Genomic DNA, 288,358 nt, shown 5'->3' on the forward strand with positions numbered 1-288,358 from the left:
TATAGTCTAAACTAATGTTCACGGTGAATCTTACTTGAGAAATACATGTTAAATTAAAATAGGAACAGCATTTTCAGTTTTCTGGGTGTTACCTAAAAGTGAGTTTGGATTTTCATTGGATACAGTCCTTCTATAAATCATGCTGAGATAATGTATGGTTTGCATTTTAGAGGGGGTTTATGTTTAATTAAGTTTCTTAGTTTCTATAAATCATTTGTAGTACTATAATGCTTATACAGTTATTACTTTGTCTTTTTCTGAAAACACTGACATTAGCATCTAATTTTATATCTTTATTGGTAAAAATCTACGTTTAGACTGTTTATATACAGAATTTGTTACATTTTTTTTGTGCAACTTTCCCTTATTAGAATGACAGTGGCCATCACACACCATTTCACTGTATCTCCTACCATTTTATCCTTAAGGTAAATGTTTAGTGGAATTTGTTGATTCCATGTGGTTAAGAACTTTAGAGGGGAAATGAAAGCAGTTAATGTAAAAATAATTGAGGATGGTTAAAATGTACACTTCGATAGATTTTCAAGTACCATAGTATAAATTTATTTAGAGTAGAATAATATGTTTTAAAACACTAGAGTTGTTTTTAATACTTGTTTATTAAACTAAAAGATTGTATCTCAATGGTTAAATATTATGGAAAGTGAAGTATTTCTACTAGAATTTTAGGGTACATTATACAAAACAGCATGCTTTCTGTAAGGATGGGTGTTTTTAAACCTTATTTTAAGGTTTTATCACAGTCTACAGAAAGATAGGAAGGAATCTGTAGAATATTTCTAAGCCAGCCAGGCATTGCCACTAATCTATCCTAGATATATAGATATCTTTAATTTGAAGATTCCAGGAAAATAGGGAAAGGCTCCCCTCTAGTGTTCTTACCCTTCCTGTAGGTTTCATATTTACAATTTAACTTTGTGGTTTTGGTAAGACAAAGCCTTCAACTTGGAGAATTTTCATTGGCACTGTTCATGTTTTCAAATGGCAAGGGACGTGGGAGCCAGTATGTAACAATGCAGCAAGTGTTAAATTTTAAGTTTATCCAAATCTTGATTTATATTTCATCTTATAACTTTCTGGGCTTGGCATGGCTGATGGTGTAGTTAAAGTCCTTCTGCCACTAAAACCCATTTTATCTTTTCTCTACTGGGGACAGAAAGTCGTTAATCCTCTTGTGCCTAGTAGTGTTTCATATACTTGTATAAGATTACTCTGAATATTATCCTGTCTACATTTAAACAGTTGAATCTGTAGAATCATAGCCTGCAAATTTTATTTTTTAACTCTTGTTTTTAGCACTTAGCTGTAATCCTAGAGTTCCTCCAGAACTCTTTAAAAATTTTGTGGGCCAGTGATTCTCAAGATAAATCATGGTTGTGTGTAGTTGTTACTATTGGCAATTTATAGTATTCTTCAGGTGCTTGGGGGTGAGGAAAAAAGATGCCCCGAATAACTTTTTTATCTGGCAGTGACAGTGGTTCCTACAATATTATAGTCTCCTATACAGAAACTGAGCCCACTGGGCATACATATCCCTCCAGGGAATTTTTTTTTCCAGTATGAAAAATATATATCTGTTGTAGAAATATTGAAGAGTATGGAAAATGATAAATCAGAAAATAAAGACAATACGTAATTTTATCATCTAGAGATACCACTGCTAATGTTTATTGTATTTTTTCCATTTTTTTCTATACATACATTTTACAGTTAAGGGATATAAACAATGTGAACTTTTATCCTGTTTTTCCCTCACTTAGCATTATATCATAATGACCTGATAGTTTAGCTTTTAAAATTATTTAGTTTATAAAATTACATTTCATATAAATTATAAAAAATATTTACAGGAAAAGGAGGTAAAGTTGCTTATAATTTTATACCCATAAATACTGTTAAAATTTGGTTCATATATTTCTATTAATTTCCTAGGAAGACAATTTTTTTCTAATATTAAGAAATAAGATTTCCTTCTACATCCTTGTAATAGATCCTCTGGGGATGGCTTATCTAGCTCTCACAAGCCCCATTTCTTTGGGCCCCTTAAGACCACATTGGTACTGGATGTCACCTAGCTATAATGGAGTCATGCGTGGCTCATTAAATTTTTACCCTGAATGTAGATTTGTCTGGAATTACACTGTTGCAGAATTGGGACATGTGGATAGCCATATTCTGCCAAGACTTCAGAAGAGTTACTAGAAAGCTGATCTGTAATGAAAGTGAAGAATGAAGCAGACATGCAAAAACAAGTAGGATGAAGGACATAGAAAAGATCTTAACAGCTTTCTATTTCCTGTATGAGGCCTGACTGTTCACCCATATTTCATTATTTGGATATTACATTCTCCAGGTAAAATTCTTATTCTTTTCTCTTTGAGCTATCTTGAGTTGGTTTCCTATTACTTTTTACTAGAGAATTTTAACTAACACAATGGTTTGTAATCTTTTTTTCAATGATGATATAAATATGTGGAATTTTTCACATTGATGAATTATTTCTGTAACATTAGTAGCTGTATAGCTACCTTTATATACATGTATCATATATTATTTTTCAAAGTCCTGTTATTCCTTTAGGTTCTGAATTTCAGTTTTTTATTATAAATAATATAATTAAATTAATATAATTAATTAATAATATAATATAATCAAGGGATATATTGTTGCTAAATTTGGGGCCAAGTTTAGCTAAATTTGGCTAATTTAGCCAAATTCTTTGGCTAAATTTGGGGCCAAAGAACAAGCTTGTGTTCTTTCCTTGGACAAGTTGTTGGGTCAAAGCTAAGTATATATTTTAAGATCTTTGATGTGCATTGCCAGATGGCTCTCCAGAAAATTGTACCAATTTGTGCCTCTATTTGCAGGAGCAGGACCTCTTTATTTACACTCTACCAGGATTGGATGTTCCTTTTCTAAAAAGGCTTTGCCATCAACAAGTTTGACAAATAATCAGGAGGTTTTCTGAGCATTCTGGTTTCCCAGAGATGATGGGATCACCTGACACTACATTTTTATTTTTTAGTTTGGCTAAATAGGAGTGACCATATATCTTGTATCCACAGAGAAATCTTCCACTTCCTGAAAGCACTAAGCTAAAGATGATTAGTACAGGATGGAAAAAATTGGTGCCCTCAGGTAGCCAATCCATTGAGCCTCTCTAGGTAAAACTAGACTGTTTTTTTTGTTTTTTGTTTTGGCTGTGCTGGGTCGTTGTGGCGCATGGGCTTCTCTAGTTGTGGCATGTGAGCTCTCTAGTTGTGGCGTGCAGGCTCAGTAGTTGCAGTGTACGAGCTTAGTTGCCCCACGGCATGTGGGATCTTAGTTCCCTGGCCAGGGATCGAACCCACATCCCCTGCATTTGAAGGCGGTTTCTTAACCACTGGACTGCCAGAGAAGTCCCAAAACTAGATTGGTTTTAACAACAGGTTATGTTATTTTTCACAATTTTTAGAACAACTCTTAATTTTTAAGATCAACTCCAAGTGATACCAGTCTGGACAGAAGATTCTTTTAATTTTCTTCTAATAATAACTTATTGGGGACTTACTGTATATCAGAGACTATACTAAATGCTTCACATACATCACTTACTTAATCCTCACACCAAACCTATGGTGGTATTTCTATTATTGGCCCCATTTTTATAGAGGAATAGGAAATTATCCCAGTCACTTAGTGAGTGGTGGTGATGGGCAGCTAGACCAGTGTCCCGTGACTCTTGCCAAGCATGGGGTTGCTTCTGCCACATGGTGCCACCTCTCTCCAATTCTCTATTTCTTTTTCATCCTTCCACATTTCCAGTAATTCATATCCATCCTTTAGGGACAGTGGACCCTAGAAAAATATACAGTAATCAAGAAAAAAATTACGTTTATTTTTGAAATCTCCAGACCAAGGCCTAGCTCCACACATGTGGGTAAGTACCTGCTGCCTGCTCTTTACAGCAGTGCTAACTTATAAATAGTCTTTGGCATTTGTGTGTGTGTTTGGAGAAACTTTAGTTGAAAACAAATCCTTATTTAATTATTAGATTGGCTATGAAGAAAATAGGCCTCTTATGTAATCATAATAGCTGCTTATCCTGGATGAGAGATTATTTATTAATTTATTTTATAATTTATTTTTTTATTTAAGTATAGTTGATTTACAATGTGTTAATTTCTGCTGTGCAGCAGTGACTCAGTTATACACACATATACATTCTTTTTTTTTTTTTTTTTTTTTTTGCGGTACGCGGGCCTCTCACTGTCGTGGCCTCTCCCGTTGCGGAGCACAGGCTCCGGACGCGCAGGCTCAGCGGCCATGGCTCACGGGCCCAGCCGCTCCGCAGCATGTGGGATCTTCCCGGACCAGGGCACGAACCCATGTCCCCTGCATCGGCAGGCGGACTCTCAACCACTGCACCACCAGGGAAGCCCTCCATTCTTTTTTATCTTCTTTTCCATTATGGTTTATCCCAGGATATTAAATATAGTTCCCTGTGCTGTACAGTAGGACCTCGTTGTTAAGAGATTATTTATAATAAGAAAACAAAACTGTCATTTTTTTTACCACTGTCATATACTTGATGAATTTTTAGTTTCTGTTTTCAGGATTGAGCAAATTGGTATGTATGTTGTCATCTTGAAAAGTATGGAAAATTACCAGGTTTTTCTCTGAAAGGGAGCAGTGTTTTTATCAGTTGTCATCTTACGGTGCGGTCTTTTTGGAGTTGAACTTGGAGGTTATTCTAAGTTTACTATGCAGAGATGTTGGTGTCCCCTGGGGGTTTGTGTTAATGTTGCCTTCTCACCCGGTACATTCTTGGTAGAAAGAAACTACAGCTGTTTGAGAATGTAGACTTTGGTGTCAAACCTGTATTTGAGCTTTGGCTTACTAGCTTTTTAATGTGGGGCAGATTACTTAACCTCAGTTAAGTTGCTTGGGTGATAGTTAATGTATTTGTAAAATGAGGATAATAATCGTTTCTACTCATAGGGTTTTGATGAATAAATGAATTAAAAGAAGTGCTTAGCCCAGTACCTGCATATGAAAAGTGCATAATGGTTAAAAATTCTTATTGTCTGTCCATGTGTATTGAAGACTCCCAGATCTCTATCTCCAAGCTGGTCTTCTCTCCATGGTATATTCCTAGCTGCACACAGGACTTTGCCATTGGCAGCCTAAGCTGAAGCTTAACACCTTCACTGTCTCTGTCCCCGATGGATTCCTGATGTAGGTGATGGCACCACTTTCTGCCTAGTGCCCAAACCACATGCCTGGGAGTCGTCCTAGACTCTTTCCCCTCCTCCCCCGACTGCTTCCAGTCAGTCCCCAAGCTGTCCCTTCTTTCTCCCTAACTCACTTCATCTCATTGTCTTCACTATCTCCTGCCTTAATTCAGGCTTCCTTCTCTTGAGAATAAATTTTAGTGGTTTCTCCCAAACACAGGCACTTGGTGGACTGCTTGCATAGGTATTAGGTTTTTCAGGATATTTGGCTATAAAAAGCCATAAGAGCTACTAAGAGCTACAAGTTATTTGATTGATTTTTCTTTTCCGTGTGGTTTTACTACTTCCTCCTACTCATTTATGCTTTTATTTACATCCTGTGTATCTAAGCAAAATGAGCTGTTCATGTCTTAAAGAGTTATCTTGCAGAGCTCTCCAGGGTGAGGAGGAAGCTGTAAGGAAGAAGATAGCAGGGGCAGCAGTGGATGGCCCCAGCCAAGTGACTAAGCAACCAGATAGGGCCCTGAAATCAAGACAGTTATTGGTTCTTGCTGCTTTGGAGAGTAGGCTGAAAGTTTGCTTTGATGCTCTTATCCTTTAGTGTTTGAGAGTCTAAAAAGGTACTGAATTATTGGAAGCTACCGAAATAACCCATTTAAAGGAAATGCCCAGAATAGTCAAGACTCTTACTATGTTAGGCAAAGGCTTTAAGGTGAGCCAGGAGTAAGTTGAATGCAGTGTGTTCCAGGAAGATCGGTCATGGAAAGTTGATCCGGTAGCAAAATTGCTAATGATGAAATGGGAAGCACAGGTGAAGGTTACCCAGCCTGTGCCGCAATTTAAAGCCAGGGTCCTTTCTCCTGTGGATTAACTTTTGAGGAAGATGTAACAAGAGCTGAAAAAGCAACTGAAAATGTCCAATTTTGCTTGGATTATTTAGATCATAAATGGAAGAATTTTGCCTTTATTGATTTGGGTAATTTTGTCAGTTTTAATTTTGATTCCTATTAGAAATCAGGCATGTGTCAGGTATGTTTAGAAGCCAAAGCATACAAGTAGTTTCAGCTGTCACAGGCCCTAGATCAGGAAAATAGCTATTTTTGTATATTCTATCACTAAGTGCTTCACGTGATACAGAGTGGGTAAGAGTTTATGAAAAGGGTTGTTAGCGTCTTCTTTGAGTTTCTAAATTAGAACTCTGCTTCTAGATGAGGTTTTTTATGGGCAGGATTACGTTCAGGAAATGTGGATGTGAACTACTCCACGACTGGCTTTTAACTTTGGTATTTTTGTTGGAAGGGGTGACTGTGTCCTTCTGTTGACTTTTCCCTTGTTACACACATTTCTTTACATTGTTTATAAAGCTTTTTAAATCCTTTGAAGCATTTCCATATTTCTTTACTTTAAAATATCTGTATAGTATTTGAGAGGGTTTTATTCCTCCCTATTTATAATTACATCAGTGCTTCTCCAAGAAAGAAACATATACTTATCTTGAAGTTAAAGCTAACCTAAGGTAGGTGTATATATGTTACTAGTGAATGGCACAGTTAAAATACCTGAATATCTTCTTTCCTGTCATCACTATTACATATAAGTTAGTCTTTCAAATTTGATTGGTAGATATCTTCTTGATGAAATGATACACATCATATTGAAACCAATATACTGAGACTTGAATCAGAATGAGTTTGCAAAATCTTGTTTAATTCATATCTGGGGAGGGGAGGGGAGCATGTTGTGAAAATACATACGCACAGGAACCTAATCAATGCTAGACAAATAATGTATTAGTTTACAATACAACAGGATAAGCAGAAATTCAAAGGCTCACATGGAGTCCATCAGCGGCAATACAACTTTATATTTGGCTCAAGTGGCTGTTGAATATCAAGTGGTGCTGAGTTCCTCCAAAGCACCTCATGACCCCCCAGTCTTGGAAGGAGTTTCACCACAGTCTCAGAAGAAATCCCAGTCGTGCTTTTATTTCTTTTGGCCCTTGGGAGTCATTGCTGCCCAAATACAAACGCAGGCCAGGGATTTCCAGTGGCCACATGTTATTGCACAGAGAGGTCTGTTCTTAGCAGACCCTTACGGCTAAGACGGTGTGAGATTAGCCCTTAAATAGTGGTCTAGCATTAACGTGGTCTATCAAAGCATGTTAAGAAATAGCTCCTTAGTGATTATGTACCAGCTACTAGTTATCACACAAACAGAAAAGGCAACGTGGCAGCTTCACATTTCACATGAAAGACTAGCATTAACTGGGCCTGTCTTGCTGGCTTAACTTTCACATAAATCTAGTGATTATTTTAATTTAGACCCAGGAAAAAATGATTTCATACCAGTCTTTTCTTCACATAGGTTTGTGTAGCATTAAAATTGTTACGGGTTAATGACTAGGCCATGAAGGCAAAATGTTTAACTCTCCTTTGCCAAAACAGAAACAATCTCTGTTCTGACTCCTGTCCAGTTTCCAAAAAACAAAACATACATACACCTTTGTTATTGCACATCTTTCACACAGACTTGTGTATGTATAATATACATATATATTTTTTAAATATGCTACACATAAAAAAGACTATGGCACTTTACAGAATACATGTTTAGCAAAGATCATTACACCACAGATGTTTGATAACTATACAGAAACCCTTACACAATTAATGTAACATTGTTGAATCAGCACACAGGTTTAAAAAATCCACAGACTCCAAAGCAAACATTTCTGCCTTCTTGGAGTTCATTGAGAAGCCCAGCCCCATCACAAAACTTTAAGCACAAACGCAGGCAAAAAATAAATAAGACTTGCTGGTAGTAGTAATGGTCCAGGTATATTAGATTTTTAGACTGAGGCGCTTGATAGAAATGTATTAGAAAAATAGCTGCGGGTCAACGATTGTCTAATTGTTTTCAATCTATTTCCTTCTAACACATTCCTCCTATGCAGTGGTTTTTAAACAGCCATGCAGTTTTTGTCTAGACTAGCCTGATTTTGATATTCCATCTATCCCAACTGAAGCCTGGCTAAATGGACTAAAGGTTTAAAAGGCCCACATTACCTTTCTACTCTTTCTCTGCTAGAGAAATTTCATCTCTGCTCTGCTTAACAAATCAGTGTTTAAGCAGCTTTTAGTGGTTTGCGGTTTTGTGTGTGTGCATGTGCTGGTTTTTTTTTTTTTTGGTCTTCTGTAGCATTCAGACTGATGAAGTAAACACTGTCAGGTGACTTTCTTCTGGCCAAGAGAGGTCACGTTTTCGCTCATGACTTCTGTTACCAGAGTGACCTAGGAACATCCCGCCCTCCACCGCCCCTCGGTGAAGGCGCAGTCAGGCAGTAAAGATGATGGACGTGCTTAGAGAATCCTCTAAGCTTATGACTTGTCTGCGAGGAGAGTGAGAGTGTAAAATTAGTGTTGTAACATGGGTTCTCTGTCTTGTATAGAAGAAGAAGTAGGGTGAATCTTGTGATGATAAATTTAAGAAAAAAAAATTGGGTTTTAAATTATTTGCCTGATGGAGGGAGTTGCTTTTTTTTAAATGAAAATTATTGCCAAGGGTTAAAAAGCAATGACTGTGATGGCATCAGAACTTGGTTAGAGCATACAGATGCACAGTAAGGGACAGGGGTCCTGTCCAGTGGCTGCCATAACCTATTATTTCTGTGTGGCGTCAGACACAGTTATTGTTTGTGTCCTGAGCCCTTATGACAGGCTGCTATGAGGATACATAAGGATACCCCTTGAAGGATACCCCTTGAGGATACCCCTTGAAGTCACAGATGTACATCTTGCTTTTACTCTGAACTTTGGTCTAAGAATGGTGAGCTCATGAAGACCTGGTTCCATGCCCCCGCCTTCCTGCCCTTTAGCTCATTATCTGTGAGATAAAAATGGTTTCTGGCACAGGCCGAAGGCTAGAATGGAATTAATTAAACTGGAATGGAACAACTAAAGCAATTACTTGTTGTGCAGCAAGGCATGGTTTTAGACTCACCCAGCTTTAAGATGATTTACTCAGGGCAGTGTTGTAAAATCTGAATCAGGGTTCTATGCCTGGTGGTGCTTAGCACATTACAATGCCTTGCCCAAACAAGGTTCGTAGTTATTTGTTAAATTTTCAAAACAAAACAAGCCCTCAAGTAAGCAGATTCATAAGCCTAAAGAGACCTGTCCTTTTAGTCCTTCCAGAAATTTGGCAGGTCCACTCCATTTGCTTAAATTGCAAAGAAGTGTTTCTATCGCATTCTGCAATTCTGAAGCTCAGGATAATACCAGACTAAGTTCTTTCTGGTCACTTTGATTTGTTCCAAAGTCAGTCTGAAGTGATGGCTAATATCATTTTCCTGAATCAATTATGTTGGTGATTTATAGAAACTAGATTAAAAGCCCCTGAATCCTTTTTAATAGTGGTGTTTCATTCATTCTGTAAACAGGTATAGGCAGGTGCTATGAGCTTGGTCTAGCTCTCATTTTGCATTAACTTTCTGTCTACTCTGTGCTTTCCTGAGAATGAAGCCTTTGATGTAACTCACCAGTTAGAGCAATTTAATGTTATTTCAGTCTGCTTTCAGGACCAACACCAGTAACTAGAAAAACTTAACTCCCATCTCTAGCTCCTTTTTCTGCACAGAATGCCATCCTGCTGCTGCTGGGGGGTAGGAATACAGCTGAATACAGCATGGTTACCACACAGTGGGAAAAGGTCTCCCTGCAAGTGCTGAGATTCTGGCAAGCTCTCCCAGTCACCAGATGAATGAGCCACAGCTGGCTCAGAGACCTCTGTCCCTGGAATCAGGAAACAGAGTGAGGTTTCCTTTGGCAGTCAAAGCGCAGTCCTAGCCCTAGAAGAACAACATGTGATCTCCAGTGGAAGAGGAGACTGGGCCAGTACTGGTGCTAGCCTGGCTGCTGGGGAGTGGAATGAATTTGTCTCCACTAGCAGGATTTTGTACTTTTATTCTCATGATTGGACAGGTCCTTATTCTTCCTTTTCTCAAATTTCTAAACTCTTGGAGTGACAGATCAATTGATCCACCTGACTCTGGAATTCAGCCTAGAATAAGTCCCACCACAGAATTCCACACTGTCCCTCGGGTCAGCTAAGCAACCGACAGTGTCTTGCTCGGCCCTTCAGCGCACATCCTCTCCCCGGTGGGTGTGCAGTCTTCATTGCAGTCTCCACCTGAGACAGTTTGAAAGAACTAGGAGGAAACAAAAGCACCAACCCCCAAACCTCACTCTGAGGCAGAGATGCTCACAGGCATGCAACCTGTGCAGAAACGTCTCTCAACAGCCTGCAGATCTGGCCAATGGTCTCTTCTGTTACCAGAGAAACTGCTGCTTTAATGGTTTAGATCATCATCCTTCCTTGAGGCTTGGGGGGAGATGGAGTCTGACAGAACTTAACTGCGTGTCAGGGTTTATGTACTCTTTTCACGTTCCATCTCTTACAGTTTGCACTGTGGCCCTCCTGTGCAGTCACTCTGTGCGGCTGGGTGTTGCCTGTCGTTGGTCCTGGCGAGGCTCAGGGCTGTGGAACGTGGCTTTGGTAGGTAAAGGCTAGTTCTTCACTTGATTCAGACGACAGAACCGGAAGTGAAGTGTTTCACAAGGTTACGCGAGCAAGAAAACGGCATTGATGTCTCTTCCAAACTAAAGGAGGCAGATGAGGTTTTTCCCCTCTTCGATCTCTTCTTGGACTTTGTCACTGGAGGTGGCAATTTCTGCTTGTGCGGAGAAGACGGCACAGATGAAAGTGAGGACCGTGCCCCCAATGGCGGTATAGAAGGCCCAGCCCAACGAGCAGTCTCCGGGTTTGTAGGCCGATGCGTAGTGTCCGCAGTAGCCTATGGCCTTCTGGCAGCCCCAGCCAGCAGGGTAGAGTATCAAACCCAGGATAAGGAAGAGGCCTGCAGGGCAGAAGAAAGAACAGGTGAAAGCCCCACGGCTCTCCAATGGCAAGTGGGTAACGGCACCAGTCTGTGTAATGGCTACTTGATTTGCCTGCTCTGGGCAATGGCATCGGTTCTGCAATAGCAAGTGTTAGGGACCGTTTCTAGGCAGCTAATCTGGCCTGATCAAGACAATCAATCACTTTAATGAAACTATTTTTAGCTGCTTTTGTACATATTGGAATGTGAACCCACTAATAATTTCTCTTCTAGAAAAGCAGGTAACCTTGTTACTACTTCTTCCCACAGGGCTCTTACTGCAGGGAGCAGTTAGTTCCCTTTTGGTCTGAGGCAGAGGTTGGCAAACTAAGGTCAAGTGGGGTCTTGTTTTTGTAAATGGAGCACAGCTATGCCTATTCGTTTATGGACTGCCCATGGCTGCTTCTGTGCGGGACAGCACAGGGAGAGTTGCTACAGACCCTATGGCCTGCAAAGTCTGAAATATTTACTCTCTGGCCTTTGGCAGGAGAAGTTTGCCCACCCCGGTGTGAGGGAATTCACGGAGAACCATGGTTAAATGCGACAGACCACATCTTAAGCTGGGTGTCATGCTTTAAAGATAAGCCCACGAGGAGTCTGTTTGCTGGCATCCACCAGCAACCAACCGCATACCTAGGACAGAGACCTTCTATGTTTACATATACGTTGAGAGGCCACTTGCAAACTCCGTAAGAACCTTTGGTCCGAGTGCTTTCAAGTAAGCTCAGCTCTGAGGAGACACTAAGAAGCTCTGTTTCCACTGTGCTGACGCCACCACAGCACTGCCATACTAAAGGCCCATTTTTCTCTCCCTTCGGCTGCTCACTGTGAAATGGAGAGGCCTTTTTCCTGCCAGCCCTGGGGGTTAGGAGCTACTCCAGGGCGGGATAAGGCAAGGCAAGTGAGGCACAGACAGTCGTTCTCAGGTGCCCGCTCTGTGCCTGCGGCAGCCTGGGAGGGAGCGCCTCCCCGACGCACGGGAGAAGCTGCCTACAAGGGCGTCCGGATCCCGGGACCACGAAGGGAACTGAGCGGCCTCAGGTCTTACCGACAAAACTTTCTTGGTAGAAAGGGTGCTGCGGGAAGAAGATGGCTTTATTCGACGTAGCAGGAAGAAACAGTTTTCTTTGAAGAATGTCACCTACGTAATCAAGATTGCTAATGCACAGTCAAAAAGACCTGTTTTTTAGATACATTGGACTAGCAGTTCTGTCCTCTTAATTTAAGCTTACTCTAAATTCTCTTTTCCTACCTTTACTGAAATCCTCTGGGGTTACCACACCAAAGCTTCCTAGGCATTTACAGCAACTTCCTGACAAAAAGAACACGACTGCATTTGTGCTAGTACTCGGTTTGAGGAAGGTTGTGTTTCAGACCACAGATCACAGCTGTCATGGAGAGCATCTTCTCCCCGATCATGGCACTAGAGTGGGTTTTGGGGTCTGATTGTCCCTACTTCCCAAATTAATCCCCTTGTTCTCCTCTGAAGGCCTCGCGGGGCTTTCTAGCAGGGGTGGAACAGAGGGAATCCATTTACATGCTCACGGTCTGAAGAAGAGCGATTCACAAAAGAAGTTTTTCTAACTGTGCAGCCCTTATTTCTCCGTAGGTCGGGGTGCTGGGAGCCAGGTGGCGGTGATCCGTAGCTAGGGAAATGCGATCCAGTGTTGGGAGGCGTAAGTGAAGGGAGCAGCGGCCCAGACACCTGGAGAGATGCTGTTAGAAATGACCGGGCGCATGGAGCAAATCCTCCCGAGGATCAGGCCGCCTGTGGAGAATGCGCTGGTGCTCTGGCATAGGCACAGTCCCGGACCAGCAATCCTGGTCTGGATGTCTGGCTAGAAGTCACATAGCAGAAAGGCCCCTGTAGTCCCTGTGTGAGGCTAGGACACAAACCAGCAAGATGGTGGACCACAGCAACAACTCACCAGGTGGTCGGTCACTTAGTAGTTAAGGTCTCTAGGTTTGGAGTAAGATAGAGGTCTGAATCCAAGCTCTGCCATCTATGAGCTGGGTGACCTTAGAGAAGTCTTTGAACCGAAGTATGATTACTCACCTGTAAAATGAGCTAATCCTTAACTCATAAGGTGGGTGTGAGTGTTACACAGTCTGTAAAGAGTACTTGCTGTGTCCCTAACAACAGCCTGGAACACAGACTAGCACTAGGTAACAGGTTAAAGCCCTTGGCAGGCCCCTTCCATGCAGAAGCAGAAGCAGTGTAAAGTTTACCAGTTATGAATAGACAGGCCGGCCTATTGGGGGGGTGGGGTGGGGTGGGGTGGATATTTTGAAAGGTGTCATAACTGGGGGAGAGGAGGCTACAATTAGTACCCTTGAAAGAATAAACTATTCTCCATCTGAACAAATGTAACTCAGCTGGGGAGATCTACGATGACTGAGCTAATTCTTTTGTATTTCTAAGCCTGTGATAAATCCCGATTAATTCCCACCTTGTTCCCTAGGAAACCTCACCCAAGGCACATGGAACCTTGGGAGCTTCCTCCCTCAGGTCCTAAGTTACTGCGCTGGAAACCAGACACGCAGCCTGTGGGCAAGGGAGTATTAACAGCTCTCCCTTTTAAAAGGCCAGAGTGTTTATATTTGAATATTAATTGCATACATCGTTTGCATTATGTGGCTTAAACAAGTCCAACTAGTAAAATTAATGCATTTTAATATGCATTATAACCCTTGAATTGTAAGGGTTTCTCTTTATGGCAAAATACTTTGCTTAACCACCCTTCTCTAGAGTGGCTGTTAGCAATTTACATTCCCACCATCATCACAGCAGGGTTCCCTTTTCTCCACGCCCTTTCCTGCACTGGATAGGGGCTAGGCACAGAAGACAGAAAGCACAGAGTCTGCTGTCACGTAGCAGCTCTGCCACCCTGTGCTGGGCTCTGGCTTGTAGGATGCACAAAATAATGTGGCTGTCTCAGATCCTTCTGGGAAGCCAGCAGTTTTAAAATGACTACTATTTTAATATCATCAGACCCCTTTTTTCAGAACACTCAGGAACATTCACCCCTGTACTTCTCCTTAGCTGTCCTCTTTGCTGGTAGCTCAGATAAGGTTCCTGAGGTGCTTCAGGCCTTCTTAAAATCTTGTGGCTGCTACTGGCCAATCGATCTGTGAATAAGGACAGCAGGGAGACATCATAAAAGGGTGCCATGCTTAAGAGTCTGTCAAAATCCTCAGCTTGACTATTTATAAGCCCACAGGGCAGTGCCCCGGGAGGGTGACAGAAAGTGGCTCTGTTACGGCTGCGAGCCCCGGTGCATGTGATGTACGCCCAAACGACAGGCTCCCAACCTGGGCAGCCTGGCTGGTGGGCCTCTCCTCCCAGCACTCACCAGGGCTGCCCCTAGCTTGGTTAATGCCATGAAAACACAAGACAGTCGGAGAGAGAAAACAGCCGGCCTTCAGGTGAGCAAGGACAGAACAAGCATTTGTCATCTTTCTAGGTATTTAAAAAAGGCTCTTCTACCAGAGGAATTCCAGAAATGTTCACGATTCAGGTGGCCACACGCGGCCCTCACCTCACCTCACCTCGCCTCCCGGACCGGCGCAGCTTCCGAGCGGCCTGGGCGCCGGCTCCTGGGCCCTAACGAGCACTCCTTAGTCACAGCCGTCATCTCAACAGGTTCTCTCTGCTTCCGAGTAAAATTATCGAGAAGCCCAGAAAGGTTTCCCAGCTCTCAGAGTAAAATCCAGTTTTCCCTCCCTGGCCCTCGAGGTCCTCCGTGCCCCAGCTCCCCGCGCCTGCCTCTCTTGCCCTTTGCCCTCTGCTCCGGCCACACACCAGCCGCGCTCGGGCCTCCGCTCTTGTTACGCTCCTCTCGCCTGCACTGCCCTTCTTGCGGACAGCTTTCCAGCCACCTTCAAGTGCCACCTCCTTGGTCTTCTGGTCCCGTCTATTTACAATTCCAAACACCTGCCTCTCCCTTAACCTGCTATCCCCCTTCCTTGCTTTATTATTTCTCCTTAGCATTTATTACTGACAAACAGAATAGATTATTTTGAGTCATATGAAACTGTCAATATTTGTCCATTTTTTACCTACAAAAATGGTCATTTCATGTGGTTCAACCTGATACTTCACTTAGTTATTCTGATTGTTAATCCACCTCCATTCTAAACTTCAAGCTCCACGAGGGCAGTGCTCAGAAAAGTGCCTGGCACAGAGCAGACTCTTAATAAAACTTTATCAATGTCAGCGCAATTTGTTTTGCAATACAGTTTTTCTAAACCATAGTGCCCCTGGGGAGAAAGAGTAAAATAACTTTGGCAGATGCCAATCAACAAGAATGAAGTTATCCCAGCAGGATCCCAGGGGCTAGAAGCAAACATACGCCCCAGATTCCAAATAGGCTTGATGACACCTGCTACCGAGACAGAACTGAAGTCCACGACTTCTTAGATGGGCACATCAGACAGCAGGCAAGAGAACACAGTAAGACATATACCAAGTCTGCTGCAAACGTGGCGTGGCTTTTCTAGTCATCAACTTGGAGTGCACCAGGGACTGTCAGCTGAGGTGTGCTCTGGATTGAGTTTCACATAAGAGCCACACCAGACAATGGTCTGCTCTCCCCCGCGGCTCCTGAAGTGAGGCCAGCCTATCTCTAAGACCTTTCCATCTCCTTGCCTTAATGCATCACCGTTTTGGTTGTGTGTGAATGTGTGCTGGGAGGGTGGCAGAGAAAATAAGGGACGGGGCCAGTGGGCATGTCATTTCCTTCTGAGTGGCATCTCTTCCTGGTGCCTGGCTGAGCTGCGACAGGCCCGGCTGGGAGGAGGAGGAAAGGCAGGCAGGATGATACTGGCCAACTACCCGAGAAAACAGCCGCCACTACAAGAAACCACAGGCAGTTCAGAGGGCCGGTAACTTCTGCAGTGGCTCGACTTGATGATACCCAAGAAGGTACCATTTTTCCCAACCTTAAGAGATATCCTCTCCCTTGTGTCCTGTCTTTTCTCTTGCTAACAGCCTCCCAGTTCATTGTACCAAGAGGACTAGAAGATGCCAGCATATGCTCACCATGGGGTCACTTGGGGGATGACTCAACCTTATCTGGGGAAGAAATTAATTAAGGAAGAAACTAATGAAAGGGAACGGGTGGTTAGTCACTTGGACTATTCCACAGATGCCACACCGGGCTGGAGACAGAGCCCTGACAATTTACCAAGGCTCACCATAGGGTGCTGGCTCTCTCATGGGCACCAGCTATCACACTGCAACACCCATCATGTCCCTCTGCCATTTTAGTAATATTTTCCCCGACCTGGAAGGAGCTTTCAGACTCGACCCTGGATTCCCAGCAGTTCTATCCTGCTACACAGGAATTTTTAGAGTCTATGGGTGACCTAAACACGTGGTTTGGGTTTAATTCAAATAATTAAGACTCCATGAGCTCTGAAAGGGAGAGGGCAGGAGCTGTGTTTCATGGCTGAGTTTCCGGTGCCTTAAAGAAGGTGCTAAAAAATAAAATGAATGAAACACCCTGGGAAAAGTAATGTCAGAGTCTTCCTGATCAACAGTCAGCACTGACTGTGATTAGACCAGTCACAAAATTATATATCTTAGGTAATTTTCTTGCTACTGCCTTGAAATGAAACAGTATGTTATCAAATATAAGTTTTAATCAAATCCCTTAGGTGGGGGAAACAACCTCCATAATCTTGCCAAGCCTCCAATTTTGGAAAGACTACGAGTTGCTGAATACAATAAATAATATTTTACTTGTCTGAAGGTGACCACCTCCAGCTTTAAGCGTCCGGGACGCTAGGAACGGGGAAGCCAAGTCTGAACCACTGCTCTTCAGCCTGTGAAGGAAGAGTGCGGAAGGCTCCGTGGCTACTTCACAGGCTCCCTGGCTGTGTCGGCCCCGACTCCCTCCCTGCCAGTCTGTCACCCAGTCACCCCCCACTTTCACTACCTGCTGGCCAAGGGAACGGACTCCAGGTTTCTTGCCTTTCGTGTGTCACCCACTGTCTGTACAGAAGGAGGCCCTTTTTCCTGGCCTGACAGGTGAGAACTAGAGGCTGGCCCCTGTTGTACAGAAGAACAAGTGAGTCTTTGGACATCATACTCCCACCTTCCCTTCAGACAGGCTTCCAGACTAAATAGTAAAGACTGACTAGACCTCAGTTTGCAAAGGAAATTTTCTAAGGACGGGAAGAAAAGATGGCCGTCTGTTACTGCCACCAGCAGCCCGTGGAGAAGCCCCCAATGAGGGACACACACTCAGCCTCCACTAGGTCATAACAAGCTCATTCTGAAGCTCTGAGATATCCTAATACCTCTGGAGAGCGAGTTCACAGCGGATAGCAGGCTTAGCATCATTTGATACGTTTGGGCTCCAACTAGGTCTAACTGAGGACCTGAACAAGGGGTCTCACTCATGCTGACCCCTTGGGCACTCATCCACCTGGAAATACCCTCCCCCCATCCCAGCCCAAATGTCACCTCTGTGTGACATTTGTCACCACTTCCTGCCAGAATGTTATTCTCTGTGTGCTCCCACTGCCCTGTGCACATCCCTCTTCAGCTCTTTATCATATGTTATTTTTGCATATTCAACTCAATTTACTGAGTTACCCACTAAGTGGCAGGCATCATTCTCGGCCCTGAGGATAGAGCAAGGCCCTAGCAGAACTCTGAACCCCTTGAGGGCAGAAAAGCTTTATCCTTCTTGATTTACATCACAATTTTATCTTTAGCATTTACCACAGGGTATGTCACACAGTTAACCTTGGGTAACAGGTCAAGAGTTCAACTTATTTCTGGCTCTGAAACAGCCACTGACTCATTTAGGAACACAGCAGGAAACCATCTAACTATCAGACATCCATTTCCCATTCAACAGCTCTGGGGGGAAAAAAAAATTCACCTGGTGGTGTTTATCCCTATCAGGTCTACCCTGTGACTCAGACTGAGCTCCAGTCTCTGAGGTGCTCAGCTCAGCTGTGCCAGGAGGCTGCCCCTGTCACTGCACCTCCTGCCCCTCAACCTCTGGCCCAGGCGGCCATCTCTCTAACGAGAAGCAAGACAAATCAGATGGGAGAGTGACTGGCTTCCTGCATCCCATCCCTATTCTGGGACACAGCTCAGAGAGCATTCCAGCCTTACTGGGGGTGACAGCTTCAATCAGCAAGTTCAGAAAGTACTGACAATATTGTGGTAAAGGAAAACTAAAGAGACAGGGCAGGGCTCCTTGCAGGATCATCTGCCAGTGTCCTGCCTCCACACGGGAAGCCATGTTGGTTGTCCCTTCTCGGTATCCCTGGCTGGTCTTCCTCACCTTTCCAATCTCTGAACACGGGAGGGCCCAGGGCTCAATCCTTTGTCCTCTTCTCCACATTCTCCTGATTGATCACACTCGGTCCCACAGTTTTAAATACTGCCTCTAGGCTGGCATCTCCTGAATTTTGATCTCCACCTTTAACTCCAGATTTGCATATCCAACTGCCTACTTGACCTCCACTTGGATATCTAACAAGGTACTTGAAAACTATGTCCAAACCTAACTCTTGATTCCTACTCCCCACTTCAGAACCTGGCCTTTGCCCTGTGGACCTCATTTCAGCAAATGGGAGTCCAATTCTTAGACCTGCTCAGGTCAAAACCCTTAGAATCCTTCCTGACTCCTCTCTTGGGGCCCACATCCCTCTGCGGCAAAGCCTACTGGCCTTCATTCCAGCTGCTCCCTTGGCCGGAAGAGCTCTTCCTCCTGACTGTCCATAGGGCTAACTCCTGTATCTCCTTAAAGTGTTTGGCTGAATCTCTCCTCACCGAATCCTACCCTGATGACCCTATTTAACATTGCAGCTTCCCTCCTTATCATCCCAGCATACCCAACCTCTCTCACCCTGGCTACTCCTTTTGTTTTTTCCTTCCATAGCACCCATCACTTTTTAACATACTGTATACTTATTTGGTTTATTGTGTCTCCACCAGCTTGAATGTAAACCCCACGAGGACAGAGAACTTTGCGCAGTTTTTTCTTTATGTATCCCAATTGCCTAGAACAATGTCTGACGTGTAATAGGTGTTCAGTAAATATTTGTTGGATGAATGAAAAGATAGAGTGCTATGATGTGGATGGTTACATTTTAAAATGAAGCCATTTTAAGTGCTTGCCAAGTTTTCTAAATGGTTGGAGGAAAAGCTACATTCGATAACGATGAATCCCAGGGGTCGGCGGTTTTGGCTAACAGCACGCCAGCCACACTTACTAATGAAACACACAAAGGGACCAAACCATGGGACTGGCCTCCTACTTGACTGCAAGCACTGAATATCTCCTTTCTGGCTACAGAAAATAGATCTTTGTTGGGAGATGACGCAGAAAAAAGCAGTAAGTCAACTAAATGTAATAAGTTTTCAGTAATCTAGAGATCATCTTAGCCTCAAAACTCTGAAATTGTTTCCAACTATGCTTGGCTGGGGTGACGACATCTATAAAGACATGCTGTGGCTGACTGTGGGAACTGCCCTGGACACCAGCTGGGAAGGGAGGTGCAGTGCAGGGCTAAACCTGGCGAAGTTCAGGAAAATGGCAGGTGGCAGAAGGGTACACCAGGGGGAATGAGGAGCGAGGTGGACCATGGCCGTATGCAGAAGCGGTAAGGGCGGTGTCTAGAAGCAGCGTGAGCCTGGAGAATGGCGAGACCGACAGAAAGTGCCGGCACTGAAGGTAGGAATGTAGAACTGCTGACGGCCCAGGAAAATACCCACTCCCATCAGCAGCCCTGAGGACAGTGTCATAGATCAACCGCAGGTGCAGCGATGGGGGGGTGGTCAGGGGAGGGAGAGGAGGTGATTCTCTGCTTCCAAGAGGAATAATACGTTTAGTTATTTAACTCTAAGTCTGAGACCATCATGTGGTACAACAACTGATGTAGAGTGATACACAACAACCCTAGGCCTGCTAGTTAACATTTATTTGTATGTTTACCTCTCTTTTCTGTCTAAATTTGAATTTTTTCCCAAGTCATCTTCCATGCTGACAGGTGGAAGTCATTTTGGCAGTCCCTAATAGCTATTTGAAAGTCGTCAACTGTTGTTAGGTAGGGACCTTTTCTCTTTCACAATACCCTAAGGCAAACTGTCAGGTATTATTAAGACTGTGCTTTGAGGAAGGCACCATGTCAGACCAGCGAATTTGCCATCAAGCTATTCTCTTTCCAAAGATCACAGTATGAACCTGTGTACTCCTCCTGTGCAGGGACTTTGGAGACAGCCTCTAGTGGTCATTCTCACTCACCAAGGCAAGGCTGAACTAGGTCCTCTACACTCTGTTTTAAGAAGAGAGGCAACTCAGAATTTCATGGGTAAAAAGTTTAAATAAAAAATTACAAGTAAATGGTTAGCCAACTATCTGGAAAATTATCCAGAACAGTGATAGTAAAAAACTAGGAATCTTACTGTGACATACTATGCATTTGTCCCATAATAGGACAGCACTGGCTCCAAGGTCTCTTAGATGCCTCAAAGTATGTATATTTGGCTCAGATGAACTCCCGCTGGATTATAAACTGGACAGCAGTAAGGAGTGTGTTCTATTCCTTGGCTTCTACCTCCATCTCCATCCCAAATCCAACACAGTCCTCTACACATACTGTGTTGTTGACCAACTTCACAGGTCATTTCTGATTCCCATTTCCTTTCTAGTCTTCTCATTTTTGGAAGAACCTTTTGGAAAGATCTTCTATGGTAAAAATGGTAGATGCCAAGCAAAGATGACATGGAGTTTAAGCTATAAACACCCTCCCCCAATTTTACACGTTCACAGCTGATACTTTAAAGCTGGAAGTTTATACAGGTGACCAGAGCCTCTTAATGATCATAATGATAATTGTTACAATCACAACGGCAGCAGCTAAGTGCTAAGCACTACAATGTGCCGGGCACCCGCTAAGCACTTCAAATATAACTCAAATGAGAGTTCTCTCCGTGAGAGGATCTTGTGAGGTTGGTACTAGGAATATCATCATTTGGCAGATGAGGAAACTGAGGCACAGAGGGATTAAGTAAGGTTACACAGCTAATCAGTGGTGGAGCTGGGACTCAAATCCAGGCTGCTGCGTTACTGCACACCAAAGACTAGCTTCCAAAACAAAAGCATCTGTGCAGCTGAAGAGGGGCGACTGCTGTATCCTCAAAAGCTGGCTTGCTTATACCTACGAGACGTTAGAGACCAGATGACGATGAACAGCTCTCCAGTGGAAAAAAACCACAGGAATGCTGTAAGGGGATGACGGGGAGAGGAAGGCTGCACAAAAATAAAGGCTCACCTATTGTCAGGCAGGTTGACTTGCGAACCCTGCAGCAAGACAACAGCAAGATAAAGGATTTCCATCCACCCCTTCTCTTGCATTACAATCTGAGTGTCATCGGCCTCCTTTACTGCAATATAGATGTCACCTTGGAATGGCTGCCGCTGGCCAAAAAAAACTAATAGAAAGAAAACCTATGAACAGCTCAAACCAACACAATATTCGCTATGATGTCCTCTCCTGAAGAATCTGTGTGAGCAGAAAACTGGAAATAAAGTGCAAAACCCATCAGACCAGAGGGAGAAAATGTAAGCCGTATCATCTGTTTACATTTTAGTCTTTGAGATTCTGTGCACTTGGGAACCACCTGAAACTGCACATCTACCTAGAATACTAATGCCGTCCACAAACTGGTCCACAAAAAAACCATCTCCTATGAACTTTCCAGGAGAGACATCTGTAGCTGATTAGACAAAATCGAGCACCGAGAGCATTCTCAGACAGCCGCCAAATTACATCCCTCCTCCAGCAGCTGGGGCCATGGTTTAACCATCCCGCTTCCTCCAAGTAGCCTTTCTTTTCTTTTTTTTTTTTTTTTTGTGGTACGCGGGCCTCTCACTGCTGTTGCCTCTCCCACTGCGGAGCACAGGCTCCGGACGCGCAGGCTCAGCGGCCATGGCTCACGGGCCCAGCCGCTCCACGGCACGTGGGATCTTCCCGGACCGGGGCACGAACCCGTGTCCCCTGCATCGGCAGGCGGACTCTCAACCACTGTGCCAGCAGGGAAGCCCCAAGTAGCCTTTCTTAATTCACAGAACAGAGCTGAGGATCTTTGCCTTGACCTCCTCCTAACCCTGAACCCTTGCACCATTCACCATTACCTGTACGCAGGCAGTAGGTTTTAGTTAATCCTGTGCTAACAAGAGATCTGCTTGTCTCAGTGTCTACATTCAGGGGATGCTGCTCTCAATTTAAGGCATCAGGCTCTCAGGAAATCTTGCTTATGACAACTACAGACACCAGGATGGGCCCCCCGCCCCCCAGGTCTCTTCTACCCAAGAAGAGTTCTGGTCCTTGCCTCCCAAGCCCCAAAGCTAAATTAACAACGCTGTTCCAGCCTGCTTGACCTCTCCAGATGCCAAGACACTACCCTCAGTACCAAAATGCCAGTTAGCCATTCAGAGTCAGGGGTATTCGAACAGTATTTATAAATAAGAGTAATATAACAAAGTATTAGTTATACCATGAATCAAGGAGTTCTGCCCAAGGACTGCCACCTTTGGTTAATCTCTACTTTTGAAATCACTTTGCCCACTAAGGCTTTCCAAATTTTCATTGAAGATTTATTCTATAAAGCCCAGACAGGATTTGGTTTTACTGACTGCCAGTTCTGGAATGATTCTTATTGGTTCTTTGCATGATGACTCATTTATTTATGCTCTGTCTAGGAGGGCAGAGTACATGCTAGGATTGAGACTTAGCAGCATTTACTACATCCTTTACTCTTTCCAAATGCCTAGAAACTCACAGTTTCTAGCACGGATTAGAGAGCACAGAACAGACTATGTTTCTGTCAGTGAACGGCATTTACTGAGCGCCTAGTGTGTATGTAGCAGGCCCCATTCTGAACATTAGAGAGCTGTGAAAAAGTCACAGTCCACACCGTTGCTCATATTCTAGAACAGTGGTTCCCAAGCTTCTGGACTTCAGACACTAGCAAAATCTCCAGAAAAATTACTGGGAGGTCAATATTTTTTCTTTTGCTAATATAAGGACACTAAAAATAACCGTTACCTCCTCTCACTATCATTTCATAAAAAAGGGTATTTTAACACAAAAAGGGTAAAGGATGTCATCTAAGAATAAAGGACAGTTCTTTAAATTGAACACATTTAGCACTATGAAATCTTACAACATTGTCCTTATTTTTCTCGCTTTTGCTGAGGACTGGTGGCAACTAAAAATTGGTGCTTGCCATCTGCCTCTACGAGAATCAAGTCACTGGCCACTGCAGCCGCTGACCTTCAACACCCCCTGAAAGGAGTTCAGGGTGGAGATCAGGAATGAGGCACTCTGTGCTCTGGGAAAAACTGGCAGGACAGGCCTTCAGATAGATATTTGCAGGAGAAGATTTTATGAGCCCAAATTCTTGCATCTTCTCTTATCTAGAAAAGTACTAAAATCATTAACAGAGACATTTTCTCCTCGTGACTAGCAGTAACCTTCACCAGACTAGCAGCAACCTTCTGCAAAAAATGTGTGCCTGACTGCATGTACCCCCTTCACCAAAATCACATATATACTGACCTTCCCCCCGCCACCTCTTCGAGCAGTTCCTCAGAGCTATCTGAGACGCTGTCTCCTGGGCTATAGTCCTCATTTTGCCCCCAATAAAACTTAACTTACAACTCTCACGTTGTGCTTTTTTTTCAGCTGACAAACCTTAGCAGAGTGCACGCCCTTGTTCAAAGGCAGTGAGAGGCCGCTGGGGTGTGTGTGTGTTAGGATGGGGACATCTTTCTAAGAAGCCTGTTTGTTTACTGTATAAATGAAAAGGTAAAGACTTTTCACTGCACCTCATTTTAAAGTTTCAAGGGTTTATGGACAAGCTAGACTGGGCCCAAGTGACATTTAAAAACTCTGCTTTGAAGGCCAGATCAGAAATGGGAGGTCACTGGTAATGAAAAGGGTTTTCAGCTGATAACCAGTGTCTTTGCAGAGCAGATTATATCTACATGTCATTTTAGTACATGATCAATAACATTAGAGGTTTTTAACCAACAAGATTTTCTGAGGGGAAGGAGAAGAAAAGTGAAGGATCGGTGTCAGTAATTTTTTACTTAAAGCTTGTATTAATGCTTATACCGTCTCCCTGGAGGAGTCTAGTAGGGTACTTGTTTTCTACTAAAAACACTTCCATGGAATTATAATTGGCAAGAAAAATACTCTTCCAGGGTGGTGGGTGGAGAACGGACGACAAAGCAATAAAGAGAATTCTTTGGAAGACAATCAGAGCATAATTGTCATAAAAAGACCTTACAGCCAAGCCCCCCAGAGGAAGTTTCTGTTACAATTACTCAAAATTAATGACCATCAATTAAGAACTGTCAGATGCCCCTAGAATATGTGGAGAAACAATCCACAAGAAAGATGCAGTTTCTCCCACACTGAAGCCTCCCTAAACCTTTCTCGGCAATGATTCATGTTTATATGCAAATTACTTCACTGGCAGTTCCTAAAACTTTAACTCTTACCTGTTAAAATGCATCCCCACAAACTAATGTAGTCAGATTATTCCTTCCCATGAGTTAAGTGATAAAATTTTACTTTGCATTCCAAGTGAGAAGGTGTTTCCTAAACTGTTTCTATGGAACTGGAAGAACTCTATAAACTATTTCTTGATAAATTATTCATCCAACACGTAGGATTAGAAAGAGCTCCCGTTTAACCAAAATACACTTATAATTCAAAGTAAGCTGCCCCCCCCCCCAAAAATCCAATGCAGTGCACAGCAGAATAAAAGACAGTTAAAAAATTTAGTTACTGAGCTCTGAAATTTTCAGGACAGTAAGTAAATTTCTTGCCTGCTAAAGTTTGGGGGTCCAGATAACGTTAAATAATTCCTGCAACAAAGCGAGTGCCATCTTTTCAACACTAGGGCCCTGAGGCTGTCCTCTCAACTCTGAACACGTAGCCACTGAGTATTTTGGTTTGAAGTTTTTAATATTGGCTTCATTTTCTCAATATGTGTGTTTTAGGTTTCATCTGTACTGGGGGCTATCTTTTAATAAAAGAGACTGAGGGCCAATTAATAAAGCTGCCGGGAAGCCTCTGTACAACAACTGAACTCATAACTATGGCTAACTGTGCCTGGGCACGTGAGTGCACAGATTACTTCTGAAGTGACGTCAGAGCTTAGAAGAACATCACTGTTGCATCATTAAGTTCTTAGAGTGCCCGAATCACTTGTACAAATATTCAGAGCCATACTTAACGTGATGATGTGTTACTGGAATTGGAACGTCATCATCCGGGGCTCTGAGATTATCTGTCTACAATTAAGTGGTTACCATAGCAAAGTACTTTATTTGCATATCAACTGCCTATTCTATCTGAATTTTAAGAGAGTTTGCAATTTTCCTCGAGATTTTCCAACTGATTCTTTAAAAAGATATCCCAGTCCCTAGATTTACTCAAATGAATGCGTGCTTGGTCCACTTGCTCTTAGGCAGTAGTTTTGTTTTTCCTCTAATGATACAGCTGAATTCTTTTGCTCCCTTTATATATGATGATACTTTGTTTTGTTTTTGCTTTTCTAGGGTACAGCTTCTAAAGCAATGACTCTCTAATATGGTTTTGGAGCAGAAACTCAAGAAATTGTAGACCTGAGTCTATAGGTCTTTGTATTTATCGGGCATCCAATAAAAGCTCCTTGGATTGAAATTTAATTCTGGCCTGCCTTATAACATTTTGGCATTCTTTAGTTTTCCACAAGGCTGATGAATGAGTAAATGCGTCATCATCAGGGGTACTCTTAAATTGACTCAGACATAGAACGGTTACACCTGACTTCTGGTGGAGGCGTCATCTGTCCGGAGAGCCAGAAATCCAGAGCCTCCTTTAGACAGCCAGAAGCTTCCGGTGCCTCATTCTAAGGAGAAGTAGGGGATGCTCCCTCTACTTCCCTCATGTCTTTTCTTTGAAGGTATTTTGAAGTCGGGCAACCAAGGTCACACTACCTTCTCAGAGAAAGCAAAGTGAATTTTTCAGGTGTAAAATGGGGCCAGGTCTCTGAAAGAGTCAGGAATCTCTTCCCCTCTCCCCACGTTTTCCAAGTCCTGTTCTTACTTCTCTCCTCTCCAGTGACCAACGTGGTCACCGGGAGTGAACAGGTAGGGCATGGGATAAGTCAAAACGGATGCTGCGACCAGGCTGAGTCGTGGTTATCTTTCACCCTCTGAAAAACAGCAATGAGAATGCCAAGACCCAGACAGCAGTCATGGTGTATCTCACATGCCCACCCCGACTTCCCCACGCGTGCCAGACTACGACAAAGCAATTCTACACGCAGCAGAGACAAAACCCTCCCCTTGTCTTCTCTCTAAGATCCTTCTTTTATTCCTTTCCCTTTCTTTTTTTCATATTGTTCTCCTTCACCCTCAAGAAAGGTTGCTCACTTCCAAGAAAACTGAGTCTGCACAGCAGGCCCTGAGCCCCCGCTGCAGAGAGCGATGCCAGTGAGCATGGATGGCGCCACAGTGATCTATCCAATCAGACTGGTGGGGCAGCTCGCTGAGGCCATCCTGCTGGGCTGAACGCGGTGTAGACAGACAGAGGGCTACAGGGACTAGACAGCGTGAGAGCCAACCGGACACGAAGCAGCACAGAGCCGGCGAGGCAGGACTGGAGGCCAGTAGGCAGCCAGGCCAGAAGCTCACACGCTAGTCCAAGCCTCGTGGCAACCCCAGGGGAACAGCCTGGGCCAGCAGCAGTGGGCCAACTCCTGAGCTCACTGCCGTGGCCCCGCCCCAGACCTGAGTCACTGGGGATTCCACGGACTTCTAAGAGGGCCCTACATGCATTTCCAAACCCAAACTGCTTGATGCTGTCATGGAAAACCTGGATCTTTGCATTCTACGCGTTCACTGTGGACCACATCCAGGTCACAGCCTAAGGAAGGCAGCTGGTGAAAACGACCCTGCTGGCTGATTTCCCAGCTTTTGTAATGAATCCCAGAGGGCTATGAACTGATGTGTGTTTCTGGCTCTACCAAGTCCCAGACGAGTCCTCACCCAGTGAAGACCGATCAGCCTGTGATTTATTCTGCAAGGGGAGCCTGAGAAGCCACCTGCAATCAGGACTCAACTGCTAGAAGCTGCCTCCAGAAAGGAAAGGATGGAGAATGTACAGGTCAGGGGAAGAGGAGTGAGGGGAAGAAGCTCTTTGTTTTCCTGTCAACTGAGCTTTTAAAAAAATGCCTGAGGACACCCAGAGGCCCATAGGAGCCACAGGACTGCTCTGTGCTCTTCAGTCCCAACAAAGGCAGGCTATTAAGGGGCCAGGAATGGCACTTTACAATGTAGTTAACATTTGGTTTCGACAGAACAAGGTCAGTTCTAAAGACCCTACTCCTTAGAGTGCAGCAATTGTAGGGAACACAAAAGAATGTACTAAAACCTGCCAAGAAAGCACAAATACTTTAATAATCATCATATAGCTACTACCACTTACTATTTACTATGTGTGCTTAAAAGCCTTTCTCATATATTATCTAATTTAATCCTCAAAACAACCCTGAGGTATGTACTACTATTGTACCCATTTTCCAAGTAAGAAAACTGAGGCTTAGAGATGAGGCAGACTGGTGAACATTTCACAGACACTTTAAGGTGAGGTCGGGGCTGATCCAGGGCCAGATGAGGTTTGAGCTCTAACTGCTGCTGAGAGCGCCTACTGAACAGCCAGGGCATTTGTACGTGAGCACTTCCGAAGTGTCAGCTGGGTGCCCACCAGTAGGTAAGGCCTTGAAGGCGAATCCTGCTATCTGAATTAGCTTAATGGTCAATAGTTGTATTTTCATTTTTTTTTCTAAGTAACCCAAATTTTGAGATTTCCACTGAGGTCGCAGATTCTTTTACACCCGACTTCTAAAATCAAAAGACTAAGATTTTGATGGTTTTTGTTATACTATGGACAGTGACAGCTATGTGAGCCTGTGGCCTTTAAGATTAGGCATAGTAAAGGCATACTAGATAGCCTGTAATTTGTCACCCAGTTACATTTTACAAAAATGTCATTTTTGCCAATGCCAGTTGTAAGAAGAAACACAGTCTGAGTATCTTTCTGAAGGATCCTCTCGTTGCTCTGGCAACAGTCTCCTTTCTCACCATTTGTTTCAACGTCAAACGGATCCAGAGTTCAGAGAAGGGTTGTGGGGAGAGCAGAGACTGATGCTCACAGCTGCAGCAAGTCCTTGGCTGAGGCTGGGGCTGACCAGATGCTCTTAGAGACCGGCCAAGAGGACAGAAAGCAAGCCAGCTGCTTCAGACACCCAGGGGGCAACTCTCTTAAGCCACAGATTCAAGGGCCATGGCTGCCACTGATGCTGGCTTGAACTGCCTGGTGGAGACCTCTACAGTTGGAGAAAGAGCCCTCAAAGATGTGCCCCTCATCCCCTCCCCAACATGAGGGAGCCAGCTGACCAGCGTTCAGTCCATCCTTCCAATGATTTCTTCTCAGAGGGGTGCTGCTGGGCTGGGAGGTGAAGAGAATCCACTTTCCTGTATTTCAGTTCTTAGCCTTAGATCAGTGGCCCCCTAGAGAGGCAGAATCTGACTGTACAGGAATCTCTGCCTCTGGCCAACTTTTAGCAATTTCAGACGTTTTGAGATGCCATATGTATGCATGGGGAACATAAGTGAAAGGGGATGTGGAGAAAAATTTCTTGTAGAAAAATCAAGACTTTGGGGAGACAGATGACCAACAGCCCAGCGTCTTGGGTGTGCTACTGCTCCCTTCTCCCCAGCCCTTCTTCCTAGAGGCCTGAGGCAGAGAGAAAGAGAAAAGTCAAGAATAACTCACTGGAGTGTATGAATAATACCTAAAATATGTACTCATCTTTGTGCCAAAATGAACACTCTAGCCATTTATGTGAAATAGCAAACAAGAGCACCAGAAGACTTGTTGGACTAATCCACATTCTTAGAGACTAAATTCACTGGAGTAACACCTTATTAAAAACTGCATGTAAACAGTCTTTGAGACTGAAAGCCATCTATAATTTTCTGCAAATTGATTGCAAAAGACCGATTGTGGTGGTATGGTCCAAGATGTCCCACCCTACTGTAAATGGCCATTCCTTTGCTGGAAAGCACTAAGTTTCTCAAGATGAAAAGCATTCCTAGGGATGACAAACCAGGAGTCTCATCTGCATACCAGCATATTGACAAAACTCATAATAAAAGCATGAAGTCATCGGAGATAAGCAAATAAAACACAGTTAGGGCAAACTGAGGAGAAATACGCCTCGCTGGTGAACCAGGACTCTCAACAGGATTAATTATTTGTGTAAACTGGCTTCCCTTCATCTACATGTTTATTTGGACTTTTCAAAAGCTTTAGTAACACTTTGGTAACACTCCTCAGCAAGCTGTAAGATGCACATGCACTCGAGGCACTGTGTGCCTGGGGGGATAAAGCAGAGGCATTTCTGACAAGAAAAAGATGAACCAGGATGGAAACCCACCTTAATGAACATTTCTCGGAAGTGAAAATCCAAGCTTAGGGGATGAACTGCAGATTTGAGAAGTGAATCAAAAGGGGGACAATGAGCTTCACAGAATCAAAAATCTAAGACAGGATCATATTTTCCAATCTCCCTAACTTTCAGAAGAGGCATGCCAAGATCCACAGAATTGGTGCATTTATCTCAAGTGAAACTGCAAGTTAGTAGCAAAGCTGAAAATCAGAATCCTGGCCTCCCAAATTCCGTGAGTGCCTATGAGTGCCTGGGTGTCTCATGGTACGGCTGATCCTGGCAGATAAAGAGATGAGGGGTCCTGAGATCTGTCACGAGTATATCCCCCATTGAAACAGAGCATGACTGTGAAGCAGGTCCTCTGTCATTTCCCTGGGCCCATTACCCTCTCCCCCACATACACACATGGGGCCCCCTAAGGTTTGAGAAACAGAAAACATCATCTTATCAGCTGTTTGGGAAAAAAAACTGCTGTTTGACCTGTTTGTTTGGAAGCCAGCCCTGCTGAGCTCAAGAGTTTGCTATAAGGCAGGCAAGAGCTAATTCATTCGAGGTCTGCTTCTTTACAGGCCTGGATGCCAGTCTCAGTGCTTATCTCCATTGTCAGCAGCCCCATGAACCCAGCTACAGGATGTTCCCTTCAATGAGGGTTGTAAGTGGATTGCTGTTTCTCCTGTTAGAGTTTAGATTAATAAACACCTTGGTTGTGGTTGTCTAAAAAGTGAATATTTGGGCTTCCCTGGTGGCGCGGTGGTTGGGAGTCCGCCTGTTGATGCAGGGGACGCGGGTTCGTGCCCCGGTCTGGGAAGATCCCACGTGCCGCGGAGCGGCTGGGCCCGTGAGTCATGGCCGCTGAGCCTACGCGTCCGGAGCCTGTACTCCGCGGCAGGAGAGGCCACAGCGGTGGGAGGCCCGCGTACCGCAAAAAAAAAAAGAAGTGAATTTTTTTCCTGAGAAGTCTATTCCTCTGCTTCCTGAGGAGGTCTTCAAACTCTGGTGTGTGCGTGTGTGTGTGTGTGTGTGTGTGTGTGTGTGTGTGTCAAACTCTGGTGTGTGTGTGTGTCAAACTCTGGTGTGTGTGTGTGTGTGTGTGTTTCTGCTGCTCAGAACAAGTCCCTTGAGCGTGGACAGACTGATACCCTCTTGGTTCCAGATCCACTTTTCAACTCCACATGGGATAGCCTATGAAAATGCAGGCGGCCATGGAAGTTTTCTTGGAGCTCACGGCCTCCCCTCTGGGATCCCTGTAAAGTGCTCATACTTTTCTTTCCACTGATTTCTAACAAGCTCATTAGTGAGAAACTCCCAGAAAGTGGAAGAGTTAGTTTGTAATTTCTGATCTGAGCGCACAGAACATTCTGACAATTGTCTCCAGGAGACCGACAATTTAAACCAGAACATTATTAAACACAGAGCAGCTGATACTAATTCCCTTCCAGCCAGCTTCTTCGCCTAACAAAGCTGAAATCATCCTGGGGCCGGGGATGGGGCCGAGAGTGGGTGGCAGCACCAGGCTCACTGCCTGTGAATGAATGCCCCACGCTCACGCTCATCCTAGCACACAGGGCCCGCTGCAGGGGGGCCTCACACACCGCAGTTCTTCCCTGGACGCACGACGTGGAAAGCACGCTGGTAATTTAATGGGAAAAGCAAAAAGTAGGAGTAGTTACTCAAACAAAACCCAGCAACTTAGAACCCGAGGAAATAAGCAAGGAAGAGGAGCAGGTGAGAGCAGAGAACAGACACTTCCTTCACTTCAGGGGAGTGACACAGGGAAAGGGAGCGATGAGGGCAGCGCGCGCCTACTGCCTGGAACTGGACAGAAGACCGTCCTCCTCAAGTGTGGCAGCAAATGAATGAGCAGTGAGGGTGCTGCACACACGCACGAGCACACACATGGCTCTCAGGCCCCCTCGCCTCCACGCACGCCTACCTGCGATTCCTTGCAGCAGCCCGCAGACGTTGAAAATACTTTTCTTCATGATGCTCTGCACACACATGGTGAAGACGGATACCAGGGCCACCATGCAGAGAATGAAGATGCCCACGGCTAAGAAAATAGCGGTGGCCTGCCAGAAGCCGCTGGCGATCTCTCCGAAGGTCTCGGCGTAGGGCCCGCACAGCGTCTCCCGCTGGAAGTGCTGCACGCCGGGGTTCCGGATGCAGCGGGCGTAGATGCCCAGCGTGGGGTGGTGGGGCTCCAGGGAGCCTCCGCCCTGCTCGCCGGGCTCGGCGCTGCCGCGGGGCTTGGCTTTTCCAATCAGCCAGTCTGCGCTCATGAAGGCAATGAGCTCGGCAAACGCCACCACAATACTCAGGAGGGTCCAGAGCATCGAGCGACAGGTGACAATGACATGACACATATTGATGTTCGAGACGTCAGGAGTCGGGAGGCCACGGGGTGAACTGGACAGGCGAGCCCGGCGGGCGGTGGGGAAGGCGCGGGAAGGAGGCTCAGGCGCTCCGGGCCGGCAGTGGCCGCTGCTCGGGGGCTCCCTCGTCCCGGCGGCGTCGTGGGGCAGCGCTTTCCGGGGCTGTCATGCTGCCATGTCTCAGCTCCGCGCGGCCGCAAGCCTCACCTACTGGGGGAGAGGAGGGAGGAGAGCGGTTAGCGGCGCCGGCCCCGCCCCCGACGCCTGCCCGCCCGGCCGCCCGCACTTCGGACGGTGCTCAGACCCCGGTGCGCGCCCGCGGCACAGCTGCCCCACGCCCTGCGCAGCCCTGCCCGGCGGCGCCCCTCGTACCCACAGAACCTTGCCCCGGCGAATCCTGCGCCCCCGCCAACACGCCGCCGTCCTCGGCGATGTCGGCCGGTGTTTTTGTTTCAAGGTCTCCCTCACTGCGCTCTCAGAGGCGTCTGTGGTTACCCTTATCTCTCGGCAGCACGACAGAGGGGCCCATGCCAGCCCCTGCACCCACCCGGGGGCACGCTTTGCATGGGGTTCCTGCCCCAGCTGCATGCTCTTGGGACGTGGCTCCTGCTCTATTATATCTTATTAGAAAAAGTCCAAGAGCACAGGGATCCAGACAGATCAAGATGTGTCTGCCAGTGAACTATATCAACGGACTGCCTGCGTTTTTTTTTAAAGTTTACAGGACTCTTTGCCTGCTGTTTTGGTGTTAGATGAGCTAAGTTAGAAAAACTTGCCTCAAAACCTTTTGCTTAACAGTAGAGAGTAGTAACACCCAACTTTATTTCCTGGGAATCAAATTACTAGCAGAGACAAAGGAGGGAGTATTTGCTTCAGAGGTAAATGAGAATTTAAAAAGGAAAACAACGCCATGACAAATAATAAAACTTTGCCACCCAAACTTATTTTTCATCCATTTCTCACAGGGTGACTTTTAGACAAAATGAACTACACAAGTTAAAATGCAAAGAAGAAAAATAAAGCTCCAAGAACTGATGACTTACTCACTTGGGGAAATTATTCAAAACAGAGGCATTAATGACCATTGACTAAGTATCATTACCACTGAGGGGACTTGTTGACAACAGAGACTTGCCTGTGAAGAATGCGTCCCTTGAACTGTCCCAATTCATCACATGTGCCTCTCTGTCTGAGCTTCGATTCACCCCAGGTCTGAAACTCAACATGCGCATTGTTTCTCATCTCACAAGGACTCATGCTGTTCCCAAGGACAAACGGCTTCATTACCAGAGGGCTCTCTCTAACAGCTTAAACCCCCTTCAGGGAGGCCTGAACCCTGAAATGGGCCGCAGGGCTCCTCACAGCCCCATTTACTGCCCGCCTCCCCCCCGCCCCCAGCCCACCAAGGTCAGGAAGAATCGCACAGCTCACATCTGACATCTGGGCACATGGCTCTGTTCTGAGTGATCTTATTAACTGAGATCATGTCAACTCCCCAAGAACTACAAAGAGCCTCATGGCATGTGGGCAATGGTTGGGCGGGGAGTTACAGAAGAGGGAGGGAAGTGGGGAAAGAAGGGAGGGAGTGGGCGTCAAAGCTTCTCCACCATGCTGGCTAACATCCTAGTTAGAGGTGATTACTTACTTTATAAAACACAGTGTATTTAACAATCCTCACATCACTGCACTTATACAAGATGCTATTTTGCAAAATTAGCTAGCGCAAAGCTAGGAACAGAGGAACTTAACTGTCATGGTTGTGTGTGTGTGTGTGTGTGTGTGTGTGTGTGTGTGTGTGTGGCGCTGGGGAAGGGAGAGGTGGTGTGCATGCTGCATGCAAGGGTTTTGGTGTTCATCCAGTCTGGGCTCCAAATCTAGCTCCACCACAGACTGGCCATATTGACTGACATCTAACTTGTCAGAACCTTAGCTTTCAGCTTCCTCATGGACACATGAAGAAAGAAAGGGTACCCTGCCTCACAATACTGTTGTGAGAAATAAGCAACATGCTGTGAAACCACCTCGCACAGTGCCTGGCATAGTAGGTGCTTAGTAAATATCAACTCCATTGCCTCAGAAGCTTTTCCCCTAACATGGGTGACACTGGTCAGACAACTGTTTAACCAACGGAAGTGCACCGTGGATAACAGAAACTTGGCCGTTAAAAGATTAGGCAGAGGCTATTTAGAGATGGATGAGGTCACTCATGTCTAAAGCTTCCCTGGTGGGCTTTGAGGGTGAGGTCCTGGTCTTACTTCCTGTTTCCCTACTGCCTAACACAGCTGACAAGCTCAGCTGGGGAAAATAAATTAGCATTAGGCCAGAAGTATAACCTACTCCCACTCACTCATTCTCACCTCCCCCACCCCCCAATATTTCCAAAGAGAAATGCCTTTTGAGTAAAACGTTACCAATACAAAACAGCTTTGGAGGAGACTGTGTATAATGAAAGTGATCATTCTAAATGAGAACAAGGAAACAAGCTAGGATGACTCCCGGGAGGACGCCCCACCCCATGCAAGCTGGGCGCACCCACCAGGCTTACAAACACTTTCAATCTACAGGTGGAGAGTCTGTTTGTTAGGAGAGAATGAGGCTCTACAAGATCTTCCCATTTGATTAGAAAGCCAGTTTACTGATGGGCCCAGTTGCTCTTAATCCCTGCTGCCCCTCTACTGTTTAATGGCAATTTTTCCATATGAATAGAAAACCTCTACAGAGCTGTCCTCTTGCAGAACCTCAGACTCTGCTACAACCTCTCAGGTGACTTGGATCTTAATGAATATGCGAAGTGTATACCGTTCTGGTCAGCAAGCTCACCTCAGAGTCAGGGATGCAATTAGGTTGCAACTTCTAAAGAGAAAGGATGTGAAACTTCAGGAGAAGGGAAGATGGCACATTCAGGCTTATTAGCAAAATGGTTCATGCCAAATTTGAGGCAGGATTATTTAGGGACCCCTGTGCTTAAATTCAGAAAGTAGAGTCCCCTGTCCATCTGTACTAAAACAATTCCCCCCCTCCACTATACCAGATTCTCACATCCACACCAGAGTGGCTGGAAGGACGCCTTCATTTTTCTGTTTGCAACAGGGAGATAAGATGTTTTGGACTTGCCAGCAAATCGGCTAATTACTACTATTAGAGGAACAGCCACAACATGCAAGGCTGACTGACAAAAACTGGCTTTCCTCAGGATCCAAGAAAAGCCCTCGGGTCGGTGGGACAGGGGAAAATCCGGAAGTGCAGCAAGGGGCTTCTACAGTGCTCTGTACTCTGGTAAAATGCCCCAGTTTGGTCTATCAGATGTGCAGGGAAAGTCACGTACTGAGATAACATCCACATCATGGGAAGACAGATCCCTGTCACAGATTTTGTTAACCCAGGGATTCAGCACAGAGCTCCTTAGCACCACCCTGCTGTTCGCTGTGATTCCCACTCCTCCAAAGATCCTGTAGTAAGACCAGACCCTTGTTGACATTCCATGTAAACATCTTCTGTCCGTGGACCACTGAACACATATCCCCTCCAGGACACCTGGCTTTACTACCACATCCCTGATGGATAATGTGGACAGCCCTCTGACTTTCAGAAAAAGATGCTATGATTGTCACGAAGGTCCACAGAGGAAAGCCTCTTAGCAAGAAATAAGGAAAAAAACCAAAACAAACGAGACTCCTGCAGAAACCTAGGGTAATATACCACAGTCAGAATACAAAGCCAGGAGGAGTGACAAATGGTTGGTCCATGGGAGTCATCATACATAGCTCTCCAAAGAGCCCTAATATTTAAAAGAAGGGGGAGATGTGAGCAGAGCTGACACCTCTGAAAGGGGTCCCTTCCTTGGCAGCTTCGTGCCGTCAGTGCAAAGGGAAGAGAGTGCATGTGAGGCAGAACCGCCCAGCATCAGTTGCCTAGGAGATTACAGTACAGAAGCCTGGGAACAAAGGTCACAGCTTCTCCAAAGGTGGGGCAGACCGAGCGCACTTCAATCACAGCTGCGTCAAACGCCCACACTCTCCACCATCACAGCAACAGCAACAGCAAAGCCCGAGAAGGAGACCCTGCAAACCACGTTTTGAAGACCGCCACCACCTTACTCACCTTGGTTCTGTTTTTCAACTTCCTTAAGAAAATCTGCAAGCCTAGATATCAGGTGAAGAGAACGGACAATGAACACCACATACGGAACACTGGTTAACACGTTGCCGTATCTGTCCTCCAGATCCGCAGCACACACTCACACTCACACTCGTATACTGACATCTTTTCTCTGAACCATCTGAAAATGAGTCACAGATGTCTTGACAGTTCACCCCTAAATACTTTTGCATACACCTCCTAAAAATGAGGACATTCTCCTTCGTGACCACAGTAAAATTAACACACCCAAGAAAACTGACAATAATTCCCTTATATCCCAAAGCTGGGTCCACACTCAAATTTCCCTACCCTGCCTCCATTTTTATAGCTGTTTTTTTAAAACCATGACTCAGCCAAGGCTCATGCATTGCATTTCGTTATGTCTTTAGTCTCTTTTAGTCAAAAATAGTCCTTCCGTCCCTAACCTACCCCTGTACTGCCTGCATTTTTTCCTCTGACATTGCCTTTTTTGAAGATACCAGGCTAGTTGTCTTACAGGATACCCCACAATTTGTCGAGTTCCTCATGTTGCCATTGAAACTTGTTCTCTATCCTCTGCTGTAGAGAAACTGGAGGTTAAATTTAAAGGCTAGTTTAGATTCAGCTTAAACATTTTTGGTGAGAATCCTTTGTAAGTGGTGCTGTGTAATTCCTACTGCATCACACTTGGGAGGAATATTATTGAGGCTACACCTCAGAATCAGTAACTTTACACATACATACATATGCATAAGTGTATGTGTGTGTATATAGAAAGACAGAGACAAAAACAGACAGAACAGTCTGTCTGGTCCTCTCTGGCCCTAAAAAAAAAATCCAAATGTTGGTGAGGCAGTGAACAGAAGTCTGCTCTAGGCAGGGCCCGGGGGGTGGGGTGGGGGGCGGGGGGCACTTGGTGGTGGTCGTTCTGATGTCACAGTGAAGACACCCTGTCTTGAGAGAGGCCACCCTGGAAGCTAAAGAAATCCTTCACCAAAGGGATTTTACTTTACATAGTCTTTGTGGTTCAGTAAGTACTAAAAAAATAGGAACTCTTGTGATTAATAATAAATTTACTACACTGACCCATGTGGCCCAAACAAGCGATACGCTTCGGAGCAGACTGCACTTTGCTCCCACACCACGGGTAGTTTCTTGGCCCATATCCGTGTTCATTATTACCACCTCCCTCAGATGCACAAGTCCCACAAAGGCTCACCACCATGGCCTCCAGCCCAGCGTCTCCGGAAGGATAAGAGGATTAGGAAAGTAGAATTTATGTGCTTTTGCCTTCCAGAAGCTGGAAAGACCCCCTAGAGTGCTACTTCTAAGAGTGCGGTCCCTGGACGCCCCCAGCTCCTAGAGGGGGATGTGGGCCACCTGTTTCCAAAAGCCTAAGTTCCTGGTTCCCACACACTGAACCAAACCTTCTGGGGGTGCTGCCAGAAACTGCGTTTTTAACAAGCCCCCGGGAGCTTCTCTACACACTGGATTCTGAGAGTCCGTCCGTCCGCTGGGAGGAGGTCTCACACGGGTGCAGTCCGCTTGCACAGAGCCGTTCCCTGGGGCTGGGGCAGGGAGGGGGCGTGGGCAGCGGACGCTGAGGCCAAAGAGAAGGCCAACAGGCGGTGGGTGGCCCAGCGCATCAGGACACAGCCAGACCAGCTGTCCCTGGCACAGCTCGCAGAGCCACGCAAGTCACAGGCACGGGCGACTCTGCAGGGAGACCAGCCGCCCCCTCACGCCTCCGCTCACGTGTTATCTGGGAATCCTCAGAGGACGGCGTGCGGGGCCCCCAGTCCATCGGGACCTCCTCTTCGGAGCACAATTGGTGTCAGAGCTGAAGAGACATTACTGGCGTGAGCAGCTCAGCACCTTACACGATCTTTGTAAAAAAAATCAGCTACCGGGCTTCCCTGGTGGCGCAGTGGTTGAGAGTCCGCCTGCCGATGCAGGGGACACGGGTTCGTGCCCCAGTCCGGGAAGATCCCACATGCTGCGGAGCGGCTGGGCCTGTGAGCCATGGCCGCTAAGCCTGCGCGTCTGGAGCCTGTGCTCCGCAACGGGAGAGGCCACAACGTGAGAGGCCCGCATACCGCAAAAAAAAAAAAAAAAAAAAAATCAGCTACCAAAGGAAGTTCTGCAAACTCTCATTTGTCCTGGTCCCTCCCTGAACTACACTGACTATGGAAATGCAGACACCTTGACTCCATTTAAAAGGAGGGTCCAAGTACACTAATAATTACACTGTTCTTCAGGCTACAGCCTCAATGTGCTCAACACCTCCTGCTCATTGCCAGTATCCTTTCCTCACAGACAAACCCCTCCGCTCCATCCCACCTCTGACTCTACGGGCAAACCCTCAAGCTGTGCTTCTCAACCGGGGGCGACTGCGTCCCTCCCGCCTTGCAGGGGACACCTGGCAATGTCTGGAGACATTTTCGGTTGTCACAGCTTGGAGTGGGGAGGGGTGCTACTTGTATGCAGCGAGCAGAGGCCAAGGGTGCTGCTAACACTGGCCCTCCCGCAACAGAGCAAGTCGGGCTGTGGAGGGTGACAGCCCCGCTCTGGGGCCTTCCTGCAGTCTTCACATTTGTAGGTGCAACTTAAAACAGAGCTCGAAAATCCCCCCCACTTTAGAAAGGTCTGCTCTAATGAGCAAGTCATGTTCTATCATCTGGATGGACATGCATAGTATTCACTAAATTAAGTAAACTTGCAGCCGTTTTTCTGCAAAATTCTTCTAAGGTCCAAGCTAATCTGTATGTCCAAGATGTCAGGCTGACAGGACGTGGAATCCAACTTGCCAGAGTTGACAGAACCTCGACCCTGCCTCTCCGGGGGTCCTGGCAGTTTTTCTGGACCACAAACGAAAATCAGCTCTTGCTTTCAGTCATCTCTACTCTACGAATGGCAAAACGGGGCTTCTCGAAACTGCAAGTTTGGCCACATGGCCTTTATTTCTCCCGAATTCTCCTTCTCCAGAGTTGAGCTGGCCACTCAGTACGTGCTCAGGTGGCCTTGGCCACTGCAAATGTCAGGGAATCTCAAGGAACTTACCAAGTAGACCTAAGTAATTTCAGGCATTCCAGTTATCACCTGACCCCAGCTTGGCTCCCCTCTGCAAGATGCTTCTCTCTCCCACTGAACCCAGAGGTGGTTTCAGCTGCCTGGTGGCCCCTCCAGAGAAGTGAAGGTTCCACTCTCCAGAACACCTCAGCAAGCCTCTTTTTTCTGGGTCTGATCACTCGCTGAGGAGCCGCTCATTGTCAAGTTTGTTTTTTAATTCACCAGTCCTGGCCGGTCACATGTGTCTTCCTCGATGCCCACTCCAACTCCACTGTATCCAATCAATTTGCTTTCTGAGCACACATTTCTAGAGGGATCATTTTTATACTCTGTCCTGAGGCATCAGCAACCAGGGACAACAAGTCCACCTGTCTGGTCCTATTTTCTAAATGATCCATTCTTTAAGATTTTTCAAGCCCACTTACACATTATTGATTTATTTATTTGGCTGTGTCGGGTCTCATCTGCGTCATGTGGGATCTTCATTGTGACATGTGGGATCCTTTGCTGCGGCACGCGGGCTTCTCTAGTCGCGGCTTGTGGGCTTCTCTCTAGTTGTGGTGCGTGGGCTCCAGAGCGCGCGGGCTCAGTAGTTTCGGGGCGCGGACGTAGTTGCCCCGCAGCAAGTGGAATCTTATTTCCCCAACCAGGGATCGAACCCACGTCCCTTGCATTGGAAGGTGGATTCTTAACCGCTGGGACCACCAGGGAAGTCCCCCACTTACACATTTTATAACTTCTTTTCTTTCTACAAATGTCATCATCTAAAAATCTGCAGGAGGCAAGTCTTCCTTTATGTGTCTTTCTCTTTCTGTCCAACAGGAGAGACTGAAGAACCGACTTCCATGGTGGGTACCAAGGTGTGACTCAGCACAGATACTGCTAGCCAGGGCCCACAGGCCTATGCCCTGTACGCACTGTGTGGGGTGTCAAAGGTTTCGGGTTTGCTAAAGCGGAATTACAACTTGAGCTTCAAGAGATGCCTTTTAATGTTACTGTTTTACATAATTTTAAACAGAAGGTATTTTTCATACTCATAATGAATTCTGGCAAAATATAAGGCGTTACGTGAGCCTCAGTAGTATTTTCAGGATCAATAAGAAAGCAGAGAGTTTTAATGGACAAAAGTAACACAGGGTGGAAAACGAAAAACTTATAAGACCTTACACATAAAAATCAAGATACCTCCGGCTTCATAAGCTCCCTGGTGTCATAGAGGGGGACTGCAAATGCCCTCTGTTTAAGTGACCCAACTCTGAGAATAAATAACCCTTAGGGGATGGACTTCTGTCTCATCTAAGTGGACAGCTGGGCAGCGTGCCCCAGCACTGGGGAGCACGGATGTTCATTCTTACAGCAGCTGCAGGCTTTCTCGTCCCTTCTGCACAGAGGCAGAAGGAATTGTTGCTTGTTCGCAAGATACAAGGCCATCAGCCAGGTTCCCCTCCAGCAGCTTAAGAAGGCCCAAACACAAGCAATGGAGAGGATTATACCACGTGCTACTTCTGAGCCTCTCACACAAACCCATAAAACACCAAGTAAACTCAAGAATCAACCAGAACAAGAGTCCCTTCCTGACTGGAAGCTTCTGGGAAAGCTCTTGTGAAAGACTGTATTATACTTTCAAATATTCTGTCTCTTCTTCGAGGAAGATGATATTTTTCCACCCCATGGACATCAGGCCTGACCACGGGACTTGTTCAGCCAATCCCACATGGGCAGAAGTGACACATGCCACTTCTGGGCAGAAGAGCTTAGGAGCTGGTGCTTTGTTGTCCAGCTCTCTTCCCACTCCCATGAAATCAGAAAAATCCCAGACAGAGATCTCTCCATCCGCCTGGGTCCCTGACAACACGAAGCAGAGGCACAGCCGGCCCTTGACGGACGTGCAGTGTGGGTGAAAAAACCAAACCTCTGTTGCTGCCAATGCTGAGATTTTAGGGTCACGGCACGACCCAACCTCCTCTGAGGGCTGAGCTCCTGGCAGAGCCAGTGCCTGTGCATCCTGTCTTTGGCGTCAGGATACATTCAACTCCACCATCCCCTATGACAGACACGGCGAAGAACTGTTTGAAATTTAACAACAATAAAATTCATCTAGTGAGACACGTGAAAGCTCGGCAACTATCTCAGAAATATTCACTGTACAACTCACTGAGGTAAACTGCTTCGATAAAAAGTTTACTTTCTGGGGCTTCCCTGGTGGCACAGTGGTTGAGAGTCCGCCTGCCGATGTAGGGGACACGGGTTCGTGGCCCGGTCCGGGAGGATCCCACATGCTGCGGAGTGGCTGCGCCCGTGAGCCATGGCCGCTGAGCCTGCGCATCCGGAGCCTGTGCTCCGTGTCGGGAGAGGCCACAGCAGTGAGAGGCCCGCGTACCGCAAAAATAAAATAAAATAAAATAAAAGTTTACTTTCTTAATATACTTATTTTAAGGTTAATGAATGGAAGGGCTAAGAAAGAAGAAAAAGTCCCAATTGAGTAAATGAGGACATCAGCAGTGACTCTGAGAGCGACAGCTGGAGAATAGCTTCCCACATCAGGCACTTCTCCGAGCCTCTTTCCAAAGAGTCCTGACTCACTCGGAGCTGCCTCGGCTTTCCTTCTATTCCTTCCATCCTGGGATGGCTCCAGCTACCTATGCAGCTGCCAGCTACGATGGCAACTAGGAAGTGTGCTTCCAACGAACACAAGAAGAGAGCCCTCAGCTCTGCCTGGAGGGAGGCTCAGCCGGACCAGCAGCGCAGCAGACACGTCCAGGACCAGCTGGTACCAGCTGTCAGACCAGGACGCAGGTGCGGGGCTGCCCAGGGGCCTGTCTCCAATGGGCATCAGGCCAGGTCTTTCCAAGGAATGGAGCCCACAGGGCTGGAGCGAGGGTATCCACAAACCAAGGGGGCAAGAGACCGTGGAGGAGGGCAGTGGGGATGACTGAAGCCCTGGGCCTCTGGCTGCAAACAAGAAGTAATGACAGCCCAGGATGCAGGGCAGTAAACGCGGAGAGAGTGAAAAGCTGAGCTCATGGGGCATGAGGTGGAAGAAGCAAGTCACAGGCAGACAAATGGCTGTGACCACACTTTTAACTGGTTTCCGGTCATCTCCACCATGAGAATCCAAATATTCCCTCCAGGAATACAGTCATTTCAGAGATGAAGGAGAAGAACATAGCGTTAGGGTGAAAACTGGTGGCTTCCGTGAAGAAAACGTTCATCAGCACGTGAGAACGCCTGCCACTTTAAAAGTACAGTTGTTTTAAGTTAGGTATTGCCTCCTTTTGAGCCAAGTCTGTATATATAGACACAGGCACAGACACACACACACACACACACACACACACACACGTATATGTGGTATCATCTTATAAACTCAAAAATTAGTAGTAGACAAAAATGTTAATCTGGAAATAGTCACAGGTAGTTAAAGAATGGCAAAAGCGTTTTTCTTTCCTTGTATCTCCACTGGCCCTGAAAACCTGACCCAATTAGTGCTACTGACAGAAGAAACGGAGTGGTTAATGTTCAAGTTGGGCCTTAGTGCCAAGGTTCCAAGCAGCCGTTAAGGAGGTGACGGGTGTGAGCATGAGCGCAGCGGAAACCTCATCCCAGCGTGGCCCAGAGGACAGGCCGGCTGCATGACTCACAGAGAGGGGTGCCAGCCCAAACCCCAAGCCAGGAACTTCCTGGAGGGCACAGGGCAGGAGCAGCTCACAACAGCAGCAACCTTCACCCAGAATCCCATCAAAACAAACACCACAAGGCGTGCACTGCCATCGGATTTACCTGCAAAGGTCTCAGCAGAGTGAAGCATTTCTAATAACCTACTAAAGGATATTATCAATGAAACGGGCCTAATGATGTAAGATAACCCTCATCCTTAAAAACCAAGACCTAATTCGGGATTTACCCAGGCACCAAGACAATGCTAGCCATTGCTCACTTAAAAAAAAAAAACCACAACACCTTCTATATTCTCACTGAGGTCACTTCTGTTTCTAACCAACATTGCTAAGCAGTAGTGGTATTTTAGAAAGTTTCTGAATGATTTAAAGGGCCAAAGTTTATTGTAGGCTGGTTCATATTTCTAAAAGCATCACTGAAAATGTCCAAACTCGCTGTTTTTATTATTTCACTCACACCGATGCTGGTCTTTCACAACCAAACTTACAACTTGCAGACTTAACATCTGAACTGCCCTGTCTTGTGTCCACAGTACACACTTCCTGAAAGCCAGTGAGCTCAGAGAAGGATCTGGAAACTGCCTAAGGCTTTATGTATTGAACACACAGGCAATAAAGAACAAAATGCCCATGTGGATATTCACAAACATGGCTCTTCATTCATGCATCAAAAATTTCCCCTCTTTAGTGCCTTACTTCTCTCAAATATTTAAGACCCATGAAATACTGTGTGATGAGAATGCACACACACATACAGACACACACTCACACACATTTGTAATGTTAGATGTTTTTAACATCTAAAAAGTCAGCAGGACAGATTTGTATGCTGCATCCGTGCCCAGTTCATTAAACACTATCCGTCTCAGTGATCTCACAGCCAGATATCAAGCCACCCAGCGTTTTTCAACTTTCCCTAATGAGAATGCCAAATGCAAAACCACAGACAGGTTTAAACTTCCTTCATTTATTAACTAGAGGAATTCCCCAGACATTTAGGATTCAAACTGTGTTTTGAAAACAGGTGAGCTTAAGTGTAGTTCCCAAAGGGATGCACACTCTTCGAGGAAAAGCAAGTTCAACACGGAGCTGCCAGCAGCTTCGGGACCATCCTTAAAGGCAGGCAAGGCCTCGGCCTGCATTACTGAACTGGCCTAAGGACTCAGGAATGTGCCAGGTGGGAGGAGGCGGCCCAGTGAGCTTTTCTCACTGCAGCTCAGATGAAGTCAGTACAGACTCAAAGTTCAAGCCGGTCACAGAAAACCCCATTGTGGAAGTTTGAACTCTTGTCCTTGTTCATAGGATCCGAGACTCTTTCTGGGAACAGGGACTTATTGTTACAGCTTCTAACAACAGCGCAGCCTCGTAAACAGAGATGAACTCAGAAGAAGAGAGTACAGATCGGAAGACCAGGCCACTTAAAAATAAACACGAAAGTGCTGGAAAGGCTGGGAATACAAACAGCTTTAGGTTCACTTCCCTGAGACATCCCAACCACCTGTTCCCCACCTTCTCACCTGTAAGGGCTGCTAAGCGAGGTGGGCCAAGAGGGACCTGTCCCAGTTTACGCACGTGTCCAGTGCCCTGGACTCCAGGTGCCGCCGTGGGCACCTCCCTTTGAACCCGCGTGGCTCAGAAACAGAAAGGTGCTTGGCAAGGGAGCCCCAGGCAATCAGGGGAGGGGAAAAATAAGACTGTGTTTTGGTTAGGTAAGAAAAAGGAGCACCCTGGAGTGCTGACACATATTTCTCTGAGGTGGTTGCAGCTAACAGACTTCATTACAGCAAATATTTCCCACGGCTCTGATGACCACGGGCCTCGGGAGAAGACACCCACATGTGGCAGAGAAAGGCCCTTTCTCCACATCCCACGTGCCAATCCCCCATGAGCGGGGTGGCTGATCATTCTGGGTGCCGGCAGAAAACGTGGGCAGGACAATGTTCGGGGGAAGGCCTCTCTGGCTCACGCACAGGAGGAAGGTGCTCAACAGTCACCCTCTCAAGGTCGCTACCAAACCCACTGCCCCACCCTTCCAGCCAATGAGCACATCCAGAAAGGCAGCCTCGGGGCTGATTCAGTCTGGAACCAGGCTTTCTGGATCTGAATCCTGGTTCTACCACTTCCTAGGCGGTCACCTTGAGCCCAAATGTGGCTCTGTACCTCAGTTCCTGTGTCTATAAAATGGGGATATGAATAGAACCTACCACACAGGCGTGTTGTGAAGATCAACTGAGTTAGAGTAAGTAACAAGCCTAGAACAGTGCTTGCCGGATGGTAAGTGCTCCAGGCAGGTGGAGTACACTTTCTCGAGCAGGATCCAGCCTCCCCAGCCCCAAATCCCAGAGCAACAAGGCCACTTCCGAAGTCACACCACGGCATTCCTTTCTCCGTTTAGATCTTCCTGTTGTAGGGCCCACCTGGCATGTGAGTAATTAGCCTCACCATCAAATATCAATTTTCTCCATGGAAAGAGAGTTCTACAGCACAAAGGATACAAACGGATACAAAAAGGATACAAAAGACCTATTTCAACGCTATCACCCTGGCTGTACCTTTAGCTCTGTGTCTTTGAACAATGACGTGGAGGTGTTCAAAGTATCTGCCCCAAAGGGTGTTACAAGGATTAAAAATCCGTGCATGTAAAGCAAGGTATAATCTGAAGTACTCAACAGGTAGTAGGAATCATCACTATTATCATATTTGGTCAACATTTATTTTTATGCTCTTGGTGGGCTGTCTCCACACAGCCACAAAAAATCACCTTCTACTATCAATATCCTTCTACAGCCTGAAGCTCGTCAAATAGCAAAGTCGTAGGTGGGAACAAAAACACTAGACAGGAAGCAGGGGGACACGGGCTCTGGTCTAGGCTGCTGGCTAATGGTGTGTGACCACATGCGGCATCCCTAGCTGCTCTGGCTTCAGGGTCTCAGGTAGAAAGTGTGGGGGGGGTGTTGGAGCTGCAGATCACCACCGTCACTTCTACCTCCCCAAATCAGTCATTTCAAGAACATGATCACCCTTATCATCTTCTCCCAGACCAGGGGCTCCCCCTGGAGCTGGTGGCTTTCTAAGTCCTATGGCTCCGGTTGCAGGGGAGAAAGACACGCTTATGAGAAGTGCCAAGTGCAGAGGCAGAAGAGAAGGTCCATCTGAGCACAGGGAGCTGTCCAAGGGTCCCGGTCAGAGGGCGTGGGCTAGACTGACTCCCCCTTATCATCCCCTTTCTCCTCTGGGGAGGGAGAACCCACCTGTAACCATTCATTTCCAGGTGCAGAGTGTCTCTCTCATTCTTGGAACCACAGCAGAGCAGTCCCCACTCCAGCCTTCGGGCTAACAACTAAAAACGAGGTCCTCTCTATCCTTAGCTTCACATATGGAGCCAGCAATTAAAGAACCCTTACTTGGCTCTGAAAAATCCATGGTTATAAAGAGGGTCCTTCCTTTCTTAGATACTTTAGCTTCTGTTCTAGACAAGTACAATGCTTGCTTATAAGGAATTTCATAGCCATACGCCAAAGGACATGATAGAATACAAAGTTTTGATCACTGTTTAAAGTATTTATATTTTGGCTTCCTGTTTATTGCAAGAAGGGTGCCAACTGATTAACAAAGGCATCTGAGTACAAGTTCTCCAGCTGGAGATGCCAACAACCTGAGAGACTCCTTTTTTTTTTTTTTGCTGCGGTATGCAGGCCTCTCACTGCTGTGGCCTCTCCCGCTGCGGAGCACAGGCTCCGGACGCGCAGGCTCAGCGGCCATGGCTCACGGGTCCAGCCGCTCCGCGGCATGTGGGATCTTCCCGGACCGGGGCACGAACCCGCATCCCCTGCATCGGCAGGCGGACTCTCAACCACTGCGCCACCAGGGAAGCCCGAGAGACTCCTTTTTAAGTGCTTTGGTTGCAGGCAGGAATCAAGTCATATCCCTTTTATTTCAAAAATAAACCGTATGAAACTGTCCAATAAAATTAATGTTTGCTGCTATTTATTCTCTGTTCCTTGGTGAATTATTAAAGTCAAGCAGTGCAATTCTCTCATTAGTTATAAATGGCCCCAGAAGGCTGATTTGCATCCATCGAGGGGCACTTATTTCTGATAAGTATTCTTATTAATGATATAATGTCTTGTTTTGTTAAGATCATTTGAAATGATTCAAATGATGTTTAAAAATCCAACACTCCAACCCAACAGCCTGGTGATGAAGCTGCTGAGCTGACATAAATTTAAAGCAATTTTCAATTTTACTCGGTACTATCAGTGAGATCATGGATGGATAGAATTTTTTAAACTTTTTTTTTTTTTTTTTTTAAATTTTGGTCTCAGTGGTGTCAAAGGCAATATTTTACCAAGGTTCGGTAAAACTGATCTGATTACAATGATAATCACAGATAGCAAAGGCCTGGGTGGGAGAGGTTCTGGTAAGACAAATTATTTGGCGGTCAACCACATAGATCCTAAATTGCAGACATGGGCTGCGAGAAGAAAGCTACGTCAACAAGAACACCACTCACAAACGCGCCCAGTTTCACTTCTCCTAACTTCCTGATCTTTGTTCCAAACTGCCTTTTAGCAGAGGTGGCCGTTCACAAAAGCAAGGGCTGAACTGTATTCAGCCTCTGTGATAGGAGTAAGAAGAAAAGCGCAGCCCTTCTAAGGGCACTCTGTGTAGGTGACTAACGAGCTGATGACTGAGGTGTGCAGACACAGACGCACCGACGCACCTCCCACCCCCGCCAAGAGGCTTCAAAGAACAGGAGCAACGGACTGCTGCGGTTCTGGGTGACTGCACCAATTCTGAAAAAATAGCTCTAATTTTTTCCCAGGACCCAGAATATTTGATTTCTGGATTTCTCCTCTGTCCTTATCTCGTTAAGCCCCACCCTTCTTTGAAAATAATGCTCATAAAACATCTGCTGAAACTAAAGTGTTTATAAAGGAGTCACATATCGTGGGCTTCCCAAACTGGAGAATTTCTATTAATGTGTATTGTTGACCTTTGTTTATCACGGTGATTAGCAACTGCTAACTTTTATTGAATTAGGCACTGAAGCTCTAAAGAGGTAAGACAAGGTAGGTGCCCTTGCCCAAGATGTGACAGTCCAAGGTGTGTAGGGGACACACTGGGTAATGGTGGGGGGGGGGGAAGAGGGAGGACACAAAGATACTCCTGCTGGCCTCATGGAAACGTCATTAAAGTTGGAATCAGGAAACAGAGACTTAAGATGGACCAAGGCCAAGTGGAGCGTGACTAGCCACTGAGAAGTGTGCTGTGGTGGGCAGGGCAGTACTAGATCAGGGAGAACACTGAGGAGAACACAATGAGGTCTTATTAGGAGTATAATAATTGGGAAGTAAATCTATCGTTAGTTCAAACGGGAGAGTCGCAGCTGGGGTGGGGAAAGGCTGGAATTTTTCTGTTTCTGTCGGATAACCCTGGATGGTGGCATAAAAACACTTCTTAAACGAAATCTAAAGGGCTGGATCATGCTGACATTGCTTATGCTCTGAGCAAGACAGAAGTGGCTGATAACCCTCACGTTTTTTTGGTGTGTAAGTAGAAATGAGGGCTGAAAGGGTGAATGACAGTTAATCCAGGCATATCTGCTATTTAGTATGACAAATTTTAAACAGAAGAATGAAAATTAACCTTATTTTCTAACAGTCCCTTCACCCAAATTCACTTTTTTTTTTTTTTTAATTTATGGCTGAGTTGGGTCTTCGTTGCTGCGCACGGGCATTCTCTAGTTGCGGTAAGCAGGGGCTACTCTTCGTTGCGGTGCATGGGCTTCTCATTGCGGTGGCTTCTCTTGTTGCGGAAAGCGGGCTCTAGAGCGCAGGCTCAGTAGTTGTGGCTCCCGGGCTCTAGAGCGCAGGCTCAGTAGTTGTGGTGCGCGGGCTTAGTTGTGGTGCGCGGGCTTAGTTGCTCGGCTGCATGTGGGATCTTCCCGGACCAGGGATTGAACCCATGTCCCCCTGCACTGGGAGGCGGATTCTTAACCACTGCGCCACCAGGGAAGTCCCCAAATTCACTTTTTAACTTACAGGATAATTTGTGAACTTTTAATAATGATTTCAAGGAACTAGGATGACCTTTTAAGTGAGTCTGGCTTTCTGATCCAAATTCGATCAAGAAAGAAACTCCCAGGACACACGGAGTTCGACAGCTTTAAGAGATAAACACGCTCCTGACATGAGTTCGACAGCTTTAAGAGATAAACACGCTCCTGACATGAAGCCCAGATGGTTTTTGGAGGCTGGTGTGCTTTGCCCTCTTCTGCCTCTGTTTCAGAGCGTGATACCTTCTGGTCCTTAAAAAAACGCAGCTAGTGAAACTCTTTATCATTCATAGAAATAGTTTGTACTGGATAGAGTAAATATGTATTAACTCGGCTCAGGAAAAAAATAAATGACCACTCTAGGGGAAGAGTCTGAGTATAAAGTGTGATCCCCAAAAGGAATTTGCAACCCTTTTTTCAAGCTGTCCCTTCCCACTAAATTCTCTCTCAGTTCCTGACCATGTGGGACCTTTTTTCAGGAGGGGAAGGAAGGGGGCTCTGATGGATGTGGTTAAGAAAACTAAAAGTTCTTCATTTTATGTAAGACATTCGATGGCTATGGGTACCCTAATTTCCTCATCAGAAACAAAGCAAAGGCGAAGCAGGCTGGCTGGTAGTATTCATTCCTCAGAAACCATATGATCTCATTTCTGAGAGTGAAAGATCACATTCACATACAGTGACTTTTGAAGTCTGTTCACGTGCCTGGTTTGGAGCCAGTGCTGTGACACCAAAATGATGACTCCTCATCCTCAAAGGGGTCACAGGCCAGCGGGGCGACAGCGAAGTCAGCGGGTGGGCCCAGCACAGAGCAGTTGGTGCTATGGAAGCAGTCAAGAGGGGCGCGCTGCTCTGCCTGGAGGCAGAGAAGGCCATGGGGACAAGTGCTGAGCACATGGCCTGTCAGGGTCAAGGTCATCCCTCAAAGCGGGGTGGGGGGCAGGGAGCAGAAACGTGGCAGGAGGAGAGTGCAGGAGCCATCCTGGGAGGGGCTGGATAGGTCATGTTTGGGATTTCTGAACTCTGTTTTATACATTACGATGAGGGGCCCCTATAGTAGTTTCAGCATAAAAGTGACAAAATCCGACTTGCATTTTAGAAAGCTCATCTCTAGGATACCTGTGATGGAAGAAATATTCACATACTGAGGTATGGGGAAGTCATTCTGGCTTATACATCATTTAACTCGAATCTTATGCTAACTAAAACAGCCTGCTGGTGGCCTATCAAACATACATTGCACATCTGCTTGAATGGTTAAAGAAAAGGGCACGTTGACCAGAAGTAAAGAAGGTCCATGTTACAAATAAAGATTAAACGCCTCTCCTCCTGGGATGCCAGTGCTGGTGCTCCTTCCATGATAAGACTCCCTTCCCAGATGCCAAGGCCATACTGACTCGCTGTGTACACACGGACCTGGTTTTTTTGGCTTTTTAAAAAAAATCTTGAAGGAATGTATCTCTGACTTGTTTGATGCTCTCTGTTCTGACAAGAGAAAAAAAAAACTGTGCTGAAAACCATGCTTCTCCAGAGCAGTTCCTCAGGGTTACCCGAGAGACTGTGGGGCTATCCTCCTCAGTATAGCTCAAATAAAACTCTTTCCCATTCCTGTTACAGACTGTTTGTCGATTATTTCCGGGGACACTTTCGAGGGTTAAGCTAGTAATGGATGGAATAAACCTGTCCCGAGTGAGTGTCTGCGTGTGCCCCTTGCACACGTGCACGCAGAGCTGCACCAGAGCTGTGCACAGGCTCAGTGGGAGCTGGGGACCACCAGGTTGGTTCAATGGGGGCAGCGGCCCCCTCCATCCAGCGGATTGCTGCCAGTGATGTAGAAAGGGGCACATCTGTAGCGCCAGGAAGGCCAGTTAGGAAGCTCTGGCAGGGATCCAAGCGAGGAAGGGTAAGGGCCAGAACTACTGCACTGGAGGGGGCAGGTTCGAGAAATGTTTAGGAGGGGCAGTAAGACTCAGAGAGTAACTGGACCTGGAGGCTACTGGGAAGAGGAGTCAAGGAGGACTCCCAGATTTCTGTACAGCTACTTGAATGTTTCCACTCCCTGGAGTAGGAATATGGGAGGAGGGACATGTTGGGCGAGATCACGAGTCTAGTCTGGGTGGAGAAAAATCTGAGGTCTGTGCGGACGTACACGAGGCACTGGGAGCTCTGGGGTCTTCCGGCGTAAGGGCTGCAAGGGGCATGGATGAGATCTCCCAAGTGATGCTGTGAAGTAAGAAGACAGGAGGAACAGGACGTCCCCTGGGTATAGGAGAAAACTGCCAAAGGGATGGAGGAGCAGGCCAACGGGGAAGACAGAGGGGACCACGTGTCCTGGAGGGCAAGGCGGAGGGAGATGGGTGCGGGTCCCCAAGGTCCGCAGAGACCAGGGCCTACAGGGCTGTTCACGACCCAGGAAACACAGAATCCTTAAAAGAGGTAACGAGACGGCTCAGCAGGAGCCGGTCAGTCTCACTGTGGCCTGAGATACACTTCAAAGTGCTGTGCACTGCATTTTAGCTAGATCCTCAATTTCCCAGCCCCAAGCATTTAATTAAATGCAAAAAAAGTCCCCAGGAGTACCTTATCTGAGGAGTCATTACAATAAACAGGCAGTTAGCACAAGGTCAAGATGAGGACGAATGTGAACAATACAGCAGCGCTTCGAGACTGCTGGGGGCGTGAGGAGGGGTGCTGGGGAAGGAAACGGGCCGGACAATGCACAGATGTGGAGGTTTTCACTGCCAGGAGTATCAGACAAACAGGAAGACCTTAAACTTCTCCAACTGGGAACGCTCAGTTTTGCCTGCTGAGCAGAGGGGCTGAGCACATGGCTGGAACACAGAAACAGAAGGTTGTGATTAAGGCTGCGAGGACTGCTCCACCCGGAACCTGCAGGCAGCCTAGGCCCTGCAGACCCTGCTGCCCAAGCCTGAGCCCTCCCCGGCTGGTCTATGGGGCTTTGCACACATGGCCTGTGGGACCACAGGAGCCTCACGCACGCACGAGACCCAAACGAGGCCAGGACACCAAATTTCAGAATTTTAAAACTTTTTGCTGACATCTAGCAGAGAATTTATGTGTACGAAGCCTCTAAGTGGGAGCCAAAGAAAAAACTCTGATGTAATTATCCAAATGGCATGCTCTGCTCCAATAACCAAATCACAACGGAGGTATAGGAATTGTTAGCCACCCTTTTGCATTTCAAAAGTTAGGAAGTTCACAAAACATAAACAGTTATATATATTTTCTCCCTATTGAGAAATTTTAAAATATTTTTTAAAACTATGCAAACGAGGAATATTTCTTTTTTTTTTTAGTTCTCCAATTGCTATTGTCAAAAAACTGAGCTTTTCTATCTCCCGAGGAATATTTCTTGAAATAACTAAAGTTTCAGAACATCACCTGGTTGGTATCCCTGAACCGTTAAACGCAAATGGTCTGCTCTATCTATAACAGGGTTTCTCAACACTAGCATTTGTGACATTTGGGGCTGGATAATCCTTTGTCCTGTAGTTGGAGGATGTTTAGCAGCATCCCTAGCCTCTTCCCACTACATGCCAGTAGCATTCTCCTAGTTGTGACAGTAAAAAATGTCTTTAGATGTTGCCATATGTCCCTGAAAGACAATTCTGCCCTAGAAGGTACCCACTTGTGGTTAAGACACAGGACGTAGACTGAGATGAGATTCAAGTCCTGGCAAATGGCATATACTAGCAGAATAAAGCTGGGCAAGTAACTAACTTCCCTGTGCCTCAATTTCCCCAGCTGCAAAATAGGGATAATGCAATCTACTTCATGAGACTGATATGAAGATTAAATGGGAAAATTAATGTCAAGTACTTGGTACAGAGCCTGACACACAGTAAGCTTTTAGTAAATGGCAGCAATGATACTGTTAAGAAAGAGAGTTGTACTCCCATGACCTTGGAAGACAGAATTGAGCAGGTCATTTGTTCGTCCATCCGGTAAGAACAAGCTGCCCACATAGCTCACGTCTAAACAGTCTCTACAAGGGCACTTACGGCTAGAATGTTAAAAACACAACTACTATGGTACTAACCTTGAGAAAATCAAGTTGCTTTAATCCCTGTGGGGATGAAAGGGGGGTAGGCATAAACGGACAAGAAAAGAAAAGAAAAAAAAAGCTACAGACCAAAGAGAAACAGCTTGGCACAAAGAGAAAAAGGTAAAAATTGACACCTTTAAAAAAACAACTTTGGAGGCTTCCCTGGTGGCGCAGTGGTTGAGAGTCCGCCTGCCGATGCAGGGGACACGGGTTCGTGCCCCGGTCCGGGAGGATCCCACATGCCGCAGAGCGGCTGGGCCCGTGAGCCATAGCCGCTGAGCCTGCGCGTCCGGAGCCTGTGCTCCGCAACGGGAGAGGCCACAACAGTGAGAGGCCCGCGTACCGCAAAACAACAACAACAACAAAAAACGACTTGGGCCACAAATCAAATAAACATGCTGAATCTGGGGTCAGGGTCCCATGATAAGAGCTGGTGTGCATCTATATAGTGACAGCTGGTCACTGGAAGGAGAAAAGGACAGTCCTAAGTTGAAGCAGCAAGGAAGAAAAGTAATGCAACCAAATGCTAAAGAAGCGGGGAGAGGCGAGTACTGGAGATTCCCTCTGTGGCCAGGAGCTCTCTTACAGCTCGTTCCTGGAAACACAGCCGAGCCTTTTGAGGAGGGTGGCAGAGCCCCCAGGGCTGCCCCGAGTCCACTGCCTTTGAAGGGAGTGATTAGGAACCTCTGACCAGGACATCTCCCCCCAGCTGTTCCCTGGCCCCTCGGTGGGACAGGTGGGATTTCACTGCTCAGTGGGCCACCGTGCCTCTCAGCCCCGGCCCAGGGCCCCCCTGCACCTCCCCTCCACAGCCGGGGAATGGAGGGCTGCCTCTCCCACCCAGCCCATGTCATCTGTGCTTCCCACGCGTCCTGGGTTTGGAAGGAACAATCAGAACGCAAACACTGTGAGTCAATCAGCATCCAAACCGGCTTGGGTTTGGAAACAGTCGGTGACTTTATCCGGTAGCTGAAGTCTGAAATAAGCTGTTTCAAACAGTTATCTGACTCACAGAGAATGCAACGCTAAACTGGATCTAACTCCTAATTAGCCATTCCAAAATACAACCAAGTCTTTGTGAGACAAAGCCTGAACATATTTAGTGAAACACCCTCTTCACTGTCTTTTTCTGACCCATGATTTACTTATAACTCGAGAACATGCAATTGTCTATTATTATGTCATTCAAATGCACCATATTTTTCTTTGCTCATTAAAGTAAAATAAATAACCCAGAATAGTAGTAGGCTTGTGCCCAGCGTTCAAGGCTGCACACAGTAACATGGGACCCTGCGCCAGTACATCTATAATCTTCTGAGCCCAACTCTTGTCCACCCAAAAACCCCGTACAGGCGAGTGACTTTTTACCCCGATATGCTATTATGTTGCTGTCGGTTGAATGCACGCTGAGAACCAAATGAGTAAAACAAGACAAGCCTCCATTCTTTTCTGAAGGAAGGCCACACAGCGGCCTGCATTTGACCCCAACGTCAAATCAAAGACATCACAGGGCATTTACATTCCAGGGAAATTTTTACACGATAAAAACTCCCACAGCACAGCTTAGAAAGTAAAATATTTGACATAAATGAAGCACCCAACAGGTAGTAGGGGTTAGACACTGGAAAAACAGGCAACAAATAAAGAGTTGACTTAAAATACCCTAAATCATTTTGAGAAATTCCAGAAAGTTGAATCTAAACTCACTTTGTCAGAATTAATTTGGGAAACATTTAGTCCTGCTTGAGGGAGAACTGGGCTTCCCCCAGCCAACATTTGGTCTAGTCACCGTTTCCAGAGCTCGTTCCTGTCAGTGAGTAAATAAGTGCTCCTCTCCCCCAGGGGCCGGGAGGAGGAACGCAGGGCCAAACACCTTGGAGACAGAAAAACAAACGGAGTCAGTTACTATGTTTTTAACTCAGTTCTGTCTGGAAATCAGGATGCAAGACGCTGAAGATCCAGCCTCAGGGAAGCTCTTAATGCTGAGGAGATTTTTCAAAAGTACAAATGAGAAGTCCCGGATTGCTCAGCCGTGATGAAGGCTGATAAATGGCACCATGACTTTCCGATGGCCTCCCAGGAGGCACTGTCCACCCCCAGTGCTGGGGACAATTTTTAATTCAAAAGGATCAAAATTTGGATCAGCTTCCGATCTCATGATTTTACCTGACCCTTTTTGTGTTTGCCAATTTGATACACAAAGTTCCCTACCTAAAAATTGGTAAAGATGGCCAGCTTCTCTGTACTTCTAGGGGAGCCAAGGAATGAAGGGTTTTAGATTTTACTTCACTCACAAGGAAAGGAAGAAAGAAAGATGGTGACATTTTTGGATTTCATTATTACAACAGGTTTTTTGTTGTTGTTTTGGTTTGGTTTTTTTGCGGTACGCGGGCCTCTCACTGCTGTGGCCTCTCCCGTTGTGGAGCACAGGCTCTGGACGCGCAGGCTCAGCGGCCATGGCTCACGGGCCCAGCCTCTCCGCGGCACGTGGGATCCTCCCGGACCGGTGCACGAACCCACGTCCCCTGCATTGGCAGGTGGACTCTCAACCACTGCGTCACCAGGGAAGCCCTACAACAGTTTTTAATCTCATCAAAAGAGAAGCTGACCAATGTCATTCAACTGGAAAAATCAGCTATACCCTTCCACCTACCCCCCAGATTTATTCATCCAGATCCATGATGTTTATTGAACTGCCTGGATGAGAATGTGAGGTGTCACCAACATTTCTGGTCTCAAGTCCTGAAGAGAGTGAGCAGGGATGGGAGCTGCGACACCCAACATTCATCAATCTCTACTTTCTATTTCTCTTGTTTCTCAGTCCTGGTAACCCTCCTTCTTTATTTTCTGAGTCTGACAGCTGCCAGGACCTTTCACTGATTACAGCTGATCTCTGGAAGTACCACCACCTGTCGAAAACCCTGACGTGTTTAAGCCATGCATTTCACGTGGGCATTTAGCCACAGAACTGTAGCTGCTGTGGGCTTCTGAGTTAAAAGGCGCCATATAAAACTGGTACCACGGTCCTAACTCAACTCTGTTTGCATGCTCCCTACTTTATGCTCTCACTGTCCTTTACTGTATTCTTCTCAACTCATTGCCATGTTTGTGCATTTGATGCAGAATGTGTTCAGGCAGCAGTAACTCAGCCGTGGTGCCATTTACAGGCTTTATAAAGCAGCAGGCACTGGGCTAATCGTGCACCATGCATGCATTGCTGCTCAACTTCCTCTCTCTCAGCTTTTAGGTGGGTGCTAGGATCTTGTATCATGGATGGGGAAACTGAGGCATGGGCCATTTAATCGAATCAATAAATACAGAGCATTCTGTCTAACATCCAAGATACAGTGTCCACATTTGAAAGAGCTAATAAATACTGACAACCAAGATACTTCTATTTTAATCAGTCTAATGCTAACAAATTTTGAAAAATTGTGTTTTAGAAATTAATTCTCCAACTGGACACAACCAAATGTTAACTGGCAGTCTCCTGTCAAAGGCAAGCCCCTTCATACCTTAAAATTAAAAGTTCACCCGTGCCAACACCTGGAATCCTATAGCAGGTGTCTTCCTAAGAACTGAAAAGTACTTTTACTGATGACCTCATTTCACTGTCACAGCATTCCTGTGAAAGGTTGAAAAGAACTGACAAAGTATAGTACTTTCCCTGAAGCATGAAGCCACAGAGTGCCTCTGAAAAGTGTTTGCAGTCTGCAGGCAACAGGGCCTAGTGTAGGATGGAGCCAGGCCATGCAGCAAGGCTGGCGTGGGTGGGGCTGGGTGATAAAATGCTCACAGCTTTAAAAACAGAAAGCATTACGTGAGGACACAGATGAAAGGATTTGTGAAACAAATCACTGAATTTTCGCAACACTATAGAGTCTCAAGAAGGGAAATCATCTGACAGACTGAATCATGAATTTCTGCAATGCAAGAATTTATAAAAGCATCAGGGTATGAATCATAGCCACAAAAGTTTTTTTAACATCCTTGTAAAAATCGCCCTTGTGAATGCAGCAACACTTCCAAAAGCACTTGTCTTTTTGTTTTAGGTACTGACTCATTTAACAATTTGTAAAAATAATTTTAAAAATCTACCTGAAGATTTAAAATTTCTGGAAACTAGAAGAAGAAAGGGGGAAAGAAAGAAACTAGTTCCGACCCCAGCATGGTAGATTGTTTGCATGCCATTTTATCTACACCAGAAGTATTACCAAAAAGGGAGATTATCATCTTACTCTTTCTCATGATACCAAGTTAAGCCATAAGATCCACTAGACACTTTATTTTTAGTATAAATATTCAAAGGCACTCCAATTCATAACTAAACACCGTCAGTAGAACTTTTCTAAAAACTACAAATGATTGTCATGAAATTTAAAATGAACTTCTCTGAAATGCTAGATGATTGTTTAAAATTATTTTAAAAATTCTAAACTATCTAATAATCAAATCACGTTTACACTTGAACAACACAGGGCATTTTCCTCCGCACAGTCGGAAAATCCAAGTATAGCTTATAGTCAAACCTCCACATCCGTGGTTCCCCTGTATCCAGGGTTCCACATCGCGGATTCAACCTACTGCTGATCATATAGCACTGGAGCATTTACTACTGGAAAAATATCCTTGTACAAGTAGACCAGCACAGTTCAAACCTGTGTTGTTCAAGGGTCAACTGTACGTTGTAGGATTTAAAAACAGCAAATTAACTATTTCTGGTTTCACACACACGTGGCCTTAGTCTACTACTTTTCCAGTCCTCCTTGTAGAGGCCATACTAAGGCCCACACGAAACCAAGCTGAATCAGAAACATTCATACTGAGAGGTGTGTCCACACATGGAGTGGGGAGCTGAAGAGTTTTACCCTGAAGATGATCTCTCCATTAATTTCTCTCTCAGTGAGGGCCCATCCTTTAGTGAGATCAGTTGCCCTGAGTTCTACAGCAGCTGACAAGCTGTCCTGTCAAGGTTCCTCCCAGAAGTTCCATGCTCCATGGTTGCTGACTTTGTACCTATTCGGTCAGACTTCTGCCACTTGGACCCTAAAGTGGCCACCAGACTCTGATCACACACACTCATCCTTGGTCACCAAAAGCACCTGCACCCATCTGAGAATTCTATCTGCAGATACAAAAGTGCTACTGCAAGTTTACTACGAAAGACTGGGGTTGTTTCTGAGCAGTTCTCAGGCTGTAGGAATATCGCCCCCCTGCCAACCACAAGGTTACTCATTCACAATCAGCAGTGTGTAAGCAATGGGATAGTTCCTTGGCAGAGACTACTGCTGTTCCTACCCGGTATCATTCTCTTCTTCTTGACTAGGAAAACCTACGGCTGGGACTGGGGTGAGGATAGTAAAGCACTTGCCCTGAGCACAAAATTTAAGGGAACGCCCAAAATTGATTAATCATGATAAATACTTTAATAAGCAATGACGTAAAAAATTTTAATTCATTTAAAAATCCAGTATAAAAAAGTCACAATTTTAAATAAAGACTGGATCAACGTTACCAATTTTTTCTTTTGCTTCAGGCTCTAATACGGCACTGTAACACTGCACTAAAACATCATTTACCTTGATTACTGAGTTTTTTGGTGCTCCCTTACATTTTACATCGAAGAAGAATGCTTTATTTGCCTTACCTCATTCCTGGCTCTGAAAGAAACCCTATCATATGGGGGATGGGGAGATGGCAATGTGCCCAGCTAAAAAAACCCACATTTCCCAGCCTCCCTTGCAGATGGAGTGGCCAATGAGCTTTAAGTGGACGAAATGGGGAGGGATTTCTGCAAAAGCTATGGAAAAGGACCTGGCTCTCTCACCCAAAATTTTTAAAAAACCAACCAAACAAACAAAAAAACCCTCTAAAACAAAAGAAAAACTTTGTGAGGTGATGAATGTGTTAATTCACTCAATGGTGAGAATCCATTCACAATGTAAAATGCATATGAAATAATCACATTGTAACCTTATATATATTATTACAACTTTATTTGTTAATTATACTTCAATAAAGCTGAAAAACAAAAACCTGAAAAAAAAACCAAAAGGGCCTGACTCAGCTTTGACACTGGCTCCTCTATGTTTGGGGAATGTGACCATAAGGCTCCAATGCAGACTTAAGGAATGAACAGTCCTGCGCTAGTGATGGAGCAGAAGGACAGAAGGAGCCTGGGTCCCTGACAACATCATGAAGTTAACAACTGATCGGCCTACCTCAGGATTGTTTATTACATGAAAACAACAAAACTCTAGTTTAAAGTGCTGTAAGTGCGTCTCAGTTAACTGACAAGTGCAGTTCGTAACTAATGAACAGTTGACCCTTGAACAGCACAGGGGTGAATCTGCGTGTAACGTATAGCGAGCCCTTTGTTTTTTTTGTTTTTATTTTTTTTAGTATCTTTATTGGAGTATAATTGCTTTACAACAGTGTGTTAGTTTCTGCTGTATAAGAAAGTGAATCAGCCATACATATACATATATCCCCATATCCCCTCCCTCTTGCGTCTCCCTCCCACCCTCCCTATCCCACCCCTCTAGTTAGACAGCCCTTGGTATCCACGGTTCCTCCACATCTGTGCATTCGACCTACCGGGGACTTTGTGGTACTGTAGTATTTACTACTGGAAAGTATCTGTGTATGAGTGGACCCATGCAGTTCAAACCCACATTGTTCAAGGGTCATCTGCACTAGGAGTACTTAAAAAACAAAACAAGACAAAAACTGAAACACCGTGACAAAGCCATTTAGGTGGGGTTGTTTTGAGAGGTACTGTCACCGTCTCAGATACTTCTCTTTCCATCTTATTAACCAAAACACCAGTGTTTCCATCCAGATGATTCTAGTGTCAGTTTACTATTATGAGGTCCAATTCACAGGCTCTCCAAGTAATTACAGAGGCAAAAATCAGGAAAGGACATGCATGGATTAGTAGCATTTCCCAGGATGGTGAGCAGGCTGACAGCACACTTGCCTGCTGCGTGCTGACAAGCAGACATGCTGAGTCAAGCCAAGGGTGCCAAATGAGCCCTGCTTCGGTGTATACCTGGTGCTATGTAGAACGGGTAGCACATGACTGATTTCAGAGGCTCATCTCCTGTTTTCTCCTTCACTGAGTCCACTTACATCCTTACAGATGGGGTCCAGTAGGCTGAAATTCTCTGCTTCCTCAGACGTTAGGGATTCACCACTCAACTGCAGGAAAAATTAACTCAGGCCTAACTCAGTGCAGTTCATCTTCTCGAAAACCAAGGTTTGAGAAAGACATCTTTCACATTCCCAGCATAGCTCCCCCTACAAAAGAGTCACACTCCTATATGAAGATACACTGGGGAGCACTGACCATTAAACCTTAACTATTGGATATTTTTAAACAAATGAAGCTTTGTTCCATTAGGTACAACAGTAATTCAAACCATATGAACAAAGTGTTGCTCCGTGACATTCCTTAGAAGACATGTGACAAATATATGTGAGAATCAGTCAGAATGAACAATACAAGTACCAGTTTGTAAATGGTCTGTTAACACTGAGAGCTGGGGCTGGGAGGTGCGGACACCCTGGGAAAGGTAAGTAAAAGCAGAACTCTTCAATCTTCTCGAACAAAGGAAATAAGGGGAAAAAGTCCTCTCCCGCTGGAAAGATATCAGTGCTTAAACTGAAGGCTCGTATTCCAAGGTCAGAGCCCCCTTTTCAGCAGAAGAAAAGAAAAGAAAGCGTCATTTACATTTCTGCCTGCTTGTATCGGTTGTTAAGTAATAAGCCATGTGCCAAAACCCTAATCTGCAGGATCAGCTCTGAAAAGAGGAAAAGAACTCTGCCAAGCATTTATCAACACCTTAAATTGTTTCTTTTCATTCCCAGAACTAGGGCCGTTTTATTAAATTTTTTAAGCCCAAGGTCCACCATTCCCTTCCAAACCTGCAGTCACTGCCTCAGATTTTAAGCCATTACTCTAAGAAAGAAAGGGACCAAAAAAAAAAAAAAAAAGCCAGAGTGGCTCTTAGAACAAGGAAAGAGTGGAGGCCCCTGAGCCTGCCCAGCCCTGGGGGGATGCAGACACCACCGCTGCCCCTGTGAGCCTCCGCAGGGCTGCTCCTCACCCAGCCTTTCTAGGCAGCTCGAGACAGCAGCACCCCAGATGGCATCCCCGCAGGGAGAAGCTGGGCAGCTGCAGCCAAACCTCCACCTGACGCTGGATGCTGGTGGAGGGCCAGGAGGACACGGAAGCTCGTCACTATGCCCCAGAAGGTCCTAGCGGGGGGCTCTCTGGGAACCAGAGCCCTGGCATCATATTACCCTGCACTCCCCCCTGGAGGGGACGCAGCGGGGGGCTCTCAGGGCCCAGAGAGTGAGGGAACAGGCAAGGGCAGTGTCCTGGGCCTGGACCCAGCAGTGTGCTCAGGGCCACAGGGAGGATGGGCAAGTCACTGGATCCTGGGCATCATGCTGGAGCACTGGCCTGGGACTCCAGGAACCCGCGCCTTTCTCAGCACTGTCCCCAGCCAGCTGTGTGTCCCTGGGCGGGTCCTCTGCTGTTCCAGGGCCTCCGTGGCAGGCCCATAAATGAGGCAGGTAGAAAGGGAGCTGTGGAGGACTCTCACAGCTGCAGCGCCCGTGACTCAGTGATTCCCTGTCCCTACGCCTCACCCATCCCTGGCGCTGACTCAAGCATGTTGTGACCGCTGGGTTTTCTTTTCCCAACACCCTTTGGATTCAAAGAAAAACAGGAACACGAAGGCAGAACTCCAGATGTGGGGGCCGTTTTCCCTACTTCCCACGTTACTAAAGCGGCTGCTGACCCTTGGGGCCCAAGCTTTGGCCCCCAGGGCCTCCTCTGCCCAAGCAGGCTCCTGCCGTTCCCCCTCCGCTCCGGCAAAACTGACCTCTCCTGCCAACCCGTGACAGGGGAGGCAGAGGCTGGGACGAGGCCCGGGGATTTCACATAGAGAAACACTGCCAAAATCACCCAGCCACCTCAACTTAAGCTTTTCAAATCTTAGAATATTATTTTTCACCCTGTACTGTAAAGTCCATGGCAAAAACTTAAAAGCTATCATAGCATTTTGTTTCAAGTTGAACAAGTATGCTGGAATGTGGGGAGAAAAACCATCAACTTCTTAGGAGTGAAAGGGAAAGAAGAAAAAAAAATTTTTTTTCTAGTGTCCCAGGACTGCTCCCCATTACATTTTAGTTCTTTGTATCCCACAAAGGGAAATGAGGCTTCATCTGAGTCCTGGGTCATACCACAGGGTCAGACATAAAGGAATGGGGTTCCAGAGAAGGTGGTTTCTTGCCAAGGAATTGCAGAGGCGGTTCTGACCTGGAGCACGACACTCAGCACCCACGTGCACAGGGCCTGGCGTCCCACTCAACTCTCACCCTGAGCAAATCACTGTCGGGGGGACAGAGATAAAGACGATCCTCAGAGAGCCCCCTCTGGACCCCTCTGGTGCAGAGACCCCCTTCACGTCTCAGCCCCTCTCCTGCTAGCCTCATGTTCCCCAGAGCAGGGAGGGGACCATCCACAGCGGCCAGCGGGAGCGGGGCAGGGATGGAGAAGCAGCAGCACCTAGAGTCTCCACCAGAGCTGCCCAGAGCCGTGGGAGCGTGATGAGACCAGGAGCGGAAATCCAGGCAGAGGGCCCCTCCCTGTCAGCCGGCTGCTGGCCCCCCAGCTCCGCCTGCTGATGCCCAGCCCCACCCCCTCTGCTGAGGCTGTCCAGGCCCAGAGCACTCATGCAGGAAGCAGGGAGGCCTAGCCCTTGCTCCCTTGCCAAGCCTGGCTGGGGGTGTCTGTGGATAACCACAGACACATCGTGACTGCTGCCCACTGGACTCCGTCACTCCAGGACACCGTCCCCAGGGGCAGGCAGGCTGTGGGCTCCTCCACAGACCTGACCGCACCATTTCCCCACCACAATGGGCTCTGGATCCTGACACAAACTGATAACCATCTCTGGAATAAAATCAAAATCACAAGCTGGAGCCTCCCGGTCTCAGAGTTTTAATAATCAGACTGACTGTTGATACCCTTGGAAGGGACTTAGGCATCCTCCCATGAGGGAACTGGGAGTCGATCAAAAGACCCATGAAAAGGGAGCTCGCTGGGCTTCCTTCTATGGTCACCCAGTCACGGCTTCCACGGTCAGACTTTGCTACAGTTTCTGAGGAGGCCACGCCAAGAACAGACCCATGACATAGCCTGAAAACAGGCGCAGGGAGAAAATGGGATCACGTGAAGAGTGGGCGCACAGGGGGTGTGGGGAAGGATGCCATTATCCAGGTCCACCTTGGCCACGGCCCTGCAAACAGCGGGTGCCTCTACTGTCCAGACACAAGCGACCAGCCTGTCATGCTCGTTCTCTGAGAGACTGGATAAGGACCCTGGCCTCTCAAGGAATGGTTCTATCCCCTGCACAGGGCAAGCTACCTACATTCTCGTCAAAGTTTTTAAATTATCAAAATGACTTTCACCTCCCAGCTCTAGTGTCTGAGCTATTCTTTTGCTCTTAAAATGTTGCTAAAATCTGCCCCATTATTTTAGAAGAGCCTCAGTTATACATCAGCTAGCACAGGCTGCATTTTCCTGAATTAATTGTTTTATTGACAGTACAGTCTGCCCAATCATATACATTTTTACCAGCAAAATTCTAATACACAACACTCGTAATTTTGTTGTTATATTCAAAGTGTCACCACCACCACCAGGCAAGGAAAACATCTCAGTATGATGAGAAACAGCTGTTAAAGCACTGCCATTTTTTTTTTTTTTTTTTTTTTTTTAGCTTAGGCCAAATACAAGATGATAAAAAAAATGGAATGGGGTTAACTCCCCTGCCGGTGTGCCATCACCCTTCCTCAGAGTCCTGAAGATCACGGTGGACTCGAACCCTTTGCCCCTCGAAGTGTGCTCCCTGGACCAGCATCATCAGCATCCCCTGGGAGCTTGTTAGAACTGCAGAATCTCAGACCCCTTTCCCCTCCCACCCTCCCACTCCCCCGTCCACCCCCTACTTGTACATATACTTTGGCCTCAGATCTGAGATCAGCCCCCACTCCCTGGAGGCCACTGAAGCTTTCTCCAAGGGGCCCTGTTGCCGTGGCAACCCCGTGCTGGCCGGCATTCCACCCACCTGGTTGCACCCTGGCCCTGCCGGCCTCCTCTGCTGACCTGTCCGGGATGGATAGCAAGGCGTTTTGCCCCCCAAAAATGTTTATTCATGAGGAAAAAGATCTTTTCTTAGGCGTCAACTGCCAGTCCATCCTGGCTCACCCAGTCCCTCTCTTCCCACTTGCCCAATTAGAAAGATCATCTTGTTTCCTGGCATGCAATTCCAAGGGCACTGAACACAGGCAGGGGACCAGAAGAGGGCTCCAAGAACAGCTCTAAGTGAATGGAAACAAGATGATTTCTGCTCAAAGCAATTTCCTCGGCACCCACCCTTTCCTCCCACCACGGACCCCATGCTGAAGGGATGCCAAGGCCACGTGGAAGTAACAGAACACCAACATATGCAAGACATTTTTTTTAACCCTCAAAATACAGCAGAAAGAACAGAGAGCCAATCACTTAACTCTCCTTTTATCCCACCCAAGTTGAAAGTTTGATAGTCTTATCCCAATTTCCCAGATGATAGAGAGATGAATCCAAGTTCTTCTTATGTGGAGAAGCGTGCATAAATAAGGGAGGATGTAAAATTCAAAAGCTTCTGACCTAGCTGTGTTCTCAAATTCTGACTTTTTAGGGGAACCCTGGAAATGACCGTAAGTGCTCAATTTACCTTATCACCTTGCCGTACTACAGGGTTGGCAAATAGGTCAGGCCATCCCCCTTTTCTTTGCTCACAGCAGGCGGCATTAATTTATCACAGTGCTTTTCCCCACTAAGCCTAGATACTGCATCACCTTATCCCCTTGCTGTACTACACCTTGGTGTACTACAGGGATGGCAGATAGGTCAGGCCATTCCCCTTTTCTTTGCTCATGGTAGACGGCACTAATTCATCACAGTGCTTTTCCCCACTAAGCCTAGATACTGCCTTAGAATCTTTTCAACAGACCCCCACCCCAGAACTCCTGAGCCAGGATGCACATTTGAATAGGACCCCAGGTGATTCACATGCACACTGAAGTTTGAGAAACACTAGAGCAAGCTGGACCTGATGTGAGATGCACTTGACACTCCTGGTCTACTATCTTGGGGTTTCCAACCTCTACATCCCCACTTCTATTCCAACTCTTTCAGTGGTTTCAAAAACTGGAGGCTTATATATACAACAGTTGATCCATTAAACTTTTTAAAAATTAGTAGCAAACATTCAAAGATTGGAAGACAATGTAAAAATCCAAATCTCTGGCTTTTCTTTCAGGTGAAAAAAATCAGTACACTGGCAATACTGGACTTACATTTCCACATGACAATAGATGACTGGAGTTGAGTAGTGGCTGTTCTCTTTAGACAGGCCAGATTCTCCAATTTTCCCCAGTCTCCACTATTCCATATTGCCTTACAGTACACCAGCCTGTTTTACTCTTTGAGCTGCCTACCTGAATGTGTGACTATAACATCATAGAGACTATGTTTCCAAAATCGACAAGAACCATCGCCCATGACACCCACCTTCACATTCAACTCTTTGTACTAATTCTGAAGGTAAGCAACTGCACCTGTATTGGCACTTTCCCCTTCTCCATATGATCCCTGTGTTGGGGAGAGGAGCACGTGCTGTGTGAACGGCCTCTTCATACCGTTCCTGTCCTGTTTGAGATCCACAGGTTGCTGGGGTCTGCAACCACACACCACGTATCCTTCGTATTGTCTAGTGCCCAGCACCGAGCCCACATCAGGAAACACAATCCTGTTTGCAACCTAGTTCACATGCTAGCTCTGCCACTCAGTAGCAGCGTGATGACCCTAGGCAAGCCACTAACTCCCCCTGAGCCTGTTTCCTCATCTGTGAACTGAGAGGAAGCACTTAACTCAGTACTCCACTGAGTTATTGTAGGAAGTAAACAAAAGATTGCTTGCCAAGTGTTTAGCCCAGTGCCCCGCATACCTACGCACTCAATGAAAGTGGCTATTCCTATCATTATACACAGTTGGTGCTCAACAAAGATTTGTTAACTGATTAACTGACCCATCACCTTGGACCATCCCCCTCCCCAGAGAAACGGTCAGCTCTCACACCCTCTGCACTGACACCTAGGGGAGGGAATGAGGTGTTGTAGCCTCTGGGGGTTGGTCTCCGGGCAGGCTACCCACATCAGCAGTAGAGGATGTGGGACTGTGGGATGGAGCCCTAAAACCACACAGCCACGCCTGGCATTCTTCCCTCACCCCTACCTCACAACTTCTACACAAACCCGCCAAACATTGTGCTTTTTGAAAAGTTATTAGCATTTCCATATGCCTGCCTTGAAGTTAATAAGGTATATTTTAAAATTCCATTTCAACCCACACAAAGCTCTCCCTTTGCTGATCTCATACTACACTTGGTGAGGACCACACAGCTCAGCGTTTAAGGCTCTCTCCACGTTTCATATAGAAAAACCCTTAAGTGGCCTCTCAAGGTGATTAGCACACTGTGTGGCAAACAGAAAGTGTTTTTAAAAGTACACACACCTACACATTGGTCCATATACCACAATTTCCTTGTTTCAGGAAAAACAGACCTTTCTTGGCATTCATTTTGTACCAGCAAAGTGCTAAGCACACAACGAACACAATACATGCCATGCCCATCCGTAACCATCCCCTTGTGTTCTAAAAGACAAGCTTCATGTTAACTAAATTAGGAAATGGAACTCGTCCAGTTTTGTTTGGTAATGTTTGACCCATACACTGTAAAATAAATGAAAAGGGACTGAATTGGGTCACTGTCTTGTTTGTTTCCTTAAAAAGGGACTGGTGATGATCTCTGAGCTGCAACACTTTGTCCGCCAACACTGCAAAATTGTTGGAAGAAACATGTATCTTTCCAAAAGCAATGCAAGCTTCCATGCAAGCTCCTCTTTTCGGTTCTAAAATATAGTCACTGATTTCAACAGGCCACAGACCTTGGCCTCAGCCATCCTTTTCAGGAACTACAGCGGCCACCCATTCACAGCCTGCAGAATGCAGGGGGGCGTGGTGGTCACCAGTGGGAGCGGGCTGGGAAGAGAACCACCCTGGCCGTTTTTAGTCTCCTAGAGGTGGGGAGGAAACAGAGGTGTCTGGGACCACTCCTGGCACCTGCGGTCCATGGCACTTCCTCGAACATCCGCTGCTGCTGCCGCTCCATGACCGGCCCTGACTTGTAAGTGGCACATTAAAGCAGCTCCAAAATTCACTGTTTTAATGGCAGCCCTTGACAGCGGCTCCTCCATGGGGCAAACAACGGTCTTTTTGAAGCGGCTCTCTAGGGCCAATTTGGAATGGTCTGCTTGTCTGAACAAACCACACAGCCCGGCAAGGGAGCCGCTACCTTGCTATGGGGACAGGGAGGACATCCCACATTCGTGGCCTTTAGCAACAAGGAAAACCCAAGGTCTGTGACTTCCCTGTGTCTCTGGTGAAGGAACAACGCTGACCTCTAGCACTGCCAGAGGGAACCACGGAAACCTTTTTGAGCAGAGCCTGAGGTGTCCAGGAGGGAAAATGGCCTGAATACTAGCATTAAGAACAAAGGAGGGCTTCCCTGGTGGCGCAGTGATTGAGAGTCCGCCTGCCGATACAGGGGACACGGGTTCGTGCCCCGGTCCGGGAAGATCCCACATGCCGCGGAGCGGCTGGGCCCGTGAGCCATGGCCGCTGAGCCTGCGCGTCCGGAGCCTGTGGTCCGCAACGGGAGAGGCCACAGCAGTGAGAGGCCCGCGTACCGCAAAAAAAAAAAAAAGAAAAAAAGAACAAAGGAACAGAAAATCCCTTACCTCCCACTGAGAGGAAGTGTGTCCCTTGATTAACTGCTTGAGGTGTCACCAGGGAGTTGCAGCCTCACCTCCCCAACCATCCATCACCCCCATTTCACCCCAGACCTGGGTGGTGCCGGCCCTCAGGAGAGACGCTGAATCAGCCGCTTTGAAAGAAGTCGTGTAACGGGAACTCGCAGTTGGCCAGCAGTGAAGGTGGAGGAGGTGAAACATTTGGGGAACTAGAGGGAGGGGGAGAGAGTGGGGAGAGCATCTTCCAAGTATTTACTGATAACAAACTACGAACACTCCGACCAGAGGCCCAAGGCCTTGTGGCACTTCCTTGGAAGTTTCTCACTCCTCCTGAATGACCCCTGAGTGCAGGCGTGAGACACAGAAGCCGCCGGAGGAGGTTCCAGAGCTCCCACTTCAAAGGCGACCACTGCTCGTAGAAGCCATTGCACCTTCCACCGTGTGGAGAACACACTCGGTGCTGCGCTCACGGCCGAGCCCGTCGCAAAGTCCCCAGGAAAGGAGGTGGGGTCCCTTCCATAAACTCTCGCAATGTCACCAGCCTAGCACCTGATAAATCAGTTACCGAAACAGATCCTGGCCTTCTGGTGACTGGGGGTCCGGTAACACTCAAAAGGGGGGAAAAACGTTAAAAACCCATAAAATAATACTGTGCTGCGAAACCCACAGAAAAGAGAACTTACAGTTTAGACGTGCACCACAGGACAATGGTAATAAAGCAACTGCCGAGTACCTGCAGACTTACAGGAGTGAGAGCCGCCGTTGGCTTGCGCCCACCTAGCCGACAGAGGACGGGAAGCCAGAACCACTGGTTCTGAGCTTAACCGAGCTTAAGTTAAACTTGAAAAAGAAAAATAGCACCCCCATTTGAGAAATGTATTTCTGTAGAAGAAATGGCATTAGAATGCTGTGAGTTTGAATTATGACAAGGGTGCACTTTAAGAGGCAAGCCATGTGTAATTCTAGAATCAATCCTTAAGTTACAGAAATTTAATAGCTGTGACCTTGGATGTTAAAAAAACACAACCCATTGTAGTTAAGCTTTTGTCCAACTACCTCCGTATCCTTCAGAAATAAATCCTCCAGCATTGTGTGATGGCTCTGATTTGCCATCAGGGAAAGAAAAGTTAACAATCAACAGGCCCTCGTGTTACCCCGGAGCACGCTTCCTCCAGCAGGGTCCCTAGAGAGGCTCGGGTTTCTGAATGGGGGACGTGGCTATGGCCCCGGTGGCAGGACAATCAAACACACCCACTTTTACAGAGCTGCCAAACCCACTGGCCCTTGTCCCTCTGCGGAATCTACCAGCAAAGGCCACTTGTGAATTGCTTCCTGGGATTTCCAGGAATCGCCCCACGGGGTGGGGGGCTCCCCCCCGTGCCCACCTGGGCGCTGTTATCTCGTCACCCCTTCATCTCCTCGCATCCCCCTCCCACCTGTCCTTCAAGGTCTATAGCTCAAATGCCATCTCTTCCAGGAAGCCTTCCCCTTTAGACGGTCTCCCCACTGGGTGGCCCAGGTTTTACTGGAGCCCCTCTGACGGCGCAGCACTTTCTAGAGCAGGGTGGGTTTAAGAACACGATTTTTCTCCCTTACTGGACAGTCCACACGTTAGTTCTGAATCGTCATCTGACTCAGCGTCACATCCCCACAGGACCGCACACGCAGTCCCTGCTCAGCGCCCCCCTAGAGCGCCGGCCCTCCTGCAGGGAGGGCGGGTGAGCCCGCAGGCCTCCACGGGCCAGGCGCCGGGACCCCGGCCTCCCGGCCTCCCACACAGGCGCTCTGAGCTTCCCACCTTTCTCACTGCCCCTCTGGGAGGACAGAGAGTGGCAGGATGGCCCCGCCCTCAGCCCTATCCCTAGAGACAACTCCAGCCCCCAGGCCTGGCCTCCTAGGTGCAGGGGCATAGGGTGAGGCGCTGCTGCAGCTCTTTCTCCAGCCCCACCCTGCCCCCCCCCACCCCATGCAGGTCCCAGAAGCACAGGCAGCACAGGGAGGCCGTGCAGGGGCTGAAAAAAGAGCCCTTCTTCACCCAGTCAGGTCACCTTCAGGTCCACACAGATGGAGGAGTAAGGAGACGGGGAGAGCTGCACAGTGACAATGAGGACAAAATATCAATAGGACGAGGCAAGGCCTAGGGGCACTGTGGTCTGGGAGCTGAGGGCAGAGAAGGTGACTGTGTAGACAGTGGAGGGGACCGCCCTGGAGGCAGACCCGGGCGGGGGCGGGGCGGGGGCAGCAGCACTCCCTTCCCTGGCGGTCCTGAGGGACTGACAGCACCGCCCACTGACCTGGGAGCAAGCTGGGGGCCCGAGGGCAGCTTAGGAAAATCACTGACCACCCACCAGTGCCAGGGTAGCAATGAGGAGACACCTGCCAACGGAGCATCTCCAGGTTCTCAGCTCTGCCCGGCTCCCCGGGGCCTCCCTTAACTCCAAGTCCCCAGGCTGCGAGAGCTCCGCTGCCAGGCAGCTGCAGACCGTGACCTCCAGGAGGGTAGGGACCCCGTCTGTCTCCCTGCTCACTATTATATCCTCACACGGCGTCTGGCGCACACAGCTGGCGTCTCGTAACTACCTGTTGGACGACTCCTCAGCGGGCAAAACAGAGCTTGGGTCAGGTTTGGAATCATCGGAAGTAGCACATTTTGAACACAACGGGCAAAGAGCTGATCTGCGTCTCCATTCCATGATTTATACACAGGGGACAGAGGGGGCAAATAAAATCTTTAAATCAAAATCGATAGACACTTTCTTGTAATTAAGTCAGGAAAACCTCAGTTGTGATTTTTGTCAATAGGATGAATACATATTAGAGCAGTTCCCCCTTATCCATGGTTTCGCTTTCTGTGGTTTGCTACCCAGAGTCAACCATGGTCTGAAAATATTAAATGAAAAATTCCAGAATTAAATAGTTCACAAGCCTTAAATTGCGTGTCATTCTGAGTAGTGTGACGAAATCTCCCAAAGTCCCCCTCCGTCCCTCCCGGGACATGAATCATCACCTTGTCCAGCTTGTCCCACCCGTTAGTCACTTAGTAGCTCTGCTGCAATTGTCAGATTGACTGTCGCTGTATCACAGGGCTTGTGCTCAAGTCACCCTTATTTGACTGAAGAGTGGCCCCAAAGTCAAGAATAGTGATGCCGGCAATTTGGATCTGCCAAAGAAAAGCCGTAAAAGGCTTCTTCTTTAAGTGAAAAGGTAAACGTTCTCGAATTAATAAGGAAAGAAAAAAAATCATATGCTGCAGTTGCTAATATTCAGTAAGAATGAATCTTCTATGTACGAAATTGTGAAGAAAAAAGAAATTCGTTCTGGTTTTGCTGTCGCACCTCCAACTGCAAAAGTTACAGACACAGTGCGTGACAAGTGGTTAAGATGGAAAAGGCATTAAATCTGTACAGTAAGATATTTTGACAGAGAGAAACCACATTCACATAACTTTTATTACAGTATATTATTATGTGTTCTATTTATTATTAATTATTGTTGTTAATCTCTGGCCATGCCTAATTTGTAAATTAAACTTTATCACGGGTGTGTGTGGATAGGAAAAAACAGGAAATATGGGGTTTGGTGCCCCCCCCCCCCCCTCAAGTTTTCAGGCATCCACCGGAGGTCCTGGAACGTGTTCCCCATGCATGGGGTTGTGGAGGCAGGGGTGGGCGGCTATTGTATTTGTCTGGATCTTCAAGTCACCGATCTGTGCAGATGCAGCGAGGAACCACAGCTCTGCTGACTACAGCAGTTTTAAAACAGTTCGTTCCGGCGAGGTCAGGCCACCTTGGCGGGGATGTCAGGCCAAGGGCAGAAACGCGTGCCAGTAAGTCCTGGGTCACTTTCTTGTGCACGCGCACGCACACACACACCAGAACACAAAAAGGGCAAACTGAAGCGACTGTTTCGGCCGGCATGAATCTGCATCTCAGTCTGCTTTTTAGTAACTCGGTCAGACTCTAAGCTTTTCTTTCTTGTCTTCTCTTTTCTAAAAGAAAACATTCCCTAACCAAAATATGGAATTCATCTGCATGTAATCCCAAGTGGAGCACAGACTCATTTCCTCTTGATCTGTTTCACTTACTCCCACTCTCGTTTCTCATGGACAATGACTGGAAACACTCCCCGGCAGGAATTCCAGCCGCCCTCTTTGAGACAGATGTCTAGGAAACCACTGACAAGCTGCCCGTCACCACGAGGCACTCTCACAACCATTCAGGTCCAAACTACCCAGCTCTACCACGACCCGCAAGACCTTAGGTAACTGTTAGATCAGGTCAGACAGATACCTGTTATTTAGCAACTTTTTCTCCACATCCCCTTTAACCAACACTTTCTCTCCCCACCAGGAGGCCACATCCAAGGCCCTATCTCAGCAAAGTCATCCTCACCTGCTACAGCATCAAGGGTGGGATTTCTCAGGCGTCTCTGCAAAGATCCAGTATGGTCAGATCTTTCGATGGAAACATCACTTTCAGGAAGTGAGTGAGGCACTTGGGAAAGAAAAATGAACTTGTATAAGCCACTAGGGCCCTGTTCATAAATTTCTGCTAGGCAAATGGGGCCCTTGTGGCTTGAGAGGGTTATTGCTCAATACTTCCTAAGCACCCACACAAGTTCATGTTTCTCCCGGGGGGCCTCGCTGGCTCCATGAGAGAAACGCACTACAGGCTTCAGTCTTGTTTAAAATTGGTGTGTTGCACGGAGGCAGACGGTTCAAGCCGCCTGGATGTGCTGTGCAATAGCTGCTCAAACAGTTCCAGCTTTTCCAAATGCACCTACAAAAACAAAACTAAATGCCTGTTAAATTCACTCTTTAGGGAGCTACTCTGCTCCAGCAGAGTCAACTGACTGGAGAGAAGTTTCAGCAGAACCTAACGCTCTCACTGGAGCCACGTGGTTATTGGCAGAAATAAGGAATAGTTCACACACATTTGGAAGGGCACGAAGTAAGTGAACAGCAGATCCTCACAAAGACTACCCTTACCCAGCCTTTGTGAAGGCCGTGTGTGGCACAGAGGATGGACTGGAGAAGCTGAGGTACCATCTGAGAAAAACACCCAACATTTAAGAACTTAAAACCTGTGCCAAGGTTATTCCACCTGCCTTAGCAACGCTACCTGCTGCTGTGGCTTCAAGAGTCCTAATTTCTCCTGTACCAGTAAAACTGTGGAGTGACTGTGAGCCATTAAGTCCGGGCACAGACACACACTTCCAGAGCTGCACGTGCTGGCTTAGTATTAGTATCCCCCCGTAAGGTTAGACTGTTAGCTCCTTTTCTCTACGTTCTTTTTACAACCAGTGAGGATCATTTACACACAACACTACATTTCAGCTTTATATGGACCCATCTTGGAGCGGGTTGATCATAAAGTTGTAACTATGACAAGAAAGACATTTTTCAAACTAGGTATCCTTAGGTACTCCACTTACCAAAACCATTAGGGAGGAAAACACGCACATGTATAAAAATTAAAAAGGGACTAACAGGGAGAGGCAATGTAGCAGAACATTTACAGACATAAACTCTAACCAAAGGGACCTAACCCCAGCACCACTACTTTATCAGCTGTGTGACCTTGGGCAAGTTATTCAATCTCTGAGCCTCAGTTTTCCCATGTGTGAAATGGGGATAATAATAGAACCTACATTTACTACCATGGACATGTATCCGAGGCACAGCTCTCAGCAAATGGAAAGCTCTCAGTAATGGTAGCTTTTATCACGTGACTCTTATAACCTCTGCTCCATGGCTCACTGGGGCTTACTTAAGAACGACATTCTCTGGCAGAGTCACCTGCACAGATGACCAGAATTGGCCTCGTGTTCCCCTTGCCACTTAGGTCACAGTCTACATGTTCTGTTTATATTGACTAAGAGTTTCCTGATGACACAGCAGTTACCCAGAAACATCTAATTGTTTAGTTCTTTGCTTCTCGCTGCTTCCAAATGTCTGCTGATTGATCTATGTGGATCCCAGAAATGTAATCGTTACTTGCTCGGATAAAGAGGCTTCTCTCTGTGTTTGTTTTTACTAGAAGTCAGTCCTCTGAACCTGCGGTTTGCAAACTTTCTTCTGAACGTAGAACACTATTTATCAAACGGAATCTGACAAGCAACCCCAGTTCTGTATATGAAACAGATCAAAGCCGAGCTGTGCTGATTAAAAAGTAAGAGGCTGACAAGGGCCACCTTGCTCCTGTCACAACCATTACATCCAGTGAGCCCCTAAAATGCCCCCAGGAACTGTAACGCTCTGCAACATGCTCAGAAAAACCCTGATCTAAACCGCTCTTGCAGCTCGGTCCTCATGGCCCACAAACACCACATGCCCTGCCCGTGAAGTCACACTGCAGAGCTCTGGCTTCTCGTGTCCCAGTTTCATCAGTGATAGCAAAGTCAGAGACCCACAAAACCACGATCCCTCGCTTACCAACTGTCCCTAACATGGCTGTGGTCCGTGCAGACACACAGGCTTATTTTCTTTGTTTTACTGACCTACCCTGAGATACATCAACCCCCAAAAGAAATGCCCTAGGACCACGGTGTTCACACGGCCGTGCCAGTCACTGTGTATGATGTAGGATATCGCTGTTACTGGTTTCTGGAGGAGCCGAGTTCCATTTAGAGTTTTTTGCACCCATTGGGCTATGACGTATAAACCAGGGTCGATCTAATCTAACAAAACTCCAAAGACTTTTCAGTGACAGTGACATGGCCATGGTGGAGTACATACTCTTCACAGAGCTTGTGAACTACCAGCACAGGGTTCACATATGGGAAATGTAACAGGGGTAAAAAATGAGAGAGATTCGGGGTAGGGGGTCAGAATACTGAAGCAGCTGGAGAAAGTCGTCATTTCAGAAAGCTTGGAGACTGGGAAGCAGGCCCCTCCTCCTTTGCTTCACTGCTGCTCAGCGGAAGTGTGATGGAGATTTAGCTGTGGGAAGGCGAGAGGGAGACTTGTCCAGGGTGGTCCAAGGGAGACCAGCCAGGAGTGATGGGGCTGCAGCCAACCAACAAAAGGTCCCAACCAATCGTGAGGAAAGTATTTCCTTCACAGAAAAAGCAACCCCATGTCCCAAGGGAACAGCTGGAAGACTCCCAGCCTGAGTCATTCGGAAACAGATTTTACAAAGCACTCCAGAGTTTCCCGGGGGAACCATCTGGCCATGACGGAGGAAGAGGCTTCATGACCAACTGGGTCTTCTCCAGCTCCAGCTCCCATGATTCTTGCATCCTCTGCCTCTTCCCAACTCACTGCGGCCAGCATGGCTGTGGCCTGACTGTCACGACCCTCTAGCCCGAGCATTTTAAGGCCCGGACGTAGCGACTGACATGGCTCTGCCTGAGGCCTCCCAGCTGCAGTGCACGAGCCTGCAGCCCTGACGTCCCCGTCCACAGCTCCTCCTGGCCTTGGAGCACTGAGAGGACGGTGGGTGTGATGTCCCAGGACCCAGTGCTGCCAGGCCCAGGCCCTCCACAGGCAGGCCTTGGCAATGGGCAGCACCCAGGCCTCGTCCACTTCCACATCTCACCAGGGCCTGACGAAAACGGGCCCCTTTGACATCTGCTAATCAGATTTGCTCCACGGAGCCAGGAAAAATTAAACTAGCTCTATGCCGGGAATGCTGGCGAGATCATGAGACCTCACATCCCCACAGCTGGTCGGCAGGTGGAACAGATGTCTGCTGGAATCTAATATTTAAGCTGGAAGGATGAGCCCTAAGTGACACTGGTCACCTTCAGAGATAGCTGTCAGCCAGCCCTCGGGAAAATGTCAGGTGAACGGGCTCCAACTACTCCTTCAGTTCCTCTAATCTTCCGGAGGCAGTGTTAGCACGACCGCCCTGGACCACTCCGTCTGTGATTAGGTGCCATTTTCCGGTGCTGTGAATCACATGCCAGACATTTTAGGTTCCTGTTAACTATTCATGTGACTCGGGTTTCTGGAAAATCCCTGTCCAGAAATTTAGTTTTAAGCTAGAAAAGCTTCATAGAAAGTATCTGATTAGATAAACAACCATATTTTTTCGGTCTTGTTTCTGTCGGGTGCTACTGCTTATGTTAGTGTATCCATTGACTATGGCTGTGTAACAAAGAGCCTCAAAATTCAGTGGCTTAAAACAACAGTGACTTACGACTTCTCACAATTCCGTGTGTTGCTTGGGCTCACTCACGCACTGCTCTCAGTTGGGTCAGCTGTGCTAAAGGCCCTCGATGGCTTCATTCACACATCTGGCAGTTAACACTGCCTGTTGATGGGGGCATCTAGGCTCTCCTCCACCGGCCTCTCATCCTCCTGTAGGCTAGACCAGCTTCCTTACATGCAGGTCTCAGGGCAAAGCCCCAAGAGGGCAAAAGTGAAACTGCCGGACTTTAGAGAACTGGACCCTGGAACTCACAGGATACCCGGGCTGCATCGATCACTCCAAGCAAGTCAGAGGGCCAGCCCAGATTCAAGGGGTAGGGAGACAGGCTCCAGTCCTGGATGGGAAGACTTTAAATCTACTTTAAATCTACCACACGTCCGCATCTCCCCCACTGTGTCAGAGTGACGTGAGTTCTGGGAGACGGCTTGCAGGTGCTTTCAGGTCAAAGGGATCCCAGGACAAACGCCGCATCCTGTATGCCACCCCTGAAGAGCCACTGTAGTCACTAGCATGTGAAGTCTCTGAGAAGCACCACGATGAAAACAAATCCTGTTGAACTTTGTTTCATGATGAACAAGTATGTTTACAGAAGCCAAGGAACTTTTAACACCATTTTGGAAAGTGTGGTCATGAATCCTGGATTTGGAGAACAATTCTAGCTTAGCATACTTTTGTCTTTTGGAACATCCCAGAAATGTCATATGTGTCCAAAGTACCCTCTAATGTGTGAAACTAAAACTGGCACATACTACCGGAAGTCCTGTGTTGAGGTCATAAAACTAAAGATCACCACGGTTGTCTCTCAGGTAATTAGACATGGAGAAACTTCTACTCAAAATCATCTTGATTAGCCCTAAAAAATTTTCCTCAAAGTTGATACACAAAGGTTTGGAGTCTTCATCTTCAGATATAATATTTTTGAGCATTGACAAGAGCCCTGATTCTTACAGAGTGGATGTTAGGGTTCACTCAAACCTTCACAAGCCTAAAATTCAGTGAAAATAGCATAACCAATATTCTTCCACAAGGGGCTGACGAACCACTCAAGAACTACTTTAATTGTTATCTATTGGCCACCGATCTGTACCCTCCCATACGATTTTCTGCTCATGCAGAAAGAAAAAAGCTCATCCATCCTCAAAACCAGGTTCTCCACTGGAAGTTTTCGATGGCTATGATATGGAAACAATAAATCTAACGCTCTGGTCGTTAGACTATGATGGCCTCAATAGTGGGTGAAGATTCATGTGGGCAAGGCCAGGTCAAATCAAGATTTAGGGCTGTTAGGGTGACAGCACTTATCAGACTGGAAACGATAAGAGCAATCTCCCCAAATTCAAGGACCAGACCCCCGTCCCAGTCCCTGCACTTGGAGAAGAGCACCAGTGCACAGCAAAGGCACACTGCAAACTGGATGCTAAATACAAAACTGAACATAGATCCCATTTACTTTTGTTTTTTCCCTCGTGCTGGGGAGAGTGACTGACAAGGGGTAGAGAGAAGGATTTATGCGTCTGGCTGCTGGATCTGTTTCTTAGACTTGATTATTCTTACATTCACTCACTAAAGGACAGTGATTCATCCAAAGATACAGAGCAGCCAGGGGCCAATTTACTAAATCAGACTCAAGACGTCCTCACATTTCTTTCTTTGGCATCAACTACTTTTTTTTTTTTTTTTTTTTTTTTTTTGCAGTACGCGGGCCTCTCACTGTTGTGGCCTCTCCCGTTGCGGAGCACAGGCTCTGGACGCGCAGGCCCAGCGGCCATGGCTCACGGGGCCCAGCCGCTCCGCGGCACGTGGGATCTTCCTGGACAGGGGCACGAACCCGTGTCCCCTGCATCGGCAGGCGGACTGTCAACCACTGCGCCACCAGGGAAGCCCGGCATCAACTACTTTTAAGTCTTCATCTTACGTTATGAAATCATTAGGGAAGCATCTCCTGGAAGCCTGAATGCAGTTTCAAAGGATGGAATGAAAGTGAATCTACAGAGGAATGGGGAATCCCATGGGGAAAAACACTCCATAAATGATGAAAGAGGAAGTAACTAATTCTATATACTGTTAAACATAGCTAGATACTTAGAACACAGAACACTTGGGGCTTGATGGACTGATAGGAAATACATGGCAAAGAGAGGATAAATAATATACTTTATGCATAATATTCACCACCTGTATGAGGCATGTCGCCTTCCCCTTTAACAAGGCATCCACAGGCTTTACAGGGATCACTAACCAGCCACTTAGCACGAAATGTAGGTTTCACTGCCAAGAGGCTGCACTGATGGGACTCCGGACCTCACGCAAGTTCTATAAGCGCCATTCACCATCCTCACCTAAGCTGCTTGTTTCCACGACAGCAGGATGCTTGATGGGGACGTGGACGTGAGCCGATAGAAACGGTGTGGCTGCAAGTGGTTAATACCTGTTGACAATGGTGCCGGGGAGATGGCACAGGCAGGCGCGAGGCCCTCAGGACTCCCGCAGGCTGACTTCTGCCTGCCGCCACAACCTCACTCACACCAACCACTCCCCGCCGCCCGACCACGCTCTGTACTTTCAGGCCCCTTGCCTTTGCCCTCCCTGGTCTCTGCCTGGACTGCCATTCTCCTCCTTTATCCCTGAGTGAAACCCAGTCATCTTTAAGGCCCAAGTCAAATGTCACAGCTCTGGGATGCCTCCCCAAACAGCAGATTTAATTGCTCCTTCCTCTGTCCCCAATATAATCAGTTTATCACAGTGGCAGCTACTTCTCTGCTTGTCTCATGGCTGCACTGGGGCAGGAACACTCTCCTGTTGTTCCGCCATCATGAAACAGGTCTAAGTAATCAGACAGCTGATAGCATCAAGATCTTATCCCCTTGTCCCCTAGATGACACCAACAGAACAGACGACAGGATATTAGGATATATTTTCCATGTTAAGATGTATCATCAAGGCTGTCGTATAACAGAAAGAATAGACAAACACATAGCAGAGGATTCTTTTTAAGGTCCACTAGCAGCACTGGATTCCACCTTTTTTTCCTTCCCCAGGAATTTCCCCAAGTAATGAAGGTGGCCCTGTTCACACTTGGCTGGCCACAGATTTCCGCCAGATTTTTGTTTTCTTCCAGATCTGAGTGCATGGAAAAAATATCGTAATTTCCTTGTGGGCCTAGCTATAATTCTGTAGGCTGATTAGCACTGAAGAAACTGCGACCCTATAAGGAGCTGGGACGATCCAGCTGTTCCATTTGTTACCATAATGGCTTAGCAGCCTTTGTGACTGAGGCATGATGTGTCATTTTAGGAACAACATCTAGACACCTCTCGGAGATTCCCTCTACATCTTCCCTTCCCCGTTTCAGGATCAACGGCCAATTCTCAGGATCTTTTAAATGCACTCCGACATCTATCAGGCACTGATACGACTTAAGTACATTGTACTAACAGTCTCTGCATGTGCTTTGTTTCTGACCGCCTGAGGTGTCTCTCTCTCAAGTGAGCTCGTCTGTCAATGTTCAGAATGTTAAAGCAGTGCACCCAGCAGGCACTGCTGGTGCCCCAGTCGTACTGCCCTCAGCCCCCTCTCCTGAACATCTGTACAGCAAGCCCCCAGGACCTCCACCTGACGGCTCTCTTTTTGGCCCCAGCAAGGAACAGACCTTAAGCGCTGGTCTGAGGAGCACCCATCAATGACGAATGTGAGTTGGAGGAGACATATCCCCGCTTGCTGGCCCCTCAGACGGGATGATTCTGAAGAATGTTTCCTAGAATTCACCAGAGATTGAGCAACCTGTTCCAGAGCATCCCTTTACTGGCTTTCTTCTCCTCCCTAATTCACATGCCTATTCCCCTAACAATGCTTTCCAGGATAACCTCCCAGGTAGCCTACTTGTGCTTCAATCTTTGTCACAGGATCTGTACTGGGGGAACCCCATCTAAGAAAGGTACAACAATGAAGCAACTTGATACCGATAAGGGAAGGCAGAACCCTGGGACATCCCATATTCAGGTGTAGTCAGTATTCATAGTAAACAAAATATGTCATGGTATATTCGTGCTGAAGAACCTTTTCATGTCTTGGTCATAAGGAGCCTGAGAGCCTCAAGAAGCGAATGGAGCTGTCTTAAACCTCTGGGAATTAGTGCATTATATGTGTTCTAAAGATTGGATTTCAGTGGCTGTTTCCAGCTTCCATGGTATTAAATTTCCTTTTATTCTTCCCAGCACCATATTTCCAATAAGCCCTGAAAAAAATGTAACCCTGGGGAAGGATATTTTGCTATCTTAATAAAGTCTTTCAATCCTTAGGAAACAACTCACCGTATTTTCATTCTCCAAAATATTAATTTTACTCCATTAAAGAATCTTATGAAAATAATTGTATTTCTTGCCTGATTCCATGGGAGGTGAAGTTGAAAAACTAGCTAATAAAGGATAATTCCAACATTACAGAAAAACAACACATATGGAATATGGAAAGAATTAAGACCCAAAGGAAAAATGTCAAGTCCTCAAATCAAAAACACTTTAAGTAGAGAGTAATGCCCAGGGCCTCTCACTTGACTAATGTGTTAGAGGTTATTCAAGGTGTGCTTTGCTTTAAGCCAAGCAAGTAGGTTAAGAATTCAGGTTTCTACAAAAGATAAATTAATGGATGAGGATTTACTTCACACATAGAATTAATAAATATTCCATTACAATACCATGCTCTGAAAAACATCAATTTTACTTCAGAGAAACCTGATTTACTTATTTTTAAAGACTGTCTCTAATTGGGAAAGTGATAATCACTCATTCAGGGAGTGAAGCCTGAACTAGGGCAGGAGGAAGAGGGATGCGGATGAAGGATGTGAAGGAGGTAGAAATGACAGAACTTCATATAACCCATGGGATGTTGCCAATGAGGGAAAAGCAGAGTCTCGAGATGCTACTCAGGTGTCTGAGTAGCATGGAGGATGAAGTAGAGGTCTTTTTACCAGGAGATAGAATCCAGGCCACAGGGCCAGTCAGGGAAATGGAACAGGTTCATTTGAGGGCACACTGCATTAGATGTGCCAGTGGGACACCACGGGGAAACCCCCAACAGGCAGAAGGCTACATGGGTCTGCAGACTGGAGAAGAGGTTTAGTCTGGGGAGGTCTGGCCTGTGGGCAGCAACTGAAGGCACGGAGTACGGTAGAGAACTTGGAGAATGCAAGGAGATGCAGGAGAGGCGGGGTCAAGGACTGCCTGGAAACTATCTTAAGGGGTAGGCAAGAAAAGTAATCCAAGCAGCCTGAGAAGAAACATGAGCAGAAAAGAAGCAGGTAAGGGGCTTCCCTGGTGGTGCAGTGGTTGAGAGTCCACCTGCCGATGTAGGGGATATGGGTTCGTGCCCCGGTCCGGGAGGATCCCACATGCCGCGGAGCGGCTGGGCCCGTGAGCCATGGCCGCTGAGCCTGCGCGTCCGGAGCCTGTGCTCCACAACGGGAGAGGCCACAACAGTGAGAGGCCCGCGTACCGCAAAAAAAAAAAAAAAAAAAAAAAAGAAGCGGGTAAGAATCACTTCAAGGGGTCAACGGACACTTCATTATGAGCCAACACGCTGTGTTTTTATTATTCCTCTGTCAACAGGCATTATACCACGTCTGTCTGGACAGGGCAGGATGCAGGGTGATGACGGGGTACCCACAAGGTCTGGGTGAGGGAGGACGGGTGCTCACTGGGTAGACTTGACTTTCCAGATGCTGACTGTCACAACCAACAAGTCACATCACAACCTCCGAGTGTGTTCTCTTTGACACTTCCACACCTGATTTCCCCTCAAATACAGGCCAATTTGGCACGCAATTAACTATCAGTGAGAAGACACCATGCTCAAAGTTATGCATTCCAACACATCCTTCTACGAAAATGGAACATCATAAATGTCACAATTATCATAAATGACAATTTGAACAGAAAAGGACATAAACAATCACAAAAGAGAGAAAACAAATGACTCTTCTATTTATGAAAAATGTTCAATTTCATTAGTAATAAAAACAGTAAAATTTAAAATGAGGTGCCATTCTCACATCCCAAACTGGCAAAGATGAAAGATCTGATCATCTTTAGGGCATGACAAAACAAGTACTCTCTTATACTGCCAATGACAGCCCAACTTTCCTGGATATATTTTTAAAACTGAATCAATATCTATAAAAGCATATTCAAAGTTTATATTTAATGGTTTTTTAAAAAATCAGAAAACAACTCAAATGTCAAAAATAAAATGTTAAAATGATTTAAATATATACCGTAAGACAATATTCAACCACTGAAATTTTTTTAAACAAGAAACTTTTTATGATATGGGGAAATGCTTATAATATTTTATTTATTTATTTATTTTTTGTGGTACGTGGGCCTCTCACTGTTGTGGCCTCTCCCATTGCGGAGCACAACAGGCTCTGGACGTGCAGGCTCAGCGGCCATGGCTCACGGGCCCAGCCGCTCCGTGGCATGTGGGATCCTCCCGGACCGGGGCACGAACCTGTGTCCCCTGCATCGGCAGGCGGACTCTCAACCACTGCGCCACCAGGGAAACCCAATGCATGTGGGATCCTCCCGGACCGGGGCACGAACCCGTGTCCCCTGCATCGGCAGGCGGACTCTCAACCACTGAGCCACCAGGGAAACCCAATGCTTATAATATTAAACAAAAGAGTAACTGAACATAAAGTCACATACAGAATAAGTGCTCAATTATGTGAAGAAAAGAATGTACAAAAAGAAAACCTTGTCATGAGATTGGCAGTGGTGACCCCTAAAGGAACTGATTATTTTTTCCCTTCCTGCTTATACTTTTTTGTATGAACATGGATTATTTTGATAATCGGGAGAAAAACACATACAAACGTCTTCTGGCAATTCTAGTCCAGCCACAAGAGTAAGTACATAAGGACTACTGCTTGGCTTCAAGAGTATACAGTGCTCAAGGGCACAAGAAAGACTGAGGTGTGACCTTTGAGCAGGTAAAAAAAAAACAACAAAAACCCATCTTTAAGATGTGCAGATGACATAAATATACAAGCATAAAACATAGACTAAATAAAAATGTAATTCCTGGGTTTTTGCCCAAGTGACTTTCTCTGTAACTACCCTTGTACCAAAATGCCTGAGTTTCTAGAAGGGCAGACTTAAATATACTTGATGTGAGGTGTAAATGGCCAATAAACTGGTTACTCTGACCTTGAACAATGATGAGTCCATGACAGCAGTTGACCACCACCCTAGTCTGAACGTGCCTTTCCAATCCATAGTCATTCCATGAACAGCAGGAGAAAAATAGATTGAACTTTAATTGAATCAGGAATGCAGTTTGAGAAAGAAGGAAGAAGAGAGAAATGAGGCAGTGAGGCAATAAGAGAGAACCCAGCTCCTACAGATTAGTCACAGAGATTTCTAAAGTGGATTTGCGGTCATATTTGTCTTCATTAGCCGTGAGTTAATGACAGGAAGTGTCCATTTCCTAACACAATTTGGCTGTGTATATAGAATAATTTGGATCAAAGTCAGGTACATTTCCAAGTCCATCTGAGCTTGCCGATTAGCTTTAAGAGTTTTTCACAGGCTGTTCTAGGCTGGTAACATAAGGCACCGAGATTGGGGGCCAGTCCCACTTTTACAGGTTGCCTGGCACCCCAGCCCTATAATACCTGGTAAATGGCTGCCCCGTGGCTCATGGGATGCTGGTGTCTGGAAGGAGAGGACCGCTGTATGACTAGTGGTCTCTCCACAGGGTGAGAGCACAAGAGGGAAAAGATTACGAACACTTTATTTTAGTTATTGAATTAATCCAAAAGGAAATGTAGATTAAATCAATATTTAATTCAGAAGAAGTCAGTTTCTGTTACAAAGCCATGATGAAATTTCAAAGAGTAGAGAGGGTGTTTATGGGGGCAGGGTCTTGGAACTTCAGAGCTATATTACGGCCTTCTTTGGTTGTAAGCATGGATTGCTGTGGTTTGACGTGGCAAATGATTAAAAAAAAAAAAAAAGAATACCAAATAAAAATGTATGCAGCTACTATTTACCTATATTAACAAGCTTCATGTAAAAGCATAAATATATTTTATGGTGATAATGAGGGAGACACCTCTACACTATCCCAGTGTATATTCATTCACCTGAGGTCAGTTCACCCCCTTCCTTTCAAGGGACAATTTAAAGAGTGGACCATTAAAGTAGAAAAGCTTTCTACATAAGGATTATGGCATTTCTCCATGTATATGGGACGGACAAGAGAGGTACCAGCTGGAACCAAATCAACTTGCTGGAGGGTGCAAATAGCGTTTTTCATAGACTTAGGCATTTGATCACAACAAAACTATGTCTACTGATGTGAGATCCCGAAGGTCCTTGTGGACCAACTGCATCAGATGGAGAGCCAGAATTCCCTGTGGAATAATCCATCAAAGAACCAGAATTCACAGGAAGATGGCTACATCAGCATTGAGAAGAGTTCCTTTCCATGTAGGGGATCATGGATTCTTCTTTTTAACCCCAGGCTTCACCTCCTCTCCCCAAAGCAGATGAACTTCTACTTCTCAAAAGAACTGAGGCCACCACTTGGGAATTCTCTTAACATCTACTCCTTGTACTTTAATCTTACCCTATTGCAACCCTCCCTCCCTCTGCCACAGAGCTGCCCCAGCCCCTGCCCAGAGCAACCTCACAGGCACCTTTCCCCCTTCCCCCGGGACTGCACTTCACCAGTTAGCTGCAGCCCTGCCCACCCTCTCCTCCCCAGCCCTCGTCGTTTCTTGCCACTGACACCTTCCTACCTGGGCTCCTGGCCTCTGGTCAATCTGTCACTCGTGGTGCCTTCTTAATGTTCGACTTCAACTCTCTGCTTAAAAGAACCTTCTTTGCTTCCCAAATTATAAACGGGTTATATTCAGATGGTTACTAGACTTATCATGGTGATCAATTCACAATGTATTTAGAAGTCAATTCCCTATGTTGTTTACTTGAAACTAACATGATACTGTATGTCAACTTTTTTTCAGTTAAAAAAAAAGTAAAAGTTAAAAAAAAAAACAAAGTGGGTGAATCTAATAATTTGATTCTCACCAGCGGTATCTGAGAGTTCATGCTGTTCCACATTCTTGTCAGGATTTGCCATTATCAGACTTAAAAACCTTTTGCTTATCAAGTGGAGGTGAGGGTGTATCTTGTGGCGGGTTTGTAATCACATTACTCAAGAGGTTGAGCAACTTTTCATTTTACTGGTTCCTTGCGGTTCCTCTTTATGAAGTGCTTGTTCAAGTATTTCACCACCCTTCTCCACTCCTGGATTTTTGCTTCAGTTGGTTGCCTATCCTCTGTATTGATTCACAGGCATTCTTTACATATTCTCCTTCGTGAATTTATGAGTGTTTTAAATATTTTATCTTTTCACTCTCTATATAGGCTTTTGATAAAGTTCATAATTTTAATGTAGCCAAAGTTATCAATTGTTTCCTATATGACATGCTCTTTGTTTCTTAAGAAATTATTTCCGACCTCATGTCAATAAAGACATTTTTAAATATCAAAAAAATAAACAAACAGGTCATACTCCCAAAAGTCCTTTATAAATTGGAAGTTATACTTAAGCCCACATTCACGCCTCCATTTGCCCAACATTTACTGAGCACGTAACATGTGTCAGGCACTGTGCTGGGCAGCCTATAATGTACCTGAAGTAGAGTTCTCTTCAGAGAATGTTACAGAACCAGCTCTATAGTCTAAGCATCATTTATCCTCCATCCATTCAGCTGATATTCACTCAGCACCTACCATGCATCAGACACTGTATTGGGCACAGAGGGTATAATAAAAGACTCAGACCAGCCCTCAGGAGGTTCACAGTCTACCAAGGGAAGCCACTTTTCAAAGAAAGGGAATGCCCCTGCTGGGAAGAATGCTCAGGACTCTCCTTCAGACAGGCACAGTGTCTACAGCCAGACTTCTGACCAGAAAAAAGACAACCTATCAACATGCAAGTAACAGAAACAGAAAAAGAACTGCACTCAGTTTGTCTTTAATGCATTTAATTACTTTGATTTGCTTTTGCTAAATCTTGTAAACCACTGCCTACTTAAATTTTATTTTATCATTTTCTAGCCAGAGAATGTACATTTCATCCAATTTACCCTCAGTAAAAGCACAAGGCTATAATATCCTCTCTTACTAAGTGCTTCTCCTCTCCTATTAACTGCTTTCAAGCTGCTGGTGGAAATGAATTCTATACTCTAATACTGTAATTTAAAAACAGTGAATTTCAGATTCTTCATGAAATTTGATAATGGTTTCTATCTAATATATAAATATCAAATCCTGTTTAATTCCTAGATAAAGTTTACAGTACTAGAAAGTAAACTCTCTCATTCACTTGCTCAGTATGGAAAAGTCTGAGGACGGCAAGGTATTTGCCATGTTTCTTACAGAAAGGGGTGCGGGTGTCACAGATAAAGTACTTACAATGGAAGAACTTTGACAAGGAAAGTGACTGGTGTTTGCTGGCACCAATTACACAGGAACACAATCAGAGAAGTTAGGAAACCTCACTACCATCACTTTGTGACACAGCCAGGACTCAAACCCAGACCAAGATGATTCTGAATCTAACACTCTTCCCCCCACCACTTAAAATACACTTAAGTGTCACCCAGGGCATAAATGTGAAACAGAATACCAATGACTTTCATTGTATTATCTTCTCACATTTCATACACACACCAGTTACAACTAAACATCAAGCCAGCAATTATTCCCTTCGGAATGCATCTCTGTATTTCTGGTACTACAGTAAGAAGGGAGTGCTACTTGCTATAGGTGATTAAAAGTCATTTTCTCCTGGATGACAGTTCCTAAACCGATCTCCTGGGCATGGCAAAATGTGACCCGGGCAACAAGGTATCTGCATCAAATTTCAGAGCCAACAATCATCAAGGAAGCAGAATATTTAGCTGAAAAACAGTGTGTGGGTTCATATCCTGGTGGATGGCGGTGAGTGCCTCCCTTCGTACATTTCGTAAGAAGGCTGAGGGGAAAGACTACAGCCAAGATGTCTAAATGGAGCCTCAGGCTGTACCACGTGAGGTTCAGGTAACACATCTGCTACGTGCCTTTTCTTTTTCTTTCCAATTTTAAGTATTTTTTTAAATTCCTCTAAACTTGTTAATTGGTAAACTGAAACAAAAAACTTAAAAGAAGAAAAAAACCACGTTCATAATCTGCAGTCTATTGGAAAAACTTGTACTTCACTTAATAAATTAGAAATTATCCGATTCTTTCAAGGATTGTCTAGAGCAGCACCGTCCAATAGAATTTTGTGAGCCATGTACATTATTCTAAAATTTTAGGAGCAACATTAAAAAAGCAAAAAGAAATTAATTGTAATAATGTATTTAACACAAAATATCCAAAATATCATTTCCACACAGAATCAATATAAAAAGTATTAAAATATTGACATAATTTTTTCTCACAGTAACACTTCAAAATCTGTTGTTTATTTTGCACTTACAGCACATCTCAACTCAGGCACTACATTTTCATCAGAAATACTTGATCTGATTTAAACTTTAAAAAATTTACAGTTGAAAAGTAGATGCCCAAGTTGTCCCACGCATATGTAAAAGTTTTCCAATAACTGAATTAACTATTAGTTCTAAATTTTAAGTGAACTAAGATGAAATAAAATTAAAAATTCAGTGCCTCTGTCATACTAGCCATATTTCAAATACTCAATGGCCATATGTGGCCACCACATTGGACAATGCAGGTCTAGAGCTTTCACTTTGCAAATCTCGTCAATTCTGGTAAGAATTCTTCCAGATGGGGAAATATCTGTTTACTCATGAAGAAAATCCAGGAACACTAACTCCCAATGCTCTGCCCTTCTGAATGAGTGAGTCCCACATGGCAGCATATGGCCACTCTTAGTTTATTCAGGACAAAGATGACCTTCCCTGGTCTAAACTATCATAACATGATAGAAAAGACAGCACAGCAAGCCGCGGTTCAAACTGGAGAGATTTTAAAACCACGGATATTCTTTTGAGTCAGATTCTCTGTCTCCCTTCTAAAAGTATTCTGGCAAATTTACTGGCATATTTCTTGAGATTCACCAGGTACTAGTTCCATATGCCCCACTCTACACACAGTACATCATTTAATCTCACAGCAATCCTGTGAGATAGGGTGAGAGCCAGAGAGGGTGTTAATAATTTGTTCAATTATAAGGTGCAGAGCTAGGATTCAAGCCCAGAAAGTCAGATTAAAAAGAAAAAAAAGGGCTTCCCTGGTGGCGCAGTGGTTGAGAGTCCGCCTGCCGATGCAAGGGACACGGGTCCGTGCCCCGGTCCGGGAGGATCCCACGTGCTGCGGAGCGGCTGGGCCCGTGAGCCATGGCCGCTGAGCCTGCGCGTCCGGAGCCTGTGCTCCGCAGCGGGAGAGGCCACAGCGGTGAGAGGCCCGCGTACCACAAAAAAAAAAAAAAAAAAAAAGAAAGCAAAAAAAGCCTGCCATAGAAGCCCTCTGATTCTAACCACACACCCTAAGTTCCTACTTTTCAAAGCCTCCTCACAATTCTCACGGAGTAGGTGGGGCAGAACAGAGCAGGAATCGCCTTGTACTTTACCAGGGAGACCCAGGAGCTACCCAGCAGAGCAGTCCCTCCACCCCGTGTCCAATGCCTTTTCTAAGATGCCTGGGGTCAAGAGCCAGGCAGGGGGTACCTGTCGTCTACTATGTACCACGCATGCTGCCATCATGCCTTGTTCACTCTTCCAAACCACTCTGGAAGGAAGTAGTATCCACATATAAAGAGATGAGAGTTGCATCAGGTAAGGAAGGCCGCCTTCAGTCACACAGCCAGCTTGCACCACAGCTGGAATTCCAACCCAGGTCTGCATCCGGCCGAGGTGGAGCCTCAGCCTAGGGCCTCCAGATGATAAGACTCTCCCCAAACCGCAGTGACTCTCTTTGTTCAAGAGAAACCTTCTACCAAGCTGATATAACATGAGTGACCATATACAGCAGAAGGTAGGATCAGATTTCTTCGTAATTTAGATGCTGTTAATCAGAGTGGCTGTTCTTATGTCTTCTGATTTGGTAAAGTTTTATTGTATTTACATGGGATGAATTCACAATTCAAAAAACAAAAACCAAAAGAGATACAGAGCAGGTTGGTTTTATCTGGTTAAATCTTCAGAGACAGGGATTTCAAGGGCAAACACGACTTAGCTGCTGAAGGCACTGGCAGATGGAACTGGCTTTTCCCCAGAGCTGGATTAAACAGGCCAGCCTGGAACTGATCCAGGGTGACAACTCACAAAGGGGGACTAAATCATCATTGGAATACATTGGAAACATGGGAGCCACTTAACTCGGGGGTGCACTCGACTCATTACATAACAGGCAAAATGGCAATCAGACCTGTTTTCACTCAAGCAGACAGTGCCTCTGAGTGGAAAGAAACACCCCTCACCAGCACAAGCCTGTCTCTGTTGAGAATATTCCCCTCATAGAACTGTATGAGCAAAAGCAGGCCTCACCAGCAACCCCAATTATCACCTGGCTGGCAGGTCTCTGGAATTCTGGATCTGAACAGAGCATAGCAGATTGTTATTAGCCAAATTTTAAACAGGTTTATGAACACCTGGTTCAGAAAATCACAAGTAATAAATCCTTTATTTTCAATGCTCAGGGAAAGGTATGTATTTTTTATTAATAGTCTTTATTAATAGACAATCAGTTTCTCCCACCCCCACTATATAAACATGAGCAGATAAAGATTATCAGTTTGATAAAAGTGCCAACAGGACACCCACCTGTCTTGGGTCAGCCTCGGCTTTCCCATGAGCAGAAACTTTGCTCAAATAATTTCATAACTCATAAGTGCTTACAGTTCCCATTTAAAAAAAACAAAAAACAAGCCAAGCTTCCTCACCTAACCCAACCAGCAGTTGTTAGGACAATTTAAAAACATTTGAGAAATCAATAGTTCAATTCACGACATAAGAGCAATTTTTCCTTCCCCAGAATCTGTAAACAAGAAAGATCACCTTTTCACAAATGAGATGGTATCTGTGAAAATACTCTTCAAATCCCCTGCACGTGGCAGACCCTCCTGGACAGGGTGTCGGTCAGTCCCAAGTACATACCATGCACTGGTTCCCTTGGCCTGAGCCCCACCCTCAAGTTCATGACAAGAGCAAGGCCCCTATAGGACCAGGTTGAACAGGCCTCTCCCTCTTGAGAAACAGAGCTGGATCAAAGTCTTTGGGGACAGTTATTTAACTTTCCACTTTGATTTCCTTGAATGTATACTGTAGGAGGTTACTCAGCCCCTATTTCTGTTACTAATATTCTCCCAAAGTGACCTTTATAAATTCAAATCTATAGAGTTAATCATAAATCACCTATTAGTCAACTGTTTTGAATTTTTATTTAGGCAATTCCTCCACCCATGCTGTCATCAAAAACTAAAATTGGGTAATTCGAATTGGCCATCTCTACTTCCCCTTTCAGAGAGAAATGATAACAAAGGGTGAATGATCCACAGAGAAGCTCAAAAGGAAAGACAACTTAAAGCCAGCTGTGCCCATTATAAAGAGGTCTTAAACTTGTTTGTAAATGGTGACAGAACAAACCATGTCAGAACTGAAGGTATGGAATTTACAGCATTAAACTTAATATCATTAGTGAAACTTTACAGGGTCCTTTACAACATTTGTGTACGTTCATCAAAGTGGTATTTCTAGCCAAAAACAAAAAAACTAGTGTTTATCATTCAGGGCCCCAAAGTTTGGAACACTGCACCTCTTTCGAGAAGTAAGTTGCCACCCACCTCGAAAGGGTTTCCAAAGAATCACTGATAGTAAGGGTATCTGATTTCATTGACTCACCTATTATATCTGCAGGAATGCTGGGAAGTCTCAATGAACAACTTCAGAAAAATGCAACCTGGAGAAACAAATTGAACAAAACATTACTTTTTTCTTCTTTTCTTTTAAACACACAAGGAAGGCTTACCGTACAATTTTATGTCTCATTAAAATATGTGGTGTTTCAAATATTGGCCCCCAGGTTGCATATAAGTTCAGCTTGCATTAAAATGTAGCCACCCCTTCCTGGGAACACTGATGTACTAACCCAAAGTCCAAACCACTGAAGAACCAGAAAAAAATAAGAGAGCAGGGAGGAAGGTGCAGCCCGTGAACATGAACCTTATGACATCCTTTCCTTTCCCCTCACAAGGGGATCAACTTGAAAACACAACCTGTGACCTTGAGGGCACTTTATGAACAAACATAAAAAGCTCAAATAATCCAAAAATGAATTATGGAATGAAATATAAAATTGTGAATGAGGAATCCATCCTGGCAGCACTTTATATCCTTTTTCAGTTATTCTGTTAACTTTTTTTAAAGCTAAATTCACAAGGATGTCAAAAATTGGAGAAATGGTCATTAAAACCCTCACATAGTAAACAGAGGAATTGAGAAGAAGAATTTCTTTAATGATTAGTTAGTTTATTCCAAAATCAAGTATTCCTTTTGATGCTCTCAAAGTCTTTAGATAACCTTTTAAAATTATAAGGCTATTTAATACGGTCACAAAATAGACCAAAATGTCTTTCAGCACTGCTTTGAAATATTAAACATAAATGGAACAAATTTCTGATATAAAATATCACAGTTGCCATTTTTTGGGAATTTATTGTGCACCTAGGACTGTGTGGCATCAGATTATAACCTTTCCAGACAGAGACTATGTCCATTAACATATGAGGAAGCAGATTTTTTTTTTTTTTTGCGTTACGCGGGCCTCTCACTGCCGTGACCTCTCCCGTTGCGGAGCACAGGCTCCGGACGCACAGGCTCAGCGGCCATGGCTCACGGGCCCAGCCACTCCGCGGCATGTGGGATCTTCCCAGACCAGGGCACGAACCCGTGTCCCCTGCATCGGCAGGCGGACTCTCAACCACTGCACCACCAGGGAAGCCCAGGAAGCAGATTTTTAAAGAAGCAGAGAAACTTCCCCAGTATCACACAGATCCAGGGTTTCCAAATCATGCTCTTTTCACTCTGCCATGTGGCCCCTTGAAAGCACTCCTTTCACTCTATGTAGTCTATTCATTACCTCCCCAAATAGAAATCTGACATTCCTTAAAGTAAAAGTCTGGAAAGGAAACTGACTAGCAGATAAAATTAACTTGTGCTTTCTGCATGTTTAAAAATGTTGAGCCTAATCATGCCATTTAGGATTGTAACATAATACAGTACGTGAGTAAACTTACATCCAGATAACTAGGTTAACACGTGCAGCATCAGTATAAATCCAGACTGGACCTGAGGTTTAAAAGCCAATACTGGACTCAAAGGCTCCTCTATCTAAAGAATCATTTTAGTTCAATTACAAACTCGAAGATACTGGACAATGCTCACTGGGTTTCAGTTAAGAAAAAATACATACATAAAAGAATTCTGAACTCCTAAGGTCCTTTGCTATATAATAGCTTGGGGGAGTTATGATTTTTTTTAAAAGGTTCTTTATAAGTTAATTACTAGTTAAATTCCAAGAATTTCCCACAGTTTAATTTTACCCTTTCAGGAAACATCATGGGAAGTCATGATCAGTATTTTTTATCTGGAAACAGCTTCTGTGAAATAAGCCACTAGGATTATTATGAATCGGTCTGTTATAAATGAAGTTCTTGATCAATGTTTCATTACCTCTAAAAGCTAAATGGGTCACAAAATACTTGAATTAGCACACCTCCAAATCAAAGATAACATTTAAAAAATCTCTTTTGTTACATACAAGGCAAGCAAAAGTTCTGGACAGTTAAGGCAGATATCGAGACCCTAACAACAGAGAAGGCAGGGTTGAATCCTGATTCCCACCTAAAGTTCTCCAAACTCATACTGCCAATAAAAAGCACCTCCTAGAATACATAAATTTGGCCTAAGGTCCAAAGAAATATGTTATCTGGGAGTAGGTTTTCAGTATCATGATAAAGCTTTTCTGACAGCCAAGTCCCATCTTGTGAAACCACCAAAGTGATCAGAAAGATGAACCATGCCAATTCTGTTATTGGATATGGTTGGTAAATAGGGTGTTACAGTTTTTAATTTTTTAATGCTATTTCAAAAAAATACAGTAGACTAAAAATATGTCAAATCTCACAGTCCTCAAAAGTTCATAAAAAATAGTTAATATATTAGGCATTAACTGTCAGGCACTGTTCTATGTACTTCATGGAAATTAACTCATTTATTTCTCACAAAAACCCTGAAGTAGGTACTAAATATACCCATTTATTTTATTATTTTTTAATTAATTTTTATTGGAGTACAGATGCTTTACTGTGTTGTTAAAGATTTTTTTTTTTTTGATGTGGACCCTTTTTAAAGTCTTTATTGAATTTGTTACAATACTGTTTCTGTTTTCTGTTTTGGTTTTTTGGCTGACAGGCATGTGGGATCTTAGATCTTGGCTCCCAGACCAGGTATCGAACCCACACCCCCTGCATTGGAAGTGCAGCACTCACAAAGGCATTATCATGCTGCAATATCACCATTTTTCCATTTCTCTATGTGCAAATATGTTTTTCATTTACAGGTTGTTAAACACATGGGAACTTATAAAAATTAGAAATATCTGTGTTTCTTGGGCTTCCCTGGTGGCACAGTGGTTGAGAGTCCGCCTGCCGATGCAGGGGATACGGGTTTGTGCCCCAGTACGGGAGGATCCCACATGCCGCGGAGCGGCTGGGCCCGTAAGCCATGGCCGCTGAGCCTGCGCGTCCGGAGCCTGTGCTCTGCAACGGGAGCGGCCACAACAGTGAGAGGCCTGCGTACCGCAAAAAAAAAAAAAAAAAAAAAAAGAAATATCTGTGTTTCTTATTTATCATTCTTTTGTCTTCATTTTTGTAGATTTTTTAAAATTAATTTTTATTGGAGTATAGTCCATTTACAATGTTGTGTTAGTTTCTGCTGTACAGCAAAGTGAATCAGTTATACATATCCACTTTTTTTTAGATTCTTTTCCCATATAGGTCATTATGGAGTATTGACTTCCCTGTGCTATACAGTATTCTTTTCTTTTTTTTTTAAGATTTTTTTGATGTGGACCATTTTTTAAGTTTTTATTGAATTTGTTACAATACTGCTTCTGTTTTATGTTTTGTTTTTTTGGCAGAGAGGCATGTGGGATCTTAGCTCCCCAACCAGGGATCAAACCCGCACCACCTACATTGGAAGGTGAAGTCTTAAACCACTGGAAGTCCCCAGTAGATTCTTATTAGTTATCTATTTTATACATAATAGTGTGTATATGTCAATCACAAACTCCCAATTTATCCCTCCCTCCCTTCCCCCCCTTGGTAAAACAAACCATAAGTTTGTTTTCTACATCTTTGACTCTATTTCCATTTTGTAAATATGTTCATTTGTACATTGGTAGTCTGCTGAGCCCAATAAATACAGGTACTATTTCTTCTAGCAAGGATTCTTAAAAAAATTCAAACCACCACATTTTTGCATATTAAGGAGTTAAAAAGTTTTTGCTTCCCATTCATCCCCATTTGGTTCCCTGCCCTTTGGTTCCACTTCCGGAGATCAGGAGGAGAAACAATAGCTGCCTTTAGTGCCGGAGCACAGCACCCACGTGACAGGCCCCAGCTCTTATTTATTGAATTGAATTGCCAAAAACAGGAAGCTGAGTTTAAGACCCCTTTCTCAGTTATAAATTTCTATAACTTGACATGCACTGATTTGAACTGTTTCTTGTTACCCTGTAAAACTAGAACCAAGAAGTGTAAGTTATCTTGAAGTTAGGAGGCTAGGTTTCAGCTTAACTGAAGAAAGAATGTCATCATAAACAGCTGTCCCACAGAGGTCCAGGCTGCCTCTGGGTGGGTGAAGGGGCAGCTGCTTGTGATCACAGAGGCCCGTAGAAGGGGAAAGTCTCAATAACCGTCCTGTAACAGAAAGAGGCATTTCATGAACCCTGCGGTAGTTCACAAAGCCCATATTTGGTAAGGATGGGGGGGGGGGGTCCCATGGCAGAGCACTGTGTAAGTTACACGACACTTTGAAATTCATTTTCTCATTTGATCAACACTAGGAGTGGAAGGTAGCTGGAGTGGGGGTGGGAACAGACATCATTTATTATTCCCATTTTACAGACTAGGAATTTGAACAACTTAAATTGAATCACACAGTAAATGCTATAATCTGGGCTCCAACCCAGGACTTCTGACTCGCAAGTCCAGGGTATTTCCAACTAGGCAATATTGCAACAACCAAGACCATACTTATTCATCAAGGACAGGGGCAATGATGGGTCCCAAAGGTGTGAAGCATGGAAGCAAATACCAAAGGAGATGAGCTGAAAGCAAAATATGGTAAGAGCCCTACTACTCTCACAAACCACCCCTTCTACCTCACTAAGAAGTACTCTATATTTTTGGTAGAGACACTTCTCTCACTTACATGTGTCCACTAAAGGAATAATTGTCCAAATCCTACTTTACTGTGCTATGTTGATACAATAAATGCTTGAGGAAGTCGGTTCACATTTTAAGGGGAGTTAGTGGCAGCATAATATACACAAAGAGCAGTGTCCCGGGACTTCCCTGGTGGCACAGTGGTTAAGAATCTGCCTGCCAATGCTGGGGACATGGGTTCGATCCCTGGTCCGGGAAGATCCCACATGCCATGGAGCAACTAAGCCCATGTGCCACAACTACTGAAGCCTGCACCCCTAGAGCCTGTGCTCCGCAAGAAGAGAGAAGTCACTGCAATGAGAAGCCCGTGCACCGCAATGAAGGGTAGCCCCCACTCACCACAACTAGAGAAAGCCTGCACATAGCAAAGAAGACCCAATGCAGCCAAAAAAAGAAAGAAAGAAAAAAGAGCAGTGTCCCATTTCTGCATGTAAAGTATAAATTTTCACTCAAAGCCTATGCTGGGAGTTAAAAAAAAATAAAAAGTCAATGGAATGCGCTGACTATTCTAACAATAGGTCCGGGATAACCTTGGGTCTGACAACAGGAGTTTAACAGAAATGGGTCAGCCACTGAAGGACTGCTGAACCTTACAAGATTTTCCAGGAAAGACGTAAGAGCGTCAAATTTCACGAACCTGTCTACCAAGTAGAGGGTGGCAGATTGCCAAAGGCTGGACTGCGATAACTCATGTGAAATCCTGGGAACTTGAACCTCTACAATGCCTGCCCTGCCACTCAGCCACACAGGGAATGACTAAAGTTCAAGTTTCCAAAGACCTCATAGACTACAAGCTGAATGTTCATCACAGAGACTTCCTTTCACTCGTAAGGAAGGAGAAATGACTCAATTCAAAACTCCCCACATCAACGTGAATCTGTTAAAGGGGAAGTTTTTAAGTATCTGCGTACCACAGAATAGCCTACTTGGATTTTATCTCCTGCATTTGGTCAGTGCAAGGCACAGGGCAGATGTTTCATGAACGTTTACCATGTAAACGAATGGGTGATCGCATTAGGAAAATTTGCCACAGATAGAAAAGGCACAATATGGGAAAGAGAGAAATACTGGGTTGATAGGAATGAGAAAACCATCAAGCCAAGATGACAGCAGGAATTCCAGAATGAGGAGAAAACACCAGAGGTGAAGGGTGACTCAGCAGGCATGGAAAGAGTATGGGGTGCTGGTTATGCTGTCCTTGCAGGAGAGTCCTCAATTCGGTGCATAATGTCTTCTGTCCTGGAGTATCCTTAGAACACAGGTGATGGAGGAGGCTAATGGAGCGAGTGTGCACAATTAAAGAGCTCTTTAGGGACTTCCTGGTGGCACAGTGGTTAAGAATCCACCTGTCAATGCAGGGAACATGGGTTAGAGCCCTGGTCCGGGGAAGATCCCACATGCCACGGAGCAACTAAGCCCATGCACCACAACTACTGAGACTGCGCTCTCGACCCCGTGAGCCACAACTACTGAGCCTACTTCCCACAACTACTGAGCCCGTGCACCACAACTACTGAGCCTGCATGCCTAGAGCCTGTGCTCTGCAACAAGAGAAGCCACCGCAGTGAGAAGCCCACGCACTGCCACGAAGAGTAGCCCCTGCTCACTGCAACTAGAGAGAAAGCCCACGTGCTACTACGAAGATCCAATGCAGCCAAAAAACTTTTTTTAAATAAATAAGCAAACAAACAAATAAATAAATAAAAAATAAAGAGCTCTTTAAGTAATTCTGAGAAACCTTCCTCCGGATGACAACTACTCTTTTTTTTTTGCGGTACGCAGGCCTCTCACTGCTGTGGTCTCTCCCGTTGCGGAGCACAGGCTCCGGACGCGCAGGCCCAGCGGCCATGGCTCACGGGCCCAGCCACTCTGCGGCATGTGGGATCTTCCCGGACCGGGGCACGAACCCGTGTCCCCTGCTTCGGCAGGCGGACTCTCAACTGCTGCGCCACCAGGGAAGCCCGACAGCTACTCTTAATATTCTTGCTTGTTTTTTAAACTTGAGTATAGATATGTGATCATTTTGCAAGAGAGAAACAGTTGTGAATATCATCAGGCACTGGCAATGGGTAAACCTCATCCAACACTCCAACAACCACTTGTTCAAGAACAGGTCATTTGAGATTTGACAGATCCAGGTTGTCACAGGAGGGCAGGTGAGCGCAGCACAGCCGGGGCACAGGCCAGGCAAACAGGCGGCCCCGTGAGGAACTCAGACTGTAAGTGCTGACAAGCCCTTTCTGTTTGACATTTCTTAGCAGTCTGCATTCCAAATCTGAGAATAAACTTTAAGTAATAACAGACCAGTGTTTCTGAAAAACAGATGCCAAGATTAAAACTCGAAATAAAGAACGTCTACTCATTAAAAAGATTTCCAAATCAATTACCAAAGGGTAATTCAGACTCACACAGGCCAAGGCATATATACAGCAACTAGAGACCCTGCTCCCGGGCTGGCCGTCAATGATAAACCCCTTGAAGTCCAGGAATCAGCCTGTCTGACCTATGGAATGCTTCCTGAAGACCCTCACACGGCATCGCCTTCACAGAGGTGAAGCTCATTGAGGGGCAGGGCTGTTACACCATCAGGACAGGCCAACTCACCATTGTGGAAATGCCTTTCCTTTAAAGGATTTGCAATTTCCTGAAAACACAGGCAAGAAATCAGAGAAAGGGAGAGTCGGCCTCTAAGCAAGGTAGCTCTAGTGGTAAAATGGATAGCTTGCTTTAGGAAGCCCAGCTTCCCCAGCTTAAATATTTACCCTTTTCGTTATCTTACATATACATAAAAGCATTTATCTGTCCATTATTTTATCTACTCCCAGTCAAAAAGTATCTGCCGGGGAGACCAAAACGAACAAGGCATTCCTTGCTACGTTCCAGGAAAGTACTCCCTCTCGTGCGTTGTTAGCAATTCTCTGCTTGGATGCCCCCGCGCTGCGCCCCCAAGACCCCTACTGCGGGAAGGGCTGGCAGTCTTTGCTTATACCACAACGCGTGTGGGTCACTGCTGGTGTGCATACCTTAAGCTTCAGTCTTCATAATCAAAGGCTTTGAGCTTTGCTAAACCTTTGACATGAGTGAGCAGGTAACAGGATTTTGGTGGCACAGAGACAATGAAGAGGATCTTCATTTACACCAGAGAGAGCCCAGAAGGCCAGTGTCACCGGGGCACGCGTGAGGACACCCTCCAAATGAAGGCCGGAGGAATAAAATCACTTCAAACGCTCCTCACTTTCAGGAAAAAAAAAATTTCAAGAAATGTGTAAAAACCTGCATCACCACAAAACCAAGGGTACGTGAACCTTTAATAAAATATTCTTAGCTGGCACTAAATCTCACATAGTAATGTACAGTATAATTTATCAATAAAAATAAATCCTAATACTCCTCGGCGGTGGAGTCCTATAATGAGGCCTGTACTACAACCACCACCGCACAAGGAAAAGGGGAGCACAGCTGCTGCACGCTAAGGAAGGAGAGAAGGAGGTGGGTACTGAAATTCCCTGACATCTCCTGGGACAGCTCTGCTTAACTAAGCAGAGGAATGTGCACACCGCAAAGGAATACAATGACTTAGTATTAAAGAATAAAAATCATTATACATGGGGCTTCCCTGGTGGCGCAGTGGTTAAGAATCCGCCTGCCAATGCAGGGGGCATGGGTTCAATCCCTGGTCCGGGAAGATCCCACGTGCCGCGGAGCAACTAAGCCCGTGCGCCACAACTACTGAGCCTGCGCTCTAGAGCCCGCGAGCCACAACTACTGAGCCTGCGTGCCACAACTACTGAAGCCTGTGCACCTAGAGGCTATGCTCTGCAACAAGAGAAGCCACTGCAATGAGAAGCCCACACACCGCAACGAAGAGTAGCCCCCGCTCGCCGCAACTAGAGAAAGCCCATGTGCAGCAACGAAGACCCGACACAGCCAAAAATAAATACATTAATTTTTTTTAAAAAAGCTATTATACACGACAGAAATCTTATTGCAGAATCACTGCATTTATAAAGCCTTCCATGTAAAACTTAAAGTGGGAGGTGGAGGAAACCTGCTCTGATAAATTAGAGAAAATGAAGGCAAACACACTAAAACCAAAATAATGCCAAAGCTGCACGTGGAAGATGCCAGAGCTTTTCTGCGGAGTCCCCGCTGCTCATTCGTCCCATTCCCAATGAGCGCCCAGACCAAGGGTGACCTCAGAGCCCACACCCCTCATTTAGGAGAGCCACAGCCTGTCCTTCCTGTCCACCCCCGCATCAAGACAGCCTCACCCTGGGTCAGAAGCAAAGGCCGAGCCCCGTCCTCTCTCCCTCAAGCTTTCAGGCATCACAACCAGGTCCCTTCCCCGTGGCACCACACAGTGGAGTTCTTTCTCAAAACTCCAGCCAGGATGGCAGAGACTTCTGCAACAGCTCTCAGAACAGGAACCTTGCCGAAGTGGTCTTTAAAATCAGAAAAGGACGCAGGATAAGGGGGATGTGGGGAAGGAACGCTCTCAAGGGGGCACCTGGGAAGGGGAGAAAAGGGGAAAACCCAAGATTCTTTCTCCCATTTTTTTTCTTCCCCAAGGACAGCATTCAAGGTCAGATTAATGAATGCATCCTCTTAGAACACATCTGACCTTAGCTCACCTGTCCTGGTTTGTTGACCACTCCCCATGACAAGTCATGGGGCTATGCGCCCCTCTTTCGTGGCCCGCTTTGACCCCAAATCTGATGCTGTGTCCTCCAAATCTGCCCCTGTTTGCCTCTATATCTTCCCCAATTCCATACGTGGAACTCTGTTCAAGACCCAACTCAAGTGTCATCTTCCGCGAAACCTTCTCTAAACTTGCTCTTGCCTTTGACCTCTTCCCATCCCTCTCTTCTCTGAGCCCATGCAGACTTCTGAAAATGGCTCTGTCACTCCCAGCAAACTGGGTAATAATTATTTGCTTGGTTGACTCCCAGGTCCAAGTACATCCATCCATCTGCTAGCTAACATTTACGAACTGTGGTTCCGGCAACATTACAAAATGGCCATGACTAAGTCCTTGACTAGGAACAGAGGCCTTCTCCAGATCACAGATATTCATATGGCTTATCCTCTCACTTCATTCAAGTCCCTGTGCGAATGTCGCCTCCTTCCCTCACTGCCCGAGCTGAAGAGCACAGCATACATCCTCAGTCTCCAGCACTGTCTGCCATTCTCACCCAGCTTTATTTCTCCAAGCTCTCACCACTGCCTGACAGCCATCCATACAAATGGATGAATGGGCAGTTATAGACATATCTAGATATATAGGTACAGATACAGATTTTTTTCTAAGTCACTTGTTTGTCCACTAGAGTGTAAGCTCCATTAAGGCAAGGCCTTGAATGTGCTTGAGTCTGTGCTGTATGGACCCCTAATATCTGGACTAGCACCTGAGACAGACTGAGTTCTTAGTATCAGTTGATGAATACATGTATGGGTAGATGATAACATCTTGGCCAAGAAACCCAGGGGGAAAAGGAGATCATGTGAGGGTAGCCTCTATTTGCTCACTGAGGCATTTTTTTTTTTAACAGATCTTTATTGGAGTATATTTGTTTCACAAAACCTTGTTAGTTTCTGTTGCACAACAAAGCAAATCAGCCATATGCATACACATGTCTCCATTTCCCCTCCCTCTTGAGCCTCCCTCCCATCCTCCCTATCCCACCCCTCTAGGTCATCGCAAAGCACCGAGCCGATCTCCCTGTGCTATGTTGCTGCTTCCCACCAGCCAACTATTCTACATTCAGTAGTGTACGTATGTCGATGCTATGTCAATGCTACTCTCACTTCGCCCCAGCTTCGCCCTCCCACCCCATGTCATCAGGTCCATTCTCTATGTCTACCTCTTTATCCCTGCCCTGCAACTAGGTTCATCAGTACCATTTTTTTTTATTCCATATATATATTAGCATACGGTATTTGTTTTTCTCTTTCTGACTTACTTCACTCTGTATCAGACTCTAGGTCCATCTACCTCACTACAAATAACTCAATTTCGTTTCTTTTTATGGCTAATATTCCATTGTATATATGTGCCACATCTTCTTTACCCATTCATCGGTCGATGGACATTTAGGTTGGTTCCATGTCCTGGCTATTGTAAATAGTGCTGCAATGAACACTGTGGTGCATGTCTCCTTTCAATTATGGTTTTCTCAGGGTATATGCCCAGTAGTGGGATTGCTGGGTTATATGGTAGTTCTATTTTTAATGTTTTAAGGAAGCTCCATACTGTTTTCCATAGTGGGTGTATCAATTTACATTCCCACAAACAGTGTAAGAGGGTCCCCTTTTACCACACCCTTTCCAGCATTTACTGTTTCTAGATTTTTTGATAATGGCCATTCTGACTGGCGTGAGGTGATACCTCATTGTAGTTTTGATTTGCATTTCTCTAATAATTAGTGATGTTGAGCATCTTTTCATGTGCCTCTTGACCATCCGTATGTCTTCCTTGGTGAAATGTCTATTTAGGTCTTCTGCCCATTTTTCAACTGGACTGTCTGTTTTTTATTATATTGAGTTCCATGAGCTGTTTGTATATTTTGGAGATTAATCCTTTGTCTGTTGTTTCATTTGCAAATATTTTCTCCCATTCTGAGGGTTGTCTTTCCATCTTGTTCATGGTTTCCTTTGTTGTGCAAAAGCTTTTAAGTTTAATTAAGTCCCATTTGTTTATTTTTGTTTTTATTTCTGTTACTCTAGGATGTGGGTCAAAAAAGATCTTGCTGTGGTTTATGTCAAAGAGTGTTTTTCCTATGTTTTCCTCTAAGAATTTTATAGTGTCTGGTCTTACATTTACATCTTTAATCCACTGGAGTTTATTTTTGTGTATGGTCTTAGGTAGCGTTCTAATTTAATTCTTCTATATGTAGCTGTCCAGTTTTCCCAGCACCACTTACTGAAGAGGCTGTCATTTCTCCATTGTATGTTCTTGCCTCCTCTGTCATAAATTAGGTGCCCAGATGTGCACAGGTTTTTCTCTGGGCATTCTATCCTTTACCATTGATCTATAGTTTTGTTTTTGTGCCAGTACCATACTGTCTTGATTACTGTAGCTTTGTGGTATAGTTTGAAGTTGGGGAGCCTGATTCCTCCAACTCAGTTTTTCTTTCTCAAGATTGCTTTGGGCTGGGAGCTTCAAGATGGCGGAAGAGTAAGATGCAGAGATCACCTTCCACTCCATAAATACATCAGAAATACATCTACATGTGGAACAGCTCCTACAGAACACCTACTGAATGCTGGCAGAAGACCTCAGACCTCCCAAAAGGCAAGAAGCTCCCCATGTACCTGGTTAGGGCAAAAGAAAAAAGAAAAAACAGAGACAAAAGAATAGGGATGGGACCTGCACCAGTGGGAGGGAGCTGTGAAGGAGGAAAGGTTTCCAAACACTAGGAAGCCCCTTCGCAGGGGGAGACTGCAGGTGGCGGTGGGGGGGGGAGCTTCGGAGCCACAGAGGAGAGTGCAGCAACACGGGTGTGGAGGGCAAAGTAGAGAGATTCCCACACAGAGGATCAGTACTGACCAGCACTCACCAGTCAGAGAGGCTTGTCTGGTAACCTGCCAGGACGGGCGGGGGTTGGGAGCTGAGGCTCGGACTTCGGTCGGATCCAAGGGAGAGGACTGGGGTTGGCTGTGTGAACACAGCCTGAAGGGGGCTAGTGCACCACAGCAAACCGGGAGGGAGTCCAGGAAAAGGTCTGGAGCTGCTGAAGAGGCAAGAGACTTTTGCTTGCCTCTTTGTTTCCTGGTGCGCGAGGAGAGGAGATTAATAGCGCCCCTTAAAGGAGCTCCAGAGACGGGCGCGAGCCGCGGCTACAAGCGCGGACCCCAGAGACGGGCAGGAGACGCTAAGGTTGCTGCTGCGGCCACTAAGAAGCCTGTGTGCGAGCACAGGTCACTATCCACACCTCTCCTCCCGGGAACCTGTGCAACCGGCCACTGCCAGGGTCCTGTGATCCAGGGACAACTTCCCCGGGAAAACACACGGCACACCTCAGGATGGTGCAACGTTACACAGGCCTCTTCCACCGCAGGCTCACCCCGCATACGTACCCCTCCCTCCCCCAGGCCTGAGTGAGCCAGAGCCCCTGAATCAGCTGCTCCTTTAATCCCGTCCTGTCTGAGTGAAGAACAGACGCCCTGAGGTGACCTACACGCAGAGGCGGGTCCAAATCCAAAGCTGAACCCCGGGAGTTGTGCAAATAAAGAGAAAGGGAAATCTCTCCCAGCAGCCTCAGGAGAAGAGGATTAAATCTCCACAATCAACTTGATGTACCCTGCATCTGTGGAATACCTGAATAGACAACAAATCATCCCAAATTGAGGAGGTGGACTTTGGGAGCAAAGATATATATTTTTCCACTTTTTCTCTTTTTGTGAGTGTGTATGTGTATGCTTCTGGGTGTGATTTTGCCTGTACAGCTTTGTTTTTACCATTTGTCTTAGGGTTCTGTCCTTTTTTTTTTAATAATTTTTTTTTAATGTTTTATTTTAATAACTTTATTTTATTTTACTTTATTTTACCTTCTTTCTTTCTTTCTTTTCTCCCTTTTATTCTGAGCCGTGGGGATGAAAGGCTCTTGGTGCTCCAGCCAGGCGTCAGGGCTGTGCCTCTGAGGTGGGAGAGCCAACCTCAGGACACTGGTCCACAAGAGACCTCCCAGCTCCACGTAATATCAAACAGCGAAAAACTCCCAGAAGTCTCCATCTCAATGCCAACACCCAGTTCCAATCAACGACCAGCAAGCTACAGTGCTGGCCACCCTATGCCAAACAACTAGCAAGACAGGAACACAGCCCCATCCATTAGCAGAGAGGCTGCCTAAAATCATAATAAGGCCACAGACACCCCAAAACACACCACCAGATGTGGACCTACCCACCAGAAAGACAAGATCCAGCCTCATCCACCAGAACACAGGCACTAGTCCCCTCCACCAGGAAGCCTACACAACCCACTGAACCAACCTTAGCCACTGGGGACAGACACCAAAAACAACGGGAACTACGAACCTGCAGCCTGTGAAAAGGAGACCCCAAACACAGTACGATAAGCAAAATGAGAAGACAGAAAAACACACAGCAGATGAAGGAGCAAGGAGAAAACCGACCAGGCCTAACAAATGAAGAGGAAATAGGCAGTCTACCTGAAAAAGAATTCAGAATAATGATGGTATAGATGATCCAAAATCTTGGACATAGAATACAGAAAATACAAGAAACGTTTAAAAAGGACCTAGAAGAACTAAAGAGCAAACAAACAGTGATGAACAACACAATAAATGAAATTAAAAATTCTCTAGAAGGAATCAATAGCAGAATAACTGAGGCAGAAGAACGGATAAGTGACCTGGAAGATAAAATAGTGGGAATAGGGCTTCCCTGGTGGTGAAGTGGTTGAGAATCTGCCTGCCAATGCAGGGGACACGGGATCGAGCCCTGGTCAGGGAAGATCCCACATGCTGCGGAGCAACTAGGCCCGTGTGCCACAACTACTGACCCTGTGCGTCTGGAGCCTGTGCTCCGCAACAAGACAGGCCGCAACAATGAGAGCCCTGCGCACCGCGATGAGGAGTGGCCCCTGCTCGCCGCAACTGAAGAAAGCCCACGCAGAAACGAGGACCCAACGCAGCCAAGGGTGGATAAATAAATAAATAAATAAATAAATAAAATTTTAAAAAAAATAGTGGGAATAACTACTGCAGAGCAGAAGAAAGAAAAAAGAATGAAAACACTTGAGGACAGTCTCAGAGACCTCTGGGACAACATTAAAAGCACCAACATTCGAATTATAGGGGTCCCAGAAGAAGAAGAGAAAAAGAAAGGGACTGAGAAAATATTTGAAGAGATTATAGTTGAAAACTTCCCTTACACGGGAAAAGAAATAGTTAATCAAGTCCAGGAAGCACAGAGAGTCCCATGCAGGATAAATCCAAGGAGAAACACGCCAAGACACATATTAATCAAACTTCCAAAAATTAAATACAAAGAAAAAATATTAAAAGCAGCAAGGGAAAAACAACAAGTAACACACAAGGGAATCCCCATAAGGTTTAACAGCTGATCTTTTAGCAGAAACTGCAAGCCAAAAGGGAGTGGCAGGACATATTTAAAGTGATGAAGGAGAAAAACCTACAACCAAGATTACTCTCCCCAGCAAGGATCTCATTCAGATTTGATGGAGAAATTAAAACTTTTACAGACAAGCAAAAGCTGAGAGAGTTCAGCACCACCAAACCAGCTTTACAACAAATGCTAAAGGATCTTCTCTAGGCAGGAAACACAAGAGAAGGAAAAGACCTAGAATAACAAACCCAAAACAATTAAGAAAATGGGAATAGGAACATACATACCAATAATTACCTTAAATGTAAATGGATTAAATGCTCCAACCAAAAGACACAGATTGGCTGAATGGATACAAAAACAAGACCTGTACATATGCTGTCTACAAGAGACCCACTTCAGACCTAGAGACACATACAGACTGAAAATGAGGGGATGGAAAAAGATATTCCATGCAAATGGAAACCAAAAGAAAGCTGGAGTAGCAATTCTAATATCAGACAAAATGGACTTTAAAATAAAGACTATTACAAGAGACAAAGAAGGACACTATGTAATGATCAAGGGATCAATCCAAGAAGAAGATATAAGAACTGTAAATATTTATGCACCCAACATAGGAGCACCTCAATACATACGGCAAATACTAACAGCCATAAAAGGGGAAATCGACAGTAACACATTCATAGTAGGGGACTTTTAACATCCCACTTTCACCAATGGACAGATAATCCAAAATGAAAATAAATAAGCAATTAGAGAAAGAAGAACAAAAAAAAAAACCACCAAAGCTAGCAGAAGGAAAGAAATCATAAAGATCAGTGCAGAAATAAATGAAAAAGAAATGAAGGAAATGATACCAAAGATCAATAAAACTAAAAGCTGGTACTTTGAGAAGATAAATAAAATTGATAAACCATTAGCCAGACTCAACAAGAAAAAAAGGGAGAAGACTCAAATCAATAGAATTAGAAAAGAAAAAGGAGAAGTAACAACTGACACTGCAGAAATACAAAGGATCATGAGAGATCACTACAAGCAACTCTATGCCAACAAAATGGACAACCTGGAAGAAATGGACAAATTCTTAGAAATGCACAACCTTCTGCGAATGAACCAGGAAGAAATAGAAAATATGAACAGACCAATCACAAGTAATGAAATTGAAACTGTGATTAAAAATCTTCCAACAAACAAAAGCCCAGGACCAGATGGCTTCACAGGCGAATTCTTTCAGACATTTAGAGAAGAGCTAACACCTATCCTTCTCAAACTCTTCCAAAATATAGCAGAGGGAGGAACAGTCCCAAACTCACTCTATGAGGCCACCATCACCCTGATACCAAAACCAGACAAAGTTGTCAGAAAGAAAGAAAACTACAGGCCAGTATCACTGATGAACATAGATGCAAAAATCCTCAACAAAATACTAGCAAACAGAATCCAACAGCACATTAAAAAGATCATACACCATGATCAAGAGGGGTTTATCCCAGGAATGCAAGAATTCTTCAATATATACAAATCAATCAATGTGCTACAGCATATTAACAAACTGAAGGAGAAAAACCATATGATTATCTCAATAGATGCAGAGAAATCTTTTGACAAAATTCAACACCGATTTATGATTAAAAACCCTCCAGAAAGTAGGCATAGAGGAAACTTTCCTCAACATAATAAAGGACATATATGACAAACCCACAGCCAACATCATGCTCAATGGTGAAAAACTGAAACCATTTCCACTAAGATCAGGAACAAGACAAGGTTGCCCACTCTCACCACTCTTATTCAACATAGTTTTGGAAGTTTTAGCCACAGCAATCAGAGAAGAAAAAGAAATAAAAGGAATCCAAATTGGAAAAGAAGAAGTAAAGCAGTCACTATTTCAGATGACATGATACTATACATAGAGAATCCTGAAGATGCTACCAGAAAACTACTAGAGCTAATCAATGAATTTGGTAAAGTAGCAGGATACAAAATTATGCACAGAAATCTCTTGCATTCCTATACACTAATGATCAAAAACCTGAAAGTGAAATTAAGAAGACACTCCTATTTACCACTGCAACAAAAAGAATAAAATATCTAGGAATAAACCTACCTAAGGAGAGAAAAGACCTGTATGCACAAAATTATAAGACATTGATGAAAGAAATTAAAGATGAGACAAACAGATGGAGAGATATACCATGTTCTTCGATTGGAAGAATCAACACTGTGAAAGTGGCTCTACTACCCAATGCAATCTACAGATGCAGTGCAATCCGTATCAAACTACCACTGGCATTTTTCACAGAACTACAACAAAAAATTTCACAATTTGTATGGAAACACAAAAGATCCCGAATAGCCCAAGCAATCTTGAGAAAGAAAAACAGAGCTGGAGGAATCAGGCTCCCTGACTTCAGACTGTATTACAAAGCTACAGTAATCAAGACAGTATGGTACTGGCACAAAAACAGAAAGATAGATCAATGGAACAGGATAGAAAGCCCAGAGATAAACCCATGCACATATGGTCACCTTATCTTTGATAAAGGAGGCAAGAATATACAGTGGAGAAAAGACAGCCTCTTCAATAAGTGGTGCTTGGAAAACTGGACAGGTACATATAAAAGTATGAAATTAGAACACTCCCTAACACCATACACAAAAATAAACTCAAAATGGATTAAAGACCTAAATGTAGGCCAGACACTATCAAACTCTTAGAGGAAAACATAGGCAGAACACTCTGACATAAAACACAGCAGCATCCTTTTTGACCCACCTCCTAGAGTAATGGAAATAAAAACAAAAATAAACAAATGGAACCTAATGAAACTTCAAAGCTTTTGCACAGCAAAGGAAACCATAAACAAGACCAAAAGACAACCCTCAGAATGGGAGAAAATATTTGCAAATGAAACAACTGACAAAGGATTAATCTCCAAAGTTTAGAAGCAGCTCATGCAGCTCAATAGCAAAAAACAAACAACCCAATCCAAAAATGGTCAGAAGACCTAAATAGACATTTCTCCAAAGAAGATATACAGGTTGCCAACAAACACATGAAAGAATGCTCAACATCATTAATCATTAGAGAAATGCAAATCAAAACTACAATGAGATATCATCTCACACTGGTCAGAATGGCCATCATCAAAAAATCTACAAACAATAAATGCTGGAGATGGTGTGGAGAAAAGGGAACCCTCTTGCATTGTTGGTGGGAATGTAAATTGATACAGCCACTATGGAGAACAGTATGGACGATCCTTAAAAAACTAAGAATAGAACTACCATACGACCCAGCAATCCCACTACTGGGCATATACCCTGATAAAACCATAATTCAAAAAGAGTCATGTACCAAAATGTCCGTTGCAGCACTATTTACAATAGCCAGGACATGGAAGCAACCTAAGTGTCCACTGACAGATGAATGAAGAAGATGTGGCACATATATACAATGGAATGTTAGTCAACCATAAAAAGAAACGAAATTGAGTTATTTGTAGTGAGGTGGATGGACCTAGAGTCTCTCATACAGAGTGAAGTAAGTCAGAAAGAGAAAAACAAATACCATATGCTAACACATATATATGGAATCTAAGGGGGAAAAAAAAAGTCATTAAGAACCTAGGGGCAAGACTGGACACAGACCAACTAGAGAATGGACCTGAGGATATGGGGAGGGGGAAGGGTAAGCTGTGACAAAGTGAGAGAGTGGCATGGACATATATACACTACCAAACGTAAAACAGATAGCTAGTGGGAAGAAGCCACATAGCACAGGGAGATCAGCTCGGTGCTTTGTGACCACCTAGAGGGGTTGGATAGGGAGGTGGGAGTGAGGGAGATGCAAGAGTGAAGAGATACGGGAACAGATGTATATGTATAACTGATTCACTTTGTTATAAAGCAGAAACTAACACACCATTGTAAAGCAATTATACTCCAATAAAGATGTTAAAAATTAATTAATTAATTAAAAAAGATTGCTTTGGCTATTTGGGGTCTTTTGTGTTTCCATACGAATTTTAAGATTTTTTGTTCTAATTCTGTGAAGAATGCCATTTGAAAGGGATTTGATAGGGACTGCACTGAATCTGTAGATTGCTTTGGGTAGTATAGTGATTTTCACAATATTGATTCTTCCAATCCAAGAACATAGTATATTTCTCCATCTGTTTATGTCATCTTTGATCGCTTTCATCAGTGTTTTATAGTTTTCTGAGTACAAGTCTTTTGACTCCTTAGGTAGGTTTATTCCTAGGCATTGTATTCTTTTTGTTGCAATGGTAAATGGGAGTGTTACCTTAATTTCTCTTTCTGATTTTTCGTTGTTGGTGTACAGGAATGCCAGAGATTTCTGTGCATTAATTTTGTATCCTGCAAATTCACTGATTAGTTCTAGTAGTTTTCTGGTGGAACCTTTAGGATTTTCTATGTATAGTATCATGTCATCGGCAAACAGTGACAGTTTTAATTCTTGTTTGAAGTACAGTTGGCCCTCTGTATTGGCAGGTTTTAGTCCAAGGCTGACTGAACCTGCATACACAAAACCCATGGATAGGGACTTCCCTGGTGGTCTAGTAGGTTAAGACTCCATGCTGCCAATGCAGGGGGCCTGGGTTCGATCCCTGGTCGGGGAACAAGATCCCACAAGCATACCACAGCTAAGAGTTCGCATCCCATGAGTAAGAAGTCCGCATGCCACAACTAAGACCCAGCGCAGCCAATAAATAAATATTAAAAAGAAAAAAAAAACCCATGGATATGAGGGCCAACTGTAACTGGTTGGGCAACGAGGTAAGGGGGATTCCTGTAAGCAAAAGGCAGGAACTGAAGCAAGGAGTTTAGAGCAGACAACAGAATTTGGGAAATTATCAGGAGATAGTTGAAGCCATAGTTAAGGGTGAGATTACCGTGGAGTAAGGGAAGAGCTGGCTATTGTATAGTTAAAAAAAAAATTAATAGCATCTACCTCATATGGATGCATACTAAAGGAGTGACTGCATGTGAAATATCTGATCTGTCTCGTCGAGGCTTAGCCAAATTACTCTATAGACAGCAGGTGCTCGAAAAATGCTTATTGAATATATGAACACCCATTAAGACTAAGACCAACCATCCTCAGTGCCACCTTACCCGCACAACATGGATTCGAGAATTGTATATTTACACGAGGTTGTTTTTCTCGTGTAGGATTCTGAGTTAGTCCAGTCTGATCAAAGATTAAGAGGTACTCCAGCGTTATCTACAGTGCGGAATAACACTGCATTATGTGTTATTATCCAGTGCCGGAAAGAAAGCAGTCAGGAACACAATTACTCAGAATGGGGTATAAAAGGAAAAAGCTCATTCCTACACGGTCAGTGAACATGAGCGTCCACCATGGCGCAAGCACTGTAGTTACAGGTTTGAACGTAAATCCACAAGGAGAAAAACTTCCTGGCACAGACTAAAAGCAGTGACAATGTGGCATTTGAGCTAAATTCAAAAGATGAGTCAAATGTAAAGGTCCAGTCTCAGTACAGAAAAAAAATCACTGGTTGGCTTAAGTGGTTTGCTTTTAAGTTTGTGATGAACTGTAGCTTAACTAAAAATACCCACCCAGAATCAGCAATGGGAAACACACGTCACCGTGAGTGCCCCGTTCAGAAGAGTTAGTCAAGGAAGCGAAGGAAGGCCCAACCTCAACAAGCGCAGGGGCTGAAGCAACTGGGTGAGGCGCCTGCTCTAAGTGTGCTGCAGAGGGTCCTTGAGCGCAGGACCCCAGGGGTGCCGCTGGTGGGGTGCAGGAGGAAGCGAGCAGAGTGCTTCCCCAGCTACAACTTCGGGGTCTCTGCGTTTATCTTTTCCTTCTGCGTTAAAATTCCACTTAAAATCTTGCTTGACGAAAGCACTCGACAGTGAAAACAACACTTCGGAAGCCACTGACCAGGAGCAAATTAATTCCAGGGATAAAAATCAACAGACGTTTTAAAATTCTAATTTTTATACCCATTTTCACAATTGGCTCAAGACTATGACGATTGGTGCAGAGATCAAGAGGCACTTAAGTTTTTGTTTTGTTATTTTTGCAGTATGCGGGCCTCTCACTGTTGTGGCCTCTCCCGTTGCGGAGCACAGGCTCCGGACGCGCAGGCCCAGCGTCCATGGCCCACCAGCCCAGCCGCTCCGTGGCATGCGGGATCCTCCCGGACTGGGGCACGAACCCGCGTCCCCTGCATCGGCAGGTGGACTCTCAACCACTGCGGCACCAGGGAAGCCCGGCACTTAAGTTTTATACTTCTGTAATGTTTATAATGAAAACGAATACTTTTCTTATCAAAGAAGTGTTAGAGATAACTAACGTTAGTTCAGATGACTTGTCTTTCCTTATCTTTCATAGAAGACAGATTACAGCTAAATCTAATTGCTTCCCTGGGCAAAAATGAAATCTATTGAGGGCTCATACATGACTGCATGTATGCTAAGAAACAAGAAAAAATGTTCTGTGTGTAATTAGTAGTAAAAATCTATTCATACAGAACCATTCTCTGGAGGAGCTGTGTGCCCTGGAATCATATTTTTCCAAACAACTTTTATAAGATTCCTGTATACGCTATTCTTTTACAGAGGAAAACCAAGTGTTTCAAATTTTAATTACAAAATGGTATTTCAATGAAGAAATGAGAACAGATACAGAGAACAATGGACTTTCAGGAGTTAAAATAGAAGCAGATTTCTCTAATGCCAACCCTTCTCCCAATTCCCAAAAAAGAGGAGGGTACTGTCACAGCAAGAACTGTGGAGCATTATTTCAGTAATCTCTAGTCTAACTTAGCCTTGGAAGTTTTGTCTTCAGGCTTAGAGAGACCCACGAGCAGCAGGCACCGAGACCCTGGCTCACAGGGAGTATTTAAAAGATTTTTCTCATAGCTGTTAAAGATGTAGGCAGCGTGCCCTCCATCCACCAAGATGAGACGCCAAGCCCTCCATAACCAGGACTTGCCTGCAAGGTCCCAGGAGGAAAAGCTGAGTTCGGATATCCTTCCAGGCTCTCTAACCCTCCCTGTGACCCATGGCACACATGTGAGGAGCAGCTGGTCAGGGTTAAAAGTACAGTCTGGCTCCAGAGTCCTGCCCAGCTAACTGGCCCCCAGAGCTACTGAATCCTGACCTGGGCTTCACCATACCCCATTTTCTAACCAAATGTGTTAACTGGCTGCAGATTCTTGAACTATGTGCCTCAGATGCATTTTCCAACACACACACACACACACACACACACACACACACACACAGTGATAGGACAGAATTTCCTCTAGTGAGAGAATATTATTTTATTTGTTAATATCAATAGCTAAGCACTTAGCAGCAAATTCAACTACAATGGTAGTTGTATTTACCAATCAATTGATTTACCAATCAATGGTAATAAACAGCAACGTGCAACTGGTTTAAATCCCTCTCTCCGCAACACTCTTCTGTGTTAGAGGATGCCTCACTGAAATCTCCAGATAACATTTTCCTCAGAGACAATTCTGCTGATGCATCAGGTCTGGTTCCTGAGCTTTCATTTACATGAACCATTCACACTAGAACAGGACGATTCTTCCTTTAGCCAGGCCTCCTGCTCTCGCTGTGTGTGTTCCTTAGTCACCGAACATTTCAGCATCTCAAAGCTCTCTGTGTATAGCTCAGAACTGCTGACTGTTAGGGCAGGAAGAACCTCAGAGATGAGCTGATACAAAGCCATCATTTTTTCAAACAGGGAACTCAGTCCAGAGAAGTGAAGTGACAAAAAAGTCTGGGTGGCGAAGCTGGGGACAGCAAACTGGGCACTCCCTCCTAATCCTGTGTTCATGCCAGGGGACTAAACACCAGGTTCCTCAGGGCCCTGGGTTACTCAGCTGTGTCTCAGGAACCATGAGGCAGGAGGAGGCCGAGGGGCAACCCCCAGAACAGCTGCAGTTTATCTGTTTCATGTATTAAACACAAGATTTCATTTGAAAGAAAGGGTTTCACTGTAAATAAACAAATATCTTGAAAACCACCACATGGCAGGACCAACTTCAAATAAATGGAAAGTTAAAAGAGAGAAAGAACTAAAAACATAGGGTCTTACTTTAATGAATGTGTCCTTTTTTAAATGGAACAAGGACAGAAAACAGCACTAAAACCAAATGTGATAGCTTAAGAGTTCTCTCCTTTATTTTTGCCTGTCTAGGAAAATAAAACAAACAAACAAAAGAGACAAAGAGAAGAAGAACAAAGGGAAGGTAGTATATTTTAGTTTCTAGGTCCCTGGGAATGTCTTAAATCCATATTACATTGACTGGGCAATTTCAAGAAACAGAGTCACATAGGACATTGACCTAACTAAAATTCTTAAGATAAATCTATCTTCACTGAAAAGACTGGAAGAAAGGTTTTCATAAATTACTGGTACACGCACACACAAAAGCCCTCCAATTTTACCTTTTGTTTTCCTGTCTGCTGAGCACCTTTAATAGCTTATAACGTCTCCCATTTCTAAAAAACCGATTCTTTCTTACAGATGCTCAAAAGCCAATGAACAGTGTGTCTTTAAGGTCAGTAGGTGGGAGGGAAGCTGGTTTGTCACTATGTGGTAGGCTAGAGCTGGATGCAGCCTGCAGAAGTAGACGGCCAGCCCCGGGGACACTGGGAATTCAACAAGTCACTAAGAACTATGCTCGCTGCGGTTTGGCATGCCACAAAAACTTTTCTTGACTTTTTCATTTTTGTCATTCTAGACTCCTACTGGAGCCAGATGATTTTAAAATCTTGTTTCAGACAATCTTCTTAACTTTTTTAAGTTAATAGCTTCCAATGACACTGAACCAACCAACCTCTTCGCATTTTATAGACCATTTAAAGCCAGCAAGTTTGATCATTTAGTAAAGCAATAGTTCTTTACAGGAAGTGCCCTCAAGCTAAGCACTGCTCTTTGGGGAGTTTGTTAATATGCTCAGTCAAGTCAGCTCTGTTGAAGCCAAGTGAGCTCCCAGTGCCACCCTGTGAAAAGATCAAATGTCATCTTCTAAAAGGACTTCTTCCTTCCTCCCTCCTACTCACTCCCAAATTTCCACAAGCAACATTAGCACACAACACAAATGAGAGACACAGTCATGTCAGGGCATGGGGAAGTCAAACATTTTTAAGAAGTCAAAAGACAATGGAACAAAGTACTGATTTTCCTTATGTTCTAAGGATATATGAATATTAACATGAGTTGTTTTCTAAACCTGGGAACTCTGCAAGATGCCGTCTTGGTTAGCCTCCAAACAGACTTACCTAAGTGACCTAATTTTCACGTTCTACTTTTGAAGATCTCCAGGACAGAAACTCCACAATCTCCACTGGTAACCTCAACTGTGGTTTAATTTCCTTCAGAGTCAAAGGTGACTGTTTATTTCAACTTTTTAAAAAAAGTTAAACAAGAGCTTAACTCTTGTTAAAAGATGTCATTTGAACCCTGAAACCAGTAACTGGAACAACACAAAGTGAATAACCAAGAACTATGCTATAGGTTAAACCACAGACATCAGAAATATGCCTGGCTTACAGGGATGGTTATGCTGTTCTCTCCGCCCAGATGACCCTATATGCACCTTGGGTGTCTGCACTCATGACTCAAATTCACAAGTTTAAGAAATGACTCTACAGCTTCTGGAAAGAAAGAAACTCATGTGCAATGAAGAGGTCTCTGGTAGTCACTGGTGAAAATCATTCCCAGGTCTTCCACACTTTCCAAATGAGTAGAAATTTTGGGTTTTGGTGTCCTTTTCCTTTTCTGTTTTTCTAAGAGTCCCCTAAGCAATATCATACTCAGGTTTCCTAAATCTTTTTTAAGGTGAACTTTCCACTGAGCTACCCCTTGAAACAAGTTTTCTGGAGATTTTGCCCTTGACCTCCTGGAATTTTTCAATGAAACTCAAAAGAGATGTTTACCTGACCTCCTAATGAAAGCTCTATTTTTTAATACCTTGAACTTTTCTGTCTTTTCTTGTTGTGCCCTCTGGGAAAGAAAGACAAGTACAGTTGTTGGCTTGATCTCAACTGGCAAACACCAAGATAATCCAGTTCTAATAAGTTTCTCAAGAACTTGGATAGCATCGCAAAGATATTAAGTATGTTCTCTTCTCTGGCATGGTTGTTTGCACTTCACCTTTTCAGAGGATCAATGTAAAGATAGGAAATGCCAGCACATTACCTTTGTGACAAAAAAAAAAAAAAAGATGTCAATCACAGAAAGAATAAAAGGAATATTACTGGGTTTTTCAAAAGCAATGAGAGAGCAGGAAAAAACTATGACCTAAGGGGCAGAGAGAAGAAGGAATGAGACCACTTTTTGCCAACTGGTGTCCAAATGAGGCTGAGTTCAGGCTCTCTCTAGCAGGCGGCATTTGGAGAGGTTTGGAAATTGAGCACCTACAACCAGATGTAGTTGATAATTTCCTTTTCTTGCAAGAAAGAAGGTTTCTGGTGTGGAGCTTTGGGCAGTTCCATTTCAAATGGAAACCTGTTTGGGAATGGCTTGGGTCATATATATTTCAGGGCCTTCTCAGTCCACCTGGGGACAGGTACATTCCTCTGCTAAGAGATCAAGGAATGAGATGAATGCTTCACTTTACTGCCAATTTCCTCTAGGAATTCTCTTCCAGGAATCATTCAGTATAAGGCTTCCAACACCATTCCACTCCACTCATCTCACACACTAGGTTCCCAGTAGCATGCTTGCTCTTAGCTACATGTCCTCTAGCAAGGACAAAACTACCACGCGATCCATCAGCAACATACGTGAGCACTGTGAGGGCTCAGAGACTCCAAGTCCAGCTCTCTGCTGCCTAGAAGCTACAATTCAGTGGCAGGGAGGCTGCTTATTCATAAATAGCTGTGTTTTGAGCAGACCCTTCTGAGAAGGTACACTCAGTATCACACTAGGTATAACACTCAAACCTCAGTACAAAAGTTTATTTCCTCCACCTTTCTGAACCTGAGTCTGCAAAAAAAAAAAAAAGGAAAGAAAAAGATGAAAGTTGCCGTCAAACAAAGCAAAAAAGCCCCTCACACGGCCTATGAAAGGCCCCAAGTTGAGTGATTCTGGCCTGGCCATTTTCCTGCAGCATGGGTCAAAGCAGAGCAACTACTGAAGCCGTGGTTGGAATATGCTCAGATTTCAGGACTGAGCCAAGTAGAAAGATGCATCTGTCGAAATGCCCACCATACTGCATAATTTATACTGGATGACTGAGTGGATTGATGGAGCTGTAGGACTCTTGAAAAACTGCTCCTGGAATCTCATTTACCACTTTTCATTTATATTCCAGCTTATCCTATCTAATCAAGGACTTTAACAGGGCTCTTTAGGTGAAGGAAAAGACCAAGCAAGTCCCTGGAGCTTCCTCAACTATAATAATCAGAAGGAAGGTGTTTGAGGAAGAGGCTGGTAGAGAAATTCATTCAGTTAACAATAACAGGAAATGAGTAGGCAAATAAATAACTCAATAAATGTTTTCAACCCTTTTGTTCATCTTTATCCAGCTCAACTCAGACTGGCTACTTCTTTATCCCTGGGCTACTTTGCATAAACAGGAGCCCTACAATTAAAAATAAGGGAACGAATTTTGTCCCCATTCCACTCAAATTTTCATTGATTCAGTCTAGTACCAATGGCTCAGTTTTTCTTTCTTTTCTTTTTTTTTTTTAAAGGAGTGACGGTTTTATAAATGGTTTTTATTCTAGATGATAAATAAGGGATCTTCAGTCTTATTTCATGTTGAAACAATCCAACCTAAATGATTCTAGCTCTCGGCAAGTAGCTGATGAGAAGGACTTTGTAAATGGAGATGGCATTCTAAGCTCAAGGAGATTTCAGGTGGGAAGGGGAGGAACTGGCCAGTTTAGGATTTTCACAAACTTTAGATTAACATTGAAAAAGTAGGAACAGAGCCTCCTCTGTTCTTTCAATTTCCCATAAGTAAATGAGGAAGAAAAGGCAAGCGGGATTAAAAAAAAAAAACTTCTTAAGAAAGGTAAGAAGAAGAACAGTAGCATTTGCTGGGTAGTACCTCTCGTTGACAATGAAAATGAGGGAAGCAGTGTGACCTCAGATTTCAGGTCCTCCTGTGGGCCTGTCTCTACCTGTTTCTAGGAAATGAGATAAGATGATACATGTCCACTCCTGCTTAAGTGATGCAAAGGGACATAAAGCATTTGGTTCTGCTCGGGACAAAAATGTTCCATAAACCTTTAAAGGATGAATTAAAAGATTAGCTCTGGACAGAGACTATGAATACCACTGGCCTTAAGAAGGTGTCGCAGTCAGCAAGAACCAGAGGCCCAGCTGTCTCCACTGTTTGATGAGGTATAAGAAGCTTGAAAGTTTGAACTCGGGTATGTGGAATGAATAGGAAACAGATGATGAGAGAGGTTCAAAAGCTGTTATGCGGGCTTCCCTGGTGGCGCAGTGGTTGAGAGTCCGCCTGCCGAGGCAGGGGACACAGGTTCGTGCCCCGGTCTGGGAAGATCCCACATGCCGCGGAGCGGCTGGGCCCGTGAGCCATGGCCACTGAGCCTGCGCGTCCGGAGCCTGTGCTCCACAACGGGAGAGGCCGCAACAGTGAGAGGCCCGCGTACCGCAAAAAAAAAAAAAAAAAAGTTGTTATCCCTGGAAACCAGCCCCCGGGAAGCTACTGTGGGTGTGTGTAGCATGGGAGGGTCAGGAGTGGATGTTCAGCAAAGAAACATCCCAGCCGCGCATCCAGGGAGACAGAACCTCCCACAACTAAAACCTCAAGAGCACTGAGCACCTTAACAGTAACAACAATTCCCCCTCCTCCTCACCATATATGGACTGAGCCCTTGCCCTCCACGGATCACTTACAACAATTACATGAGACAAGCTATTAACTCCATTTTACAGATGGGGCCTGGGGTCAGACCCTTCTCATACGACCTCCCAGTGGTCTAGAAGGCCATGCAATGCCGGAACTTAAAGTGGAAGGGATGGCAAGGCCATTTTTACACAATGCTTGCGCCTCTCTAAAGGACCTAAGAAGGAGGAACGGCATCAACTCTGGGGTTCAAATTCTTGGGTTTAATTACCGGCTTCACCATTTTCGGTGTGGGGACATAATGACCACGAGTGGTCAAAAACTGTCCATTTTGGGCTTCCCTGGTGGCGCAGTGGTTGAGATGCACTGCTGATGCAAGGGACACGGGTTCGTGCCCCGGTCCGGGAAGATCCCATGTGCCGCGGAGCGGCTGGGCCCGTGAGCCATGGCCGCTGAGCCTGCGTGTCCGGAGCCTGTGCTCCGCAACGGGAGAGGCCACAACAGTGAGAGGCCCGCGTACCGCAAAAAAAAAACAAAAAACAAAAAACAAAAAAAAACTGCCCGTTTTGGTCTCCTTTCCCTGGGGCAAGTTACTCAAACCTCTGAGAGATTCTCCCCTCCTAACACGAGCTCATCATCATGCTACCTCAGCGGGCAGCTGTGAGGATTAAATGAGATGGTTTCCTCACGATGAAGCAGTAGGCAAGTACTGGTGGTTGTTATTCCACGTTACCCCACTGGAGTTTCACGTTGCCTCATTTGCAGAAGAGTGCTACCCCACCTGGTTTTGCAGACGCAGTGCGTGTATTTCAGGCACAGCAGCGTCTGAGTGACTGAAGCCCTGTGCACGGAGCCGTCGCAGGGCTGGGTGTGCCACCGCTCCGCAGCCTCCGCTCCTCCCTCCACCATTCGTCTCAGTCACCACAAAATGGTGACGCACGCTGGCAGCCGAGTGTGCCAAGAGGACTCCCACGTGGCATGTGTAAGTGTCCCAAGAGTGATCCCACACAAGCCCTACACGCTCTCCAGCTCTCTTCCTCACAGGGCAGGCACACACATCCAATGAAGCAACAGCAGAAATGTCCAGATTTTATAGGGGGAAAAATAGTTGATCCTTAAATTCGGTTCCACCACTCACTGTAGGTTCTCTGCTTATTAACATAGTATAAGCTGCGTTTTCTAGCAAGTATTACTTGAAAAGCTCTAGAAAAGGGCATTTCAATATAACAAGAACTAGAATATTCTTTCTATATATACTAAGGCTTGGAATGTTCTTTTTAATTGTTTTTGTTGCCTAATGAACACTTACTAGATTTTTTTTTTTTGGCGGTACACAGGCCTCTCACCGCCACGGCCTCTCCCGCTGCGGAGCACAGGCCCCGGACGCGCAGGCTCCGCGGCACGTGGGACCCTCCCGGACCGGGGCACGAACCTGCGTCCACTGCCTCGGCAGGCGGACTCTCAACCACTGCGCCACCAGGGAAGCCCACTTACTAGATTTTTTAACTCAGTAAGCTTACCTCTTTATTGGAGATGGGAGAAACTTAGTAGCTACTGCTTCAAAAGGAACAACTTATTTCGATCTTGACCTTCATTATTAGTAATAAAATAAAGGTATTTCTTACAGTCATTAACGTCCTTGCCATTTGAACTGTGAAAAAACAGGCATTATACAAGGCAAGCCTGAATACTTTGAACTTTGCTAACAATGTGAAAATGTCTGTTGCACAGCCAATTAAAGTTGGCCATAGAGACTCACACTTTCCACAATCTATCTGCTGGCATGGTTGATGCCTGTTGGCAAAGAAGCCAGTTACAGTCTTCTTACTAAATAGGACAAAGGATGACAACGTTAGGCACTGTGAGCTAGCTGTTGTGGAAGAATTTCACCACTTGTAAGGGTCTGTGAGCCAAGAACAATTGATACTACAGGAAAAGACCACCAGAAAATGCTGACACCTCCAGTCCCAGCATCCCACACCTCCTGGACACAAGGACTCAGGCCTTAATCCTAAATACTCCATGTCCACATGTAAGTCATTATGAGTAACTGTGCTTGAAATTTAATTCCACATCTGCTCTTCTGCAGCCTTTGGAAATCTTATGAATTTCTCTGACAACTGTTTGCAAAGGCCGTAATCACAGTCATCTGTAACTGGATCTCCAGCTACAGGGCAAAACACCACATAATTCCAAGAGGCTTTTGACCCAACCATATTTGGTTTCTTGTCTCTCTTGCTTTCATTAAAACTGCGCTGAGCCTTCAACTTGCAGACAGCCTGATTAGCATCGGAAGAAGGTGGCCCAGGTCCTCCGTATCACCCTCACCACACGGGCCCTGGCAAATCCTTACCATCTCCCTTCCGATTGTAGCAGGAGGTGATTTGGGCTATAACAGCAAGTGAGGGGCCCTGTGCCAGTGATGTTCCTCCCTGCTGGCTTCAGAATCCCAGAAGGCGGCCTGAGGAGGCACCCTGGCTCCAAGGGGACCAGAAGACAGAGGCACTGGTACTTCCCCACCTCTTTCACTTGAGCTGCTCAGAAGCCGTGTGGCTCTGGGGCTGATATGCCCTTTCTAATTACAGTTGGCCACGGCAATGTGACAGTGATATGTGACACCTGAACAATGCAATTAACCTCCATGAGTCTGTTCTGTATTTTAAAAATTTAACAGCATTCACTTATTAAAGGACTCCTGTACTGATCTGTCTTCATTCCATAAACACTCACAAGAATCAAGCAAGAAAATTCTTGCACCAATTCAGCCACAAACGGATTCAGTAACCCTGGGAAAATCACCTCCCTCCCATCTGGGAGCCTCAGTTTTCTAATCCCACTTCTAGCCATCCCCCCTTTTTTTTTCTTATGAAGAACAAACATAACAAGGTACACAGAAGTGCTCCTCAAAGGATGAAGCACTATTATTACTGTCAGCCTCATTATCCTCTTTGGAAGCTCCATTCTGACAGTTAAGTGCTCTGGAGCCGGACGGACAGGGTTAACTAACGTCACGTAACTGTTCTAACCTTACTTTTTTTCATCTGTAAAGTGGGGATGAGATAACAGCACCTAACTCTGAATTACTGACAGAATTAGATGAGGAAATGTAAAGAAAGCACTTAGAACAGTGCCAGGAACAATAAACGGTGCCTAATATTAGTCACTCTCGTTATCCTGTCATTAGCCTTGTTTTCTTTTCTTGAGTTCATCAGGCACCTTTCAAAATAAAATTCCTTTTTCGAGGCATTCAACTTTGGTGTGCTAAGGGAAAAGGGGGGGACTAATAATGATCATTACGTAGTCTACCTCATTTAATGGTGCCAACCAACACGTGCTATTTCATTATCCCCTTTCATGTAAAGTCCAGGAGGGTCAAGTGGCTACTAGGTGGCAGCCAGGACACAAAGTCAGGCCTGAACAGCCCAGACTATGTTTTCCACTGCATTGTTTCCATTTAGATATGAAGCGGAAGTGTAATAAAGGTTTCCCTAAAAAATTATAAAGTCACCTAATTTACACAGGCAGTGTGGTTCAAAGGTTATTGTAAAAGAAACAGCTTTAATATTTGGACGTAAGCTGTCAAGGCTCAGCTCAGCTGGCACCTACTTTGACTTCCCTCCCCACCGCTCCTTAACCGCAGTGAGTGGTGAGAGAGGCTCCTGTGGCACACCCCGCCCCAGCCTGTATGGACCCCGGGGCAGCACCTGTGGCGTAGCAGCACACCTGTGAGCTCCTGTCTGTCTCCTTCTCCTCCAAAAGACCATGAGTTGCTTCACCTCATGTATCCAAGGCCCCACCCGACACCCAGCCCACAGCAGGACACAATGCTGTCAGCAGAATGGATGCATGAATCCTGGCCCTCCCTGTAGTCCCTGCTACACCAAAGACTGGTTTATTTGACAATCAGGAGAGGTTAAGGGGGTCCAGAATTAAACCTGGCCCCTGAAGGGTGTCACTGCGGAATACGACCTGTGTAGTATGCAAGATCACACCTCACAAAGAGCATTTCATAATTCTATGTAATTACAAAGACATCTAACCAAAACATATTTATATCATTATCAAACTTGACTTGTCATGTCTGCTATGAAATGTTCTTGCATCATGATACAAATGCACACACTACACACAGATGGCCGTGTTAGCCACTTTTTTCTTCGTGGGGGGCAGGGGCAGGGGGGCTGAGGTAGTACAGGAAGACCCCGTAAGCAATAAAACATTGGGCAATACTTTTAAGGGTATGTTGTAATGAAAGGTTACCTTTGGATCATTATATTTCCTTTTAACAAGTACCTGGCAAGAGAGTAGATACAAACTTAGATAAAGGCATTAACTGATTATATAAGTAAAACAAAATCCAAGTTCTTTTTTTTTTTTTTTTTTTTTTGCGGTACGCAGGCCTCTCACTGTTGTGGCCTCTCCCGTCGCGGAGCACAGGCTCCGGATGCGCAGGCTCAGCGGCCATGGCTCACGGGCCCAGCCGCTCCGCGGCATGTGGGATCTTCCCAGACCGGGGCACGAACCCGTGTCCCCTGCATCGGCAGGCAGACTCTCAACCACTGCACCACCAGGGAAGCCCGCAAGTTCTTTATAATGTACTTAGAGCCTCAATTTACCTTGCCTCTTGATCTTTTATTTTTACAAACTCATTTTTCCCTTCTCACTTTATACATTTTTACAACTAATGAATACTGCAAGCAAAGTCTCTAGTAAAGAAAGTTTGGAGAGTGTTATTTAATTTTTTTTTTCCCGTTTTCAATTGCATCTTCCTCCTGAAAGGTTGAGAATCACAGAGACATACAACTGCCTCTTGACATTTAAGTGAAAACTCCCAGGACAATTGTTTTTGAAATATCTATGATGTTTACTCTTGGATTTAATAAAGATTCTATTTTTCTCACAGAGAATATTTTACACGAAATAGTTTATACTTCATTAGACTCAAGCAAAACCAAGAAAGAGTTATATCCATGCGAGAACACTGAGTCTTACCAAAATTATGTAGAATGTAAGGTCGTAATACCCCCAGAAAAATACAAATGGAGAATGCAGATTCTGCCTTATGCAACCACAGGCTGATAGCTAAGGAGGTTTCCTCGTCTCTTAAGGCTTTGATCTATTTTAGGATCTTTGATCCTTTATACCTGGGGGTTTGTGACATTCTAGTAAAAATTAACCAAGTATTTCTTGGTGCTAACCTAGTGACACATTTAATGCACTAGTCTGTGGTGGAAGGGGGAAATCTCATTGACTGTTTTTCATAAAACCACCTCGTATATAGTCCCTGTCCATACAAAAAAGACTCCACAGAAGTCAGACATCATTCTTGGCATGTATGTCTAAGTTCACAGAAGGGAATTCAGATGAGGACATAACCCCTAAATGACCACTCTGTCTGTTCCCATGACCAAGCAACAGACAAAATGCAAGGAACAAGGGTAAGCAGTTGACCTACAAGGGCCCGAACATTTTTCCCTCTGCAGCTTTTGAAACAGTTTACAGTTTCTTTATCTTTATTAGGACATTTTCCTCATCAAATTAATGAGTTACTAAACAAAAGGCTTACTAAAATGTTTACAGTTGGGAATAAACTATCTGTTAAGGCTCTAGCAGAAAAGACAAGTCATAATTTGCCATTGCTTTTCAATGAAATCATCTGGGAAAAGCAAGGCCGAAGAGTTGGGATAGGAACCTAGGATGGCAATGTGCAATTCAAAGTAAATCCTGAGACCAACGGAAAGAAAATGCCTGCGATCCTTTTGGCCCTGTAATCCTTCACATCATCACCTCCACCCTCCCACCTTAATGCAGCTCTTTCATTCCGACAACTATCAAACATAGATGTTCTTGTGGAATAATTAGCATTGTTAAAACTAAGTCCTTTGGAAGGTAAGTGAGGGAGGCAGAAGTCGGTGGTAGTCAGGGGTAGTTGTCTTGTGACGGCTTAAAGAAACATAAGGGAAGCTGGTTAGCAGAGGCAACAAAAACAAAAACTAGGCATGACTTAGAACATGGATAGAAAAAAAAATAATGGGCATTGCATACATTCATCAAATTTTCTTATGGTTCTATCTGGGCACACACAACTGGCATGAACATGCAGTTGACGGAGCCGAGACTGATTCCCATCTGAATTCAGGACTGACGGCCAGCGGGGAGGGCTGGGAAGGATGAGCCAAACACTACACCTGGAAAGTTTTTCTGCAAAGAAATGGTCCCTTTCAAATCATTTCCATTTGGTGATCTTTTCAATGGTCAAGAACATGTATTAATGAATTCGCATACAGTACAATATTCTTTTTAACAAGCAATACAGACCTACAGTTAGAGGTCAAAGAGAAGATATAGGTGTGGCAGTATAATTCCAGCCAGGAAACTCTGGAAGAGACCAGAAGAAGCCAGAGATGGCAAGGCACTTGGTCCCAACAGCTCAGGAAGGACAGGGCATACCTCCAGCAAAGGAGTGGGAGGATGAATGCCTCAGACGGCAGACGGAAGCCTCTGCAAACAGGAGCCTGTCATGTGGAGGGGATTCCTGGCTCTAAAAGATACACTGGTAGTTCTACAAAGTAAGAGCTAACCTGGGTTTATCGCCCGGGTGGTTTATAGTTCTCCACGTAAACTGCATAAATTCTCTGCTCTGTGAGGGGAGTGAAGTTCTTTTTCCCTTTTTCTCTACCAAAGTTTCACAATTAGGTGCCAAACTGACCCTTCTGGAACGTCGTTTGCTTTCTTCCCTTCTAATTTCATTCTCATCAAGTTCTGCTCGATCACTCCTCAACTAGTGAAAAATCCAGGTACATAGAAACACACGCTTGGCTGAATCACTCCTGACAATCAGGTGGTTGTTCTTTCTGAATTTCAAAAAAGATTCAAAGCTGTACAAATAGAGGCTCCTTTACACAACCCATCAGAACAGAATCTACTCCTGTGTCCCTAACATCCCATCAGAACAAGAACCAATGGGCAGTACGCCCATGTTCACAGCAACATTATTCACAATAGCGAAAAGGTGGAAGCAACCCCACAGTCCATCAAAAGATAGATGAACAAACAAAATGTGGTTCATACACACAATGGAATACTGTTCAGCCTTAAAAAGGAAGGAAATTCTGACATATGCTACAACATGGATGAACCATGAAGACATCATGCTAAGTGAAATAGGCCAGTCACAAAAGGACACCACATGATTCCTCTTCTACAAGGTCCCTAGAGTAGTCCAATTCATCCAGACAGAAAGCAGAAGGATGGCTGCCCTGGGCTGGGGGAAGAAGAAGTGGGGAGCTACTGTTTAATGGGTAAAGAGCATCAGCTTCACAAGATGAAAGAAAGAGTTCTGGAGATGGATGGTGGTGAAGATTGCACAAAAAAACACGAATGGATGTGATGCCACGGAACTGTGCACTTAGACATGTTAAGATGGTTAATTTTATGTTATGAGCATTTTACCACAATTAAAAACAAAACAAAAAGCAACAGACTGTTTCTTCAACTGGTTTTGACAATTTGTGCACAACCTCCATCACTGAAGGTTTCTGGCTGGGAGGGGCATTCCACAGCAGTGCCAGGTGCCCACCGGCTTCTGACATTTACGTGGGGTGAAAGGAGATGCCCAAGGAGTTGGGCCATCACTCCCTGCATGGAGTCCTTTCCCAGGAGCAGTTTCTACAGCAGGAATGCCTGACTCACTTCTCTTCCTCGTGGGAATCAGAAGAGAAATGTTTCACTGCCCTGAAGGGGGATGGGTAATAAGACCTACAGGTTCCCTGAATAAGGAAGGGGGAAGAGCTAAAGAGCCCAAGGCCCTAGGATACCTGGGGACACGAGTATACCTTGTAGTTTCATGGTTGAGGAAGATGGGGCCTGGGAACTTAAAGGCACGAGCGTCTTCCCCAGGCGCCTCTCCCTTCACACCCAAGGTCCCATAATAATATCATTTTTGTGATTGCACGCTTTGGAAAAAAAAACTGCTCGACTCGAGATTGGTTCAAGATGGCGGCGTAGAAGGACGTGCTCTCACTCCCTCTCGCGAGAACACCGGAATCACAACTAACTGCTGAAAATCATCAATAGGAAGACACTGGAACTCACCAAAAAAGGTACCCCACATCCAAAGACAAAGGGGAAGCCACAATGAGACAGTAGGAGGGATGCAATCACAATAGAATCAAATCCCATAACTGCTGGGTGGGTGACTCACAGACTGGAGAACACTTATACCACAGAAGTCCAACCACTGGAGTGAAGGTCCTGAGCCCCACGTCGGGCTTCCGAACGTGGGGGTCCGGACACAGGAATGAATCAAACTTTGAAGGCTAGCGGGATTTGACTGCAGGACTTCGACAGGACTGGGGGAAACAGAGACTCCACTCTTGGAGGGTACACACAAAGTAGTGTTCGCATTGGGACCCAGGGGAAGGAGCAGTGACCCCAGAGAGACAGAACCAGACCTACCTGCTAGTGTGGGAGGGTCTCCAGCAGAGGCAGGGGGTGTCTCTTTCTCACCGTGAGGATAAGGACACTGGCAGCAAAAGTTCTGGGAAGTATTCCTTGGCATGAGCCCTCCCAGAGTCCCCCATTAGCCCCACTAAAGAGCCGGGTAGGCTCCAGTGTTGGGTCGCCTCAGGCCAAACAACCAACAGGGAGGGGACCCAGCCCTACCCATCAGCAGACAAACAGATTAAAGTTTTACTGAGCTCTGCCCACCAGAGCAACAGCCAGCTCCACCCACCACCAATCCCTCCCATCAGGAAACTTCAACAAGCCTCTGAGATAGCCTCATCCACCAGAGGGCAGCCAGCAGAAGCAAGAAGAACTACAATCCTGCAGTCTGTGGAACAAAAACCACATTCACAGAAAGATAGACAAGATGAAAAGGCAGAGCGCTATGTACCAGATGAGGTAACAACATAAAACCCCAGAAAAACAACTAAGTGAAGTGGAGATAGGCAACCTCCCAGAAAAAGAATTCAGAATAACGATAGTGAAGTTGATCCAGGACCTCAGAAAAAGAATGGAGGCAAAGATCAAGCAGATGCAAGAAATGTTCAACAAAGATCTAGAAGAATTAAAGAACCAACAAACAGAGATGAACAATACAATAACTGAAATGAAAAATACACTAGAAGGAATCAATAGCAGAATAACTAAGGCAGAAGAACAGATAAGTGACCTGGAAGACAGAATGATGGAATTCACTGCTAAGGAACAGAATAAAGAAAAAAGAATGGAAAGAAATGAAGACAGCCAAAGAGACCTCTGGGACAACATTAAACACAATAACATTCACATTAGAGGGGTCCCAGAAGAAGAGAGAGAAAGGACCCGAGAAAATATTTGAAGAGATTATAGTCGAAAACTTCCCTAACATGGGAAAGGAAATAGCCACCCAACTCCAGGAAGTGCAGAGAGTCCCATTCAGGATAAACCCAAGGAGAAACATGCCGAGACACATAGTAATCAAACTGGCAAAAATTAAAGAAAAAGAAAAATTATTGAAAGCAGCAAGGGAAAACAACAAATAACATACAAGGGAACTCCCATAAGGTTAACAGCTGATTTCTCAGCAGAAACTCTACAAGCCAGAAGGGAGTGGCATGATATACTTAAAGTGATGAAACGGAAGAAACTACAACCAAGATTACTCTACCTGACAAGGATCTCATTCAGATTCCATGGAGAAATTAAAACCTTTACAGACAAGCAAAAGCTGAGAGAATTCAGCACCACCAAACCAGCTCTACAACAAATGCTAAAGGAACTTCTCTAAGTGGGAAACACAAGAGAAAAAAAGGACCTACAAAAACAAACCCATAACAATTAATAAAATGGTAATAGGAACATACATTTGATAATTACCTTAAATGTGAATGGATTAAATGCTCCAACCAAAAGACACAGGCTTGCTGAATGGATACAAAAACAAGACCCATATATATGCTGTCTACAAGAGACCCACTTCAGACCTAGGGACACATACAGACTGAAAGTGAGGGGATGGAAAAAGATATCCCATGGCAATGAAAATGAAAAGAAAGCTGGAGTAGCAATACTCATATCAGATAAAATAGACTTTAAAATAAAGAATGTTACAAGAGACAAGGAAGGACACTACATAACGATCAAGGGATCAATCCAAGAAGAAGGTATAACAATTATAAATATATATGCACCCAACATAGGAGCACCTCAATACATAAGGCAACTGCTAACAGCTATAAAATAGGAAACCAACAGTAACACCATAATAGTGGGGGACTCACTTACACCAATAGGCAGATCATCCAAAAAGAAAATTAATAAGGAAACACAAGCTTTAAATGACACAATAGATCAGATAGATTTTATAGGACATTCCATCCAAAAACAGCAGATTACACTTTCTTCTCAAATGCACATGGAACATTCTCCAGGATAGATCACATCTTGGGTCTCAAATCAAGCCTCAGGAAATTTAAAAAAACTGCAATCATATCAAACATCTTTTCTGACCACAACGCTATGAGATTAGAAATCAATTACAGGGGAAAAAAAAATCAAAAACACAAACAAATGGAGGCTAAACCATACATTACTAAATAACCAAGAGATCACTGAAGAAATAAAAGAGGAAATCAAAAAACACCTAGAGACAAATGACAATGAAAACACGAGGATCCAAAACCTATGGGATGCAGCAAAGGCAGTTCTAAGAGGAAAGTTTATAGCTATACAAGCCTACCTCAGGAAACAAGAAAAATCTCTAATAAACAATCTAACCTTACACCTAAAGGAACTAGAGAAAGACGAACAAACAAACCCATAGTTAGCAGAAGGAAAGAAATCATAAAGATCAGAGCAGAAATAAATGAAATAGAAACAAAGAAAACAATAGCAAAGATCAATAAAACTAAAAGCTGGTTCTTTGAGAAGATAAACAAAATTGATAAACCATTAGCCAGCCTCATCAAGAAAAAGAGGGAGAGGACTCAAATCAATAAAATTAGAAATGAAAAAGGAGAAGTTAAAACGGACACTGCAGAAATACAAAGAATCCTAAGAGACTACTTCAAGCAACTCTATACCAATAAAATGGACAACCTGGAAGAAATGGACAAATTCTTAGAAAGGTATAACCTTCCAAGACTGAACCAGTAAGAAATAGAAAATATGAACAGACCAATCACAAGTAATGAAATTGAAACTGTGATTAAAAATCTTCCAACAAACAAAAGTCCAGGACCAGATGGCTTCACAGGTGAATTCTATCAAACATTTAGAGAAGAGCTAACACCCATCCTTCTGAAACTCTTCCAAAAAATTGCAGAGACAGGAACACTCCCAAACTCATTCTGTGAGGCCACCATCACCCTGATAGCAAAACCAAAGATACTACAAAAAAAGAAAATTACAGGGCTTCCCTGGTGACAAGGTGGTTGAGAGTCCGCCTGCCGATGCAGGGTACACAGGTTTGTGCCCTGGTCCAGGAGGATCCCACAAGCCTCGGAGCGGCTAGGCCCATGAGCCATGGCCGCTGAGCCTGCACGTCCGGAGCCTGTGCTCCACAACGGGAGATGCCACAACAGTGAGAGGCCCGCATACCGCAAAAAAAAAAAAAAAGAAAATTACAGACCAATATCCCTGATGAATATAGATGCACAAACCTCAACAAAATACTAGCCGACAGAATCCAACAACACATTGAAAGGATCATAAACCATGAGCAGGTGGGATTTATCCCAGGGATGCAAGGATTCTTTAATATACACAAATCAATCAATGTGATACACCATATTAACGAATTGGAGAAGAAAAACCATATGATCATCTCAATAGATGCAAAAAAAGCTTTTGACAAAATTCAACACCCATTTATAATAAAAACTCTCCAGAAAGTGGGCATAGAGGGAACCTACCTCAGCATAATAAAGGCCATATATGACAAACCCACAGCAAACATCATTCTCAATGGTGAAAAACTGAAAGCATTTCCTCTAAGATCAGGAAAAAGACAAGGATGTCCACTCTCACCACTATTATTCAACAGTTTTGGAAGTCCTAGCCACAGCAATCAGAGAACAAAAAGAAATAAAAGGAATACAAATTGGAAAAGAAGTAAAACTGTCCCTGTTTGCAGATGACATGATACTATACATAGAGAATCCTAAAGATGCCAGCAGAAAACCACTAGAGCTAACAAATGAATTTGGTAGAGTTACAGGATACAAAATTAATGCACAGAAATCTCTTGCATTCCTATACACTAATGATGAAAAATCTGAAAGAAAAATTAAGGAAACACTCCTATTTACCACTGCAACAAAAAGAATAAAATACCTAGGAATAAAGCTGCCAAGGGAGACAAAAGACCTGTATGCAGAAAACTATAAGACACTGTTGAAAGAAATTAAAGATGATACCAACAAATGAAGAGATATACCATGTTCTTGGATTGGAAGAATCAATATTGTGAAAATGACTATACTACCCAAAGCAATCTACAGATTCAACACAATCTCTATCAAATTACGAATGGCAGTTTTTACAGAACTAGAACAAAAAAATCTTAAAATTTGTATGGAGACACAAAAGACCCTGAAGAGCCAAAGCAGTCTTGAGGGAAAAAAAGAGTGGGAGGAATCAGACTCCCTGTCTTCAGACTATACTACAAAGCTATAGTAATCAAGACAATATGGTACTGGCACAAAAACAGAAATATAGATCAATGGAACAAGATAGAAAGCCCAGAGATAAAGCCACGCACCTATGGTCAACTAATCTATGACAAAGGAGGCAAGGATATACAATGGAGAAAAGACAGTCTCTTCAATAAGTGGTGCTGGGAAAATTGGACAGCTACATGTTAAAGAATGAAATTAGAACACTCCCTAACACTGTACACAAAAATAAACTCAAAATGGATTAGAGACCTAAATGTAAGACCGGACTCCAAGGAAAACTTAGGAAGAACACTCTTTGACATAAATCACAGCAAAATCTTTTTTGATCCACCTCCTAGAGTAATGGAAATAAAAACAAAAATAAACAAATGGTACCTAATGAAAGGTAAAAGCTTTTGCACAGCAAAGGAAACCATAAACAAGACAAAAAGACAACCCTCAAAATGGGAGAAAATATTTGCAAACGAATCAACGGACATTGGATTAACCTCTAAAATATATAAACAGCTCATGAAGCTCAATATTAGAAAACCAAACAACCCAGTGCAAAAATGGGCAGAAGACCTAAATAGACATTTCTCCAAACATACAGATGGCCAAGAGACACATGAAAAGCTGCTCAACATCACTAATCATTAGAGAAATGCAAATCAAAACTACAACGAGGTATCACCTCACACCAGTTAGAATGGACGTCATCAGAAAATCTACAAACAACAAATGCTGGAGAGGGTGTGGAGAAAAGGGAACCCTCTTGCACTGTTGGTGTGAATGTAAATTGATAGAGCCACTATGGAGAACAGTATGGACATTTCTTAAAAAACTAAAAACAGAATTACCACATGACCCAGCAATCCCACTACTGGGCATATACCCAGAGAAAGCCATAATTCAAAAAGACACATGCACCCCAATGTTCACTGCAGCACTATTTACAATAGCCAGGTCATGGAAGCAACCTAAATGCCCATCGACAGACGCATGGATAAAGAAGATGTGGTACATATATACAATGGAATATTACTCAGCCATAAAAAGGAACGAAATTGGGTCATTTGTAGAGACTGTCTTACAGAGTGAAGTAAGTCAGAAAAAGAAAAACAAATATCGTATATTAACACATATATGTGGAACCTAGAAAAAAATGGTACAGATGAACCGGTTTGCAGGGCAGAAGTTGAGACACAGATGTAGAGAACAAACTAAGGGGGGAAAGCGGCAGGGGGTGGTGGTGGTGGTGTGATGAATTTGGAGATTGGGATTGACATGTACACTGATGTGCATAAAATGGATGACTAATAAGAACCTGCTGTATAAAAAAAATTAAATTATATTAAAAAATTAAACAAGAAAACAAAACTGGGGCTTTCCTGGTGGCGCAGTAGTTGAGAGTCCGCCTGCCGACGCAGGGGACACGGGTTCGTGCCCCGGTCCGGGAGGATGCCACATGCCGCGGAGCGGCTGGGCCCCTGAGCCATGGCCGCTGAGCCTGCGCGTCTGAAGCCTGTGCTCTGCAACGGGAGAGGACACAACAGTGAGAGGCCCGCGTACCGCAAAACAAACAAACAAAAAAAACCTGCTCTATAAGGTCCTCACAGACTCGTTCCTTCCCTCCAGGAGGTCATAATTTATGATACATCATTGTGTCCACACTAGGTGAAACATATGGACAACAGGCTGGGATACTCAATCAGTGTTTGATGGGCCACGGTGTACTTATAGCACATGTGGTAGAGGTTGAGGACACACACCTTTTGGGGAGAACAGGGAACTGGACCAGAGACTGGACAGGCCAATGATGGGAGGAAGAACCTGGGAGCAACACACATGGTCTAGAGGGTAAAGACTGGACTGGGACCTGAGGGGGCCGCCCTCACCAACTGACAGTTCAGGACCCTCCCTGCTCCGAAGCATTCCTATGAGCTAACTCAGGGCTTCCTGCTTGATAAGGCAAGAAAGAGAGAGATGGAGAGGACTTCTCATTCTAGTCAGACCTCAAGATAATATACTAGAGTAGCAAACACTCTCATACTGCTTATTATGAGCTGTTCTTCTAACACTTTAAGATATTAACTTATTTGAGCCTCACAACCGCAGGCCCTGTCTTATCCACTGATGCAGAAAGGAAGACATAAAAAGGCTAAGGAACTTGCCCAAGGTTTGAAAGCTGATAAGTGTGGAATTCGGGCATTGCCCTTGCTTTTAACCATTATGCTATCCTGCTCTTCTGCAAGAAGGCATGTTGAGAGGCTGAAGGATGGTCAGCACTAGGTGGCATGGTAGGTCTGCCCCCTCGTTTTTAGGGGACAGGCAATAGAGCTTTTGGTTGAGATACATCCTCTCATCACACCAGTGTGGGTGAGAGGTCAACTCTTCCAGCTCTTACCTGCTAGCTGTGTGGCCGTGTGCATGTTAATTAACCTCTCTGAGAATTAGCTATTTGCTGTATCTGTAAGTTATGCTGTCTAGTGTATCCGTGAGGATTAAATGGGGCTCCTGGCACATACCCAATAGACAGAATCTATTATTCGACCAGCTGAAAGCTCTCAAAACAAGCATCTGACACACAGTCACCATCTAATAAATTAATCAAAATACTGTAAGAAAGTAATAATGGCTATAAGTCTACAACGGCATGTAACAGTGAGTTCATAGCCGCAGAGCTACAAATCTTCAGCAGTTCCTATACCACACTGTTTGGGGAGGGATTCGATAATTTTTCCTAAGTGTTCCCCTGGGATAGTTAAGAACCAAGACATAAGAAAAAAGAGACAAATTTACAAGTTAGCAGAATGTTTCACTTAAAAACGTAATGCAAGAGTTGAAGATAATTTTTAAAACAACATCTTACAATAGCCTTAGTTTGATTCTAGAAAGCTAAACATTCCACAATTACTAAATCACCTATAGAAAATGGACAGCCTCCAATGACCAAAGAAAGAACATAATTGCATATAACATCCCAAAGTGCAGAGAGAAACTATCTGACAAGGTTAACCTTTTAATGGGTGTAAGCGCTGTGTTTGTTGCTCTCCCTCAGGATGGAGCCTGGTGACCGGTGCCTGGCTGGCCTATCCTCAGGGTGAACAGCTCTCTCTCAGTGACCAGACAGCAAACTTTGTACCCAGTATGTTCTGAACTCACAATCAATAATGCAACCACATGGGCTTCCCTGGTGGCGCAGTGGTTGAGAGTCCGCCTGCCAATGCAGGGGACGCGGGTTCATGCCCCGGTCCGGGAAGATCCCACATGCCGCGGAGCGGCTGGGCCCGTGAGCCATGGCCGCTGAGCCTGCACGTCCGGAGCCTGTGCTCCGCAATGGGAGAGGCCACAGCAGTGAGAGGACCGCTTACTGAAAAAAAAAAAAAAAAAAATGCAACCACAGCCAGCAATGCCACTGACACACACGCTGATGGACAGTTGCCAGGACCACTTCAAACCAGGATTTAAAGTAAAACAACAAGTTAGATGAGCCCTGTGCTGACATCCCACCCCTAGTCAGGAGTCAGGGATTCTCCTTCCTGGAGACAGACCATATTTCTACAACAGGCTTTTCTATTTTCCTTACAGATTGCTTCAACTAAGAGCACAAACCAAACATCTGAAATAATGAGTCACCTACTGGCTTGAATCCGAAGCACCAGGTCAAATGCAGTTTAAGCCACATCAGTGCTTAAAGGCAACTCTAGTGCAGTGAGTGGACGGATTTCTGCCGCCTGGAATCTGCACACTCTTTCTATCATGATGGATGATGTCTCAGTGATGAGAGACATGACGAACAGTCCTGGCTGTTCAGGATGGCATCAGGAGAATCTATGGCATTCCTTCTCTTGGAAATCGCCCATCTTTAGAGGAGATTCCAGACAAGGAAAAACCAGAAAAGAAACCCAATATCAAATAGCATTTTTCTCCTTATAAGCACCTCTGGGAAAAAGTAGTCTGAGGGAAAGGGGGGTTTACATTACCAATAATGGTATTAAGTGATATCACTCTTATCTGTGGATTTAAGTTAAATTTATTCTTGATTATATTTGATATTAAAGGTGAAACATTCCTTCGTCAGTTAAAAAAAAAAAAAAGTGGCATTCTCAATTCTCCAGCTATTCTGGACTGAAGAAATAGGTCACAAGAGATAAAAAATTACAAGCAACTTCATATGACATCCAAATTATACATTTCTTTTCCTCCACTGTCATTATAATGTCTACCTTTAAAGGCAAACAAATATTATTTGAAATTGAATTGAAAAGATGCACAGCTACAAGATTAGTTCTCAAGAGAGAAGGCTGGACTTCCAGGACACACACGCCTGCTTAAGATAACCTAGCTCGGCATCATCTCGCGGGAGGTAAGAAGCTCTTGGAGGATGAGCTCTCAGAGAGACTTTGATTCTGCTGAGTAAATGAATGAAGCATGCAGGCACAAATGAGTGATAGAATATTTGAATGAAGTAGCCTTGGAATTCCAAAGTTCCAAGAGTATTTTTCATGAGTTTCACCAGTGCCCAATTTTCCTTCAACATAAGTTGGTCTTACCTCTTCTAAAATATACCAGAAATGTGATAAAGAGAAGCACAGTAAGAATTACTGATCTTCCTTGGGCAATCCTCGTGAGTCTTATCTAAACACTCCAATTCTGCCTAGGGGTGAAGGTGTCACCCCGCTGCGTGAAAATGTCCACTACAGCCATGTCCCACCTGTCTAAAAGTCAGGCCCCCAGAGCCCAACCATTCAGATCCCAGCTATGAATCCAGAAGGAGAAAGAGGCTCTGAGCAGGCAAATGCTCGGCTGGTCAGCAAACCACATTTGGATGCTGGCAGAATGTAATTTATAAATAAGCATCCAGAAAAGACAAATTCCTCCTTTTATGATAATGTTGATAGTTTCTTCTGTTCAAGTTTTTGCCTTCTTCCCATTAAAACACAAACATTGACTCTAAGCTGTCCATGTTCCACAGTCTGTAAATTCATACGAAATGAAAATTCAGACATTTAAAAGGAAACAATTTGTAAGTACTGACTAAATAAAACACAAAGTAATATTTAACATACTACACATGATAATTGTGTGAGCAAAGCATATTTCCAAGTCTGGTTATCAGCCTCTGGTCCATACCAGAATTACCTGTGGGACTTGGAAAACTCACAGATGATCCTGTAGCACAGCCAGAAATGAGGTGGGTCTGGCGGGGAGTGGAAACAGCCCTGAGCGTGGAGCCAGGAGATGCACTTTCCAAGCGGGGCTTTTCACTCCCTGTGTGACCTTGAGTACATCACATCTCTTCCCTGTGTTTCCTCAAGTCTAAAATGGGAGTACTGTATCAAATCATAATCTAAGTCTCTTCTAGCCTAACATATAAATTTTTTCAATTTTCTCCCAAACCCAGAGTTTTTCCCCCTTTAGGAAACTTACATCTCTTAGTGTGGGACAGAAGCAAGGAAAGATAGAGAGAGAAACATACCAAGTGTATCTCAGGGGATATGGACTACTGATTCAACAAGATGAAAGGATATGTGTGGGAGAGTGAGGAACTGGCAGCGTAGACAGGGAAGACTGTGGACAGGAGGCTTGGAAAGTCACAAAACTCTCAGACCCAATCCTTCCTCCCACTCCCCCAGCTCCCCCTTTTAAGGGACGGAACAAAAGAAGTTGTGAAGGAGAGAGAAGTGAAGTAAGAGACAATAAATAAGTCCAATACATTCAATTAACATTTGTCAAATGTACATTATGCTATATTATAGGCATAAGAAGGTGTTTAAGTGAAAAGCAACATGGTTCCTGAACTTAAGAGATCTGTGATGGAATTCAGTGGTTCTCAAACCTCACATGCATCAGTACTGCCAGGCAAGCTTGTTAAAAATGCAGATACCTGGGTTCCAGCCACTCATCCCAAACATACAGAATAAGAATTTCTAGGAGGCATATAAAATAAACAACAAGGACCTACTGTATAACACAGGGAACTCTACTCAATATCTTATAATAACCTATAATGGAACAGAATCTGAAAAAGAATATATATATATATATATATATATGCGCATACGTATAACTGAATCACTTTGCTGTGCACTTGAAATTAACACAACATTGTAAATGAACTATACCCCAATATTAATTTTTTTTAAAAAGGAAAAAAAAAAAATTTCTAAGAGGCCAAGTCTAGAAATGTTTTTGTTGCTCACCAAAAATTGACAACAACAAACTAAATAACAATGGGAGGCAACTTCCGGATAATGCAGTTAAATACACAGGCCCTTTCAGGCAACTCCGACTTAGTTACAGAGAACAAATACAGGTTAACACCAGGTTTCCCACAGTACATGCCAAGGTGCCCTGGTGAGCCACAGTGAATGCACAGGAGGATGGAAGGGTATTTCAATTTTTCAAAGAAAACAGAGCGAAGTGTTGGACACTGTAAAAATGACTAGTTCAAGTTAATGCACAGATTGTACTTTTGATGACATCCTATCTTTGTGAGATTGAGTTTTTTACAATTGTTATGATACCAAGCCAAGTATATCTGAAAATCAATGTGGAGCAAAAAATGAGGGTGGGAGTGTCCAATCTAATTCCAAGGTTTTAGTGACACATCCCCCTAGCAAATAATGGTGGGTATTTAAGAATGAAATAAATTTTAAAATTTTGTAAAGAGAAAAACATATTTTTTTTTCAATTTATAGGTATTACTTTTTCAAATGGCAACTAAGTTGTTAGGACATTAATACTTAGTAGGTTGTTTGTACTTATCTATCAATACTTAATAAAACTGTAGGATATTTCTTTTGAAAACATTATCAAGACACTTAGGGCACCAATACAGGGACAATTTTAGGAACTTCTGAGTCAAGGCAACCTCACAATGCGATTCTTTTCATAGCACAATTTAATTCACTTGATCAAAACAGATCTGTCTAATGTTGCATTCTGGTAGAGAAAGCATTCTAGTGGAGTTCCAGAATACTACTTTCCTAAGTATTCTCAAGTGAGAACAATGGATAATCATGAATGTCTATCCAGCAATTAACCAATAATCTCATGAATTATTTCATGTTATATTTCAAATAATATTCCAAGGTTAAAAAAATAAAGGATATTGTTTTCATGGTTAGCATTATTACATTTATGCAAAGCCCTCAGATATGAGAAAGTCTTATTTCACAAAATTTGAACATACAGTCATTTCAGCAACAGGCGTGTTAGTTAATCCAGGTCCAGTTATCCCTAGTTTTTCAAGCAACAAGTCACAGGAAATGCTGAGCTCTAACTGTTGGTGTGCTTAACTGTCAGCCCGGCATCCTGATCTCCAGCCCCTTTTTGACACAGCCGTGCTCTTTGTTTTGTTACCTCATTCCTCTGTCCTTCCAAGGGTTATAGATATAGTTTTATTTTCTCAACTAATGTGAAATGTATTTTATTTGTGACTTCCATGATTCCTAGAGATAAAAACTTCCCAAGATTAAATGGCCAAGGATAAACCCTCCTCCTAGCAGGTAGAACTTTGTTAAGAAGAGGCCATATGTCTATACACAGGCTCTGTGTATAGACAGCCCAACAGTTAAATGAAGAAGAAACATCAAGGTTTATTGCCTAGCCTTGGGATCTTGTCTGCTTGTGACTTGGTGTAGAAAATGAGACGTCTTTCTGCATGTGTAACGACCTCAGCCATTCTGAATGCTTCTTAGCCCTTAAATCTGGGATTTTTCAAATTGTCCCCCAAATCACTGGCAGTTTCTGGAGTTCTCTTCAGAAAATGCCTGAAAGATAGAATTTTTGAAGTGACTGTTCAGAAGTCAAATCTCTGACTAAAAGAAAATTTTAAGTGGCCAAGCAAATCTTAATTGTGACTTTCAGCAATTCATCTCTCACTTAGATTAATAACGAGCAGGCAATATACTCTTCAGAAAGAGATGCTTCTTAGGGAAACAGAGATCAAATAAAGGGAGGTTTTTCATGTATGAAAATTATTTTGAAAGACTGAAATTGAAAGCACTGCACTTACTAAATTCCCAAATAGTTTTGAAAATTTCAATGTGAGGTTTTTCACTTAAAAGTGAGCCTTTCAAATAAAATTACAGATATATTCTTGTCAAGTAAGCAAACTAGATACCAATTCTAACAAAAGCCCTGTTACTTCATGGTGTTCTCCCAATATACGGCCACATCAAAGTTCAGAGTAAGAGCTCATCAGTAAGTCCTTCAGTTTGGGGTTAGGGGTTATGAAAAAAGGAGCTAAAACTATAACCCAAGTCAAAGGATAGTTTCTCTACTGTGACTTTGAAAAATCAAATCATAAAGCTTTCATAGAGAGAAATGACTAATGAACGCAAGCAGACAATACACCTGCCCCTTCAGAGAGACACCACCAACAAAATACTATGAAGTTGGTAACTAAAGTAAATGTTCAGAGAAAATACTTTCCACAATGAACATAAACAGTAGACAACCAGGACAACATTCTACTTTGGCCTGTGTCTGAACTTAAATTAGCTGTTTAAAAAAGCAAAAGAATTAACTGAAACTCCCCAAACACTAAAAAGTAAAAGGGAATCACATCTAAATCTGCCCAACACTTGACCAGCAGGTCTGCCATTTGCCAGACCCCACAGGCCAGGAGGGCACTCACGTCTGAAAGATCAAGTAACAGCAGGCAGGGAAGCCTCAGAGGAAAAACTGTGAAAATACAATTAAGTAGAACAACGTCTACCATTTGGTCTGGTGATGAAAGGAGAGGTGAGGTGTCAGTGAGGATGATAAATATTTGGACCCTTGACTTCTTTGTGACAGTAAGGTAACAGAACAAATGCCTTTTCTTGAAGGGGTGATGTGGTTTGGCCTGAGATTTATTAAGCTGAGATGAGTCTACCATGGTCACAAAACTACCACTGAGAATGTAGGTCCCAAAGCAGACAGTCCCAAGAGTGCAGAGTTATGGATCATTCACTGAATTCCTCTGCCCAGACAAGTGCCCACGAACAATGCAAATTATTCTCAGGTTTTATAGGAATTAAGACTCACAGTGAAGGGCTCTGGTGAGTGAGGCAAAACCCCAACAGAAAGATGTTAGTTCTTTAAGAACCAACAGATAAGGACTAAATCTAATTAGAGTATCAACATCTCTATGTAGCAAACTTATACCACTGATGAATTCAACAGCATTAGAAGGGGAAAAAACCAAAACAATACAAAACCTTCCAACCCCTCACAAGCATTCCTCAGGGTTAGGGCCAACACAGGATGAGACCCCCCATGTTGGCTGCCTTCTCCTCAGGCCACCTGCTAACTCGCTGGAGAAAGAAGAGAAGCCAGAGGACTGAGGAGGGATGGGGGCTTCTTCTCCAGCCTTTTAGTCTCCTCATCCTAAAGTCATTTTCCTCAGATCCTCAGTCCCTCCAGCAGTGGAAACACGGGTGTAGAGAGTCACCACATTCCTACTTAAACACTGCTGAACAAGTGTAAATGTTGTGCTGTGGCTGGACCCTCAATACCAAAGAGTAAATGGGTGGGGAAGTTTAACTCTTTAAAACCAAAAAATTGAAAAGTGCTTTTAAAAAATATAGTTATGTGGAAAACACACACATTAGTTTATAGTCTAACCCCCCAAAATACTAACGAAATATGGTACCATACTTAAAAGACATTCCACTGAAGTTTCCAGAAAAGGAAGTCATATCTGATACTAACTCTGGAGAAAGACAAGTCATTGATCCAAAAGTACACATATGGTTAAAGGGGATGATGAAGGCACTGAAGAAGGGAAATAGAAGAGAAAAAAAAAAATTAAGGTCCAAATGACATTGACACTTCTAGGACTTGATAAAATTAGGTGGTTTTAAGGTAGAAAGATTCCTTCCGATGTCACAGGAAAGTGAAAGGTGCAACATTTTCTTATAAAACCCGAATAAGTTAAAATTCTTACCTGCCTGCTTCTCTAAAGGCATTTTATTCAAGCCAAGGAAATACAGGACTGAAAGGAACACATCTTTCTCAAATTCTCCATTTTTTCACCAAACAAAAAAAGGATGGTGTAAGTTTGCTACACAGAGATGCTGATACTCTTACTAGATTTAGTTCTGTGCAGGAGTCTAAGCCACAGAGGCCCTTCACCACCAATGTTCATTCAACGTATAAACCTGAGAATGAGCTGCACGGTGAGGACTTAGCCCAGGCAGAAGCGCACTGACCTGGGGTTCAGTGAACACACCTGAGAGCCCAAGGACTTGGGGACCAACCTGCCAACGTTGCATGAACTCCACGTCAGAGGTCTGTTGCCACAGGCCCCAAGTGACAGCAAATCACGGCAGCTGCACGCACTGAGCACTGAACATGAGCCAGACCTCTGTCAGTGAGTCACTTTACAGCACATCCTCTCATTTAAACCTCACCACCACCCACGACGTGGCAGGTGTTAACATATGCATTTTTGCAGGATTATTTATGCCAGCCTCAAACCGAAAAGAGTTCCAATGCCCTAATATGGGGCTAGTTGAGCACACTATGACACACAAAACAATGAAATCCAGTTGATCCCTGAGCAACTCAGGTTTGAATTGCACGGGTCCAGTGACATGTAGATTTTTTTCAACAGTAAATACAACAATTCTACATGATCCCTGGTTGGTTGAATCGGCAGATATGGAGGAACCACGGACATAGAGGGCTGACTATAAATTATATGCGGATTTCCAACTGCGTGGAGGGCTGGTGCCCCTAGCTCCCACATTGTTCAAGGGTCAATTTCTTAAATGGGCTATTCAAAGTGAGCTGGGGGTGTGGGGGGGGGAGCTTCGGAGCCGCGGAGGAGAGCGCAGCAACAGGGATGCAGAGGGCAAAGCAGAGAGATTTCCGCACAGAGGATCGGTGCCGACCGGCACTCACCAGCCCGAGAGGCTTATCTGCTCACACGCTGGGGCGGGCGGGGCTGGGAGCTGAGGCTCAGGCTTCCATCGGAGCGCAGGGAGAGGACTGGGGTTGGCAGCGTGAACACACCCTGGAGGGGCTAGTGCGCCACGGCTAGCCAAGGGGGAGTCCGGGAAAAAGTCTGGACCTGCCGAAGAGGCAAAAGACTTTTTCTTCCCTCTTTGTTTCCTGGTGCACGAGGAGAGGGGATTAAGAGCACTGCTTAAAGGAGCTCCAGGCACACGGGCGCGAGCCGCGGCTAACAGCGCGGACCCCAGAGACGGGCATGAGATGCTAAGGCTGCATATGCCGCCAAGAAGCCTGTGTGCGAGCACAGGTCACTCTCCACATCTCCCTTCCGGGGAGCCTGTGCAGCCCGCCACTGCCAGGGTCCCGGGATCCAGGGACAACTTCCCCGGGAGAACGCACGGCACGCCTCAGGCTGGTGCAACATCACGCCGGCCTCTGCCGCCGCAGGCTCGCCTTGCATCCGTACCCCTCCCTCCCCGCGGCCTGAGTGAGCCAGAGACCCCAAATCAGCTGCTCCTTTAACCCGGTCCTGTCTGAGCGAAGAAGAGACGCCCTCCAGCGACCTACACGCAGAGGCGGGGCCAAATCCAAAGCTGAGCCCCTGTGAGCTGTGAGAACAAAGAAGACAAAGGAAAATCTCTCCCAGCAGCCTCAGGAACAGCGGATAAAATCTCCACAATCAACTTGATGTACCCTGCATCTGTGGAATACCTGAATAGACAACGAATCATCCCAAATTGAGGAGGTGGACTTTGAGAGCAAGATTTTTATTTTTTCCCGTTTTCCTCTTTTTGTGAGTGTGTATGTGTATGCTTCTGCGTGAGATTTTGTCTGTATAGATTTGCTTTCACCATTTATCCTAGGGTTCTATCCGTCCTTTTATTTTTTTTTCTTTTCACTTAAAAAAATTTTTTTTCTTAATAATTATTTTTTAATTTTAATAACCTTATTTTACCTTAATTTATTTTATTTTATCCTCTTTCTTTCTTTCTACTTTTTGTCCCTTTTATTCTGAGTCGTGTGGATGAAAGGCTCTTGGTGCTCCAGCCAGGAGTCAATGCTGTGCCTCTGAGCTGGGAGAGCCAACCTCAGGACACTGGTCCACAAGAGACCTCCCAGCTCCACGTAATATCAAACGGCGAATATTTCCCAGAGATCTCCATCTCAACACCAACACCCAGCTTCACTCAACGACCAGCAAGCTTCAGTGCTGGACATCCTATGCCAAACAACTAGCAAGACAGGAACACAACCCCACCCATTAGCAGAGAGGCTGCCTAAAATCATGATAAGTCCACAGACACCCCAAAACACAACACCAGACGTGGACCTGCCCACCAGAAGGACAAGATCCAGCCTCACCCACCAGAACACAGGCACTAGTCCCCTCCACCAGGAAGCCTACACAACCCACTGTCAAACTTTAGCCACTGGGGACAGACACCAAAAACAGCAGGAACTACGAACCTGCGGCCTGCAAAAAGGAGACCCCAAACACAGTAAGATAAGCAAAATGAGAAGACAGAAAAACACACAACAGATGAAGGAGCAAGGAGAAAACCCACCAGACCTAACAAATGAAGAGGAAATAGGCAGTCTACCTGAAAAAGAATTCAGAATAATGATAGTAAAGATGATCCAAAATCTTGGAAACAGAATAGACAAAATGCAAGAAACATTTAACAAGGACCTAGAAGAACTAAAGATGAAACAAGCAACGATGAACAACACAATAAATGAAATTAAAAATACTCTAGAAGAGACCAATAGCAGAATAACTGAGGCAGAAGAACGGATAAGTGACCTGGAAGATAAAGTAGTGGAAATAACTACTGCAGAGCAGAATAAAGAAAAAAGAATGAAAACAACTGAGGACAGCCTCAGAGACCTCTGGGAAAACATTAAATGCACCAACATTCGAATTATAGGGGTTCCAGAAGAAGAAGAGAAAAAGAAAGGGACTGAGAAAATATTTGAAGAGATTATAGTTGAAAACTTCCATAATATGGGAAAGGAAATAGTTAATCAAGTTCAGGAAGCACAGAGAGTCCCATACAGGATAAATCCAAGGAGAAACACACCAAGACACATATTAATCAAACTGTCAAAAATTAAATACAAAGAAAACATATCAAAAGCAGCAAGGGAAAAACAACAAATAACACACAAGGGAATCCCCATAAGGTTAACAGCTGATCTTTCAGCAGAAACTCTGCAAGCCAGAAGGGACTGACAGGACATATTTAAAGTGATGAAGGAGAAAAACCTACAAACAAGATTACTCTACCCAGCAAGGATCTCATTCAGATTCCATGGAGAAAATTAAAACCTTTACAGACAAGCAAAAGCTGAGAGAGTTCAGCACCGCCAAACCAGCTTTACAACAAATGCTAAAGGATCTTCTCTAGGCAAGAAACACAAGAGAAGGAAAAGACCTACAATAACAAACCCAAAACAATTAAGAAAATGGGAATAGGAACATACATATCGATAATTACCTTAAATGTAAATGGATTAAATGCTCCCACCAAAAGACACAGACTGGCTGAATGGATACAAAAACAAGACCCATATATATGCTGTCTACAAGAGACCCACTTCAGACCTAGAGACACATACAGACTGAAAGTGAGGGGATGGAAGAAGATATTCCATGCAAATGGAAACCAAAAGAAGGCTGTAGTAGCAATTCTCATATCAGACAAAACAGACTTTAAAATAAAGACTATTAGAAGAGACAAAGAAGGACACTACATAACGATCAAGGGATTGATCCAAGAAGAAGATATAACAATTGTAAATATTTATGCACCCAACATAGGAGCACCTCAATACATACGGCAAATACTAACAGCCATAAAAGGGGAAATCGACAGTAACACATTCATAGTAGGGGACTTTTAACATCCCACTTTCACCAATGGACAGATAATCCAAAATGAAAATAAATAAGGAAACACAAGCTTTAAATGATACATTAAACAAGAAGGACTTAATTGGTATTTATAGGACATTCCATCCAAAAACAACAGAATACACATTTTTCTCAAGTGCTCATGGAATATTCTCTGGGAAAAATCATATCTTGGGTCACAAATCAAGCCTTGGTAAATTTAAGAAAATTGAAATTGTATCAAGTATCTTTTCCGACCACAACACTATGAGACTAGATATCAATTACAGGAAAAGATCTGTAAAAAATACAAACACATGGAGGCTAAACAATACACTACTTAATAACGGAGTGATCACTGAAGAAATCAGAGAGGAAATAAAAAAATACCTAGAAACAAATGACAATGGAGACACGACAACCCAAAACCTATGGGATGCAGCAAAAGCAGTTCTAAGAGAGAAGTCTATAGCAATACAATCCTACCTTAAGAAACAGGAAACATCTCGAATAAACAACCTAACCTTGCACCTAAAGCAATTAGAGAAAGAAGAACAAAAAAACCCAAAGTTAGCAGAAGGAAAGAAATCATAAAGATCAGTGCAGAAATAAATGAAAAAGAAATGAAGGAAACGATAGCAAAGATCAATAAAACTAAAAGCTGGTTCTCTGAGAAGATAAAGAAAATTGATAAACCATTAGCCAGACTCATCCAAAAACAAGGGAGAAGACTCAAATCAATAGAATTAGAAATAAAAAAGGAGAAGTAACAACTGACACTGCAGAAATACAAAAGATCATGAGAGATTACTACAAGCAACTCTATGCCAATAAAATGGACAACCTGGAAGAAATGGACAAATCCTTAGAAATGCACAACCTTCTGCGAATGAACCAGGAAGAAATAGAAAATATGAACAGACCAATCACAAGCACTGAAATTGAAACTGTGATTAAAAATCTTCCAACAAACAAAAGCCCAGGACCAGATGGCTTCACAGGCGAATTCTTTCAAACATTTAGAGAAGAGCTAACACCTATCCTTCTCAAACTCTTCCAAAATATAGCAGAGGGAGGAACAGTCCCAAACTCACTCTATGAGGCCACCATCACCCTGATACCAAAACCAGACAAAGTTGTCAGAAAGAAAGAAAACTACAGGCCAGTATCACTGATGAACACAGATGCAAAACTCCTCAACAAAATACTAGCAAACAGAATCCAACAGCACATTAAAAGGATCATACACCATGATCAAGTGGGGTTCATTCCAGGAATGCAAGGATTCTTCAATATACTCAAATCAATCAATGTGATACACCATATTAACAAAGTGAAGGAGAAAAACCATATGGTCATCTCAATAGATGCAGAGAAATCTTTTGACAAAATTTAACACCCATTTATGATAAAAACCCTGCAAAAAGTAGGCACAGAGGGAACTTTCCTCAACATAATAAAGGTCATATATGACAAACCCACAGCCAACATTGTCAATGGTGAAAAACTGAAAGCATTTCTACTAACATCAGGAAGAAGATAAGGTTGCCCACTCTCACCACTCTTATTCAACATAGCTTTGGAAGTTTTAGCCACAGCAATCAGAGAAGAAAAGGAAGTAAAAGGAATCCAAATCAGAAAACAAGTAAAGCTGTCACTGTTTGCAGATGACATGATACTACACACAGAGAATCCTAAAGATGCTACCAGAAAACTACTAGAGCTAATCAATGAATTTGGGAAAGTAGCAGGATACAAAATTAGTGCACAGAAATCTCTGGCATTCCTATACACTAATGATGAAAAATCTGAACGTGAAATCAAGAAGACACTTCCATTTACCATTGCAACAAAAAGAATAAAATATCTAGGAATAAACCTACTTAAGGAGACAAAAGACCTGTATGCAGAAAATTATAAGACACTGATGAAAGAAATTAAAGATGATACAAACAGATGGAGAGATATACCATGTTCTTGGATTGGAAGAATCAGCATTGTGAAAATGACTCTACTACCCAAAGCAATCTACAGATTCAGTGCAATCCCTATCAAAGTGCCACTGGCATTTTTCACAGAACTAGAACAAAAAATTTCACCATTTGTATGGAAACACAAAAGACCCCGAATAGCCAAAGCAATCTTGAAAACGAAAAAAGGAGATGGAGGAATCAGGCTCCCTGACTTCAGACTATACTACAAAGTTACAGTAATCAAGACAGTATGGTACTGGCAGAAAAACAGAAATACAGATCAATGGAACAGGATAGAAAGCCCAGAGATAAACCCACGCACATATGGTCACCTTATCTTTGATAAAGGAGGCAGGAATGTACAGTGGAGAAAGGACAGCCTCTTCAATAAGTGGTGCCGGGAAAACTGGACAGGTACGTGTAAAAGTATGAGATTAGATCACTCCCTAACACCATAAACAAAAATAAGCTCAAAATGGATTAAAGACCTAAATGTAAGGGCAGACACTATCAAACTCTTAGAGGAAAACATAGGCAGAACACTCTATGACATAAATCATAGCAACATCCTTTTTGACCTACCTCCTAGAGAAATGGAAATAAAAATAAACAAATGGGACCTAATGAAACTTCAAAGCTTTTGCACAGCAAAGGAAACCATAAACAAGACCAAAAGACAACCCTCAGAATGGGAAAAAATATTTGCAAATGAAGCAACTGACAAAGGATTAATCTCCAAAATTTACAAGCAGCTCATGCAGCTCAATAACAAAAAAAACAAACAACCCAATCCAAAAATGGGCAGAAGACCTAAACAGACATTTCTCCAAAGAAGATATACAGACTGCCAACAAACACATGAAAGAATGCTCGACATCATTAAACATTAGAGAGATGCAAATCAAAACTACAATGAGATATCACCTCACACCAGTCAGAATGGCCATCAACAAAAAATCTAGAAACAATAAATGCTGGAGAGGGTGTGGAGAAAAGGGAACACTCTTGCACTGCTGGTGGGAATGTGAATTGGTACAGCCACTATGGAGAACAGGATGGAGGTTCCTTAAAAAACTAAAAATAGAACTACCATATGACCTAGCAATCCCACTACTGGGCATAGACCCTGAGAAAACCATAATTCAAAAAGAGTCATGTACCAAAATGTTCATTGCAGCTCTATTTATGATAGCCCGGAGATGGAGACAACCTAAGTGCCCATCATCAGATGAATGGATAAAGAAGATGTGGCACATATATACAATGGAATATTACTCAGCCATAAAAAGAAACGAAATTGAGCTATTTATAATGAGGTGGATAGACCTAGAGTCTGTCATACAGAGTGAAGTAAGTCAGAAAGAGAAAGACAAATACCATATGCTAACACATATATATGGAATTTAAGAAAAAAAATGTCATGAAGAACCTAGGGGTAAGACAGGAATAAAGACACAGACCTACTGGAGAACGGACTTGAGGATATGGGGAGGGGGAAGGGTGAGCTGTGACAAAGCAAGAGAGAGGCATGGACATATATACAGTACCAAACGTAAGGTAGATAGCTAGTGGGAAGCAGCCGCATAGCACAGGGATATCAGCTTGGTGCTTTGTGACTGCCTGGAGGGGTGGGATAGGGAGGGTGGGAGGGAGGGAGATGCAGGAGGGAAGAGATATGGGAACATATGTATATGTATAACTGATTCACTTTGTTATAAAGCAGAAACTAACACACCATTGTAAAGCATTTATACTCCAATAAAGATGTAAAAAAACAAAGTGAGCTAAATGTGGTTCATGCATCTATATGGAATGTAAATTACAATAACAGTAAATATTTTAAATACAATAGTACTTGCTCACCACTTAAAACCATAAAACAGTCTCACATGGATACAATCTCAGAACCAAAAGCAGAGACAGAGACATGAGAATTCAATCTGCTACAGTTTGTTGATTGGTGATTGTAAAGCTGCTGAACAAGCACAAAATTGTAAAAAGTCAAAACAAAGGTAATACATTGCTATGTGATCAGAGAACCTTGTATTCACGCCAACATCACATGCACACTCTGACCATTAAAATTAATTTCTTAATTTGTGTTATTAAAATACCTGTCTGCTCTGTGGCTTCTTGAAGGCTGGCTTTACAATAAAGCCGGCAGGATCCCTGGGTAGAGTAATGAGCAACGAGGTTCTACATCAGTGCTGCTTGGGACACATTTCCTTTAATCCTTTTTGTTTATTCTATTCTCTGCATTTATGAACTCTCTAAATCCCTTCTACTTAAACCATAGCACTAAACCATGAGGATTAAAGATGTGGTGAATTTTCTTAAGAATGTACTTAACTTTATGTCTGATCAATGTGTTTACAGTTTCATACATTAGTAATTTGCTGAATGAACCTGTACAAAATAATGCGTCTGAAAACTCATCTCTTAAAATGTGTTTTATCAGAAATTGTGATGGGAGGTTTCCATTACCTCCAGGGTAAGAAAAGGTTTTCCAGCCCCACTGTAGTAGACTTTGCCTGTATTAATGGGCTTCTGAAGCCAGGTGACAGAAGCCATGGTTTGCCTAGGGTTTAAATTATGTTTTAAACATTATTAGAAAGAGGAGTTTAATGAAAAGTGTTTCAATTAACTGTTGATTAGCTGACAAAATGAGACATTTTACAGGACATCCAGGCAATCGATGCAACTTCAAAAGCTGGTGGTCATTGGAAGCAAGACATGCACTGATGCATCACTTGGCCTCCAAACAGGATGACGTCTATCTAGGAAATAGATGGCACCAACCTGGGCATCAGCCATTCCAGGAACCTGTTCCATGGGCCACTTCTCTATGTCATTAGCTGCCAATCATTCCTTCCACTATCCTTCAGAATACTCACCAGGATTTTTAGTATTTTTTATGTCACCATTACCACCACCATGATCACGATACCACCTAAACTGGATAGAATTCAGAGAGGTCACCTTATGACACAACCAGCTTCTATGATAGGCAAAATCACAGAAAAGGCAGCCTTTATGCTTCTTTTTTAAAGTATCAATTTTAATTAAATCAATCTTAAGACTTTCTCCTTTGACCTGTCATAAATTTAGCTCAGGAATCAAGACACAACAACCTGAGGATGAGTTATCTTTAGATTAATCAGCTCTGTATTTTAGAGTTCCCCAGAATTTAATATAATCCAAGATTAATCATTTCTGTGTAGTACTGTCAGTGGACAATATTAATTACCTTACATTTACAATCTGGTTTGATGCCCTTCCAAAGTTTTCACATTTGCTATTTAACCCTCACAATCCCCACATAAAGTGAAATTTCCTTAGTCAGCCATATTCAAGAACACATTTTACAAAATTAACATCTCCAGTAAGAGCTCTGATGAAAGAGGAATAAAATTAAACAGGTATCATCAGCAAAAAGTCCGTCCTAAAATGCGGAACTCCATTCAACTCAGCTGGTGTTTACCAAGTGCCCACTACGCCCTAGGCAATGAGCTCTCGAGCCAGGCTTCTTTAGGGGAAAAATAATTGACAAAATCAAAAATTTAACAACCTTAAGTATGTCTCTAAACACTAAAACAAAACAAAACAAGAAAACTAGTCCATGAAATCCAGAAGTTCAGGCACCATTAATTTGAAAGATTTTCTTGCACCTTCACTTTCCCTTGCCTAAGTGACCGTCTGGTTTCAGATGAGCATCCCCAGAAGCAGCATTAAGTTTTTTCTGCCACTAGGGACTAGGCCGTGAATTATTGCAGAGGGCTATTTAATGTACAACAGAAATTTATTAAACAGCAATGAAGCAGTAATTACCAAATGGTTCCCCAGTGGCTCAAAGAGTCAGTAATTAATTACCACTTACTGCACTAAGACTGTGAGTTATTAAATAGCACTAAAGCAACAGTTCGTTAGTACCTTAGTGTCCTAAAAGAGTCGTTTTCATACAACTCAACCTGAGAAGGCTTAGACACTGGGGGAATCCAGCTGTTTGCTAGAAAACAACATGAACTGTCACAGAATAGTCAACTCTAGCCTGGAACCCTGGCATTCAGCTAGACGGATGAGCAAGCACTTTATTCAACATCCCCAATGAAAGTCCTCCGCATTCTGGTTTGCCCTGCAGCCTGAGTACTGGGTGTGAAAAGACAGCAGCCTCATTGGGTCTATCACAGACCCCTCTCTTCTACGAATCCACACCCAAAGTTGTCGTGCATCTCCTTCCATAGGTTTATATTTTGCCACTCTGACGTGAACAAAGGACATTTAAAAATAAGCTATGATCTAATTACAAATAAAATTTGCCATATCTGCTCCACCAACCTTCTCCAAGATGTCTTTTTTGTGCATCTTTTCTGTGTTACTCCCCTCCTCTTGTTTCCCACCTCTCATTCCCATGTTATTCTAGACTAGCCTCTTCAATAGCTATCCCTGCCCTCCAGTTAGTGACCCCAGTCTTTTAAATCAAAATTCAACATGAAAAGTCTGTCTCCTCTGGAAGGTTTTACCTAATGAGGAGAGAAGACATTGAAAAACTTCTCCCAAACTACTTTAAAACTCATCCCTTCAAATTCCAAATAAGGTTCCAAACAAACAGTTGGTATTGTTTTTTTTCCCTTAAGCTAAAGGTGCCTACACCTTGGTATTGCAATAATCTCAACAGCCAAAGTCTGCGTTTTGTGGACCTGTGTAAGGCCCAGACAAAGGGAGCACATAATGAACTTCAAATGTTAAATCACTCCAGGCAGTAAAAGAACACACACCAAAAAAGCTTTTTAAGAAGACACATGATATCCCTCCCTATCATTACATGAACTCAAGAAAGTGTAAAAGAAAGATAAGCAATTAACCAATGAACTGGTAAAAAGTTTCAGGTGACACCAGGGGATGGACAAATGAGATCAAGGAGATAAAGTTCAAAGAGGTGGAACAACAGGTCATGAATCACATGGATCTGGGAAAACTCTCACAGATTGAAAGGAAAGGAGAAAGCACTCTAGAAGAAACCAGAGATGGTCATGAAAGCAGTGCTTCCTCGGTAGAAATGCTAGAATACTCACCTGAAGATTACACCTCCAAATAAGAACTCCAGAGTCATTTTTTAAAATCCCTATCAAATTGCAAAATAGTATTTGCTACTTTTACTGTCAAAAAGCCCTCTTTGGCAAAGTTTTAGGAGGAATGTGAAAATATGGAGCATGACAGACTCTTCAAAATAAAAACTGAAAAAGGGCACTGTTTTAATTACATAACTTCCAATGTGGTGACTACTTAATATGAAAGCCAAAAAAAGATACAACTGCATACCAGAATAATGTGAGGGAAAATGTACACTGGATATTCATTTTTGGTTTTTAACCACTGAAGCTACAAAATTAATCATTAAATCTCTTCTTATGTAGTTATCCCAAATATATTTGCCAAGATAAAAAAGTAGCTAAAAAGTTTGGAAAATGTAATCATTTAAAATACATTAAAGGGACTTCCCTGGTGATCCACTGGTTAAGAAGCTGCCTTCCAATGCAGGGGACACAGGCTCAATCCCTGGTTGGGGAACTAAGATCCCACATGCTGTGGGGCAACTAAGCCCACGTGCCTCAACTACTGAGCCTGTGTGCTCTAGAGCTGTGCGCCACAACTAGAGAGCCCACATGCCACAACAACTGAGCCCACGTGCCACAACTAAAGAGAAACCCACATGCCACAATGAAGAGCCTGCACGCCTCAACAAAAGATCCCACATGCTACAACGAAGATCCTGCGTACTGCAACTAAGACCCAACGCAGCCACATAAATAAATACATACATACATAAATACATAAATATTTTAAAAAATAAAATACATTAAAGTATAACATTAAAGAAAGTCAGCAAGGGCTTTCCTTCATTATGGGATAATAAAAAATGGTTCAACTTTTCTGATGGTAGTTGGTCAACCTGCATGAAAAATCCAAAATACTCTGACTCAGCAGTTTTAATCCATTTACCCTGTGAGATCATTAGAGAAGTATAGTACAAGGACGTTTAATGGAGTATTATTCATAACAGGGAAAATATTCCATCTATAAGAGTTGGATTAAATAAACCACAGCATTCATAAAATGGAATATTCTTCAGATGTTAAACAGGAGGTGTCTAAATTTATTGACATGGAAAGACTACCACAATTTATTGTGAAGCAAAGAATAAAACAATGCCTTGTAATATGATTTCATGTATCTAAGGTTGTGTGTATATATGTATGATAATCATCAAAAATATGGGCAATAATTATCTTTAGAAGATTAGTACTTGGCATGGCTTGCCCTCTACCTGTACTTTTCTGTATTGTTTGAACTTTCTACATTAAGCATTTTTTTGAAACAACAGAAAAGAAACCAGAAAATTAAGCTTCTTCCATTTGGGGGGAGAAAAAGTCACTAATACATCTTTTAAAAAAAAAAAAGGAATTTTTTCTAGAGACAGTAAGAGTCACCCTTTATTCATAGGGTGAAAATTCACTGCCGTACATCAGAAGCTGCTGAGTAGAAACAGCCTGCCTGGCTAACAGCTCCCAGCACTCCTGGAGTCATCTAGCCAGACTGGCCTGGACAGAGCTGTGCAGAGCTGCCTCCAGTTCGCCCCACCTGAGCCCACTGGACCAGCCTCCTGGGCAGCACATGCGCACTTTCCTGCTCCGTGACTCCACAAGGGGCAGGTGGAACCGCAGGTCCTAGTTCAGGGAATGCCAGGCGGGTCCTCTGTACTCGGCATGTGCTCTGTCCGGGTAGGGAATGGTGCTAAAATGAAGCTTTACCCAGAGGTGATGAAAGAAGAGAGAGGAGAGAAGGCAGCCCACGGCCACCGGAAAAGACTTGGTCTAAGCACACCCACCAAATACAGTTGACCCTTGAACAACACGGGTTTGAACGGCACACGTCTACTTATACACAGGCTTTTTTTCAATAAACGTACTGGTAACTTTTTTGGAGATTGTGACAATTTTAAAAACTTACAGACGAATGGCATAGCCTAGAAATATCCAAAAAAATTAAGAAAAAGTCGGGTAGGTCACGGATGTATAGAAGTAGATACTAGTCTATACTTACATGGGCATTAAGGTGAGTAATATTTAATATAAAAATAATAATGTGTTCATTTTCTTATGGTTTTATAACTTTGCTTTCAAAGAATTACATTACCGAAGAATATGCCTCTCTCTCTTGTAATTGGAGAAACTGGGTATCAGCCTATCATCACAGATAAGTGGGTTTTTTAAAAAGTAACAATGTTTCTAATACTGTATGCCATAAAAACTGTATAACGGTTCACTCATTAGTGTATAGGCTAGGCTACTGTGAAGCAATCACATTGATTATTACACTAGGCCACCATAAAGCAATTACATTGCTTCTTCATTACCAATGCATGAATCGTTACACCTGTAAATAAATATGAATTTCTCTTTCACACTCTTTTCATTTCTGATGTCTAGTGTTAACAATATATATAACATCTACAGTGTTTTGTATCATATAAGACAATACTGATGTAGGTACTGACAGACGATTCATCTTGTAAACAGATGATGTGAACTTACGGTATTGATAAATACAGTACGGTACTGTAAATGTATTTTCCTTATGATTTTCTTAACATTTTTTTTCCTCCAGCTTACTTTAGAGTAAGAATATAGAATATAATACATGTAACATACAAGATATGTATTAATAGGCTGCTTATGTTATCAGTAAGGCTTCTGGTCAACAGTAGGTTATTAGTAGTTAAGTTTGGGTAAGTCAAGTTATACATAGATTTTCAACTGCAAGCGGGGGTTGGCACCCCTCACCCCTGCATTGTTCAAGGGTAAACTGTGCTGGCAAGATTCCACTCAAGGAGCAAAGGATCTAAACAATTACCAGTTAATAGGTCCCTAATGGAGGCCGACTATGGGTCTAGAACTGTGGTACACACTACCGGTGGGTGGGGAGAAGCCCCCCTTTCAAATATTCCAAAAATTCAGGGCATCAGCAAATAAGAAAGATATTAAGCAAAAAGGCTACACAGTCGTGGGAAAAGTACGCCATCAGTAGTCTCTCCGATGCAGACCAACCTCAAAGTCCAATCTCCAACAATTAAAGCAGCAAAGAAGAGTTTCTCTAACAGTTACTGTTCTTCCCTCCCCTTCCCCTCCCCACCCCCTTCCCTCTCATTCTTTCCTCTCTCCCTCTCCCTCTCTCTCCTGTGCATTCTTGAATAATTCTTCATCTGTTTTAAACATGTGATTTTTTGCCATACGCAGGGATTATACCAATATGCTGACATCTATCACGTGGCAAAAAGAAGATATGATTAGACCCTAAAGAAAGAAAGGAGCGTTGCCTGGGCACTAATAGGATGTATAAGTGTTTCTTCCCAAGAAGCAAGAAGCAGAGTTCAGTGGTACAGCTCCAGATTCAGTTTTCATTGCTTAGTTATTGCAAAAAAAAAAAAAAAAAGTTTATGAATTGCTACAAGCCATCAAACAAGCGGATAGGGGTATAAATTCTTCCAAGGCACTAGTTTTTAAAATCAAACAAGACATAATGTCAGTGTTTATCAAGCAAGGGAAGACAGTCCCTGCCTTGCCAGCAGAAAGCTGACAGCAGATTGGGCCAGGGAACAGGCAGCTCTAAACTGTGTGGCCTGGCTCCAAGGACAGTACAGAGCAGGGCGAGGTCAACGCAGGCCGAGGTATAGAACAAAGACTTTCAAAGTGGAACTCCGCCTGGGCCTTGACCTCTGTTCCTTGTCCGTCCCTACACCCTGCTGGGATAAGAATCACCATCTGACCCTGGCCCAGGAGGCTTCTGAGCTCTTTTCTCAATAACTGACACACCAGAGCCTGGGGAGTAGTGCTGAGCCCCAAGCCTCAGGAAGGCACACCGGAGACTTGGGACAAGAGCATCTCAGGGCAAACGGCCACATGTGAAGGTCCTAAGTAGGGCAGGAGCTTGGTGGCTGAGTACCAGGAAAGAGGTCTCAGGACTCAAGCAGGATGAGCTGGGGCTGGCGAAGCAGACAGGACCAAATCACACCAGTCCTCATGCATCATGCCAAGGAATTTGGATTTTATCCTATGTGCAACAGGAAAGGATTGCAAGATTTTAAGCAGTGAATGAATGTATTCTAATTTACATTTTTAACAATCCCGACAGCTGCTGTGTGTATAATGGATCATGTGAGAGCTCAAACTTTAAGTCTTACTGAAAATCTATAGCTAAAACTCAGAAAGTACTGAGGCCACAAAGAGGAGTCTTTTTCTAATTCCATTTTCCCCACATGTCGTACAGACAAGCCCTTAGACTACACACACACACACAAAATAGGTGCTTCACTCTTTAAACACCCACAGTACATTGTATGCTAGTCCCTTTTAGGGACTGTATTTCTCTCTGAAAGAACAAAACAACAATTTTTATGTTTGGGTGTTTTCCCTAAGAGGAAAGGCAAAACAGAAGAGAACGGCAGGAAGAAAACATTCTCTGATAGTAAAGGGCTCCCCTTTCACTAGACATTTTGTTACAAACTAATGCAAAGTTGGCTGTTCATTGACAATAGAGCATTTTCAACTATCTACTTACTATTCAAACCTTGATACTCTGAAAACATTTCCTCTCAAAGAGATTTTTTTTAAACAGTTGAATATAGTTATGGAAAAATAAAAATCACTCCAAGTCTTTTGCATAGGTGGCTCTATAGAAATTAAAAATAGGAAAATAGCCACTGAAGTAAATGGTTAGTAGGAGAGTATGATCTGCGTCTTTTAGGACTGGAATGACACTGTATGATCCAAAACTCTGAAAGTACGACCACTATTTATCCAGAGCCTTCTGTTAAGCAGTTAAAGTGCTTTACAAGTATCATCCTCATAATAACCCCATAAAGAGAGGAGAGTTCGCTATAAAAGTTCATTGGGCGTGAAAACTTGGCTCAGTTATTCAACAGCTTGATCCAGAAGCAATTATTAAGATTAATTTTTAACAGCAACAAAAATAATTTGGCTGAAAGAGTAAACTAATAAGCAGTCAACTACCTACCCATGGCACATCTCCCCTACACAAAGGCTGCCGTTCCTTGCCGTTCCCAATACCCAGAATTATTGCTATGAAACCAGCTCCTGTAATGATGGCTCAGAGGCCTGGTGCCAGGGGCTGAATCAAAAGCACTGGACTCCATTTTATAGCAGTACTTGGTCCTCTATTTACACTGCCCTTAAGGCCAGCACCAAATGAGCTGGGGAGGTAGCGATTTCCTAATGAATTAAGGCTGAGCAAAGAGCCATCCTTCATGATGCACGTGGGATGGTCCACTAATTGCTCCAGGACAGACAGACACATCCCAGCCTCTCCTCCCCAGTGAGCTCCAACACATGCACACCTGGCAACCCTCAGGTCCTCCTGGCAGATAAGGCACCAGAAAGATGGGGTGGCTCAGTGGGGCAGGCAGTTGTGCATCAAAGTTGATGCATTTGCTGGTGCAAAGAATGCCAATTCTCACTGGCTCTTTTCCAGGTTCTGCAGAGCAGAGGCCACAGGAACAAGGCCAAGTCCATGGAACCGACAACTTAGAGGTCATGCCTCCTTTGCCAGTCCTCTTCCTCCTTTGTGGGCCATTTCTCTCTTTAGCCATGGGTAAGTTTCCTGGATGAGAAATGAATTTAAGGTAAAGGCTGTTGATTCCATTAGACAGTGAGAAGCCTGGATGATACACTTGGTTTTCCTGGGTCTTAATTCCAGGATTGTCCCATGTACGCTATAGGAGTGACTGAAAGTGATGAGGCAATGAGACCTTCCCAGCCTTTTCACAGCATGGTGTGGTGAGAAAAGAATTCATACCCCTGCTTTTCACCTACTGAATGTGTTATTTACAATAGTTACTTATACTCACTGAGCCTCTATTGCCTCATCTGTAAGATGGATCTAATACTCTACAGGGAGGTTGTGAAGACTGGCATAAAACAGATGCTAATTATTACTGTCTTCTGTTTACATAAAGTCAACCTTCTCCTATCATGAGTGATTTCCATCTCTCTGTGCTTGTTTGTTATTCTCAGTTTCAAATTTTTAAATCCATTTCAAAATGGACTATCCATGTCTATTTCATACTAAGAGAAAGACCAAAGTAGTGACTTAAAACAGGCTTTGGATCAAACAGAGATGTGGTCCAAAGTCCAGTTCTCCTACTTATTGGCTGTACATTAAAGGATTACCAGGAAAATAACTGGAAGGAGTCAACAGTTGTCTTTGTAAGAGAGCCCTGGTCAGTATCCGCCCTGGGGCCTAGTATACCCCAAGCAAATGCCACTTAATAACAACACTTCCGGGACTTCCCTGGTGGTCCGGTGGGTAAGACTCCGCACTCCCAATGCAGGGGGCCTGGGTTTGATCTTGCGTGCATGCCGCAACTAAGAAGCCTGCATGCTGCAACTAAAAGATCCCACGTGCCCCAACTAAAGATCCCGCATGCCGCAACAAAGACCCAGAGCGGGTTAAATAAATAAATTTAAAAAAATAATAAGAATAACAGCACTTTCTTTCCTAGGTCACCAGAGAGTACTCTACAATAACTGAAGAACAGAACTTCGAAACAATGCTTTCTGACTGATGACCTGGGCGGCAATGCTATGTTAGAAACATTAGTGGATGACGGGGTTTAGCTCTAAGTTTTAAAAGCCTTCATGGGTAAAATATACCTGGACAGTCCTGGCCCTGAATCTGGTCTGGTCTCCCTCAATGCCATTGGGCAGACTGGCCTGGTTTGCATGGGCACCATTTCTAGCTGGACCCCTAGGAAGCAGGGCCCAACAGATAAACGCTACTAGAACAACTCTACCCACCTTCCGTGGCTAGGGGGGCTCACCTCCACTGGGTCTCAGGAGGGTGCGGAAGGTCAAGAAAGCTCGTTATTACCCATACTCTGAACATCTGAGGCTCTGGGTAAAGCCCACTCATTTTAAGGAGAAAGAATCTACTTTTTAGCGCCACCTCCAGAATTAGAAATGCAGTCCTAAATCAGACTATTACAACTTCTTCTCAGGGTATCTAGCATACAAACTTTGTTTCTATTGCAAGACTCTACCCAATTTCATTAAAAGTCTTTAAGAAATACTCTTAGGGACTTCCCTGGTGGCACAGTGGTTAAGAATCCGCCTGCCAATGCAGGGGGCACAGGTTCACACCCTGGTCTGGAAAGATCCCACATGCCGTGGAGCAACTAAGCCCGTGCGCCACAACTACTGAGCCTGCGCTCTAGAGCCCACAAGCCACAACTACTGAAGCCCGTGTGCCTAGAGCCCATGCTCTGCAGCAAGGGAAGCCACCGCAATGAGAAGTCTGCGCACGGCAACGAAGAGTAGCCCCGCTAGCCGCAACTAGAGAAAGCCCACGTGCAGCAATGAAGACCCAACGCAGCCAAAGATAGATTAATTAATTATTTTTTAAACAAGAAACTCTCAACCACTGCGCCACCAGGGGAAGTCCTAGAATGATATTTTATTAGAAAGAAGTAACTATTGAATACTTAAAATATGCCAAGTATCATTCTAACCCATCCGATTATCACAAAAACCTATGAAGTATTATTATTATTTTATTTATTTATTTATTTTTGGCTGTGTTGGGTCTTCGTTTCCGTGCAAGGGCTTTCTCTAGTTGCGGCGAGTGGGGGCCACTCTCCATCGCGGTGCGCGGGCCTCCCACTGTCGCGGCCTCTCTTGTTGCGGAGCACAAGCTCCAGACGCGCAGGCTCAGTAGTTGTGGCTCACGGGCCTAGTTGCTCCGCGGCATGTGGGATCTTCCCAGACCAGGGCTCGAACCCGTGTCCCCTGCATTGGCAGGCAGATTCTCGACCACTGCGCCACCAGGGAAGCCCCCTATGAAGTATTATTAACCCCTATTTACAGATGAGGGTACTGAAGCAAAGAGACTTTAAGTAGTGTCCCAAAGATCACCCAGCTGGGAAACGTTAGAGCTGGTTTCAAACCCAGGCAGTCTGGCTCCAAAGCCTGGCCTTTTAACCACTCAACTCGACTAGCTTGTTTTATCTTAGCTAGTCACAGTTTATAAATCAAGGTCAAGATTCTTTCTCTACCATAAATTGTGGAAGAGCCTTTGACTGCTATCTACAATGCAGGCAGTATTCATTAACATTTCAGGAGGGATTCCTATGTAGACATTTAGGATCCCTGGTCCCTATTTCCTAAAAGCCTTTGGGAAATCCTAAAAAGCCTTTGGGGATCCTAAAATCCCCCTTCCAGATCCAAACACCCCTGGAATGTGGAGGGCAGGGGAGGAGAGTGGGTTTGCCTCAGTTAGAACCATTACAGGAAACAGAAAAGCAAATCAAAAGGACATCAAGAAAACTGAAACAAAAAATACCTGTTAGAAAGCAAAGGCGAAGAAAGAAAGGAGAGACAAGAAGAAGACACATACCGTATTTCCTCCCTTCCCCTGCCTCAACCCTGCATCGTTAGTTTGGCAATTAGACTAAAAACAACCCAAATGTTTGAGAAGTCATCAGGACTCAGCAGCTGACAGAAAACTGTTTTCTAAAAACAAATCCATATAGGGACTTCCCTGGTGGCACAGTGGTTAAGAATCCGCCTGCCAATGCAGGGGACATGGGTACGATCCCTGGTCCGGGAAGATCCCACATGCCGCAGAGCAACTAAGCCCGTCTGCCATAAATACTGAGCCTGCGCTCTAGAGCCTGTGAGCCACAACTACTGAGCCCACGTGCTGCAACTACTGAAGCCCGGGCGCCTAGAGCCCAGGCTCCGCAGCAAGAGAAGCCACAGCAATAAGAAGCCCACGCAACGCAACGAAGTGTAGCCCCTGCTCACTGCAACTACAGAAAGCCCGCGCACAGCAACGAAGACCCAACACAGCCAAAACTCAATCAATCAATCAATAGTATTAAAAATAAAAATAAAAACAAATCCATATATGGTAGGCATCCTTAATCTGTTCTTTCATAAACTCTAAGCCCAAGATTTCAAATTAACTTAGGACCTGCCAGACGATCTCCCATCTACAGATGAGAAGCCCTTGTCTTTGTTCAGACTAACACAAAAGAACTCAGATTGTCCAAAAATAAAAAATCCAATTTGGAGTCAAAACCTGGCACTACAATTAATAAGAACCTCTATTCTGACACAAAGGGAACCGCTCAATTGGCTCCAAAAACACAAATAACCAAGATGGTCATAACGATAAATATGCAAGAAACACAACCACACTCCTTCCTCAGCCTGCCCTCTCTTCTCTGCCATCTAATGAGGCAACACGCCAGCAGGACCACCCAAAGGTAACTCCCCTAGATGACGACACAGAGGGAGCTCACCTTTGCAAAGCTGGTGCCAGGATGTGGGATCTGAAGGGGCCAGTGGTACTCATGCTCTCAGGACCAACAGTCACACTGTGTCCTCCAGCCCCTCACCCATTCCTCCTCTCTCCTGTTCTCCTCCTTCATTCTTCCCTCTCTTCCCCACTCTCCCATTCGCTTAGCAAATGCAAACATCCTTTCTCAGGTTTTCTTTGTAGCCATTCTGACTATGGATTGCTTCTGAGGGCACTTAACACAAAAATCACAAAGCCAGAAAGGGATTTTGGCAGGAATTCCAAGGTAGTCATATCCAAATTTCAGAACACCATGCCAACAGATGCTCAGCCCCCCTAACCCCTGGACTGTGAAATGACATATCCCAGAGAGAAAAGGAAAGGATGCTACAAGGAATTCAGAATGTGGGTAGCCTTCCAGCTCACCCTAAGGCAGCCTGATGTGCACCAGCAGTCCTCCCCGGCTCTGTAGAAGGTAACTACCACCCTCCTTGTCAGATTACAGCCAACAGTCCCTGAGACTAGTATGATGCTCATCACTGACATCAGCATCAACAGTGACATCCTGGACGCCCACACCCCTAACAACCTGGACTCGTTTATATGTGGGCAGCTCACCCCACCCACCTGCCCTAAGTTAGGAGAAATGATCCCTGCATGTGCATTGTTAATCCTGACTCTCCTGAAGCAAACCCTGGCTTCTGGGAGAACTCATTATGCACACTTAAAATCTGAAGCATCACAAGTCTCTTCTTACGATGGTCATTACGTTATTGCCAGACTTCTTAGGAGTGCCAGTAACTTCACATTTACAAGGACACTATCAGTTCTCTTGTAAGAAAAAGGTAAGTACAAATAATTGTATGTTTTCCCTCCCTAATTGGGTCAGCCTAAGGGATAGTCATTCTGGCTGCTCACAAGCACACAGACATGCAGCCATACTCCCAAAGATTCCATTTTTACAACCTATACTTTAATTCTGACCACCTCCAGGAGACACACCTTTTAGAGCGCATGCAACCCCAGTACTGGCTTTAGGGCAAATTGATCTAATCTTGTAAGAATAACTGAAAAGCTCTTTCAAACTGTGCCCTTCAGGGAGGTTCCAAAGAGTTTCCTTGGGCAAAGAGAGCATTAATGTGGGATAAGGCACCAGATGAAGGCAAGGGCTCTGACCCTTATCTCCAGATTAAACCACAGCAACTTCACTTTTATTTGCTGAGTAGTTGTTATTAAGCAATATTTGTTAAAATATTTTTAATGCCCGAGAGGCATCACAGTCGGCAGTGAGGCATGGCATGTGCAGTCATGATTACCCTTCAAAATTTCTTTAGAAGACCAAGAAACCACCTCTCAAGAAGCTTCTAGAATAAGCTTTATAGCACACTAGACAAAGTGGCTGATTCATTTTATTAGGGGTCATCTAAAACAACAACTGTGATAGCGTCTCACATTTTGTGGGCCAGGAATCTGGGCAAGGAGCAGCTGAGTGATGCTTCTATTCCACGCAGCAATGGCAGGGGTCGTTAGGTAGTAGATGGACGGGCTAGTCTGGAGGGTCCAAGATGGCTTCATTCACATGTCAGTGGGGTTGGCTGGAAGGTTGGGTTTACCTGAGACTGTCCCCTGGAGCACCTGCCACAATGACCGTAGGGCAGACCTCTTAAATGACGGCTCAGGACTTGAAGAGCAGTGTTCCCACCATCAAGGCAAAACTGCATGGCCTTTTATGACCCAGCCTTGGAAGTCACATGTTGACACTTTTTGTCACACTCTACTGGTGAGAGGAGTGACAAGCCCACCCAGACTCAAGGAAAGAAAGCTTGTTTTTAAAATCCAGAACCTCCCCAGCCATACTGTATGAAAAATAATTCAAAGATTCTGACAAAGGTACTTTGCACCGAGGCTTGAACATAATCCTTTCAGAATTGCCGGTTTCGGGATGCTGAGCCTGAGAAAAAGGAACCAGTGACTGCTTTTCAGAAAACTGGTCAAAAACAGCAGGGAAACAGCCCAGTGGTATTATCCAGACTCAATAGACAGACTTGGGGTTTAGAAATTGGCAATGAGCCCCAACTATTACCAAGAAATTCTGAACTGACAAGGCAAGGATTTGTGTAAAAGCACCAATCGCTTTTCTTTTTTTTACATTCATTTTTATTGGAGTATAGTTGCTTTACAACGGTGTGTTAGTTTCTACTGTACAGCAAAATGAATCAGCTATTCGTATACATATATCCCCTCTGTTTTGGATTTCCTTCCCATTTAGGTCACCATAGAGCACTGAGTAGAGTTCCCTGTGCTATACAGTAGGTTCTCATTAGTTATCTATTTTATACATAGTACCAATAGTGTATATAAATCAATCCCAATGTCCCAGTTCCTCCCACCCTCCCCCCTTCCCCCTTGGACCAGTCACTTTTCTTCATAAGGTTTTGGCCTTCAGAAACTTCTAGGAGAGATTTCACTGAGGCCGCTCTCCCTTGAGGCATAATCCCCAATGCTTTCAACTCATCTTCTCTGAGGTATCCTTCGCAATTTTCACTTGTTAGGCCTCAGTTTTTATTTTCTTTTAACTCAATCATACCCAGTAAGGCAAGATGACGTATGAGAGGACCTGGAACCCAGGTCACCTGAGGTAACAACAGAGTGAAAAGAACCTAACACTCTCACTCTAAGGCAGTGGTCCTCAGCCGAGATGATCCTGCTTCTCCCCGTTTCCTGCCCCCAGCCCACAGGGGCGAAGGGGCAGTGTCCGGAGAAGTTCGGATCTTTACAACTGGGGGGGGGGCGAGTTCTGCTGGCGCCCAGTCGGCAGAGACAAGAGATGCTGCTTAACATCCTACAATACACAGGACGGCCTCCACGGCGAAGAATGATTCAGCACAAAAACGCCCATGGCGGCAAGGTTGAGAAATCCTGCTCTAAAGCACACACTCTAATTGAGCAGACTGTTAGCAGTTCCCCATCATTTTCATCGTTCTTTCTCTCTCCTCTGTTTTTGCACCATGTATGTACAGTTGAACTTCTATGAGTCAAACGCACAGATGCCATGGCTCCACTGGAATATGTCAGTTTTAAAAAAGAGTTCTGGGGCTTCCCTGGTGGCGCACTGGTTGGGAGTCCGCCTGCCGATGCAGGGCACGTGGGTTCGTGCCCCGGTCCGAGAGGATCCCACATGCCGCGGAGCGGCTGGGCCCGTGAACCGTGGTCGCTGAGCCTGCGCGTCCGGAGCCTGTGCTCCGCAGCGGGAGAGGCCACAACGGTGAGAGGCCCGCGTAATGCAAAAAAATAAATAAAAAAAGAGTTTTCCTCAGAGTGTGAAAATCATAATTCTCATCATGAAATCATTCTTAAACTTAATTTTTAAGAGTCCCTTTTAATTTAGATGACCCAGTCACATCAGTAATACTACAGACAGGCAAACCAAAAACAAACTTTAAACAAATCAGAACTGAGGGGCTCCTGTATGCTGTGGTCTTTTGTTTCTTAAAATAATGAGCTGAAATGTTTATGCATGGGTGCGAGCAAACCCTGAGTTACAGATTAACAGCCGCTCTTTCAGGACAGCCTCTCCCATCTGTCATCTCCCAGCAGGAGAACAATGGCAACAATGACACAGACATGGCCTAATCCGACCAAACACAGCCGGTCCTCCGCCACCTGTCCGACCGCCACCTGTCCGTAAGACAATACAGATGACTGCCTGAACAGCCCAGGGACTGACTTTCTTCCCTACAGTAACATTCACACACGCTCTGCTCGGTTCATGGCACTCATCCTTTGGTTTATACTTACGAATCAAAAGCTGTCAACTTACCAGGCAGAAAACACTTTTCATAAATTCTGAGGTTCACCTTTGGGGAACTTTTGACAGTCAGTTTTATTGGGTCTCTTCCACCACAAATTTGTAAAGCTATTTCCTATTTCTAACATTAATTGCTATTTTCCTCTTAAAGTAAGATTTCAATGACACCCATCCATGGCACAAAAAAACCCACAATTCCCTCAGTGAAATAAATTACATGGCTGAGTTGGCACAAACTGCAGTGTGGGCCAGGCCCGTTAACGGCACGTGATGTGTTGCCATTCTCCCAGGACAAACATAAACACTTTTTATACAATTTTTGGGTTTTGAACCCCCCTTTCCAACAAAGATTTTTGCCCCAGGAGGGAGAACCTTAGCTATCCCACACATCACCATGGAGCGTGGCCCTCACTCCTGAGAAACACATACCCGCTAACAAATCTGACCGCAGGACTAACTTTTAAACGACGACTATTAATTTTACCTCATGTCAAAATACACACTCCTTTGATCCTTAAGGCAAAGGAAGCCCTGGGAAAGGCCAGATTACAGAAGCTGCCGGCTGAAGAAAGGGCAAGCAAGGCAAGGAGTGCCAGGAAACTCACGGGGAGCTTCAATATGGAAAGGGCGGCACCAGCATTAAACACACCACGTGCCTGAAAACGTCAGCTACAAAAACCGCTTTGAGCACCTTGGCTTGAGGGGCCAACAATTCGGGAGAAACTTTCAGAGTTCTTGGATTACTTAAAGCTGACTTGCTCCTATTTTTTTTTTTTTTTACATCTTTATTGGAGTATAATTGCTTTACAATGGTGTGTTAGTTTCTGCTTTATAACAAAGTGAATCAGTTATACATATGTTCCCATATCTCTTCCCTCTTGCATCTCCCTCCCTCCCACCCTCCCTATCCCACCCCACTTACTGTGCTCCAGATATGCCTTAAAGAGGTTGCCTCTATTATAATAACAATTCTCTCCACTTCACAGATAAGGAAACCAAGGCCTACAGAGATTGGTAACTTGCCTAGGGCCATGGATCCTAGGAGTGGGGAGTGGGGACTGGAACCTAGGCCTGCCTGACTCAAGGCTGGTTCTGCCCCATCCCAGATCCTGCCCAAACACAGAGCCCACTCCCCCCTGTGACAACATGGGGCTGAGAAGGGCTGTCTCCCAAACACTCTCTCCTCCAAAGAGCCTGATATATAGCTCTCTAGTGTTTGTTAACTGGTAAAATATATACTTAAACAGGCTGCATACTCACCAAACAACATCTAATCCTGTGTGTTTAATCATTAACAAGTTTAGGCTATAGAAAATGCCTACTCTTCAGATTCAAGGTGAGCTGGGCTGCTTGTTAGGTACAACTGGCACCCAGAAAGGACCCAGAGACACAAACCAAGACATCCTTGGGACCTGGCCTGACTGGAGGAAGAACTTGGTCCTCTCATGAAGACCCTACGGTTGAATCCTTAAAAACAGAGGGTGATGAAACTGGGGTGATGATCTGGGATTTAATACAGGTTCTAGGGAAAGAGCACGGCAAGGGAGGAAATCACCTACAGAAAATACAGAAGGTATAAATGGAAGAAAAACAGATGGGCGCATGAAAGACTTCTCTGATTTGTGTTACAAAAACAGGAGCAAGGGCTTCCCTGGTGGTGCAGTGGTTAAGAATCCGCCTGCTAATGCAGGGGACACGGGTTCGAGCCGTGGTCTGGGAGGATCCCACATGCCGCAGAGCAACTAAGCCCATGTGCCACAGCTACTGAGTCTGTGCTCCAGAGCCCACGAGCTACAACTACTGAGCGCACACACCACAACCACTACACGCCTATAGCCCATGCTCCACAACAAGAGAAGCCACTGCAGATGAGAAGCCTGTGCACCATAACAAAGAGTAGCCCCTGCTCACTGCAACTAGAGAAAGCCGGTGCGTGGCAATGAAGACCCAACACAGCCAAAAATAAATAAAATTAATTAATTTAAAAAAAAAAAACAGGAGCAAGATGCTTGCAAAATAACTACAAACTTTGATTCTTACTCTCCTACTCCCTATAAACTGTACCTACATGATTTATACCTTATTTGGGGAGTGACTAATGAATGTACATATACTATAATTTCACTTTACAATAAGAAAATCATGAATGTGAATCAATTGTCTAACTTATTAAACTTTTATAGCAAGTTGGAACCCTATGAATAGACAATTCCATCACATTTCAGCATTTAATTTTGTAAACACGAACAGTACTATATAAACCTCCATGAGCCTTTTTTTTTTTTTTTGCCATTGTGGTTAAAAAGAAAAAAAAAAAAAAGAAAGAGAACTACTGAATTGAAACGATTATCACATGCAATAAAGTGAGTAAATAAATAAACAAAAAGTATGCCTTCACCAACAGGCAGTATCAAAACACTTTTCCACTAAAAGGTTGGCTTTCTAAATCACCCTTAATAAAAGCTCAGGGCTTATAGCTGGGAAGTCAGGCACTCCCACCTCAATTTTCTTTGTACTTTCAAGAAATCTAAAGAGAATAATCAAGTTTGCCCCACATGTAAATGAATTCAAGAAACCAGATGCTCCAAACACACTGTTTTTATCAATATATATATATTCTTAAAAATTGAATTTGCTTCTAATTTGCATGGTTTTTCATATAAAATGTTTTGGGTTCGAGTATAATATTTACTGTTCACTTCCAAAGCACTATGCTAGCACTGAACAGCACAGGATCACAAAGAACCAGTGCCAAGGAACAGCTCCCATGAGAAGTTCAAACACCAGACCATGCCAGCACTATAACAAAATCACTTCCCCAGGCCTGACTTTCACCAAAAAACAAAGTAATGATTAATGCCACTGTGCAAGATTAAGTTTGTTCTTTTTATTCAAGATCTAATAACTTATCCACCAGTCATCATTCTTCTTGCTGCTGTGGAGACCTGGTCAGGCCCACCTCTGGCCTGCAGAACGCCTGCCAGCTTTAGATCAATAGCCCTGTGATCTATAACACAGAGCAGAAGCCGATAACCCAGTGGGACCTTCCTGCAGGCATCAATCAGGGTTAGACCCACCAGGAGACTGGATGTCTGCTGCCTATTTCCTGAAGAGAAGCAAGGAGATGTCATGCAAAGCCAGCATCAGCAGAGGTCTGGTGAACCTGTGAAGGGACTGTGGGCTAGAACAGGTTTCCAGAAGGAACTGTGCTCTCTCCCTCGAAGGCAGCACAGAAAGTCCACCTGAAAGTGGTCAGGTGCCAAGGGTTCCAGAGGAAGGACACTCACCCCCGGACATCAAGGCCACGTGGTGAAGCCTAGAGGTCAATTTCAAAAGATGCAAAATGCTCAGCCAGGCTAGGAGGCTGGGCCAGAGTGGGTGGATGAAACCAACCAAGCAGTAAACAATGACATCTCTTCAGTGATTGTGAATTCAAACAGAATATCTTGACCTTCCGAATTCTCTACAGAATATCTTGACCTTCCGAATTCTCTTTGGCAACTTTTCATCTTGAATTAATATCCTATAACTAAAGTTTAAAACTCACTTGCAATGGTAAATCTTTTTGTGAGTTAACTGGGAGGTTAAATAAGGGAGATAAATGAACCGCAATGCTTTGAGTTACCAGCCTGAAAGCAGCTGCGTGCTTGCCACCACTGTGGGTCTCTAGGCACATGACCTGCACGACTTGGTTTATTTACTTGGCTGGGGCCACTGACAGAAGGGCTGCAACTTTCAGAATGAGGCTGGGAGTGGTGGAGAGCCTGATTTACCGGTCAGTGGCATCTATCAGTGTGGAGGACTGAGTCCTCCTCTGGCTACAGTGCTCAAACGTATCTGGGCCTTCCGCTCATACCCACAGCACCACGTACAACACGCACACACACGTCCACCAACAGACTGCAAGTCTGATAAGCTCCAAGTAGCATATCCCTCTTTAAAGGAAACACTGAACCACAAAAGGAAGGTGGGCCCTGGCTGTCGGGTACCGTTCTTGGGTAGAGGGGCAACTTCAAGCCCAACCTCTACAGTTGTCCTGATTCCTCCGGACTGATTGGGACCACCACCTCCGCAAGGCACAGGCTCCGCCCAACTCCACAGGGCACCCCTCACCCAGGCTACCACGTGGCATCCTGCCTCCTAGCCACCCCCAAGCCTGAGAAAGCCTGTCTTGCCATCAACTGCACCACCAACTGTAAGACGTAATCTTGCTACGTCTCAATTTTCTAACCTACCTGTAATCTCAAGAAAGCCTCAACTATGTACAAGCTACTTGACACCACTTCTTACAGACTTCTCAGCCTATAAAAGTATGTCAAAGAGCACTAGACTGGGAGTCCGAAGTCATAGCTTCATGTATATCATTCACCCGCCTAACAAGTGCACATGAAGCACCTATTATAAAACATGCCAGGGACCAAATGTATGAAGCTGTCCAAACAAGACAGAGCTTGGGCAGAGCCTGGGCCAAGTCATTCAGTGTCTTGGACTGAAATTAAAAGGCTTGGACAAGAAGCTCTTTCAAGTCCCTCCCAGCTCTCCTATTCTCCACTCTTGGCTTTGGTGCCAAGAGGGGACTGAAGCATTCTGGAATGTTCTGCTTCCCTGAACAGATGCTATTTTTACTCCATATTCATATAGCTCAGGTTGCAGACGTGTGACTTCTCTGCACTCTGCCGAACATAAACGACTCATTTTCATCCCAGAGTTTAGGAGACTACGTGTAGCCCTAACGCAGAAGGCCCACAGGCAGGCACAGCTCAGGCTCCCGGCACAGGGACCCTCACGGCCTTGTTCCTTCTACATAGAGGCAGTCTGGTTCCTTGAGATCAAAACTACAGAAAAACAGGAGCAGGGCTGCCAACGTCTCCTCACATGTTGCCTGGGTTTATTTCTTCTTCATCAGCTCACATCATTTCTGACACTGCACTTCAACTGCCTGGACACAGTCAGAAAGAAAGGCTTTTAAGAGTCACTGAAGTCCAGCCAACTTCTGATTAGCCACAGTAATGAAGGAAAAGAACAGTACATGGCCAAAGTAAGGGGGCCTCTGAGGACTGTAAGGGCAAAGATGTTTGTACAGGATATGGAGAAGCACCAGCGAAACAAGTGAAAATCTTCCTCCAACCCCCGAAATTCCCCTCAGACAACATTTCAGGAAAACACTGGCTGGAGTTCCCAAGAGCACCACACCCACCCCAAAGGGAGGCATCTATGGTCTCCATTATCAACTTGTACAGGGAAATATCGGCTCCTGAACCAATGCGGGGATAGAATTTTATAAGAACTATACAAACTGAAGCTATGATTAAATGTACTTACTAGTGGTTGAGGTTTTTATTAGCACATCTTAATAGAAGTTTTCTTGTTATTCAGAGCTAAGTTCACAAATATTAAGCGGCAATGTCTACAGCAGAGAGGGAGAAGCTGGAGACTGGAAAGCAAGCAGATATGACATAGTAAGAGTGTAAATGAAGATGGACACGGAAAAGGCTGGGCCCTGGAAATAAACCACCCAGAAGCAGTGAGGCAGACAGCTGATGCCTTGGCCTTTGTGATCATAGACACAGGCTCTCCAGACGTTACTCAACACTTTACCTAGGACTGTTTCATACATACAAAGAGCCCTTCCCATCCTGCCCTCTCTCCAACCTCCCCCAACTCCCACCTCCCTTGCGCTGCCCACCTGGATCACTCTGCTCACCCTCAGAAAGAAACCAGGCTGCCTTGGGGAATGGTGCCAGCTGGTGGCTGGTATAGAGAACTATCTATTGATCATCAAACTTTTCTCTCCCCTCTCTTCGAGGACTCCCTACCATTCATCCCCTATTCCTCTTTCCTCGGTTTCTTCTCATTACCATCACAAAGGGCTGAATTTGAAAGTCAGAAGTCCAGGGATAGAATCCCAGATCCCCCACTTCCCTACCCAGAGAGGGCAAGTCACATAACCTCTCTCTGCCTCGCTCCCTTCTCTGTAAACATGGACAGAAATACCTGCCTACCCAGCAGGGTCTTTATGAAGCAGCAGAAGTGCAAGTACACCGTGAACAGAACAGGGCTCATCAAACAGGAAGGCACAGCCTCCCCGTTCTGCTCTCTCCCCGGCACCTGAACACTGCTCAGCTCGCTCGCGGGAATTCCGGGGCCATCATGCCCTGAAGCAGTGACCTCGACAACAGATGACTGGCAAGCCTTCCTCAGAGGTAAAGACACCGCCCCAGCTCTGAACGAGCTCTCTCGTCCGGCGGATGTCTGTATTTTCCGTGTGAATGCCATGTTCCTGAGTAACAGGCCGAGTGGTCCATCAAGACCTGTATCAGCTGGTTTGAAGTCGCTAACTCATTTGCAGCAGGAGAAACTCTTTTCCTGACCACAGTGCCCTAAATGATCACTGGGCCTCCCAAGCCCTCCCCAGTGCTATGGAAATCGGGCTCTAGGTTTACCAGGAGGCAACTGGCCAGCCCCTGTGAGGCTCTGCTCCATCCCCAAATGCCATCGCCCTGTGATACAGATCTTAAAGGAGCTAATGAAATTATCTCCTCTGCCTTTTATTCCTCCATAACAACCACAAAATTTGATAAGAATGACCCCCTGCTCCTCTAATTTAAGGCCTATTTTATTACCTTCAATGCTAATTCTCTCTCTTTTAAATGGATATGAGACCCTGAAGACCCCACAGGCCAACAGGATTAGTAATTGATGGCTTCCTCCTGGCCGGCTCTCCAGAGGGCGCTTCTGCTTCCCCCCTCGGGTGGGGTCACAATCAGTTCAATCTTCATGCTTCAGAGACATCCCCTTTGAACAGGATCAAATGTCCCCCCACCCCTGCCTGGTGCTCCGCTCAAAGGAGCAACAGCTGCTTCCCACTCAGAGCAGTAATGTCAACTCAGCCAGAAAGGCAGAGGCAAGAGGAGGAGGTCGGCGTGGTCAACTGTCCACCAGGCTCAAACACAGGCCCACTCAAACCAGCACCTGGGAGGGCTGATCACCCCCGTAAAATGCAAGGTGCACTTTGAACCCAGGAACAAGGAGGATGAGAACTATCTTCCCCAGCCTGCTGGGACTTGATGGAGCTTCAGCTGTTTGTTTTCTTTTTCAGATTGTAGCCATAAAGGGTAGAAGCACTTCTCTGCAGCAACCCCAGGCAGGCACATAAAACACAGGCGAGGTGAGCAGCAGGACTTGCCCACCAGGAAATAAAGGAGAGGAGAGATAAGCATCCGTGGCATCAGTCTAAAGGGAGTCAGCGAAGGCTGCCTCTAGCTTTGAAGAAGGAACCCGAGAGAAGAGAATTCCGAAAGCCTCGGAAACCGTTCCTTCTAAGAAATGCTCTATAGAGAAAAGGAAGCATTTAAAATGCAGGGAATTTACTCTTTCTCATTAAGAGATGGAAGAGAAAATGTTTTCACTCTTTTGCCTATTTGAAAAAGTTACTTTTATTATCTAGTTATCTGAAGGCCTCCTTCCAACTCAGATCCATAATAATTGTAAAAAGACTCTTAAGAAACAGAAAATAGTCATTTTGTAACTGAAAGAGGACATGAGAGTGATCAAAACAACACCTACAGGGGGCTTCCCTGGTGGTGCAGTGGTTAAGAACCTGCCTGCCAAGGCAGGGGACACGGGTTCGAGTCCTGGTCTGGGAAGATCCCACATGCTGCGGAGCAACTAAGCCCGTGCGCCACAACTACTGAGCCTCAGCTCTAGAGCCCGCAAGCTACAACTACTGAAGCCCACGTGCCACAACTACTGAAGCTCGCGTGCCTAGAGCCTGTGCTCCGCAACAAGAGAAGCCACCGCAATGAGAAGCCCGCCCACCGCAACGAAGAGTAGCCCCCGCTCTCCGCACCTAGAGAAAGCCCGCGCACAGCAACAAAGACCCAATGCAGCCAAAAATAAATACAAAAAAAAAAAAAAAAACCCAACACTTACAGTCCTTTTGTAAAGCAAAAGCCTAAGACATTCCATTTAAAACCAACGTTCCCTGGAAACAAGTACTTCTAAGTTTTTCTTTCACATCAATATCAAAACTCCCATAGTAGATAAGACAAACCAGCCATCAAATCACAGCTGACAAGTGACGTGATCAAAGTAGAAAGTGGTTCCCAAATTATGTGTCAACTGTGTTCTGGAAGTAGAAAAAAGCAAACTCTTCCCCAGAGATGTCAATACCTGGGTGCAGCTTTACAATGAAACTTGGAAACCGATTTTGGAGATTTTGCTTCTTCTTTAAGAGAAAGATAAGATAAAGGCTCACCTGAAGCTGAAGATAAAGGCTTCACCCGGAAAAACCATACACCTAAGGGGGGACGTGCCACTTTGTGTGTGTATCTGTCAGGAGCTGCAATCTGAGTTCCCACTCATTTCAGCAAGAAAGGAACTGGCTGGTCAGAGACCAGCGTGCTAACGACACTGGAGTCCGGGACCAGCAGACCAGTTGCTGTGTCTGCTAGCTGCCTTTGCTCTGATTGCTCCCAAATGTCTGCCCTGGATACAAGGGGGCCCATGCTGGACAGTGTCTTTGGATGAAGGCCAAGGCTCCAAAATGGCTATATCAAACGCACACACACAGACACACACATGCTCGCGCACCCTGATACACAATTTCACTGCTGCTGGGGCACTAGCAGTTCTTAGTACAACTGTTCTTTAGAAACAGTAAACATTCAATCGAATGAAAGAAGAACACCACATTAGAAATCCAAAACAAAGTTCAGAAGCTCTAAGGAAATTCAGGAACTACATCACTTCTTGGACTTTCTAATTAGGATGACGTGGGGTTGTCAAGATTCAATGAGAGAGCTCTGTGAAGTGTGCCCAAACGCACACTGATGTGTGAGATGCCCTGAGTGGAGGGGGACCAGCTCAGTAATTTGATGACTTAACCTGCCTCATTTTTTTTTTTTCTAACCAGATTAGAATTGTTATCATAAAACAGGAGACACTCTGAGAATCAGAGATCTTCTAGAAGCTCAGAGAATCAGAGATCTCCTAGGAGCTCAGTGAGTGGCCAATTATTATCAGTCGGGAAGTACTCCCCATGTGTTTGGCGGCATGAAGACCAGACATACTCACCACCTTGCACTCAGCTTCTGCAGGCATGGTACAACAGAAGACAGTTGGTAATATCTCAAATTCCAGAACCTACTAAAAAGCTAAAACTCACTCATATATTAACATCTGGGCTTTTAAGCTGTAATTTTCTTCGTTTATTTTTCAAGTATGATAGACAAAATGGAGTCCATGGAGACTAGAAATACCTGGCCAAAGCTGAAACCCTCCCTCTACCCAAGCCCTACGAAACTTTAAGATGAACAGGGTCAGGGGAGAGTCAAATTTCCTCTACTGCTTTGCCTTTCACTAACTTCTCCTTCAGGCGGCTCTCTGGCTGGGGCTCAGCACCAAGCAGAAGAAACCATGGAGACGTGACCGCTTCTTTTATGTGAGACTAGTTGGCTGGTACTTCTACTAAATTGTGGAAAGCACACCCAGAAACCAGAAAACAACTTCTTTCTCTTTGCTTTCGTGCTGCACACACCCAAACAAAGCAAATGGAAAGGCTGAACAATGAGTATTGTTCGTGTAGAGGCAGGATAAGAAGGCAGGAACGGGGGCTTCCCTGGTGGCTCAGTGGTGAAGAATCCGCCTGCCAATGCAGGGGATACGGGTTTGATCCCTGGTCCGGGAAGATCCCACATGCCGCGGAGCAACTAAGCTCGTGTGCCACAACTACTGAGCCTGCGCGCCTAGAGCCCGTGCTCCACGACAAGGGAAGCCACAGCAGTGAGAAGGCTGTGCACCGAAACGAAGACCCAACGCAGCCAAAAATAAATAAATTTTTTTAAAAAAGGCAGGAACAAACACTCAAGACCGCATTCTCCTGTGTGAATGTGGTCTTTAATCAGATTGAAGTCCCTCCCGCCCCACCTCCACCCTGGCTTCTGGGAACTCAGCCACCTGCCAGTTCCTAAAAGGACCCAGGCCCCATTCTGGCTCCAGATTCAGGTGAACCATTGCCCTGGGGGTTGCTACTCCCAACCCACAGGATGAAGCAAAATGGCATCAAGCCAATCAATGTGTCTCTCAAAGATCCCAGCATACTAAGACTACAGGGGAAATGGAAATGCATGATTTAAAAGCTTTTATTAAAATTATTTAAACCTAAACTGTGTTTTAGGAATATTTTTATTTCCTCTGGGTTATAAATTGGTCAAGTCAATTGTTTGCTCCCTTACTGCCATACATTTGGTTTTACACGTTCAATCCTGGGGCTGCCCAAGACTCCCAGGGGCTGGCAGACAGATGTCTCTCCCGGAACAGCCAAGGGGGCTGGTGGCTCAGGGTCCCAGGCTGTCAGTTAGCACCTTACTGACAATGACACAAAAACTCCTGATTTCTCATCCTTTTCAATAGTGGTAAGAATCTAAACTCCTGCCGACTTAACATATTATGGCACATTCTCAATTACCCGTGGTAATGTGAGCAAACAGCCATGTCATTAATCCAAAAAGGCACTCTACACATCAGTTCATTGGCTTAGGAACACATTATCATTTTTTTGTAGCTGTGCCTCAGTTTAGTTTACTAGGGCTTTTTTTTTTTTTTTTTTTTTTTCTCCTCAGATGAACATTCACTCATTTACTGAAAGTCTGTTCCATGCCAGAAACCATGCGAGATTGGAGATGGTAGCAAAAAGAACTCACACACTGGGGGAAAAGACGTGTACAAACAAGTAAGTAAAGCTCACCACGGGCGCGTGCAGTGTGCTGTGTCAGCAGAGGGGCAGCGATTCGTTCCGCTGGAAAGCTGGGAAAAGGCTATGCTCCCAACACCCTCTCTTTCAGACAGTTTGTAAATAACAAGTGAAACGTTGGCTGAGTCTTAAATGAGGAAAAGGAATTCTAAAGCACCAACTCAAATGGAGAGGTGAAGGTGCTCAGCAAAAAGGAAAGAGCGTTGGGCACTGAGACGAGCAGCAACATCCAGGAGAAAGCCAGGCCGGTCAATAAACACCTTCACCCGATAACTCGACGGGGCAGGTAACCACTTTACACCTTTCTTTTTTTTAATTTTTTTTTTTTTTTTGGCTGTGCCAGGTCTTAGTTGCGGCATGTGGGATCTTTATTTTTTTTAGTTGCGGCATGCAGGATCTTTTCGTTGCAGCATACGGACTTCTTTAGTTGCAGCATGCTGACTTCTCAGTTGCGGCACGCATGTGGGATCTAATTACCCTGACCAGGGATCGAACCCGGGCCCCCTGCATTGGGAGCGCAGAGACTTACCCACTGGACCACCAGGGAAGTCCCTTTACACCTTTCTTAGAGGAGCTGCCACCCTATATTTAAGGATTTTCTTTTTAATGCATGAGAACTTGGGGTGGTTATCAGAGTGCATTGCATGGCTGGAGTTTTCCCACAACCAGCCTGAACATGAGCAGATCCAGGAAGCAACCCCTTACCTGTTCGAGGAGGAGCTCCTTGATGAGATGCAAAAACCACAGGCCAGCTGTGAACTCAAGAGTTTGCTTCCCAGTTTACCTGAAAAACAACAGGAGAGGGCCATTTCTGTTAACCTGGAATAGCCAGTCTTTTAACAGCCCCAGTAGAGACCTGCAGACCCTGCCTAAGGCTCCTTGGTCTCAAAGCAGAAAACCTGGCCAGCGTCACTTGGCCAAGGGGTTGGATCAGAGAAGTGGGTGAGAATCCTGGTGTTTAACTCAGAGGGTAATGGTAAGCCAGGCACTTAATCTACCTGTGTCTTGGTTTCCTCCCCGCCATAGCTATCTCACAGAATGATCAAGAAGGCCTTCGATATGCCGGGCACCATGCCAAGCCTGGAGTCATGTGAATGACCATGTCATGGGTTCCCCGCCCTCAGGGAGCCGACAGTCCACAAAGACAGAGAAGTAAATGGGTGGTAATCATGACCTTGACGCAACTGAGAGAAGTTGAAGTGAGGAAAATACAAGGTGACATGGAGCCTTTGCAGAGGCACCAGCTGACCCCAGAGAGGTCAAAGGGAGCTCCCCAGAGCAGGTGATGGCTAAGCTGAGGTCTGATAAGCAAGAGGTGGCCAGACTACGAGCATACCAGGCAGAGGAAACAGCAAAACGGGTGCCCAGGAAGCAAGAACATAGTAAGCTGACAAGAAAAAGGAGTATTTCAGAGGCCGAGAGGGAGACTGGCAGTCATTTTAGGAGAGTTTGGACTTTCTCTTAAGGCCGACGGCAAGCCCATGAAGGGTCTCCTGTAGGAGAGTGGCGTGGTCCAGAAAGTTTTCTGCAACATCAGAGAGAAGGGATTGCAAGGGGGCAAGGAATGCCCCCCTCAGCTACCCCAAATGCCACATCCCTGGTCTTCTGTGGGAACGACCAGGAGAGAAGGCCCCAGGGTAAGAAGACAGGGCTAGGGCTCCCTCCAGTGAACCACAGCTTCTCAACTACAGGTTCCTCCGGCATTAAGTGATTCCACCCAGGCAGACACGCCATCAGGAGCAGAGTCTGCCTGTGCCAACACACCCTCCTCCAGAAGGTGGAGAAGTGCCTGGTGTCACGGTGCTTCTCAACTTGTGCTCCCCAGACCAGAGGCATCAGTACCACCTGGGAACGTGTTGGAGATGCAAATTCTCGGCCCACCCCAGACCTAGTGACTCAGAATCTCCAGGAGCGGGGTCCAGCCAGTGTGTGTTTTAACCAGACTCCAGGTGATTCTGATGCTTCCTAAAGGCAGCAAGCACTAAGTGGGGGCAGTGCCAGCACGGGGGTGGCAGTGAGCAGAGTACAGGGTACAGAGATAGCCCCGTCTGATACCCCAACAGCACCTCCGTGCTCAAGGCCTCACACTCTACAGGGACTGTGATGTCCATTTATGCTTAAAAGGAAATACACAAAGCTTTTTGGGGGGGTGGGGTTTTTTCCTTGGTTTTTTTGGTTTTTTGGCCGCACCGCAAGGCATGCGGGATCTTAGCTCCCCAACCAGGGATCGAACCCGTGCCTGCTGCAGTGGAAGTGTGGAATCTTAACCACTGGACCACCAGGGAAGTCCACACAATGCTGTTTTTATCGATACTTAGAAATGATGCTAGCCCTGTGGACCACGGGGAAGAGTACACGGGCCCACCTCTGGAGTGGGGATGTAGTACTTCGGGAGAATTTCATTTCCCTAAGAAATGCCCCATCCTTTTCTGTGGCCCTCCTTTATTTCAGAATAGACAAAGGAAACTCCAGCTTCAGGAACAGGGACAATGTTTCTCCTCCCCCCTAGATACAGAATCTGACCACTCCAGAAAAGAAACAATGAAGCCATCCAGAAAGCGCCCGTGGTTTCATTGAAGGGTCAAGTTTCTTTCTGGAGTGGGTCAGTTTGTAAAAGTTCCCAGAGTTGTGGTCCCTGGGCCACAACTTCTCTGTGTTGTGTAACTTCTCTGTTCGTCAAGCAGTGGCAAAAAGACTCTCCCCACCATCTCCACGCTATTCTGAAAACACCCTAGACCACTCAGACAAGCTTCAGCTGGACACCAGAATGGCCAAGTTCGGAGTTTCTTTCAGCCAGCTAAGAGCTGAGAAATTCTTTAAAATGTAAATTTTTTTTTCAGCTATGAGAGAGAAACCATGCCCTAAAGCACTTTCTAGGTGGCATGAGGTCTCAGAAGAGTCAAGCCCTCCTCAAAACTGACTGGGAGGGCTTCCCTGGTGGCGCAGTGGTTGGGAGTCCGCCTGTCGATGCAGGGGACACAGGTTCGTGCCCCGGTCCGGGAGGATCCCACATGCCGTGGAGCAGCTGGGCCCGTGAGCCATGGCCGCTGAGCCTGCGCATCTGGAGCCTGTGCTCTGCAACAGGAGAGGCCACAACGGTGAGAGGCCCACGTACCACAAAAACAAACAAACAAACAAAAAAACTGACTGGGAAAAGGCCCTCAGTGGAGAAGGAAAGGTTTCTGCTGCTGGCCAAGTTCTCCTGATAAGCAGGTAAAGAAACTGGATCATTTCCTGAGCTTCTCTCTCAAAATTAAATAGACTAAAAAAAAAAAGAGCAACATAATCCCAAGCACAATTACGGTGTTTAACCTTAACTTTCATATCTAGATCACCTGGCTTTTCATTACATCTGGTCAGGTATATGTGAAATGGCCACACTAGATAGAAAGAAGTATGCCAGATGCATCATCAAAGATATTAAAGCCCCTATTACACAGCGTGCGCGTGCAAACACACACACACACACACACACACTAAGTGAATGAGAATTAGTTCTGCCTAGTGCCCCCCACCACCAGGTATCCTGGGCTCCTCCGGACATCTGAGCTATCCTCGGTGGCCCTGCCCCAGCCCTGACCTCACAGTGCCCACACTTCACCCATCACAGTCCACTCTCTTCATACCCTGATCTTTGCTGGCATTTTATGAAATTCTTCCTGTTAAGTCCTAAGTAGCTAATGTAGTGCCTGTTCTATGGATGCTTACATGTTGAATAAGAGGTTTAAAGAGAACCATTTTGCCCAAATTCCTCTAATGGTAAAATTTTAGGCACAACAATAAGTGAATTCCAGCTTTTCGCTACAGAGCCCCTTCCATACTCCTCCAATCCCATCATACTGACCACTTCCCACTTCATTTGTTTCGTAAGTGGCAGCTTATAAAAACACCTCCACCTCCTAGGATGGAGGTGAGATGGATCCTGCATTTGTAAAAATGGAGGTAAATGTTGAAACAATGACGTGCAAAGTCCATCTCCTCCATCTGTCAATTCACCTGTGTCAGAACCAAACTGCCTCTGGAGGATGAGGATCCCTTCTCCATCCATTTCTGGTCAGCGCTTACTTAGGAAGCGCTCTGTCTCCAGTGTCTGAACCCAAGCAGGGGAGAGAGTGGGAGAAGTCGGCCTCAAGACATACCTTTCTCTGCAGAGGCCCAAAGCGTACAGCCCAGTATCTCCAAGAATGCCCCAAAGCACTTAATAATCAGTGTCTGTAAAACCTTCCTAAATATAACGGCTTCAGAACTGGCTCTTACACTGTTGACAAGGGACTCTGATTTGGTCCCATCCAAGATAAAAAAAAGAGCCTTTCTGTAAGAATGAAAACATGAGTCAAGATAAAAATTGAAGTGGGTCCAATGGGACAAAAGCCAGCCCTTCACAACCAAGTATCTAAGAGGCCAAGAAAAGAACAGGTAAAGGTGCCCCTCAGACATGGCTGATAACACAGGCTCAGATGGACAGGTTTCTAAATTGCTGTTGCTCGAAAATGGTGTTTCTAGAACATGCCCAATTATAAAAACCATCCAGACACTTTGTTTAAAAAATTCAGATTCCCAGGACCCACACCAAAGCTATGAGGTCAAAACTCCAGGGCAGGGTCTGAGAACACATAGGTCTAACCAGCACCCAGCACAGGGTCAGGCAAGTTTCAGAAACAACGTTCCAAAGGAAACAATATGTAACTTTTTAAAACGTTGCAGTCACATAACTTCAAAGTGATAGGGTCTGTGTGAAAAGGCAGGCTTAACTGGAGGAAGTCAGAGCCTTCTTTAAGTAGTTAAAATTATGGAATATAATCATCAGGTAATGAGGAAGTCAATTTGATTAAAATGTAGCAAAAACAAAACCTCTCCCTTCAGCTTAACCATATTCCACCTGCAAGACCTCCCATGACCTCCCTCCCTGCCCTAAGGATGGAAGGGAATCCCCGAGCACAGCTGCTCCTTGGGGCTGTTACAGGCCGGAATGGCAGTGACAGGGTTGAGAGCCCTCAGAGTTATCCCAATAAAGACAGTCCCAAGGAGCAGGCAGCAAACTCTAAACCAGACCCTGCAGGTGCCCTCCTGGTGTCAGCCTTCACACGTCTGAGTCTCCGCCTGACTAATCCGTAGCCTCAGTCGTGTCCCAGTCTATGTGAGGCCTTGCTCCACAGGCCCAGCGGCACCAGCCTCACAGGGAGCCTATCAGCGATGCAGAAGCCCAGGCCTGCTTCATCAGAATCTGCCATTTCACAAGATTCCAGATCATTCCTGTGCACCTTCCAGCATGAGAAGCCCTGCTTTAAGGCACGGAGAGCGCCACCACGGGGAGACTCTCACCCCACCTGTACAGCCACCAGCTCACCAGCTCACCCACTGCGACCCCACACTCTAAGAGGCCTTCTTCCCTCACAATCCTTACACAAGTCTTCTCAGACTTGCTTTGTCTTGGAGCCAAATCACCATCAGCGGGGCCCAGTGACAGCTGACAATCCAAAGCCCCACCTTAGGGAGTTAAAAGGAGGCGGTAAGTACTGACGTCTCTCACATTCTCCTCCGGCTCCTCTACCTATCAGGCTCCCTGAGGGGGCAGGAATATGGACCCCACGAGCACAAATCAGTAGAGAAGATCCAAAGTCAAACAATACTACAGAATGCTGGCTCGCTCTCCGCCAGCACCATGTTAATGAGGTCGAGGTCACGAGTATGATTAGCTTCCTCGGGTATCGTGGCACGGACTCCAACCCTCTGCCCTCTAGCTGCCTGCAAAGGCTGACACGCCCCTGGTTACTAATAGGAGAATGACTGGAGAGGCTGAACAGGGCATCGGCAGAAAAGGACTCAAAGAACTTGGATGACTTGTGAGCAGAATGGATTGAAGAACAGTACTCAGCCCAGAGGGGTGGCTGACATGACAGATGACTGGTGAGAATTCAAAATCATCCCGATGGGCTGAACAACACACACCTGGATGAGAAAGCTGAAATTTGACAGGAAGAAGTGGGAAGTTCTACGGCCAAGATTTTAAAAATCAAATACACATATGTAAGCTAGAGGAAATCTAGCCTGACGACAGTTCTTGTTTTAAAATGTTTAAAACTTTTTTAAAACATGTAAGTTTTGTTGACTAATGTAGTTGCTAAGAAAGCTAACATACTTAGGGTCCGTGAGTCTAGTTTCTAGACCAAGGGGAACAGTGGTCCCTGTGTAGCACAGCTGACCAGACTATCCTCAACAGTCCCCCAGCCACCTGTCCACACAGGTGTATACACAACCTGTCCCATCTCTTCATCACTACCACCACTTGTGTTCTTATTATTCAGTATGGCCTCTGCACCCGGCTACCGTTCTTTTTGGCTTTGGATTATAGTTTAAACATTCCCCACATCAGCTTAGCTCCCTTTAATGCTGCCTTTTCTTTACTAATCAAGAAAAGAACAACAGACCCGAGCACAAATTGGAAAAAACACATTTAAAAAAAAAAAAAAAAAAAAAGACAAGACAACCTAAGCAACCCATTTACCAAAAGGATTCAAACCCAAAAGACCTACAGTCACCTGTGTAAGCTGGCACCCTAGGCTGCATATTACAGCATGGATCTGTGCAGAATCGCAATCAGGTTGGTAAATTATGAGCTTCCAGCACAGAAAAGCCCTGAAATGGCTACAATACGAATGAGCAAATGACAGAGTAAATATCTGTTTAGACATACTTCCCTGTGCAGAATCATCTTCTAGGAATGGACAGTTAGCCATTAAAAAAAAAAAAATGTGATTATTAGATTGTTTTTCAAGTTGTGAGCCCGTGTTTTCCTTACGTGTATATTTCAAATACAAAGGGTAGCCATTTACAAACACAAAAACACCAATTACTGGTGAAGTCTGTAGTTGCCAGACTGGCCAGTCTATTATTTTTAATTTCAGAAAACTTGATCCCTATGGGTGAGAGTAAAGTTATAAATTTTTAAGAGGTTAATTTGTCCTGAGTAATAAGTGTGTCATGCACCACTTATCTGAAGATTAAATGTGGCTACTGTCTATGCAGTTACAGGCATCTTTAAACAACTGGCTAACTGCCTCAAAACGTGAAAACAACATGTGAAATTCAGCCCAACTGCAGCCTGCCCCAGGAGAAAGGAAGCTTGAACTCCAGGTGCCCTTGACAACACAGCTCAGTGTGGAAAGAGAGAAATTGCTGAACAATAGAATCAGTAGAGGAAAGAGAGTCCCTCTGATTTTCCGGGAATGTGGGGAGGTTGATGCTAAAGGGATATTTAAGATCTCACTGCTGGTTTGAGTTCTACTGAACACTGAAACAACTGAAAACAAGAAAAAAAAAAAACAACTTACATGTGAGTATAGTATATTTTTATAGATACAGATGTTCAGTTAGGTACATATCAATCTGACAGATGTTTACACATTTAGATATAGAAGTGAAACACCTCTCAGATCACACTTAACAGTGTTCATGAAAACATATAAAGCGTACCGACAGGAAGGAGTGGGTCCTTCCCTATTGTTGGGAGGAAGCTGCCCCATTCTGGCTCTGGGTCACAGGACCCAGGCCTGATTACATTCCTCCACAACTACATTGACAACAAATAGGAATTTCAAGTCTTTTTAAAGACAGAGACCTGCTTTGCCATGGATGTAGCACAGATGTAAGGAGGTGTATGGTGCTGTGGCCAAAACTGCTGATACAGTTTTGCACAAAAAAAAGAATGGAAGAAAACACCAACAACTGTTTTGTTCTGGTTTTTTAAGTAACATCTACTTTTAAAAAATCTGAAAAGCAGAAAAGTAAAGAAAATAGTCACCTGTAACCCCACGAGTCCAAAATAACCAGTCAGAATTTTAGCCTACATCCTTGCAGTCTGTCTAGGCTACCAGTTTTCCTTTCAATGGCAGATCAGTTAGGCAGGCAAGAGCAAGGCGAGGCATTATTGCTGGTTACACAGACTAACGATGATTAATAATTCCCACTGGCCGTACCCTAAATCCACAACAGTAAGAGGACTAAGGCTGTACACAAATCAAATAGCGTGTCTGCCCTTTAACAGGCATTCACTGGGGCCTACTTTGCACACGTTTTTTTATTCCACAAATGAATGAAATTCAAATTAACAAGCCCCTTGAGGGCCATATGGTAACTTCAAAAAAGAAGGCAGATAAGCCTTGTCCCTGGTGGAAACGAAAACACTAGTTCTCCAAGTACAAGTTCTCAAGGTGCCTACAGACTGGGTTCCTAGGAAAAGCCCTCCTCCTGGCTTGCGGATGGCCACAGTCTCACCATGGTGGAGAGAGCATGCTCCAGACTCTCCCTCTTCTTAGAAGGACACTAATCCCATCATGGGGGCTCCACCCTCATGACCTCATCTAAACCTAATTACCTCCCAAAGGTGCCCCCTCCAAATACCATCACAATGGGGATTAGGGTTTCTATTTAGGAATTCGGGTAAGAACACAGTCTGTCCAGAATACATAGATGTGTCGGGGGTGGAGGAGGATCAATGTTATCAGTTGTATATCCTAGCTATTAAAAATGTTCAGGGCTTCCCTGGTGGCGCAGTGGTTGAGAGTCCGCCTGCCGATGCAGGGGACACGGGTTAGTGCCCCGGTCCAGGAAGATCCCACGTGCCACGGAGCGGCTGGGCCCGTGAGCCATGGCCGCTGAGCCTGCATGTCCGGAGCCTGTGCTCCACAACAGGAGAGGCCACAACAGTGAGAGGCCCGCGTACCACAAAAGAAAAAAAAAGTTCAGAGCCATTCTATGTACATTCCTCTAAATTATCTCAGTTCAAAACAATAAACAGGTCTCACAAGTCGGCAAAATAACACCAGTAAGAGTCTGATCATTGAAGGCCAGGGTCAGGGGCTTGATTACCCCGTTAGTCCCGTTGAAAGGATGAAAGAGAAAAATTCAGTTACAAGGACACAGATTACTCTCACCCTGAGCACTATTCAGTAAACCTCAAGAGACCAGCCAACCACTTGCTGCTACTGTAAAAATAACTCCGTCTTTCATCTCCAGCTCCAGACCTCTCTTCCTGCCTGTGGATCCAATGCTCTGCTGGGCGTCTCTCCCTGGGCGCCTCACAACTCAGCTGTGGATTCAACTGAACTCGTTACTCCTCACCATCTCCCCAAACTGAGGTTCCCATAGCTGTTTAACTCAGTGAAAGGCGCCATGACCCACTCCAGTCACCCTGGACTCCCTCTTACTAAGAGCCCACCCATGGGACATGACCGAGGAAGTGCGGTCAGCCTCTCCAGGTCTCTCCTGCTCTCCCTCACCAAGTCCCACCGGGATTCCTGTACTAACCTCCCGGCTCACCTGCTATCCCCGGCCCTGGCCTCCTTGTCACCGAGCCCACCTAGAGTTCCTTCTAAAGCACAATATGATCAGGTCAATCACCTGCTGCAAGTTCCCCGTCTTCCACACAGGTTTCGAGATGAAGTTCAGACTCCCCAGCTCAGCACCCAAGACCCAGCACCCTCAGGGACTTCCCTACGCCACGCTGCCTCTAGTCCAAACGGCTACTCTCAGTGCCCTGTTGACCTTATACCATTTCGAGCCTTCTAGACTCCAAACATAATGCATTCTTACTGTACCAGGTATTACTGTAACTTTAAAAGTAATGGGGAAAAAAAAACCTTGAGGAACTAAGTCTCCACTCTGCCCTTTACTCTCGGGCCCGCCTCCTACAGCAAAGGGTCCAGTATTTTAAGTACTAGACCAGGCTCTTCCCTGGGCACAATCTGGGTTTTATAAGCTGATGATCAGATCTGACCTCTGATTTCTTCTTTGCCTTTCTAAGGCTGTGAAGTCTCACTTCGGAGAAAAACCCGTTTGTTCTCATGGCACTTTGACTGGTGATTCTACTCAAACAGGACACATGCTTTATTATAAAGCACAGAAAGAAACAGGCTCCCCCTTCTTCCTTCTCCCTGTGGAGGACCCATAGGACCAGCAGGCCCCGGCCACCACCCCCAGCCAGATCACTTCCCTGCAAGCTGGCTGGCTTGTGGAAGAGAAGCACGCCCAGCACGCTGCTTTCCCAGCGCAGGCACTTCTAAACAAAAAAGAGAGTTTCTTGGGTTTATGGAGCTCCTTCGCACACAGAATTTGCTTCTCCAACTAGAATGAGTGCTCTGTGAGTGGAGAGGCCTACTCTTGGTTCTTGCTATGCTCCCAGAGGCCAGAACAGAGCCTGGCCCATGGAAGAGGATCCATGGGTATTTGCTGAATGACTGGATAAAAGAATGGATGGATGAGCAAACAGGCATTCCTCCCAGATTAGAAAAGAAATATACAGCATAGTTCCCCAGCTCCAAAAACTACTGTTTTGCTAAGAATGCCTTTTGTTCGTTCTGCAGCTAGGTACAACCTTAGGAAAAACTGGGCAATGTTCCATTAACCCCAAGACATACTATAAAGGTGCTTTTTGGAATAAATTCTAGAGATCAGGTATTTGCTAACTATTTGTATTTTTCTAAGAGCAGTAAACACTAAGAAAACACTACTTTAGAATTCCCAAGAGAGACACCACGTCCACCACTCAAGTTTTCTCTTTTTTCTTAAATAAAATGGCGATATTGACTTTGGTGGGACCTGGAACCTGAGAAGGTGCCTTTGCAAGGGGGGCAGTGAGGCTTGGAATTACAGGCCACACCTGTGCTCAGGTCCTCAGACCCACACGGAGCCTGCACTACACATTCCCCACAGCTGGAGTCCCAGAAAAGGCTGACTAGAGGGGCCAAAAAGATGCAGCCTACAAGTTCTAGAAAGATCAAATATTTCTGAGTGTGGGCTGCTGGGGGCACAGGGACAGCCTCAACTAAGGGTCGACCATCGGCCGACCCAAAATCAGCAGTTGCTCCAAGTCAGCTCCCCTTGCAGCCCGGCTCTCTGAATGGCACTGCTCTCTCCCGAGCATTTGAAATACTTGACAACCATCATCAACATTTTCTGAGCACTCACCCAGCGTGAGGGACCACCCTAAGTTCTATGCAAAAGTACATAATCATAGTTAACCTTCCAGGTGATTCTTGGACTTGAACTTTATTACCATCATTTTACAGACGCAGAAACCAAGGCTGAGAGAAATTAAGTAACTTGTCCCAGGTTTAGGTAGTAAGTGACACCTCTGGAAACTCAACAGTCCCAATTTTGGGTCTCCTACATTTTGGTCTCCTATTTTGTCAATTCTTTGCAATGAAGAAGTTGAGAAGTTGTATGTGCTGTCCATTAAAAATGGATACTTTTCTATATATTTTCTATCTTCTCCTACTATGAACTTTTCCTCCCTGCCCTGCCCAAACACTACATGCAGTAAAATCTCTTTAATTCGTCAGTCCACACATCTGAGCCCATCCACATGCATAAAGAGCATATATTACTTTTTCCAGAAGGCACCGTTTTGCTCTAATCCACAAAGATTCATTTTCCTTCCTATAGACAAATTACTGGTTCATGTCTCGCGACTCAAATTATATTATATTCAAGAATGCTCATTTGCAGTGTAATTATTCTTCTTAATTGGACTGCTCTGAAGACAAATGGTTTCCCCTCCCTAACCCCATCAACTCCTGCACCACACAATGTCTTTTTTCCTGGCATAAAATGTTTGCTGCACCCGTTGCAAACACACCACAACAATCCACACTGTCTGCTCCCTGTGTGACCACTTAGGGAAAATATTATCATGACGTTGGCTTTTATCTGGTATTACCTCAAACTCCTCCAGTATTATTTCATCAGAATCAGATCTCTGACAGAGATTAATAACAAGTCTATCACAGTATGACAGCAAAAAGAAATGAGAATCTTGGGTTTTCTTTTCCCTATCTGTAAAAACATTTAATCTCCCCACCAGCATGTGTTCCCTATCTCTTACATTTGAAAAGGAGAAGTCGTTTTTTAAAGAGGACCAGTAGAAAAGAGGAATATCCGGGAAAGGGCAACGCCAGAGAAATTCGCATCCATCATCGCTTAAACCTGGCGCGGGTGGAGCTCTCTCAGGCGAATGGGCGAAGCAAAAGCAACGTGCGGAGGAGAAACGTCCCTCGGAACTCGGTTACTCAGGTTTAACTCTCCGCACCAGGCTCTAACAGCTCCCCCTCTCCCTCCCGCCCACACCTCTCCCCTCTCGGGCTCCAGCACACACACGTCTACAGAGGCCGCTTTGCGATTTCAGACAGAAGCTCTCCGTTTACTTGTGGGTCGCTGATGGCAAGCTACAGGAACGCACACACAGTAGAAAACGCGCTAAATACAGGAAATGGCCCAGGTGGGAGTGAGGGTGGGGGTGGGATGGGGGGTGAGACTTTACTCCCACTGAGGAAACAGCTCTAGGATTCTCATAAAACTCACGACCCTCCTGAAACGGGAGAAAAGGTGAACAGGATTGAAGAAAATGCTTTCGCCCTTCAGAGTTCAAAGGACACCAGACCGCTGAATGAAAGAGGAAAAAGGACACACACACAACTCTGTGCCTAAAAAACGTCCGGAAACACAGAGTCTCCCCCCGTCCTTCACCCCATCCCTTGGGTTCAACCCACTCAGGCCAGATGTGGTCTTCCCCACTCCACGCCCACCTCCTCCTCCAGCCCGCACCCCCAATCCCTGCGCTGCCCACAAAAATGCAGCCCAGATCTGAGAAGCCGCTGACGTCTGTGGCCGGCGTGACCCACACGCCACAGACCAGGCCCCGCGGGGGCGACGGCGGGGCGGCCCCAGGGCGCTGTACCAGGCGCGCTGAGCCCCGCGCCAAGCTGCGCCCGGGACCCGAGCGCCGGTCGCAGTCCGCCGGCGGTGGCGAGAGAGCTGGGCTCGCGCCGGCTTCCCGGCAAATCGTCTTTCCAGGCACAACTTTTTTCCACTTCTGCTGCGGGCGACCAGAGCCGAAGCGGCGCTCCCTCCCGTTCCCAGCGTCCAGCACCCGTCCCGCCAGCACCTACCCGTCCCGGTCCTCCCTCCCCTCGGGCTCCTCGGGCGCCGGGAAGAAATTCCCGCGCCGGCCGCCGCGCACGCAACCCGGACTCCGCTGGTCGCCGACGGCTCCGCGAGCCCCGCGCCGGGTGCCCTACCTGGCGGAGGCTGCGGGCTTTCCCTCCGCAGAGCGCGCGGGCCCGGCGACCTCAACTCAGCCGGTCCCGGCTCGGCGATCCCGGCTCCGAGCCCGCAGCCTTCCCCAAGCCGGGGCTTACCGTTACGCCTCCTCGCAGCCACCTCTGCCTCTCTCTCTCTCGGTCTCTCTTTCTCTGGCCCGGCCGGCCACTCGGGGAAGGAGGAGGAGGAGGGAGGGGAGGGGAGAGGAGAGGAGGCGGCGAGAGGAGGGGGCGATTGAGGGAGGGAGAGGGTCCCCGGGCAGGGGAGGAGGAGGACGAGGAAGAAGAGGAGGCGAGGAGAGAGCGCCGACCTCGGCCGCTGCCGGGGCTAGCACGCAGGAAGGGGAAAGAGGGGCGGGGGCAGAGAAAGAAAGAGGCCGCCGAGCCTCCCTGCCCAGGACCCGGCCCCGCGCCGCTGCCCAGTCACCATCGCCGCCGCGTCCCGCTCTCGGGCGGCGTCGGGGGGAGGGGTCGGGGCCTGGGGCTCTCCCGGCGCGGCGAGCTGGGCGGGGCGGGCGGCCTGGGACGCGGCGGGGGCGGGCGGACGAGGCCCGGCCTCCGGGGGGAGTGTCCTGCGGGGCCCGGGAGGGTGTGGGCGAAAGGGGATCCCCGAGAGGAGGGGCGGAGGCCCGGGGTCCTGGGAGCCGGTCTCTGCGCCCGCCGGGCGGCGGCAGCGTCTCCCGGAGTCCCGCCAGAGTCCCCCGCGCCGCGCGGGGGAACCTCCGAGCACAGTTCCGGGAAATCGTCTTCGGAGCCCGGAGAGCGCGCACCGCCCGGCCGGGGAGGCGGGGAACGGCGAAGTCGGAGTCGGGGGTGAGAGCCCGGACTCTTTCGGCGGAGAGCGTGCTCGGCAGCGCCCGGAGCGGTTCCCCAGGCGGGGCCCGAGCGGGAAGAATGTCCGCCCGCTGGTCCTGGAGAATCCAAAGCGGGAGGGTGGGCTGGGGGTGCCTGGACCCCATCCTCGCCTTCCTCGCCCGGAGTCGAGGCTCCGGGCGTAAATTTCCTCGCCCTGAGAGTCTCTAAGAAAGGAAACTCAGTGCGAACAGACGCGAAGAATATACGTAAATTGCTTGGAATCCTGAAACATCTTCCCCTGAACTTAAAATATGGTTTCGGGGTGAATTTCTAAGGCACTTTAGCTAATAGTCTGGAAAGGCATCTTTGCCCAGAGAGGGGACTCACTAACTGGCCCCCACCGCCCCCGGGGGGGGGAGCAAAGAACCCAGAGTTAAATGGCCACGGATTAAGGTGACAAGATTCCTTGTGATTTCAACGTCGGGACGCAGCATTTAGCCAAGCAAACCCTTCTTGTCTTTTTTTCCTGGCAAACTTGCTCCTGTCCCCAGCTTCTCAGCCTCTCGTCTGGGTCACCTGTAGCCACTAGTCGCGTGAACTCAGACCCTAGCGGTCAGTTTGGGGCCTCTCTCCTCCACTGCCAATAACCGCTCCCATTGATTCTTTAAGGTCCTTCCAATTGCCCCGTCCTTTCCAAGCCCACTGCCACCTTCCTGATTCCCACTGATTCGGGACTTCATAGCTTCAGTGACCTCCTCCCTGGTTCCCTGCTTTGTCCCTCGTTGTACTGGCATCCATCTGCACACGCCTAGCCTGCACGCTAATGGTTCTAGAACACCGCTTTGACAGGCTACTTCCTGTTCTAGAAGCTCTAGGAGGCACTTTGCCACAGAAAATTATGAATTACTTAAAAACTTTTCCATTCAAAGCCATCCACCTACCCACTTCTTGGAGCCTGGCACTCTCACCAGCGTGGGGGGATCCTCCCCTCCCCCGAAGTTTCCATACTGTATGAAACATGGGAGGTGGTGATGCTCTTGCCAGAACTGGAATGCTGTCTTTCATCTTCTCCCACAGCCAAACCCCACTTATCTTCGTTGAAAATGAAGTTTGTAGTACAACATTTCTTCTATAAAAGGATGTGTGTGATCTTCCCACTTTTGAAATCATGCACTAGAAATAACAAAGCTTATGGGGGGAATAGGATAAGAAACAAACAACTCAGAAGTTATGTAACACTGCAACCAGAGCACCAGCAAAAACAGTAACCATTCCAAAAAACATGCTAGCAGAGTTTAAGAGCCACGTTCAATTCCTAATAAATGTTACAGTAAATATAAATATAGGACTTTACCTTTATAAAAAGATGGAAGTAACTGATGAAGAGATTGGAAGGAGAGTTGTTTGAGGCTGCTGAGTTAGGAAGATAAGCACAAAATGTACAAGTAAGAGGTGAATTCACCCCTCCCAAGTGAGAGCTCATGGTCAAACCAATCCAAGAGAAAGAACATAGAGTGAATGAACATCGGGCATAGCACTGTGTGTCCTCCCCAACTGGCATTCTGCTGTGTTTTGTTTGCAGCTGCTGTTTCTTGATGGTGCAGAATATTAAGGTGCTGGCAACAATTGCATATGAACCAACATAACCACTGCATTTTACTAATATCCTTTCCCTACACATCAGTCATGAATGAGTTAATTTCTGTTACACATGCTTTCATTACACAAACATGCTGGTAACAGAGTAGACTGTACTGTACTGAATTGCATGCTTAGAAAATAGATTCTACTTCATTCCACACATCTGTTGAGCACTTACTATATGCCAGGGACTGTTTGAGGCACTGGGAATGCATCGGTGAATAAAGAGAAACACAAAAATGTCTGCCCTCGCGGACGGTGGGAACTTGAACATGGCCTCACAGGATGATCCATATTATTGAGTTGTATTATGTTTCATATCTATGTAACTTGATGCCTCATCTACATTGTAGTCTCTTTGAGGGCTAGAGTCAAGCCTCATATCTGTGTATCTTTTGCAATGTCTGACACAGTAAATACCTACCGGAATATGTAAAAAAGGGAGTTTACACCCATTTTATTCCTTGTGTTACTGAATTCACAGGAGAACCACCTGGGAAATCTAAAAAGAAAGTTTTTTTCAGGACCATGTTTGTTGCTATTTGGACTAAAATCAAAGCAAGTATCCCCAGATAGGGTCATTTGGATCTGAAGTGTAGATAAATTATGCTTAACAGGAAGCAAGAAAATAGGCATGGGCAGGGGAGGGAGGACAGAAGGAGAGAGAGGCTAAAAGGTGTAGTTCAAGAAGAAAGTGCCTGCTAAGTTCTCTGGAAAGGCAGGGCTGGAGAAAGAACAATAGCGGGAACTTTGGGTTATTGTGAACGCTGCCTCTATCGTGGGCTTCAGCCAAATGTTCAAGAAATATTTACTGGGAGATAAGTGAGGAGGAAATTATAAGAAATTAAAGGGTACCTACAATGTTTGGTCAGATGACAAGGAGACCTTGGGAGAAAATAATTATGAGCCAGTGGGTCATAAGGTAAAATTACAGTGGTGCCTGGCTAAAATGTTGTGATTCTGAACTTACCTGCCTGTGCAGATCACTCATTTCTCTTAACATTATACCCCACCTAGTGTAACTGGCATCAACAAAGCTAGATATTTTTCATGTGTGAACACTTTTTATCCTATCCTGAGTATGAATCTGGAATGTAAATAAACTATGCATTTATGACAGATACATTGGATATATTTTTATGATTGTCAGCATACTGAATGTTGATTAACTTTATTTTATTTTTTTAACATCTTTATTGAAGTACAATTGCTTTACAATTGTGTGTTAGTTTCTGCTTTATAACAAAGTGAATCAGCTATACATATACATATATCCCCATATCTTCTCCCTCTTGCGACTCCCTCCCACCCTCCCTATCCCACCCCTCTAGGTGGTCACAAAGCACTGAGCTGATCCCCCTGTGCTATGCAGCTGCTTCCCGCTAGCTATCTATATTTGGTAGTTTATATATGTCCATGCCACTCTCTCACTTCATCCCAGCTAACCCTTCCCCCTCCCTGTGTCCTCAAGTCCATTCTCTACGTCTGCATCTTTATTCCTCTCCTGCCCCTAGGTTCATCAGAACCTTTTTTTTTAGATTCCATATATGTGTGTTAGGATACGATATGTGTTTTTCTCTTTCTGACTTACTTCACTCTGTATGACAGACTCTAGGTCCATCCACCTCACTACAAATAACTCTATTTTGTTGATTAGCTTTAAATTTGTCTCTTCATCTTCATAAAAATCTACCACTCAGAACCAGTCCCCCCACCCCCATTCTGAGAGCTTGCTGTTTCCTAAAACTGTGATCATAGGATATCAGTGCTAGACACAAACTTGAAAATCCATGTCTTTTGAAGATCACATAAAAAATGAAACAATTTAAGCTGAGAATCTCTTCAAGGAAACTAGCAAAATTAGTTTACCAACTTGGGGTCCTCTGAAAAATCACTCTCTTAAAAATTTTCATTCTGCCTTTTTATTCCATGGATCGAATTATACAAAGAAGCCATCTGAAATTCTAAGAATCCATTTTCCTTGACAAGTACATGTTGATAAAAGGCAATTTTGAAGGGCTCTACTGATTTAAAAGGGCTCTGTCAATTAAAATCAGTGCTCTCTGATCTATGTGAGACAGAAGCCACCCTTTGGGCCATAGCAATGACCTGGCCAAAGTCTCCAATGGACTTAGTAATGTCATATCTCAATTTCTGCTTCCAACTGGCAGTTAAGTCAAGGGTGAAAATTAAGCCTGTAAATACAAAAGAAATTTCCCCCCATTACCAAGGTGCTGTTGAATCTATTGAATGAGGATAGCAAAATGTCTCCAACTGAGAACAAATATTACAAGTGCAGATAAGCGTGTAGGATTTTCCAATAATCACATAAAGGGACAGCAGTAGGACCAAGTCAGCCATGGGCTCCTGATGAAATCTCAATGAACTGTAGAAAAGACTTCCTTTTCCCTGACGGATCTATGAAGGACACTGTCCACACTCAAGCCAAGGAGAAACATGGCCCTGAAAATACAGCACGGCTAAGTCACGGGAGAAATAAGAGCACTGAACTTTGGGCATTTGCTCTCTTCTGGAAGAAATTGAGGGCTGTCAGCCACTTTTATCTTCCAGCCACAGTATCTACCTCCAGGCCTTCCCTTCTTCTATCAATGAAGCAATAGTCTTAATTTGCCACTGACTTCTCCTAAAGTAATCGTCAAATTTCCTGCCTCTACTTCCAGAACTAGACTTCATGTGACTCTGGCAAAACTAAACCCAAGGAGGTGCTTCATTTATTTCCTCCTATTATGTCATCACGGCCATAAACAAATGTATCTGGCCCTCATCCAGGTGAGCTTACCGTGAAGTGAGGTGGAAATTTCCATATGAGAGAATGTTTTATTGCAATATTATTTTATAAGTTGCATGCAAATTCTGCAACATTCTTAGCTGCTCAATAATATGTAACTGGCAGACTCAATTCACTGAACTTTTATTCACTCTGAATCTTCACCTGCATACATTTTCCTGGATTACAAACCTTTCTCTGGAAGAGGTACAAAATACAAAGAAGCTTGGGGGATTAGCTGTCTTACAGTGTTCATGACACACATAAAACCACCCCGAGAAAGCATGCTGTAGCCCTTTATAAGAACAACGCTGTGCATCTGGTCCCTGACTTGTGCTTTCAGGAGCTTTCTGTTTTCGATTATGAATTATGTGTTGCTCTCAAAACCTCTAATAGGTACGGTTTTACTGTTACCCTCACTAGTACCTACAATGAAATTTGGAAAATATTCAGCCTGTTTTAATAGCAACGCCAGGATGAGAATTTGAGGAAATTCCTGCTGTTTTCTTGCATTGTGAAGAGGATACCTGTGCCTAATATAACCCAGACTGAAAAAAAACCTAATCTCCAATCTGAAAACCTGGCCTATAAGAAACTTTTTTTTCTTTTTCTTTCTCTTACAATTCTCTTTCTGGAAACAAGGAGCATAAACATGTATATCTGTAAAACTAGCAACTGTCGGGCACCCTATTTTCACACAGTGCTAGAGTTAGAATATATATTATTTTCTATGGATAATAAAAATATTTAGAATTATGGATTATAACATGTACTCTACCTACTTCCAAATGGCCCTGGAGTAACTTGTTATTAAAGACAACAGAAGGAGGTAAGAGATCCTCTTGCCGGGGTCCTGGATTAACATAGTTGAACATTAAATTTAGCTCTGGGCTTCCAAGAGTCAAGACAAGAACGACATACAATGAATAATATAGTTCTCATGGTCTGGCAAAAACATCATAGCTGTTCTTAAGTTAGGCAAACTTTTTCCTGGCACTAACTTCTAAGAGGAATTGAGTCATGGGAATCTTTACATAAGCGACATTGAACAATCTAAACATCTAGGTGCAGCATCTTCACTGAAAGAAAGCAACAGATTCTTGCCCTGCAGAGCAGAGAGGGTAAAAAGTTAACAAGAGATGACAGAATTGTCTAGACTGTGTTTCTGTCATTGCTGAATCTGCACTATCTAAACTTAACTTCTACCCAGACTCTGGGACCCAGAAGATACTCTCTGTGCTCTCACTTAAGAAAAGAAAAAGAATGGAGCTTGTATCAACTGAATTATGCAAAAAAATAATGCCATTTCTTCGTTGACTTCACAAATCTTTCTCAATTCTAAATCTTCTATTATTTCACATAGAACTCATTTGACAACTATGACCTGTATTCATTTCAGAACAACCTTGGGAAGGGTTTCAATGAAAACAAGAAATAAGGACAAGGCTAATCCACTCACATAGTTGAGATTAGTTCTAGCTTTTCTTCCAACAGGATGGCATTGTGCTATGCTAATTATACAAAATAACATTCAACACTTTTGAGGTCATATAAATGAGAATAGCATGTGCTGTGAAGTTAAAATTAACCACAAAGCTAGTTTTTATAGCTGACGAGTGTTTTCTTGAAATATCCTGTGAAATTTTGCTGTTAGACAACTGTCTCAAAATAGTTACAAGTATTCCTTTAATTTCCTAGAGTGTCATGAGAAAAATGTTTGATATTAATGAATTCAAGTCCCTCCACTGCCTTCACATGCAGCTTGTGTTCACTGGATGTGTGGTAAGGAAAGTTCCTTGTTATGAAAAGACCATGGGTTTGAAGTCCTAGGGACTGTGTACAAATCCCACTTCTTTCACCAGTTACTAAATTATTTTAAGCAAGATACTTAACCTCTCCAAACTTCAGTTTCCTTGCCTTAAAATGGGGATAATTCTACCTATTGCATGGGGTTATTACAACTATTACATGATTGTTATCACAACATATGTGAAGGCGTCTACTATAATGTGTAACATATAATAGTGCTCAGTAGATGTTTATTTCCTTCCCTGACATCCATATTCTTGCAAAAAGAATCTTCTCCCAGTTCAAGGAGACCACTCTTCCCAACTTGCCAATACACAGCTTTCCTAGTCTTCTTTTAAAAAATGTTATGAAAATCAAAACACTGAAGTGTTATCATGATGACAGACATATAGCTCAATGCAGTAAAATTGAAAGTCCAGAAATAAACTCTCACATTTATGGTCAACTGATTTTCAACAAAGTGCCAAGACACTTTAATGGTGAAAGAATAGTCTTTTCAACAAATGGTGCTGGGACAACTGGATATCCAACATACAAAACAAGGTATATGAATCCCTACCCCACACCACACCAAAAAAATTAGCTCAAAATGGATCATACAACTAAATGTAAGAGCTAAAACGATAAAACTCCTAGAAGAACACATAGGAGTAAATCTTAATGACCTTAGGTTAGGCAATAACTTCTTAGACATGACACTAAAATCACAAGTAACAAAAGAGAAAAATACATAAACTGTACTTCATAAAAGCTAAAAACTTTTGTGTGACATGAGGACACCATCAAGAAAGTGGAAAAAAAATAAAATGGGTTAAAATATTTGCAAAATATGTTCCTGACAAAGGATGTGTATCCAGAATATATAAAGAATGCTTACAAGTCAATAATAATAATAAAATAAAAAATGGGCAAAGAATCTAAATAGATATTTTTTCCAAAGAATAAATACAAATGACCAATAAGCACTTGGAAAGATGCTCAACATCATTAGCAGTCAAGAAAATGCCAGTGAAAACCACACTACACATACGAAGGTAACTAAAATAAAGAAGACTGATAATAACAAGTATTGGTGAGGAAATGGAGAAATTGAAACTTTCAGACATCGCTGGTGAGACTGTAATGGTGTAGCTATGTTGAGAAACAGTCTGATAGTTTCTCAAAAGGCGAAACATAGAATTACCATATGACCCAGAAATTTCCCTCTTGTTATATACCCAAGAGAAATAAAAACATGTCTACATAAAAACATGTACAAAAATGTTCAAGCAGTATTATTCATAATAGCCAAAAGGTGGAAATCCAGATAGCCATCAACTGGTGAATGGACAAAGAGAAAGTGGTATATATACACACAATATGCTCTCATTTTGTTCAGCCATAAAAATGAATGAAGTAGTGATACATGCTGTAACATGGATGAACTTTGAAAACATTATGCTAAGTGAAAGAAACCAGTGATTGAAGATTGCATATTGTACAATTCCATTTATATGAAATGCCTAAAATATGCAAATTTATAGAAATAGAAAATAGATTAGTGGTTGCCTAGGCTGGGGTGGAGTTTGGGGGTAGTGGTGAGGAGCGACTGCTAATCGGTACAGATTTCTTTTGGCGGGGGCGACAAAAATGTTCTAAAATTACGTTGTGTGGTGGATGCACACCTCTGTGAGTATACTAAAAACTACTGAACTATACACTTGAAGTGGGTGAATTTTATGGTACATGAAATACATCTCAATTTAAAAAAAGAAAAATGATAGGAGAAAATGGTTGCGCTATCAGATACAACCAGGAATAATTTTGGTAAACATTTGCTAAACACTTACTGTGTGTAGGGAGGATACAAAGATGACTAAGCATGGACTCCATCCTCAAAGAGCATAAAATCTAGTGAATGGATGTAGTTCAATGAAGATCAATCATATTTTGATTGCCAGTGGGGCCAGGATTCAATAAATAGCTGTAATACATAGCATTCCTCTAATACACAGCGCTGAGCACTGTGTTAAGCTTAGGGATACAGAGTTTGCATGTCCCAGTCCTCTAAAGGCACTCAGCCTTTTGGGGGTGAGAGGAAGGATCTAGGTAAAAGTGCTGTGCTACAGATAAGAGCAGGTGCCATGGGAGCCCAGCAGCAGTGAAAACAGGTGAGGAGAGGGGAGGGTATTAGAGGAGGTTCTCTGGGGGTTGTGACCTTGTTTTCATGACTGAGTAAGAGTTCGCAAGGTGAAAGGTAGAAGGCAGTCCACTCAGACAAAGGATACTGCCTGCACAAAGGCCCCGAAGCACCAGAGAATGCATGGCTGAGGGCATTCAGGGAGGAAAAGCGAGGGATGAGAAGAAGTTGACTGGGGAAGGAGGGTGGATGGCAGTGGGACCACTAACATCCTAAGAGTCACGTTAAGTAGTTCAATCCGAGGTCCATGGGAAGCCGTTGGAGGTTTTAAATCCCAGGAACCATCAGATCTTGTTTTAGACAGATTGCTCTGACTGCCATGTGAAGAGATGGATTGGACGAGAGCTATACCGGGAATGGAGAAACCTACCTTCCAGGAGAGGGGATGAGGACTTACACTGGTGATGGCAGTGGGCTTGCAGCACCAACTGGGTGGTCGGTGAAGGAAAAGAAGTCAAGGATGGCCTCCAGGTTTCCAGGCTGGGGGATGCATAGCAGGTTGCGTCAGCCACAGAGGCAGCAAACATGGGACAAGTGACCAGATTCCGGGAGAGGCGTGGTGAATGTGACATACCACACCTATGAATGGGAGGGCCACAGATATGTGACACTGGAGCTTCCCTCCTGGAAACTTTAAAGACCAATGTCAAATCCTTCCCTTTGCCAAAAGATGGTGGAGTTGGGCTCAGCTATACCTTCCTTGGTACTCAAGCCAGGAACAGGCCTTCAGGCGCTAGAAGATACCAACTTCTGTCTCAATAACTTGAACCACACCAACATTACGTAGTGCTGATAAATCTTGGCATACTGCATGCTTTCCAGCCAAATGAAAAATGTCAGCTAACAGGCTGTGGGAAAGACCTTCCCAGGCGATTTTATGATCCAGGGTTTGAGAGAGGCTGGGAAACTCTTTTTAGAAGTTTATCCTGGTTGGGTTAAATTATATATCATTGTCATTTATTATGGGGACATGTGAAAACTACTAGTGGTCTAGATCAGTATTCCTGATGGGTGTCACCTCATTACCTAGTTCAACAACTTAATAACAAGTAAAAAGAAAATTTCCCTTCTTCTGAGTTGTTCTTTTGCAATTATACAAAATACTACTTTAGAAAACTTCATATCTTTGTGAACCAGATAAGGCCCTCAAATCCTAAGGGAATTATTGATCCTCAAGTCAAAATAAAGTTTCAATGCAAGGCTTAATGCATTTAGTGATTGCTGATGGGATCAAAATTAACATGAAAAAATAATCGATAAACATATCCTAAAAATAAAGTTACATCAGACACCATCTCTGTGTCTTCTAATGTGGGGTTTTTCCTGTCAGTGCAATGTTTTCTTAGAAACCTGAACTTTCTTTGGCCTGATAGAAACTAGCCACTTCAGCAACAGAAAGACAATATGATATGCCTGTTCAGAACGAAGCCATTATTTAAAGTGCATTTTAACCTCGGAGACCTCAAAAGAAAAAGCAACTGCCATGTTTACTGATAATACAAAAGGAATTCAGGAGAAACATTTCAAACTTAGAAAACAAATTGTTAAATCTTTCTTATTCTTTGTCTGAAACTGGCTGTGGTCCAGAAGCATAGCTTCTCGTTCTCTCAGCCCACAACACCTCTTAAAGCATCCAAGCTCATGACATTGTAAGTAAAGGAAATCTGCCAATGCTTGAAGGTAACAATGCCAGCAACCTGCTAACATTTTAATGTAAGAGATTGTGCATTTACTGTGTTCTTCAAGGAGCTGACTTATGAAATTACCTTGAGAAAATGTATTCATGTCTCTCATTTCTCAATATTGCAAAATAAAGCCATTTAATAATGCTTGCTTATATGCATACGTTGAACTTTAATGAACTCAAAGTTTTATTATATTTTTTAAACCCCAAATCTCACAAAGTTTTATGGAAAGTATTAGCAATAGTTGATAGCATTTTACAAAGTACAAACTGTAGCTGTGATGGTTCAGTTATTATCTTGAGCCATTTCAGGTAGTGGCAGAATGGGAGGACCAAACACTGGTTTCTTGTCTCACAATTTATTGTCTAAATCATGATCCAGTCAGGATCATGATTTAATTATAGATCATTTTTTGAATAAAGTAACCTAACCAAACATTCTATATGGCAGTGGGATTGTGAGGAAATGCTTTTAAAAGATTCATTTCTAGGTTTTACTTTATTTACATATCGAGAGAACTTATTTTAGACTATATCCCCCATTGAGACAAACTCATGATGATATAATTTGCTGAGTGGGAAGTTCCAGAAGACACCAAGTGTCTACTGACCCAAGTCTCACTCTTCAATGTCTCATGACCAATTTTCAGTAACCTCTCAAAGTATTTATTAGAAGGGTAAGTTGGACCCTTACCTCACACCATATAAAACAATGAATTCAAAATGGATAAGACGGCTTCCCTGGTGGCACGGTGGTTGAGAGTCCGCCTGCCGATGCGGGGGACATGGGTTCGTGCCCCAGTCCGGGAGGGTCCCACATGCCGCGGAGCGGCTGGGCCCGTGAGCCATGGCCGCTGGGCCTGTGCGTCCGGAGCCTGTGCTCCGCAGCGGGAGAGGCCACAGTAGTGAGAGGCCTGCGTACAGAAAAAAAAAAAAAAAAAAAGGATAAGAACCTAAATATAAGAACTAAAACTATAAAATTCTAAGAAGAAAACATGGGAGTAAATCTTCCAGAGCTTGGATTTGGCAATGGATTCTTAGATATGGCAGTCAAAAGAAAAAAAAGAAAAAGAAATAAGTTACATTTCATCAAAAATTAAAACTTCTGTACATAAGGATCTAGTATCCAGAACATATAAAGAGTTCTTATAACTCAATAACAAAAAAACAATCTAATTAAAAATGAGTGAACGATCTGAATAGATATTTCTCCAAAGAAGATATACAAATGGCCAATAAGCACACAAAAAGATGCTCAAGATCATTAGTCATTAGGAAAATGTAAATCAAAACCATAATGAGACAGCACTTCATACCTACTAGGATGACTACAATAAAAAACAAAGGGAAAATACAAGTGTTGGTGATGATATAGAGAAATGGGAACCATCAGGCATCACTGGTGGGAATCTAAAATGATGTAGCTGCTTAGGAAAACAGCCTGGCAGTTTCTCAAAAAGTTGAACATGGGGTTAAAACATGACCCAAGAATTCCCCTCCTATATTAAAAGCCATCGGTTTATCTTGAGAAAGTATAAAATAGAAAGGTGAGACTGAAAGGTGGTAAGGCATTTTTCTTTGTACATATATAATACTGATTTAATTTCAATACAAATAATATGTTCAAGGTTATTTGTTAATGATTAGCAAATTAAAAAAAAGTTACTCAGCATTAAGGAACATTTTTATGTTGAGTGACAGGGAGAGATGTATTTTTAGTTTACAAATATTAAAATTCCTTCCATATGCCAGAAATTTGGCTGGGTGGTGGGACAGGATGAAGAAAGGAGATGGTAGAAAGTGTACAACTGAAACGTCTGCCTGCTTCAAAAGTTTGCCCAGCCAGGCTGGGTTAAGTCTGCTTACCCAGGATCAGGCGGTAGTGGGGAGGTGACTTCACGGCCCCTCCAGCCAGCACCAGTGGGCAAGCTTCTCAGGGCAAGGCCAAGATGCCTGTGTCATTGAGCCACCGGCATAGCAGGTGCTCAAAAATCCTTGTTGAACTATACTGAATTAGAATAACATAGACCAGTGGAAAGATTTTTCTTTCTCGTTGCTTGACTTAAAAAATTAACAAATCTTTTTTGAAAAAACTGTAAGTTCATTTATTTCATCATTTTTATGTATCTCTTTACATCATTGAGATTATACTCAGATATACTTCAACTGTGTAGGTAGCTTTGTCACTTTCTTTTTTCACTTAACACCATGACCTATACATTTCCTCATGTAAGTAAAAATTCTATCCACTCCAATCCTCATGGATTTCCTGCATCTCTGTTAAGACCCTATACGTTTCAATAATCATTTTTAAAAACACCTCAATTTTCTATCACACCACGTGTCCTGCATTGCTGATACATGGTACCTTCTGCCACCAGCCTGAGAAGGCCCAGGCAGTACAAACAGGGTAAGGAAGACCCAGGCCTACCTGCAGTGAGGCGCCTGGACTACTTGTCTACGTTCAAACCCAGCCATACTATGTAACACTGTGATCTCAGACAAGTTATTTAATCTCTTTGTACTTCAGTTTCCTCATAAGTAAAAGGAGGAAAATGATAATAATAGCTCCTACCTTGTAGGTTTGTTGTGAGGGCATACATGTCAAGGACTTATAACAATGCTTGGCAGGTAATAAATACTCAATACTTTTTAGCTATTATTATTATTCATCAGAAACAGACAGCCCTGGGCTGGAAGCCCCCATTTTTTACTTGTTCCCAAATGTCAGTGGGCACCTTGTTTAACCTCTCAGTGTTTCAGTTTTCTACCCTCTAAAATTGGTTTTATAACACCCATCTCACGGGGTTGCTGTGAGGATGGACATTTAAATGAACTCAAAGCGGAGCAGCTACAGGACTTGCTCTCAGCCGACAGACAGGAGGTGGTGATCTCAGGTTCCTTTTATCAGACGCTGCCCCTATAACACCACAGAGCAAGTGTTCAGGGAACTGAGGGGGGAAGTTTGGAGACAGAGGATTTTAAGGGCAGGAAGTGGGCACAGTTGCCAGTATTTGGGTGGCTTCCTTCTTGACGACTAAGTGGAGAGGCCTCAGGGGTCCTCACTACCCTGAGACCCACCCATGGAGGTGAGAGGGACCCCTGGGCCAGCAGACTGTCTGAGTTTCCTTAATTTGTTTCTCATCAAATGTTAGGGCTGGAGGACTTTTCCAGCTGTGGTAGGGTGGGAATGTTTCAGTGAATGTATTATCGGGAAGATCTAGTTTCTCTGTTTAAAAAATATCTACCACTTGTGGAATCACAGAAATGGAAGGGTTTGTGATGAAACAGGCACCCCAGGCCATTCCCAAACAGAAGGTTTCTTTGTAGAGTTTTCTTTGGGTGACTTTTCAAAGGCTCCTTTCTGGCTGGCCTGCCCCGGGCAAGTCCACAGAGTGTGGGACAGCAGTTGGAGAAGAGGTGGTTCTCAGCAGACAGGGCCTTGGGCGGTGGTCCCTCTCTTTGCCCCTTTTACTGCAGCACAGCACGTAGGCTCGGCCATTTTTAAAGTGCCTAACTACTCCGGGAATTAGGAAAGGGAATAAAAGGAATCAATTAATATGTAAGTCTGGTACTCAAGTATCTCATGAATGATGAAAACACGACTCCAGAAGTTTATCTGTCTCTCTGAGGAGGGCCTGCTTCTTCCACCCCCCCAAATCCTGATTCCTCCTCCAACTCCATCTTGGAACAGCTCCTTTTCTGTATTTTGCCTTACTTTCAACTCCCTATCCAAGTCTGGGATCTCTTCTTTAATATCCTTAAACCCACCCTGAAGACTCAACTTGTTGTCAGAGCTGCTCCAGGTCTTTGATCAAAACCTGCCAGCCAACCCACACCTTTAGCAGGAGTTAACATAAATCTTTAAGTTAGAGGGTCCAGAGATAAGAAACGAAGCTACAGTCAAAAAACCAGATGGAACCAGCTGGGACCAAGATGATGATAAATCGGACCTCCAACAAACCCTGAATCTCATTATAAGCTGATTTTTACTACATTGGCATATTAAACAACGCACCTACCGAAGGCCAGGGCTGGACCTTAAGGAATCAAAAAAAGATTAAAAGGGGGTGGTACCCCACTCCCTCGGAAAAAGCACCGCCCCTTCCCCAACAGACTAATGCATATGCCCCCCCATCATCAGCCTCACTCTCCCTCCGTCTTTACTCTTTAAAGACACCTCTCACCAAGTGGGTGAGAAGTTGATCTGTGAACTTAGTTCCCACTTCTTCGTTCTTTGGCCAGTGAATAAAGCTTGTCGCTGCGTCCATCTCAGCTTCACTATCGTTATTGGCTGCTCAAACCCCGAGAGAAAACAAACCCTCCCCTGCTAAGGCAGAGAGCCTCAGCTGGGCTAGAGCCCGAGCAGGGTCCATAGGACTTAATTCAGTAACAAAGTTACCTGCCCGGACCGGAGGGCAGCCTCTCTCCAATTGAAAGCTGCCTCCCCAAGCCTCTAAAATGCAGTGCATTTAGAACTTTGCATGGACTTTCACTCCACCTCGCCCCACTTCTGAGGATCCCACGCTGGGCTCATCTGGCCTGAACTGAGCTCCTGCCCTCTTGCAGCTTGCCTTCGCTTGTGGACATAAGGTGTTAGAGAATTCCCTGTTGCTCCCACATCCTGCCTTGGTTTTCTTCCATCACATGCTCCATATCTATTTTTGGTTACACCTGCCCCTCCAGCCCGTGGCAAACAACTGGGAAATACTTACAAAGGTCACTGTGGCATGGCGCTGTGCTAGTGTTACCAAGCAAGGGCTCATGTGCCTGCAGCACAGAAGGCCAAACTCTGACAGTGAGTGTTTGCAGCAAAGAGTTTATCTGCAGGGAGCCAAGCAAGAAGTAGCAGTTCATGCTCAAAAGAACTGAACTCCCTGATGGCTTTCAGGCAAGGGTTTTTAAATACAGTGTTAGGGGAGAGGGTCGAAGGATGCATTGCCAGCTTGTGGACCTTCTTCTGATTGGTTGGTAGTGAGGTAATATTACTGAATACAAGCTCTTGCCACCAGACAGGCCAGTAAATTGGGAAATGAGGTGTTGGGGCAAAGAGTTGAAACTTGATTTGGAAAGCCAGCAGACCAAGAAGATGGTGGACTAATGTCCCAAAGAACCATCTTACCAGAGTTAGAATTCAAGCTTCTTTTATACTAAAAGGGGGGGTGGGTGTGGCTGGTTGCTGTCTTGGTGCAGGAATCCTTTGCTTTTGCAGCTGTCCACGTAGCTCTTCACAATGTTCCTGTAAACCTCCAGCAAGACAAATGTTACTCTCTGTTCTGCAACTTTTTATCTTTATATGAATGGAAAAGTACTATACCTTTAAAGGTCAGAGCCTTGAGAATGGGTTATCATGTATATTTCAGGCTGTTGGCAACATTCTTTTACAAAGGTGCAGAGCCAGCATGACTAAAGCGCAGAGGAGAGAGTACAGCGGTTAGAGCTAAAGGAATAGATCCAATATGATGTCAGGTTTGTTCTTCTCTGTTACAGGAGCAGCGGGATGTTTTGGGAATGTCAGCCTTCTGGCTCCAACCTCTCTGGGGTCTACGTGCTTGTGGTCAGCATGTAGTCACTATCCTCCACCTGGGTGGGGATCTTAGTTTCTACAGAACAACTCAAAGATTGTTATCTATATGCTTACAGGGGGAACTAGGAGTCCTGCGACTCTGTTGCTCTAATCATTAACTGCTTGAGTCTGCTCTTTGGAACGGGGGGAAAGCCTAGGAGACTAAAGCCTTTCCTTCCTACAAACAAGAAATGAGGGACACAGGGGGGCTTTTGTACCTAGGAAGGCCCCGAAGAGTCCTGCTTGGTTTCAATCCATCCCTTTTCTTTGATACCCCTCAATCCTGAGGGGAACGGGGTAGGACACAAAAGGGTATAAAGTTTTGGATAGAGAGATTAAACCTAAACTCAGTAAGAGAGCTTGGTTGTCGGGGACTCAGTTTCACTAATGGCCCAAGAATAGAAGATTATAAGACTTGGTTTCATGGTCCACGAGCTTCTGAGCTAACTCAGGGTCATATAAGGCTATAAGGGTTAGGTGCCATTGAATGTACTCATACTGGCAAGCAAGAAGGACTTTCTTCCCTGGCATAGTCAGGGATGTCTTCCCAGAAGAGGTGGGATTTGAACTGAATATTAATGGATTAGGCAGGCTAGTGGTTCTCAATGCATTTTAAAGAAATATATGTGCTGGGCTCTACCCCCAAAGTGGGGATCTACCTGCTAAATTCTTCTTCTTTTTTTTTAAGTTGCGCAGGTGATTGAGTGAGGTCATCAGTGTTGAGAATTGTTGGGTTTTGCCAGGCAGAGAGAAGAAGGATGGCATTTCAGATGGAGGAAACAGCTGTAACCAAAGAGGAAAGGCAGGAAAGCACAGAGCTTTTATTTTGGGGAGGACAGGTAAGAAATAATTTAGACGAATTTTGCTGTGTATATTAGTGCTTGAAAGGCAGCTCAGAAGTTTAGATTCTACACTTTATGTGATGGGAGGCCATTGATGGTTTTTGAGGAGGGGAGAAGTTCTAAGTGATATAGAAGTGTTTCTACAGTGGGCACTTGCTCTGCCTAGAATTGTCAGAATTAGACTTGGAGGAGGTATACCACTTTTCTGTGTCCACAAGTGTCAGTCCTAGTCTCTTTTGCAAATTGCAGGTGAAGCTACAACTAAATGTCACGTTGAATCTTGCCCCAGAATGATTGGTAGTGATGATACCCATTGTTTTGTTCTCACATTCTCCAAAAGACAATCATAAAATTGAGCCTAATGTTACGTTTCCCAAAATTTCAACTGTCTGATCATGTCTAGAGAGAGGTAGTGAATTTTCACAGGTAAAGGTGTTGGAAGACAAAGAAAGAAGGGACCAATGTAAGAGATACAGCAAAGGAAGAAATGTAGGACTTATTGCCCAATTGGATTGGGAAGCAGGCAGCCAGGATAGTACGTAAGAAATTCTTAAGGAAAATAGGGAGTCTGATTTGCAGAGCAGCTGCCTTCGAAAACCCAAAGGGTGTCACAAGGTAGAAGCACTAGGCTTGTTGCATGTATTGGTAAGCTTCCTCAAAAGGTAATGGGATGGAAATGTACAAACAGATCATGGAAACCAAGATGTAACATTGTAGGATTCTATATGGTTTTTTGTCTGTTTGTTTGTTTTTTGTTTTTGCGGTACACGGGCCTCTCACTGTTGTGGCCTCTCCCGTTGCGGAGCACAGGCTCCGGACGCGCAGGCCCAGCGGCCATGGCTCACGGGCCCAGCCGCTCCACGGCATGTGGGATCTTCCCGGACCGGGGCACGAACCCGCATCCCCTGCATCGGCAGGCGGACTCTCAACCACTGCGCCACCAGGGAAGCCCCAAATTCTATATGTTTTAATTGCTTAAACATATAGAGTCAGCCATTACCTTCAGCAAAAGGCCATTAGTAACACAGGACTGGAACAACAGCCCTGCTTATAATAATGGCACCTTTTGTTTATATAAGTTCATGCATTAAACTTCATTTGGATGCTACATAAAACCTAGCATGATTTGGGGCTGTAGTAGTTCTGATGAAAAATATATTACTTAGGGCTTCTTACCTCCTTTAACCTAGTGGCCCAAATGAGCAAATGCATTATCTAAAAGAAAATGCATGTTATACTTCCAGAATATAATCTTTTCCCCCTTGAAAATTAAAAATCTCTTTCTAAAGTGCTGTCCACTCTTATTCAGGTTATATCCTAGTTCTCTATTCTCTCTGGAGTCAAGGAAACCCCCTAGAGACCAGTTAGATGCTTGACGATATGCATGAGCTCTGCAGGAACTCCTGACAAATAAGACCTTCAAGAGATAAATGGTACAATAGAAAAATAGAAAAGGGCAGCTTAATAGCTACTCTACCAAAATATATAGAGTTCCCCTTAGGAGGATGCTGAGTAGAAGGTCTTCACCGCTGTTGAGAATAAGAAAAAAATAGTCTGAAATTCAACAGTGATGTCCAGAATGACCCTCAGGAGGATGTAATAAAATATTTTCTAACTAAGTCTCTGAGTAACGCAATCTTCTTCTATGAGGTTGGTGTAAAACTGGGCCTCTAGGGGGTGCACCTTAGCCCTCTTGTTACTTCTCTTTATGATACATGTGCTAGACTATGAGCACCATGAGAGCAGGTGCACTGTTGTCACCTTTTCTATGATTGTCATCACCACATCCCCAGGATCAAGCACAGTGCCTGGCTCAGGGTAGGCACTCACAGAGCAATTGATTAAAGAAAAAAAAATAGATTTGATTACCTACTGCCTGAGAGTATTACATAGCTTACTTTTTATTTATGAAAGTGAAGAAGTAGCCCAAAAGAAAACCCCCAGCACCACCAATCTCCCCACATAATATGCAGTTTTGCAAGTAGAGGAGAACCTTGGATCACAGTGGAGAGCTATAAGGAGGCAATCAGTGGAAGTGCTGTAGACTTGGAAAAGGACCACAAATGGTTCAGGCAGATCCTGGGTTCAGCCAGCACAAGATTAGAGCAATAAACTGAGTATATTTATCACTTAAATGAACAACAAATGGGAATCGGAGATAAGCTGACATTCAAACTCAAACTTTGTACTTACAGAATGAACACTTTGCAAATGGCCTCAGGGTTACAGTTCTTTTAAACTTTTCACATGGTTATTCTAATACGTGGTGGGCCTGAAATACCATGAGAGTGTGAGGTTTATGCAAAAAAAGCAAGCAAGGTGGATAAACAGGAAGGGGGACTGCCTGCTTTCTTCCTGACTGCATGTTTCAGAAGTCCAGCTACTTTTTAAAATGGATAAAGAGCTAAAAAGCAAAAAGTAGGTTGGTAGAAAGAAAAGCAAAAGTGAAAAAACAATACAATACGTGGAGAAAGAAGAAAAAAGATTAAGGACTAGCAAAGGAAAAGAGAGCATGAGTATGAATAAAGACTCTAGGACCTTATAAGTATAAGAGGAGGACCTTTGAAGCTCTATCTGCAAAAATAGTAAAAATATAACCACAGAGCAAAAGTGTTTTGGGAAGTCTTGAAATTTAAAGGTATACCATATACGCATCTTATAAGTACAGCTTGGTGTTTTATGTTTACATTGCGACAGCAATCCAGATTTCCTGTGAATCCCTCTTTCTCTCAAGGAGAAATACTATCTCCAAGTAAGAACAACTCAGTTATGAATATGACTTAGAATGCTATGCCAGGTCATAGCCAATTCTGACACCCTTACCCCCATCAAAATCCTTCTTGCCACCAACTTCAGAGGGCGGCCAAACTACATGGCACAGATGACAAGCTTGGATAATAACATTTCCTCTGTTACCTCCTCACCACTTCCTCCATCTCCTCAGTTTTAATCTTGGACATGAGTCCTTTTTCACCTCCATTTTCCACCTGTCATATGACATTTACTTTTGCCTTAGGCAATTCATTTTTTCTTAACCTGAATAAATATAATAAGACATCAGCATCATCAGTCCCTAAAGAATTTAAACCAGCCTAGAAATTCCACCCAGAATATCCAAAAAAATCTCTATCAGTTTACTGCTGCATGCTCTAGCATTTTCCATAAATAAACACTATTTCTTTTCCTATTTACTTATTTTTTTTCCTGTCTTGTTTAAATACAGGTGTGTTGCTTTCTAATCCTCTTCATTCCCATTACATTTCAGCTACCTTTTAAATGACAGATCCTTTCTTTCTTTTTGTTCTTGTTTTTGTTTTTGTTTTTTTTTACTGTACGCGGGCCTCTCACTGTTGTGGCCTCTGCCGTTGCGGAGCACAGGCTCCGGACGCGCCGGCCCAGCGGCCATGGCTCAGGGGCCCAGCCGCTCCGCGGCATGCGGGATCCTCCCGGACCGGGGCACGAACCCGCGTCCCCCACATCGGCAGGCAGACTCTCAACCGCTGCGCCACCAGAGAAGCCCGACAGATCCTTTCTTAGAGTTGACCTCGGCATGGTGACAGTGGAAACGGTAACAGACAGGGCCTGGTAAAATGGCAGGTCAGGGTCAAGGCCTGGCTCTCTTTGCTTTGATGTGCACGGGTGCTTCAAGCCTAGCACAACATGGCCTCCCCGTTCATGTTTCCAAGGTAGACTCTTCCTCAGTGTCTCTCTTCAAACTCTTAATAATCCAAATGGCATAGCCCTGTCATGACTTTACTTCTCTGAGGTGAGAAGGTTTGAACTCTCTGTGGATCTCCAGTCCTGTCCAAACAGCTGAGAACAGGGCTGGGAGGGGAGGCAGGTTCTCTAATGAGCAGACGTGAGTGGGGAGGAAGCAATTGGCATCTCCTCTACAATTTGCTACAGTCTCCCGCTCAACTATGGTCCATGTGAGTAATGAGCAGATTCTGGTCTCTTTTTGCTCTTAGCGTTAACAATTAACGCCATTATCCACCAAAGCAGTTATCAGACAGATTCTATGAAAATTAGTATCTGATTTTCCTACCTCTGGTTATTCATTCTACAAAAAGATGAGCTCTGGGAACATCTATGGGATTCATCCTTTCAGGTTTACACAGAGCAAAGGATCTTGGTATAAAGACAGAGCGAAGTCCAATATATAATGACTTGTACATGTAATCACTTAGAATGGGCCCCAGGAAAATATACAAAATGGTGAGGTTTGTGTGTCCCTCTTTGGGACTTCTCTCCCACCTCCTCTCAAGTTATCATAATGACCTCCATTTGCACAGTTCCTTATAGTTGACCAACATTTCAACATGGATTATCTCACCTCATGCTCACAGACACCCTGAGAGGGGAGCATTACCACCATCAACCCCATTTTACAATGGAAGAAACTGGGGCTCATTCAACTATTATAGAGTGAAGACCATGTGTCAGATCCAGTGAAGATACAACAATGAACATACACAGTTCCTACCTTCAGAAAGCCCAGTAGAGAACATTAACCACAAACAGGAAGTGACGACACAGCCGTAGACTATGAGAGCTCAAAGAAGGGCCAATGACCAGAAAGAGGTTTCTGCAAGAGCTGATACCAGATTTTTATAGGACCCGGTTGGTAAGGTAACAAGAGCTACAGAAAGTACACTCTAGGCCCCCAACTCATTCTTATTTGACCTCTTAAAGAGGAGATCTATCAACTCAAATGAATTTCCAATGGTGAGATTTCAGAACTTATAACCAAGCCAAAAGAGTTAATTGGAACAGGCAATGTGTGGGGAAGTTTGGGCTCAGAGTCTCACCCTGCAGTCACCAAACTGGATGTGCCCCCTTTTGGGGGATCCCGGACCGGCCTCCAGGACAATCTTCTGAGTAGGCCTGTCTGAAAACTGTAACTTCCTCTCCAGAGGCAGAGCACAGAGTAAACTCTCCCTGACTCTTCTCCTTAGTGGGAAAATATACGTGTAGATCACACATGCTATGTGCCTTTCTGGAGGTGACAACCAGAAAAACGATGCCAAAGCTTTTCAACCACAAAGATGTAGTCTAATATACTCAAGCATCAGTTGTTTGTGGTCAGAGGTTCTACCCAGAACAACGTTTACTGCTTCTTCTATCTCCCTGAAAAACAGGTAGAGTCTGAGTACCCCAGAGGTTCCACGAAACAGGGGTGCAGAGACAGCTAATTTCCAAAGGCAGCAAACAAGTCTCCAGAATTTTGCCCCAAGAGACTAATCCAATATCTCCAAGGACAGTCATAACCACCATGGCACAACTTTGACTTTTCTCTCAGTTGGACACAATAGAAATTTTAAATTATTTTGAGGAAAGATAAAACATCACTTTCAGCCATGCAATCCCCCCTTGTAAAACCATCTGGGATAGCAAAATGGGTGAGATAAGTGTAAAATAATTTTAAAAGACCCCATTCCTAGAAATAGTACAGAAGTGCTTCCCCATGTGGCCTGCGTGGTGGCTAGGGGTCTGCAGGCTGTCCTGGATCCAGGCCTAGGAAATGACTCAGACATGGAGAAGAAGACATGTTGTTGAAGAATATTCCGGGGCTGGATTGGGGAATGGCACAGATTCGATGATGATATAAATTCTGCTCTGTGCACATATTGTTTTGCAAAATCCAGGCATGAGATCATTCGGCCTGAACGTTTTCCCTGAGGGTTTCTCACAGACAAACACAGTTATCTGAATTGAGTTAGGCCAGGGGAAAGGCATTTTGGAAATGATCTGATTGTGCACGTGGACATTTAAACATTTCTCATTCAGGGCAAAAACCGAAGGTTTTACAGAGGGCCCATGAAAGAGGAGCCCACAGATCTCTACTCATTTATTTTACTACTGCTTTATGGGGAAGAACTAAAAACGCTCTCTCCACATCATGGGCAAGAAGCAGTTGCTGTTGCTTCAGGCGGCATTTATGTGATTCGATGTGTATATTTTTGTTTGTTTTGTTTTGGTCTTTTGTGGGTTTTTTTGATTTATTTATTTTTAATTTTTGGCTGCATTGGGTCTTCGTTGTTGTGTACAGGCTTTTCTCTGGTTGCAGTGAGCAGGGGCTACTCTTCGTTGTGGTGCACGGGCTTCTCATTGCGGTGGCTTCTCTTGTTGTGGAGCACGGGCTCTAGGCGCATGGGCTTCAGTAGTTGTGGCACGCAGGCTCAGTAGCTGTGGCTCGTGGGCTGTAGAGCACAGGCTCAGTAGTTGTGGAGCATGGGCTTAGTTGCTCCGTGGCATGTGGGATCTTCCCAGGCCAGGGCTCGAACCCGTGTCCCCTTCATTGGCAGGCGGATTCTTAACCACTGTGCCACCAGGGAAGCCCCAGATTGCTCATAGTTTTAAGTGGAATTTTCTATCACAAGTGAGAAGTCATGAATAGTGTTAGTTTTAGATCAGCTACACTGCCTCTTTCCAGAAGAGAATGGTTTGACTGATCACATCACACCATTTCAGTGCTTCTGACCACATACATCAGAATTAACCTGGGGGGGAGACCCAGTTAAATTGAAGATTCCTGGACTCCACTCTAGAGAGCTTCATTTATTAGGTCTGGGGTTGAGCCAAGGAATCTACAGATGTTTCTGATGCCCACCACACTTGTGATCCACAGAACATTTTTTCCTTTAAAAATTTTTATATTGGGACTTCCCTGGTGGCACAGTGGTTAAGAATCTGCCTGCCAATGCAAGGGACACAGGTTCACACCCTGGTTTGGAAAGATCCCACGTACCATGGAGCAACTAAGCCCGTGCACCACAACTACTGAGCCCACGTGCCACAACTACTGAAGCCCACGTGCCTAGAGCCGGTGCTCCACGACAAGAGAAGCCACTGCAATGAGAAGCCCGCACACCACAACGAAGAGTAACCCTCGCTCGCAACAACTAGAAAAAGCCGTCACACGGCAATGAAGACCCAACACAGCCAAAAATAAATAAATAAATTTATTTTAAAAATCTTATTTTATTATTTTTTTATTCAAGTATAGTTGATTTACAACGTTGTTTTAATTATTGCTGTACAGCAAAGTGATTCAGTTATACATATAGATACTTTCTTTTTAAAAAAATATTATTTTCCATTATGGTTTATCATAGGATATTGAACACAGTTCTCTGTGCTATACAGTAGCACAGAACTTTTGATTGCCAAAGATAGTGAAGGTTTTTCTCTCTCATTCTCCCACATCCTTTGCTTGATTCATTAAAAAAAATATTTTTGTAATGTGACAGCTTTCATAAACTAAAATGTTAGCACTCATCAGAAAGGTAGGAGATATTGTGGCCTATTAACTGTGTGAGATAATGAAGGGCAAGAAAGAACCTAAATTCTAGTTGGTTATTAATCCGTGAGTGGAAAGAAGAGAAGGGAGTAGGTATCCTAAAGGCAGACCTGCCGGACACAGTGGGGAGGAGACCATGTCTAACCAGGGGGAGGCCTGTGAAGGAGGCCAGGTAGGCAGGTTTTATCTTATTTTTCATCTGCAAGATGCCCAGAGTCAGCTTCTGCAATAAAGAGACTTGCTTATGAGGCCAGATTCAGACAGACTCAGAAACTGAGTGTTCTTAATTAGGGAGGAAGATACAAGCAAACTTTATAAAATTTTGAAAGTATGGATAGGAAAAGAATATGTACCCCAAAATTCAGAACACTAGAAATGGGGAATATTCATTGAAGTGTGAAAAATATTTTATGTTGATATAAAAGCAATACTGAAAAACACAACTGCTAGTAAACTTAAGGTACTTCTTATTCCAAGAGATATTCCAGGTTGGAACTAGAAATAAATTTAGGAAGTATTAAGAAATTTAGATTACAGATCTATTCAGGTTATTAAGGAAAGTAGTGATATTTGAGATGTATGTCTTAATTTTGAGGTTGATTTCCTTGGAGAACACCTGAGGTATTCCTGCAGTTCTCCTTGAGGTCACAGGTCAAAATATATTTCTAGAGTTTTCATGCCCTGAGTTTTTTGGGTTATACTTCTGTTATTTGGCAACAGCCAAATAGCAGGACCTGAATTTCAATTCTATTTCTCCTGTTTACTAGCTGTGAAATGTTGCATAAGTTATTGTACCTTTCTGGGTCTTGGTTTCCTCATCTGTAATATATATATATATATATATATATATATACACATATACATATATGTATATATTTATATTTATTATTTAGTATATATAATATTTAGTCATGTTCACAAACATGGTCATTTTCATGATAATTCTAAGTATTCTTGAGGTAGGTAGGTGCTCAGTGAATGCTTCTGAATGGTGACATTTTGGGCTGAGTTCTGAGTAAACCACATGTTCTATGTGTCTGGCCACACATAATAATTTCAGTTCACATAGTAAATATCAGAATGTCCACCCTAAAAATATATGAGAAAGAAAATGGATGAATACATTTGTCCATTAGCATATTAAAAATACAACTTCATTCTTTTATTTCTGAGTTTTAAAAATAATTTATGATAAATGCTCTGACTTCGGTTAAAAAAAGCAACTTATTAAATAAGAAATGCTAAGTATCTGAATTTGAGAGCCCACATCGCGAAGGTAAGGCTGGGGGCAGCTGTGTCAAAGCTTCCCTCCTCTCTCTCCTCTTCCTATTGGGGAAATAAGGGGGAATTAGACTTCCTCCACAGAACAGGTAGGACCGAACCCTGACGATCTGGATCCTGGGGGGAAAACATGACTTAGATGCTTAGGCTGACTGCTGGCAGTGCTCCTAAATTATGGAAGGCACAATTAATTCTTTTCCATTCTGAATACACATTACTTCTCTGTTCCCAAATGCAACTTTGTAATTTATATTCTGTTCTTCACATGGTTGCGATGGAGAGTTACATAATTTATATTTATATTAAAACTTTCCTGACTGTAGGAGATGCCATTGTGTAAACAGGTTTTTTCACGCAATTAATAGGGTCTCAAAAAAGATTTCAAGTCACATGTCCAAACTCATGTGTCATCTAACTAAGCAACTGAAAGCAGATGTTTGGATGCATACGCAGACAAACCATTCTCCTGTAGCCACTAAAATACCATGTTGAATTCAGCTTGCTAGCCTACTGTAGGTTTGAAAGGTACCAGGTGTATGATGTTCTTTTTTACATTGGAGGTACATTAGTGCTGGCTTAGGACCTATGTGGTAGTTTGATCTTCTTGGTACTAATTTCTTACAAGCCTTACTTTAATAGCATTTTGTTGCAATTTTCCCCAACTAACAGCTTATTTTTTCCAATGTAACATTGGAAAAAGGAAATTTTTAAAGGACACCGTTTTCTGGTTATTTCTAACTAAATCATCTCTTATGAAAGCTATCTTCTAAAACTTTCACTGGTGGCAGATTTTTCTATAACACTTAACACTTTCTAATGAAGGTGTTTTTCCTTTGACTGCCACATCAAACCCGTGAGAGAGAAAGGGCAAGAATTATTACCCATGCTTTAGAGATTAGGAAACTAAAGTCAGAAAATTTAGAGGGGATGTAGAAAGACGTGCTGGCTTTTCATTCCAGATAACCACAAATACTTTCTTTCAGTGACAAAACATCCTTTCCAGCTTCCTATGGTTTTCTTGAGCTCTAAGTTATTACCAAAAAGAAACTCCAAAGAAGTCAAGTTCATAGTCCATGTTCTCACATAGTTAAACCCTACTGCAACAAATACCATTTCAAAGAAGGTAATGAGAGCAATAAGAGTAATTTATATGGACCACTCATCATGTACCAGGTTCTATACTAAGTACATGATGTGCTTTATCTCATTTAATCCTCACAACATGCTTAAGCAGAGAGGAACTATTACTATTTCCATTTTACAGATGAGGGAAATAGGCGTGGAGAGATCCAGTGACTTTTCCCGAGTTACAGAAGTAATATTGTTGAATCCAGTGATGGACCCAGCTCAGTCTGACTCCAGGTCCAGTGCTCTTAAGCAGTATTTTATACAAAGCTAATTCTCTGTCCCTGCTGATGTAACAGAGAAGAGCAAAATCTAACCCCATGTTGGATCTGTTTCTTTGCTTTTCGTTGCTTTTGTTATTATAATCATACGGAATGGCCTGCCTCAGGGAACCCTGACCCTCTGCCTGAATGTTAAACTAACATGCCTTTGTTCAGCTCACAGGGAGATAATCTGACCCTGCCCACCTGTGAATGGCTGCAAAAACGAAGAAATGAACACATCCCCTCCCGATGCTGGCCAAGCCAGGCAAAACTAATGGCCCTTTTACTCTACCTCCTCACCTCCTCCCCTTCTCTGCTCCATAAAAGAAACTGGTATCCAGACCCCGATAAGATGGTTTTTTGGGGAACCTAGTCTGCCATCTTCATGGTCTACTGGCTTTCCGAATAAAGCCGCTATTCCTTGCCTCAACACCTTGTCTCCTGATTTATTGGCCTGTTGTGCAGCAAGCAGAGTGAGCTTGGACTCGGTAACACTGATGACACCAAAGAAAGGTGTTTGTAGATCTGTCTGCAATGAGTTTTTGTACATGTCTACATCATGTCTTTGTCAAAAAAACTCAGTAATACGTTGCAGTTGCAAATCAAAATGGTACAGCCATTGAAAAATAGTTGGTCAATTTCTTATAAGGGTAAACATACACTTAACATATGACGCAGCAATCCCACTCCTGGGTATTTACCCAAGAGACATTAAGACACATGTCTGGACAAAGACCTGAGTAGGAATACTCATAGCAACATTATTCATACTAGCCCCAAACTGGAAACAACCTAAATGTCTATTAACTGGTGAATGGATAAACTGTGGTACATCCATACAGTGGAATACTAGTCAGCAACAGAAAGGAAAACTTACTGATAGATGCAGCAGTATTAGATAAATCTTAAAAAAATTTTTTTTAATTAATTTATTTTAAAATATTTTTTACTTTAAAAAATTTTTTATAGATAAATCTTGAAAGCATTGTGCTAAGTAAAGGAAGACAGACACAGAAAACTACATTCCATGTGATTCTATTTACATGGAATTCTAAAAATCAAACTATATCAACAGAAAACAAATCAGTGGTTGCCAGGAGCCAGGTATGGCAGAGGGATTGGCTAAAGAAGAGTTCAAGGGAACTTTTGAGGTAACGGAAATATTTTGCATCTTGATTCTTATAGTGGTTACATGAGTTTATATTATACATTCATCAAAACTCATCCAATTTCTACTTTAAAAGCGTAGGTTTTATTGTGTGTAAATTATACCTCAGTCTGATGTAAAAACAAATCTAGTATTAAAAACAGGCCTCAGGGGGCTTCCCTGGTGGCACAGTGGTTGAGAGTCCACCTGCCGATGCAGGGGACGCGGGCTCGTGCCCCAGTCCGGGAAGATCCCACATGCCATGGAGCAGCTGGGCCCATGAGCCTTGGCCGCTGAGCCTGCGCATCCGGAGCCTGTGCTCCACAACGGGAGAGGCCACAACAGTGAGAGGCCTGCGAACGGCAAAAAAACAAAACAAAACAACAACAACAAAAAAAACAGGTCTCAGTCTCTACTCCTGCTGCTTTCCAAAAGTATTTGTTATGGGTTGTTGTCACAGCAAGGTTATTACAGCTGTTTTGTACCTTTCAATTCCTCTTGCCCCTTCAGAAGAATACTACAGCTCTCTTCATTTCTTCTCTTCTCAGCTATTCTATCCACCCCCTTCAGGGAAGAGCCATGCTGTAGTTCAAGTCTAAGGCCGTCTGCTGCAGAATTCACTTTTGCTTGAGGGGGATCAGCCTGTTGTTCTATTCAGGCCTTCAACTGATTGGATGAGGCCCACCTGCATTACCAAGGGCACTTGGCTTTACTCAAAGTCCACTGATTTAAATGTTAATCTCATCCCAAAACACCCACATAGAAACATCCAGAATAACACTGGACCACATATCTGGGCATGGTGGCCCAGCCAATTTGACACATAAAATTAACCCTCATAACCTTCATTCAGCTCTTTTTCTTCTCCAAATTTTAAAAACAAGGAATGGAATTTCAGGCAATGAACTCCTCAAAACAGTGTTTTCCAAACTTGGTGATGATGAGAATCCCTTGGAAAGGCTTATTAAAAATGCAGATCCCGGGCTTCCCTGGTGGTGCTGTAGTTGAGAGTCCGCCTGCCAATGCAGGGGACACGGGTTCATGCCCCGGTCCGGGAAGATCCCACATGCCGTGGAGCGGCTGGGCCCCTGAGCCATGGCCACTGAGCCTGCGTGTCCAGAGCCTGTGCTCCACAGCGGGAGAGGCCACAACAGTGAGAGGCCCACGTACTGCAAAAAAAAAAAAAAAAAATGCAGATCCCTCCCCTGCAGATTCTGACTCAGGAGGTCTGGGGTGATGTGCAGGACTCTGTAGTTTAAATAAGATCCCAGGGGCTTATGATCAGGCAAATTTGGGCAACAGCACCATAAAACAAATCTACCTGTAACCAAGGAACCAGGCTATCTGGTGGGACTTATATGGGCAGTGGTTCAACGTCAGTTTATAAGTTGAAGTTGCTTTAGGGCACACAACAAAGTCTATGTAAGAACACTTTTATTAAGCAATTAATATTGCCCCGGACTCATCTGGGTCTCTTCCCGAAGGAATTCCATTATGATTGGTGCAACTTCAGAGGCTGATGTATTAGATACTCCCAGTTTATATAGGCCCATCTTGGCCCTTTGCAATCATCAGTTTGGGGCAGAGTCATAGCTATCTTCTGGGCAGCAGCTTCCAACCACACACTGAAGAGATCCAGGGTACGCCCTCTTATGAGGTTGGACCAGTGGTCCTGCAGCGTCGCAAGTAGGAAAAGAACTCAGAAACTAGAGGGAGAAATACATTTAATATCTTTAAAACAGATGTTGATCTTCCTTTCTTCTCTTCCTCTTTTTTGTTTTTAAGAAAGCTTTAGCCTGGAGTGGAAAGGACGTCAGATAAATATCTTGAAATAGTTGAAGAGTGTTAATGTGGAAGAGAGGCGAGGTTTTTCCCCTCTATGCTCCCAAGGGACAGAAATAACCCTGGTGGATGAAAGCTATCAAAAGGGGGTATTATGGGCTTGACAAAAGGAAAAACCAATAGAAAAAATGAGGAGTTATAGCCAGAGATACCATTGTTCTGCTGGCCCTGCCACTCACTAGCTGTGGGATCTTGGCCAAACAGTTAATCTCTCTGAGTTTTCTGAATTGCAAAATGGGAATGATAACACTTCCAGGGCTGTGGTGAGGATTAACTGAGATATTTGTAAAGCTCGTGGCAGAGAGCTAGGCTCATCATTGGTGCTCAGTAAGGGGTAGATAATAAAAATCAGAACAGTTAGAGTTGTGAAGGGGGAAGAGGTCACCTAAAGGAGGAGTAAATTTTCATCACCAGATGAGTTCAAGCACGGTCTCCACCCTCCTTTTACAGGTTGATGGGGATGATGGGGAGTGGGGGGCTCTAAGCCTTGTATGAGTGGTTGAATTGGACAAATTTTCATGTCCTTTTCACCATGAGCAATTTTATGTTTATCTTAGAAGAGGTAGAGAACATAGTTTTATGCTTGCAAAAAGGTTATTCTTTTCCTTTTGTGGAAACATTTACTCTCTCTAGGCAGCCAACGCTTAGCCTTTGAGTTTACTAATCTGAGGACTTATGACGTGAATTTCTACTGGGAAGTTTTGATATTACACAATGTTCACTCCTATTCCAGCCTTAATACCAAAGCTTGGAATATGAATCACAAAACAAAGTCATGGCATAACACATTCCAAAAGAGCTGGGAAAATAACTGAACCAAAGTCTTGCCTGACAAGCACACTGCATGAACACTGTGTAACATCCAGGACAATCAAGGAAACAGCATTATCAGAGAGTCATGGGACTCTGGAACTGCTGTTTTCCCTGTGTCATAAGGATGCCCAAATGTTTGCAAGAATTGGAATAAAGTTAAAGGGAAATTACTATGGTCATCCTGTAAACCCACTGGAAATTCATGTCAGGGATTTTCAATTAAACATGGTATATTAAATATATACATTTATATCTCTTCTGTCAGAAAAAGCGCTAGTAAAGATATTTAACAAGTATGTATATATATATTCCACATTACAGAAGACAACAGCCACTTAAAGGTATAAAAATTTTGGAAGAGGCAGACATAGGAGGAGTGACTGATACAGCAGAGCGGAGAAAGCTGAATGTAAGAATGTGCTTGCAGAGAGAGGCACAGTGAGGAGCAAGACAGTTCATACTACAGAACCCTGGAAAGTCTCAAGAACTGGAGTGTTAGGCATTATGGAAGATGTCAGTTAAGTATGGAAATGAAAACAGGGGACTAGTTGAAAGTTGTATAAAGAGAATTTATAGCCCCGTGTCTTTCCTCTCCCCCACCCAGCAGGCAACCACCTCCTAACCGCACCCCCTAGTTTAGAAACTAGATATTTATTCTCTGGAACATGTAAACATAACAAGCTCCCTATTCTGGGATACCAGCACATCTTAGATCTTAGGAGAGGATGGGAGGGATATGCCCTATTGAAAACAGAGGCTGAATAAAAATCTGTGTACTAAATGGAGAGTCCCTCAGTCTCTCTTCCTCCTGGCTTTCAAAACAATGGCAGCCAGGATTGCAGCACACAGATAGGAGACTAGAGTTTTCTTCTTTGAGAGAAACTTAAAGATTCCACAGAAAAGTTCTACAGATTCTGACCTTTTAGGACCCCCAATTAAAAGGCCAGCTTGCCACTTGGTCTCTGTAGAGCAGAGCCTACCATTTAGCAAGCCTACCTGTATACCTTTCAATGCACTCTACAGTATCTCACTCTTAAATTTGATCAGACAACTAAAGATCACCAGATACTTGAAGAAAACCTTCAACCTGAAAGACAGAGAACAGAATATATAAGAAAAGGAAAAAAAAAAAAAAAAAAAAGGAACCTGGAGGAAATTGAGATAATACAGAGAGCAGAATTTAAAAAAAAAGAACAACAAAACTCTAACATCCTCAAACAAATGGGAGAAGATGTTGTGTCTGTGAAACAGGAACAGGATATTATAATGGAATTATCAGAGAATTTTAAAAAGACCCTTGAAAATGAAAGCCATGACAGCGAAATGAAAAATTCAATGGACAGATTGGAAGATAAAATCTTTTGTTAGAGAGTTTATGAAAAAAGACAAAAGTTACGTATAGGAGGGAAAAGATCACAAAAGAGGATCAATCCAGAAAGTTCTACCTCTGACTAACAGATGCTCAAAGAAGAGAGAACAGAAAAAATTAAGTGAAGAAAATTATTAAATAGGTAATTTAAAAAATTTTCTCAATGTATAATGTCATTATTCTCCAGATTCAACATGCCCATTATGTGCCCAAACTAATGAATAAAAAAGTTTACCAAGTCACATCATTTTAAATTACAGTGGGAATTACACTGGGAATAAAGATCCGAAAAGTTTCCAGAGAGAGAAAATAGTAGGGAAAAAAGTGAGAATATGAGGGGTGGGAAACACAATGGCATCAGATTTATGAACAGCAACATCAGAATCCCAAAGACGATAGAGCAGTTATCTTCTTACAATTACTTCAAAATTATAAGTCAAAGGGATGTGGAATTCTATACCCAACCAAACTATCAAGTATGAGCGTAGAATAATGACATTTATAGGTATTCTAGGTTTCAAAAATTTACATTCTAAGTGCTTTAAGGAACTACTGAGAGTGTGCTCCAACAAAATGAGGCAGGAAAATAAGAAAGAGGAAGATACGGAATTCGGAAAATGTGATCTGTGCAGACCTAGAAATGTGCTGCTCAGACCCCCTTCAGAAAATGACTTGTTGCCCAACTGAAAGAAGTGTGGTTAGCTGACAGCCTCTAGATGGTAGCTCCTTTGGGTTATGCTTCAGCTTTGAGCCAAGGTTACATTCTTCTTGGGGTGGCCCTTGGTCAACAATTGAGCAAGGCGGTAACAAAAGGACTGAGCCATTTCCACTATCATGGGGCCTCCCAAGGGGACACTGTTTGCAATGGCACTCCTTATAGGGCTGGTAGAGTCGGGTCTGCAACACAATCTGATAGCTCTCCTGTCCAGTCCTGCTCTTCTATTTCCTTGCATTGGTATTTCTCCTCAATAAATCTCTTGCTCTCTTAACTCTACCTTAGTGTCTCCTCAAAGGATTCAACTTGGTCCAGGACCAAGGAGAGGAGTAAAGAGGAGCCCTAGACTGATGGTTGTTCAGAAGGCCTGGTGAGTAACCAGCTCACATAAGGGTAGAAAGCCTTCAGGCTCCCAGAAGGTAGGTAACCTCCAGATTAAAAAACAAACAAACAAAAATCTGATCAGAAAACCTGTCTTTACCATGAGGAAAATTGTTTTAAGAGGAATTTGTCTACAATATTGTGGGAGAGTCTAGAAAGATTCAGAGACAAGTATATACAAGCCTAAGAAAAAGGAAAGGCAAATAACTGCAGGTAAGACAAAAATCGTAAAACAGAAGAAATATAATTACCTTACACTACTTAGCTTGGCTGGGAACATAATATAAAAACTAAATGTCAATTACATTTTTAAAAGTTTTGATATTTTATTGGGGGAGGGGAAGGAGGGATGGTAGTGAAAGAAAGTTCAATCCCCACTCTACCATTGGTTAGAAAGTCAACAGATAATGTGGGTGTGTCTAAAAACTGATATGTCTGTAATAGCAATGTAAGTATGGCAAATATCTGGAGAAACCACTGAAAGAGGTCAAATTGTTACCTCTGGGAAATGGGACTGGAGTAGAAGGTGGAGGAGTGCTGTTTTCCTTCACAAGTCTTGTGACACAATTTGACTTTAACTTTGTGCATGTAGACAAAAAATGAATTTACAAAAAGAAAATGTAGAGGCAGGAAGTGGAAACCTCATCAACAGGCATTGGTCTCAGCAGGAATCTGCAGAAATGGTTGAGGAAAGAATGGTGAGAGGAATATCATAGCCTGAAATTGCCCTGGTCCCAGGCATCAACCTCTGGGATGTGTGAGGGCTGCAAGTTCCCCTCCCCTAAGAGCTGTAACTCTGTATGTTATAAGCTGAGAGCCCCTGATCAGAAAGTCCTCCATTAACTACCTCCTGGTTTATCAAAGTTAAAATTTCCTGGCCTATTCAGGGATGTTATTGATCCTGGCTGGAATTCACTTACTGCAAGAGAAGAGAAAAAAAAAATTATTATTGACCCGCTGGCTAGGGAAAATGGGAACGTGATAATAAAAGAAGAGGAAATGTATACAACTCAGTGGGCTGCTTTTGTCAGAAAATACTTTTAACCTGCTTCCCAGTGGTCATTGTCTGTGACAAAGGGTAGCAAGGCAGGCTGGGACAGAGATTTAAGAACAGGTTGCAGAAGGAAACTTCCAGCAAGTCAGGATAAGGAAGAAATCTTGTGTCTGTTCCCCATACTGATAAACAGATTGTCCTAGGGAGATCTGGGGGATGCTCACTCAAGATAAGGTGTGATTAAGGGAGCCAGAGAGAGGTTACATAAACACATCGGAGAGACAGGGAGAAATGCGTGAAAGGCATCTTAAATGATGACTCTCAGAAGAAATAGATTACACAGGGAGGCGGGGGTGCTCAGTGATGATGCTGAACAACTGTGGGTGCTCTGATTTGGCACTTACCCTGATTTGAAGGGTGACTTGGGGAAAATCAAAGGAAATATTAGCACAGAAGTTAGGGGTGTTTTTTTTGCGGTACGCGTGCCTCTCACTGTTGTGGCCTCTCCCATTGCGGAGCACAGGCTCCGGACGCGCAGGCTCAGCAGCCATGGCTCACGGGCCCAGCCGCTCCACGGCATGTGGGATCTTCCCGGACCAGGGCACGAACCTGTGTCCCCTGCATCAGCAGGCGGACTCTCAACCACTCCAGAGGCAGAGCCAGTGACAGGGAGGGGATGCTTGGTCAGCCTGGCAGGATCCACAGCTAAGGCAGCAAGTACCTTAGCTCCTGGGCAAAGGCTTCATTGTGGTCATTCTCACGGCACCATCTCTGGGGCTGGGGAGCTGGCTGAGCTCATCCCTCAACATCATCCTTGCTATATAATTAGAGGCAGCTTTCTTTCTTTTTTAAAAAATTTATTTATTTTTGGCTCTGCTGGGTCTTCGTTGCTGCACATGGGCTTTCTCTCGTTGCGGCGAGCGGGGGCTACTCTTCCTGGTGGTGGGCATGCTTCTCATTGCGGTGGCTTCTCTTGTTGCAGAGCACGGTCTCTAGGTGCACGGGCTTCAGCAATTATGGCACGAGGGCTCAGTAGTTGTGGATTTCAGGCTCTAGAGAGCAGGCTCAGCAGTTGTGGCGCATGGGCTCTTTTGCTCCATGGCATGTGGGATCTTCCCGGACCAGGGATCGAACCCGTGTTCCTGCATTGGCAGGCGGATTCTTAACCACTGCTCCACCAGGGAAGTCCCTAGAGGAAACTTCCAACTGTTTAGCACCTAGTCATCCAGCCTGAGGATGACTTAAATTTTTTCCTTCACTCTTTTCTACTGCTTGCCCTTTGGCCATTAATTTCTCATGTGCTGTATGCAAGAGACTGGGTAAAAATCTGGAGGATGATTTGTGAGGAAGAAAGGTGAAAAAATAAGGTAGCCTCACTATTCACATTATCCCCAGCGCTTATCATTTAGGAACCATCTAGAAGAGTCTGTATGATACAACCTCCTATTTATGAGTTGTTCGGCAGCCTTTTTCTCCAGAGCATGGTGAGGTATTCCATCTAGACAGAGCACATCAAGACTATATTCTCCTACTTCTCCTTCCAAAATTCTCTCTCCATTACAGCGTATCCTAGTTTTTAGAGTTGAAATTGAAGACACATTTGCCACCAGTGGTTCAGCAGGACGTTCAATAGGTCATTCTTGGTTCTTGTTGTCATGAATAGGCAAATGATAACTCTGAAGGTCTTTGCCAGAAACCGTCAGCAGTCTTTATTTCCATAATCATACACTGAGACAATAAACTCACTTGCAAGGCAACTTCTAATGCCTTTAGTAGCAACACTAAGATTGGCTATGTCACCAAAAGCTCCCAACGTTTCTAGATCTGTTCAAAATCAATGGCTCTCTTTGCAAAGCACAAAGGCAAACACCAAACCATCCAAAATCAATACAGAAGAGTGATAGACAAGGAAATAGAACTGGGTAGCACAAAGGATAAAGAAATAACAAAGCCAAAGGTTACGGAGTGATTGCTTTCTAATTTGTCTTTATAAAAAGGAAAAAGAATCAAATAAAAAACTGGCAAGTCACAGAGTGAAAATGTCAGAAACATTTTATATTCTAAGCCTTTGCCACACACTGTCTTGCACAATGTTAGAGGAAGTGAGGTTGAAATCGAGACTATTTTTGCAAGTCTGAGCCAGCCAGGAAGCCAGGGGAAAATGCTTTTAAATTTGGGAAAATTACAGGCCTGCTATTTGACATTAGTTGGAGAAAAACATCAAACCTCAGAACTTATTCTGAGAACTTCGGCAAGGGAAGTACTTCAAGCACTGTGTTTGATCCAGGGAGGGTGAATCCCTCCAGGACGCGGAAGCACTATTGGTGAAGGCCTTTAGGGAAGCCCCTGTCAGAGGCGGATGAGTAAAGGGGGCTCACATTTCTGCTAAGCAGTCCTCTAAATGTGCACGAGAACAAGAAATAGGGACCCTGACTCAGGACTGGGCCTGGGAAGAATATATGAGCTGGCTGGAGCCCTGAGGTATGGGCCCAGCATCACAGTTAAGAATAAACAAGCTCACTGTTTTGAAAAATAAAAGTGGTAAAGACACAAGCTTTATCTGACAATAAAACATGTTATCAAAATATAATAAGTAAAACTGTGAGGTACTGACACATGAATTGTCATAAAGTTCAATGAAACAGCCTTGAAAGTCCACAAATGGACCCGAATACAAACAGAAATTTAGTATAGATGGACTCAGTTGGCACTTCAAATCAGGAAAGAAAAATGGCTCACTTTAAAAATAATATTGGGACAACTGGGTAGTCAGCCAAACAAAGACAAAATAAATTCTAGATAAGTGAAAGGCTTAAAAGAACCATACAATTACTAGAGGAACCTAAGTATGACACAAGACTTTGAAACCATAAAAGACAAGGTTGACAGACTTGACTACATGAGAAGAAACAATTTCTGCATGGCAACTCCTCTGCATAAGCAAAGTCTAAAAAGTTAAAAAAAAAAAAAGACAAACTAGGGGGAAAAATTTAAATTACAAGGAAAGGGTAAAATCCTGTAATATATAAAATCTCCTACAAATCATTAAGAAAATGACTGACAACTCAGGCTCACTCTTATTTGTAATATGAGAAAGGCAAATTAAAACTATAATAAAATACTATTTTCACTTATTAGATTGGCAAAGATAAAGAATTCGATAAGGGCTCTGGAAAAACAGGCACTCTTTTGGTGGTGGTAGTGTAAATTTGTTCAAGTTTCTGAAAGTCAGTTTGGAAAACACCTATTCAAATTATAAGTGCACAAACCCTTAGATCCAGAAATTTCACTCTTAGGGACTTAATATACACATATTCTTGCACATGTATGAAATAAAGTACGTGCAAGGATGTTCTTTATAACATTATGCATAATAGGAAAAAAATGGAAACCTTAATGTCCATCAATGTGGGGCAGGTGAAATAAATTTTATTATACTCAGTCAATGGAAAACAATGTAGGCATTAAAAGAATAGGCAGCGCCCTATATACTAACATGGAACAGACTCTAAGATTTTTAAACAAAGGAAAATCAAGTTGCAAAGTAGTATGTGTGTATGTATAGACTATATACACATATACACTTACAATTCCATCATTTATTTTTATTTTTATTTATTTATTTTTGCGGTACGCGGGCCTCTCACTGTTGTGGCCTCTCCCGTTGCGGAGCACAGGCTCCGGACGCGCAGGCTCAGTGGCCATGGCTCACGGGCCCAGCTGCTCCGCGGCATGTGGGATCTTCCCAGACCGGGGCACGAACCCGTGTCCCCTGCATCGGCAGGTGGACTCTCAACCACTGCGCCACCAGGGAAGCCCCATCGTTTATTTTTAGAAGGGCACATAAGAGACTGGTAACAGTGGGATGGGCTGGGATGGACACTTACACTTCACTGTGTACCATTTTGTACCTTTGACATTTGTATCATGAACCTGAATTACCTATTCAAAGATATTTAAAGTAATTTTAAAATCAAACTGACTGTTTTGAATGATATAAGACTTGAATGCCATGACCATGCATAGGAAAAGTAAATGTCAAGATAGCTAACTCTTTTCAAAATTAATTTAGACATTTGAGAATATACAACCAAAATATCATTTTTTTTCTATTCAGAACATGACTGTATGATTTTGTTAGTTGAAGTAGAAGAATAAACAAGTGAGATAAATTTTCTTTTTTTAAAAAAAGAGACAGTATGTTACAGTAGTTAAAAGAATAGTCTTTGGAATCCTACAGGCCTGGGTTTGAATCCTGGCTCTGCTGCTTACTAGCCTGTGATCCTGAGTAAGTGCCCAATTTCTCTGAATCTCTCACTCCTTATCTGTTAAAGGGAAATAATAATAAAACCTACTTCATATGAGTATTGGGAGGATTAAGTGATACAATCCAAGTGAAGATCTTAGCCCTATATCTGGATCATGGTAAGTATTCAGAAAACATGACTTTCCTTCCTCCTCCTCCTTCCTCTTTATTATTATTAACAGCAATAAAGAATCACTAGTGTTACCAGCTACTGAAACATTGTAACGTCACAACAATTAAATCAGTGAGACTTTGGCACAAGATGAAAGAAAACATATAACAGTAGAGTTGGGTAACTTAGCAAGAGATCCCAGAATTTTTAAGAGTTCAATGAAAACCATAAGAGGTTCCATAAATTAGTAGGGCAGGAAAGTATTAGTCAAGATATAATAGTAGGATCTTGGGTAACCATGTGGATATAAATCAATTCAGTTTCTCACCTCATACAATTTATAAAATAAGTTTCAGGTTAATTAAAGTGTTACATTTTTTTAAACTTTTATTTTGAAAAAAATTATAAACTCATAGATAGTTGCAAAAACAGTAGAGTCCTGAGTGCCCTTCACCCAGCATCTCCCAGTGATAACATCTTCCATAGCTGCTGTACAAAACCAGGAAACTGACAACGAAAAGTTACTTTTAAACCAGACTACACACTATACTTAGTTTCTACCATTTTTTTAAAACCTGCATTTGTGTGTGTATGTGTGTACATGTGTGTGTGAGTGTGCGGTTCTATGCAATTTTATCCCATGAGCAGAATTGGGTAAGCATCACCACAAACAAGGCACAGAATTGGTCTACCACCACAGAGCAACTCCTTCATGCTACCTCTTTATGTCCTTACGCATCTCCAACCATTCCGCTCCCCTGGGTTCCTCAACACCCTTTACTCCCCACCTACCACCATTCCTGTCCTGACAATCACTAATCTGTTCTCCATCTTTCAGTTTTGTCGTTTCAAAAATGTTATATATAATTGGGGTCACGTGGGTAACCTCCTGAGATTGTCCTTTTCCACTAAGAATAATGCCCTTGAGGTCCATCTAGTTGCAGCCATTAATAGCTTATTCCTTTTTATGGCTGAGTAGTATTTATTCTGTTGTATGGATGTACCTCAGTTTGCTCACCTATTTACCAATTGAATGACTTTGAGCTGTTTTCAATAGTTTGCTGTTGTGAATAAAGCTGCTGTGAACATCTGCATATAAGTTTTTGTGTAAACATAAATTTTTATTTCTCTGGAATAAAGCCCAAGGACACAATTGCTGGGTTGTATGGTAATGTTTAGTTATATAAGCAACTAACAACCTGTTTTCCAGAGAGACTGTACCATTTTACATTCCCACCAGAAATGTATGAGAGACCCAGTTTCTCCACACCCTCTCCAGCACTTGGTGTTATTACATTTTTTATGTTAGTGGTTTTATAGGTCTAGAGGAGTTAAATGTTTTTAAAATATCAAATCTTTGGAGAAAAAACTAGAAGAAAATATGATTGAAATTTTCTGACTTCAGGTGGGGGATGACTTTCTAAAGTCAACAGGCTTGAATAGATAAAAGCTTAAAATTTCGAATGCCCTGAAATATCACTAACAATAACAACAACAAATACAAATAACAAATTAGGCGAAAGTGACCATGAAAAGTCAACCCTGTGTTACCCAGACCCTTAAGCCATGCTCCCTGAAACCTACCCTGTTCCAGGGCCCTGGGTCCATCTTGTCTTAGAGAGATTTCAATAGGTGGAAACGTTTTAAAAATTCTTGATACACACTGCAAAAGGCTTTCTAGAAATGTTCTATCAATATTTATCCTACTAGTAATGTATAAGAGTGACTACGAAAATGGTTGAAGATATTTTTAAAAAACCAAGCCTGGATCTTAATAAATAAATGAACAAAGAACAGAAAGAAAAAAATCTCAAACAGAATAGCAATTTAAAAACATGAGAAAAAGATTGCAACTTCATTAAAAATATTCAAAATTACCCAGAATGGATATTCTAATCAAAATATTAAAGACATAAATAGTGTAGCACTCAATCATTAATAGGAGTGGGGTGAGGCAAACCTTGTTATACATTGTATTCTTTCATTGGCTTTCTCTCCTTCCCAGTTTTATTCTACTGGTTCCTCACTCGTTGGGGTCACTCCCAAGAAAACCAGCTGACATGAGCTTTTGTCTCAGACTCTGCTTTTAAGAGAGCCAAGGCTAAGAGAGTTGGTAGCAGTGGTCCTAAAAAGCAAGCTCTCCAGATGGGATTTTGGAGTGTGGCGGGGATAACCCCCGGCATGCAGTAGCATCATGGTCACTAAGACTCACCTGTACACATATGGGTAAAAGATGAAACACTGCGTTATATGGCAGCTATAACACTTGAATGGAATGGCGGTAAGGGAAATTAAAAGATTTGGGGAGGTGGCCCGATTTTAACTTTCTGGAAGCCTTGAAAAGCCAATGATTCAGTTTAGCCAACTATCAACTGAAGGTATGATATGAAAGCCAGAAGGCCTCCAGCAGGTGCAGGATAAAATGTGCTCAAAAATGGCCCCAGAATAGTTATAAAAATGGCAGAGCTGCAGAGGAAATTAAATCACAGCTTCAACAAATCTCTTATGTCAAAGTCAGGGTTAAAAAAAAAAGGGTACGACCTGAGATTTGGTTTGAGGAAATTTGGATTGATGGGCCTGAGCAGCACTCACTTGAGAAGCAAACACGTCCGTGATGTCTTTGTGCCTCAAGATTACCCTGCCTCCTTTTATTGTCTCCAGATAATAAAAAAAGAGTAGGTCCCAACATCATCTGAGCAGAGAAACACAGCTCCTTCTCCAGGAGGAAAAATCTTACACACCAAAGACATTGCAGGACCCGGTTATTATGGACCAGTAGGAACCAAGGATCACATGAGGGGTGGTCTTAATGAATCAGCTGGGGCAGGGGTGGGTAGGTGGAATTCGTGGCAAGAGCAGAATACAAGGCTGGAGGGGAGAATTTTTTGATATAGGAGCCCTCTCCCATGCTTGAACATCAGGGAAATGATATCTAGGACTGATCCTAATATACTGCTGGGATAGCTCCTGGAAGTTTGGACCAAACAATGGCCACAGGAAATGAAGTGGAAATGTTTGAATTGCCTTAGCACTGTGTTGATGAAGAGGTCATAAAGTTCAGATATGTGGGAATGTTAGAAGAGATTTATTGTGCAAGACCATAGGAGCCACCAATGTACTATATACCTCAGGATGGCCAAGGGCAAGTTCCCTTCACTAAGACAATAATGGGTACAGGTGAGGGAGGCACTGACATCCTAGAGAAGTTTGGTGGTGGTTGTTCTTGGTAGGGACCAGGGTTGATAGTAGGAGTTGCTGTCACAGAAATGGGCTCCCTAGTATCAATGGAAATGATAGAATTCTGAAATGACAGACTGGATGGTGGCAGTTAACCATCAGAGCAAAGGAGACAGAATTGTCATAATGGGCGGGAAGGACAGGGCAGCAATCAGGGTGCTCTGGCCAACAGGGAGGGCTTTACGGTAGTGGCTGTAGATCATGGTGTTTCTAGGAGCGAGATACATAGACATGACTGGGAGGATGCTACTTGACTTGTCAAGAATCCTGAAGGGTCTGAGTTTTTGCCCTAATTACAAACTAACCAAGTAGCCTGCCATAGTTTCATGGATGCTGGTAGAGGACTCCTGAGTCAGAGACAAAAAATTTCATTGTTCATGGCACAGCAAACAGCATGAGCTTCACACCTGCATTGGTGCCTCTTGACACCCCCTCCCTCCCAGATCCCGGGGGGGCAAGGCTGAGGGACACAGGTGAATGTGCACAGACAGTGGCTTGTATCACAACTGAGATCCTGGGCTTGGGGAACTTGAGTATTTTATAGTGGGCAGTAAGCAGGTCTGGTGGCTTTTGCTCTAGAGGAAAACATCTGCTCTCTGACCCTGCTCCACAGGGAGCCACCCTATCTTCCAAGTCTATTTGCTGTAGAAACATACTTGGAAATACAGCTAGGAACAAACGGTAGTTAGTGCCTCTATTCACAAGACATGAAGAAATGAGAGCGATCCATGGAGAATTGTCTCCTAACACTTGTTTAACAAACCAAAACAAACAAGAACCAACTTTGTGGTAAATATTTCTTGTTATTAACACTCTAACAAAGCGATCTTTCTCTAGATCATTCATGGGAACAAAGATTTGACTTCGTGGGTTGTAACTCATCACTATGTTGGGATTGCTATTGTGGGAGTTTATCTTCTCTATGGAGTGAGCCTAACCCCAGTTGAGACCAGGATGGGGGTGATATTTGCAATCCTCCTTGTATCCAGCACCCTTGGCCATGTTAATCTATGGTCCCTCTCCCTAAAGAGGCAATGAGATTCCCTACTCCTTGAATCTGGGCTTGGCCATGTGACTGAGTTTGCTAGTAGGATGTTAGCAACACCTCATAAACAGAAAATAGAGTGGCTTACATGATTCTTCTCCCTCCCTTGTGTTCCTCCACCATGCCATGAGAACATGCCCGGGCTAGCCTGCTGAACTCAGTCACCTTGGTCACCCAGCCAACAGCCAGCCCACTCTTAGATGTGTGAGGCACCCCAGCAGATGGCCTGGCTGACCACCCCAGACACCCAACCAAAACACTGGTTACCATTATATGTCATGGAGATTTTGTGGTCATTTATTACACAGGATTATTGAGGTAAGAGATAAGCAGTATTGTGAGGCCAGCATATAAGGATGAAAATGGCTTTTAAAAGGAGGAAGACATGATAACCTCAAGGAGTCTTTTGCTCTTCTCTACAATTGCACAGTTGGAACCTGGTTAGAAGGAATACTGGCGGTGGGCTTTAACAATAACAACACATACTAACCCTGTATGTCTAATCTAGAAGGACTGTACTGGAACAGAGCTGTATCTCACCTGCTACCTGGAATATGACTGCACTGACAGGAAGGGACTGAATGGTATGGAGCCCGGATAACAGGGAACCAGGAAGCAAGATGGTGCCAGCTTTATTCAGGGCCATGCTAGCAAGAACCTGGCCAGAAGGTGGGCATTCTAGGAGCACATGCTTCTCCAGGCCTGGGTAAGACCCCCTCAGGGGGCTGGTCCTGAATCCATGGCTTTCTTCCCTCCTACATGATGAAAAATGCACACTCTTTCCTTGGCTTTGCTGCTCTGGCCATGTGGGCGAGTGCCTCATCTGGTTCTTCCTGACCCAGAAACTTGACACCATGGGGGCAAGCCTGCTGGGTTTGTCCTGGCTCCTCTCCAGGACTCCCTGCTGAGATTCTGCTTCATCAAGCAGCTTCCAATCATTAATTTAGCCTCAAGTGCCCCACTCCCCAATCCGGGAAGAGATCCCCTGCTTGGAGACAGGAGTTTTCTGGCATTTTAACAATTATTCCATAGGGACAGCTTTATAGAGAGGGAGCATTTGATACAGAGTAGGGCTTAGAAACTCAGCAGGGGATAGAAGACTTTGAGCTCCTGCAGACCTGCTCAGATCTGTGACAATGTCACACTATAGCAGAAACAGATTATGACCCCTCTAGACCCTGGTGGACACTGAAGGGATTTGAGGAAGTCTGGATTTTCTATAAACACTATTTGTATGAACAGGAGCTAAAGACAACAGTCTGTCTGGTTCCACAATTATGGGAACTCAGTCCTTGGTTTTTATCCACTCAGCCTGGGGACTTTGATGAAGGTAACTTTTCCTCTTCTAGAGCCAAGACACTTTCAGACTCAAAGGCAGCCCTGCTGGGATCCTGACACTGGTGCAACCCTCTCTACTGGCAGCACCAAATCTGTCCCAAGCTCTGGCTGGGTGCTTCCTCACGGCCTCTAGCAGAGACATGGCAGCTAAGCAGACACTTGCTTTTAAGTCCCGGTTGTGGTTCCTCTTGGATCCTACTTGAAGCTCTTTGACAAAGCTCAGGAGCTGCCCACACTGTCAAGAGTTCAATGGGGCCCTGCCCTGTGCATAAACAGGAAGTCTTAAGGTTCCAGGAGGCACCTTCTTCAAGCAATAACGGCTCTTAACAAGCTTTGCGGTAAAAGACATTGAACCAGAAAAGTAAACTTTCACAGAGGGGAGACTGCATTGATGGAGTTGACCAGTCATTAGTACTAATTCTCTAACTTTAAGGATTTGCACAAATGACCTGGACAGGAAAAATGAAAGCAGGTCTTCCAAAGAGGTGCAGAGCAACGCATTTCAGAAAGTGTAGCCCACATGTAGGAAACACCAAGTAACTATTAAAGGGAATGGAAGAGAAAAGAAAGAATCACACTAAAACTCTTGAAGGAAATGAAAATATAAAAGGAAAAGTGAACAAAAGAAAAGAAAAGCAAACAAAACAAAACAAATCTATCTTGTCTGGGGGAGAATGAGCTTCATGAAGACCTGGAAGGCTAAATGGGTCCTGGGAGTAGGGGATCTTCCAGTGTCAACAAACAACAAACAGCTGCAGGAAAAAAAGGTAAACAGGACGCTGGAGTGAACAGGAAGATGATATGATTGCAAGGGCTGTTACTCCTATAGAAGGTTTAGATTAAAATCTCATTTAGGTTCACTGCTTTATTATCTTGAAAAAACCTGACATTTCCAGCCTTTCTCCCATATAGAGAATTCATCAAATGCCCCTTTAAAAAAGGCACATCTGTCACATTTGAAAATGAACCACAAAAAAGAAACCTGTAGAGAAACAAATACCTTTATGATTTTGAAATATGGGGTTGCATTCTCTCCAATGCTCGATTTTCAATTTGATAATAAATTAGAAACTTCAGGAAGAATATTCATTCCTTTAGGCCACAATAATAACAGTGGTTACTCTCATTTTTTCATACATTTTGGAAAGAAAGGGCTAATTCTAAAAATAATAATAATAACAACATAGAGAGGAGTTACATGGCATATGCTAAGCACTATTCTCTCTGCTTTATGTATATTAACTCTTTTAATCCTAACACCAATTGTATGAGGTAGCTACTATTATTATTTCTTCTTTATAGATGTGGAAAACCAAAGCACAGGGAGATTAAGTGACTTGCTCAAGGTCACACTAGTAAGTAATGAAGCTGGGATTTGAACTCAGACTGGATTCAGAGTTCAGGTTTTGGACACTAAATTGTGCTTCTAGCAAGAAGACCTCCCAAACACACAAAAGAACGTTGAGAATTGACTAACAGTTGAGGATTGACTTTAAGTGAATGTTTGGGTGACCTACTAGATCACTAGCTCAGATGCAACATGGGGTTCATTTCAAGTTAATTTTAGAGGATCCCAAATATTTTTTCCTAAAGCTAAAAAAGTGAACTTTTCCAAGTTTGTTTTCCCTAAACTCACCTTCCTTCTGAGGTGAGAGGCATCCCTCATGTATACTATACTTCCTTCTAGGAACAAGAGTCACTTCAATGTGTCCCATTTAAATTAGTTACCTCTGTAGCAACTGTGAAGATGTCATCATTATATAAGACTAAATAGGGAATTCCCTGGCAGTCCAATTGTTAGGACTTGGCACTTCCACTGCAGGGGGCACGGGTTTGATCCCTGGTCGGGGAACTAAGATTCCACATGCTGCGAGGCATGGCCAAAAAACCAAAAGTATTTGTTCAAAAAAAAAAAAAAAAAGACTAAATAAGAGCTGGAGAAGAAAAAAAAAAACTGGTCCGTAAAATCTCAAGTCTTGGGCAATAATTTTAACCTTTTCATTCTTCCCCGCTCCACTTTGATTTTGAAATACTTATTTCAGTTACACTAAAGAGCATTTTCCAGACCAAAGACCATGAATGAACTGTCAGAGTCAAGTTTACTCCTAACCTCGCTTTGTCGAACTTCTCAATGCCTCTGGTTTCCAAGGAGATCCCACCTCATCCCAGGCAGGGCCCATCTGGAAATATGTGTCTCAAGTGAGCCAGCCTTAAAATTGGTATACTGTGACCATTTTCACCCTGTAACCTTAAACCCAGCAAAGAAATAGAAAATATCATATTTGTGTGATTACCATCACGTTAGAAAGAAACAGAATCTGATGACCACCCAACAATCAGAGTTAAGAAAAACGGAATTCATAGTACTGGAAGCATTAGGATGCTTACTAGAAATCTTATCCCAGGCATTCAATATCACTTGGTTGCAAAATATAATTTAGAGTTACTCTTTCCTTAAATCCTGTAACTACAACCCAAGTTCTCTGGATGGTCATTTTCACACGTGTGAATTTTTTTTTTTTTTTTTTGCGGTACGGGGGCCTCTCACTGTTGTGGCCTCTCACGTTGCAGAGCACAGGCTCAGCGGCCATGGCTCACGGGCCCAGCCGCTCCGCGGCATGTGGGATCTTCCCGGACCGGGGCACAAACCCATATCCCCTGCATCGGCAGGCGGACTCTCAATGACTGTGCCACCAGGGAAGCCCCACGTGTGAATGTTTTTGATCACTTTTGTAAATCTCTTAAAAATCTGAAAATCAATTTTAGTTGAACGTGATTATGTGTTAAGAAGCAGTGCTTAACTGCTCTAGAAATTTTGCCCTAATGTCTTGGTCTCCAGCCTTCTCAGAGAGATCCTTTGCAATCTTTTAGGAGAAATAGATGTTTACTGGTGGTCACTTTTATTTTTGCACAGTGTACAGATGCTAATGAAGATTTGCTGGCAGCTTGTTGAAAGAAATTCATTAAGGTCAATTAAAGTGTCTTTATGGACCTGGTGCCAGGTGCTTTCTATCATACACTTGGAGAGAGAGAGGGCTAATACCAACAAGTAACACGGGAACAATTGTACAATGCATGCTTGCTGATCTCAACAGCATTTTATGAAGGTTGTTTATTATGTAAACTAAAGGGCCTTTGTCCTACAGTGAAAAGGAGGAGATAAGTCAATCACTATGGAAAATTAGTTTCTACATGATTTTTTAAATAAAATTGTATTCTATTAGTATGTTTTATGTATTTATTGTAGAAAATATGAAAAATATTTTAAAGTATAAAGAAAACATTAAAAACACCCCACCTCTCAGAAAATAAAAAAATCACCATTTTGTCTACCTCCTTTTCTATGCATATACACACCCATGTATTTCATTTTTTTTTTTAACTAAATTTATTTATTTATTTTTGGCTGCGTTCGGTCTTCGTTGCTGTGCGCAGGCTTTCTCTAGTTGCGGCGAGCAGGGTCTACTCTTCCTTGCCGTGTGCGGGCTTCTCATTGCAATGGCTTCTCTTGTGGAACACAGGCTGTAGGTGCACGGGCTTCAATAGTTGTGGCACGTGGGATCAGTAGTTGTGGCACGCGGGCTCTAGAGCACAAGCTCAGCAGTTGCGGTGCATGGGCTCAGTTGCTCCGCGGCATGTGGGATCTTCCCGGACCAGGGCTCGAACCCATGTCGCCTGCATTGGCAGGCAGATTCTTAACCCCTGTGCCACCAGGGAAGTCCCACACCTGTGTATTTTAAAACTCTGTTTTGGGACCCAGAGTTCTGCTCAGGTTTGTCCCTTTCTCCCAGTGATCAAGGCTTAGCGGTGGGTCAAGCTGTTACCTTAGTCTTACTCCTCTCCTTGGGTGAATTCATTCCTAATAGGATCTTCACATTCTCATTCAGAATTTTGGTGGAGACACTCCAGCAGTTTCCAGAAAAGCCCAGGCATTTCTGCACTTTAGCGTGGACTCAGTTGGGGCCATCCTCCCACACCCTTGTCCCTACATTTCATGTGAAGAATAATAGAAACATGGCAGCTGCTTTCAAACGGTGGAAGGGTGATCACAGGGAGAAACAGCATGGTGGTTCTGTAAAGTTCTAGGGGACAAAGCTGGGACTGATGGGAAGGGTAGTCTTACATGAGAAGAGAGAGGTCTCCGCCGTTGGCCATATTCACTTGTTGGGATGGATGTGGGATGGATGTGGGATGGAGGGCAGAGGCAGAGACAGTCGATGACAATGTCCTTGCCGTAAGGTTCTCAGACTATATTTCTCTCTGGGGTCGACCTTACGTCTATTATGGTATGATTTGTGGGTTCTTGAACCTTCTTCCTCCACATCAACATCTTGATCACAGCTGTAGTCACAAGACCCAGAACAGTGTCTGGCACATAGTAAGTGCTCAGTAAATGTTTGTTGGAATGAGTGAATGGATGAATAAGTGAATGAACCTGGCTGCTGTGACTGCTCCTTTGCCCTCCACTTCTGAAGACTATGGACAAGCAAACATGTTGGAATTTGAAAGGGCTTTGGTGGGAAAGATGGAGAACTATTGGCCTCTTAGCTCACAGAATTACCTATTTTCTATTGTTTCCGGGGAGGACCCTTGGTCTTGGCTTTCACATGGTGGTATATAGAATGGACTGGGAAACAGCCAATTTGGACTTTTTCATCTACCAAACAACACAAACCCAAACATTGGATTTGATGGATGGAATCCCCAAGTGGTTGATTTCACTCAGTCCTTTAAACAATGGAATAAAACCACTGGCCTCCTGCAGGCTTTCTCTTGGTGGGGGGTGAGGGAGGAGTGGTGGGCTGGAATGGAGAGATAACAAATGGTAAAGGATGAAAAAGGGAGAGGATTACTTGAAACTAGCAAACAACATTTTTCAGGGATCAGATGCCACATACAACCCTAACTTAAAATATAGAGTCCTAAAATTAAGTATTACTATATTTTTGTGGCTTAAGGGCACAATATATTTTTAAACTTTGCTACCAAATGACATTTTAGGAGTTTATAATATTAACATTTTCTGGCCTGCTTAAATAAATACAAACAGCAATTCCATAAGCAGAGACCAATGTACATATAGTAGATTTGAAGCCACAGCTTTAGAAGATCACATACCTGAGTTAATTCTGTGCCCGAGAACTGGAGGTAAAACCTGCCAGCTAGGAGTAAATGTCTTTTTTTTTTTTTTTTTTGCTGTGTCATAGGCAAGTGGGCTCTACCTGGGAATCTCACCAGAGCTGAGGTCAGCTAAGGTTTTAGTTTGGAAGAGCTGTAAAAGATGGTGGTGTTTCTCAGAAAAGTGGCCTCAGAGGCGAACCAGGTAACTGGAAATACCTTGCTCCACCCGACACAAGAATGACAAACATCAACTATGGCTCCTGCTTCGTTCACACCAGTGTAGTTTACAGACATTAAACATTAGTGGACATATTCTCAGGGTTTTTAGGGGGCACATTATATCTTGAGGTATTTCATCTGTAGAACCTGCTTAGGTGGGACACTGTTGGCCATTTACTTCAGACAAATAAAAACTTTTTGTGCTACTTGAAAGAGAAAATATGCTGAGTTCGTTTCAGGCACTGACAGTTACCAAAACGTGTACTTTGGCCTCAGACCAATTTGACAAGTGAGTTCAACCGAACATACTCACAACCCACCAACTAGTTATATAGAGATAACACTTTCTAGACTAAGTATCAGTTCCCAGTGTTTGCTGACTAGGAAAATACTAAGGTTATACCCATCAGCAAAATATCCAGGAGCCAGAGAGAATGTTGACAGCGCAACAGTTTTGAACCTGGTTAGGAAATAGCCCAAAGCTAGTCTGGCGGGAGGAATAGAAATTGCCTGGCTTTAGCCCCAGGGGCTCTCAGGGCCTTATCTGCTGTCAACCAGGAGGGAGCCTGAGGCTTCAGTACTCTTCCGGACTCTGCCCCTGGCTTCCAGAACTAAGCCAACACCAGTCCAGCACACACATCTCTCTCCACAGTAACTGGACCCACCCCAACCAGACAGGGCCCACCAGCCATATTTTTCCCCCTCCTGATTTTTCCAAGTTCAGGGACCAAAGAGAAATGCAAAATTTTTTTCACTGAGATTTTTCTGAGGCTGCTCAGCTCAGCTGCCCCCTTCAATTCAGTGAGTGCTGCAGAAGCTTACCTCTCTGTGCTAACAAGGCTGCAACACACTAGCCCTCACCCCAACTCTCTGCCCTTACCTGAACTAAACCCTTCTCTTCATGCCCCCAAAGAAAGCTCACTACACAGATTCCTGAGAAGTCATTCCTTTACTGAAGATTTGCCAGGGTGTGGGGTGGGAGTGGGGCCCAGGGGTATAGAGGCAGGATGGTTACACCACCCACACAGAATTGCACTTAGAAAAGTCCCCTAGATGTGTCTTTCCTCCCAGATCTCTCACCTTCCCTGTAAGCTCCCTCAGCATCAGCAAACTAACCTTCCCCCCCACCCTAAACTCCCCATTCCAGCGCCCTTACTCCTTGGCTCATGCAAAGGCAAGAGCATCCTGCAGAGGCAAGATGACCTTGGGGTCCAAAAACAAGCGCTCCCTCAGCTACCAGGAGCCTTCCTGCTAGAGGAATTTTAAATACCTGATCATGTTTGTTTTACTTTTTTTTCCCCATCACCTATACCAACTCATCTGGGCAGCCTGAGCAGCACCTCCCTCGAGGTCCCCTTGCCAAGCCCATGTCTTTGACGGTGGCAGCTTCTCTTTGTGCTACACAGTTTCTGGAATGAGCTCAAGTCCACAAATAGATGCCCACTGACCCAAGTTACCACAGCCCCTCACTTCTGATTCAAAGCTTTTGGTGACTCCCACGTGGGGCCAGCCTCATGGGCATGAGACCCATGTGGTGGCATAGGGCCCCATGTTTAGAAGGGCTGTGCCCTCAATATCAAAAAACCAAAGAATCCAATCCAAAAATGGGCAGAAGATCTAAACAGACATCTCTCCAAAGAAGACATACAGATGGCCAAGAGGCACATGAAAAGTTCCTCAACATCACTAATTATTAGAGAAATACAAATCAAAACTACAATGAGCTATCACCTCACACCAGTTAGAATGGGCATCATCAAAAAATCTACAAACAACAAACGCTGGAGAGGGTGTGGAGAAAAGGGAACCCTCTTGCACTGTTGGTGGGAATGTAAATTGATACAGCCACTATGGAGAACAGTATGGAGTGTCCTTAAAAAACTAAAAATAGAACTACCACATGACCCAGCAATCCCACTACTGGGCATATACCCTGAGAAAACCATAATTCAAAAAGAGTCATGTAACACAATGTTCATTGCAGCTCTATTTACAATAGCCAGGAAATGGAAGCAACCTAAGTGTCCATCACCAGATGAATGGATAAAGAAGATGTGGTACATATATACAATGGAATATTACTCAGCCACAAAAAGGAACAAAATTGGGTCATTTGTACAGACGTAGATGGACCTAGAGACTGTCATACAGAATGAAGTAAGTCAGAAAGAGAAAAACAAATATCGTATATTAAGGCATATATGTGGAATCTAGAAAAATGGTGCAGATGAACCGGTTTGCAAGGCAGAAATGGAGATATGGATGTACAGAACAAACGTATGGACACCAAGGCGGGGAAAGCAGGGGTGGGGTAGGGTGGGATGAACTGGGAGATTGGGATTGACCTATATACACTAATATGTATAAAATAGATTAATAAGAACCTGCTGTATAGCACTGTAGATACTAACACAACACTGTAAAACAACTATACCCCATAAAAAAAAAAAAGGGCCCTGCCATGGTTCAGTGCTTGGCTGTCACCATGATGACACGCTTAATGAGTCTGAACAACGCGCCCATATTTTCAATATGTTCTGGGCCCTGAAAATTATGTAGCCACTTCTGGCCATACAACCCTCACGGAAGATCTCCCTTCCTTCGAAGCAGTTTCTCCACAGCACCCCACAATCCTTAACCTCCAGGTCAATCTGCCCTGCCCACCCGGGCCTCCACTCATTGCAGGGCACTGGGCCTGGAAAGGGCCTTTGTGCAGCTGGAGGTAGTGGGGTCCTTCCTTTGCTCTGATGAAGCCACAGAATCCAGGGTCCTGGGGAAGCGGTGACGGGGAGAAGGCAGGGAGGATTAAGGTGGGGAGAAGACCCTCTGCAAAATTATCCACCCCACCACATGCCCATTCCAGAGATTCCATCAGGAGAGAGAATTCCTTTCTGATAGGGTCCTTTCCAACTGTTTTAAAAATAAAACCATTCCTGAGAAGGTCAACACCCCACGTTATTGGTTTCCACCATGCTGTGAACAAGCTCGCAAGCTGTTGTAAGCTGATCATGGGTGGATGTCTGGGCACAGGAGAATATTTGAAGAGGACGTGAGGATACTCCTGAATCTGGGGGAGAGTGAATCACAGAGGAGAAGTCTGAGTGAGGCCTGCAGAGCGGGTGCTGGGGCTTGGGAGCCCGAATAGGGGGGACATGAGGGGAGCGAGGAAGCTGGGTAGAGGTATTTCTTCTACCTCACGATTTTCCTGGACTCTGAGAATGAAAGCTTTTCTGCTCAGCCTCTCTTGATGGGTACAGAGGTCTATATTAGTTTCCTGTGTCTGCCTTTTTTTTTTTGCCAATAACAAATGACCACAAGCTGGGTGGCTTTAAGTACCAGAAACGTATTCTCCCACAGCTCTGCAGACTAGGAGTCTGAAATCAAGGTGTCAGCAGGGTTGGTTCTTTCTGGGGGCTCTGAGGGAGAATCCAGTCCATGCCTGTCTCTTAGCTTTTGCTCACTGCCTGGACGTCTTTAGTGTTCTTTGGTTTGTAAACACATCATTCCCGTCTCTGCCTCCGTCTTCACACCAACTGCTCCTCTGTGTGTCGCTGTGTTAAATCTTTCTCTCCTTTTCCTTACCAGGACACCACTTGTTGGATTGAGGGCCCACTTCAAATGCAGGATGATGTCCTCTTGAGAAGCTTAGCTTAAAATACATCTGCAATGACCCTATTTCCAATATTCAATAATACTGAATTAGATACTTCAAAATTGCTAGGAGACTAGATCTTAAATGTTCTCACCACAAAAAAGAAATGATAATTATGTGATGTGATAGAGGTGTTAGCTGAAGCTATGGTGGGAATCATACTGCAATATATAAATGTATCAAATCAACATGTTTTATACCTTAAACTTACACAGTTATATGTCAATTATATTTCAATTTAAAAACTAACTTAAAAAAATGATCTTATTTTCAAACAAGGTCTCATTCACAGGTATAGAGGTTAGGACTTGGACATATCTTTTTGGAGCCACAATTCGATATACAATACAGTTTTCAGTTTCTGTTTGCTTTTTATTCATGCTTTATTTGAACTTTCGAGCTTTGGTTTTTTTCCCATGATAGAAATCCTGAAATTCTGAGACACATTATTAAATAATAATAGCAAAACCTCTGCAAATCCAAGGCATTTTACAAGTATGTAACGCAAGAGACTCTGAAGGATATCACAGTATCCCAGGAGAACAAGGAAGGAACAATAGCAAATGCCTTTGATCCTTTCAGTAGGAAAGTTGCAATAAGAGCCAAGTTCTATGATTTTAATATTGTTGTACATTACTCAGAACACAGAAATGTGAGTGTTTACAACCCTGAAACTGAAATGGAAAAGTAACAAAAATGTACTTCTAAGAGATTTTCATTAGATTAATTGGTTTGTTGAAAAATATGGAAAAGCCTAACACAATATTTTTGAATAAAACCTCTAAAGACTAAATCCCATCCACTACCCCTTTACCATGCTTTCAGGAACAGTTTGCTTTTTTGGCAAACTAGACTTAAACAGTAATACAGACAAACAATCAGAAATTTTGCATGATTCCTAATCATTAAGAAAGATTCAATTACCCTGAGAGAGTTGGCACACTAAAATTCTTAAGAGAGGAAAATGATCTTATAAAAAGTTAGGGTTTTTTTTTTTCCTCATTAATCTTTACCACTCTGGGTCATTTCTATTTAAGTATCATCATGGCTTAGATCAAGGCCACAGAATATTCTGCAGATTTGAGATTGAAATTTGTCCCTGTAAGTGTCAGTTTTCTTTCTAGGACATCAAGTTACCTCCCATTTCCTTCTTTTATGTGCAGAAAATCCCAAATATCTCAGCCTAATCACAGTTCATGGCCGTTAATATCACCATGCAATTAACTTAAGGAATTGTTTTCATGGAAAAATAAACTAGAAAGAATAGCCTAGATAATTAGGAAAATGATAAATAAGGGGAAGTAGTCCTACCAGGTGTTAAAATACATTATGTGGCTACAATACTCAAAACAGTTTGGGACCGTCACATAAAGACCCACAGGAACAAGCGGGACAGAAGGAAAAGACATGCAGAGCCCATGAATGTAACATGACACAGGCAACATTTCAAGTCCACTGGATAGCCATTGGGAAACAGGACATTTGAATCCACACTTCACACCTTAAAATAAATACTAACTGCATCAAAGGTAAAAATGTAAAAACTAGGGTTTCCCTGGTGGCGCAGTGGTTGAGAGTCCACCTGCCGATGCAGGGGACACGGGTTCGTGCCCCACTCTGGGAAGATCCCACATGCTGCGGAGCAGCTGGGCCTGTGAGCCATGGCCGCTGAGCCTGCGCGTCCGGAGCCTGTGCTCCGCAACGGGAGAGGCCACAACAGTGAGAGGCCCGCGTACCACACACACACACACACACACACACACACACACACACACAAAGTAAAAACTAAACCAAGCCAAACACACACACAGAATAGAAGAAAACATGGGAACACTCACAATTTCAGAGTGAGAAAAGCCTTTCCAAATATGACAAAAAACCCAGAAGGCTAGGAGAAAAGAGAAATTTAACTACACACACACAAAATTTTTTTTCATGGAAAAGCCACTAATGTAAGTTGGTCCAGCCACTATGGAAAGGAGTTTGGAGGTTCTTCAAAAAACTAAAAATAAAGTTGCCATATGATCCAGCAATCCCACTCCTGAGCATATATATGGACAAAACTATAATTAAAAAAGATACATGCACCCCTATGTTCATAGCAGCACTATTCACAATAGCCAAGACATGGAAACAACCTAAACGTCCATCGACAGATGAATGGATAAATAAGATGTTGTACATATATACAATGGAATACTACTCAGCCATATAAAAGGATGAAATCATGACATTTGCACCAACATGGATGGACATAGAGATTATCATACTAAATGAAGTCAGAAAGAGAAAGACAAATATTATAATGATATCATTTATGTGTGGAATCTAAAATATGACACAAATGAAACTATCTACAAAACAGAAACAGACTCACAGACATGGAGAACAGACTTGTGGTGGTCAAGGGGGAGAGGGCATGGGGGAGGGATGGATTGGGAGTTTGGGCATTAACAGATGCAAACTATTATATATAGAATGGATGAACAACAAAGTCCTACTCTATAGCACAGGGAACTGATTTCAATATCCTGTGATAAACCATAATGGAAAAGAAAAATGAATGTATATATATGTATAACTGAATCACTGTGCTGTATAGTAGAAATTAACACAACATTGTAAATCAACTATACTTCAATTTAAAAAAAAAGAAAAGAAAGAAAAACCACCATAAGCAAAGTCAAAAGGTGAACAATAAACTGGAAAAAATGTTTGTAACTCACATCACAGACAAGAGAACAATTAGCTTCCTCCCCTCCTCCCACGTTGGCTTAACCAATAGAAAAATGGGCATAAACCAATAGAAAATCAATAGTAAAATGAACAAAGCTGCTAAAGACAGCCAAAGAGGAAGTAAACGCTCAAAAGATATTCATCTCACTCACAATAAGAGAAATGCAAATTTAAAAGCACAATTCAATTATATTCAGAAAGAAGTTCATTTTAAAAAATAGAAAGCCATGTTTCAGATTGGAAAGGTACAAAACTTGAGCACATATCCATTAGGCTCTTTATACAATGTGACCGACACTGTTCTTATCAAGATGGAGTTCCCTCCTCTGGGTTCCCTCCCCTTGCCTCTGGGCTTGTAACTTTTCTGAAGAATGGAGTGTGGAAGAGATGCTATGTGACATATAAGCAGGATTGGAAATAGGATGAGGCAAGAGAGGGGCCAGGGCACAAAATGTCAGAAAGCACTCATCTTCAAGGGTGTGCAAGTGTAGGGTCAGCCTTCAAAAAAAATGCCCTCTTAAACCTTGTGGTCCAGAGACCTCTCTTGTCTCTTGCTTCCAAAGGAAGTCTGGCGACCTTGATGCCACCAGGTTGGAGAAACTATATAGAGAGACCATGAAAGGACAGAGACACCTGAGTGGTCCCCACAATTCCATCACCTTGGAGACTCAGTTCTTACCAGTCCTGCACCAGACACTTGATTGAAGAAGTCTTTGAAATGACCCCAGCCACCAGCTGAATGCATCTCCTGAGAGATGCCAAACCAGAATGACCCAGCCAAGTGAATCATCATCTGGACCCACAGAAACTATGAAAGATAAGAAATGATCACTGATGTTTGAAGCTATGAAGTTTTGGGATGATTTGTTATAGGAGTAGTTATAGAATTTATAGATACCTATAGTTTGCATCTGCTAATGCCCTATTTAAGATAGGCACTCTCATATCTTGCTGGTGGTAGATTAAATTGGTATATCCTCCTTGGAGATGAACAATTTACTAACATCTAATTAAAATCAATACATACAGGCCCTTGGCCCAGACATTCCACTTTTAGAAGTTTCCCAATGAATATATTCACACATATGCACAGTGATATACGTACAATATATTTATCACAATATTGTTTAAATTGAAACAATTGGAAACAACCTAAAAGGACCAATATGGGCCTGTTTAAGCAAATTATAATATTCAGTGGAATGCTGTTCAGTTCAACAAAGAATGAGGGTATTCTTTGTATGATATTAAAAAAAAAACTGCAGTGTAATTTCTAAGCAAAACAATAACAGAAAAGTAAGGTACAAGGCAGTATGTATAGTACAGTAGCAGTTGTGAAAGAGGAGGAAGAAAAGAATATCTCTGATCATAACTGCATGAATATGCATAGATCATCTCCACAAATTACACAGGCACATTTACACCCATTGCTTGGAGAAAAGAATGGATGGCTGACAGACAGGATGTGGGGGGTATGGAGATTTACTGTATGTGTTTCAATGCCTCTTAATTTTATACCAGGTGACTGTATTACCTAATCAGAGATAAATAAGCAAAATGAACTTGAAATTCTTCTCTTTTAGTTATTTTGCTTTAACTTAACACTGTCTGGATTTTTAGATATTAGATCAAACTGAGGTTCATGTAGTCCTGAGGATCAGGAAGATTTTCTTCCAGGGTGTATATTCATGGGTTAGGAGGCTGGAATCAGTTTCTAGATGTAGAATGAATACAAGTGCTCGGGCCTAAAATTCATTTGTCTGGGAAATTACCTTGCCGGGCTGGTTCTACTTTCTCACTTCTTTTCTCCCAGTCCTCCTTTTCTTTTTTTTTCCTCTCTTTTTTTTTTTTTTTTTTTTGCTGTACGCGGGCCTCTCACTGTTGTGGCCTCTCCCGTTGCGGAGCAACAGGCTCTGGACGCGCAGGCTCAGCGGCCATGGCTCACGGGCCCAGCCGCTCCGCGGCATGTGGGATCTTCCCGGACCGGGTCATGAACCCGCGTCCCCTGTATCGGCAGGCGGATTCTCAACCACTGCGCCACCAGGAAAGCCCAGTCCTCCTTTTCTTACTTGACAAAAGTTAGTCTCACCTGTCCTGCATTTTATTCTGGGTGTTGCCCAGTGAGGGAAGACCCCTGGGAGGCCAAAACAAAAGAACAATTCAAAATATTGGCATTGGTTTTGAGAAAGTGAACAACTTTAAAGATTGTGAAATAAATCCTTTTGCAAGTCTAATTTCTTGCAAAAGGTAGTTTCCAAGTTTTTGCTTTCAAAATAATTGAAAGAGGACCTATTGAATTATCAGCTGATAGAACATTAAAAATTATTTTTAATAATGGATCACAGGGCCATTTTTTACATATAACTCAGGACTTCAAAGAAAAATTGAAGTGATGTTGCTGTAAGAAAAATCCTTCCATTGCCATCTGCTCGTATACAAATAACGTTCCTCAGCATTGACAGTTGTAAAAACAAAAAAAGGGGAATAACTTTGATGTGATAAATTATACTCAACCATAAATAACTGTACTCGCTTGAAAACTATGGCAACTCCCACCTTCCCTGGTGGTGCAGTGGTTAAGAATCCTCCTGCCAATGAAGGAGACACAGGTTTGAGCCCTGGTCTGGGAAGATCCCACATGCTGCGGAGCATCTAAGCCTACACCACAACTACTGAGCCTGCGCTCTAGAGCCTGTGAGCCACAACTACTGAGCCTGCGTGCCACAGCTACCGAAGCCTGTGTGCCTAGAGCCTGTGCTCCATAACAACAAAAGCCACTGCAATGAGAAGCCCGTGCATCGCAATGAAGAGTAGCCCCCTCTCGCCACAACTAGAGAAAGTCTGCGCACAGAAACGAAGACCCAATGCAGCCAAAAATAAAGAAATAAATTTAGTTTAAAAAAGCCCCCAAAACTAAGGCAGCTCTATCTATCTTACCAAGAGATACATTTCCAATAAAACTTTACGTTTAATGATTACAGTTGGTCAGATCAATTGTAGTGATAACTCCATCTAAAGTTTTTTTCTTTTTTTTACCTTTGAGCTTTACAGTCGCAGGAAATTTTTAAAATTTCAATGTGTTCACGCACTTTTGTTGTATCAAAGAATGTGAGAGTGATTTTTTAAAAAAAGCTTTCAAGCATACAGATAAATTATATCAAGGGTAAAATTCTTTGGGGGAAGTAGAATAAAATGACTTCGAACTGAAAAGGGAACAATGTAAAATTTCCATGTATTTAAGAATAATTTTTTGATATATTTTCAAAATGATGATGGTGGGTATAAAATGGCTGCGGTATTTGGATACATTTTAAAGAATGATGTAATTAGGGTTTTAAAATGTTCATGTTTATCATGTGTTGGAAATTATATCTTAAAGAAACATTTTAAATAATGTAAAATTGCCTAAGGGAGAAAGTTCTTCAAATTCTTTAAGCAATATACAAATATTTTGAACTATTGCCTTAGAGACTATCTGGTTTAGCTCTCTTTACTTTGCAGATTAAAAACTTGCTCATCAAAGTGGTCACCAAGTGACAAATGGTCTCCTACCTCCTTGTCCAGGAAGCCAGATCTAATCCTGGCAACCCGCCTGGTCAGGATGAGTCCTCTATGGTCCTTGGCAGGAACACCTGAATGGTAAGGAGCAAAGGAAATCAGCCCAGATGCCAATACTGTGCACCCCACCAACCCCTCGGGAATGGACATAAAATTCAAGCAACAAAATGCTGTCTTCCCACATCCTCATGGGGTGTATATAACATTTTGATGCCCTCTTAAGACCATCCGACATTATCTTTTGAGTCTTTTCACCTCTAATTTCTGTGAATCTCTTTTTTATTCTCTTTTTTTTTTTTTTTTTTTGGCGGTATGCGGGCCTCTCACTGTTGTGGCCTCTCCCGTTGCGGAGCACAGGCTCCGGACGCGCAGGCTCAGCGGCCATGGCTCACGGGCCCAGCCGCTCCGCGGCATGTGGGATCTTCCCGGACCGGGGCACGAACCCGTGTCCCCTGCATCGGCAGGCGGACTCTCAACCACTGCGCCACCAGGGAAGCCCTCTGTGAATCTCTTGCTTTCAGTTTGCTCATCAGACACCTCTCCTGAGAACCAGTCTCATCCCCACTATGATGCCAGCAAATCTGGTTGAGGACCAGTGAGTGGGGGAATGGGGATGCAGGAGAGACAATGGTTGGCACCTTCTAAACTTGGCCTTATAGCTCTGCTTTTTCTCTTTCCTCACCCTAGATTTGCCTTCAGGCTTCGCTCAAATTCATTCAGTTACAGGTTAAGGTTACCGTGTATTTTATTTTCCAAACTAGCACACATTTGAAAGAGCGATCAATATATTGATAATTATGCCAGAAAAACAGGTAGAATCCATGATCATCCTGGGATATATATTGTCACCTTAGCTATTGGTATTCTAGTGAGGAAGGAAGGAGAAAACTGCTGAAAGTGTTGGATTAGGTGTGGGGAGTGTTAGAGCAGTAGATTAATTGGGGTGATCTGGTGTGGAATTGGGTAATAAAACTCAAATGAGGGGGAAAATGTATGGACAATCAATGTTGTGTTGATTTTGTCTAACATTCTGGGGAAAGCCAACACTACCTATGGGCAGAATCAGCAGCTATGCACTCCATGTAATTTGGGGAGTCCAGAAAAATCCAGAATTCTCTCTCTCTCTCTGTCTTACTGATGACTTCTGCAGTACCTGATATTCCCCAAATCAAAGTTATTGCTTAGGCCTTCTGGAAACTAGTGCATTTTATCTGAGTGGTATAATTTTGCAGGAATATCATGAATGAATCCTTCTTGACCTTATGGAGAAGAATCATGAGAACATGGGTCACAGGATCGGTAAGCTTTTTTGTTTTGTTTTGTTTTTGTCTTGTACCCATCTAAGCTTTTGTCTATTACCTTTTTTCATGGATTAAAACAAAAATTCCATATCAAGAATATATAAAGCAAAAATTAGAATAAAGAAATCTTACAAATCAATAATAAAAGCTAAACAACCCAATGTAAAAAAAAACTAAGCAAATATTTGAACAGAAACTTTACAAAAGGAGACATAAAAATGGTCTATGAAAATATGCTCAAATCACTACTCATCAGGGAAGGACAGGTATGTTTTGAAGTGGTGACTGGAGGTGATATAGTATATATACACATAGAACAGAAAGCACTGAACCAAGGTTGGTAGGAGGCGGAGGCCACAGCCTCTGGGGAGGGTGTTGGGTGTGCCACATACACACAGGCCACTCCATTTAATCCTTCCTACAGCCCTGTAGGTGGGCACAGGCTTTTCTCCTTTACCGAGGATGTAACACCCAGATGGCTTGTCGCTGCTCTGAAATTTCTTTGAAAGGATCATTCCAGGTGATAGATTGTGCCAGCAATCAAAAGAATAACACTGTGTATTCATGCAGTTCTCCGTGTTGACAAGTGCTTTCAGATGAGTTTGTCCATCCAGACTTGCAAAGACCTTCATGAAATGGATTGGCCAGGTATCATTATGATCCCATTACTATGAGCACAGCTGAGACCAAAACTCCAGGGGGCCTGACTTTGGGTTTAGTGATTCGGTGCTTTTCCCATAGAATACAGACCTCTAGGCAGTTTATGACAGATCAATCCTGATAAATTTCCTTGGCCTTATGGGGAGGATATTGGATCACTCCATACTGAGAAAATATTCACTCACCATTAGAGTCACATATAACCTTTACACAGGTCTCTAAATTCCTAAAAACCCGATTCCTGCCCACCTTCCTAATCTTTTTTTTCCTCTTCTCTCTATATTCTAATGGGGGGGGGCTCCTTTCTGGGCCTTGACTATACCTTTCTGGCTGTTCCCTCTGCCTGGACCTCTTTCTCCCCAGATCTTTGTATGGCTGGCTCAATCTCATGCCTCCAGCCAAGGTTGATTTCCTTAGACTCTCCCCTAACCCCTTATCTAAAGTGGCCTCACATCATCCTGCTTATTTTTTGATGACACAGCACAATCTGCAAGTCTCTAGCTTATCTGCTAAGTACTATTATCATATTTTCTCTATTAGAACATAAGTCCCATTAGGCAAGGACCAAGTCTGACTTTTTACTGCTCTATTCCCAGTGCTGGTACAGGGGAAGTACTCAAGAAATATTTTTTATGAATAAAATGAATAGGCAACTTTGACTGGGATTGCTTGATCTTGGTGTGTGGCCAGCTAGCATTTCCAGCATGGATGGTTATGCTCTAATTCCAACAATAGTTCATTCAGGAAGTTACAGTCAGTCAGTCACTCACTCACCTAACTAGAGGTACCCACTATGATGGAAGGGAACCACCATCTACTTGAAAGGATCTTCTAATCTACATACCTCAGTAAAGAGAGTATCAAGATTGCACTGGGCAAATTTTTAAGTCCAAATCTTCCGATCTACATATAAACTGCTTGATTTTTTAAAAAGCAAATCCCAAATGCTCTAATCCAGTTATAATGGTGCAGTTATGGGGAAGCATAGTGTATAAGATTATTTCATTGGAAAATATATCAAGCAAAAACCATTCTTCAATCTGCTTTGACAAGATACTGAGCTCAGGAATTGTTCAACCTCAATTCCAGAGGCTCCAGCACATGTTAATTTCAATGATTTCCTTGGACTCTGGTCATCTCAGACCTTAGATACCGTTACCTGTTTTAAATTTTTAAGATTCCACTTTTACTGCTGTCTTATGACCATGATGCTAGTTCCTTTAAAGTGAGGATTCACTGGGATTCTGGCACAAGATAGCCACCAGTGAGAAAGGAGCTAAATACTCTTTGGGAAGGAGGAGAAATCTTAGAAATATAGAATTTTTAAAAATTTGAAGTCTGAGTTTTTCAAGAGCCAAAACATTTTCAGACTTTCCCTAAAAGAATAGAGGCCAAACCAAATTTATGAAATTCTACATTTATATATTTTTACCCTGTGAGAATATATCTAAAATAAGTTTAAAAATTAGAGTTGAAGACTGAAAATGGGAAGAGAGAGACATATCAGTTTACTTCATACCATAAGAAAAAAGTTGGAAATCCCCAAATTGTGACTGTAATTTTGGCAGTTTTCTTCCTAGATTCTAATATAAGAAAAAGTATTTTTATGCTCTAATATTGGTATAGAAATGGAATACATCACTCTGGAACTCAGATATACGTTTTTAACCTCAGTGATGTAATGATGTGGTGTCATTACGTAGATTCCATACTCACTTTTAAAAAATTGCTGAGATTCTGGTAATGATAGACTGGCTAACTTAAACCAGCACATCCACTGAGGAAAATCAGAAGAGGGGGACAAAATATTTTAAATGCCTGCTTGAAAGCATCTGAGAGGAATCAAGATAGCAAAGAATTCCCAGGCTAGAGGAGAGAGGCTGAGGAATGACCCAGCATGTGGAGATGGTTTTCCCTGGGGACTTTTGCCACTCTGAAGGAGCTGGCTGAAAGGCTGAAGGTCACTTTTTTTTTTTTTTTTTTCAGTACATGGACCTCTCACTGTTGTGGCCTCTCCCATTGCAGAGCACAGGCTCCGGACGCACAGGCTCAGCGGCCATGGCTGACGGGCCCAGCCACTCCGCGGCATGTGGGATCTTCCCAGATCAGGGCATGAACCTATGTCCCCTGCATCAGCAGGCAGACTCTCAACCACTGTGCCACCAGGGAAGCCCTGAAGGTCACTTTTGACAGTCATATTGGACTAGTGCTCACCAAGAGGACCTCTGGTGAATTCTAGATTGAGACCCCAAAAAGATTACTCTAGGAATAAGGGTGAACTGGAGTTAGAAATGCCGTACAAGGATTGGAGCTCAACTTCAAAAGAGCTCATCTCTGAGCTTGGATTGAGGTAACACAAATTGGTGGTATTCTTCTCTGGAGGAAAATGTCACCCTAGACCTAAAGTTGATCCTACAGGCAATGCTGCAAATACAACGTCGGGCACACAATAAAGAATAACCAAGTAGATGATGAGACAACATGAAACAAACTAACAAACAAAATCAGAAACAACAAACTACAGAAACAGACCCACAGGAGCTTCAGGTATGGTAATTAGTAACAGGAAAAGTCTCATATTAACTGTTTAGTATGTTCAGAGAGACAAACGGAAAGACTGGGAATTTTTGACGAGAACTGGAAACTATAGGAAAGAACCAAGCGGAAATCTTAGAACTGAAAAAGATAACAACTGAAATTAAGAACTCAGTAGATGGATTGAACAAAGACTTTAAGACAGATGAAGAGAGAATTGGTGAAATGGCAGATAGGTCAGAGCAACTAATTCAGAATGAACTGTGAAGAGATAAACTAATGCACAACATACAGGCAATGATAAAACAAAAAGATACAGTAAGAAGATACCACAAAGTTGAGAGAGAATGAGGCAAAAGTACTAGTTGAAGAAATAATGTGAATTTTTCAAAGTTGATAACAGATAATATGCCATATATTCAACAAATCTCACCAATCTCAAACAGATTTTTTAAAAAGAAAGAGAAAACCACATCTAGTTACATTATAGTAAAACTTGTAAAAGTAAAAACAAAGAGAAAAATCTTAAACTGATCCTGATTACGATACAGACAACACTCAAGGAGGAACAATGAGACAGACAAGTGAGTTTAACAGAAGCAATGTAAAATTATGTAAAACAAAAGACAATGGAACTTTAAGGTGCTGCCATTTGTGACAACATGGATGAAGCTTGAGGGCATTTTACTTGAAATAATTCAGATAGAAAAAGACAAATATTGTATGATCTCACTTATATGTGGAATCTAAAAAACAAAAATAAAACCCCAAACCCATAGAAAAAGAGATCAAATTTGTGGTTGGGTGGGAGGAGGGAGGAATTGGAGGAAGGTAGTGAAAAGGTATAAACTTTCAGTTATAAGATACATAAGAACTAGGGATGTAATGACAACATAACTACAGTTAACACTGCTGTATCATATATAGGAAAGTTGTTAAGAGACAAAATCCTAAGAGTTCTCGTCACAGGGAGAAACTTTTTTCTTTCCTTTTATTGTATCTGTATGAGATGATGGATGTTAACAAAACCTATTGTAATCATTTCACAAAATATGTAAAACAAAGCATCATGCTGTACACCTTAAACTTACACAGTGCTGTATGTCAATTATTTCTCAATGAAACTGGGAAAAAATTCAAAAGAAGAAGAAAGGAGAGGAAAAAGAAAAGAAAGTAGACCAAATAAGAATAACAGTAAGTTACTTAATAAGTTTACAAACCCCAATGTCGCAGTAATTGCATATAATGCAATGTGACAATTAATGGTAAAATATCTTTGAACTGGGCTTCCCTGGTGGTGCACTGGTTGGGAGCCTGCCTGCCGATGCAGGGGACACGGGTTTGTGCCCTGGTCCGGGAGGATCCCACGTGCCGCGGAGCGGCTGGGCCCGTGAGCCATGGCCGCTGAGCCTGCGCGTCCGGAGCCTGTGCTCCGCAACGGGAGAGGCCACAACAGTGAGAGGCCCGCGTACCACAAAAAAACAAACAAACAACAACAAAAAATATCTTTGAACTCATATTTTAAAAAACTATGCTTATAAGAATTATCTATATCTATATAAATACAGAAATGTTGAAAGTAAAAAGATAGATTAAGAAATATATGTAAATACCAATGAAAAGGAAGTGGGTATAACATTATTAATATCAGATACAGTAAACTATATCTATAAAGAGGGACACAATAATGATAAAATGTACATTTTGTTAGGAAGATATGACAATTGTAAATTTGTATTCACCTAAAAAATATGGCTTAAGTATAAAGCAAAAATTGACAGAACTAAATAGGAATAGTTAAAAATATTATTTTACTGGGAGTTTTAAAAACATACTTCGTAACTGTTGAACAAGCAGACAAAAATCAGTAAGAACACAGAACCTTCAGCAACATGACTAAGAAATAATCTAATAGACAACATGGAGTATTCAACAGCTGCAGGGTATATATTCTTTTACGGCATATATGGAGAAGTTGATCATATACTTGTCATAAAGCAAGTCTCAAATTTTTAAGGATTGAAGTCATATAGCATATGCTCTCTGACCATATTGCAGTTGAAAAGAAATCAGTAACAAAAATATACTAGAAAACATCCATATATATGGAAATTTAGAAATGTTCCTCTAAATAATCCCTGTGACCAAGAAGAAATCACAATGAAAATTAGAAAATATTTGGGACTACATGAAATGAATGAAAATGTTATATATTAAAGTATGGGGAAATTTCTTGATTTTAAACTGCTGGATATTGTCTATTGACTTTCTATTATGGAAGAGCTAAATTTAACTCTTTAAAATTTTCTTATGCTCCCCTACCCCACCCCCAATATATCCTTTCTCTCTTTCCCCATCTTCCCAAATAGTTATAGCATATTTTGTTTAAATTAATATTCACTACGTATATTATTTTGGCTATGTAAATATTTTTTACAAAATATGAATGGGATAGATGTTGCCTTCAAAGCAGGTTAGTCTTTACCTGTTATTTACCCAACTGACTTTCTCATACCTTTGCCATCTCCAAACCTCACCCCAACCGCCAACGTCACCTACCAGTTGAGTAGTTACAAATCTCCACAATCCAGACCGCCAGGGCAAAATCTTCCCTGAGTTAATGGCAACTCAAGATGGAAAGAGATGTGTTTGCATATTGCAAGATGGTAAGAGCAAAGCTAAGGAATGCACAAATGAAATAGTGTTAAAGAATAAAAATGAAATGAAGTAGGTGCTCTCAAAGCGGATGGGAATACCTGTTTCTTTTTGGCTAAATGTGAGAATGCAAAGAGAGAAGAGACTGGGAGTTGACCATTCTTAATGATTTTGTGACAGGAGAAAGTAAAAGTTCAAAACTGTCTTCCTATTTTCCTTCCTTTCAAAAGAAGAAAGAAAGGAAGGAAGAAAAAAAGGAAAGAAAGAAAGAGAAAGAGAGAGAGAGGGAGGGAGGGAGGGAGGGGGAGAGGGAGGGAGGAAGAAAGGAAGAAAGGAAGGAAGGAAGAAAGGAAGGTGGGGGAGAAGGAGGGAGGGAGGAAGAAGGGAAAAGGGAAAGAAAATGTAAAGGAAAAGGGAAGGGAAAGGAAAGGAGGGGAAGGGAAGGAGGAAGAAGAGGCAGTTACCAGGATACAAATACATCACTTAAGGAATGTTCCCCAGGATACAAGTATGTGCTTATGAATGTGAGTAGGTGGCATTCTTTTTGCTGTGACAACCTAGGAGACATCCTCTTTATGCACTAAGTGCAGGGGGTGGTGTATAAAGAAAAGAAAAGAGCAGGTGGGGAGCCAGAAAGCAACTGTCTTCATTAAAAACACTGAAGCAGGACAAACACGTTTTGGGAGTCCTGAGATCCTGGCTCGAAGCCAAAATGCATTTTCCAACAGGAGCAATGGGAATCTATAGCTTTATGAGGAATGGTCCCACATGGGGTATACTCATATCAGGATGGGAGAAGGGAACAACAGACATCATCTATAAAAAAACCAGAGTTAGGGTTTTATTTTTCTCCTGTTGAAATGTATAGATTTCTATGGATGAGCTGAAAACTTAACAACAGCTCATTTTTTTCATTAGTTAAACAGATATTTACGGAACACTTACTGAGGATCCAGCAATGGGCTAAAGCCAGAGAGTTTTCTCAAAATGAACTTAGAGTCTATTAGGGGACACAGATATAAAAAGGCAACCAAACAGTGTAATAAGGTGAAATTGGGTGGATTCAGGTGCCACAAGGGCCCCAGGAGAAGTGGTCCTCAGTGCAGCCTGGGTGGATGGATGGGATGATTTTGGAGTAACGGTCATCTGTGGTGACGTCTACAACATAAGGATCTTTGGCCTTGTAACTATGGGAAAATGTTATAAGTCCAAACTTCAGACTTACTAACTAAAGACCTAGCCAGGATATAAATTTCACATTGCTTGTATACTATTTCTTCTTAATACAGAGAAAAACGTCAACCATCCTCATTGTTACTCAGACTTCTGATTTTTACCAGCTGTCTTAGGCTGAAACTATTTCTGTTGCTTTGCCTTCCACATTACCACCTAAAAAGATCCCAATGCACTCACCTGCTTTGCTCCACTTCTTTCTGACCCATTATGCAGTGTTGCCTCAACATATTACTTGGGAATTCAAGGAGAGTTCACGGTGGAGGAGACTGGGAGATGCTTTTTAGAACTTGCTTTCGGAATACGCCAACCAAATGTAAGCCAAGCCCAGCTTTTGATCAAATTTTTTTTTGGGGGGGGGGGTACGCGGGCCTGTCACTGTTGTGGCCTCTCCCGTTGCGGAGCACAGGCTCTGGACGCGCAGGCTCAGCGGCCATGGCTCACGGGCCCAGCCGCTCCGCGGCATGTGGGATCCTCCCGGACCGGGACACGAACCCGTGTCCCCTGCATCGGCAGGCAGACTCTCAACCACTGCACCACCAGGGAAGCCCTTGAGCAAATTTTAATGATCACACTGATCCAAACAATTTTCTGTTCCTGATCTATTCCCCAGGATCTTTCCTGCAATTAATCACCAGCTGAATAGATTCTGGGGCTCCAGGTCAAAGTGAAAATGCTCTGAGGCTTGTAAGCATCTCAACAGCTTGTGCAGAGACATTACAGAGCACTTTTATTAGCTCTGACTCACCCTGGGCGGTCTCTACAGCCTGAAGTCAGGCTGCCTGTTACCACTGTTTCCTCCAGTTGTTACGGATACCACCCGAAGGGGCTTTGGATACTTCTAGTATAGGCTTCCTCTGTCTTTCGGTCCTTCCCTTGGAAATCCACGGCGGGGTCCATCTGGCTCTTAGTGTTCAGACAACATGGCATTCTCGTGGTCCCTACCCCAGGTTGGCACCAGTTCCCCTCGGTGATAAGGAAGGTGACAGTGCAGTGACATAAACACCGTGGCTGCCTCTAGAAGCAGCCTCTTGGACTTGGGACTTGAACCTTGTCAGGAACAAGGCAATTAACTGAGTTCCCTGTAGGTTGGCTGGACAAGTGAAGTGAAACAGAAAACTGAGGGAATTTTCTGAGACAGTCAGGCTAGAAATAAATAAAGATAAGCAACCTGGCTTCAATCTTCTGGATCTTTCAGTGAAAGAATTTTAGCCCAAATGATCAGGAGAATGGCTTCCACTTCACACTGCATGTGTGGACACGGCCTCGGGCAGTCCATCCTACCACTCCACCTCCCCTACCCAACCCCAACCAGACACCTCTACCCTGCAGGCACTTTTATAAGAGTGATTGACCAAAGAAGCGCTTCCTGGTTCCCCCATATTCCTTTATAGTCTATGTAGGGGAGAAATCATTCCTACTTCTTTTTCTTTTCTAAGCCATGCCGGTACTTGATCACAGCTGGAAACTATAACAAGCAGGGTGGAAGACGTCAGGTCCTACTCACAGCTGATGGGTGAAACTGCACATTAATTACTCATGGAGATGCTCAAGGTTGTTAAGGAACCAGGTGACGTTTGTGGATGAGCTAAGCGCAAGTGGGCTGTCCTCAGCGAGGTCCAATTCCTCCCGGATCTGGGCGGTCCAGAGAGTGGGGTCAGGGCAGGGAAAAGAGCGGTGGAGAATTTTGTTTCCTTGGCAGCCCATCTGCTGAGCTCATGAACAAGCCCTGTTCTGGCCTTCCTGCCATCCTGGCCTTGTGGGTGGTCTCTCACACATCCAGCTACACAGCACAGCCCACCCCCTGCTTATGGCCTCTGCCAGAGTACCTGTATCCTTGGAAGACTAAACAGCTAGGACTTTATAATTAAAGACTTCATTAGTTTCCTAGTACAAATTTCCATGGCTAAAGGAACTGAGGCCTGCTTTATTTATGGCGTCAGAAGGCGTACCATCAATCTTAGCCATCCTCTTACAGCCAGGGGCCCACCACACCCCGTCTCCCCCAGGAGTCTGTCAGCAGAAGAGGAGGTAGTCAGTGTCAGAGTTAACCAGAGAGATCGCCAGAGTCTACATACATGGTTTGCATGAATTCATAATTCGGCCAAAACTGGGTGGCAAATGTAACAAGTCTAACACCCATTTATCATTAATTGTCTTCTCTTCTGAGCTCATCCCATAAGTAAAAGGGGCATTCCAGCAGACTTTCTCTATGGCTTGTCTTTCAAGATTGTCACTAGGGAGTATTTTTGAAGCTCTTCGGGCCAGAGGAACGGAGGCCCTTAGAGAAAAGGGGTGAGTGATGTGCTGAGAGCTGCCAAGGGAACCTGGCAGAATATAAAGAGATCAGAAACATTTTTCCTAGAAAGAGTCATTGTGTAGCCTAATTTGAGCAAAAGCTTTCTTTCTTAATTCCTATTGCATGAGAGAATTGACAATACTGCAACAGCTAATATTTGAGAACTACCCTGTGTTAGGGAATATTCTAAGCACCTTAAATGCACTATCTCTTTTACACCTTGTGCAGTGTCTCTCCACTGAAATCTGTTCTTCCCTCATCGCTGGCAAGAGTTGTAGCCGGAACATGGCTGTTCAGCCTGGGACTACATTTCCTAGCCTCCCTTGAGCCAAGTGTGGTCACATGTCTACACCTTCACCGGTGGATCCTCTAAGCAAGAGCGTGCCACACTCAACTGGAGCTGTCTCCTCCATGCTCTTTCCCCCTTTCCTGCTGGCTAAGTTGGTGTAAAACGTAATGGTCTTAAAACCCATGAGTTCCTATCAGACCTGGTGCCTAAGCCACCCACCAACCCAAGCACCTGTCCTGGATGGTTTCACAGAAGAGAAATAAACCACTTATTCCTTAGCTCACCACATTGTAAGGATCTTTGTTAGAAAGCTTATATTAGAAAGCCTAGTATACTTTGCAATGACCCTCCAAGGCTTTTTTCTTTTTTTAAATTAACTCCATTTTACTGATAATACAACAGCTCAAAGAAGTTAGTTTGTCTAAAGTCTTACTGTTGATAATTAGCAACGTTGGGATTCAAATCCAGGTTTTCTGACTATCTCTAATGAAAGACGTCAGTGCAGTGGTTCCTTTGGGTAGAGTGGATTGGTTGGGAGGGTCACGAGGGAGACCCCCCACCTCCCCTTTTTTTGTAGGAGAAAGGTGCTTGGATTAGTAATTAACATTCAGACAATGTTTTATCATCATACAAAGCAATTTCACACTATCAGCTCACTTAAGCCTCGCAAATACCTTGTACAGATGAAGAGACCAAGGTTTGGACAAGTTATATATCTTGAACACAGTTAAGAAGAATCGGCTCTACACTTCCAACACAGGTCTTCACTCTAAATCCTGAACCCAATCCATTATATGCATGCTGAAGCAACTCTCTCAGGTGTAAATTACAAAACCCAACTCCTACCAGCCTAAGCAAAAAACACACACCTCTCCCCACCGTACACACCCCTCTATATGTCCGTTTATATGAGTGGGGTGGGCTGGGGGGTGGTAGGGAGTAGAACTGGCCAAAGTAGCATGACTGTCATCAGATTTCTTGTTCTCTTACTCTGTCAGTAGTCTTCCTCAACGTGGCTGGAGGCGAATGGGGCCAAAAACAGTTCGAACTTACAGCTTCCAAGCTTAGCAGCCCCATAGGAAAAATTGAGTTCTTGCCTACTATTTTAATATAATGTATAAGGAAAATCCCTGATTGGCCCAGCTTGGTGTATGTTGCCTTTTCCATGGACCAATCCCTGAAGCCAGGGGGATGGGGCAATACACTGTGACTCGCAGTCCCACGAGAACCACATGGAATGGGTAGCAGGACAGGAACAACCGTATGGAGGAAGTGGAGGAAGGTGGATACTGATGTCAGAATTGGGAAGGGATGTTGGACAAACAAAAACAGATCTGTTATACATGCCTGCATTATAGAAAGGATTCAGCAGAAAACTGGCAGCAGCATCCCTTAGTTTGCAAAACACCGTGTGTGTGTATATATATAATTATATATGTATAACTGTCTCCTGGTCTTACTATAGACATCCTCTTGCACAGTGTGGTCCAAAAAGTTGCACTCCATAATGTGCCTATCCATTCAAAACCCTCTCTAGAACTTCTTAGCACTTCCCTTTTAATTACAGTCCCCAGCATATGTGCACATAGTCCTGTCCCAGGGAGACTGAAATTCCTGATTTGAGGTAAGACAAAGTAATTGCACACAGGTGTGGGGATAGGTAGGGAAGGATTGCATGTTCCCTTAGTTTTCTGTCTCCAGGGTTTGTTTCTCATTACTCTCTGATGAGCAAAATTCATTTTCACCGCAGTCCCTCAGCGTGATGGGAAGACTTTAACAAAAAGTCAGACCTGCCCTTCTGTCTGCTCCTCAGGTGTGCAGAGGTTTTTGACTGCTCTCAGCCAAGCAACTTGCTTACCCTATGGGACCAACCTTGGGGACACAGACACGAACGTCACAGTGTACTGAGCCAAGAAAGCAAACAGAGCTGCCTGGTGGGGACCGTCACCTCTCTCCTCTGGCATGTGACCTTTCTAGCAACTTGTGAGCCATTTCTAAGACTCCAGACATGTCTGTTCCATGCTTTGTGTTAAGTAGCGGCTTTGAAACTTTTAAAGAAAATTAAACCCATGGTAAAACATACATTTTACATTGAAGTAGTACACACACACACACACACACACAATATAACCAAAAATATTTCTTGAAAAATGACTAATATTTACCCCTACCATCGTATTGCACTCTGATATATTCTATTCAATTTTATTTCATTTTTTAAAAAATTGCTGAGTATATTGATTTCATGACAGGTCACAACCTACAGTTTGGAGAGTATATAGCCCAACCATTCCATGCACTGCCCAAGTGCGTCATCAGCTAAAACCATGAACACCTTCTCATCAAATGCTTCCAGAGCCCTTTGTTTCAGGACTCTGGCCCCAGGAGAACATGAACCGTGCTAGATTAAGTAGGCGGGTTCTCGGTCTCAGACATCATCTTCCTAGTCTTTCATGACGTGACTCATGGAAGGGAGGGGAAGGGACACTTTCTCAGCTGCATAAATTCCTTCCCCAATATGTCAGCACAGGTGGTCACCCAGCCTCTGCTCCCCAGCTCCAGTAGCTCACTGCCTGCTGCTTTAGCTGAGTTATTGAAGAGATCTTTGACATTTCTAATAAAAATGACCTTGCTGCCATGTGCATTCCTCCATCTGGTCCTGCCCTTTGAAGCCAGGTGAGTTCAATCTCTTTTCCACACTGTATTTTAAACCTTTAGAAGACGACACCCATTATTGTCCTGAATTCCCCCATCACAAACTCCTTCTATCTCTAAGGGACAGGGTTCCCAGGTCCCTTGCCATCATCCCGTCTGCTGTTTTTGGACACCCACTTATTTGCCAACATTCTTCTGAAAGTGTGGCTTCCAGAACAAGGAATTGAGTACTTGGTGAATATAGATGTGTGTGTGTGTGTAAAATCCTATTTTAAGAAATCAGGTGATGTGTCAGAGCCCTTGATTCCAAGATTGTAAACCGTTGTCCTACCTGCATGACATTGGGCCAGCCCTTCTCCTTTTTGATTTCTTCATTGTTTAAAAAAAAAAAAGGGCTTCCCTGGTGGCACAGTGGTTGACAGTCCGCCTGCCGATGCAGGGGACACGGGTTCGTGCCCCGGTCCGGGAAGATCCCACATGCCGCGGAGCGGCTGGGCCCGTGAGCCATGGCCACTGAGCCTGCGCATCCGGAGCCTGTGCTCCGCAACGGGAGAGACCACAGCAGTGAGAGGTCCGCGTACCGCAAAAAAAAAAAAAAAAAAAAAAAAAAAAGGTTGTATTGTTTAATGGGTACAGAGTCTCAGTTTGGGATGATGAACAAATTCTGTAAATGAGTAATGGTGATGATTGCACAACATTTTGAATGTACTTAATGTGACCAAATTGTGCACTTAAAAATGGTCAAAATGATAACTTTTATGTCATGTATATTTTACCACGATTAAAAAAAAGAGAGAGGGTTAGATAAGATGATCTCTAAGATTCCTTTGAACATTTCTAAAGCTTTTACCATCTGACCCCACAATAGTTCGACTTAAAGGCCTGAAGGACCAGGCTCAGATCTGAGCCTTCCATGGAAAGTGGTGGCAAGATGCTGACGGAGATTCTCAGTCCAGAATGAGGGAGGCTGGTGTTCAGCACCCCCATGCACAACCCCTCACACGCATTGTCCTGGAACTGAGTGGTCTAGTGAAGCCTAAACACATCCCCGAGAAATCAGAACAGTGATTCCGGCTAGAACCCCTAGGCTCAGAGTCCCTGGAGGGCATGAAATACAAGCAAATGCTCCTCTGACAGCCTGACCTCTGAGTTATCTTGAGGGCCAACTCAGAGAAGACCCAGAGGCCCAGCCCTGAGAAATTCCTTCCCTGCTCCCTGTCTTTGGTTTTTAAAATCCTTTCTCCTGCTATCTATTCTAGGGCGGTGGTGGGTTTAGAGAGCTATTGGCATGCGGGTGGGAAAGCTATCCAGTTGGGCTTTAATTCTTTTTCCCTAGTTGTGGGAAGCAGCCTCCTCTCTTCCATTTAAAAGGTGGAAGGAAGGGGAAAACAACAGAAACCCCAAACAAGCTGAATCTGAGGCCTGAACAGACAGCCTCACGTGGGCCGGCAAAGGGCAATTGTGCTGTTGTGTGACCCGAGCACCCTTGCCTTGGTGCTCTTGACCGGGTCAGCACCCTCAGGCTGCCTCCCTGGGGCTGCGCTGGGATTTCCAGACCTTCCAAGAAGTAGCACCCAGGTCTGATGGCCAAGCCCCTCCCCTCCACCCCTCCACCCACCCCCCACCCTCGACCCCCGTGACAATGTGAAAGGCTCTGCACCTCAGTCAAGAGATATTCAGGGTCTTTGAAGTGAAAAAGGAGGACCTAGAGTATTTGGTTTTTCAATGATTTTCTTCTTCTTTTTACAAACTCTGGGAGGACGCCCAGGCAGCTGAAAACTACATCAAGGGCCTGATTTAGGGAGTGTTGTCATATTTCATCTATTCAACAAATAGCTGGAAGCAACTCCACAGGGACACTAAGAGGCAAGATGAGATGGTGTTCATTCAGTGTGGATCTGGTACCCTTCTTGTGATGCAGAGCTGAGGAGACCCCAGCACTCACCAAGGTCGACAAAGAGCCCAAAGAAGGAGTTAAGACTGAGAAAGAAGATGACATTAACTTGAAGGTGGCTGGTTCTGTGGTGCAGTTTAAGATTAAGAGGCATTTTTATACCACCTAATGGAAGCCTGTTGTAAACAACAGGGTTTGTCAGTGAGGCAGACCAGATTCTGATTTCAGGGGCAGCCAATCAATGAAACAGACACACCTGCACAAGTGGAAATGGAGGATGAAGATACAATTAATGTGTTCTAGCCGTGTCTGCCAAAAAGGAATCTGGTACCTTACTCCAGAACTCTGTTCCTACAGACCACGAGTACGTTCACAATTAGAAAACCACAACCTGGGGTTTCCCTGGTGGCGCAGTGGTTAAGAATCCGCCTGCCAATGCAGGGGACACGGGTTTGAGCCCTGGTCTGGGGAGATCCCCCATGCCGCGGAGCAACTAAGCCTGTGCGCCACAACTACTGAGCCTGTGCTCTAGAGCCCGCGAGCCACAACTATTGAGCCTGTGTGCGGTAGCTAGAAGCCACTGCAATGAGAAGGCTGCGCACTGCAAGGAAAAGTAGCCCCCGCTCACTGCAACTAGAGAAAGCCCGCGCAGAGCAACGAAGACCCAACGCAGCCAAAAATAAATAAATAAAATTAAAAAAAAGAAAACCACAATCTGTTTCCACCACATCCTGACTACAAAACAGTTTTCTCTATTCTTTTATTTTCCTGTTCCTGTTCCTTTATTGTATAGCCAGGAATGGTGTATGTGCACAAACATGCTGCATTAAAAAAAAAAAAATCGAAATAGCCAATAGGATATTTTGATCAATTTCAAGTGGAGGTGGGATGGGGAAACTTCCCGATTCCATGGAAATTCTCCCTTTCCATTAGCTGCATGCTCCTTCAGCTCCTATCTTTACATTCCAGTAAGTTGTTTTGCTCTCTCACTGTTTAACAAAAAACAACAACATAAAAAATCCTTGCATAGTTTGTTCTATTGTAGACCTTTAGTGTTTTTCATTTATCATTGTAAAACCACGGGCAATTTGATAACATTTTTGTATGTAGCTGTTACACATAGGACAATCTGTCTTGAAGCGGGGATAGTTGCTCTAAAAGGAATGCATTCTATATAGTTTTTCTTTCAAGTCAAGCAGCTTGTTGTTGAAGTAAACTTCTTGTTCAAATTGAGAAAGAAAAAAGAGATGAAACCAGGATAACACTCCCAGGTGGCGGTCTGGGTATCTATTAACAATTATAGAACCAAACCATTTGAAACCCATTAGAGGGGAAGGCAGGCCTAGCATGAGGGCATCCCTCCCACTTTCCCCCAAACATCAACTGCTTTCCTCCCAACACAAGGCGCCATGTCAGGCATCCACATCTGGGGCCCAAGTGTGGTACATTAGTCATGGCTTTGAGTTCTGGAGTCAGTCAGACCTGTGTTCAAATCCTGAACCCGACACTTACCAGCTGTGTGACTCTGCGCAAACATTTCATGCTTTCCGGACCTTTCTGTGCCATTTTTTCCAGGTTGCGTGTCCCATCTATAAAGTGAGGTACTTCATAGGTGGTTGTGAGAGCAGATGAGATAGTACACATAAAGTGCTTCGTGAACAGCGAGGACTCAGTAACCTACATCATTATATTCTGTGGTCTTCCCAGTCTGTGAGAGCTGAAAGCCATTTGCTCTCTTCAATGGTCAGAGCTACGTGGATTTTTCTCCCCAATGTCTTGTTACAAAAAATTTCAAACGTACAGAAAAGTTGAAAACTATACACTGAACATCCATATACTTATCACCTAGATTCTATAATTAGCATTTTGCTATAAATGAGTTACCATGTACTTTTTAAATCTCTTATCTACCCATCAATTCATCTGCTTTTAAAAATGCATTTTCAAGTAAGTTGCAGACATCAGTACTTTTCACACAGTTCTGTCTCCTTAATGAAGTTTCCCAATGGCCAGGACCCCATCTAAGGCTTCTGTATGCCAGCTTGAAACACTGCCTTCCTTGAAGGTGCCAAATGCGTGTGTGTGATTGACTTAGATGGAAAAAAGTAAGGATATTACATCTGTTAGATATAAATGTAATTGATGTGTGAGTCCAAACAACTTAATGAGCTTTAGTCTTTTAAACATATTTTGGACCACATATCATGAGTAGGAAAGTTTGTGCTTTACTCAGTCTATATTCTGTAGAGGAAATAGCCATAGAATATAACACCTTAACCAAGAGCCTTGATTCATGACGCTTTGAATAAAAATATGGTTCCGCTAACCCTGTGTTGTTAAGGTAGGGCTGGCTGCCTGAGCCACCATGGCTGTATACTTTGGATTATTAGCATCATAACTTTGGAGGAGAAAACCTTGCTATCCAAGAACGTTCTCTGAAGTGTTACCCCAGTCTTAATATCCAACCCAAGGCTGAAGGCCGGGAAAACAGAATTTCAATCCAGGGCACATCAAAGTGTGTTCTGGTGTGAGGTTTCTTCCAATGCCCCAGACCTATCCTCCAAACAAAACCTCCCTGTTTTCCATAAAGGGCACTGGTTTCTAGGGGACTGTGTGAATGAAGAAAGTCCAGTTCCATTCAGGTCTTATCTATTCACTTGCTTCCCAACTCATTCACAGGAAACCCAAGTTGAAATGTCTTTAAGTAAACTTTCTTTGATACCATAAATGCCTTCATTTGGGGCAGGCAAATGCTCCGCCAACTCAGCTGGTTTACATTTTTTTCAGATTGTGTTTACAAAAAGGAAAAACTGAGCTAATTTTTTTACCAAGGCTTCTCCTCTCTCCCTCCATGAGGCCGAGTTAGCCAAAAGCCAAAAAATTACTCTGACAACATAACTGTGTCCTTACCCTGCATGTTTTTTTTTTCTTCCAAAATGAAGAAAAAACCCCAAACCTGTGGTCATGTATAGTTTTCATGAGAGGAAAGAGCTGTTGACACCCAGCAGATGGGGCCTGGGTGGCATTGGTTCCGCCCTGGAGCTGGGCAGGGTTTTCAGGGAGAGGAGAGAATCAGAGTAGATATACTTGCAATGACTTGTGTACACTGGGAGCTTAGTAAATGTAAAATGAGCCTAAGTGGGATTTTACTGCAAAAGTCAGGGTACAAAGGCACTTCTCCAGCAGTAGGATAGTATTCAAAAGGGCCTCTTTGGGGAGACATCTAGTTTAAAAAAAGAAAGCAACTTACGATCTCAGCATTTTTGGAGAAATGTGTTTTGTTCACTTCCTGCTACAGCCCACCTGCTGCATATGGCCCCATGGTCCCCTCAGGAGTTACAGACTATCATAGTTACTGGCTGTTCTCCAGAGAGACTGGCCTTGTCCAGTGGAGGTACTGAGAGGTGGTTCCTGAAACAGCCAAGAATAAGAGGGCCACAGGGAGTATGTCCATCATGCCTGGACCGCGCCAAGGGTCAAGACTGGGGGAGCCCAAGTCTGTGTCCAGTGCATTTAACATGGTGCCTGGAACAAGTACAAAACGCCCGCTGGATTGGCTGGTGAAATGGATGGAAAGTGAAAGAGAGGGTAGGAGGTGATAGGGAGAGGCCAGGACGATCTACTGTATTAATTGTCCTGAGTCACCAGGACAGTTTCCCTGGGCAGACGTAATGTCCCAGCTTGTGTTTTATTTCTTGCCCAGTGCATGGCGAGTCTGTTTGGTTTACATTGAATCACAGCACCCAGGAAAACACCTGCCTTCAGAACAAAGTGATTTTGCTTTCTGGAGCTGCTATCAGCATTAGCAGGCTCACCTTCACTCTGGGGTCAAAAAGATCTGCCTCTTGAAGGTACAAGTCAAAGCTAAACAGTGTCAGATTTTTAAAACCTATGACCTTTAACTGCACTGTTGATTCACAATGTCAAAAAGCCTCAATCTTCTTCTGGACTGGAAAGTTTTAAAGATACTTGGCACAAAGTTGGATACTGAATCCACATTAAAAAAAAGAAATCTTTCTATCTCAGCTGGAAGAGCTTCATTTTAACTGTCAGAGCCCTGCTTGATAGACTTATAAACTATGACAATAAAATAATGAAAGTTTGGGTTTCCCTGGTGGCGCAGTGGTTGAGAGCCCGCCTGCCGATGCAGGGGACACGGGTTCGTGCCCCGGTCCAGGAAGATCTCACATGCCGCAGAGCGGCTGGGCCCGTGAGCCATGGCCGCTAAGCCTGCGCATCCGGAGCCTGTGCTCCGCAACGGGAGGGGCCGCGACAGTGACAGGCCCGCGTACCGCAAAAAAATTAAAAAATTAAAAAAAATAAAATAATGAAACTTTTTAACAAATCCATTAGAATGTGCAACCCAAATATATGTCTATATACCCAAATAAATGTTGGTCTTGAAAGCATCTTTTTAGTCAAATGATGCCATTATTGCCCAAATCATTTTCCAAATTTCTCTTTCAGAGTAGCCTTCAAAACAACTGGCACGAAAGCAAAAAGATGTCACCTAACTTAATAGTCACAGGGTTGCTTTTTTTTTTTTTGCGTTACGCGGGCCTCTCACTGCCGTGACCTCTCCCGTTGCGGAGCACAGGCTCCGGACGCGCAGGCTCAGCGGCCATGGCTCACGGGCCCAGCCGCTCCGCGGCATGTGGGATCTTCCCGGACCGGGGCACGAACCCATGTCCCCTGCATCGGCAGGCGGACTCTCAACCACTGCGCCACCAAGGAAGCCCAGGGTTGCTTTTTCTTCATCCAATGCAATTCTCTGCCTTTCACATTTTTTGCAACTTTAACCTTGCTCTTCTCCCCTCCTTCCCATCATGAACTAATAACTAGGGGGTCCCAAGAGATGGTTGTAATGGTGTTACCTGAGAATGGAAAGGTCCGGGAGAAAGACTGTGGGACAAACAACAGCCTGGGATCTGAGAGACTGATGGAGCATGACCACTGCCTCAGGTCCTTTGGATACTGAGTCACTGTAAGAAATTGAAGCGGATAACTGGCCAAACTGTCCTCAACCCAAATCATCTCAAACTGGACCCCCATTAAGTCAGGGAATATTTCTTGGCTATAGCCAAGAGGTAGCACCATGCATCTAATATAGATCTGGACCTTGATCAAGGTCCTTTTGTGCAACAGTCCAGAACACCAACACGGGAGGAGCCATGCTGGTGCTGGTTGCCACTGGGTGGCAGGCAAGTTTGTGGCACAGAGGTAAGGTAGAAAAGAACCCATTGCTGTTTGGATTCCCTCAATGGCAGCAGCTGTAAGAAATACTTTTGAGTTAGCTTGGGCCAGTGTGTGGGGAAAGATTAGTTTGAGGGAGTTCTTAGCTGTGTGGGAGGAGAGAACACCAATTCAGAGCCAAGGGTAATATAGCACCTGTGGCGTGTACCCAGATTTGGAACCAACCAGAAGACCTCCTTGGCTTCTTGGGAGGATTAAATATTTATGCAAATATTTTGAAAGTACAAAATGCTTTCATTGATATATTATTCACCACCCTTGTTATCCGCCAGGAAAGCAAATAAACATCAACATTTCTTCCCCTCCAGTTATCACTTACCTATATCTACCCCATCTCCTCTGCTCCTTGCTCTTTCCCAAGCTTAGACTGTTCCTATTGTTATCCAAGGCTAATTACTTGTGCAATGCCTGTGCTCTTCTAGATCCATCCCTCCCTGCTTCCTGAGTCTTTGCTTTATCAGTTATGACCCATTCATTCACCTCTTCAACCTCTCCCTCCCTCTTCCCCATCATTATTCAAACAAGCTCTAAGATTTCACAACTAGAAAAGAGAAAAATGCTCTCTCATGCCATTACATTCCTACAGGTACTTCTTGTTTCTCACACTATTGCCTTTTCTTCATAGGCAGCGTCAGGAAAGGGCAATCTCTACTCCCTCCCTCCAGTTGATTACATTTTATTCATACCTGAGCTCAGTACATTCTGGCTCCTGAATCCATCACTGCGCAGGAACTGGTTTTGTCAAGGTGGTCAGTGACCACCCCCACTAAATCCAAAGGACATGATTTTGCTCTTATATTGATCAACTTTCTAAACTCTTTTCCCTCAGCTTTTATGGGAACACACCCTCCTGCTGTTTCTCTCACTTTTCCAACCGTCATGTCCCATTTTTCTTCCTTTATTGGTTCCTCAAATATTGGGGATCCCTCTTGGCCTCTAGGCGCATGGATGGTTCTTTAACTCTTAGGAGGAAACTGGTTGGCACATAGTTACTTCAGAGCCAAGACCCTTTCTTGAGCCCCAAATTTTGGAGTTGGTGCCTTCTCTCTTGGCCCCTTCTTTGGGATTCTGATCTTCCTGGCTATCTGGTGTAGTGAGTCAGCCAGTGGCCATCTGCTGCTGGGAAAGCACATGTCCTAAATATGCAATGTCCACCAGCAGTGCTCCAAGCATCAGTATAAACCTGTCTTTGTTTCCTTATCTTTTGGGCCATTCCTTTTCTAGGGTTTACCCGGTCTCTCTCTAAAGGGGATAAGACAGAGTGGAGACTTGCATCTGGGCTTATGAAGACAGGTGGCCACTCAGTCTGTTCTTAGATCTGCCTACCACAGTCCAGAGAGTCTGTGCAGCTCTATTACCTAAGCCCAGCTCACCAGGGCTAGGGCTCCTCTTTGAGGTCCTGGGCTAAAGCCCTCAAACATCCATTCCTTGGGGGATTCCTCTGTTTGGCTACATTCTTCATGTACTTACCTGCCCCAGGGTCCTAAAACAGGATTTAGGTGTTGAGGTCCTGGGGACAGGTATTCTCAAGTGCATCCCAATCTGACCAACTTGTATCCACAGCCTCTGTCTTCTCTGTATGTACTTTTTCTGAGAGATCTGATCCACCTACAGGGCTCCAAACTCTGCACTCTGGTGATGTTGCCGAATCACGATCCTTAGTACACAGACAGGGCTCCTGACCTCCAGGCCCGTATTCACTTATGTGGATGAAAAATGTCGCCTGCCATGTCAGCCAACAAATGATGTGGCGGCCATCAAGCCATCAGCCACTGTAGCTGTCCCGACTGTGCACTCTTCGGGGATTCAGGCTGGAGAAAAGCAGGATGCTGGCCCTAGATAGTCAAGGTGTACATCAAAGCAGTGATTTCAATAAGCACAGTCTCTTGCCTCTTCCCATACACAGAAAAGTGCTAACTTCATTAACTTGGGATGTTTGGTTTTTATTTAATAAAAGTAATTGTTTGATGTTCTGACTACCTGGATTTTTTCTTTTTTTTCTTGCAAAACCTCCTATGTATCCCGGCTCCTCCCCCACCTCTTTGGAGCAGTCCCTCAGAGGGATCTGAGAGGCTGCCTCCCTGGCTTAAGTCCTCAGAAAGTCTGCCGAATAAAACATAATTCTCAACTTTTAGGTTGTGCCTTTTTTTTTTCCTTCAGTTGATACTTACATGACCAACACAACTAAAAGTTAATTCATCAACACTCCCCCCTTGTCTGGTCGGCTCTGTCTTTTCCATAAAAACCAAGATATCACCTCACTGGAAGCCTTGCCTGGCTCCCAGGATCGGGTTGGTGGCCCTCCTCTCTGTTCATATAGTGCCCTGTACTTTCCCAATATGACACTGTATTCTATTCCATAATCACTTTCTTTCCAGTTTTCCCACTAGACTGTGGATTCTATTAGGAAAGGAGTGATGTCTTGGGTATGAAATTCCAGGAGTAAGTACACTTGTGAAATGGGAAAACTCCTCTATTGCAAATTGGAATACTACTCTTCCTCAAACACTTCATCAGTTTTTTGAGCAAGGTGAACTTGGTAAGAGTCCATTCCCCCCCCCCCCAAAACCACTGTCTTCAAATGAACTCTCTCTGGGTCTCCTTTCTTGTTCTTTGGTGATTTCTCCAGGCAGATCTCAAAACTTCGTTTGCTTTCAAATATCAGTTCCATTTTAGGATCTTAAAAGTTCCAATCTACACCCAACCTGAGTCTCACCTCCAATTTAATGTTTCTTCCCTCCCTCCAACTCGGGTCTGACATGGTGGTTACGGCCGTATAATGGAGATGGGGGCATGGCTTGTTCCTTCACCCTCCTCCTCTCTCCCCCGTCCCGCCTTCTTCAGGATCCTCTAGGGCTTAGCAGATGAGGAAAAATGAGAGCAAAGGGGCAGAGGCCATTGTGTTCAACGTGTGCACTGTGTGTGGCTTGTGTCTGAAGCTCTGGAGTCCCCTGCATTCTCAGTCTAGCTCTTTCGTAAGGCATATTAATGGGACTTTTGAGGTACCCTCTTCCACCTCCACTACAGGGACTTCCCACACTGCAGTCTCCAGCTGATCTCTCAGTCTCTCTCTCTGCTGGAACCCCCTGCCCCAGAAGGTAGTCCTCTCACTACTAAAGCAAGCATGGGAATCTTCTCACTCTTAGCCTTTCAAATGGCAGAGCCTCATCTTGCTATCCCTGCCACCCAGCTCCACTCTAGCCTCCTGCTTTCAGAACTTCCAGTCTTCACGCCCCAGACTCTAGGAGACACAAGGCAAGCTCTCCCAAGACGCTTGGCATCCTCCATTCCAGTAGCAGGCCGACGTGTTTTCACCACTCAACAAGCTTCTTTGAAATGAGAGGCAAGTTTGTCTCCCTTTCTTGCAAGACACCCCCAAACCTGAGGGTCTCTTGGCTCCCCTCTTTTCTTGCTTTGGGTGGCTGGATCCCCTTCCCCCTGGGGAGGGAGGGAAAAAAACAAGCTTGCTCCTCTTACAAATTCCCTTCAAAGAACCCTCAGGAACCTCTAGCCTTTCCTTCACATGTCCTGTGGGATTTCTTTAGCACCTCTCTTTAGAATGTGCGGGTTCTTACCACATTGGCTTGAGCTTTGAAGCTATAGCCAACACCTGAGACTACAGGAAAAGTTCCATTCCACAACCCGTTAGCTGTTGTCTCTGCTTAAAATAGTGTTTTTTCTTCCTTAGACCTGCCTTGCACCTCATAACAGTGCCCTCACCAACCTTACCTAAAATATCATAGTAAATAGGAAGGAAAAAAATGGGTTTGGTTAGAACTTGATCTTCGAACAAAACCAAAAATTATACATACTTAATGTACTCTATAAAATGGATGTTGTGTAATTGTGCACCAATTCTTATACTAATAAAAAGAATGAGTTGTGTCCTTTTGGCATTAGCTGTTTGATAAAATTATATAACAACACAGTATGTCTTCCTTCATTTTACATTCAAGGACAGGAAGATAAAAAGGAATATTTTTGCAAAAATATTCAAGAATTTCATCAGTTTCCTGAGGGCTGCTCTTCCATCTCTGATATTCAAATCGCCTTCTTTTGAAGAGCCTGTTGTGTCAATATCCTTGTCGATTTTGGGCCAGGGGAGAGGCCCAGTGGGCAGCCTCTAAGAAGGCCCCCAGGGATCCCTGTCCCTGGTGTCCACACCCTTGAGTAATCCCCTCTCTTTGAGTATGGGCTGGATTTAGTAACTGGCTTCTAACACATAGACCATGAGAGAAGTAATTGATGTCACTTCTGAGAGAGTAGGTTATAAATGATTGTGGATTCCATCATGGGTACTTGTGCCCTCTCTCAAATCCTACCACCCCCGGACTCAGTCAAGTCTTCACTAAGATGGCCACCCTATGAGAAGCCTTGCCTGAGAAACACCCAGGCAAGATGCGCCCAGATTCCTTACCCTCAAAAACTGGAGGAGATTGCTGACTGAAAAAAAAACCCCACACATATACACAATGTAAGAGCTGTGAGTTGAGTCCTACTGAGGACTATAGCCCAGGAGAGAGCCTCTCAGGTAGCTGCGAGGAACTCCTCTGAAGCAGTGGAGGAAAGGCCAGTATATGTGTGATTTTGGCTAAGGAGTATGTACAGTCAAGCCTACATCTCAGTAGAAGGTTACTGCTACTTACGAGGAACTATCTCAGTTAATGACTTCAATGCTTTGCTAAGTACGGGGAAGATGCAAGAATCCAGGTTCACAAAACAAGTTTTCCTGAGATATATCTAACTTTCTATGGGGCCTTTTCCCCCAAAGCACAGAGTGCCTCGTCCTGCATTCCTTGTGGGGTATACTGTCAATCAGTAATTGCAGTGGCTAATGACTTGATCATTATAGAAGTGGATGGTGGGCAACATTCTTTGTTTTACAAGATAATAAATATTTTTTGTCTCCAGATGTAATTTTGTGGTAACTTGTTACACAGCAATAGGTTATCAATACATGGGGCAGGAGTATTGTGTTTGGGTTGTTTCCCTGGTTTCTGAGTCCAGCTGAGAGAAAATTATGAGACTCTCTAAACAATCTTGATGACCGTGAAGACATCTGGGATCTTGGGCCCCAGGGATTTGAGGCTTTTTAAAACTGGCTTTCTAGGTCCCATTGCCACAGTCAGTACCAGTGCTCCAGGTCACGGGTCATGCATGCAACCCAGATGGTTCTGCTCTCCCTTTCTTTAACTCCCACCTCCCTACCTCTACATGGCATTCACCATTCCATGTTGTCATTGTCCTAATATACTGTGGGCTCCTTGATGGTAAAGACCATGGCTTACATATCTTTGTTACCGGCTGTGCCAGACATAGTAGGTGCCCAACAAATGTATGTGTGTGTTTTAAATACATTTGTGTGTGTGTGTGTGTGTGTGTTTGGCCGTGCAATGTGGCATGCAGGATCTTAGTTCCCCGACCAGGGATTGAACCCACACCCCCTACAGTGGAAGCACAGAGTCTTAACCACTGGACCACCAGGGAAGTCCCCTAAATACATTTGTGTCTTAACACTTTTCACCGAGGTTCATGCTATCCTAGTCTGCGCCTGGATGACTAAGAGTGGATCTCTGTTAACACCAACCCCGACCTTAAAAAAAATTTCCAACTCCACTTTCCTTAAGGAAACCATTAGTTTACCTCCACTGTATCTACACCAAAAAACCCACCTACTCTACCCTGTGGAAGGAGAAAAGCCTCTTAAAGATGGTTGGATAACTAAAGAGCATCAGGAGATATGCCGCCTGCCCTTTGCAGCTAGTCCTTGGCATTTGCAGGACTTGTCAGCTCTAGGCAGAAGCTACGCAGCCAGTTTTCTGCAGGGAAAGTCGCACAGGGAAAAGCATTTATAATAAAGCTTGAACAAATGAAGAGGGAAAATCTTAGGGAAGGTTTGGAAGATGAAGGAGGAAAATCTGAGTCTGTCCAAATGTGAGACCATAAAAAGTGTTTGAAGCCATCAGCTGATATCTTGGAGGAAATCCCAGAGTAAACAAAACCTGCCTGAGGAGTCTGGATAGTGTAATGTTCACCCCGATTTGATGAAGGTGCTGAAGTCCTTCCAGCTGATCCAAACAAAGCCCTCTGAAGATAGCCAATGCTCCAGACACACACTTCCCCAGAGCAGGCAGCGGGGCAGGGCTGCCATCAGGCTGAGTAAACACGGCCTGCAGGTGGGATGGAAGGGTTAGGGACAAGGGCCAGGCTTTGAAGCCGGGGACTGCAATGTCATCCTGAAATCAGAAGGTATGGCCTTTGAATTCAACAAACGGAACATTCATTCGACTAGTCATGTCTAAGTGCCAAGCACTGCTTGATGAGACAAAGATATTCCATGAAACAAACCAGACAGGAGACTTCCGCCTGGTGGGAAAGAGACATTTATTCGTGAATAACAATAAGTGTGACATCCTCTCTCACAGGAGAGGGGCCAGTCAGGAACACCAGTCCAGTTCAGCAGGGCTAGAGGGAAAACTTCCCAGGGGAAGGCACCTTTAAGTTTACACCTGAAGGATGAGCTAGTCCAGCAAAGAGGAAAGAGAAGAGGGAAATATGGGCTAGCCTGGGTCAAGGCTGGAATCACAGGAGTGCTGGCAGATCGGAAGAGCTGACAGAAGTACAGAGTCAGATGAAAGGCTGGGATTATTCACACCGGAAAAAGAAAGGCTAAAAGTAGAAAGAAAGTTTTCAGTTATACAGAGGACCTCCACCACTGAAGCTTGCTTGGAGGAAATGGGCTTCAGGGGTCCCGCCAGAGTAAATTGAGACTCAGGGATGGGCCAGCCCAAGGATGAGGGCCTGAAGGTGTGAAAGTGCTGTCACCAGGCAGACACAGTTGTGGTCACCAGAACTCCACTCCTGTATGGTGCTGGGTGGACTATGGCCCTTGGGGGCGAGATCACCCCAAGGGGTATGCTTTATAAGAAACCAGGGGTTGTTAAACTGCCTCTGAGAAGGGTGACTTAGTTACCTGTAGGGCTTTTGTTTCGCCAAGTGGGAAAAATGGGTTTGCCATTGGGACCAGACTTGCCGAGTTTGGGATCACAGGGGAGTGACTGGGCAGCTGCCAGTGGCCCTCCCTCTCCAGCTCCACCCCTCCCCCTGCCTCCAGTGCTCTTATTTCAATATTAATATTCCGATATTAAAAGAACATCACTCGGAAGGAGCGCCATTAGCCTTCGCAGGGGGCTCACAAGTCTCAGTTTTGCTCTGCCCATAAGAAAGGAAAAGGATCTTGCCTGTCCCCCTCCGCCTCCTTACTTTTTCCTGCCCCCTGACACAGTTCCAAAGACGGAATAGAAAGCGGAGGCACCTGACAACTTGAAACGCACCACCTGGAAATAGGAGGACTCGCAGCCTCAGCTGAGATAATGGTTCAGGTCCGAACAAAGGCCGGCTTTGCCTTGCGTTACCCTCAGCGGGGGCTACTGTTCCACCCGCACCCCAACCCATGACAGGGCCAGTGAGATTGGGGAGGGCGGGATAGGCTGATCAGGCCACTCAAAAAAATAGCCATAGGGGCCAATAAATACATGGAAAAGTCCAACCTCCCAGCACTGAAAGAAACACACAATAATGTTCCATTTTAAAGCCTGTCAAACCAGCAAGAATTTTTAAATTGTATAATAATAAGTACCGAGAAAAGGTCAAGTTCTCTCCACTGCCCGTGTTCTGTGTACAAAGGAGGAGAGGGCAATGGCACTACCTGCTCGCTTCATCCTGCCCTCCCTGTCCCAAGAGGGCATTTCCTCCTCGTCTGGGGATGGACTAGCTACGCCTTGGCTGAGCCATGCCTGGTAACTAGGTGGCTTTGCCCAGGGGTAATCAGTGGGATGACTTAGTCTGAAAGCCAGCAGAAGCCCCTCAGCAGCCCAGCCCTCCTGCAGCATCAGACCAGAGCCTGCCTTCAGAGACAGACAGCTTCCACAGCTGCGTGAGAAGCAAGGAATTACCTCTCACCGACATTTTTCCTTCCCAACCCATAAGAGGAGTTGTCCGCATAATTTACCATGGCTCAGCCACTTAACTTTTGACTTAAGACAACAATGTTTAACTATAGAAATCAAAGCATTTCTCTAACCAGGTCCTGTTGACCAACATGGAGCTCTCTCATTTATACAATGATTTAAACCAAAATATACCATCTGAAGCACACGGTCATTATTTGTGTTCCTCTTTTCAAGGAGAGATCCTCACAAGGCAATATTCCTTATAAGAAAGTCCACATACACAGGCTAACCTTTGCATTACCTTCTTTCATCCCAACCCCCAAAGATAAATCATTACAAACAGAACTGTATAGCCTATGTATCTGAAGTGTTTGTTATGCTTCATCTCAGAGCCCTAAACACAGAGGGGGAATGAGGTTCTACGGACATTATATGATTATATAAAAGCCAGTGTTGCCAAAGTCACAGCCCTGGCACTGGTGACACTGAATCATTTAGTGAAAAAGTTAACCGCTCTTCAATACTCTTTCCTTCCAGGTCAGGAACAGTTCCTAGATCCAATGCAAGAGCAATTTATTTATCTATTGAGTATCTATTTTGCATATTTATTAAGAGTATTTATTGTGTGTATTTTTAAGATTATCCAGGATATTAGGGTTGTTGGTAAGAACCACGTCCTCCTCCAAAATTCAGCAAGATGGTAACTGCAGCTAGAGACTAGTTGATGCCAATTGGTCCCAGAACAAGATAGGACATTCCATTCCATTTTCCAGCCAGTACCCTCCTCAGAAGCTGCACTGCGTTTTGAGAACCCACCTGTCGCTCTCTTCGCCTCCTCCTATTAGCATTGTGCTGTCGGTTTTGTCTCTGCGTTCACGGGGAGGATGGTCACCAGCCTCAGAGACCTGCGTGGGGGAAGGCGATTTTCCTATGAAATACATGAAAAACATTAATAAACTTCCTCTCCAGGCTGAGTAATTCCAACTCCTTTCAAATGCTTTTTATTTTCTAAGCCTCCAATTAGCTTTTTACCTTACTAATCTCATACCTCTTGGGCTTCCCTGGTAGCGCAGTGGTTGAGAATCTGCCTGCCAATGCAGGGGACATGGGTTCGAGCCCTGGTCTGGGAAGATCCCACATGCCGCGGAGCAACTAGGCCCGTGAGCCATGGCCGCTGAGCCTGCGCGTCCGGAGCCTGTGCTCCGCAACAAGAGAGGCCGCGATAGTGAGAGGCCCGCGTACCACGATGAAGAGTGGCCCCCGCTTGCCACAACTAGAGAAAGCCCTCGCACAGAAACGAAGACCCAACACAGCCACAAATAAATATAAAAATAAATTAATTAATACCTCTTGCTGAACTGTTACACTAGCCTCTCCAAGGCCTCCCTTCCCTCCACGCGTTCTGCGGGGCTGAGTTCTCAACTCTAGCTTTGAATATCACTCACCTGAGGCTCCCCAGTCCTAAATGGTCAGAACAGGACTTCCTACAAATGATCCTTAAAGGCGCAGGACAGAGGGAAGGGAAGGAAGCTGAGTACTAGAGGTTGCAGGGAGGCTGAGTAGAGAGCTGGGCATTTTAAGAGCAATCTGGGCTCCAATTCCAGCTCTACTGGCTGTGTGACTTCACGTGAGATAGCTTCTAAAATGGTAAAACCATTTACCCAATGATTCGATATTACTGTGAGTTTAGTAGCTATTGTAAAAGTCAAACTGTGTCTGGCATACAGCGTGTCCTCAAGGAAGGTTAATTCCTTACCTTGCCTCTATAATTAGCAAGATATGACATCCCTGATGAGCTACGTTACAGTACCAGATGAGGCTCACGTGGGCACCTAGGGGGTGTGAGAGGGCTGTGAGGCAGAGCAGGAGAAATTTCTAGGCATTTGTGACACAGAGTCTCCTGGGAGGGTGGCTTTATGGTCCCTGGGACCACAGATTACAGTCCTGGAAATGAAGGCTCAGGGAACTTCTTAACCCAAGAACTTCCAGGTTGCCTCTTTTTTCCTCCCCTCAGTGTTTATTTCTTCTAAACATTTCGTCTCTGTATGTCGCATCTCCTCCAACTTGTTTATTGACTTTCCTGACTTCTTCCTGTGGTCGGATCCTCTGTGATTTTCCTGCTGTATTGCAGAGGATGTGCAGAGGATGTGTATGTTGGTTTCTTCTTTGTGCTTATATGTTTACCTCATTTCGAATGCTTGCCTTGCTTTGGGGTCTCCAGGCACACAAGCAAGACAAGCTGTTGGGAGAAGAGTGCAGCTGTGATTCTTCCTGGAGGCCATGGCAGGCAAAGGGGACAGCAGCACATCAGCAAGCAGAGTTACCAGTCACATGGAGCACCACCCAGCACCGCCCGGGCCCTGGGCACACGTTGAACGGGCGGCTGGCCCTCGGGGCGTTTCCTTGTCTCCAGGCCAGTGTTGCCAAAGTCACAGCCCTGGCACTGGTGACACTGAATCATTTAGTGAAAAAGTTAACCGCTCTTCAATACTCTTTCCTTCCATGTCAGGAACAGTTCCTAGATCCAATGCAAGAGCAATTTATCTATTGAGTATCTATTTTGCATATTTATTAAGAGTATTTATTGTGTGTATTTTTATGATTATCCAGGATATTAGTTTTCCCCTTACCACAGTGCTAAAAAAGGCATCTCAGGCTTCCCTAGTGGCACAGTGGTTAAGAATCCGCCTGGCAATGCAGGGCACATGGGTTCGAGCCCTGGTCCGGGAAGATCCCACGTGCCACGGAGCAACTAAGCCCATGCGCCACAACTACTGAGCCTGCGCTCTAGAGCCGCGAGCCACAACTACTGAGCCCACGTGCCACAACTACTGAAGCTCCTGCGCCTAGAGCCCGTGCTCCGCAACAAGAGAAGCCACCGCAATGAGAAGCCTGAGCACCGCAACGAAGAGTAGCCCCCGCTCGCCACAACTAGAGAAAGCCTGCCTGCAGCAACGAAGACCCTAACCCGGCCAGAAAGAAAAAAAAAAAAAGCATCTCTTTACAGTACTTATCCTAGTAAAGAATGTGAATTTAAGGAAAAGTACCACATTAAGACTCGCAGCAGTGAAAGGGCCCATGCGAGCCACGGAGGTCTGGGTGGGGTCTCAAGGGGCCGTGTGGGCCGGCCTCCTGGCTCTGGTTGCCTGGGCACCTCGAGCCACTTCTTTTGCAGGGAAGGAGTATCTGCGGACCTCAGTGACAGAACACAAGCAGGTGCCCCTGGGAAGGGCCCTTCTCCTCCTTCTGGGTGTCAGGGGCCACATACTTCCATCACCTGCATGCGTTAAACCCGAACCCTTTTGCTCGAGCCCTGACTTAAGGACCAGGGAAAACCAGATGCCCCCTTGTGAAGCCCCAACAATAATGTTTTCATACCAAAGCCACTGCTTCCCTAACAGATCAGAGGCTCCTCTAATCAAATGTAAAAATAGTTTATATAGAAAGAACTCACTGCTCTCATGGGTGTAAAAAAACAAGAAGCAAAAATTAAGGGAAAAGGAATTCCCTTGCCGGGCGCTAAGGTGCATTGTCCCTGACTCTGAGCCCCCTCCACCTCGCCTCTGCCCTTTCTGGGACCTCCTCTTCCTGTCTGCTGTGTCTCCCATCTGTGCTCCCTGGTAGGTGAGCTTCCTGGGAGTGGGGCCTGATCCAGTGCGCCCATCCAGCCCTGCTGCCATCAGCTGCCCTTGTCCTAGCCTCCACAGCATGGACTTGAATGATCCCAGCTACAAGATCTTGGCACATGGGCAATCCGAGCTTTGATTCATCTATTGTAAATAAAAACACAATAAGTCCTGTTCACCCAGGAGGGGAGGAGAGTACGTGTTTGTGTTTATCCCTTCTGCTCTTCTCTGCAAGACTCTGGTGTGAGTAAGGGGTTGGTTCCTACTTGCTGGTTTGATTGATGGTACACTGGCCCCCACTGTGCCCAGGTCCCCTGTTGAGACCCATGGAGAGGGAGGGAGGGAGGGGGAGAGGAGGGAGAAGAGAAGTTATGCCCCTTCAGGGTAACATTCCTGGGATCATCTCTAATTCGTTAATGGGATTAAAATCAAGATTACCAAAAATGGCAACATTTTATTTATCTACCATCTTGAGTCTCCAATGAGACCTCAGCTGGGCACAATGGGATTTGAAAACCAATCTGGGAAGTGGGTCACTTCCTCTCTTAAAGGGGTGTAAAAAAAGGTGAGGGCTTCCCTGGTGGCGCAGTGGTTGAGAGTCCACCTGCTGATGCAGGGGACGTGGGTTCGTGCCCCGGTCCGGGAAGATCCCACATGCCGCGGAGCGGCTGGGCCTGTGAGCCATGGCCACTGAGCCTGCACGTCCGGAGCCTGTGCTCTGCAACGGAAGAGGCCACAGCAGTGAGAGGCCCACGTACCACAAAAAAAAAAAAAAAAAAAGGTGAATGGTGGCTAACTCTGGGTGGGTGGCTTACTGATTGCTTAATTTTCTTTCATATGTGTTTTCTGTATTTTCTAAAATTCTTACAGTGATACATATTATCTCTATTATCAGAAAAATGATAGCGGTTATTAAATGAAATATCTTAAGCTCAATGACTGGTTACTTGAGTGAATTAGTTTGAGAATGAAATTGTCTCTCCAATTTCCTGATGGTCACAGAGCCCTGACGTCAGGCCCAGGACAGCGTGAGTCACTGCTCTCCTCCTTGGCTTTGTACCATCTGGTGGGTGGCTCCCATGGCAATGAGGCAAAGGTGAAAGGGATGTGGCAGGTACCTCTACGTCAGTCAAACCTACCTGCTCTAGTGATCGGCAAGGGTGATGCCAGGGTGAGCAGGCTGGTCTTGGAATGGCCTGAAAATTAACCAATCTACACAAGCGATGACTATTCTCTACTTGGACAAAAAATAGATTTTAAGCGGTACTTCAATACATTTAGTATTGGCTGGATTATTCTTAAAAACTGTTGAGATAGAAATAACTTGGTACCACAGAATCGAATCATAAGCCCTTTAGGGCCAGAGGCCATGCCCTCAGTCTTGTTTGTGTCATTTCCTGGTCTCTACACCCCTCCCCCAGCACCGATACATGGGTGTGACTCCTTCAGGAAAACCTGGGTAACAAAATCTCAGTTTAGGAAATCTAAATCGATGTATTCAGGTTTTGTAAATACAGAAACCTAAATTTGTGTTTTCAAAAGGATTCACAGAAAGGTTTCTTCAAATAGATGTCCTTGCAGCATTTAAAATGTTTTATTTACAAATGTTTGTGTGTTCCAGGTACATTTTTGTAACTTATAGGTATGTAGTGCTCTTTTTGTTCTAAGGGCAGGTGTTTTTTGTTTTAAAGTACTTTTTAATTAGGTACAACATATAAACCGTAAAGTGCATTAAGTACACCTCTCAGTGAGTTTTTACATATGGATACACCCATGTAAAGACCACTAGATCAAGATATAGAGCATTTTCTAAACCCCAAAATGTTTCAGCACGCCCCTCCCTAGTTAGTATCCTTTCCCCATAAGGAAAGCACCAAGCTGACTTCTATCATCAAATTAGATTTTTTTTTTTAAGACTGAGCACGATCTCAGGATATTTTTAGCACACTATTATTTCTCACCATTGTATTAGAATTCAGTCAGTTGAGAGTCAATGAACCGACATTTATTGAACATCTACTATGTGCCAGGAATTGTTCTGGACCCTAGGGATATAAGAGAAGTTAGGGATTATCTACTTCAACCCATCACTTCATCAGGTAAAAAAACTGAGGCACAGAGCAGGTTAAATGATTTGTCCATGGTCATTCTACCAGTAAAGAGCAAAGCTGGATGCTTTTTCTACTCTTTCTCTTCAAATAGCAACATTTGATAAATGCATGTGGACTTGATTGTACAATCAATACCCCAGGAAGCTACATTTGTCCATTCTCCTCTGTTGTCTGTGGTGGTGCCAAATAGGTCCACAAGTCTAACACTTCCCTTAAAAGGTGGAGCCTAATTCTCCTCCTCTGTGTATGAGCTGGACTTAGTGACTCCCTTTTAAGGAAGTGAAAAAAGGTGGAAGGGACAGTGTATGATTCTGGAGACCAGGTCATAAAAGGTACTGCAGCTCCCTCTTTCTCTCTCTGGATTTCTGGTTCTGCTGGAAGTTTGCTGCCATGTGTGAGGAGAGCCCATGGAGAGGCCCACAGGGCAAGGAACTGAGGCCTCCAGCCAAGAGCCTTGTGAGTGAGTCACCTTGGAATCGGGTCTTCTAACCCCAGTCAAGCCTTCAGATGACTGTAGACCTGGTCAACTGCTTGACTACAACCTCATGAGAGACCCTGAGCCAGAGCCACCCAGGTAAACCACTCCTAAAGTCCTGACTCTCATGTAATGTGTGATGTAACAAATCTTCATTGCTTTAAGCTGCTAAATTTGGGGGTAATTTATTATATAGCAATAGAGAACTAATACACTCCCTTATTACCACTTTATATTTACTCCGACCCTCTCCTGACCTTCCTCCAATATCCTATTTTATAGTTTGTGTCTTTGGGGCAATGATGGACACATCTTTTTTAGCTCTGATATTTTTTGCTATATTTATTTATTTAATAGCTTTCTTGAGTTATAATTCACATACCATAAATGGGTCAACACATTTTTGAAATTGTGGTTTAAAACTACACATTTTAACCATCTTAAAGTATACAATTCAGAGGCATTAAGTGCATTCATGATGTTGTGCAACCACCACCACTATCCAGTTCCAGAACTTTTTCATCTCCCAAATGGAAACCCCATACTCACAGCTGACACATTTTCAAAGATAAATTTAATTTTTTTGTCCCCCAAATCTGGCACAATCAGGTAGTAAAAAGAAAAAAAATTAAATAAAACTTCTTTAAAGGTAAACAAAATCAGAGAAAACACTACTAATACTTCTAATGACAGCATGTGAATCTGTTCACATTCTTGTACAGAATAAGAAAATTCAATGAGCACATTCTATTATGGATAACATAAAATCTCAAATAAAAGTGTTACCAAAAGATCAGTCTTGGGCTTCCCTGGTGGCGCAGTGGTTGAGAGTCCGCCTGCCGATGCAGGGGACACGGGTTCGTGTCCCGGTCCGGGAAGATCCCACATGCCGCGGAGCGGCTGGGCCCGTGACCCATGGCCGCTGAGCCTGCGCATCCGGAGCCCGTGCTCCGCCACGGGAGAGGCCACAGCAGTGAGAGGCCCGCGTACCGCAAAAAAAAAAAAAAAAAAAATCAGTCTTTAAAATTCTCTTTAGGTCCATCGAGTGCAGAACATCCACATCATACATAGCGATCAAGAAACTCTAACTGGGTACAGCTGCTGGGACAGCAGGGGGAGCAAATAGGTATCATGTAGTGATGGCCTCCAATCTTATAGTATTAATGGTACCTACAGCCTTGGGGTTAGAAGGCTCCGGAAGGAACCTCTGGGCTCAGTTACTTCATAATATCCACCACAGGTTTGGGAGTGAGAGTTAGTAGCATTTTGGCCAGATGCATGCCAGCCCAGGAGTAGGGTACATGTTGGTAACAGGTGTCATTAATTCTAGCACCATTTCTTTCCAATCATTGTTATTTTAATACAAGTTAGTTGTAACCGGAGAATATTGCTACTGAATTGCAGGAACGGCTGTACCATGACCTATATCATATAGCTTGGTAGTTTCAGTTTCTAGTGTCCTCTGCAGAAGAGGACTGAGGATTACTGGCAGAAGAGTATCTTCAGTAGGCATATTTTTCTCCCCTCTCCCTCTGAGAGGACATTACAACTTCACTATGGCGTGTCCTGGACTTCCCAGATATGCAGACTGTGCTCCTACCCCTGGAGGGCAGCTCGAGAACAGAAAAGCTACGGTTGGAAGATATTTATATTCAGCCCCGTATTCAGCTCATTGGATTAGCACCTTCCATGGTGTGAGACTTTCTCATTTACTCATTTGTTCATTCATTCATTTATTTTTTTTTTAAGTATTGAGTGCCTTCCATGTACCAGGCATTGATCCAGGCATTGATGATAGGCAGTGAATGAAACAGTGGAGCTAATGTAAAAAAGAGTATAGTTTTGGGACATACTTCTCTGAGTTTGACACTCCTGAAGCTAATCTGGACTGGTCCACGTTAGTAGGACATTGGTGGGGCTAAGAAAGACCTGGCAGGTCAAACTGTGCATCCTCCTTCCCCAACTTCAGAATCTCAATACAAGCAGTAAAACTGAGAGAATAAGAGAAACGTGGATGTACCTTCATCTGTGTTACCAAGGCTCGGTATCCCGGATGCTGGCCATTTCCTTTTTCAAATTGCCTACTTGCATCGTCTCAGGACAATATTATCCTTTTCCAAGGTTTCTCCTCACTGCTACCGAAGAGCGGTGCAACTGAATATATTATGAGACATAGCTACACTCATGAGAATAAACTAGAAAAAAAGTCACCAAGCAGATGACAGAGACCCAAGCACTGCCATGAGCATGCCCACAGAGCCAGACGCACCACCCTTTCTGGGCGGGGCTCTAGCTTTAGTGTCAGGAGCAAAAGGAAGGCAGGCCTCAGCAGTGTTCCAAAAACCAGTGGTGCTCATAGTGGAGAAGCGAAGCACCCTTCCCAGGCATGGGATACATGGGTCAGAAGAAAGGGTAGAAAAAGAACCACAAAGGAAGCGGGGTAGCAGGCAGTCCAGACAAGATGAGCAGTGGCTGGAAAAAACTGGGGAAAAAACAAATTTCCCTATTGTAAAAACCAAAACCAAGGAGTAGGCCTGGTGCCACACTGATCTTAATAATGCAACGAGCCTTATGCTCCATGACGGGATGAGTGACGAGGTGAGTGAAGAGATGCATGAGCGGGGGGTGAACCAAGCCAGCATACTCACATGGGATGCCTAAACACGATGTCTCACAGACAGGGAGAACCCCTGGCCAATAGAACCATTAACAACTGTCTGACCCTTTCATTTGTTCCAAGAAATGTGAATCACTCCAATAAAACCCAGCTATGGGCAGAGGGAACTCTAACATCTGACTTGTGAGGCAAAAAGAACCAGCTGCTCCAGGTTCCAAGACTCAACAACTTCCTCTTTCAAATCGTGTTCCCCGCTGTCCCACAGCTCAGGAAAGAGGGAATGAAGCCAGTCACCCTCTCCTCTAGACACACGCCCCAGTCAACAGCAGAAGTGTTCAGATTTTATCAGCATCTCAAATGTACTAGGGGTTGAAATTAGACACCTCAGTGTGGTTTAGGAGCAAGAGAAGGGCCAGGTGAACCCAGGTTGGGAGAACAATGAGACAAGAGTCACAAAGTAAAGGCCTGAAGTCCAACTCGCAACAGAAAGGCTTTCTAGCTGCCCCTTAGGTTGCCTGAAATCCTACATCCAAGGGCCCCAAGCCCCAGTGGCCTTGGGATCACAGCGGGGATCTTGTGCTGGGAAGTACACGGGCACTGAGTGTTTCTGGTAGAACTGCAGACGGGAAAGGAGCTGCTTGACGATATGAGGATATTCTCTTGACAGGTCATGCCTTTCCTGTGGGTCCTGATCAATGTCAAAGAGCCAGAAGGTCTTGGTCGGTGGGTCCAAGGAGGGTATCACGGAAACATTATATTGAGATGGTGGAGGAAACCAGTAACCACAGCCTGGCAAAGAAATACAACAGTTTATTGGAGGAGGAGTATTGTAGGCAGGTTCTAATTTCAAGGAAGGAGTCTGGGGGACAAGGCTGAGCTCTGTTGTGGGTATGGACACGTAAAAAAATCTGGCCCTTGATGCTATGTCTAGATCTGTCTCCGACTCTGACTTCTGGTGCTTTAACTAAACATGTCTCGTGTGTGTGTGTCTGGGGGTGGTGGTGGTGGTAGTTAATTTTAGTTGTCACAGTGACTTGTCAGGGGGTGCTACTGCCATTTAGTGGTCTGGGCCAGGGATACTAAAATATCTTAGAACGTATGGGACAGTCACAAACGATGAAGGACTGTCTTGCCGCAAACGCCAAGAATGCCCTCATTATAAACATTGCTTAATTGCATCACAATCTTAACCATCGTACCACATACCATAAAAATATTTAAAAGATGTCACTTCTAGAGAATGTGCTCAGGGGAAGCAACCTCCTCCCCCCGCTATACCATTGGTTGAAGATGTAGCTTTCAGAGATGCTCTTTGCTAGCTAGAAGTGCTGTGCTTGACGGTCGTGCATATCGGAAACCCTTATTTTCCATGAAGCGCTAGAGCTGCATTTCTTCCTTTCACCCTCCCCCCGCCTCTACAGTTAATTCTTAATTTTTAAAAAGTTTAGGACCAGATGACACTCCTTCCCCTCATTCAGCAGCCCCAGAGATCATGTTTTGCAAAAGGCAGTTGCTCTTTGGTAAAGTTCTCCTAGCTGTTCTAGTGGGAAATGTTAAGCCTTCTACCTGGGTAGCCCGTGAGGAGTTTCCAGTTCCTGTGTCTGATGGCAGCATGGACAGATGTGTTGAAGCCTGAATATTCTGGAAGGGAAGAATCATACTTTGCCGGAACCATGCTGTTCCCAGGACCTGGTGAGAGGGTTTGGAAGAATCAGATCACTGTTACTGGAATGTGTCGTCATAAATCAACATTTTACATCCCTCTTGCAGAACAGTAGCTTTTATTCAACACTGGCACGTAAATGTGGATCCTGCCACAGAAATGAATCTTCTATTAAATATAAACAGAAAGCTCCAGTTACATTAAA

At 44.1% G+C, this 288,358-nt stretch overlaps 2 protein-coding genes across 4 annotated transcripts in view; both read right to left on the reverse strand.

Moving 5' to 3' along the window:
- Nucleotides 1-6,927: 6,927 nt before the first annotated feature.
- Nucleotides 6,928-189,397, reverse strand: LHFPL2 (LHFPL tetraspan subfamily member 2). 3 transcript variants are annotated; one of them, XM_029216965.1, is made up of 5 exons: nt 189,177-189,397; nt 176,689-176,767; nt 91,061-91,118; nt 31,641-32,286; nt 6,928-11,148 (listed from the first exon to the last, which is right to left on the reverse strand). In XM_029216965.1, the coding sequence occupies exons 4-5, from the start codon at nt 32,068-32,070 to the stop codon at nt 10,892-10,894; spliced, it is 687 nt and encodes a 228-aa protein (XP_029072798.1). In that variant the 5' UTR covers nt 32,071-32,286; nt 91,061-91,118; nt 176,689-176,767; nt 189,177-189,397; the 3' UTR covers nt 6,928-10,891. The 3 variants fall into 3 exon arrangements, with proteins under 3 accessions (XP_029072798.1, XP_029072797.1, XP_029072799.1); XM_029216964.1 differs by having other exon boundaries at nt 31,641-32,289; XM_029216966.1 differs by lacking the exons at nt 176,689-176,767; nt 189,177-189,397 and having other exon boundaries at nt 31,641-32,289; nt 91,061-91,161.
- Nucleotides 189,398-284,047: 94,650 nt separating this feature from the next.
- Nucleotides 284,048-288,358, reverse strand: part of ARSB (arylsulfatase B) — a 175,612-nt gene continuing 171,301 nt past the window's right edge. The window contains exons 7-8 of the mRNA XM_029217193.1: nt 288,057-288,179; nt 284,048-287,279 (exon numbers count right to left, since the gene is read on the reverse strand). Coding sequence (XP_029073026.1) covers nt 287,014-287,279; nt 288,057-288,179 — 389 coding nt within the window. The 3' untranslated portion in view covers nt 284,048-287,013. The remainder of the gene's footprint in view (nt 287,280-288,056; nt 288,180-288,358) is intronic.

Source organism: Monodon monoceros, unplaced genomic scaffold, assembly GCF_005190385.1.
Source record: "Monodon monoceros isolate NGI ecotype Baffin Bay Population unplaced genomic scaffold, NGI_Narwhal_1 Super_Scaffold_12, whole genome shotgun sequence".
NCBI lineage: Eukaryota > Metazoa > Chordata > Mammalia > Artiodactyla > Monodontidae > Monodon > Monodon monoceros.

Bases quoted from the DNA above. Each gene is read 5' to 3' on its own strand.
- LHFPL2 (XM_029216965.1), bottom strand. From the start codon at position 32,070: ATGTGTCATGTCATTGTCACCTGTCGCTCGATGCTCTGGACCCTCCTG. The intron at 11,149-31,640 runs GTAGGCGTGCGT...TCTGCCCTGCAG, and splicing joins GCTGCTGCAAGGAATCGCAG to GCCTCTTCCTTATCCTGGGT.